The following is a 218,916-nucleotide window of genomic DNA, read 5'->3' as shown; positions in this document are numbered from 1 at the left end:
TGCTGTGTTCCCTCTCTCGCTGGCTGTCTCTCTGTCACATAAATAAATAAAATCTTAAAAAAAAAAAAAAAAAAAGAAGAACAAACGAAAAGGAAACCCCTCAATTTCACTCTCTGGGAGTCAATGACATCATTGGTCCTTAGGGTACACCAACTATTTTTCTGGATCATTTGCCATTAGCAACAAAGTCCCTTTAGTTTATACTTTATAACTAGTATTTCTTACCAGGATGCACAGTTTAAAAAATGACCTGAAGAGTTGACTTAGATGTTTCCAAATCTATTCAACATAACTGTAGATATAAGTGGACATTTTCTTGGTTATTGTAATGCTGTGCCTGGATGGAATCACATTCTGTGAATTTGCTATAGGTTGTAATAATTCATGTAAAGATTTCTCATCATTACCAGGAAAGGCTGAAAGCTAGGGGTACAAAACTTTCACTGACTCGTGAGAATTATAGAGCCATCTCGGCCACTGAAAAGTATAAAAAAGTTACTTCCGATAACCCCTGTGGACAAAAATGTGAACAGAATAATACAATATTTTGAAAATATTTTAATATTTGCCATTTTTTGCCTGTGCTATTAATATATACATTGATTTAGTAATAAATATACTATTACATAGAGCGCAATATTTTTAGTATTCATAACTAGTTGAAATTAATGCTGCTATTATCTCAAGAAAGGAATAAATAAATATCATGCCCCAATTCCAAACCAATGCTCAAGAGGTTATCATTAACAAAAATTATAAAATAAACAGGTCGGGCATTATCTTTTTAAGCATGATTCTTGTAAACATAGCAAAGATCACTTTTCTCAGTCCTGACATTTCGTGTGATGGCTTGAAAAGAAAATACAACATACAAATCCTATCACTTCTTTTTTTTGCATAGGGAATGAATTAATTGTGCCTGAAAATGCAGCAATCTTTCAGTGAAATGTCTTCACCACATAGCACTTGTTTCCTGTAGGAATTCAGAACTTTGGAGCAATAAAAGTGCTCTGCATAAGTTTATAAAATATGCTTTCTGGATTTAAAATTGAACAGAAAGATTCCGAGACAAGTCATAGTCATGATTCTAAAATACTATGTACAGAACGTCCGGCCACAGGAGGGGCCTCGCTGCAGCGCAGCACAGTGTGCGAGGGAAGCACAGTGTTTCGCAGACTTGCCCTTCGGATCTTCGTCGGTGCCCACGTGGCTAGCGATTGCGCCCGTTCCACTTGCGCAGACAAGGTAGAAAGGGGGATGTGAGGACAAATTTAAAGTGGATCATGGAAAAACTGGCAAAAATGCAGTACATATGCTTTAAACAGTGCACTTTATAAAACAGTTTGCTTTATTCGTAGTCTCTTATAAAGTGCAATATTACTTAAAAGAGACCTGTACCTTAATAGTTTGCAATAACCATGAAAACAAATCGCCAGGAAAGAGCAGTGCAAAATTAAAAACATACGTAGCTTAGCATGCATCTCAGACGGATCCCGAGTACAGAGCGTGGGACCTTAAGTTCCTGTACTTTTTTTTTTTTTTACTTTTTAGAAAAAGATTAATAATAACAGGTTACCATCATAAGTAACCATAAAATAAAGACAATAAGTTAAAATCCTCTCTCAAGAAATAAGTGTACGCCACACATACAATTCACTACAGAATCATTTTGAAAACCCTCAGACCGTTTTCTCTGATCGATCCCTGTTCGAGGGGTGCAAATCTCAAAAACCTACGCTGTCCACAAGGCAAAGCAAAAGGTGCCATCATCACAGGATGAGTGACTCTTGCCGGCAGAGCTCTGGAAAACCCACGACTCACTCTGTAAGCAGCTCAAACCTAACCAGTCCCTAATTAGATTTACAGATAGACACCTTTGCTCTTTCCAGAACAGTCTGCTGGCATCGTGCTAGGTCGCTAAACAGTATAGCAGGTGCTCTGTTCACAGTAACATTCGCTGTCCAGTGCTTTTGGACAAGGATAACCAACTGGGTTTTCCTGAAAAAAATTCCCTAAGAGGCAGATTCCAAAAAGACCAACAGGACATGGTTGTAAAAGCGTAAGACATCACCTCAGGCACATGCTGAGGGCATTCAAGGTGCGATGGGTCGTCATCGGTGACACTCCTACCGTCCCCGCGCCACTCAGTCTGAGAACTGGAAGAGCGTGTCTGGGTTGCCGGGGTCCGCGGGGTTGCTGGGCTGCAGGGTCTTCGTGGGCGTGGTTTTCCCGTGGGAGTGAGAGGAGGACGAGTGAGAACTTTCGCTAGAGCTGCTGCGCGTCTCTGTGCTCGTGCTGGTCTTCTTCATTTTCCGTCTCTTCGCCAAAGGGGCCTTGTCGACATTCTGAAGGCAAAACCCCTCTCTCTTGTATTTGTTAAAGGCCTAGCGGAGAAAGAAAGGGAGCCCCTGTGAAGGTCAAGGGATTGAAGTTTTCTTGCCAGCTAGGACTTCTGGCAGAAGACAACTTCCGGTCAGCAACCACAGCTCCAAGTTGCTCTGGGAGCAAGGTCCTGAAAAAATCATTTGCAAACCTCCAGACAGGGTACAGAAGCTCACGGGGAAGAGTCTCAAGGGCTCTGCTTAAATCAAACCGGCCAGGCTGTTCAGGGGTTAGGATTCTCATAAATCTTTTGAAGAAGTTAGTGCTACCTTTCCATAAAAACCACGAACCTCTCAGCCCCCATTACTTTTACTAGTTCTGGGTCTGAGATTTAAAATGCCGACCACAACATCCCCATACAGAGCAGACTGGATCCGCGATGGGCCCTCCTCTCCACTTCCAGGTCGGGGCAGTTGGGGTGTATCTCGGATACTTCACCTGCACAGAGAGGCTCAGCTCCGCCCGCTCAGGCTGGCTTTCTCCTCACAGCGGCCTGTCCCCACCTCTCTGAGCCTCAAGTTTGGGTGTCCCTGGGGTTACTCTTGATAGCTTTGCATCAAGTGTCACTGGGAAGTCGGGGATCATCTGTACAAACTCTCGCAGTTAATCCCTTCACACCTCAACATATCCTAGCTCATTAATTTTTAATCCCTTTCTGCAGCTAAAGAAGAAATGCTGTCCCTTTTCCTCTCTCAAGATAATCCTTCAGAGGTAATTTACTTCTCCCTAACTCATCTATTCCTTATACAATTCTCTTAAAGCATTTGCATCTGCTTGGCACAAATGCACGCGCTCTTATTCCCTATCCCTCAGTTTCTAGGATGTTATGCATAAATGGCGGCCGAGTGAACGAACAGACTTTTCACATGTGCCTTAGTTCCTAATGTTTAGCTACGGTTTTTAAAGAAACTGATTTGGCCTATTTGAGAGATAAAAGTTCCAATATCATGCATAGTTTTCATTAGCTACTGAAAATTTTCAGCTCTTCAAATATCAAACCACTGCCTCATCTCACAAACACATCCGAAATGTCAAACAAGTATTTTGTGGGTTAGCAGTGACTCAGGTCCCCCACATACTTTCTGTTAATAAACGTGTTATATCATGGAGGGATTTATAAAAACATACCTAGAATGAAAATAACACATTCTTTTAAATGTACTACTAATTAAGAGTGTGTCTCAGAGGTTAAGGAGTAAACACATCTGATTCCTTTTCAAACCCGCCCGCCGTGTGCGGAGCGCAGGGCCTTACGTGGAAGGTTGCTTTCACACAGGTTTGCACGGCAGCTCCCGAAGATCCTAGAATGTCCGGAGTCATCAGAGGATTGGAGGACAGCTGACTGCCATCTTGAAGCCATTCGTTGTATCTCAAGCCTGACATTTTAAGTCTTTTATTTGGGTCGACTGTGAGGAGTCCTATGGGAATAATTAAAATATTTTTATTTTATGATTTGTTTCAAACATACATCCCAATTAGGTTTATGTGACACAATGGTTTCAATAAAGCTTCAACCTCCTACAAAGGTCATTACATTTTCACATACATTTCAATCCCCTAATAAATCCCGAATGCTAATGCCAAGGCCCACAATAGCCTAGTCTACGGTAGGCTAACTCGCTTCTCAATCAGGAGGACACTGGCACCCAAAACAAGGACTCCCACTGGCGACTGGGAAGCTCCACATGACAGAGAGAACCGAGATGTACTCACTCATGCACAAACACCTTGTACAAGGCAGCGAGCGCAGTAAGGCGCTCGAGATATGGAGATGGAGACCCAAAGGGGCGCTGTGAGGAGAGACACAGACGAAAACCGACTGTGACAGTGTCAGGGGACAAGCACAATAGCAACATCCCCATGCACAGCGTGTCGGAGACCCGAGGGGAGGGCTCTGACAGCAGTGTGGACACCCTGGAAGCTTCCAGAAGATGAGTTCTGGGGGATGAGGGGGTGCCCCAGGGATTAGAAACAGCGAGCGTGAAGTCACGCAGGAATCTGAGCTCTGGCACATCTGAAGAATTCAGAGGCAGCATGAGGGTAACCAGAGGCATGGGCAGGCAGGGCCAGGTCCTGAAGGGCTCCGGAGTTCAAAGGCTCCCATCCGGGAGTCTGACCGGAAGCTAACGAACGGGGAGTCTCGGAAGGATTTTTAGCAGGAGAGAGGCATGATCACACCTGATATGAGGAAGGTCGCTCTGCTATTGATAATGGTGTCTAACACCTCCATAGTGAACTGACACTATTTTACTATCCTTTCCCCCAAAATATGCCTCCCCTCCCGCTCTTGCACTGCCAGGCAGCCAGAATGGGTGACACCATCCACCCCTCACCTTCCTCGCCTTCCACAGACAGCCACCCAGTCCTGCAGTTCAGCATCCGTCCTCACCACCCGCTCGTCCCCATTCACGTGGCCGCCCTCAGTTCCTGCCGTCCTCTCTCCTAAGAGCCCCCCCCCCCCTTTCAGCTCGTCTCACTGCTTCTGCCTTGACCTGTCTGTTATTAGTGTCAGTTCACTAGGGGGTGTTAGATTGAGATGCTGTGGACCCTGCAGATGTGGATAAGATTACTAAGGGACAGTGTTCCGGTAAGAAAAAAGTAAGACTCAGTTGAATAACATGGAAACCTTCTAGAACACACGTGAGTTCCTTGAGTAATCAACAAATATATGCGAATGGGCAGGATTCCACGTCAATCACCTACACATCATACGCAGTGTAAAATGTCATTAGAGTCTGACCTTGGATCAAATCTTTAGCTTCTTGGGATACATTCTTCCAGGCTTCTCCTTCAAAGGAGAAATCTCCCTTTTTAATTTTCTTCATGATTTCCACCGCACTGGTACATGTCAAACTTTTGTCATGAGACTGGAATGGAACTTGCCCCGACAACATTGTATACTATCAAGGACAAAAAAGGAACAAAGAGAATGTCTACCAAAGTCATTGTCAAAGTCATGCTAGTCACTTCATTACTAACTGTGTCAGCATCATTTACCAAATACCACAGCTGGCATTATTGGGTTTAAAAGATTACATGGACTCTATCCCTGAAGCAACAAATGCATTTCAAAGCCTGGTAAATAAAGTGAGACAGCTTATTAGATCAAAATTTAAAGAGCAAGAAGAACAAAACAAGGATACTCCAATTACTTCAGAAAAGATCATACTAATGTTAACAGAAAGTTGAGAGACAGCAGAACCTCTCAATACCTTTTTCTTTTTTTTCTATTCAGTTCCACATATCTTTTCCTTAGGACATTAATCGTGGTTAAGGGCTGCAAGCATTTTTAATTTAGGCCTTCCAATTCTGGTTGTAATTACCACTTTTATTTTTCTCGTTGCGTTAAATAGAATGAATTCTCTGCAACCACCTGTTTTCACTGAAGCCATGTGTTTGAAAATTCATGTTTAAGGGTTTTGCCCTTTAAAAAGTCAATAGAAAAACTGAAAAGCTAAGTAAGGCTTGTCTTTGCAGCAGAGACTGAATTTAAACTTGAAACTTCTTGGAAGGTTTTCTCTCTGCTTGCTGAGAGACTTAGAGGCCTGCGGAGGTGACAGACGGCCATGAACAGTGGAGTGAAGCGACAGTGTCTTAGCACAGACCCCACAGAAGCACCGCACACTGAGGACATGGTGGTGCTGTCGGCAGGAACCGGCTCACCACGGCGGTTATTCATGAAGGGACACAAAAAGGAGGATCTCTGTTTCAAGCCCAGGCCTCAGGAGGAGGTGTGTGCCCACGGAGAAGTCCCAGCGACCTGGAAGGACTCTGCGTTTCTCTTTTCTGGCCATGTGTCTGACGAGCAGGCTCAGCCTCATGACGGCAAGATGGTGACGCCGCTCTCACACACTGGCTCTCAGGAAAGATGGACGTGCCCAGACAGGACAACAAAAAGGACATTAAAAGGGGAAAGCAGGAGGCACAATTAGGTGGGCAGTCCACAAACCCTGGGTGAGGAGGACAGAGCACAGAGGGATGAGCCCCAGAAAGACAGGAGAAGAAACCTGGCTCCTCTGAGGTGACCAGAGACCAGGAGGCTCTGGGCGAATCTGGACTTTCTGCCTGAGAGAATAAAAGCTCTGCTCGCCAGGATGGAGAGTTTGAAAATCGAAGATGCCAAGGAGAAGACACCTCAGTTACTGACTTGGAACAACCTGACGTGAAGACAGTTGTTCTAAGGAGGGAAATGTGAAGATGCCTGAAGAACCATGACAACACAATTTAAGAAAATAAAAACCTCCCTAAATCTTCTCTCCTTTACCCTTCACGCATGATGTTCATGCAGCCTACCCTTTTCCCCCCGAGGTCTCCTTCCTCAGACGACGGCACTGACTTCCCGACCCTGCCCTGGCACCTTGCTGGCACCTTCCAGGCTCCGACCTCGCCTGCCCGCCCACCTCAGCCTGTGAGGCCCAGAGTCCCACCCCATGTTCCGCACCAACAGTTCCTCGGCTTCCCTGACGGTGCTCCAGCTACTCATTCTCCTTAGAAGGCCATCTTCTTTTCAGCTGGCAAAGGCTCCCCGCCCCCGTGGTGTAACTTTCCAGGATGTGTGACTAGGACCTCGGCCATCTGCCATCGTTACTCCATGGCAGGAGGGGAACATGGGCTTTTGAGTCAGACAGACCTGGCTTCCTGCTTTTTTACTTACTAGCTTCTATTTTCTGTTTAGTTAGCCGTTTCGTTACTAGCTTAGGCAAATTAGTTAAGCTCTCTTAGACTATTTCTTCGTCTTTATAATAAATGTAACGGGATCGAGCAACCCACTGCATTTGGTAAGAGCAGCAGGCAGCTCAGTAGTACACCCAACTTCACTGTTTTCCCTTCCTCCTCTTTCTCTGGTTGGAAGGCAGTAGGGACCCCATTCCTGATGGCAAGTGGGGGAATCAGAACAGTGAGTCACACAACTTTAAAGTCCCTTCTTAAAGGTCCACTTTCTAGATCATTGCTGGCACCAACTATCTCAGCCCAGGTTCCCCAGACAGCAGAGTCGAAAGCAAAAGCTAATACACAACTACATTAAGGAGTGGGGTCCCTGAGGAGGAAGAATTGAGGAGAACAGGAACAGTGTCCGTACCAAAGGAACTGCTGGCCCTGGCTAGAATGGACCAGCCAGGATCAGCTGCCATGCTGAATGTGATACAAGTCAATATGGTGCTGGCATTGACAAGCACCTGTTGATCTAGCCAACAGATCCTTCTTGATTTCTATCAATAGGAAAGATCAAAGCAGTACGTCTTTACATGGCGAGGACAGCATTCCTGTCTTGTCTGAGAGCTGTGCGAACTCTCCGGCTCTGTTACAATACGGTCTGTGAGGACGACCCTGATCATCTTGACATTCTCAAGAACCCCATGCTGGCTCTCCGTAGTGACGTCTTCATGAAGGGAGACCCGGTGAGCAGGAACTAGTAGTAACCTAAACGCCTTCTAAGCACCCGAATGCCAGAGGGTGGGAGAGAGACTGGACAGACATTCAGGGGACTGTCACACTGGTAGAGGTTTTAGAGCCCCCACCATTAGGGGCACAGAGACTTGTCCCTGAAAGACGGGTACCATCAAGAAAGAGGCATACGGCTTAGTGGGCTTCTTTGGATTTTGATGATGTCATCTACTGCTCTTCTTGAGAACACTGCTCCAATCCGTTCATCAAGTGACTGGGGAGGCTACCAGTTTCAAGTGGGGCCTGGAGTCAAGAGGGCTCTGCAGCAGGTCCCAGCTGTAACACAAGCCATCCTCCTACCGAGGCCATAGGATCTTGCTGACTTGACTGGGCTAGAGGTTTATCTGTGAAAGGTGAGCATGCTGTGCAGAGTCTCTGGCCAGTGCACGAGGAGAGTCACAGAGCAGACGTGAAGGAATCTGGGGTGGGGTTCTTGCCTTCTGTGGCAGAGAACTACTCTCTGAAAAACAGCTCCTGGACACTACTGGCTCCTAGCAGACCACGTGTGCCCACAGAGGGGACACCAAGAGCAGTGCCTCATGTTCTAGGACCAGCAGTTGCTCTGACTCATAAAGTCGCAGCAGTGACCTGATGTACTATGGACACGGCACTCTCAGAACAGTCCTAGGAGGTCCAGAAGGCAGGAGTAGGTTACAGCCATGGCTGTATGTTACCTATCTCTGTTGTATCAACAGTTCTTCCTTAACTCAAGCCAATGGCCTCACTGAGGACAGGTTCCCGATGACCAATTGACAGAGGAAAAGGAAATTGGGACTGCTTGGTGGATGGTCTATTAGAACATGAAAACCTCAGTGAAGGCACCTGCTCAGGACAATACCCTGGGGGGTTGGAGCTCTGTCCTCGAGGATTGTATCAAACCATCAGCTGATCCACTGGTGCTGGGTCGCGCATATCTAGATTCTTTTTTTAGCATCAGAGAGAGGGAGGGAGAGACACTGCAACTCTTTGGGGTGGGGGGGATCTTAGGCAGGCTCCATGGCCAGCACAGAGCCCTACACAGGGCTTGATCTCACGACCCTAAGATCATGACCAGAGCCAAAATCAAGAGTCAGATGCTTAACTGACTGAGCCACCTAGGCACCCTCTCCTCCAATATCTAGATTTTAAAGGTACATGGCCAACTTATAAAATATCTTTCTATTGTTGATGAGCACCTGATTTGTTTCCAGTGTGGGGCATTTTGAAACATACTAAATATATATATATATATATATTTTTTTTTATATGTTTTTTTTTTTCCTTTTCTTATACACATCTTTTGGAACATAAAAATACAATTTCTCTCGGGTGTATTCCTGAGGATGAACTGCTGGGTCATTTGGTCTGTGTATGTTCAGGAGATACTGCCAAACAGTTTTCCAAAATATATTCCACTTCTTAATCCTACCCTACTTCCTAAAGGATGTGAATGTAGCTAAATATAAGAAAGTAACCTTTATAAATACAGTTTTCTTGCTTTCTGATATGTAATAATGCAACAGGCTGTTGGGTAGAAAAATTCTCCATCTTTGTAAGTATTTAAAGGAGACTGGTGATCAGGGACCTTGTAGAAAAGATCCCTGCTCTAGAAGAGGTAGAAATAGACAAACTTTAGGCTCCTCTTAACTCCAAGATCTTACAATTTTAATTGATTACCCAGGAATCAACTTGTGTTAAAAATAATTTTGTGGGGCACCTGGGTGGCTCAGCTGTTAAGTGTCTGCCTTCGCCTCAGGTCATGGTCCCAGGGTCCTGGAATCGAGCCCTGCATTGGGCTCCCTGCTCGGTGGAAAGCCTGCTTCTCCCTCTCACACTCCCTTTGCTTGTGTTCCCTCTCTCACTGTCTCTCTCTGTCAAATAAATAAAATCTTTAAAAAATAATAATAATTTTGTGCCTGCAAATTGTTTGCAAATGGTGTGGCAAACAAGTACTTACATACATAAAGATATAGCTCTATGTGTGTGACCATATGTATGTATGTACCTACCCACACACACACACACACACACACACACGGAGAGTGTGCACACAAGACAGAATTCAAGAGGAAGAAAAAGGAAATGTGGCAAAATGCCAGATGTTCGCAGTATTATTCTCTCAAATTTTTTCGAGGTCTGAAATTTCCAAAATAAAATTTTGAGAAAAAAGTAAAATAAGAAAGTATTCTCCTAAATAAAACACTTGGAAGAATTATGTTTTAAGTGGAATTCTATATACCCGTTGGGTGGCATATAATCCTATCCTACATAAATACTTTGCATTAGGGACTGAATGCTTACATGCCTCCAAAATTCTTATGTTGGGGCACTTGGGTGGCTCGGTTAGTTAAGTGTCTGACTCTGGATTTAGGCTCAGGTCATGATCTCTGGGCCATGAGATCGAGCCCTGCTTCAGGTTCCCTCAGTGAGGAGTCTGCTTGAGATTCTCTCTCTCTTCTTCTGTCCCTCCGCCTGCTCACAAGCGCGCATTCAACAGTCTCTCTCTCTCAAACAAATAAATAAATCTTAAAAAAAATTCCTATGTTGAAGACCCAACCCCCAATGTGACTATAGTTAGAGACAGGGCCTTTACGGAGGTAATTAAAATTACATGCAGTCCTAAGGGCGGGGTCCTCATCCAATGGGATTAGTGTCCTTATAAACAGAAACAGCAGAGAGCTTGCTCACTCACATTCTCTCTCCAAGCACACTCACTGAGGAAAGGCCATGCGAGGGTACAGAGAGCAGTGGCTGTTTACAACCCAAGGGGAAAATCCTCACCAGACGCCAACACTGCTGGCATCTTGGTATTGGACTTCCCAGCCTCTAGTCTGTGCGAAAATACATTTCTGTTGTTCAAGCTGCCTAAGCGGCGGCATTTTGTTACAGCGGCACCAAGCTAGACACTGCGTAAGCTCTATTTTAGTTAAAGTCCTGTAGGTTTCTGACAGGGACCACGTATCCACGAGGCCAACGGGGGTGTAGTCAAGCCACATGAGACTACGTGACGCAGCCTCCTGGAGTGTTTGTTTTACTCAACGGCGGTGATGTAAATTATTTTCTTATTAAAATAGCCACATTCATGTTTATTAGATACAACCCACAAGAAGGCCACAGATTTCCTGTCTTTTTTTTTTAAGATTTTATTTTTAAGTAATCGCAACACGCAAAGTGGGGCTTGAACTCACAACTCTGAGATCAAGAGCTGCATGCTCCACCGACTGAGCCAGCCAGGTGCCCCAAAAGGCCAGAGATTTCTAAGGCAAATCAGGAGGCTCCAAATAAACTTGGTGCTTGCTATGGAATAACTGAGGCTTTGTATCTAGAACTTCCGGAGGTATGCATTCATGCATGTGGAAAGATTTGCAAAGCACTCTGGTTTTTTTTTTTTTTTTTGACAGCTCAATGCATGTGCTAACTTCGTTCTTCGTCTGTATTTCATTGTGTATCTCTAAAAGGCAAAGATTTTTAAAAATCACAACCACAACACCATGATCACACCTTTAAGAAATTAGCAATCATTCCTTTAGATCATTCAGTATCCAATCAATATTCAGATTTCTCCAACTGTGTCACATACATTGTATGTATCTATTGTAATTACATCTGTATGACTTAGAGTTTGAATTTAATAAATAGAATTGAAATTAGAATTTGCTTGAATCAGACTTCAAGTAAGTGTATATATTGTTTCATAAGCGTCTGTTAGTCTATACGCTCTCGGGCTACCTTTTTTCTCACAGGAGAAACCAGGTTATTTGCCTTGTAGAACTGCCCACAGTCTAGATATTGTGACTGTACTACTGTGTTATCACTTAAGCTGTTCTTTGTGCCTTACTTGTCTTAACAACTTGACAAGTGGATCGAGAGAGAAGCCTGGCTTCCGTATCCATGCCATTACACAAAGTTATTTCCATAGATACGGCATTAGGAACCTCGAAAATACCTGTCCGCGTGTCTAAGACTGTCTTTTAAAACCTTAAAGAGGATGATGATTATAACTGACCTATATTTAAAGTAAAGGCTCTTTTACGAGGGGTAATTTTATATGATTACTAAAATTGGAAAGCTCCATTTTTTTTAGGCTAATTTTTTAGGAGAATGCTAATGAAAATGTTAGAGGTTTATAAATGAAACTCTCAAATCTATAGAAGTTAGTTGTTTACTTTTATTTAAAAGATCTTATTTATAAATATTTAATTTTAGTTTGAAAATTATAAATGATGACTTAAAATTGCTGAAATGAAAGCCGTATAAAACTTAAAAATAAAAAGAAGAACCATTGTGCAGGGACAACTGGCTAGCCACTGGGGGAAAACACGCTGACACCAAAATAAATCCCAGATGGAGTGCAGATTTAAGTATAAAAATAAAATATAATTCTAGAGGAAAATTTAGGAGAATGTTTTTATAATTTTGGTTTGGGGTAGGGGTGGAGAGACAATCTGACATCAAAACCACATATCATAAAGGAAAAGACTGACATCTTACTACATTGAAATAAAAAAATTCTCCATTTAAACCCCACTAAAACCCCAAAGAAAATCCCATATTATGATAAACAAAGTTTTCAAACAAAGGACCAAATCAGAAAAAATATCTTCAATATCAATGGCAAAGGATTAAAATCCTTCACAGAGCTTTAAAATAAGAAAAATTTCCCCACAGGAAAATGGGCAAAGCTCATAAACAGCAATTCATAAAAAAGAAAATACAAATGTCCAAATACACGAAAAGATGCTCAAAACTGAATAGTCATCAAAGAAATGTATGTAAATTATAACAACAGCAGGAAATAATTTAAGATTGAAATCGATAGTGTCTGATGTACTCGCATACAGTTGACGAGAACATGATCTGTTAAACCTTCTAGAAGGAAATCCAGGCATATGTGTCAAAATAAAGATGTGCACGCCCTTCTCGTAGGAGTCTATTCCAAGGAAATAATGAGACAAATGCAGCCACATATGTAAAAAAATTTTCATTTGCGTAGTTTATAATTAGTGAAAACTGGAAAACACTAACTGCTCATTAGTATAGAAATGGTTAAATGAACTCTGGAGGCTCAAACCACATGTGTAATATAATCTCATTTGTTAAAAAACCCACATAGCTGACAGAAAACACACATAACATGGTGGCGGAAGGCGGGGGGTGTGAGGAGTGGGGGAGCTCGCGCACATCATCTCCACGCAATGCGATTATGAGTGATTTCACTGTTCCTTAAATCTTTCTGTATTTGTCTGAAATTTTCTCCCAAAGATTATGCATTACAAATTACATGCAGAAAAAGTCAAGCTATTTTGAGAAGAAACATGCCAAGATTTTTCTAGCTTAACGTTCTGCTTCTGATCATGGCAGCCAATGACATTTTGTGAAAGGCATGCTTATCATGATTACTATAAGTTACTATAAATATTTCTCGCTTTCTCTATTAATTTGTTAATTTATCCTAAATTATCTTCCTTAATTACATTTTTAGTCTGAAAACCTCACAGAATGCATTTTTAATGTTTTCCTATCAATAAGTCACTTTGCTATTTTCACATTTTATCCAATATGACTACCTTTTGAAAATATACTATTGCTTCTTTTATTTAAAAAAACCACCATATAAACTCTTATGCACATAAAATGCAGTGCCTCCAATATTTCAAAATAAACCAAAATAAAACATATCTTTCAAAAATATACTTTTGCTTCTTCTAAAAAAATATAAACTCCTATGCACATAAAACATACTGCCTTCAATATTTCAAAATAAACCAAAATAAAATCTCCTATATTGTCTCCAATGTAAATTTTGAAAAAGGGAAGTAGTCTTGGGTCAGAGCTTTCATTGGTGGTACAGAAAAGAAACGAATCTTCCAATTTTCCCCAAACTTGAAGAAAAACAGCAGAGAGCGAGACAGGTAAGAGGCAATCTGGAAACTGACCGGGTTCAATGGCCCCAGGGAAATGAACTCACCAAAATGACGCCCAGGCTCCAGAGGTCGCAGGACTCGTCGTAGCCGTTGTGGTTCAAGAGCTCGGGGGCCGCGTAGTGCAGGGTGAAGCAGGGCGTCTTGAGAGGCTGATTATCAGGCGGCTTTAAGCGTGCAAACCCAAAATCGATTACTTTAATTTCCAAATTGTCATTTTCATCAGTGAACAATAAATTCTGCAAGATACAAACACTTCAATTAGTCTCTCATGAAAATGTCCTAGGACCTGGGGACGCCATTTGTTTAACACTCTCGGTCTACACGCCGATACTGGATTCAGACGAGGAGAGAGGTCTGATGGGGAGCGTCTGGGAGCTGGGTGTCAGCATGCTGTTGTTCCCTGCCTGACGCTTTTTGGTATTATTTCAGTTTTATAATGTCTTGTGAAACACTTCTCGACTGTACCACGCCTCTTCCCATGTCAAAAGAGCCTTTGCCTACATTTTTCTCTCTCACGCTGTTTGCCCTCTACCTCCCCCATCAGTCTCCCTTCCGACCTGGCTCACGTGCACCTACTCCTCGTTTGGAGATACCACCCTAATGTGCCACCAAACAGAAGTTAGGACTTTTCCTATTTTCTGCTAGCATATTTTCTTTTTCTTTCTGGTACTTAGCATCTTGGTATTAGAAATTCAACATCTTCTTCCCCCATTAGGCCATAATTCCCTAACGGCAGGGACTAGGTGTCCCCGTTATTTATGACTCTATTCCCAAAACCTGGTGCAGTCATATAGTAGGTGCTTTGGTAAGTATCTGTCCATCAAGTAAAGTCATAAATAAAATCGCTGTCTCTAGTCTCTCCTGTTAAAGATGACATGGTAGGGGCGCCTGGCGGGCTCAGCTGGAAGAGCATGTGACTCTTAATCTTGGGATTGTGAGTTTAAGCCCCGCATTGGGTGTAGAGATTACTTGAATTAAAAAACAAAACAAAAAAACCTCAAAAAATAAAAAAGAAAGAAGACATGGTAAAGACATACATTACATTTCAGAAATATTTTCTCCAAAACAGTTAATACTTAAATATTTTTTGATGCGTATGGATATTATCCCTCAGTTATTCAGAAAACACTGTTCTCTCGCATCCCTCGTCTGCCAAGCCTTCTCAGTCACTAAGGCTTTCCTGCGTCGTTTCTGTGTTTATCACATGTTGAATAAATGCTAACTGTCTGATGCACGGCCATCACTTTTATTAGTCTATCAAGCTAGTACCCACAGTAAGTGACTGATTATATTGTCTTCAGACATCCTGACAAAACCTGTTATGTCTTTATGTTTATTAAGTTATTCCTCAGATCTGGACCATCATTTGCTTTGTTACTATTATTCCAGCTAAATTAAAAGACATCACAGAAGGCTTCATTCCTACCAAGAAGAAAAATCTACACTTTCCATTCAAAAGTTAAAAATGAATAAAGTGGGAGGAAAGAAAAGCAAAAATATTACAAAGTTTTCTTAAATGTTCTATCTACAATGCTGGATCCTGAATTTGTGATGGAATTCAAATGTGGATATGACTGAATATAAGGTTCACCACCACTAAGTCAGAGCTGGGGTTCACGCGCTTGTGCTCGGGAGAAGTCTCCCAGCCAACGACTCCCGAGCTCCTCTGTAGGGCCAGCACTGGGCTGCGTAGGTAGGCGTGAGAAGCACCCCTGGCCCCTGGCTTCATCGAGCCTGCTCAGCCTTCGGAAATGACTTCAGTTTCTTCTGTCTTTAGGCTGGCAGACGACTGCCTTAGCTGCAGTTCTTGAAACGAGGGAGACTCCCTCTCCGGGCGGAGCTGGGCATGCAACGGCCTTTCAGCCTCCTGTCAAGTCCCACCTGAAACTAATCTGATGACGTTTTTCTTAATCTTTCAAGAGTATGGGGTTCGGTTTGAAAAGTACAAAGCAGCCCACCAGGAATGTTAGCCCGCTTCTAAATTTGTCGGCTTCTCACCTAGAATTTAGGATTTTGCCTAAGCAGAAAGCCAAGGCCACATAAATATCAACCCAAAGATATATAACCAGATCTTAAAATATGACATCAATGGGAAAGGAATTAACCCTTTGTCTGGAAATAATATACTCTGCCATTTAAAAGTCCAAGGGAAAGTTATTTTATTATGAGGATGTTAGTGCAAAGGCACATTTTCATTTCTCCAAAGTCTATTTTGATTTAGGGCTAGAACTGTAGTAGAATGTCCTAGGTAATCTGACAGTTCTTCATTTCAAATGATTACTTGAAAGAAAAGGTTTGTAACAAATAAGAAGAATTAAGCAACATAAGTATCTTTTTTATCAGTAAAATAGGAAGGCAGATTTAAATTCTGTTGGAGAGGACAGTTGCCTCATTTGAGACTCATGGGACGACAGATGGCCAGTTATCAAAGAATAAAACATGTGAAAATGAATTCTATACAGTCATGGAACAGATCTTTTCAATTAAAAAAATTACATGCTTGTTCCTTGTCTATCAAGAAAACATTTAAGTGGTGTGCTTTCACATTTAAAAATAGAGCGCTAATCTCTGATGTACAGAGCACCATATTTTCAGTGGGTGTTCTGTAGGAGAGTGAGAACTCACATGAAGGAAGCAGAGGGGGAGCTACCATAGTTGCAAGTTCATAAAACAATGCACTTTTGACTAATTACTAGTAATATGAAAAACAGCAATAGGAAGTCCACAGAAAGAAGTTTATATGCTTTAGAATCGGTCCATTATATTTGGATGCACATATTTCCATTTTTAGGGGCACCTGGGTGGCTCCGTCAGGTAAGTGTCTGCCTTTGGCTCAGGTCATGATCTCAGGGTCCTGGGATTGAGCCCTGCATCGGGCTCCATGCTCAGTGGGGAGTCTGCTTCTCCCTCTCCCTCTGCCCCTCCACCTGCTTGTGCTCTCTCTCTCTCAAATAAATAAAATCTAAAAAAAAAAAAAAAAAAGAATTCCATTTTTAAAACATCCTCTTCCTACCAATGATTTGAGATATTTAAACAGGCAAAAAATGGTGCTTTTAGAGACATATTCTTTTGTAGTTTAACACAAAAAATTAACTCCAAATAAATTATTATTTTAAAAAATTTGACAATGCATTATAATCACATGGTAATTAAAAATGAAGTTCTATTTTAAAGAGGAAATATGTATAATTTTGCATATGGTAAAGGATGAGTCATTGTTATGCTTTTATAAATTATTGGGTTTTGTTTTTTAATTTTCATTATTATTTTGATGATTTCCTAAAAGGGGGGAATTTTCATATTTTTGATACTAAAAAGGGACATTCTGGAGCTAGAATCTTTTTTATTAACCTTTTGAAAGAAGAAATATATAAAAAGCTGCTGCTTCCACATTGCTACACAATTCTAAAAATATAATACATGAGCAAAGAGAAGCATAAATAAGGATGGTACAACTAATTAAACAAAGACAATTCTTTATGTTTAAATATTTAGAACAGAATTATATACATCCCGTTTCATGAGCTAATCAATTTGATGACAAAAATGAAAAATAAGCTTCTGCAATACATCATTAAAAAAAACCCCTCTAAAACGGTACACATATAGAAAGGATATTATTTTCTGCTACAAAAATTTCCATTGCTATTTTTAGCCCACAACTGTTGCATAAAGTATTTCTTCCATAAAAGGCTCTCACACTTACAAATATAACCTCAAGATGATCTGCTGGCAAAAAAAAAAAAAAAAAAAAAAAAAAAAGACAAATTTATTTTAGACTAAAATAGAAGAGAAAGAAAATCCAAGAAACGGGATCTCTGCAAGTATCTATTTAGCAGAAAGCCCTAAACAACGAAACAAGAAAAGCCCACCCGGCTGTGGTGGGGGGTGTCTGGTACTGAGGCTAGACTGAGTGACAGGAGGGAGCGCGCGGCGCTTGATACCTCGGGCTTCAGGTCCCTGTGCACCACACCCACATCGTGCATGTGGCTCACGGCCGAAACGAGCTTCCGCATGATGTAACTGGCTTCAGTCTCACTGAAGTGTTTCTTTTTCTTAATGCGTTCAAACAGCTCTCCCCCGTTCAGAAGTTCCATCACCAGAAACGTGTGCAGCTAGAAAGGAAAAAAGGAGAATGCGGAGAGGGCTTTCATGAAGAGAAGCGTATTTACGGATGAAACATTCCTGGACTATTAACGATCGCCAATAAATTTCGATAATCCCTTGTTAAAATAATCAACAGCAAGCCTTAATGCTGGAGAGGAAAGAATTGAAGGATAACGTGGCTTTTTTAGAATTCTATTTTGGTCATGGAAAATTTCAAGTGCTGCAGTGAAGTCTTTATATAACCCTTCCTTGACTAATTCTTTCATTTGAATTCCATTCCAACTCTCTATCGAGTTTACATACCTTTCTTTTTAAAGTGTGACCTAGTGCTGATAATAATGTGAAATCGTCTGCTTTAAATCACAGAGAAGATTAACGACAGAGCATGGGCAACTGCCCACAGGAGGCCTGACCCACCCACTGAATGGCAAATATATCTTTTAAAAAAGGTATTGTTTCATGAAGGCATTCTGAACCTCCTGTGAGAGCTCAGCGGGTAGCTTCAGGGTTCCTTGTTAATATCCATGGCAAATACCAAAACTCAGTGCGGTGTTTTTTGTTTTCGTTTTTTTTAAATAACTGCTTTGGATACCAATGGCATTATCTTAATTAAATAGTTAAAAATTATTTATTCACTATGCTTTGTATACATGTCCATAAAGAAAATAACATAGGAGCAATCAAAAAACAAAGGAATTGTATCAGCTCTCAAATGAACACAAACATGTAGTTTAAAAAATGATATCCAATCAACAGATTCAGGTGCTATGTATTACGTCATCCAACAAACACGTTTCCTTTTGAAGTAGCAAAATCCAAAAAAAAAGAAAAAGCTTCATAAAAAAGGCGATTATCCTGTACATACTGAGAAAACTTTAAAAGCTGACCGTTTGTAATAAGAGAATTGCTTCCAGGCTACCAGAGATCAAGCTAATTTGAGTTTCTACATACGACGGATACGGCCAAAGTTGAAGGTCTGCTAGAAGCATATGCCAGTGAGGTTTTTTTAAAAAAATGGAGGGCAATACCTCTAAGTGGTTTAACAGATAGGTTTTAGAGTCAAACGTGGATTGGAATGGCACTTCTATACTTATTTATGACCCTGGAGATGCTACTTAACCTCTAATGAGCTTTGGGACCCTTATTGATAAAATAGGTAAGAGTGAGAAAATGTACATGAGAGAGTTGGACAATGGCCCTCGGAAGACAACCATATCCTAATCCCCAGAACCTGTGGACGTTCCCTGATATGGTAAAGGGACTCTGCAGATGTGATTAAGGATCTTGAGATGGGAAGAGCGTCTAAATTATCCATCAGAGCCAACAGTATGGGAGGGGACTATGGAAACAAGAGACTGGAGTGATAAAAAGAAGGGTCACAAGCCAAGAAATGCGAGCAGTTTCCAGAAGCTAAAAAAGGCAAGCAAATGGACTGTCCCTTTGAGTCTTCAGAAGGGACCACCCCTGCTGCCACCGGACTTTACACCAGGGAGACTGATTTTGAACTTCTCATCTCCAGACTGTACGATTATAAATTGGTACTGCTTAGGTCTGTGGTAATTTGTTACATGAGCAAGAGGAAGTGAATACAGATCGCGGTACACTCTGTGAACTCCACTGCTGTGGCGTCGAGGCTGAAGACCCACCCTCATCGATCTCACCCATTAGCTGAAGAGCAGATTGTGTGCACTTGGGGATGACTGAGGCAACTGTCACTACACGGAAAGAATCACCCAAGGGGTCAACAGCAGAATGATAATATATTTTAATATATTTGTACTAGTATATATAGGATTATATCATGAGACAACTTATATTCAGTAACTTTTTTTTTTGAGAGAGAGAGCGAGCGTGGGGGGAGGGGCAGAGGAAGAGGAGAGAGAATCTTTAGGGGGCTCCATGCCCAGTGTGGAGCCCAACAAGGGGCTCGATCTCACGACCCTATCACGACCTGAGCCGAAACCAAGAGTGGGTGGCTTAACCGACTGAGCCATTCAGGCACCCTTCAGTAACTCTTTCATATAAAAATAACAAATAAGAAATTTAACCTGTGGCATAAGTACAAAATTAGGGAGCCAGTTCCTGAGATATGACATCTACCTGAACATAAGAGACTGAATGTCTCTGCTGGGACGTAGCTGGGCACAAGCGCAAAACCGGAGGGGGATGTCAAAGGTCATCCTCCAATCTCTTGACTGATCAGGTGAATCATCTTCAACAGGAGACTGTCCAGGCTCTTTTTAAGCACCTCCAGTGGATGGGGGACTCATTACTTCTACTGGACTTGGGTGGCTCAACGACATGGAGGCAAGCAGAGGAGCATGGAGAGCAGCTCCCCCAAGGCCTTGCTTCAAAGATATTCCTTTTCTGACTATGCGAACCACAGAGCACGTAGATGACAATGTCATTTTGGGGTGCTCACTCCATGTTTCTGCCACCCCTAAGGCAGCAGAGTTCTGAAGTTGGACTGCTTGGTCCAGAGCCCAGCATTACCACTCACGAACTGTGAGACCCTGTTATTTAACTTCTGAGAGTTTCTGTTTTCTCACCCCATGGCGTGACTATAAGGACTGAATAACATGTGCGGAATCCGGGACGGTACCCGGCCTGCGTGAGGTATGCAATAATAAAGGGCAAGGTTATTGTAGTTAAGACGTATCACTGCTGGCCACGGCACCCTGGGAACTTTCAGTATGGCAGAGAACTGGGCCACGGCCTACCCAGGACATGGTGTTCCAGCAGCACCATGGAGACAGCCCCGGACTGGAGTCCAGGTTTTCCCGACTAGATGCTCACGGCCTTGCGGTGTGACCATGGACAAGGCTCATGACCCTTCTGAGTCTGTTTCTTCTTTGGTAAAGTTAGGGTAAGTCGCACCCAGGATTGGGTTTGGCTTTTGTGCTTTTAGCATGTTGTCTCAAGTAGGACCATGTCATCTCACCCAGACCCAGGGGGCAAGGTAACTGTAATGGAGCAGTTTTCAGAAGGTGGCTGTGGAGGGGCTGAGGAGGAGGCATGGACCTGACACAGGGGCACTCCTCCCGTGTGCAGAGTTCCATACTTCTGTGCTGGGCTCCTGTTGGAAAGCAGGACTGAGAGAGGAGGGGGCAGCGTGAGCTGGCCTGCGGTCTGGGCGCAATATGGCATCTGGAGGAAGGTGAGAGGAGCACCTCCGCCCTTCCGCTTCGCCTCTCTTCTTGAGCTTGCACTAATTAGGCTTACAACTCTCTAAATTTTATTCTGGAAGTGAAAAGAAAGTTGAAGGCCGCTAATTAACGGACTCCTGAGAACTAACCAGTGATTAAGCTGCGGTGGGCCACAGCTGAACAGGTGACAAGCATAGGGCAGCCTATGACAGCGCCACCAGCTCCTGTCCCTCTGTCCTTCGTCCACGTCCTATATGCCCACTGCTGAGGGAGAAGAGCAGACGTGAAAGGATGCATCCGTCTGTGGGAAGGGTAAGCAGCTTCTCTGTCTTCTCTAGGGGCTGGGTCATATTCCACATCCCTGACTCTGACCCGGAAGCACCAATAAGACTGGTAAAAAGTAGAACGCTCTACATGAATCAGAATGCACAGAAAAATCGTGTCAAATACCTGATCGTGAAAAACTTCGTGCAATTTCACGATGTTGGGGTGCCCTTCACAGAGCTTCAGAGCTGTTATTTCTTTCTGAGTATTGGCTTCCATCCTGTAAGATGAAAGCAGTTAGCCTCCACATAATACCTCTTCTTCACCAAGTTCTTTTTTTTTTTTTTTTAAACATTTTATTTATTTATTCGACAGAGAGAGAGACAGCCAGCGAGAGAGGGAACACAAGCAGGGGGAGTGGGAGAGGAAGAAGCAGGCTCATAGCGGAGGAGCCTGATGTGGGGCTCGATCCCATAACGCCCGGATCACGCCCTGAGCCGAAGGCAGACGCTTAACCGCTGTGCCACCCAGGCGCCCCTTTCTTCACCAAGTTCTTACGTCCGGATGGTCCCAACCTGAATTTTGTGTTTATTGACAGTGCATTCAGAATGTAACTGTCAAAGTATCACAGTGAGGTCTCTGTGACAGTAGTGAGTCATACTACCCACCAGCACAAGTAATGCGTTATTCCCGAGACAATGATTATTTCTGAGTCAGAAGAGAGCCAATCCTACAAAGAAATGGATGCCTCACTTGCCTGACATTTTGGTAACAGGAATACATAATCACGGAGGTAATAACGAGTTACCGAAACGACAAATTGGCTCTCAAAGCTACCAGCAAATTGCTAAGTCATTTCAGAAAAAAAAAAAAAGTATTTTGAACCTATAACTATTAGGAACGGCAACAGCTGCCGAGCACGTCTCATTGCCACTGCCACAGACAATGTTCTCGCAGGAACCTCGAAAGCCTGTCACCCTATGATTTATGTCCCAAATGGATTACTTTACCAGCAAACATCTATTAGAGTCAGAGGGATAATGGATCAGCTAATGAGCTGAATGGCTAAACCCATGGGTGAAAAGCCTTACAAGAAAGCATTGATTTTAAAATAAAAATCCTAATTTACAGAACTCATTGACTAGGATGAATCCACACAAAAGAATGCCAGACACGGTCCTACCTCTTGCTGATTATTTTGACTGCGAACGCTTGGTTACTTTTTTTGTGTATGCACTTTCGACAAATTGAAAAACTTCCTTCTCCCAGGGGCTTGTCCTTCAGATCCAGGTCATAGTGTTGATAGAACGGGGAGTCCTGATAAGAAACCAACATCATTTAACTTAAGAAAATACTAGGAATGCAGAGGGATAAACAACATTGTAGAGTCAAAGAACATTATTTATGTTAATAAATATGCATGGGATACATTTAGAATCTTCTAAGATTCATCTTACTTTTAGCTCATTTCTATTTTCATCTATATAACTTTTTAAGATACATCATTTCCTATCGTTGTAAAAAGGAGTTCATTGAAATTGATGTGACTAATTCTCGAGGGCAAATATTGCTTTTTCCACTTATTCATTTCCTAAAATTCCATCTTAGTCAAATGGTAAGTCTCACGTTCACCGGCCTTGACAATGTTAATTAGTGTTGGTATTTAAATCATAACTATGTCATTTAATTAACCACATCTATACCTTCATCATTGCACTCCTGGCAACATTTGTCACTCCAGGACGTTCAACTCCCATGTGAAACTGAAGAGGGTCTATGACAGCTGCATTACGCTTGAACAGAATAGAAGGAGCGACAAAGGAATAGCCCTAAAAAAGAAAAGGAAGAGTAAAGAATGAGGATTTGCAATTTGCCAGGTTAGCACAGACCCGACTGTAATAATTTTTTTCTAAAATCAAGAAAAAAGACTGAAAAACACTCAAATGTGTTAAGATGAATACAGTTTTATTTTATTTGTAATCTAAAATACAAGGTTATTTCAAATCAATAGAAAAATGCTTTTCAGAAGGAGATAATGCCATCTTCTGGTAGAATTAGACCAATTCAAAATTAAAGGCAGAAAAACCTTCCTTCCTTTTTTTTTTTTTTAAATAATTTTTATTTTGTTATATTAGTCACCATACAGTACATCCCTGGTTTTTGATGCAATGTTCCATGATTCATCGTTTGTGTATAACACTCAGTGCACCATGCAATACGTGCCCTCCTTAATACCCATCACCCGCCTATCCTAATCCCCAACCTCCTCCCCTCTGAAGCCCTCAGTTTGTTTCCCAGAGTCCACAGTCTCTCCTGGTTCATTCCCCCTTCTGTTTACCCTCCCCCCCTTCATTCTTTCCTTCCTTAAGTGAAGTAAGTCAAGCAGAAAAAGACAATTATCATATGGTTTCACTCATTTATGGAACATAAGAAATAGGAAGATCAGTAGGAGAAGGAAGAGAAAAACCTTCCCTCCTGTACCACCCCCAATATCTGACTCACAGCTGTAATTCTTTTCCATTGTTGATAAAAGTTGGCTTATAAACACAACTAACTTCTCAAAAAGGGTAGAGTTTAAGGTATAAAACAAAGTGGTCCAAGGGCTCTTGTTTATTGTTATTCCAAAGGCTACAGTTAGTTTCTAATTTAGCAATTATTTGGCTCATTATACTTCTTTAGACTAAACATTTTAAATAGAGTTTTGGAAAAGAAATAAAATCAAATGTCAGAATGATGTATTGAACCAAAAGATGTATAGTGATAGATGATTAATCTGTTCAAACTAGAACGTTCACTAGTTCGAAGAACATTTTTAAAACATCTACTCTGTGCCCAGCCATGTGCTAGACGTTAGTGTCGTCAAGGTCCAGAGACACAGCCCAGGTGACCAGATCAAGCCATACTAACAGGACACTTACGGGGTCAAGAAGGGAGCTCTGACGCCATTTAACAGAGTACTGCAAATCTGAGGAAGATCTTTTTCTAAGTATGAAATCTTTTCTAAATCTTCAGGAGTTGGAAAGCAGTTGAGCTAATTCACTGAAGATAAAGAATCGGATAATGCTTTTTATGAGCTGAAGAAAATTTTATATGGATAGAGGTAAAATAAAGTAGTATTGTATTTTTCTATAAAAGAGCCTGAACAGAAATAAAGTTTCAAGTAAAAAATCAGCACTGCTTTATAGAAAACACAAACACATAAGTAATATCTACTATTTAAGAGACCATAAGCTTCAGTTAATAATGGGCAGTATCTCTATATTTAATAATTTTGAAGAGATTAGGGAATCTTATTTTTAAGATGCCCGGAACACTGTCATCTGGGAAAATTAATCCTTTTTTCCAGCGCACACAGGGCCTCGGTGAGCACACTCTTGGGAGATCACCTGGAACAGCCTCTCGGAGCTCTGGGGCAGTGCCGCCGGGGAGTAGGTGGGGTCCATCTCCGTGAACTCTTCTGCGAAGTTACTCACATCTAGTTCGTCTCGGATGACTGGCTTAAATGGCGCGGGCACTTTTTTGGCAGCTAAATCATCCCAATTGATTTTCTAAAACAGAGAAAGAAAATTGGTACAAAGTAGAAACCAAGTATTTTCTCAGAATTGTCTGAGAATAACAAAGACAGATTAGGGCTTTAATTGGTCTATAGGGAAAGAGTACATACTTCAAACCGATAATTTAAAATACGTTTTTTGGTTTTTTTCCCCAAGCCTGAGCACATTTTCTGACTGCAGTTGTTGGCTCCAGCCAATGCTGTGTCTGAAAGAGGAGAGGGCCTTCCATCACTGTGTGGTCTTACTGTGTCCTCTGGGGGGCACCAGGATACCCTCGTCCACCCTTAGGGATAACAGAAAAATTACTTTCGTCCTGACCCTCCTGAGAAAGGTGTGAAGCCAGAACAAAGCAAAACTGAACTGTAATAAGGGCTTTTCAATGCTTTATGGATGGAATATTAACTCTAAAGGAATATTCCTATTTTCTAGAGGCAATGTGAAGTGGCTCTCGGCCTACACTTGGTTTCCCTCCAGGTCATCTGGACAGATTAGAAAATAAACTCCTATAAATCATGCCCTCGTTTGTGCCTATAAATGTAAATGATACTATCATACTGATGTAATCATCTTTTTCTCATTTAACTGTATTTTAGCTTTTAAAACTCTGCTTCTACTCCTCCTCCTGGGATAATCCGAGCCCTCTTTCCCCCCATGCCAGACATTACTGCCTGAGAAAGTGCTACGTTTTATCTTATTCAAATTCAACTCTGTGCTCTATTTTCTTTGTACTCCTACTGTCACTTAAAACAACCTTAAGATAATACTTACTGAATTGAATCCTACAGCTATCCTATCAACACATTTCCTCAAATCTAAGATGTCATCACCGATAGTGAGATACAGCACTATTTTATGCACCATTAAGAAAAGGCATCGCCAGCTAGAATGGTTACCATGTCCATTGTAAGACGCATTCTGATCTCAGAGATGGTTGATGGCATCGCTAAGTTGTAATCAACTAACATAACATGCTTTTATTATGCCCTCTTGTGGAGGCAAGGTAGAAAAAAATCATTAGATTACAGATCTTCACGGTTTCCAGTTAGAAAGGGCTTTAGAGATCATTCAGCTCATCTCCTTTACTTGATCCAGATGGAAATCGAAGGCCGGAAGTAAGAACTAACCTTTTTCACCTAAACATTAGCTAGTGGAAGGGTCAGTCTCTGGATTTTCTAGTTAGTGTTCTGTCCTCTGTGTGGCTCTAATGTTTTCCATTACAAGCATATGATTTGTGCTTGGCTATTTATACACACGTTACGAGAAACTTCTAGAGTAAAGGGGTAATTTCAAGAAAAATGTTGTTAGCAGGAAAATGTTTGGTATGTAGAAAATTGAACGCTATTATGCTCCTCTCCACTTAGGTCTTTACAAGTTGGAGTCGGGTCTTTCCTAAAGTGTCCTTGTGATTTAAAAAGCAAGGCAATTAAATAACCTAAAATTACTATTCCAAGCTATAGAAAAGAAAAACTTCTGTAATATGAAAAACATACTGTAATATTCACAAATATAGGGAACTGCAGAGAAAAAGATCCTAGGAAAATATGATTGAGATATTTTGCTTGAGCACTTTCTTGAATTTTACTTTATTGTTAAATTTTGAGCCCGATTTCTCAACATTATTTGAAACAGTTTGTTCAAATATTGATCTTTGTAATCCATGCTAATTTATGAAATGCACACACTGAGAAGTTAATTTTATTCTAAAAGTATTTCTGTTACTGAACTTCCATAAGATGTATAGTAATATATTTTTAAATGGGTTACAACTGAGAGACTGAGGCTCTTTTTTTGAGTATAGAAATACAGAGAGGTAATTCTTATTCTCAACCGTTATTTGTTTTTCTATATTTAAAAAACAATAGATGACATAAAGGTTACTCTACAGCAGAGCTTTTTGTTTTGTTATGCTATTTTCATTTGTTTTGGTGATAATACTGTAAAAACTCAGTTTGCAGAATAAAAATAAAACTCGGATGGTCCCTTTAGACCATGGATATTTAGAGGTCATGTTTGTTGAGGTGATGAAATTATTTAAAAGTCATAAGTTCATGGGGTATCTGGGTGGCTCAGTCGGTTAAGCATCTGACTCTTGATGTCAACTCGGGTCATGATCTCAGGGTCCTGAGATGGAGCCCTTGTTGGGTTCCGCGATGAGCACTGAGCACGGAACCTGCTTGGGATTCTCTCTCTCCCTCTCTCTCTGCCCCTCCTGCACCCAATCTCCTGCTTGGGCATGTGTGTCCTCCCTCTCTCTCTCTCTTAAAAAAAAGTCCTAAGTTCAGGGTTTTAAAAACTGAGGTCACGGTGCCTCAGGCTGATCCCTTAGATTGAAAGAACTAGCCAAGTTGGCCAACTTCACTTTTTTCCTCCCAGTTATCTAAAATTTTGGAGGGTTTTTTGTTGTTGTTGTTACTAAATTGGGCAAACTAAGTTGAGCAGATGTATTGGTGTTCTGTGGAATGGCCTCATTAGGCTTTTTCAGGATAAGCAAAAGAAAAAAAAAAAGAATAATTAATTCTATGTTGCAGATATACAACTGAGAAATAGGTAGATTTTTAATTGTCTGAGATTGCTCCTGAGAAAAGAAGGAAAACTGAAATCACTGTCTAAAAGGTGGAACACACCGGTGGGAATGGCTCATATACTGAGGGAAGAGTAAACAACAAAAGCCTCCTTGGTCCACGTGCCTAAATTTCAAGATCGTAAAAAGAAACCAATACTCAAAACTGGAACCAATATGCATATGGAAGACTGAATGCTATTATGGTCCTCCCCACTCTCACTTCATTTAGGGAGAAAAAGACCATTTAGGTGTCTCCAAGTAGAATTCTGATTCTTGGATTCCTCCAGGGTCCCTGTCATTTTAAAGAAAGCTGCAAGGTATGTGAAAATAGGGAGCAAAGATCTCCAAAAGGGACCACATTCACTCATTTCAACAAGAATGCCAAGCACCCTGGAAATAGCAGGGCATACAAAACCATCTGTTCAATATATTTCACCTGGAAAAAGAGATGTTCTTTGATCTCATCCGCATCACGTGGACCACATCCCAATCTTTTCTTGGGATCTTTCATCAAAAGACGCTGAATTAGGTCTTTAGCTAAAGCACTCATTTCTTGAGGATATGGAGGCTCACTTTTTAATATTCTCCTGTAGGTAGATAAAACTTGCTATTAAAACAACCAGAGAATGAAGTTATAGTGACAGTATTCTTAGCAAAACAAGTATCGTGCAACACACTTTGAAACTGAACTATCTGTGAAAAGTAGAGCAAGAGTATTTAAAATGAGATACCATGAAATCAAATTTCTGAACTTAAATAAACAGAAACAAAAAGTGTTGGATCATTTTTCAATATAAGTCACTCCTAATGGGAAGTTGCCATCCCAAATATTAAAAAAAAAAAAAAAAATGAAGGCTTGGGACCTCCCATCTATGGACTCGATTCTGATGAAAGATTTCCCAACTGAAACGATTCCTAATAAACTCAGGGAAATCAATCCAGCCCTCAGATTTGAAAGGACAAAAGAAACTCCAACCATACCCGCCTCTCTTCTCCTTCCATGTGTGCCAGCCAACAGCAGGGCCCAGCAGGAAGGGGGAGGGAAGGCAGGCCAAGACAGGGAGAGTCAGAGCCACTTGGACATGGCTCCACTCCTAATATCTGAACATGAGCACCAGGGCTTTTCATGGGATGAAAGCACCTGCTTCATTATTACTATAAAACAGGCAGGCGAGCCCTATAAGGAACTCAAAGATAACGTCTACTATTTATTACAGAAGGTAAACAATTATGATAATCAAGTTTCTTGATGAAATATTTGACTTTATTCTCAGGTCATGGAAGAAACCAGTTCAACCAAATGTACCTTTTACCCCTGTTAAAAGGAAAATCAATAATGAGAAGGAATAATGAAGGGGACAGATTGAAATTAAGAAGCTTAACACGGTATACATGGAAATAAACAGTTATTCCTTTATTTGGATTTGCAAAAAGATTCCCTGGTGTGCATTAAAATATTCATAACTGTTAGGGAACAAAACCAGATAACACATTTGTAAGAGCACAGCGTGGTAAGAACCTGGACTCTGGAGCCAGACAGAATTCAAACTCTGGCTCTGTGGCTTACTGGGTGCGTGATGCTGAGATAGTTCAATAACCTCTTTATACCACGGTTTCCTTAACCTAAAGTGGGTTTGATGGCACTTAAATGGGTGAAAACACGATGAACAGCGCTTAGCGCTGCCCCTGGAATGGAGCAAATGCTTGACCTGCGTGCGCTGCTGTTAGACTCCCTCCGCCTAGAGCCGCCGCGAGAACACCGGAGCCGGGAGCCACTGAGAATCGGGGAAATGATCAGTGATTTGGGACTGAAAACTCCATTCGTGTTGTTCCTTTCAAAGCGAATCCGACTTCTTGCGCTCCATCCCGGGGACGCGAGAAAACGTTGGCAGAACAAGGGAAAAAAATAAGCAGTGCCCTTTTTTTTCTTTTTGACTCCTTAGTGTGCGCCCACGGCTCGCCGCTCGTCCGGGTTTTCAGCGTCAGAGATAATCCTCTCCTCGGATCAGGCACATCCGACAAAGACACTGGCCGCCCCGTGTCTGACGGAAAAATAAGCACAGACTTTTCCATATTCTCCATACTCTTGAGTGTACTTTTTGCAGGCAGGACCTTTTTGTGTAAAAGGATCGGGCAACAGACACGCTGTTGCTGACAGTGAATTCTGCCGATTCGGGCGAGGGAAATAAGCACTGCAGCCGCCGGCGGCAGCGGTTCTGATCCTGTGTGTCTGCGGCTTCTCACACCCGAGTCGTTGGCATTTACTGGAAGTCTACTCCGCACCAGGCACCAGGGAAAGTCACGGTCGGTCAGGTCAGCCGGGGTGGGTTCATCCACAAAGTGGGGGACGTGGAGAGAACAGGGTGGCCCCGCGGAGATGCCAAACCGGAAAGAGGGGCAGAAAGAGACCCCGTGTGCAACTTGGGGTGGTGGTCGGAACACACAAACAGCATTGGGGCGACGGAGGCATGCAGCAGGTGCCACGTGGGTTTTAGGTTGGGACAAGGTAGGGATCCCATCGGGAAGACACAGAGTGGAAATGTGAAGGGACTTCTCAGAACAGTGCTGATGAGAGGACATGAAGAATCCCCGGTGATGGCCCCAGAGCTTTCCCTTGCAGAGAGAAGCTCACCTGGCCAGAAGCAGCGGTGGGAGGCCCAGCAGGCCATGGCAAACACCCACCCAGCTTGCAGGAGAGAAACCAGGGGCCCCCACAGGAGGAGACATCACAGCAGGAACACTTCTTAGGCTTCTTGTTGTCTCGGTAAACAGAGCGGCACAGGATTTCCTTAGTGCATGGAGAGGTTCTGAAGCCTAATCCTGCAGAGAACCGTAGGGCCAGGAAGAGGACCAGAAATGGAGGTGGGGTGGTGAGGAGAGAGCCCCCAGCAGCCTTAAATCTTGTCTCCACCGGAAGATGATCTGGGATTCACCTTCTTCTTATACTGTTTCCTTGAAACGTAGTGGGCCACGATAAATGTGAAATGACAGCGGTGCCTGGTTATTGCAAAGTTACCCCTGAGAGGTGTGAGCAGACAGGACTATTTAAAACTCGGAGAACACAAGCTTCTGGGTGTTATCTCTTACCCCAAGGGTGTCCTTGGGTGGGGGTGGGGGTGTGCTTGGAAGCTGTGCACAGGGGAGTGTTAAGATACAGTTCTCGTGCTGAGCTTCCCATGCTGGGGTGGTTTGCACCCACCCACCAGGTCTCACCACTAATGGCTGAGTGTGTACTCTGTGGGCTGGGAAGCCAGGCCGAGGTGATCAGAAGGACCACTGATGAAGAGGTGTTCGAGGCTGTCATGCTGTTGCTCTGTTTCCTGACCTGTGTCTTAGAAAGCCAAGTAAAACTGGTGCCAGATTCCAGCCCACTGTGACCTGTGAACGTGAATGCCCACCGAAGCCCAGACCGATACAGCTACACAGAATGTGCACTGCAGAAATGGGGGACGCAGGGGGAGGATGCTGTTCTAGCCGGTGCTAGTCGTGGGCATCCTAGAACACCCTGCAACAAGGGCAGGAAGACATTTCTCAGGTGTTGCTGCCACTTCATCTCTCCAAATGTTCTCGATTTCTGAACTGGTAGTAGTCCAGAGCTCTTTCTTTTTAGCTTCAAAGGGAATCCGGAAAATTCCATAGAGGAACTGCCATGGAGTACAGCTCTCTGTAAAATCACTACAGGCCCTTGATAGATCATGTTCAACACTTCTTGTGTTTGTTATCATTTAATCCATACAATAATCCTATCAAAAGGCGAGCTAGTATCATCCCTGTTTTTTTTTTTTTTTAAAGATTTTATTTATTTATTTGACAGAGAGAGAGACAGCCAGTGAGAGAGGGAACACAAGCAGGGGGAGTGGGAGAGGAAGAAGCAGGCTCATAGCGGAGGAGCCTGATGTGGGGCTCGATCCCAGAATGCTGGGATCACGCCCTGAGCCGAAGGCAGACGCTTAACCGCTGTGCCACCCAGGCGCCCCTAGTATCATCCCTGTTTTAAAGATGAGGCAAGATTCCTTTCAAATAAAGCAAGAAATATACATACAAATTAAAATTTCAAGCAGGTATTTTAGAACATAGATGATTTTAATTTTTTTGCAAGAATAAGCAAAACAGCTAAGAAGAGTTTGAAAAATAAAATAATTGGGAAGGATTTTACATGTTAACTCTGTGTTAAAAAGTATTACAAAACAAAATTGTAAAACTGAGGTGCTAGCAAAATAAATCAATAGCCAAATCAAATGAACAGAAGAGATAACTTGATAAATATCCAGGCACATAAACAAACTTACATTGTTTTTGAAAAGGGAACAGCCAACATAGGAAATACCACACTGCTTGACAAATGTGTTGGGGAAACCAGCTATTTGGGAAATATCGAAACAAAGCAAGACCCTTGCCTTATACCACAACCTGAAATAAACTCCAAATGGATTGAGGAATTACATGAAAAAAGAAAAATTAAGTAAAATTAAAATTTATAATATAAACATGAATATAAAATTTCTTTCTATTCATGAATGTTAAGTTTCTGAAAACCTCTGTGGCCAAAGAAATTCACAACTGATTAGCTTAAGAACATATGAATTAAAAGGTGCAAACACCAAGACTAGACTTAAAACTATGATGGGGAACAGGATGGATGGACAGTAGACAGACCAAGCAAGGATGGTCAAACCGTCATGGTAGAATCATGGCGGAAGCAGGTAGACGCATGTCCACTCTAACAGATACAACATTTTCATAATAAAATGTGGTGGAAACAGTGAGCCTATGAAACTTTTCACGTGTTTCATACGTTTACTAAAACATAACAATAAGGAACTGTCTCAACGATGGTATTAGTACAATGGGTAACGCTCACCTGTTTCTCTACTGAGGTCTCTGCTCAAGGGTCACCCTATCAGAACATCTTTCTCTAACCATCCTGACAAAATACCCATTCTCTTCATCCTTCTTTCTTTTTGCTTCATGGAATTTAAAGACTATTACATTTTTATTTGTCAATTATTTATCTCTCCCAAATAAAATGTAAACTCTGAGGGAGTAGGGATTCCTTTTTTTAAAAAAAACAATTTTGTTCACTGCTTTTCTCGTGGGGCCGAGAACACTGCTTAGCACACAGCAAGCCCTCAACAAATATTTCCTGAATGAATAAATATCTGATTGTTTTCCATTCACGATATCTTGCTCACTCAGGATCTTTCTTCCTCAACTACAACAGACGCCAGCAGACAACATTTTTGCATTTTCACAGATGGCATGCCTTCTCTTGGGTTGTTTATTTCTATTTGCCCTCCATTTCAAAGTTCACAATCTTTCCAATATCGTGACTTAATATTGTTGATTCTCACTTCCTGGTTCCCAGGTGGTCCCAGAATTACAGGATTACTCATATGCCTGCCTGAGTTAAGAGGTGTTCTCAGCCAACTTCACTTACTCTGAATAGTTAAGAACATTGTGGTATATCTATTCAATCGTATGTTATAGAGCCATTGAAAAATTGTGTTTACAGAGAGCCTATAATTGCAGAATGTGTAAAACTTAAAGCAAAAACTGGGAAATAGGAAATTGTATTTCTAGTATGAGTACAACACTATACAGATGTAGAAGGAAATATATCACAATATCAGCAGTGTTTGTCTCTGGGTGTTATTATGCACATTTAACACTATATGCACATTTCACACTAAATTGAACATTATTTTTAGCACAGGAGCAATAAAATGAACTTCATTTACAAGATCACAGACCCACAGAGAACAGCACGCAAGCATGGCAAGGAGGCCAGGAAGTCTCGAAACTCCCGTGAGCAGGCCCCTGTGGGTATCTCCCACCATCTGAAGGCATCCTTTTCTACCTTCAGCCTCCACAAACCTTGTCGGTCCTCCCAGCCTGGCCCCTGCGGTCTCTCCATCCTGAACAACTGCTTCCTTGACACTCCCAGTCCTCACGGGTCTGCGCTGCCTTTGTATTTACATGGCATGGTCCTCTTACCACTCAACTATTTTTCAAAACTCCCTGGTATTACGAATTGTCATCTCTTTATTCCATATCTTCCCGGACAGTATGTAAGTTTTCCTCGGACGACAACTCTGTATATTTCTCTTCTGCCTTACGAGGTAAAAATGATTCAGCACATACTCTAGAGATCAGTGACATCAGTCCCCCTCTTGTCTGCAGGCCAGCACTTCCCAATCCCTTACCTGCAATAAGCATCCACCTCCCTAGGAAAGAAAGCAGCAGCACAGAGTCAAGTGTGAGACCTGGCAGAGCATGGAGCAACTTTCCAGGAGCCACTTTGTACTTGACCCCACTCCCAGCTCCCAGTAGCTCTGCATCCTTAGGCAAGAAAAGCTCAGTTTCTTCTTCTGTAAAGGAAGCACACAGGGAGCTACCTGTTTTCCAGGGTTGTAAGGATTCCAGGCAACGAGGTGTGTGACTTCTCGGCACAGACAAAGGCTGGCACACAGCTGTGCCCAGGTGAGCCTCGCCCTCGGTGGGGCCAGGACCCAGGAGTGTGCCTGCTCTGAGATGCTGGCTGCCCAGAGGGGACACTTCCCTTTGGCTGTTACTGCATTTCTCCTTGATCCTCCTACCCTGTATTTCCCTAGACCCTGCCACTAAGAATAATCAAATGAAATTCTTTACCTATTCCTGCAAAATCAGTAACTCTACTCAAACTCTGAGCCAGTAACTCCAGGGACCCCCCAGGGCACGTCTTATGTGAGCAATAAATACTCTTCCTCATTCTCACATCTCAGCATCTCCTTTCCTTCTTTTGCCTCACAAACTACCCGAGGGGTGCTCACTCCCGCAATGGCTTCTGGTGCACAAGACAGAATATTTCTGTTCCTTGTGAGGTTTGGGGAAGTAAAGATGTGTGCATGAGCTTGTAAAGATTTTGGTAAAAGAGCTTTCTTTTCTTTTCACCATACAGCATCTTCTCCCTAAAAGTGATGGATATGACCTAGATTTGCCCCCCCCCCCCCCAAGGGCTAAGGCTTCCAAGAACCGAGCTGCTCGGGCTGGGCTCCTCCCCTCTGCACTCTCCTATGCCCAGCAGGTCTACTAGACTGCTTTATCAGACATGCCTGGGTGGGTCTTAATCGCAGGGTAGGTGCAGTCTGGGCTAAAGCTGGGACCCCACTACACCAACTATGTTTTTTGTTGGCAGTCCTCGTCCCTGTCCCTCTTCCTTTCCGCTCTTTTCTGTGACTCAGACAATGCTCACAAAGCTTTTACTTCACCCACTCCACTATTCTGTTAGAGCACTTTTCCTTGGAATGTCTGGGTGACTCAGTTGGTTGAGTATCTGCCTTTGGTTCAGGTCATGATCCCAGGGTCCTGGGATCGAGTCCTGCATCGGGCTCCCTGCTCAGCTGGGAGCCTGCTTCTCCCTCTGCCTACCGTTCCCCCTGCTTGTGCTCTCTCTCTCTCTCTGACATATAAATAAATAAAATCTTAAAAAAAATAGAGCACCATTTTCTTAATGGGCAAGATGAAACAGATGGGAGAGGGTGGAGAACCACACCTTGGGGGTTTCCTGGGACCAAGAGGCTGCATGTGACAATAAACTAAGGCAGCGTTGAGTCAAGAGTGGAATGAAATGCAAAGAATTTCAAAGAGATGGCTAAATGGAAAACAGCCAGAGTGAGGGCAAAGAGCTAGAGTACAGAGCCAAGATTATCATCCAAAAGGATGAGGCCCATAAGGAACAGTAAGATTACTCCAGAGATGGAACTAAATGACTGAGTCATCAATGCAGAAGGCCACCTCCACAGCCTCTCCAGGTACGGATGAGGCGGACCTTTTCGACTTCAGGTTGCTGGAACCAGTGGAGAACTGGCTGAGGCGGTAATCACAGAGGGCAGTGAAGTGCCTACACAGGGCCTTGCAGGGACAACAGAAGGCCAGGTCTCAGGGGGAGCACTGCAGACTGAGAAAGCCCCAAACGCTAACCATTGTGATAGCACCGCTGATGGCTCCTTCCACGGCTGGAAGGATTATTCCTACGTTTTATTCAGGGCTCTACACCCTCTAAGCTCCTGAAGAGAGTGCTTGAGAGGGCAAATTAATAATACAGTATGATTCAGCGGATCCCCACATGTTATGCAAGGGAAGCAGGAGTAACCCGAGCTAAAGGACGCTGAAAGGAAGTAAGACAGAAAGCTGAGTACCAAGGGCAGGGTCATTTCCACCCTGCTCCTCTCCTCACTGCACCCCTCCCATCACTGGACTCTGCCCTGCAGCTGCTGCAATTGTGTCACGTGGAAGAAAGTGTAGATGAAATCTATTGTGCACAGGGAACATTAGTGGATTTGGGGGTAACTAGTCAAAAAAACCTCCAGAAACACAGATGCTGCTAATGTGTACACAAATACCTAAAATGAGGAAGAAAAGAAAAAAATGAATAGCACATTGGGAATCAAGAAGGCTTTATAAAACATGCTGATTAAGGATTTTATCCAAAAAACGTAAGAAAGCCAAGGGGAAAAATGATCTCTTAAAACAGGCTAAGAAATAATGACGCTTGTTATTCTATGCATAACTCTAAAAGCACGACATCTATAAGCAGACAATCTTAAAAAATACAAATGAGTTAATTCAAGGTGTTACTGACTAATCAACATGGATAGAATGAAAGAATCCCACAGAATTACTATTTTAATTTTGCTTCAGAAGACTATAGTATGACACACAAAATCAATGTACCAGAGTAATTACCTAAAGAGAGACACTCCTTGGGAGGACAATTAATATTCAGTTCCCTAACCCAGAGGTCAGCAACCTTTTTTAAGGACCCATGGTAGGCAGACTTCTAAGATTATCTTCAGCGATCACGGTCTCCTTATTGTCACAGTAATCCGCTTCAGGCATGTGCAGGACCTAGTGGCTTTCTTTTTCTCCTTCTTTTTAAAGATTTATTTACTTATTATTTCAGAGAGAGAAAGAGAGCACGAGCAGGAGGAGCAGAGGAGAATCTCAAACAGACTCCGCGCTGAGTGCAGAGCCCAACGCTGGGCTCCATCCTACAACCTTGAGACCACGACCTGAGCCGAAACCAAGAGTTGGATGCTTAACCAACTGAGCCACCCAGGTGCCCCTGACCTCGTGACTTTCTTATAAACAATACTGTCAGTAGAGGTTGGACAGGATGCCACTGTCACAATTAGGTTCTAAAACAGTCCAGCCTCCTGGAGACTCTCTCCATTCCCTTCCAGCCTGCACGCTTTGAGGAAGCAAGTGGCCAAGTCAGATAGGCCCACGTGGCGAGGAACTGAGGGGCCGTCTTTAGCCGACAGCCAGCCAGGAACAGGGTCCTCGGACCAACGGCCCAGAGGAACCGAATGTGCCAACCACCACATGAGCTTGGGAGCTGATCTTTTCCCAGGTGAGCCTTGAGAGAACTACAGCCCGGCCAGCACTCCGTCTGCAGCCTGTGAGTGACCCGCAAGCAGAGGGTTTAGCTACGCTGTGCCCAGATTCCTCAGCCACGGAAACTCTGAGATAGTTAATGTAGGTTGTTTTTAAGCCACTGAGTTTTGAGGCAGTTTGTTACTTAGCAATGGATAAGGAATAAGCAATATAAGGCCAGATGATAAAAATCCGTTAGGCTTTGAAAGCCACACGGTCTCCGGGGCGACTCTGCACCCCTGCTGCAGTGGCCCCCATGGCAGCCAGAGAGGATACTCCAGTGCAGGAGCACGGCTGTGTTCTAGGAAGATTCTACTGATGGACGGTGATACTCAAATTCCATATAATATTGACGTGTCATAAAATATTGTTCATCTTTTGACTTTTTCAACCACTTCAAAATGTAACATGGAACGTAAAAACCATTCTAGCTCACAGGCCACACAAAAACAGGCAGCAGAATGGATTTGGCCTGTGGGGTGTAGTTTTGCTGACCCCTGACCTAAACAGATTTTATTATTATTTTGATAACACTGAGACCTGAATTTATCTAACATTATGCTTATAATAGTACAGTGAGACACATTAACAAAGCATATTGTACTGATGGATTGTGAAATGCCAAACAGCAAATATTTTCTACCTTTCAAAGTCAGAGAAAATGAGGCAAAGAAACAACGCTGTCAGAGATGATGGAAGAACTGCACACAGACCTTCTATATCCTGAGTCTCAGGTGAGGACACAGGATCCAACTTTCGTGGATCACAAAGCCCCAGGCCCGCAAAGGACGAGGGGCGGCCAGAATTGACGGAGACCCTGGTGATGGGGAGGACACCTTCGCACGCAGCAGTAACCCAGAGCCTAAAAGAAGGGGGTCTACACACAAGGGGAATAAAAGCTAGCAGGAGACACACAGGTAAGAAAAGCACACGCTATGTACATGAAATACAAGTAAGACACAGACTCAGAAAAGCAAATGAACGCTTTATCCTAAATAAAACGATCTTTAAATCCCTAAAGCACTGTCTGGAAGAAACAACAGAACTTGTCTATGTTCTTTAGAGGATGGGACCAGGATCGAAATGCAGAGGTTAGAGGAAGCAGACTGCAGCTCGTGTTAAGGGAGGCAAGACTTTACACAAGTGAAGTTGTTCAGGAACAGAAGGGGCTTCCCTGAAAAGACCTTACACGCCTGCGTCATCCGCTCGCCGATGGCGCTCACGTGGAAGGGAGAGGATGCCTGGGACCCTGCTGAAGGGGTTCTTACAGCAGGAAGAAAGCTCTCCTCTCCTAAATTCTTACTATCTTTAAAATTTGATATAGTGGAAAAACACTCTTACTCTGGTTTTAGGCTACCTAACAGCTACAGGCAGGCAGGTAACTTGGATCTGATGCTATCTGGAAGCAGCTCAAGTAACAGCTCTAGGAAGTAGGCAGCACTCAGGAAGATCACAAACAGGAAGCAAGAATTCAGTGATGAAAAAAGCCCTTGGCTAACTGAGACAAGGGACAAGATAATGATACACTTATCAGAATGGTACATTTTTTTTCACTTTTTAAATTTATGGGTTTTTTAAAAAACTGAAGTAGAGTTGACACAATGTTACACTAGTTTCGGGTGTGCAGCACAGTGATTCAGCAAGTCTGTGTGCTACGCTCTGCTCATCGCAGTGTGGCTACCATGCGTCAGCACGCACCATCGCAGCACCACTGACCGCATTCCCTGCAGTGTACCTTTTAGCCCATGACTGACTCATTCCATCCCCGGAAGCCCACATCTCCCGATTCCCTTCACCTGTTTTGCCTGTTCTACACCCCCCCCCCCAACCATTAGGTTGTTTTCTGTGTTTATGGGTCTGTTATCTGCTTTTTTTTGTTTGCTTGTTTGTTCAGTCTTTTAGATTCCACAAATAAGTGAAATTATATGGTATTTGTCTTTCTCGGTTTCACGTATTTCACATAGCATAATACCTCTAGCCCGTCCATGTTGTCACAAGTGGCAAAAATCTCATCCTCTTTTATGGCTGAGTAATATCGCACTGCATATGTTGTGGATGGTGCATATTTTTAAAAAAACAGACTATGAAAGACTTTATACCAGGAAAGACAATCGGAATGATTACCTTGAAAGGGAAAGGTAGTGTAGGATAATTTAATTACTACACTGTTACAAATTTCAGTAACAACCAAAAACCATGCAATCATAAGTTAACCCTAAGCTTTAAACAAAATTATTAACAACATGACAAAATGGATAATTAGTTGATTAAAGGGCAATAATCCTATTTAAGTTCTTGAAAAATATGTTCTAGTTTTAAGATTTCAGACACTCTGATTAAGGCCTTTCTCTTCCTAAAACCAGAATGTCAAATGATTGATCTAAAGGCAATAAAAGAAATTTAAATTTGAACATCGCTTGGTTTAGAATACTCCTGCCATCGTAATCAGCAATATATTACCTCGCTGCAGGCAGTCCTTGAAGGAAAGGAAAACTGTAAGAAGACCGCTTGTGGACGTGGACTCAGAGAGTGGGGAATCAGTCAGAGGACGCACTATTTCATGCCATCAAGTTAAGGCTGCCCTTTGCACCTGTCACCATGAGAGATGTGACCTTGCAAAGAGACCCAAATTCTCAAGACAATGATCAAGATTTCCTATAAATCTGAGGCATTTTCAAACTGTTAAGAGGCCCATTTAAAATAAGCAAAGTGGTATTAAATTTTTTAATAACAGGCATGACTTTAACTATGATTTTAACAAGAAATATGACTGATCACTTTGGAATTAAATAAACTGGAATAGTGAGAAATTATTTCCTTCCTAGTCTGTCCTGTAATTGGTATGTTTAGAAAAATGTAACAGTTTTATTCAAGTAAAACTGACACACAGTGAATTTCCCACACACAAAGTATACACTTTGGTAAGTTCTAACGCATGTACACCTGTGAGATCACTGCCACAGCCAAAGAAAGGAACATACCCAACCGCCCTCCATAGGTTCCTGGTGCCCCTTGGTCCTCTCCTCTGCTCCCCTTCCCAGTCAACTGCTCCTCATCAATTCCCACACTTGAGCCAGCTTATATATCCACAGGACCTCTTGAATGAAGGGGAAGGTGGGTCGCCTCAAGGAAGGGCCATGAAAATTCATACTGTGAATCTTCCTCCCAGCCTTCCCTGAAGGGGCCTATAGCTTTTTACCAGAGGAACTGTTCATTGGCGAAAAGGAATTAACCACTTTCTGGGGACTACTGGACTCTGGCTCTGAACTGACAGTAATTCCAGGAGACCCCAACCATCACTGCAGCCCACCAGAGTCGGGGCTTATATTATGGAGTCAGGTGACCAAGAGAGTTTCAGCTCCATCTCATGGTGGCTTCAGTGGGTCCCTGATGCCATCCTGCGCTTATTTTCCCAGTTCCAGAATGCATAATTGGAAGAGACATAGTTAGCAGCTGTCACAATCCCTACATTGGTTCCCTGACCTGTGGAGGAAAGACAATTATAATGGAAAAGGCAAAATGTAAGCCATTACAGCTGCCTCTTCCTGGGGAAATGGTAAAACCAAAAGTGATAACGGCATTCCTGGGGGATTGCAGAGATGAATGCCACCATCAGAGACCTGAGAGATGTAGGAGTGGTGATTCCCACCTACCCTCTTGCCTCTTTGGTCTGTGCAGAAGACAGATGGATCTTGGAGAGGACACTGGAGTATCATCAATTTAACCAGGTGGTGGACTTCAACTGCAGTGCTGTACCAGACATGGTTCCGTTGCTTGAGCAAATTCACACACCCTGGCACGCAGCTATTCATCTGGCATATGCTCTTCTCTCTACCGCTTTCCATAAGGCCCAGCAGAAGGAGTTGCTTTCGGCTAGCAAGGCCAGCAATGTACCCTTACTGTCCTAGCTCAGGGGTACATCAACTCTCCAGCCCTGCGTCCTAATTTAGTTTTTGAGGCTCCCGATCACCTTTCTCTTCTATACCACACTGATCAACATGTTATGTTGATGACCTTATGCTGATTGGACCTAGTAAGAAAGAAGTAGCACCTACTCTAGACTGGGAAGATAGCTGTATGTCAGAGGGTGGAAAATAAATCGAACTGAAATTTAGGGACTTTCAAGGTTAGTGATTTCTAAGGGTCCAGTTGTATGGGGCATGTCAAGATACTACTTCCAAGGTGAAGGATAAGTTGTTGCATCTGACCCCTCCTACAACTAAAAGAGAGGCACAATGCCTGGTGGGCCTCTTTGGATTTTAGAGGTAACATATTCCCCATTTGAGGGGAGGACTCCAGCCTGTTTTCCAAGTGGCCTGAGAAGCTGCTGTTGAGGGGGGCCCAGAACAAGAGAAGGCTCTGCAACAGGTCCAGGCTGCCGTTCCAGCTGCTCTGCCCCTTGGGCCTTATGTTACACAGATTCAATAGCACCTGAGGCGTCAGTGGGAGATAGGGAAGCTTTTGGAAAGTCTGGTAGGCCCCTAGAGGTGAACTGCAGTACAGACTCATAGGATTTTGGAGCAAAACCCTGTCATCTTCTGCAGATAACTACTCCCCTCTTGAGAAACAGCTCTTGGTCTGCTACTGGGCCTAAAAAGAGACTGAACACTTAACTATGGGCCCCCAAGTTCCATGAGACCTGAGATGCCCATCATATGCTGGGTGTTATCTGACGCATCAGCAGCACTCCCTCATCAAATAGAGGTAGTAGACACAAGATGGGGCCTGAGCAGGTCCTGAAGGCCCAACTTACATGAACAAGTGACCTGGACGCCTGCGCCCCCCGCTCCCGCTCCATGCCTTCTCTCTCGCAGCCTGCATCTGTGGCCTCATGGCTGGTTCCCTATGACAGCCGACAGAGGAAGAGAAGACTCAGGCCTTGTTTACAGTTCTGCATGAGAAGCAGGCACCACCCGAAAGTGGACAGCCGCAGCACCATAGCTCCTTTCTGGCACATCCGGGAAGGACACGGTGAAGGGAAATCTTCCCAGTCAGCAGGACTTGGAGCAGTGATCTGGATGTTCATTTTGCTTGGAAGAAGAAACGGCCAGACGTTCAATTTTATACTGACTAATGGGCAGTGGCCAATGGTTTGGCTGGATGGTCAGGGACTTGGAAGAAGTAAGATTAGAATTGGTGACAAGGAAGTCTGGTTGACAAAGATATATCAGTAAGAGGTACATGGATAAACCTTACTGAGTGGGGAGAAAAAAATGTAGAGACATTTGTGTCCCACGTGAATGCTCACCAAAGGGTGACCTCAGCAGGGAGGATTTTAATAATCAAGTGAATAGGGGGATCTCTTCTGTAGATAGCAGTCTCTTTCCCTAGTCAACCCCGCAGCAGAGCCCAACACTGAGTGCCCACTACGGCACCAATGCCCAGGGTGATCAGCCAGTTACATAGTGGCAGATTGATTACATGGGACTGCTTCTATTATGGAAGGGCCAATGTTTCATCCTACCTGGAATAGACGTGTATTATAGATACGGATTTACTTTCCCTGCATGCAGTGCTTCTGCTAAAACGACCATCTGTAGACTTAGAAAATGCTTTATGCTCTGTCATGGTATTCTACGCAGCATGGCTTCTAATCAAGGAACTCACTTTATAGCAAAAGAAGTGTAGCACTGGGCCCACACTCATGGAATTCACTGGTCCTTACCAAGTTCTCCACCACCTTGAAGCAGCGGCGTGATAGGACAGTGGAATGGCCTTTTGAAGAGACAGAATGTGAGCCAGGTGACAATATGTTGCAGGGCTCTAGCAAGGTTCTCCAGAAGGCTGTAAATGCTCTGAATCCACATCCAGTATATGGTGCTGTTTCTCCCATACCAGGATTCATGGACCCAGAAATTATGGGGTGGAATTGGGAGTGGCACAACTCACTTTACTCCCAAGTGACTCACTAGCAAAATGTTTGCTCCCTGTTCCCGACTTTATGCTCGGCTAGCCCAGAGGTCTTAGTTCTAGGAAAACGAATGTTTCCACCAAGAGACACACAATGAATGATTCCACTGAGCTAGAAATTAAGACAGTCATCCAGCCACTTCAGGCTCCTCGTGCCTTTAAATCAACAGGCAAAGAAGGGAGTTCTGGTGCTGGCTGGGGTGACTGATCATCACCACCAAGGGGAAACTGGACTATTACTCCGCAGCAGAAGTAAGAAAGAGTGTCCAAAACATATGAGATCCCTTAGGGTATCTGTTAGTATTACCATGCCCTGTGATTAAGGTCAACTGAAAACTATAACAACACAACCTAGGCAGAAATACTAAAGGCCCAGATTCTTCAGGAATGACTCTCTGGATCATCCCACAAGGTCCTTGCTGAAGACAAAGGGAATACAGAGTAGGTAGTGAAAGAAGGTAGTTATAAATACCACCTATGACCCCGTGACCCGTTACAGAAATCACTGTATTTCCTCCTCATTTTGTTATGAATATATCTGTGTGGGAATACGTGTGTATTACTCATTCTAATATATATGTATTACAATATGTCTTTGTTGCCTTTCCCCTCTTACTGCTTTATCATGCAAGATAAGATGCACTGACTTTATATCATGGTATTTAAGTATTGTTAATTTTTATCATAGTATTTAAGTTATGGGATTTCAAGAAGAGCGAACATCACTTAAGGATTTTATGTAAGGGGTTAATGGGTATTCCACTGTATGTAGGATAGCTGTATCGCATTTGGTGGAATTATGACCCTGTTATTGTCTTTCTTTATTTGGAGATTAAGTACAGTTTAAGGAAATGTGCATGGCTGCCAAACTGACACGGGGTGGCCTTGTGATGGTTAACCCCAAGTGTCACTTGACTGGGCTACAGATTGCCCAAATTTAACATTGCTATGGGTGTGTCTGTGAGAGTGAATCTCAATGAAATTAGCATCTGAACTGGTAGACTCAGTAAAGTAGAATCCTCTCCCCAGTGTGGGCAGCAACCAATCCCTTAAGGGCCTGAGTAGAACAAAAAAAAAAAGCAGAGAAGAGAGGATTCAGCCCCTTGCTGCCTGCCTGCTTAACATATGATGCTGGTCTTCTGCCATTGCACTGGGATTCATATCCACAGGCTCCTCTTATTCTCAGGACAGGGTCTCCAGCTTGCAGACGGCAGATCATGGGACTTCTCAGCCTCCATAATCAGATGAGCTGATTCCTTATAATACATTCTCTCTCTCTCTCTCTCTCTCTACACACACACACACACACACACACACACACACACACACACACACACCCTAATGGTTTTGTTCCTCCGGAGAACCTGCTACAATCCGGCTCTTTATCTGTGGCCACTCCAGTGAGTACACAGCAGCATCTCACTGTGGTTTACTCTGCATTTCCCTAAAGACTAATGATGTTGGTCATCTTTTCACATGCTTCTTTGCCGCTCATAGATCCTCTCTGGTGAGCTGTTAAAATCTTTTGCTCATTTTTCAAAGTGGAGGGTTTCCCCCCTTGAGTTTTGAGAGCTCCTTATGTATTCTGGACACCGGTCGTCGATCAGCTGCAGGATTTGTCATTTTTCTCCCAGTCTGTGGCTTGTCTTTCCACTTCCTTGGTTTCCTTCAAAGAGCACACATACTTAATTTTGATAAAGTCCCATTTATCAGTGTTTTCTTTTACGGGCTGCACTTCTTGTGTCCTATCTAAGAAGTCTTTGCCTAACTCAAGGTCACGACGATTTTCTTCTATGTTTTCTTCCAGAAATGTTTTAGATTTTACATTTAGGTCTATGATCTATTTTTAATTTTTCTATAAAGTACAAAGTATTTATTGAAGTTCATTTTTTCCTCATGGCTCTAGCATTTGTTGAAAAGACTATCTTTTCTCTACCAAATTGACTTTGCACCTTTGTAAAAAACAAAACAAAACAAAACAACAGAAACAGTCGTCTATATCTGTGTGGTTCTGTTTCTGGACCCTCTATTCTGGTTCGTTGATGAGTTGTCTATCTCAATATTAACAGCACAGTGTCTTAATTATTGTAGCTTATAAGCCCTGAAATCAACTTTGATCTACTTTTTCAAAGGTGATTTGGCTCTTCTACGTCCTCTGCATACCTCTATGAATTTTAGGCTGTCAATGTCTATGGGATAAAAAACAACAACAAAATAGCCTGCTGGGATTGCGACTGTGATGAATCTACAGATCAGTTTAGAGAAATCGCATCTGAACTATACTGAGTAGCTCCCTCACGCGTGTGCGCTTATCAACACTTCACTGAATACTCAAGAGGTACCTTCTGCAAGTCTCTGGATGTCTCTCTGACTCTGCCCTGCAAACGCTAGGTGCCTGGTCCTCCTGGGCTCAGTTCCACATCACCTCAACTCTGCCTGGGCCTGCCCTCCCTGTTCTGTAGCCTGGATACTCTCTCAAGGCAGTAAGCTGGGCAATCAGAGGGCTCACCTCGTTTATTTTCCGTCTCTGTGTTCACTGTCCTTCACTGCTAGAAGCTGAATGTCTTCGACAGTGCTGTTTCAGATATTTTGCCCATTTTAAAAATTGTTTCAGGCAGGAAAGTAAATCTGGTCCCTGTTATTCCATCTTGGTGGAAGTCTCAATTTTTAATTTTTAATGTCAAATCTGTTCTCAAAGTTATAAAATTCAAGTAAAAACAGGACAAAAACATAACTAGCAATTAGTATAATGTTTTATCACTGTTCGTTTATTTGCTCATTAATCCATTTCATTCCAAAAGTATTTATTGAACTCTGCATGGTCAGCACTGTGCTGGCACCTGAGCATACAATCCTGAAGATCAAAGCCAGACACGCCCCTTGCTCTCACCGAGCTTACAATCTAGTGGGACAGACAGACATTAATCAAATAACTAGGAACACATATGTAACACTGCCATCGTGACAGCTGCTATGAAGAAAAGACTAGAAGAAGGCTACTGTGATAACCTACAGGAGGGTGATTTTATGGTATTTGTTTCTATTGAGCCTAATATATCCACGAGTTGAAAATATCACTACTTTTTCTTTACTTGCCAAGAAATTACATTCGGTTTACAGTAGGGAAAAAGTGTCCAACAAATACACTTCTCAATATATGATGTCCAAGGTTAAGATAATAAATGAAGTGCTTAGGAGCACATAAAAATTTTGACACTATCCTTATGAGACTTAAGATGTAAGTGGGCACATAAAATATAAAGAAATATGAATTCTACATATCTCCATTGAATATAAATGGAAGTTAACCACTTGAACATCATTTTGTCTACCTTCATTTAAAAAATTATCTTTTCTATCAGCCTTAATTTCAGAAATTTGGTAAGTTTCTTTGAGAAAACAACACACTTATTTTATTTGGTAAGTCTTACCTAGATATCTCAGCTTGGGAATTCTTCTCCCCATCCACAGTGAAAGGAGACGCTCCAGTAAGTAATTCATACATCAGAACACCCAAACTCCACCAGTCAACTGCCTATAAAACAATAACGCCATTTTATAGACTATGAATATATATTGTATGAGAAAGGAAAAAGAACAGAATAAAACTATATATTTGAAAAATATTTTAACAAAAAGATCTTGTATATAGCTTTCTGTGTAAGCAGTATTAAATGAAGCACATGCAAGAAAGACATTTAGAGAACAAATATCCAGGTATCCTCAGAATAGAATTTAAACACAGCAAAGTCGATCAAGGGACTAAAGGTGTTGTCATTATTTCTTAAATCATTAACTAATGGTTTTATTTTGGTTAATTTTTTTTAATTTTAAAATTTATTTTAAATTTAAAAGTTTTAAAGATTTTATTTATTTATTTGATAGAGAAAGAGAGAGAGAGAGAGAGAGCATGAGATGGGGCAAGGTCAGAGGGAGAAGCAGACTTCCCACTGAGAGGGTAGCCTGATATGGGACTTGATCCTGGGACTCTGGGATCATGATGTGAGCTGAAGGCAGTTGCTTAGCTGACTGAGCCACCCAGGTGCCCCAAATTTTAAAAATTTTAAGTAAAATCTTCAGACTTATGGTGGGGGGGAAAAAGGAGCATTCAGCATTTTTATTAATTATTTAGATACAATAAATATTATGAAATTCCTGGAGTCAGAAACAAAAATGAAAAAAATCCCATCTAAAGGTATCATATTTTTGTAATCACCTAAATCAATTCTTCTTATAGGACCTATCACATACATCTTCATTTATGTGAGTCTTCAATTGTGGGAAATGTGAAGATACTTAAAATGATATAAAATAAAATGATCTAAATTAGAAACCAATTTATAAATGCAGCTACCTGAACTGAGAGCATAGCAAGTTATATATAATTTAAGGAATCCTGACATATTGAAAATTAGTTCTTTTATAGTTAGGCAAATCAAGATTTCAATATCTGTTGAATACACAAGCTTATACCAATGAGATATTAACTGGATGCTAAAATTTTTAACTCTGCTTCCAAATTTCAGGGCAAAGGTTTCAGAGAGATGATGCAAAATTTATGAACCTAGAGCTATTTTAAAGAAAACGCATAATGATAAAGTATAAACCATGATCAGGCCAACTGCAATCATAAAAGGAACAGTGTGTAGCCAGGTACACTGATAAGCACTTTGTATATACGGTCACATTAAATCAACTCAAAGTCATCAAGGTGTTCCATGAACAGGAAAGAGTATTTATTGACTAGCTATATTCCAGACCTCGGGTATACAGGAATTCTAGGAGGTTCTATAAGGTTTTTGTCCCTAAAAATTGGTTACATTAGGTCTTCGAAGGTAATTTTCAAATTTTAAGTTATAAATCCCTAACAAACTGTTGGGGACAACAGTTTCAAAGAATACCATGAAGCAAATGAAACCAGCAATTCAATTACTTTATTCATACAAGCTGTTTCACTGCCACCTGAGTCAGGACCCTCCCAATGTTTTGCTGTTGGATTTGAAACCAGCTGTTGAGATGATACAGATCAACAGATTCCTAATCATATGGCCTGAAACTAATACCACACCAACTTGAAGAACAGGCTTTGGTATATGATTAGTTATTAGTAAGGAGAACAAAGATTCTCCACACTTACAGGTGGGATTTTGAAAGGGGATGAGGGAGAGGGGAAGATGAGGACCAAAAAATAGTCGAAATTCCTTATTTGGAGAAAATTATTAGTACAGCAAAAGCATTAAGATGGCACTAAAGAAATCTGTACCCTTTAATACAGGATGAAAAAATATGTGACCTAGATTTTATAACAAAACTGCTTAAGATGCTTCTACAGTCTTCACTTTGCACATACAAAGGGAAATGAGGTTTTTAGAGGGCTTAGGAAAACAAACTTGGACTATCTTGAATGCAGGATTTTTTTCTTTCTTCAAGGACTGTTACAATGCTTATTTCTGTTGAAGAGATAATCAACAAAGTCTATCTTTTCCCCCTCAAACACTAGAAATCATAATGTGTTCCTGTACACAAAGCAAAGGAGAGAAAACAATGAAGGTAAGACAATACCAGAAAGAGGGCTCCGTTGAAGAGATTGGACCTAGGTTACTAACTAGGGTTCTTATTATACATTTTATGGAGATATAAGAAGTGTAGAACATACCTTGTCATGTCCTGAATCTCCCCCTCTGACAATATCCGGTGCCATGTATTCAATAGTCCCACAAAAGGAATATGCTCTTTCAGCCTTAAACAAACAAAAAGGCATTTGATTTCAAACCAGGCAAATGACAAAAAAGTTAATATTACATGTTAGTGGTTGAGATACATCACAGTAGAAAAGTAGTGGTAGAATCTACTTGACAGACTCCCCCCTTCTCATCAGGACAGATCATCACCTATATAGTGAGTCCTGTCCAAAGACTTCCTTTGCCTGAAACCCTCCCATTCATCCATCCATCCATCCATCCATCCATCCACCCTTCTTCTTTTTTGTAATCTCTGTGTATATTTTAATTATTGGTTTCTTGTACCATTCTTTTTGTAAAACCTCAAATAATCCTAGTAGGGTAACAAGAACTGTTTAACACTTTAGTACTTTATTTCCAGATAGGCAAGATTGGGAAAACACTGGGAAACCTTAAGGCAAAAAAGAGACCAAATTCTAAGAAGGAGAATAGGGAGTCCAAAGATGAAAAATGCCGAAAAATATTTTTTCCACCTTATTTTGTTTACGTTTGGCACTGCCAATCATATGTTTAGTAATGAGGAACAAAATTGTTTTTCTTTTATAAAAAGATTGTCTCTTAAAGAGAGTTGCTTCTCTTTTGCAGAGTTTTAAAACGGTCTAGATTTAAAAAACTAAATTTTTAAATAATCAATTGTGTCATATGACTCATCCCAATGAAACAAAGGAGAGTAAATATCTAAATTATTATACAGATATATTAAATATGGAAAAAAGAAGTCCTCCTTAACAAGATACATTCTTATGGCTGTATCTGAAACTTTTTAAGGCACTTTGGTGCCATTAAAATATTTTACAAAATTACTTTAAAGGAAACTTTTCAATTTACACTTTACTCTTTTTCCACTAACGAGGTTTTTTTTTTGTTTTGTTTTTTTGTTTTTTGTTTTTAAAGATTTTATTTATTTACGTGACAGAGAGACAGCCAGCGAGAGAGGAAACACAGCAGGGGGAGTGGGAGAGGAAGAAGCAGGCTCCCAGCAGAGAAGCCCGATGCGGGACTCCATCCTGGAATGCTGGGATCACGCCCTGAGACGAAGGCAGACACCTAACGACTGCGCTACCCAGGCGCCCCCACTAACAAGGTTTTAAGAAAAATAAGCATTCCTCTTATTAATCCAAATTCAAAAGTAAAGAACACTATTCTAGCAATGTTATAGAATTAGTAGAAGTCCTTTACTTTATTAGGGGAAAGTTAAGCCCAAAGACAATAAATATAATGAATTTATTTAAACATTTTGGTAACTAATGTATTAAAACTACTTAATTGTGTATATATATATATATATATATATATATATATATATATATTATACATCATATAATTAATATGGTTTAAGATTCATTTCTTTCTTTTTATGTGCTATATATGCTGAAAGATTACTATCCCCAGAAACTAAAATAAATAATTTACTTATGCTTATATCTGCAGAAAATTTTCTTTTTTATTACCTGGCAGAATAATATTATTGAAGAGCTAATATAAACCATACATCAAATATTATCTCTCTGCTTCATCATTTCAGTACCAGATGTTAATTTTGTATTAAACTACTGGAAAATTAAAGCTAAATAAAATTGATTCCATTTAATACCTGCACAAAAAGTTAACGAGTCATTTTTAACTTTGTTAGACATGCTTGGAAAAATGTGTTAGGAAACATTCCTCTGTTTACTGAATTATTAAAAAAGAAATAGTACAAAATCACTTTTAAAAAAACCCCAAACTTCATAAACCAGTGTTTTTAGTTAATATACTATTTATTATGCAATAGCCTTTTTTTGGATAAGCTAAAATCACTGTGTAGCTGACAAAGAAACATGAAAATTACTAAGTCAGAGTACTTATTATTTGTTCTCATCTTAAAAGATACCTTTAAAGCATTATATCCTAAATCAAGTTTAGATACACTGAAAAAAAAAATTCTCCAAACTGGTTTAGGAGTAAAAAGATAAGGAGTTTTGATTGATTGCTTCTCTAGATTTTATTTATTTAGAAAACTAGTCTTTTTAGCAAATATAAACTTTCACTTTCATTTATAGGCAGCTCCATGTCAAACCATTTTGGAAATTACACACATTTCCTTCTAAGTATGAGGCAATGATTAAACTTTATAAGCCGAGGATCAAGAAAATATGCACTCTCTTCTTCAAGATAGATATTCGTAAGTTTAGTGTAAAGAGGGTATGAAACACACAGATCTTATTGATTAAGTGCCAGAAAGGTTTGACAGTCACTACCATTTCCCATGTCTTCCTTTCTCTGACAATGAGAACTATGGCGGCTCAGTTCTTGACTGTCTCAACAGAGGGGAAGCTCAGAACCACAGTAAGTGCTCAAAGAGATACTGGCTACCTTCTCTGTGTGATTTTTGAGCTCCTTTTTAATACACTTTAGGTTCTCTGTTTTGTGTTTGTTTTATGTGTTTTTTGGGGATGCTGGTGGTGGAAGGGAGTAGGTAGTATCTACATTAATACGATAATTATCTATTTGATTGAAATTCCAGGAGACAGAAACATTAAAGCCGAAGTGTTGGGAAATTCCAGTTACTGAGAAATAATAGTGAACAAAGCATTTCTTAAGTTTCTGTTATTTTAAAACATTGCCATTTTAGCCTCCTGCAATTCTGTGTCTGCTTCCTCTTCCTCTGCCCCAGGGGAAGTGTTGCTCCCTCTGGGTTTTAACTTACAGTGTATCAGCCTTGACTTCCGAAGAGCTTATCTTTTATCTGTAAACATATCCCTAATTTACTTTTCAATTTGTGTTTATCTGCCTAGGAAGATGCATGTTATCTGGAGTGTATACTGAGTGCCTTTCAAATAATTCTACCAAGAAGATAAACTGATGCGGTATGACAGGGGAAGGTCAGTAGTGGGTGCAGGAAAGATTTCCAGGTAATATTTTATGAACTATGATATAAAAAGGCTAGGCTAACACAGCTAAATTCTGTTGTTTATTATTTGTTCAAAATATCTTTATAGTAATATTCTTCTCAAGGAGACAAGGTAATCAACCTATTTAGCACTTAAGTCCATGCTATATTATAAGCAACGTTACTGATTAAAGCTAGCACAGAATTAAAAGATGAGAATTTATTGAATGTAAAAATGGTAAAAGCAGTGTGTACCATCCTGGCGAACAATATATGGTACTCTTGCGCTTAAGGGATCAGCTGATCAAGGAGGTTTCACTGTTCCTTAGAGAGAAAGATCAGATAGCACTGGACAAAAAACTGGCTTCCTTCTAAGGAAGAATCCAAATACAAACTGAACTGTCAAACTCTTAGGCATTTCTTAATAAATACTAGATTAAATCATCCCTAGCTTTTATTTGCCAATGTTTTATTCTGATCTTATTTATGATAAATTTGTAAGTTAAATATAAATTTACCAATGAGAAGTTTTTTCTCCCTCCTGTATTTTTTCCCATCCTAATTTTGACAAATCTCCTCACAACAAGTATCTAGAAATGTTCAATTTTTAAAAAGAAGTAAATATTGGACTGCTAATCATCTATGACTGTGCTCACAAGAAAGAAAGGGGAATCCCTAGATGCCAGCCATGAAGAGGGTGCAGAACACCAGTGAGGTAGGCATATGACCTATGCTGTGGCTGCACAAAGGGAGGGCCTTAGCTTAGAAAACAAACAAATAAATATTCCTCTTGTGAAATCAAATCCCAAGGCTGTGCGTCTTATAGATTTAAGGCCTGAATTTACTCTCATCCTCCATGGTATGGGGAAGTGAGAAAATCTGGTCAACATGGTGCTACTCTGGAACACATGACCGAACCAGAGAAATTTCCACAACCTAGCTGGACCAGGGTTCACATACAGAAAGTCCCAGAGTCTTAAAATTTCTAAATATGTGAACTCAACCAAACTAAACAGAAGGATTACTTGAAATACTAGAACAATAATCTATAAAAGATCAGTATGTTGTAAAAGATGAAAGACATAAAGGAAGGAAAATATCCATAAAATTATGTAGCAGTATAGAAAAGATTAGAAAGGATATGAAAAAGCAAATAGAACCATATAAATGAAAAAATATAGTAATAAAAACAGGCTGATCAAACAGGGTAGACACAACTAAAGAGAGAATCTGCAAACCAGAAGATACATTTGAAAAAATATTGCAAAAGTCCCAAGGAAACTAAATAAAAATACATCCATGAGTGGCAAATTCCATTTCTTAACTTGAGTGATGGTTATAAGTGTTTGCCTTATAATAATCCCCTAATCTGCACATATATTTTGCTTTTGTTTTTGCATATGTTTTATTTTAAAATAAAAAGATAAACCAGTCCATAACTAGATATATCTATGATGGCTAAATTAACAATGAATATGCAATAGAAAATAAAGGCATTTTAAGACAAAGAGAGTTTACTATTCATTAAGTGTTGTTAAAAAAGACATCTAAAGGATGCACTTCAGAAATAAACTGAATTCACAAGAAAAGAGTTAAGTTGTAAGAAGCAATAGTGAACAGAGAAAACAGGTAAATGTGAGAAAATCTAAACAAGGATTGAATTTATAAAATGAAAATTACAGAATAATTAATTTGGGGAATATAACACAACATGGGACCAAATAATAAGTAACAATAACACAGAAAATGAGATGGATAATTGAAGTTAAAGCATTCCATGTTCTTGTAGTGGTCATGGCAATTACAGACATAATTGTTAAGTCAGTATGTAAATTAAAAATTTCAGGGTAATAACCACTAAAAGAATAGAAATAGAGTATATATAACTTCTAGACCATTAGGGAGAAATGAAATAAAGAAATCCTAATAATCTAAATAGGAAAGGAGGGGGAAAAGCAAAGAGAAGTTGTGATAAAAAGAAACACATAGCAAGATAAAAGAAATAAGTAAAAACATATCAGTAATCATAATATACAGATTTAACTCACCAGTTAAAAGATAGAAACTCTCTGGATCAAAAACAAAATCCAGCTATATGTTATTTACAAAAGGCACACCTAAAACATAATGACAAAGAAATATTGAAAGTAAAGAGATGGAAAAAGATATATCAGACCAGCACTAACCAATAGAGAGCTGGAGTATTTTTATTAATAGCAGGAAAATAAACTTTAAGGCAAAAAGATTATTAAAACTAGGTAGAGTTATTACATAATAATAAAAGAAACACTTTACTAGGGAAATAATACCATTCCAAACCTGAATTGCTCAATATTTTTTGAAAAGCCTTAAACTATATAAAGCAAAAAGGAGAGATCTTCAAGAAGAAATGGACAAATCCACAACTGTAATGGGCATTTCAACATATCTCTTTTATCAAGCAGGAAAATAATTAGTGAAGCTATAGAGGATTTGCATGATGTTTATGAGAATACACAAAACTTTTATAACAGAGAATACACATTCTTTTCAGGCATACATGTCATATTAACAGGAATTAACCATGTAATAGGTTACAAGGCAAATCTCAAATTCCACAGAAATAAGATCATACATAGTTTGTTCTCCAAACGGAAAGCAATAAAATTAGAACTCACTTACAAAAAGATAACCAAAAAATCCTATATGTTTGAAAACCTAAAAACCCATTTCTAAATAATTCATGGCCCAAAGAAAAAACACAATGAATATTAGACTATAAGAATAACAGTAAGCATGCCATATATCAGAACTTGTGAGATACATCTAAACTTAAAATTCAGTTTCATTAAAAATGAAAAGATTAGTGAGCTGGAGGTCCAACTCATAAGTTTAGAGAGAGTGTATGAACGAAAAACTCAAGAAGTAAAAGAAACAAAGTAATAAAGGAACATCAGCAAAGAAATAGAAAAAATGAGAAGCTTGACAAAAGCTGTTTCTTGGAAAAGACTAATAGGCAAATTTCTAGCAAACTGTCCAAGAGAAAAAAAGAGGAAAATTACAGATCAATAATATTAATAATTTAAAAGGAAACATTACTACACTTACAATATTTAAAAAATAAGTGAATTCTATGAACATGATGCCAAAGAATTTAAAAAGAAAAAATGTAACATTTTCTATAAAAATATAACTTACCAAAATTGACTCAAGAAGAAATTGAAAACTTAAATATTATTATAAATATTTTTAAAGAATTAAATAAGTATTTGAAAGCTACTCACACTCACCTAGGAGGTGGGAAAAAAATATACACCCTGAGGTGCATTAAGGGGAAATTTTCAGAGGAATAGGATTTCTATCTACATACATGATTCTAAATTCATCTCATGATATTAGTATAAGCTTGATATCAAAATCAGACAAATGTAATATTAGAAAAGAAAATTACAGGTCAACTTGACAATAAAGTCCTAAATAAAATATCAGCAAAAAAATCCAGCAAAGTGTAAAAATACCCAGCAACATAGAAAGTAAAGTTAGTTCCAGGAACTGAAAAATGGTTTAACATTCAACAATAACAAAAATCCTATTAAAATAACTTACAACACTAGGTGATTAAAGAGAAAAACCGTAAGAATTTATATCAATAAACAACTAGAAACTAAGAATATAATTCATCTATCAAAAACCTAGAGTAAATACCATACTAAATTGTAAAACCCAAGACATGTCTCCTTAAAGTAAAAAGCAAGAGTACACACAAATAAAAGTAGACAGAACAATAAAGCCAAACCAAACCATCCACCCACAAATACACAAAAAATAAAAATGAGAATCACAAAGATATAAAGCTACCATTAATGACAAGGTGGTTCTATTTTTTTCTCTTAATATAGTCATTTACATAAAAAACCCAAGTGAATCTGTCAATTAGTGGAATATGAATTCAGCAACATTGCTATGTACAAGATCAACAATATTCTTATGTGTTGCCCAAAAAACCATAATTTTCTAATTTTTGTAGCCAGGAATAAAAACTATAAAGTTAATAGAAATGAATCTAATAATGTAAATATAAAGCATTACATAGAAAGTTATATTATTGAAGGAAATAAAAGATAACTAAATAAATGGGAAAGTATGAATATTCACTTATGCTAACTAATTGATAGGAAGATTCAACATCCAAAGATCACAGTTATTTCCAGATTAATTTATAAATTTAATTCCATAATTCACATGGAGGAACAAAAGATCAAGAATAGAGAATATGGTGAAGAGACAGATGAAAGGAGGAGAGAATGGTAGGATAAAAGTGAAGAGGAGAAAGATCTCACCTCTCCAGATTCAAGACTTACTACAAAATCATAGCCTTTAAGGTTTTTTTTTTTATTTAGAGTGAAGCAACCAGACAAATGGAATTGAATGAAGAGAAATAGGAATAGAAATAGACTCCCAGGCATGTACAGGAATTTGGCATATGGCAGAAGTTACCTTTCAAATCAGTAGAGAAAAGATTAACTGACTATTTGATGATAGTTTAGTCAATTGGGTTAATCTATAAAAAGAGATAAAATAAGATTCCCAATTTGTTTTATATACAAAAATTAATTCCTAGTAAATTAAAATTTTTAATGTGCTAATTTTCAAAAGAAAAGCAAATATTTTACTGCATTGAGGTAAAAAGAGATTTTGTTTTAAAAAATTCAAAGAAATCAACAACCCAATTTTACACCTCAAGGAACTGGAAAAAGAAGAACTAAACCAAAAGTTAGCAGCAGGAAAGAAATTAGTAGACTAGAAATAAATGAAACTGAGAACAGAAAAACAATTGAAAAATTTTAACAAAATAAGAGTTGGTTTTTTGAAAATATCAATAAGACTGAAAAAATCTTAGCTAGATTTTAAAAAAAGAGAGAAGATTCAAATAAGTAAAATCAGAAATGAAAGAGAAGACATTATAAGAAGCTACTATGAACAATTACACACCAACAAACTGGATAATCTAGAATGGATAAATTCCTAGAAACATGCAATTTATTAAGACTGAATCATGAAGAAATAGAAAATCTGAACAGACACATTGTCAGTAAGGAGAATGAATCAACAACAATCAAAAACCTCCCCCCAGAAAAGCTCAGGACCAGATGGTTTACAGGAAAATTCTAAAAACAAAACAAAACAAAACAAAAAAACCCCAACATTTAAAGAAGTAGTAAGACCAATCCTCCTCAATTTTCCAAAAAACTGAAGAGAACACTTCCAAACTCATTGGATGAGGCCAGCATTACCCTGATATCAAAGTCAGCAAGAGATACTGCAAGAAAATGACCACCTTATATTTCTGATGAAGACTGATACAAAAATCCCAATTCAATACTAGCAAACCAAATTCAAGAGCACATTAAAAGGTTTGTGTGGGGGCGCCTGGGTGGCGCAGTCGTTAAGCGTCTGCCTTCGGCTCAGGGCGTGATCCCGGAATCCCGGGATCGAGCCCCACGTCAGGCTCCTCTCCTGGGAGTCTGCTTCTTCCTCTCCCACTCCCCCTGCTTGTGTTCCCTCTCTCGCTGGCTGTCTCTCTCTGTCAAATAAATAAATAAAATCTTTAAAAAAAAAAAAAAAGATTTGTGTGACATGACTGAGTGAGGCTTATTCCTGGAATGCATGGATGGTTCAAGACTTGAAAGTCAATCAATTTAAAACACCACATTAACAGAATGAAGAACAAAAACCACATGATCACTTCAATTGATGCAGAAAAAGCATCCGGCAAACTTCAACACCCTTTCATGATAAAAACACTCAACAACAAAGAAGGAATAGAAAGAAACTACCTCCATATGGTAAAGGCCATATATGAAAAGCCCACAGTAAACATGACGTTCAATGGTGAAAAACTGAAAGCTTTTCCTCTAAGATCAGGAACAATGTAAGGCTGCTCTTACCACTTCTATTCCATACAGCACTGGAAGTTCTAGCCAGAGCAGTTAGGCAAGAAAAGGAAATAAAAGACATCCAAATTTGAAAGGAAGAAATAAAATTATCTCTGCTTGTAGATGATATAATCTTATATGTAGAAAACCCTAAAGATTCCACACAAAAAACAACTGGTAGAATAAGCACATATATCAAAGTTGCAGTTGTATCAACATACAAAAATCAGTTACATTTCTTTACACTAACAATAAACAATCCAAAAAAAAATTAAGGGGAAAAGATCCCATTTAAAATAGCATCAAGAATAATAAAGTGCTTAGGAATTAATTTAACCAATAAGTCAAAAGACCTGACAATGAAACATGATAAAATATTGTGAAAGGAATTAAGGAAGACAGACATAAAAGGAAAGACATCATCTGCTTGGAGATTAGAAGACGTAATACTATGAAAATGTCCATACTATCCAGAGTAATCTACAGATTCAAAGAAATTCCTTTCAAAATCCCAATGGCATTTTTTTGCAAAAATAAAAAAAATATATGAAAATTCATATGAGATCTCAAGGGACCCTGAATAGCCAAAACAATCTTGAAGAAGAACAAAGTTGGCAGTGTCACACTTCCTGATTTCAAAACATATTACAAAGCTACAGTAAGCAATACGTCTTTGTAGTGGAATCAAGACAGACATATAGAGCATGGAACAAAACAGAGAGCCCAGAAATAAACCTGACAATGCATTCGGTCAAATGATCTTCAACAAGGGTGTCGAGACCATGCAATGAACAAAGGATGGTCTCTTCAACAGATGATGCTACGAAAAATGGACAGCTGCATGCAAAAGAATGAAGTTGGACCCTTACTTCACACCAAATACAAAAGTTAACTCAAATGGACTGAAGACCTGAATCTAAGACAAACTATAAACTCCTAGAAGAAAAAACAGAAGGAAAGTTTCATGACACTGGATTTGGCAATTATTTCTTGGATATGATACCGAAAACACAAGCAACGAAAACTGACAAATGGGAACAATATCAAAAACTTCCTTGCATCAAAGGAAACAAAGTGGAAAGACAACTTACAGAATAGGAGAGAAAATTTATAAATCACATATCTGATAAGTGGTTAATATCCAGAATATAAAAAGAACTACAACTCAACAAGAAAAAAGCAAATAACCTGATTAAAAACTAGGCAACGAATTTCAACATTCTTCCAAAGATGATAAACAAGAGACCAAAAAGCACATGAAAAGATGCTCGACATCACTAATCATGGAAGAAATGCAAATAAAAACTATAACGAGATATCATCTCACACCCATTAGGAGGCCTGCTATCACAAAGGCAGAAATACTAAGTATAGGTGAGGATGTGGAGAAACTGGAACCCTTGCACATTGTTGGTGGGAATGTAAAATGGTGCAGCCTCTATGGGACACATTAAGGATGTTCCTCAAAAAAAAATACAAATAAAATTATCATGGGGGAAAATAAATAATACAATCATACGATCCAGCAATTCTACTTCTGGATATACATCTAAAAGAACTGAAAGCATTATCTCAAAGAGATATTTGTACACCTATGTTCAATGCAACATTATTATTCACAATAGCCAATAAGTGGAAGCAACCCAAATGTCCATTAGTGGATGAATAGATAAAAGTATGATATATATAATATATTATAATATTATTTAGCCTTAAAAAAGAAGGAAATTTCATCACATGCTACAACATTAATGAACCTGGAGGACGTTACGTTAACTGAAGTAAGCCAGTCATGAAGATAAATACCATATGATTCTACCTTTGTTAGGTATCCAAAGTAGTCAGACTCACAGAAACAGAAAGTAGAATGGTGGTTGCCAGGGGTTAGGAGGAGGGAAAACTGGGGAGTTGTTGTTCAGTGGGTATAGAGTTTAGTATTGCAAGATAAAAAGTTTCTAGAGACTGGCTGCACAATAGTGTGAATACAGTTAATACTATTGCTGTACACTTAAAAATAGTTTAGATGATAATTTTTATGTGTATTTTACCACAATTAAAAATTTTTTAAATAATCCATTGTAAATATGAAAAGATCAGTAAATTTGATTTTACTAAAATGTCAAATCTGATTATGGGAAAAATACCATTAAAGACAAGTGAAAGACTTGGAAAAGAAAGTATATAATTACAAATGATAGGTGTCTAGAATATTTAAAGAACTTCAGAAAACCAATAATATCAGAAAAAACTTGCAACACTGAGAAAACACAGAAGCCTAAATGTATCTCAGCAGGAGAATGGAGAAGTAAACTGGATAATTCATTTAAAAGAATATTATACATGGGAAGCCTGGGTGGCTCAGTTGGTTAAGCGGCTTCCCCACTTAGATGCACTGAGTTTTTCCCTCCGAAGGTCAGTGTTCTGGTAATCTTCCCCCTTCTATCATTATTACATTGACCCCCACTTCCTTTCCAGGAATATGTCAAGCAACATATGATGTCTGTCATTTCTCCCACCTTAAAATAAAAAGACCTCTACCTCACTCCATCCTCTGCTGTCCTCCCCACATGATTTCACTATTCCTTTTTACAGAAAACCCCAAAAGTTGCCTTAGGTTGTGGAGGACAATATGTCTATTCCCATTCTCTCTCTCCTGAGATTCAGACTGAGCCAATGCTCCATCTCCAGTCCTCACCTTATTTGACCCAACATCAGTATTTGACAGAGTTGATTGTGTTCATCCTGGAAACATTTCTTCACTCAGCTCCTAAGGCAACACACTTGCCTGTTTTATTCCAGCTTGCCAATCCCTTTTTCCCAGTCTCCTCTGCTGGCACCTTCTCCTCTTTTTACTCTCAAAGTCAGAGTAGCCTGGGGTTCAGAGCTTTGTCCCTTTTTCTTTCCTATCCGTACTTATTCTGTTTATATTCTCCTCCATTTTCTTTTTTTAAAATATATTTTATTAATTTATTTGAGAGAAGGGAGAGAGAACACGGAGGGAGAGTGAGAGGGAGAAGCAGACTCCCCACTGAGTGGAGAGCCCAGCGTGGGGCCTGATCCCAGGACCCCAGGATCATGACCTGAACTCAAGGAAGATGCCTAACAGACTGAACCACCCAAACGGCCCTCTCCTTCATTTTCATGATTTTAAATATTACTTATATATTAACAAATTTCACATTTATATCTCTACATGAGACTTCTCCCCCAAACTCCAGACTCAGATCTCCTATTGCCTACTGGACATCTCTATAAGTCTAATAGTCACCCCAAATTCAAGCTGCTCAAATGCACTGTTCTACCTACCCAAAATCTTTCCATGAGAAGCCCACTCCATGTTAGTTGATAGCAACTTCATCCTTTTGGCCGTTCTGGCCATAGACCTTAGGGCTCCCCTGATTCCTCTTGCTCTCTCACAACCCACGTCCAACCCATCAAGAAATGTCATTATCTCTAATGTCAAAATACATCTAAAATCTGACTACTTATTACAACTTACTCTGCCACTGCATGGTCTAAAGCATTACCATCTCTTGCTAGGATGAGAGCAACAGTTTCCTAACTGGTCTCCATGTCTCTAGACTTGTCCCACTACAAGAATACCATGCTTGGCAAACAGAATTACGCTTCTAAATTCAGATCATCTCACTCCTCTACTCAAAACTTTCTAATGGCCTCCATTTCACTAAAAGAAGTCACAGTCCTCACAACAGTTTTCAATGCCCTGCATGATCTGTACAATCCTTCTTCCATATGACCACCTCCACGCCCTTACTTCCTGCTATTCTGAGCCTCTCTCATTCTATACACTTAAACTGTATTCCTCATTGTTCCACAAACAGCCCAGGCATATTCCCACCTCGGATCTTTCAAACCAGCTGATCTCTCTGCCTAAAAATCTCTTTCCTAAGATACTGATATGGCTCACACTCTCACTTCCTTCATGTTTCTACTCAACTGTCACCTTCTCAGCAAGACCATTCCTGGATCTGATTTAAAAGTGCAACTTTTTCAGGCACCTGGGAGGCTCAGTCCATTAAATGTCTGACTCTCGACTTCAGCTCAGGTCATGATCTCAGGGTTGTGAGGTCGAGCCCCATGTTGGGCTCTGCGCTGGGCATGTAACCTGCTTAAGATTCTCTCCCTCCCCTTACCCCTCCCTGCCCCCTCTTTTTTTATTTTTATTTTTTTTAAAGAGTTTTTATTTATTTGACAGAGATAAAGACAGCCAGCAAGAAAGGGAACACAAGCAGGGGGAGTGGGAGAGGAAGAAGCAGGCTCCCAGTGGAGGAGCCTGATGTGGGCTCGATCGCAGAACGCCGGGATCACGCCCTGAGCCGAAGGCAGATGCTTAACAACTGAGCCACCCAGGTGACCCCTGCCCTCTCTTTTATTTTTTTAAAAAAAAGTGCAACCTTTTCCTAGTGTATTTGTCTTCTTGTAACTTCCCACTATCTAACATATTTCATACATATTTTACTTATTTACTTGTTATTGGCTGCCTCCCTGTCTAGAGTGAAGATTTTTGTCTATTTTGTTCATTGCTAGACTCCAATACCAGATAGAACAACGTGTGGATCACAGAGGACATTCAACTGGTATTTGCTGAATGAGTGGGAAACAACGCAAAAGGTTTATAACTGTACATGTGAATAGTGGCTGCACAGATTCTGTTATATCATCTTTAAATATTTTTATTATTTATTTAAATATTTCATAATTTAAAAATTTAAAAAGAAATTTGGAAGATACAAACATTTATTAATCACACTTATGCAATATCAGTTAATATTTCAGAATATTTTTTGCTAAATTCCCCTTAAGGGTTTGGAAATCCCTGACATTCAGCCTGGGTTTTAAGTAATTTCCCCCTTTTTCTTAGAAAATAGATAAAAATGATCTATTTTCAGATTAATACATTTATATTAATATAGAATAACGTGACTGCTAAATATAATTTTCAAGTAAATAAAAATTATATATATTTAACCTGATTTGAACAAATGGAATATATTACAGAAGTTTCTGTGAAAAGAATCTCCACTCAAAAGTTGTCCCTGCTTCTCTGTGATGTCATTCACATTAAACCTGCCCTCTGAACTTGTGCGTTGAACTTGCCTTACAGTTAGAAAGAGTATTACAATAAATCTTATCAGAGCCAATAATTTCTACCATAAGAAAAGTAATAAAGGAATCTGTGAGGCAGACATCGAGGGCAAAGCCCTGTCTGTCTCCCTCCCCTCCTCCTGTCCAAATGTAAGGGATCCACTCCAGGATGGGGCAGAAGAACTTTACAAACAAATGGCTGAAACTAACGTGCTAGCATCTGTATACTGTAATACTGTTTAAGTAGAAGAAAGACTGGGGTAATGGAAAAATGCTCTGACTGGTTTCTAGGTCTCCTGTTTTCCCAACACTTCCATCTCAATGTTTACCCTAAAATAACTAAAATTATCCCAGAGTCACTGATTTTGATGAATGACTGATAGGATTTATTTACAGAGATCTAATACATTCCTTTTTTTTTTTTTAAGATTTTATTTATTCGTCAGAGAGACAGAGAGAGAGAACGCGAGCGAGCACAAGCAGGGGTAACACACAGGCAGAGGGAGAAGCAGACTCCTGGCTGAGCAGAGAGCCTGATGTGGGGCTCAATCCCAGGACCCTGGGATCATGACCTGAGCCGAAGGCACACGCTTAACCGACTGAGCCACCCAGGTGTCCGAACCTAATACATTCTTTAGGAGCATATGCAAACGAAAAGAATCGTCAACATATGCCACTATGAATCAACTGAAGAAGGGGACAGAAGAAACTAAAAAGCTTCCGTAGAGAGTAGGGTTATCTGACTCCTAAAGCAAACATGCTCTTTATGGGTCCTGAATCTCACCTAGGCATCTGGAGATATACATGTCACAACAGAATACTGCAAATGGCATTATTAGCTAGACATTTACTAAAGAGAGGCATAATTTAAAACTTTCCTACAAATCAGAAAAAGGAGAGTAACTTAAGATTCTCATTTGTATATTTTAGTTTTGTTCCTGGTAATCTAAAATTTGAACAGTATGTCCTATAAGCAGAAACTGGTATTTATTTACTGCTTCACATTCTAGAACATACTTTCATGAGCACCAACTCATTGTGTGATACGATGATCCTATAAATTAGATATGACAGCTATTATTTTACAGATGAAGAAACTAAGACTAAGAAGGGCTAATGACTAGGGCTTACCCAATGTCACACACTACAGAGGGGAGGCCTGAAAAAGATCCTCTTCCCTTAATACACGTTCTATTCATTATACACAAAGGCCACTTATATGTTCAAAAAATTAATTAATGAATAACATCTTCATAACTAAGCAAAAGTGTATTTTTCTATTTTCTGGAGAGAGAAAATAGTCATTAATCCACAGGCCTTTCCTTTAAAGTATAGCTACTGTGGCAATATGTTATAATTAGTTGAGCTACTTCTATTTTAAGTGCTGGGGACATTATTTTTCTGCTAGTTTTATTTAGCTACCTGTAGATTCACATTAATAATCTGTTGTGATATTTTTAAATGTTCAGTGTGAAATTATGAAAACACAGAATGCATATGCCATATGTAAGTACAGGGTAACTAATAGGACATTAATGTATCATTTTGACATTATTTGCTTATAAACAGGTAAAAACAGACCCCCTTTAAAAATAAATGTCTTTAAAGTCTTCAGTGTTAGACTCATATACCCAATACCAGCAGACTGTCTGACTCACAGTTAGGAACTCAACAAATGTTTGCTGAATTGTACTCTTCAGAGAGCCTATGAAGGACATAGACTAGCCTGCAAATATTTAGAAATGTCTTCTTTTATTCTCAGAATCTCAAGGGATTTATCAAATTCTATGACTGAGAAAACCATATATGAAAAGTATCAAGTTTGTAAAGTGCTCATTATCATATAAAAGATTTTAAAGATTTCTAAAATAAACCAATTTTACCCTGTGTACAATCCAGTTTAGCAAACTATAATCTAGAAATAATTAATTATATGTATATTTGACAAATACCTCTAGAACATAGGCTCATTAGGACAAGGAATTTGTTATGTTTACCACTATATTTCTAGGGTCTAAGTACAATATCTGACACATAGTACTTAATTAATATTTGCTCAACTATTCAATTAATGAATACAGAGAGATGAATATTACACCATGAGCAGAAACTTTAACTGTTATTTAAAAAGTATATGTTTTTATACTAAGTAAATTCCTAAAAATTAATAGAAATACATTTCCCAGATCCAATGAGGGCAGAATTTGTAACACAAAACTGCAACGTACTGAAAGAGAAGCCTATTTGGGTGGGGGAAGATTAGTTCAGCTTTGGAAATGTTGAGCTCAAGGAGTCTATGAGAGCATCACATGGCAATACATTACAAGCATGTTTGGATCTGGAGCCCAGAAGAGAGGTCAGGGTTGCCATACATTTTTAGGAATCACCCGCATAAAGGAGAGAGTAGAACATTGAACTGTGAGGAACCCTCGGGTAGAAGAGGAAGAGCCTGTAAAAGACAGTGACAGAGAGAAGGAAAACCAGGTGTGTGTGGTGTCACAGGAGCCAAGGCAAGAGGCAATATCCAGTTCAACATTACTAGGTAGTCAAGTAAGAAAGGACTAAAAAGCATCTAAAACTAAGGTTAATAGTGACCTTGACAAGAAGGCTTACAGTCAGTCGGTAGGTGTTCCAGCCAAACTGGAGTAGATTAAGGAGTGACACGTGGGTAAGTAAAGACAGTGTGTAGACAAATATTGACAGAGAAAAACAGCACAAGAGCTGGAAAGGAATATGGAATTCTGAGATAGATTCTGTTTATCTATTAGTCCGTCCATCCATCCATCCATCCATCCATCCATCCATCCATCCATCCATCCATCTTTAAAATTTTAAAACAGGAGTGACTAGACATGCTTAAATGGTGACAAAAGGGTCCAAGAGGAAGAGGAGAAAGGGCAGTTGGAGCTGAAGCTATAGAATCTCTCTGTATACACTGGAAACCAAGGAGGAGACTCTTTAAACTAGAGTTTAAACTGAAAACCAATGACAAAAAAGAAACTCATTCCAAGAAAGGTGGTATTTCGATATAAGGGAGTCAGGGTGACATGTGAAACCAAAAAGGAATGCTTGCTAATCAAAACAGAAATTGTTTGGTGGGAATATTTTTAAGGTGGAAAGAGTCTAGGCAGGGAAACTTGCAGAACAGGTGCTGGGTGGAACTAGGGGAGCAAAGAACGACTAGATCCTATTGTAGGGGTGTCAGAGAGGGGTAGCTCCCACCCCAGCCCTGAGAGTTAAACCTGAAGCCTAGTGTGACAGTATGTCCTCCATGGGAAGAGGAAAAACGAGCTGGTGGTCTGAGGGGAAGAGATGAAAGTGGAAAGCTTAATGACACAGACCCTAACACATAACTGTATTAAATGCAGCTAGGCTGTATTCAGTGAATAATAGCAAAATCTATAAATCATTTCTCCACTTCAGATTGAATCCCAATATTTCATTTTTTAAAAAGATTTTATTTATGTATGTATTTGAGAGAGAGGAGGGGAAGCAGCAGAGGGCGAGGCAGAGAATCTCAAGCAGACTCTGAGTTGAGCCCAGGGCCCGACATGGGGCTCAATCTTATGACCCTGAGATCATGACCTGAGCCAAACCAAGAGCTGGATGCCTAAGTGACTGAGAGACCCAGGTACCCCCCTCACCCAATATTTCATTTTTGCACCTAAACAACTAAGTGTTCAAAACCTATGGTATCTGACAAGAACTCCCTTTGTTCCCTTGTTGAGGAGCTGTTGACATATTTAACAGAACACACAAGTCTCTGTTGTGAGGAGGGACCTGTCAGATTTAGTCACATGGCATTTCTGATTAATTTCTATTTCTGTATTAAAACTCGGCAACTCTGATCCATGTTTGACTTTTGTTTATTTTCGCTGTTTCCCGGGGCCAAAGTCTGCAAAATGATCAGCCACATGTACCCATAAATACAGGAGTCACTAAGGGATTCTTTTCATTGGTGTCTTACCAGAACCTAGCCTAACGTCTAGTATGGAGAAGGCCCTCAACAAATACTGATGGAGTGAATGAACTAATGCAGGACGGTTCCAAGGAAAGAGGAGAAGGTGATCACCAAATCTCTCTATGCAGGCGTGCTTCACGTGCCAAGGATCCTTTGGCCATCTGCTGAAGCCCACAGACCCCTTCTCAAAACAATGTTTTTAAATGCATAGTATGACAGACGAAACTATAATCACATTGGAATACAGACACAAAAAACTACATGGAAATATAGTGAAATCAAAATAGAAAAAGAAATGGTGACTTCATCACAAATATGGTTCTGTGGCATGTGCTGGGCTTGTCAAGTCACAGACATCTCTGTAGAAAGATCTGGCCGGCCTCATTCACTGGCAACACTACTACCTGAGAGCTTCTGCAGAGTTTCTGCTCTCCGTTTCTCAGAAAGGAATCCTCCAAACTCCTGTCTAGGAAGCCATGTTCTCAGAATGAAGAGGCAGAAAGGCCATGGGAGCTCCATGGCTCCCTATGTCATTTTTCACTTCAACCACTAAAGCTTCCTTGTTGTGTCCTCACCTTTAGCCCATTATCCCTGGATCCAGTTGTTCTAGTTAACCCTTTCTGTCTTCCCTGAAGGTAAAGAAAGCCTGGTTGCCTAGGTGAATCAGGTAGATGGCAGATCTGAGGGGGCTCCCTGTTTCTTATACAGACCTGCAACCATATCTCCTGTGCTCCTACTTTGAGGGACACCGGGTGCCCCCAATTCCTGACCCTGTCTGGGAGCCAGAAATGCAAATTAGCTTGCTTTGGGGCTTCTCGTGTTACTAGCTTAGGATTCAACTGTGACCAGGAAGGCTACATTGGTTACAACTAGATTTCCTTCTGTTCGTCTTCCAAAATTTGGTTGCTATTTTCTTCCTTCTCTTTTGAGTACATGCCTATTTTACTCCCTTACTTTTGCGTAGTGGGCTTAATGAGGAAGCAATGGTAAACATATTTAACCTGTCACATTTTACTGAAGTTGCCATGAAAAGTTTTACAAAGGAAAAAAGGCTTTAAAAATCAGATTTTGAAATCTATCCCTCAAAAATTCATCTATTTTATAACTATGATTTCTTTCTATCAGAGATAACCAATATAATTACAACCACAACTTCATGAAGGCAGATATCATTTCCACCTTCTTCATTATTGCATTATCCAGTACCAAGCAAGCATAGTAGAGGTGGTCAATAAATATTTATTGAATAAGTGAACTGAATGAATATGGATATGATAAAAAGCTGGGATCTTTAGTTTTATAATTTCAGCACTTATGAAATTCACCTAGGACTGCTTTGGCAATACTGAAAAAAAGCAAACAATCAGAAACAGACGCACCTCATGTGGAACTCAAGAATGATGTTTTACAACCACAAAGTCCTTCACTACAAAAATTTCACTGTAATTCTGTATTCTATACCAATAATTTCTTAGATAAAAATGAGCTAGCATTCAAATTTACTTCGTTATCTTGCATAACCAGTAGAATAAAAATATAATTTTTATTACAACTGCTACGTAAGTAGTATTTAATTAGAACTAGTAGATGTACACTTTAAAATGTGATTAAATGCATTTGTCATAGTAAACAAGTACTAATCAATACTGACAATGCAAAGTCTTCCATATTTAAAACCTGCACATTACCTATTACATTTTAGTTCCTATGGACAAAAACAGCAGGTTATTAAAGAAGTTGGTCTAGTAGATCCTTGTCATTTTTGTCAAGTGAATTCAAAGGGCCATCAGGACATGTCCCACTTTGTAAATACAATGTAAACTCTATGTCCTTCATTTTGTAATTCCCTATTGGTTACCAACTAAGCCATGATTCTCTTCAAGGGCCCAAAGGATTATGTACATTTTTCAGTTATATTTTATAGCGAAAGTTAAATGCATAGCTTTGTTTTAAACTGGGGAATTCTGATATAGCCATTAAAGATTTACTGCAATTCTAACAAGATGGTAATTTTAAGCTAAAAATCTTTACAGTCATTCATGTCAAGATGTTCCTCTGGGCAAACCTGCACAAAACCCCATAATCCATATGGTACTTTCCTGAAATATGCTTATTCTATAACTGATTTTTTTTTATCATTGTTTACATTCTGTTGTTACTGACTTCAAATTAAAATATTAATACTCACTTCCTCAGCCACAAACTCCTTACTCAGACCAAAATCTGTCAGCACCACGTGGCCATTAGAATCAAGCAGAATGTTCTCAAGCTTAATGTCACGGTATATAATTCCCAACTGTAAAAACAAACAAACACGCATTTTCAAATAACAATTTCAAAAAAATGGATTAGGAAAGTCTTTATTCACCTTAAAAACAAACCAAAAAAAGGATTCTCCTGTTCAGGATGCTATAATCGCTCTTAGTCACTGGCTAGGGCCAATGTGAACTTGTCCATCTCATGGCTCATCTGCTGGGCTCCCTGGACCTCTCCTACCATGTCTTCCTTCTCTGTGTAACGAAGATCCATTCCCACCGGACCAGCTTCTGTGGGGTGTCTCCGTTGACTACTGTCAACTCCATTCTTCCTGTTCTATCTTCTGGATGTATTTAATCCTCACTGCAGATGATCTTCTTCAGATACTTTTAGCCAATTCATGTCTATCACTTCCTAATGGATTCAGAGACTTCCTGACCAACCAGATCCCACACTGGTCATGTCTTTGTTTTTATTCCTTCACTTACCTAAAAATACATTGTACTTACCTAAAAATAACTGATATTTTCTAGGTATTTCCTGCTTGTCTCGATATAACCATACCCTAACTCTGTTTTTCACTTTTCATGCATTTGCCTAGTATCTTGTATAGTGTCAAATAGGTAATTAATAAAGATTTGTTGAATAATAGGCTCCTAAACACAAAGGCTGAAGATCATAGGTTAATTTTAGTTGATCATTAGTTCTAAATAAGTGAAATAAGTCAATTAGATAATATGCATATATCCTTCCATTTTGTTTTGCATTAAGTTTTATAGTAAAACACTCCAGCTATTTCTTCAGCTAAATAAATCTAAACAAGTCATACAAGAAGTTCCTAATAGATGTGCATTGCACATTTCATGTTATGTCAGCCTGAATTAAATGTTTTTAAACTTAGAAACACTGCTTTCCACAACACTAAGTATATGAAAAAGCAGATTCGTAATAACTTCTTAAAATTGAAACAACAAATTACAAAAGGAAAAATGCAAGGCAATTTTCCTCCCAGAACTTCAGTGCTCTACAGGAAAGAAAGACAGCAATCTATTGAACAATCTATTTGACTTGAAGCCTCACAAGCATCTAACAACCAGTGTGACTTTTTTTAAAGAAACTTTTTGGAAGCAATTTTAGAAATAAATCATTTACTATCTGCTTTACCTCATCACTTTCAAGTAAACTTCCATTTTTATCTCTTCCCAGAAAACTCAATGTTAGCAGCTATATCAAGGTTAATGTTACTGGCTTAATATCTCTTATTTTGTATCTCTTTGTATTTATCTCTTTAGGGTAGTAAGATCAAGAGAAACTTAGCTGAGGTCTGATTTGCTGTATTACTTTCACTCCATATCAATTACGTGTATATCCAGAATTCATCATATTCTCTACTTCTGTGGTTCTGATTACCCTGTTTTAATAATAACAGATATTCCTTTAATAAACAGAATTAGTGGAATTAAAGCTTTCACACAAAAATGAGTTTCCTAGCTTACCCACAGGAGCTTTGTTTTGTTTTTACTCTGGTCTTTATGGTGATTTCCACCACCATTTTTATATTATAAAAACTTACATCTAATACCCCTAAGCATAAAACTCAAAGATATTTTCAGCCTATTCCTGGGCTCAATTTGGCTCCTGTATGAAGATGTCCTAACTACCGTATATCCCACAGAGTTACTCACAGGCAAAAGCTGACCACCACATGATAACCCTACCCAAGGGAATGGGGTGTCTGTCCCCTCCCTTCCTGCTCCTCTGTCCTTTCTCTCCAAGCACTGCAGTCCCGCCCCCCATGCCCACTGGGGCTTTTTCTCTTCCCCCCTGTTCTTATGCATTATTCATCCACTTCTCTTCAGATTCCTACTCTGACTCCCAGCCCCTGAGGGCCCAGTCTAGGCTCTGCTCTGGGCTAGTTACCTCCTGTTCCTGATCCCTTCCTTCCCTGCTTGTATCTTCTCTCCATCTTTTCTCACAGTCCCTCATGTCCATTTCCTCCATCTTGTAATTCCAGTCTCCCTGCCCCTTTAAAAATGTCCTCCTTCTTCCTTGCCTTTTCCCTTCATCTCTCTCCACCCTTGTCTGTGCTCCACAATCACCACTTTAATCTCTGTTCACCCCTAATCCAGTGCAGGATCTGAATTCACGACGAACAGTGGCTCTATGATGTACCTGTCTCATCCTAATGTATGACTCAAGTCATTTTGGTCTCGTGGTCTCACATACTTTGATGAAAATTAACTCGAGTGCTTTCTATTTCTGAGGAAATATACACACGCCTAGTCTACACAGTGACTGCTTCTATAATAATGCTTCCTTGTTAAGTTCAAAAAACTTTGTTCAAAATTTCTTGGATCAAGATTAATAGTATGTGAAATAAAATACATTTTTTAAGTTCAAACTGATTTTAATGGAGTTCAAACAGCATCCCAGACATGAATTCCACTTAAACTTTTTAGCAACTGAGTTCACGCTACAGGGGAGGCACTGGAGGAAAGAGGGAGGGAGAGGGAGCAAGGGTGGGCCCTGGGGAGAAAACACAGGCAAAGGCAAACCGGAGTGGGAGAGTGGGGTAGCTGGATTGCATGGCAGGCGCTTCTTTCATATTCTCCAACCTATCAGGAAATACACCCTGCAGACACACAGACAGTCTGCAATGGAGTAAGTCACAATTAAGGAAATACACATTATGACTTGTGATTCCATTTTAAAGGTTATCTTAAGAATGAAAAGCTTTTATTCTAATGATACTTAGTAATAAGCATTAGGATTTTTCATGAACAAAACCAAAGAACTGCTCAGGTTCTACCTTTTTAATCTGTATCACAGGAAACTACCAAAAAAAAAAAAAGAGTAGATTTTTAAAAAGGGAACTACAGAATTGAGAAAATTGGCCACAGTGTGTAAGTGTGCTTTCACAACCTCCACGAAGACAGTGAGGTTTGAAAACATTAGCTCTTTTAGCTCCACATTACCTCAATTAACAAGATTTTTTCAAAAAAAAAGAACTCCCAAAGATTGAGCATCTTACCTTGTGGAGATGTTCGAGGGCAAGCACGATCTCTCCAACATAGATCCGCACCTCATGCTCTGTGAAACGCTCTCTTTGAGAAAGATGAGTAAAAAGTTCTCCACCATTTATATAATCTAAAAATGAAATATATTTTTTTCTTTCTTTGACTCGTATTCATAAACTTAAGGTAGTATTCCCTTTTAATCATTTTGGACTAACCAGAAGGCACTGATTTTAATATATTATTTTTGCACAATTCTTTGTGTATAATATACAGTTTCATCTGGAACATATTACTAAATTTACATAGTAATACAGTTATGTAAGATAATGACTATCCTATGCTGCAAATAGATTTGCATAGATTATTGCCATTAAAACTATTACATGATATCTAAATATATTTAAATATGTTTCCACAAATGCAGTGTATCAGGAACCTCTGCCATCACCATATAATACTTAACTTGCTGTGGGGTACCAAGACATCAGCTACTGTCATACTCAGATAAAAAATGAACAGAACAAACCAAAACACAGACAAAAATCCCAGCTCTTCCTTTGTAATAGCTGTCAGTCACTATTTCTAAGCAGGTTCCCCATTTTCTAGAATTTTCTATGCACCTTTTCAAAAATGCGTATTAGATAGTAGGTAGCCTTATTGCTCCACACAGTTCAAAAGGAAAAGTGGCACAATGTGGCTGAGTCAAACACCTGAAACTGAAAAACTCCCATTTCCCTCTCAATTTGCCCTATTTACTCCAAGAGGAAAAATGAAATGAAAGACAAAACAGGCTACAGCGAGGGGCACCCAGGTAGCTCAGTCAGTTGGGCATCAGACTCTTGGTTTTGGCTCAAGTCATGATCTCCCGGTCAGTCGTGAGATCCAGCCCTGCGTCAGGCTCCATGCTCCGTGGGGAGTCTGGGATTCTCTCTCTCCCTCTCCCTCTGCTCCTCCCCCCACTCGCGTGCATGCTCTCTCTCTCTCTCTCTCAAATAAATAAATAAATAAATCTTAAAAAAAAAAAAAAACAGGCTACAGTGAGAAATACATAAGGGAGCCAAATAACAACAACGATAATAATAAAAACAATAACATAATTAGCTCTAATAAGACATTTACTGATAAACTGATAGTTTCATTAGAAACTAACCACTGTGACCTTAACACACATTTATGTGTGAGAAACAATGTAGACCCTGAAAACAGTCACAGATGTAGTTGAAAGCTTTCCTCTAAAAACTTGAAAAGCATGTATCCCAAGCATATTCGTTTGTCAAGTTCAGCACAGTTTGAAAAAAGAACAAAGCAAAATCTTCATAAACTTGCAAATTTGTTTCATCTTGTCTGTTTAACTTTAAATTCCAAAAAGCGGATGCAACAGAATTAAAGAACTCTAATAGCTGGTTGCTTTGCAATGTATTTTACCAAGCGTATGCCAGTAAAAAGCATTGCCCCCTCTAAGGCTTCTGTATTTTGCTAAGAGGTTTTAATTATATCTTAACACAAAGCTAATTATTAAAAAGGTGTAAAGGAACACAGCATTCCTGCCAACTAACAATGAATTTTTTCTACCTTTAAGTAGTTATTTGCTTAAATCTAACACTGATGTTTATGCATAAATGGTTTCCACAGTTAGTCATGACACAGAAGTAGACACCCACAGGTCAGCTGACCAACTGACAAACTCCTACACATCCTTGAATGTCCTACGCAGTCTTCTCATCTTCAATAACTACTCCAGCAGAGCTGATCACTTCCTTTTTTGTTAGCCACTGTACTTATTAAAGACTTCAAACCACTGCAATTACTGTATTGAAAATGTTTATTTGCACCGTTGCTCTCTCTGCTATACTCTGAGCTTTTTAAAGTCCAAATCAATGTAGTCACCTCTACAAACACAGTACCTACATACAGTAAGCACTCAATAGATATATTATTAATTAAACACAAATTCTTTACAGTGGAATAAATATTAAATGGACTCTGAAAAAAATCACCCTGAAACTCAAAGCAAGTGTGTTGTAAAAAGAATCCCATGTACTCTTCTCTTTAGGGCACCTGAATATAGTCCACAGGACCCGGCCTTTGTAACTCACAGACCTGGATTAGACAATGGTTTCACTGTGTTCTGAGCTCTCTCAGCTGCATCTGCAGGTTTTTGTCCATACAATGGGAATAGTAACAATGTGGATTGTTGTGGCTTGGAACATAGACAGTGGTTTATTCTCCATTTACTGGGAAGACAGAAAAAGGAACTACAAATCTAAGAAAACAAACCTAAAACAATATCAAGTAACCTACTTCCTACTTTTGGAATAGACCAGAAGCCAAAAGTGAAGACCTGACTTTCAAAAATAAACATGTTTTATTTGTAGGTATGTAGCTGTATACTTCACAAGGTCAAAAGCCAATTCTATGCAGCAGTCCAGGTATTCAGAGTTGTAAAGCCATACAGAAGCTGCCAAAGGGCTCTCATGGCAGGGGCTGTGGTATACCTGGAGTGCCCTTATGCGGCAGGTACTCCACATCAGTGGCTGGGATATGACATCAGTGGGAACGTCTATAAGGTAAGCATTTGGTACACTCAGTCATTATAATTTTAGTTGTTCTGTTCAGTGTGTAGTGGTATCTCATTATGGTTTTAATTTGCATTTTCCTGAATAAAAATATTTGGTAGCTTTCCATGGCTTATTAGACATTTTTATATCTTCTTTAGTGAAGTGTCTATTAAAGTTTTTTTTGCCTCTTTTGATTTTCTTTATGTGAAATATAATTCACATACCATGAAATTCACCCATCTGAAGCGTAAAAATCAATGGTTTTTAGTATATTCAGAGTTATGCAACTATCACCACATGGAATTTTAAAACATCTTCACTGCTCCACCCTCCCAGAAATCCCAATTTATCTGTTTTTTTCTTTAGTTGCTTGTGCTTTTGATATCATAGTTAAGAAACCATTGCCAAAACCAAGGTCACAAAGATTTACCCCTATCTTCCTCTAAGAAAGTTATAGTTTCAGCTCTTACTTTTCATCTTTGATCCATTTTGAATTAATTCTGTACATGATGTGAGATATGGGTTCAACTGCAAAAAAGCCCATACGAAATTGGTAATCCAGTTGTCCCAGTACCATTAATTAAAAAGACTATTTCTTCCTCATTGGCATCTTTGTTGAAAGATCAATTGACTGTAAATTGACTGTGAGGGTTTCTTTCTGGACACTCAGTTCCATTCTATTTATTTATATGTCTTTATTCCAATACCACACTTTGATTACTGTAGCTTTGCAGGAAATTTTAAAATTGGCAAGTGTTGAGTCTTACCAAACTTAATTCTTCCTTTTCAAAATCGTTATACAGCTACTCTAAGGTTCCTTGACCTCCCTGGGAATTTTAGGGTCACTTTGTCAATTTCTACAAAGAAATTAGCTAGAATTTTGAGAGGTTGTGTTCAATCTGTGGATCAGTTTGGGGAGTATTGCCATCTTAATAATATTAAGTCTTTCAACCCATAAACATGGGATCTTTTTATTTACTTAGGTCTCTTTCACTTCCTTCGACAACATTTGGTAGTTTTCGGAGTGTCAGTTTTGCACTTCTTTAATGCTAAATTTATTCCTAAGTGTTTTTATTGTAATGTAAATGGAATTGTTTTTTAAATTTCGTTTTCGGATTTTTCACTGCAGGTGCTCAGAATTTGTATGTTGCTCATACAAATGACCTCAGTTGCCTCCTGCAACTGTGCTGAACTTGTTCATTTGTTCAAAAAGCTTTTTAGTGGATTCTTTAGGATTTTCTATTTACAAGATCATGTCATCTGTAAACACAGGTTTTATTTTTCCTTTCTAGTGTGAAGGTCTTTTATGTTCTTTTCTTGCCTACATTGTTGAATAAAAGGGTGAAAGTGGATATTCTTGCCTCGTTTCTGATATTAGGGGGAAAGAAAGGCTCTTGAGTTTTAGGTTCCTGATTTTCAGGAAGTTCACTTATTCCCACTTTTTTGAGTGTTTTTATCATGCAGGAGCGTTTAATTTTGTCAAATTCTATGTCTACCAAGTTGATAATATGGTTTCTGAATAAGGGTATTCATGACTGATAAGGTATATTAATTGATTTTCACTTGCCCTTGCTTTCCTGGGATAAATACCACTTGGCAACAGTGTATGATCCTTTTAATTTGTTGCTAGATTCAGTTTGAGAGTATTTTGTTGAGGATTTTTGTGTTTGTATTCATAAGAGATATTGGTCTCTAGTTTTCTTGTTTTATCTTGATATTTTAGTCTGGTTTCAGTATTGAGATAATACTGGCCTCATAAAATTAGTTGCAAAGTGTTTCTTCCTCTTCTATATTTTGGACATTTGTGAAGACAGGTATTAATCCCTCTTTAAATGTTTGGTAGCATTAACGACAGAGGTCATCTGGGTCTGGGCTTTTCATTGTGGTTAGTTTACTACTACCATTCCTCCCCCTCCTCCTACTATTACTACCTCTTCTTCAATCTTGTTATAGGTCTGTTCAGATGTTGTATTTCTTCCAGTCGGTTCTAACAGTTTGTGGCTTTCTAGGAATTTATTTCATCTAAGTTACCTAATTTTTGGCATATATTTGTTCATGGTTTTCTCTTGTGACCTTTTTAAATTCTGTCATCAGTATTAATGGCCCTTCTTCCATTCCCAATTTTACTATTTTGAGTCTTCCTCCGTTTTTCTTGGTCAGTCTAACTAAAGGTTTGTCAATTTTGTTTCTCTTTTCATAACTTTTGGTTTCATTCATTTTATTGTTTGCACATTCTCTATTTGATTAATTTCTAATCCAATTTTTATTATTTTCCTTGTATCTGCTTGCTTTGGGGTTAGTTTGCTCTTCTTCCACTGCCTTAAGGTAAAAGATTAAGTTACTGATTTGAGTTCTCCTTTTCGAACTTTTTTCTTCTTAAAAAGCAATACAAATTTTCTTTTTAAATCTAGACAATTCAGCTATAAATTTCCCACTAAGCACTGCTTTAGCTGCATCTCATAATATTCTCTCATCTCAAAGTATTTTGATTTCTCTTTGACACATCAGCTATATAAGAGTATGTTGTTAAATTTCACAGTTGTGGATGTCCCAAACTTCTTTCTGTTACTGATTTCAAATTTTGTTACATCGTGGTCAGAGAACATACTTTGTATGATTTTAATCTTTTTTAACTTACTGAGGTATTTTTTTTTAGCAGCCTAGCATATGGTCTATCCTAAAGAATGTTCCTTGTGCCCTTGCGAAAAATATGTATTCAGCTGTGTTATTTGGCGAGTTCTACAGATATCTGTTATATCTAGGTGGTTTATCTTCTATTTCCTTGCTGCTCTTTTGCCCAGTTAATCTTATACATATTGAAAGTGGAGTATTATTGCTGACGTGTCTATTTCTCCCTTCATTTCTGTCAGTTTTCCTTCATGTATTTTGGGTCTATGTTGTTAAGTGCATATTCGTTTATAACTGTTATATCTTCCTGATGAATTGGTCCTTTTATCATTATGAAGTCTCCCTTTTTAATCTCTAGTAACATTTTTTGTTTTTAAGTCTATTTTGTCTGATATTAGTAAGCCACTCCTGCTTTCTTGTGGTTGCTGTTTGTGTGATTTATTTTTACATCTTTCTTCTTTACTCTATTTGTGTCTTTGAATCTACACTGTATCTCCTATAAACAGCATAACGCTGAATTTTCCCCCATCTGACAATCTCTACCTTTTGATTATATGATATAGTCCATTTACATTTAATGTTATTATTGGTATAGCTGGATTTCTGCTTGCTGTTTTTGTTTTCTATATATTTTATATAGTTTTTTTCTCTATTCCTCCTTTACTACTTTGTTTCACTAAGTGAATATTTTCTAGTGTGATATTTTAATTCCTTCAATGAATTTCACTTTCTTTTTTAAGTTATTAGTGGTTGCTCTATGGCTTACTATATGCACATTAACATCAAAAATGCTTCATATTTATATCAATTTAATTTCAGTGATACATATAAACATTACTCCTATACAGCTCATTCTCTCTCCTTTTTATGCTATTATTGTTATGCACAGTACAACTACATGTTACAAAGCCAACAATATGGATTATTATCTTATACATTTTATGTCTTTCAAAGAAGCCGAGAGGAGAACAAGTATATATTTACAACTAGCATATTAGCCTTATTTATATTTTTGGTTCTCTTTCTTTTTTTTCTTGTGGACTCAAGTTATCTGATCGCAACTCCCTACCCCCACCGGAGGCTTGTTTTTATTATTTTTTTTCTTTATTTATTAAGTAATTTGGATACCAGTCTTTTATCTGTAGTGTCATTTGCAAATATATTCTCCCATTCCGTGGGCTGCCTCTTAGTTTTTTTGACTGTTTCCTTGGCTATGCAGAAGCTTTTTATCTTGATGAAGTCCCACAAGTTCATTTTATCTTTTCTTTCTCTTGCCTTTGGAAACGCGTCATGAAAAAGGTTGCTGTGGCCGATGTCATAGAGGTTGCTGCCTATGCTCTCCTCTAGGATTTTGAGGATTCCTGTCTCACATCGAGGTCTTTCATCCATTTGAAGTTTATCTTTGTGTATGGTGTGAGAGAGTGGTCAAGTTTCATTCTTTTGCATGTAGCTGTCCAATTTTCCCAGCACCATTTATTGAAGAGACTGTCTTTTTTCCGCTGGATGTTTTTTCCTGCTTTATCAAAGATTAGTTGCCCAAAGAGCCGAGGGTCCATTTCTGGGTTCTCTATTCTGTTCCATTGGTCCATGTGTCTGTTTTTGTGCCAGTACCATGCTGTCTTTGTGATCACAGCTTTGTAGTACAACTTGAAATCCGGCATTGTGATGCCCCCAGCTTTGTTTTTCCTTTTCAACGCTTCCTTGGCAATTCGTGACCTTTTCTGGTTCCACACAGATTTAAGGGCTGTTTGTTCCAGTTCTTTGAAAAATGTCATTGGTATTTTGATCAGGATAGCACTGAAAGTGTAGATTGCTCTGGGTAGCATGGACATTTTAACTATGTTAATTCTTCCGATCCATGACACTACAGATAAAAGACTGGTATCCAAGATCACAAGGAACTTCTCAAACTCAATACGTGAGAAACAAATAAACAAATCATAAAATGGACAGAAGATACGAACAGACACTTTTCCAATGAAGACATACAAATGGCTAACAGACACATGAAAAAATGTTCAAAATCATTAGCCATCAGGGAAATTCAAATCAAAACCACACTGAGATACCACCTTACGCCAGTTAGAATGGCAAAAATTGACAAGGCAAGAAACAACAATTGTTGGAGAGGATGTGGAGAAAGGGGATCCCTCCTACATTGTTGGTGGGAATGCAAGTTGGTACAGCCACTCTGGAAAACAGTGTGGAGGTCCCTTAAAAAGTTAAAAATTGAGCTACCCTATGATCCAGCCATTGCACTACTGGGTATTTACCCCAAAGATACAGACGTAGTGAAGAGAAGGGCCATATGCACCCCAATGTTCATAGCAGTATTGTCCACAATAGCTAAATCATGGAAGGAGCCGAGATGGCCTTCAACAGATGACTGGATTAAGAAGATGTGGTCCATATATACAATGGAATATTACTCAGCTATCAAAAAGAACGATTTCTCAACATTTGCTGCAACATGGATGGCACTGGAGAAGATAATGCTAAGTGAAATAAGTCAAGCAGAGAAAGACAATTATCATATGGTTTCTCTCATCTATGGAACATTAAGAACTAGGAAGATCAGTAGGAGAAGAAAGGGATAAAGAAAGGGGGGGTAATCAGAAGGGGGAATGAAGCATGAGAGACTACGGACTCTGAGAAACAAGCTGAGGGCTTCAGAGGGGAGGCGGGTGGGGGAATGGGATAGGCTGGTGATGGGTAGTAAGGAGGGCACGTATTGCATGGTGCACTGGGTGTTATACACAACTAATGAATCATGGAACTTTACATCAAAAACCAGGGATGTACTGTATGGTGACTAACATAATAAAATTAAAAAATATTATTAAAAAAATAAAATAAAAAAATAGAAGTTAAAAATGTTATTGACTATTTCTAAATAAATAAATAAATAAATAAATAGGGGATTCTAATAAGGTCTGTTTTATCTGTAAGAAATCTCTGATGCTGCTCCTTAGAGGGCACAACCTTGGGCATTCACACAATGGTTTGGCAGGGCTCTTTTTTACTCTCTTTTCTTGATCTGTTAAGCTGTCTGCCCCTGTTGGTATTACACCCAGTTGTTAGGCTCCACTAATTGCTAGCTGACTGATCTATCATTTTCAATAATACCCTGGGGCATAAAGTATTCCACAGTCTGATTCAATAAATTCAGGCTCCTTTGTAGGATTAGTTTTTGAGGCCAGTGTTTGAGATTTGTTCTGACTCCAAGAGTGTTCTTCATAACTGACTATTTCCCTCATACTCTCTGGTACTCCCAACAGTCTACTTTGTTGCTCTAATGGAGCTACCAAGCCTCCTCTTAATTGCTTACCACCAAAATCTCCATTTTTCCCCCTCAAAAGCATCCTTAGGCTTCAACTTCCCACATACTTTGCTTCAAATAAAGTAAGTTCTTTTGTTTAGAACTTCAGAGCTCTGTGCTTATGAACTACACCTCTTCCTCTGGGGAAATCTCTGATCCACTGCTCTGGAGCTGGGGGTGAGGACAGTGGGAGCGGTTTGCCCTTAATTTTCTTAAAGTTTGTCTCTTCACGAACAGAAAATGTTTAATTTTTATTGGTTCAGCTTTCTCCTCCTCTTCCTCTTGCTTTTCCTACTCCTTCTCATCCTGCTCCCATCCTCCTCCTCCTCCTCCTCTTGGTTAGTGTTTTGAGAAGCCTTCACCTATCCTAGCTATAAAGATATTCTATGATTTCTTGTAAACGCTTTATGTGCTTAACTTTTATGTTTAGGGTCTGTTTCAAACTAATACTTGTGCAGAGCAAAGTAAGGGTTGAGATTCACTTTTTTTTCCCATACAGATATCCAACTGTTCTAGCACCACCACTACTTCTTTCCCCATTGATCTGCTTTGTCACATTTGTCAAAAATCAAAGGGCTATATAAGTGTGGGTCTATTTCTGGAGTCCCTGTTCTATTTCACTGATCTATATATTTCATGCCATACTACCTTGATTATTGTGACTTTATTCCATTTTAAATCAGGTCATTTAAGCCTTACACATTCTTTCTTCTTTAAGACTAGATAGGCTATTCTAGTTCCTTTGTTTTTGCATAAGAATTTAAGTCAGTTTGTCCATCTCTACAAAAAAGCCTGCTTGGATTTTGATTTGGACAGTCTTGCATCCATAGTTCAATTTAGGGAGAAATGACATGTTAACAATAATGAGTGTTCCTACCCATGAATAGCTCTCTATTAACTAGGTTTTCTTTAATTACTCTGATCAATGTATAATTTATAGAGTAAATTTACTCCCAAGTATTTTATGTTTAAAAAAATTATACTGTAAAGGATATTCTAAAATTTCATTTTCCAGTTGTTTGATGCTAGTATGTAGAAATATAACTGCTTTTTGTCATTTTATTTTGAAACAATTACAAATTTAAAGAAATGTTTTAAATATAGTATATCAAACTTTTTTTCATGAACCGTCTAAGTAATTTGTCTACTTGCTATCCCATCACTCATATGTATACTTGCATTTGTATCTCATGCCACAACCTAATCATTTAAAATGTCAGGACATTAACCTGAATATACTATTACCATCAAATCCTCAATCCTAATTTCATGTTTTCTTAGTTGCTCCCAAAATATTATAGCAAAAGGTTCCAGTTCAGAATCAAATGTCAACTTTAGTCATCTATTTTCTTCAGTTTGGAATAGTTCCTCAGTCTTCCCTTCACTTTCATAACCTTGACACTTCTGGAGATTACAAGCTTTATATTTTGTACACTGTCCCACAATATGAGTTTGTCTGATGTACCTGCATGATCATATTCAGGTGTGCACCACTGGGAGGAAATTATGGAAGTGACACTGTTCTTGGTGTATCATCTCAGGTGGGGCAAGATTTCATTCATCCTAATATTAATGATTTTCACTTTGATCATCTGATTAAGGCAGTGTCTCCTTAGCTTCTCTACCATGAAGTTACCTATTTCACCCCTGTAATTAGTAAGCAATTTTGGAGAGGTACTTTGAAACCATGTAATTATTCCAACCCACATCATTCAATTTATTTATTTATATCTAAATGGACTCATGGGTTTATTTTATTCAATGGGTTAAAATTCACTACCATCATTTAGTTTTGATTCTGGGAATGTGGTTCTTACTCTCACAGCATAGCTCTTCTAGAATTTTGATGAAAGTCTTGTGGAGTTTACCAAGTCCCTGTACCTTGGGAGGAACTTAACTCTAAACTGTCTCCCTTGAGGTTGGAGCTGCTGAAATCTTTATTCAGCTTTCAGCCTTCCAGCTCTTGTCTCCTTTTGTCTGGGCCACTAAGATTCTCGCCCCATGCAATCAATGCGGAGAAGTCAGTCCACACACAGAGATTTCTGAACCACCTCACTCGTGGTTCCCTTCTCAGCAGGGTGCCTCTCCTCCACAATTTGCAGCCACTCTGTTAGTCCCAAACTCCAATTTCTGGCTCTTCAGCCTTGTGAGACTGCCTCTTCTGGAGTACATTTTGACCTCTTATTATACACATCCTTGGAAAGAAATATTTTTGGTATTTAAGAACAGGTCTTGAGTGTCAGAAAATTAAAAAATCCTAGCTATACCATTCATCAATTATGTGACTTTGAGCACGCTGCTTAATCTCTTTGAATCTAAAACCATATTTAAAAGGCTGAACAATATATTTTCCTACAGTTTGTTCATTTCATTCAACAGACTTTGAGATCTTATTATGTATCAATCACTTTTCTAGATACTGCACACATACACTGAACCAAACAGATAATAATCTCCATCCTAATGAAGGCTGCATTCCAGTGGGAAGAGAGAAACATAAGTAAATTAGATACTACAAATATTTTGGAAGATGATCTATGGAAAAAGTAGCACAGATAAAGTCAGATAGGAAATGCCAGAACAGAGATGAGGACTGCATTTTAATAAGAGTGGTCAGTGTATGCCTCACCAAGGTGACTTTTGAGCAAAGAATTTAAGAAAGTGGAGACATGAACAAAGCAGATATTTGGGGAAAGACTGTTTCTGGCAGAAAGAACACGAGTGTAAAGACCCTCAGGCAGGAGAGGGCCTGGTGTCTCTAGGGATCAGGAAGGAGGCTAGCACGGCTTGGACACAGTGAACGAGGAAAAAGTCGGAGGAGGACATGGTCACAGAAGTAACTGAGTTAGGGGGGTGGGGTAGCTCGTGCAAGGACTTGTAGACCATTACTGGGACTGCTCTGTATGCTCTGCACTGCACGACATATTGTGATCTAAGTAAACAGTGGCCTCTGGAGCTGAGCTGGCCATTGGAAGGATCTCATCTTTTCCTCTGAATGAAATGGGGAGCCTTTAAAGGATTCTCCGTAGAATAGTGGTATGATAAACTCGCATTTACTAGGATCAATGGCTCCGGCTGCTGTGCTGAGAAGAGCAAGGGTGTAAATGAGGAGACCACCTGCAACAGAGGAAGGTGAGCGAGGATGGTGGCTAGGAGGAAGGTGACAGCAGTGGCGGGGGTACAGATCCAACCCCACCTGAGCACCTGAAGAGATGGAGTTGGTATTACCTGAGATGGGGAAGGCTGCCGGAAGAACAGGTTTGGGGAGGATGATCCAGAGTTTGCTTCTGGATATGAGGCATGCACGCTGTCTGACAAGTAGTAAAAGCTCAATACATGGTAGTTACCATTATCATGATCATCACCCTCAATTACATCTCCTGAGACGAGGGAGAGGAATTCTTATGACGGATTTAGAGCATGAAGAGGAGGTTCCGTGAACCATCCTGAAAGTGCTTCATGTAAATTCCTTGCAATTATGCACAATTATTTTCAAGCATATTAGGAATCTGTGCATTCTCCTGAGAAGAGAGGGTCCACAGTCTTTCTGAGATTCTCCAGGGAGTTGTAAGCCCCCCAAAAAGTTTAAGGAACATCACCCCTAAAAACAGCATTATAAATTCGAACGGAAAAGCTCCTATCAAATTTATTTACAAACAAACCAATGTGGGCTGGCTGCCAGCACATGGAAACAGCCGAGGGTAGCATCCCACAGCTCGCCAGCACTGTAAACTTTATCGTGACAGCACGCACACCAGTGTGGCTTCTCCAGGGCACCGAGCTTGCTTCTTACTGACTTCTCCCCTTGCTTGTCATCGCTGTCCTGGGGCTTACCTGCATTTAGAACTGGACTGGTGAGGTTCGGAGCTTTAAAAAGTGAAACGGAGCAAGGGGTTTTCATTTTCAACAAGATCTCTGACTCCTGAGGACGTGCTGGGACTGCGTTTCTGGTGTCTTAACACTTGTGTGTTTATCAAGAGAGCTGGCAACCGTATTAGGGTTAGGCTGGGGCTGGCTTGCCCTAACGAAAAACAGCTTAGCCAGGCAGTGAGACAACAGTAAAACAAAATTTAGAAAAGAACATAGGGATATTGTTAAACATGAGTTGAATTATAAAATTTGTACTCTCCTGAATGAGAACACCAGACTCGGAAATGCAGGCAGATTCTGGGACAGTTAGCAATGGCATGGACGTGGTCGGTGACACTGTGAAAACCCAGATCCTTACAGACGTCTGAAAGGAAGTCTTCTCAGCTTTATAATTCAAGGAACCCCATCCCCAACCCATCCCTTTCCTACTGAGCAATAAATTACATTTCTTCACATAAAAGACTTACTAAAAAGCTCAGACTGAATAAAGCCCCTGAGTGGGGACCGTCTATTACTAGAATTATTTGAGGTCCACCCTGCCTGGCGGGCTCTTGGTCCATGCCAACTTGTCTACCCTGAGTAATAACTTTTCTGTACAAATTATGGATTCATTAGATTACTAGAAATTAGATTTCTTAAGGTTCTGCCAATTTCTTTGCAACCACGAAGTATGTGTTTTTGTTTTTGTTTTTTTCTTAAGCCAATGCTGTTTTTATTCTCTTTATGACAGGGAAACTATCAGAAACAATACAAGAATGTTCTGTTTTTACTGATATTCCTGAGTCTTTTTTGCCTCTCTAGACATATGACAAAAATGGACCAAGTGGCATTGACTAAGTGAACATTCCTGGCTCCTGCTGTCTGTATGGACGCAGCATCTCAATAATCCCTGAGTCAGGAAGAAGGAAAGGGCTGCTGACAGGTAGGAATTCAGTGATATAAAACAGGGTTTTGGCTGCTCTCCTTTAAAATTTGTATCTTAACACAGCCTGCTGCTTTTAAGACCAGACAAAGAAGTAATAACAACCAGAGATACTGGGTAGCTTGTAAGGGCCCATTCCACTTAGATATGGCAATGAATATGACCCTCATAAACAGTGCTCTTAGGAACATTCTAATAGTATAATCCCCAGAGAAAACAGGTACTCGCTAGAGAATAGTGAAGCTAAACAAGTTATCCAGAGTTGCATATCCTTTGACTGGGAGAACAGGGATTATGAACAGGGGCAGTCTGACTTCAACGAGTGATTTTTTAATGCCATATTACAACTGCCCTTTACTCCCTCCAAATATGGTTTTACTGTCACTTCCTAGGAGCAGCCTCATCATGCAGTTGGTCTTGCCACTTACTGTCCAAAAAACTGCATTAATATCAACTGTTCTGTCATTCAAATATGTAAATGGCTTAGAGCCAATAATTCTATGTATTTGTTCATAAAATTTTGCTAGCTTACATGCTTTTCACAATTAAGTTTTGGAGGGCTCATGTGAACGTCACAATACCCAAAAGTAGATATTCTAGGGGGGCTATATGGAAGTTTTTTTTTTTTTTTTTTTTTTTAAGATTTCATTTATTTGAGAGAGAGAGTGAGAGAATGAGCAGAGGAAGGGGCAGAGGGAGAAGCAGACTCCCTGCTGAGCGAAGAGGCCAACTTAGGGCTTGATCCCAGGACCCCGAGATCATGACCTGAGCCGAAGTCAGAGGCTTAATCCACTGAACCACCCAGGCACCCCGAGGTTTTTTTTTTTTTTTTTTTTTTTAATGGGCACAGTGAACAATGAGTTTCAATCTTTTCTGAGTATGTGCCAAGCTAAAATCATCACTGACAGATTTATGGCACATAATTTAAGAGAGTTAATTTATATCTTATAGGAATGGACTCTAGGCTGTTTCCTAAAAAAAAAAAAAGAAAGAAAGAAAGAAAGAAAAGGTACTTGGCCTTGTCTGCAGAAATACCCTCAACCTTGTGGAAAGCGCCTTAATTTTTCCTAAGAGGTCATCACCTTAGCCCACCTGCCCATAACGTGGAGGAATCTGAATTTGGCAACACAGAAGAGCTACCATCTAGGTTCTTGCCAGAGATTAGAACCTCAAATTGTCTGCAGTCCAAATCTCATCAAATATTCAATTGTGAGAAATAATACATACAAAGGCCATATATATATAATCTATACATCTTTCTGGATATACTATAATGGCTTTGGGTAAAGTCAGAGCAAAAGAGAGCTACAAATTTGAATGACACCATTTTGGTGTTATACTCTAATCTTGTTCCACAAGCTAACATTATATGAAATAGTGACATGAAATCTGGCATTATCTTTAGTCAAGGAAGGCTGGTGAGAACTGTCATTACATCTGGGCCCTATTTAAAAAGTTTTCCTAGGTCATAATGCCTTACCTGTGGGTTTTATCTATTTATTTTGAAACTTATCTTGATATAATTTCAAACTTACAAAAAATATTTGCAAGAACAGTTCAAGGAATCCCCAAATAACCAGTATGCAAATGCACCAATTATTTACATTTGCCTCATTCACTTTAGTATTCTCTCTCTCATGTTTTTATATATGTGCATACTCTTCCCGAGAAGAAGTTGGAGACATCATGCTCCTACCCCTAAATCCTACAGTGTGCATCTCCTAAGGAAAAAGCAAACAAAAAAACCCCAAATACCACTCTTTCATAGAACCACAGTACAATTATCAAGATCAGAAACTTCATGATAAATACCATTATCTAGGGGTGCCTGGCTGGCTCAGTCAGTAGAACATGTGACTCTTGATCTCGGGGTTGTGAGTTTAAGCCCCAAGCTGGGTGTGGAGATTACTTAAAAATAAAATCTTTTAAAAACCCCACTATTATCTAATCTACACTCTATTCAAATTCTGTCATTTGTCCCACTAATGCTCTCTCTAGCTACTTCTGTTTCCAGTCCAGGACCTACTTTATGATCACACAATGCACTGGAGATACGGGTCTTTAATCTGGACCTTCAGTCTTTCTTTCTTTCTTGATCTTGACAACTATGAAGAGGACAGTTCGGAGATCTTGTGGACTTCAAACCCTCAATTTCATTTTTTTTTCCTGACGTTTTCTCATGATTAGATGCAAGTTATGTATTCTTAAAAGGAAAATCAATGAGATGATGTTACCTGTCTTAGAAAATATCAGGAAGCATGTGATGCTAGTTCTCCCAATACTGGTGTTAATTTTGAGTATATCATTAGTGTGGTGTTTGCCAGGTTTCTCCACAGTAAAGTTACTGTTTCCTTTGTAATTAACTGGTAAATTGTGGGAAGATGAATTGAGACTATGTAGAAATAATATATTCCTCATCAAACTATCACCTACCCCTCTAGGATCCAATGATGATTTTTTAAAAGATTTTATTTATTTATTTAAGAGAGAGAGAGAGAGAGAGAGAACAAGCAGGGTGAGGGGCAGAAGGAGAAGCAGACTCCCCGCTGAGCAGGGAGCCCAGTGTGGGGCTCGATCCCAGGACTCCAGGACCATGATCCGAGCCAAAGGCAGATGCCCAACGAACTGAGCCACCCAGGCGCCCCCAGTGATGATTTTCTAATTCCACCATATCTTCTCTATGTTGGTTGGACTACGTTTTGTCTGGGCAGGTATAGATTAGTAGGACGGATTCATAGAATTAGATTGCTAGGTTGTAACATACTTAAATATTCAACTTTCATAATTGTTGACAATATTTTATTAGTATTGTCCTCAAGAAAGCTTACAGACACTTACATTCCCCGCCAACAATGAATGAATGCCTTAAAAAACCAAGTTCTCACCAAATCTTGATATCATCATGTTTAAATTTCTACCAATCTGATAGGCATTTCTGAGATACAGAACTTTTTCAGTGCAAAATAAAGAAGAGGGGAAGAAAATCAGAGTGTGCAGCAGCTGGACTTGATATAGTGCAGAGTCCACACACTGGAATACCTTAAGTGATGCTTGTACAGACTACTGGTTCCTTGAGTAAACTTAGAGAAGCTTCTTATATGAAAACTGATTATATGTCAAGGGGTCAATATAAAAAATATATAACGAACTTATACAACTCAACACCAAGAAAGAGTCAGATTAAAAAATGGGCAGAGAACCTGAATAAACGTTTTTCCAAAGCAGACATCCAGAGGGGGCCAATAGACACATGAAAGGTGCTCAAAATCACGAATCTTCAGGGAAATACAAATCAAAACCATAACAACCTTCCACCTGTCAGAATGGCTAGAATCAAAAAGACAAAAGATAATCAGTGCTGGTGAGGATGCAGCGCAAGAGGAACCCTCATGCTCTGCTGGATGCAAACTGGTGCAGCCACTGTGGAAAACAGTGGGGTGGTTCCTCAAAAAATTAAAAATAAAACTACCATATGATCCAGTAATGCCACTCCTGGGTACTTACCCAAAGAAAATGAAAACATTAATTTTGCACTCCTACATTTACTGCAGCATTATTTCAAGGAGCCAAGATACGTAAGCAGCCTAAGTGTCCACTGATAATCAAATGGATAAGGAAGACGTAGTAATATTTACATAATGGAATATTACTCAGCCATAAAAAGGAATGATATCTTCCTATTTGTGACAACATGGATGGATGCAGGGGGTATTACAGTAAGTGAAATAAGTCAAACTGAAAAAGACAAACACCACCAGATTGCACTCATATGTGGAATCTAAAAAACAAAAAAAAAAATGAAAATACAAACAAAAAGCAGAATCAGATTTATAAATACAGAGAACAAACTGATGGTTGCCAGAGGGAAGGGGGTGGGAGATGGGCACAACAGGGTTCCAGTTATGAAATGAATAAGTCATGGGAACAAAAAGCATAATAGTATAGAGAATATAGTCAATGGTATTGTAATAGCATTGCAGGGTGACAGATGGTAGCTAGCTACGCTTGTGTGAGGTGGCATAATGCATAGAAAAGTTGAGTCACTACGTTGTACACCTGAAACTAACGTAATTATATGCACATTTTAAAAAATTATTTAAAAAAGCAGAGATTTGTAAAAAAAATCACAATAAAGCCAACATAAGATAAAAATGATTCTAAATTCTTTTGTATTTGCTAAATGGATCTTATTATGTTTAATGGCTCATATTCTCTATCTGTAAAATGTGAATATAAACCCCCACCTAATATTGTCATAAGGATTCAATGAGCTATCAAGAGTTAAACCTGGCCAGAGATACAGTAAGCACTTATGGCATGGTGACTATTAACCACTGTTATTATTTACAGAGATCAATTATAATTCATAGGACTGAAAAATAATGCCAAGTTTAATTTTAATGATTTAAACATAAAATTCAAATTTATGGTGTCCAAACATCTACTTTCTCAATGTAAGCATAACTTCAAGGCTTATAAATGTTTAACATATATTACCATAAAGTACTAGTAGGGTATACTTAGTTTTAGTCAGTATTAGACTAAAGAGAAATGTTCTTATAGAATTGATATTTTAGTGCAATCATCAAGTTTTAAAGTTGCAGAGAGATCTGATTTTTATTCAAGTGCAATTAACTTGCTTTTAAAGATTTTTATGTGATAGTAGTTGGAGTGCCAGATGAGCACTCCAATGCTGTGTCTCTAAGAAGCATAAAAATAACTCAGAAATCACACAAATAATGTGAAAATTCAAAACCACAAAATCGCTCCCATTTAAAAACACACTACCATTCTCCCTAAATCTTGCATGTCCCATCTTCTCTCTCTTCTTCCTTTCATGGAAATACTTCTTTAGAGTGTCTATGTGGATATCTGACTCTCCTTACTTACCTTCTGTTCGCTTCCTATTCCTGCTTTAATAAATTACTACAGCCCTGGTGGCTTTAAACAATACAAATTTATTACTTCGTGTTGTAGATTGGAAGTCTGACATGCATGTCGTTGGGCTAAAATCAAGGTGTCGGCAGGGCTGTATTTATTCTGGAAGTTTTGGGGGAAAGTTTTGTTTCCTGGTCTTTTCCAGCTTCAAGAGGCCGCCCACACTCTGTGGCTCGTGGTCCCCTCCATCTTCAAAGCCAGCGGAGACAGTCAAGTCACTTCTCACACTGTGTCACTCTCACTTCTTCGGTAGTCACATCTCCATTGGACTCTCCTCTTCTGCCTTCCTCCTCTTCCACTTTTAAACCCCCCTTGTGACCTCACTGGGCCCACCGAGATAATCTGGGAAAATCTCCCTATTTTCAGGTCAGCTAACAATTTTAATTCCATCTGCAGCTTTAATTCTCGTTTGTCCTGTAACCCAATGTATTCACAGGTTCTGAGGAGCAGGATGTGAGTATTTTGGAGTGGCCGCCATTTTCTGCCCACCGCAGGCTCTATCCACACCTCCATATACTACAGAACAACTTCCACCCTCATGATATCACCACGGACGAAGGTTAAAAGCAACCTCGTGTCACTAGTAATGGGCACTTTTCAGTCCTCGCAGTACTTGACTTTTCAGCTGCCCCTTGCAAACCAAGAGAAAGATTTCAAAGAGAGCAAAGTGAGAGAACCATCCCTGTGGGCTGAGCCCAAACAGAGTTCCCCCAAAACGGCTGTGTGAAAGCCACTTAATTTGGGCTAGTCTGCTATGCAGAAAAGGCTAATAGAGACATTAGTAAGTTGTAGATCATGCTTGTAACCAAGGGACTTGCTCAAGGTCACACAAGTCCACCTGACTCCAAGATCTATAAGCCCTGCATGATCTGGCCTCACAACCACGCTGCGCAGCACTCTTTCCACTGCGTTCACATTGGCCTTCTGGTAGCCCCCTACCGCTCCTTCCAGTCTTCGGGCTATCATGCATGCTGGGTGGAGCCCTGTGCCTGGAATGTTCTTCCCTATCCCCTCCGTAGCTCATCTACCTTCAATTCTTCCTCTTAAATTACACTTAAAATGTCACTTCTCTGGGAAGGCCTTGCCTGACAACCAGACTGGTCCTAGGTGTTTTCATTACATGCTCTCATTAGTGCCCTCTGCATTTCCTTCCAAATACTTACTTCAACTAATTACTTAATTGTGTACTAATTTATTTAATGTCCGTACCCACTTTAGATTACAGGGCCCTGAGGACAAGAATCTTGTCTAGGTGGTTTGCTACTATTTCCAAGCACTGAGCGCATAGGAAGCAGGCAAATATTTGTGGCATGAATGAAGAGTTTTAGAATTGACAGTATCTTGATGTAGTTCACCTCTTGTACCAAACGGGTCAATATCCCAAAGAATCCTCCAGGCAACCTACACAGTGAACTTGAAGAATTCAAAGGCACATATCATCTCACATAATGAGCCATCATGTATTCTACTTTTGAGTCCTAAAAGGGCACCTATGCTTCTAAAGCGGCTCAGTATTAGGCCCACGGACTGTGGGAAAAAAGGTTTCATCCAGAAGTTCAGGTGAAGTTTATGTCTAGAGAAGTAACAAATTAAAGCACCAAAGACTTCTACCAATGTCAGTAATTCTAGTGCTGTAATGCACTTATATGTCCTTGTAGAAAATGATTACACATTGCAATGCTAGATTCTTTATAGTTCCCTTTTAAAAAACCTTTTTCTCAGGGTGCCTGGGTGGCTCAGCTGGTTAAGATTTCAGCCCAGGTCATAATCGCAGGGTTGTGAGATCGAGCCCAATGCAGTCTCCTTGCTGGGCATAGAGTCTGCCTGGGACTCTCTCTCTCTCTCCTTCACCCTCTGCCCCTCCTGCCCCTGTGCTCACTCTCTCCCTCTCTTAAAAAAATAATAAAATAAAATAAATCTTTTTCTCTATTTTACTAGGATGATGTTCCTTTAACTTAGGCCAATTTTTTTTCATATAAGGGATGCAATTTATGTCTTATTTCAATGACACTTAATTTACACAGATATTTAATAATAGCAAGTAGATTTCGTTTTGTTGTTGTAAGCCTACCCCATCGTCAATCACATTTCCTTCTTGGATTTAGAATAACATACTCTGTGTGTGTGCGCTTGTGTGCGTGTGTGCATGTGTGTGTCTGTCTGTCTCTGTGTGTATAGAAGGTGGGTAGAGATTGGAAGAGAAAGAAGTAGCCTTTAAATTAGTAAATTTATTTTTTAAAACAATGAATTAATCTTAAGAACTTGAACTGAAGATCCCCGCAAAATTTCCAGGATTTCAGCAACTCCCCAAGACAAAATCATTCATACAGTTCAGACAGTATCTTATGGGGTTCTCATTAACAAAACTGTATTGTATATTTGTAAGTTGCTAAGAGAGTAGATCTTAAAACTTCTCATTAGAAGAAAAATAATTTATAACTATGTGAGGTGATGGATGTTAATTAAACTCACTATGGTAATCATTTTGCAATATACAAACATCAAATCATTATGTGTGCATTTTGAACTAATACAATGTTATATGTCAATTATATCTCAATCAGCCTGGGAAAATATACCTTATGGAATTAACATGAAAGCAAGCAGCATCTGCTCTCAATCACAATTATTACTTTCTATGTACATATTATTTATTTCTATTTCAAAACAAAAAATAGGTATTCAAAGTCACTTCTAAGTATTTACAACAACTTTTTCTGTTCACATTATGAGCATCACTGTTGAGAAGTCATGCTATAAGAGGTTTAAGAACACGGAACAAATTCACTTTGTTGAGAAGGAATATACACTGTTAGTTGGCAGAGGACAGTTTGAGTAGCTCAAGACCTCTGCACATCTGACTTGTTGTGACTTACTGCTGAACCCAGAAAACTCTCCGCTGTTCTTAGTTTATGTGCTTCTATTAACAGGTGGAGAACTGAAATCCATCCAAGATACTGAGTTGGATGAGTCCTCAAATGTTACCGAAGATTACAGAGATGACCTACACAGCACTACTTTCCACTGAGGATGTAAAAAGACAACCATGGAAAGAGCTGGGTTAACTTCTTAAGGCTATGTTTTGTTTATGCAATCTCATGGAAATGAGCTGGCAGGAGGGGAAGCAGAACAGACAGACAAAAAGAAGGGTGAAATCCTACACCTCCTCTTTTCAAAGACAGATCCTCTAGTTCTGCTTTCACTCTCCAAAGACCTACTTATTTCCAGGAATACTCTGACTTCTAGTCACCTAAACTTTTTTTTTTTTTTTAAGATTTATTTATTTGTTTTGAGAGAGAGAAAGAGAGGGATAACAAGTAGGAGGGGCAGAGGGAGAAGAAGAGAGAATCTTAAGCAGACTCCATGCCCAGCACAGAGCTCCATCCCAAGACCCTGAGATCATGACCTAAGCTGAAATCAGGAGTTGGATGCTTAACCGACTGAGCCACCCAGGCATCCCTCTAACCTTTTTAATCTCAAATCTCTTATTTATTTATTTAAGATTTTATTTATTCATTTGACAGAGATAGAGACAGCCAGCGAGAGAGGGAACACAAGCAGGGGGAGTGGGAGAGGAAGAAGCAGACTCCCAGGAGAGGAGCCTGACGTGGGGCTCGGTCCCAGAACGCCGGGATCACGCCCTGAGCCGAAGGCAGACACTCAACGACTGAGCCACCCAGGCGCCCCGCAAATTCTCTTATTTAGCATTTCTCTTTCATGTTTCCTCTTATGGTGGCAAATTCCAAAGAGCTAACTGCTTTTAGTCCCATCATCTGCCCTCCCCTCCTACTCCCACCACACACTATCACTTGGCCTTCTTTTAATTTTTTTTTTTCCTACAAATTTTTCTCTTCCTTCAGACTGGCCTCAAATACATTAACTGCTACACATTAGGGTTCTCGTTTTCACCTACTCTTCCTCCTGCAGACCACCCAAATCCCTCGATTGTGCCTCCTCTTGTCTGGTATCTCAATTACAGTCTTAACGCGAGGTACCATACACACCTGAAAATAATTTCTTTTTAATATCGTGCCAAAGTCATCTTATATTTTTTTTCTTTTGGTTTTAGCTCAACATTCTAATAGCACACCTCCTTGCGAATGCATTCCAGAGTATCAAAATCGTGATAAAGTTCTAAGATATTTCTACCACTGTTGTGAATCAGTCATATTTACTTCAAAGCAAGGATACCCCTTCAGTTACTGTCTGTTTTGTTACATACCACTGACTGCAATGTATCATGATCCACTCCCAACTCTTACCATCTCAGCAACATCCTCATGTTGTAAATTTTGAGATGATATTAATACTCAAAAGTGAAACTTTAATGCTTCAAATACCTTTAATTCATATCGAAAGGATGACTCGCAGAGACAGAACTGTCTACAAGGCTGGGGCGGCATTTGTTGCTAACAATTCTCCTTGGCATCACCTTTATAAAACCCTTTGTGATTTGCTTCTTTGCTGTCTTCTTTAGTGTCTTAATTCTACCAATAAATCTGGTAGTGTACACAGTCATAAATCAGCTGGTGTTTTGACAAAATTACTGCTAACAGATCAGAGAACACCAAAAGAAAAATTGTTTTTATAGATTATTTTCCACATAGAAGTCCCTCCCACGGTTAGTTAAAACAAATACGAATTTTAAGAGATACAGAGAGACAGAGAGAAAGAGAACAGATGAAAATATTTGTATATTTCTTGTTGTAACCATACAGACAAAGGTATAGAAAAAGTTATTAAAAGGAACTATGGTCTGCATGTTATAAGATTTGGAGAGGCTAAAAAAATATATAAAGGAGAAAATACAATCAATCCATATGATGCCATTAGATATAAACTACAACAGAGCCTAAGAAGATATTAATGATTTTTTTAAAAAACAGCCAGAAATGTGACTTATAACAGACGGGTTCACAGGATCAGTCAACAAATTACAGCTGGGAGGACAAGTCTAGTCACCACACCTGAGCCCCAGAAGACCAGAGAAACAACAGAAATGAATGGAGCTAACAGCCACTAAAGAAAGTGTGTTGTAGGAAACAGTCGTACATACTCAGTTCTGAGAGGACTACTATACTCCATAGCCGGCAAATGTCAAAGACAAGTATCTGTCAAGATAATACTGACATTATAATAATCGTATCATTTGGAGAAGCTTGTGCCAATCAGGCAAATGTTATCCCAAGGGAACAAGACTGGTCAAGAAATCCCCAGTGAGCCATGATTCCTAGGAGAAGTGTGGTAGCAACCTAGATGTGAATCTCCACGTCTGCTCCCAAAACATCCTAAAAAACATCAAGAACGATTGTAAACCTCCATAACCTGTTCCTTCAGCAAAACTGAGAGACAAAACCAAGCAGCATGCTGTGGGCAGGCTGAAAAAGAACAGGGTGGGACCCAAGTGCTGCGGGAGGGTGAGAAAATGCAGTGAGACAGCAGGGTATAAAATTAACGTACAAAGACTGTCAGCTCTCGGGGGCGCCTAGGTGGCACAGCGGTTGGGCGTCTGCCTTAGGCTCAGGGCGTGATCCCGGCGTTATGGGATCGAGCCCCACGTCAGGCTCCTCTGCTGTGAGCCTGCTTCTTCCTCTCCCACTCCCCCTGCTTGTGTTCCCTCTCTCGCTGGCTGTCTCTATCTCTGTCGAATAAATAAAATCTTTAAAAAAAAAAAAAAGACTGTCAGCTCTCAGCTAGAAGATATGGTGGAAGAGAAGACCCTATGTACAACAGCAACACATGACAGAATATCTAAAATTAACTTAAGCAATTTGGGTAGGAGGAAAATGACAAAATACTCCTGAAGGTCTCAGAAGTAGATTTCAACATATGAGATTTAACTATGTTTTTAAAACAGGAATAACCAGTATCATAAAAATATCAATTCTCCCTAAATTTTTTTAAAGATTTATTTATTTGAGAGAGAAAGAGAGAGCATGAGTGGGAGGGGCAGAGGGAGAGAGATTCTCAAGTAGACTCTGTGCTGAGCGTGGAGCCCAACACACGGCTTGATCTCATGACCCTGAGATCACCACCTGAGGCCAAAACCAAGAGTCCAATGCTTAACCGAGTGCACCACCCAGGTACCCCTCCTTAAATTTTTTAAAATTTAAAATAATCCCAGGGTGCCTGGGTGGCTCAGATGGTAAAGCACTGGACCCTTGCTTTCAACTCGGGTTGTGATCTCAGGGTCGTGAGACTGAGCCCTACACTGGACTCTGCTGGCCATGGAGCCTGCTTAATTCTCTCTCTCCCCCTCCCTCCACCCACCTCGCCTTGCACATGCACGCTCTCTCTCTCTCAAAAAATCAAATCAAATCAAAACAATCCCAATGAAAACAACCTAACAAGCTCCCCCCACCCCAGAACTAGACAATTTGATTTTAAAGTTCTTGTTAAAAAATAAACAAATATGATGGGCCCCCAAAAAGTTCTGAAAAATGAGAGCAATAAAAGACAAAGGGGACTAGCCTTGCCAGGTATTAAAGCACACTGTAGAACTCTGATAAACTAAAATAGTGTGATTATGGCAGATGATTCAACAAACCAAACACAACAAAGAATCAAGAAACGGACCCTAATGTATATGAGAATTTAAAATACGGGAAAGGCAGAGACTCAAGTCAGTGTAAACTTGGACTTTTTACTAAATGGTGCTGGGAGAACTAGGAGCCATTCGAAAAAGATGAGGTTGGATTCTATTTTATGTCCCTATGTATCAAAATACTCTATGCAAAAAATAAAACTATACAAGCAGTGGAAAAAGACATTGGTAAATTCCTTTACAACCTTAAAGTTGAGAAGATCTTTTATGGCTTATGACTGAAAATCCATAAGCCATAAAAATAGTTCTAAAATAAATTCCACTACACGTAAATTTAAATGTTTTACATGGTAGAAACATCATAAAGTCAAGAGACAAATGGAAAGCAGGGAAATTTTTATAATGCATATTGCAAATGGTTATTCTAAGAGCTCCTCGAAAATTAAGAACAAAATGGCCAAAGGGTGCAAATAAAGAATTCTCAGGAAAAAAAGATTACCTTTTAAGCATAAGCGAAGATGTTCACCCTCACCAAGAAGAAAAATACGCTTTAGCTCTACACGGAGCCGCCACTCCTCACCTAGGAGACAGGTGAGCATCTCAAGTCTGACGATGCCAGTGGGAGAAACGGCACTCGAATACGATGCTGGCAGGAGTGTAAAATGGTACAACTCCTATGGAAGGGTACGTGCGAAATACAGATCTAGTAATCTCCTTCCAGGAATCAAGTACAGTTTCTTCCTAGGCAAGTGGGAAATGACATGCAAGTTATACCTGAAGCAACAAAATAGAGGATTAGAAACAGCCGTCCCCTTTCTAAGAGAACTAGCTGGCCGCGCACACTTTGGAACAGAATGGCAAACTATGAAGGGATAAAAAAGACCAAGATGGTCTTCATGAACTTGGGCCGCGTGAGCTCTAGGATACACTGCTAAGTGAAAAAAAGAGTGGTCAGAAGAGTAAGCAGAGCAAGCTACCTCTGGTTATGACGGATGGGAGCTGGTATCAGGGACCCTGAAATACACCCCATTTGAGTTAAGCTTTTTAACTTCTTACTTTGAATACTGACAGGCAAAGGGAATGCTTCTTCCCTTTCCATTAGAAACTGTATCTCAGGGTAACCAAGGAATGACCAAAAAAAGCCGTATTTAACCAAAGAATGCCAGCCAATAAATACAGAAGAAATGATAGATTTAGAAAATCACCATTTTGCAACTCATAATTAAATAGTTGGTTGAAGCAAGTAATTATTGAGTGTTAATTGTTAAAACCATAAAATGTCAAAACATCACAGAAGTTATTTTCACTTCTAAGGAAAAAACATAGTCCTGTTATAAAGAGAGCAGACTGTCATCTTTGTAATTCAGTCTCAGCATTACTAACAACCAGATAATGGGTTTCTCCTGACGTGATTCAATGCAAAACATGCAATATCACCTATGATTTATTCCAGCTAAAACATTTAATGTCAATCTATCAAGATGAGATCTAACTTCCCAACTACTGGAATTCAGTAGAAAGAGGGATGAGCTAACAGATACTACAAGATATTTTCTCAGACCAATATAAAAAAGGGAATGCTCCAGATTAAGAAACGTCAAGGACATGACACCGAGTGCATGTTCCTGGACTGGATCACGGTTTGGACACATCAGCTGTGAAGGATACTATCTGACAATTAATGAAAAGTGACCATGGACCTGTGTGGTAGATAGCCACGAATTACTTGTAGTCCTCTCATCAGGAGGCGAAGTCTTTGGCACGGATGTGGAGAAAAGGGAACCCTTGTGCGCTGCTGGTGGGACTGCAAACTGGTGCAGCCACTCTGGAAGACAGTATGGAGGTTCCTCGAAAAACTGAAAAGAGAGGGGCATGTGGCAGGCTCATTCAGTACAGCATGCAGCTCTTGATCTTGGAGTTGTGACCCTGGGCCCCATGTTGGGTATAGAGCTTACTTAAAAATAAGATCTTTTAAAAAAATAAAAAAATAGAAGTACCATAGGATCCAGCAACTCTACTTCTGGGTATTTACCTGAAGAAAACAGAAACACTAACTCAAGAAGATACATGCACCCCCATGTTTACTGCAGCATTATTTACAATAGCCAAGATACAGAAACAACCTAAGTGCCCATCAACGAATGAATGGATAAAGAAAATGTGGTACATGTATACATGATGGAGTACCATTCAGTCATAAAAAAGAATGAAATTGTGTCATTTGTGACAACATGGACGGACCCTGAGGGCATTACACTAAGTGAAATAAATTAGACAAAGATGAATATCATATGATCTTACTTATATGTGGAATCCCTAAAAAGAAACAAAAAGCAAACAAAAAAACCAAGCTAATAAGTATAAGAAAACAGGTGGTTGCCAGAGACAGAGGTGGGGGGGACGTAGGCAACATGGGTGGAGGGAGTCAAAAGGTACAAACATTCAGTTATAAGATAAGTCAGAAAGAAGATAAGTAAGTCATGGAGATGTAATGTACAGCACGGCAACTATAGTTAATAACACTGTATGGCATATTTGAAACTTGCTAAGAGGTTAAATCTTCAAAGTTCTCATCACAACAACAAAATTCTGTAACTATGTGTGATGAGGGACATTAACTAGATTTACTTTGGTAATTATTCTATAATATATACAAATATCAAATCATTACATTATATACCTAAGACTAATATAATGCTGTATGTCCATTATACCGTAACTAAAAAAATAAAAGCTAAAAACAACAACAACAACAGCAAAGTCTATTTCTCTACCACTGATTCTGGGCCGGTCTTGTGGCAGAGGTGAGGCTGTGTGAGATCCAGAGCCTAGCCCTGGGAGGCCTTGTAGCCTCTACCTTGCCCTCTTGGCAGCCTTGCATGAGCTGCCCTGAGGCCGCCATGCTTCGAAGAAGCTGATCTACTGCGCTGCAGGATAAGAGGTGCCCCACACAACAGCCAGCACCAGCTTCCAGACATGAGAGCAAAACCATCTTGGCGCTTCAAGCCCAGCCCACTCTCCAGCTAGCTGAGCACCCCATGAGCAAGCCCGGGCCAAACCAGCAGAGATCTGCCAGCCAACCCACAAAAATAAGGGAAAATACATCATTGTTTAAGCATCTAAATTGTTGAGTGGTTTATTATGAGCAATAAATAACTGGTACCACTGGGTATTAAATGAAATGAAAGTTTATTAACCAGGAAAGGCAGACACCATTAACTGAAAAAAAACACTGGTTACAAACAAAACATACATGCAGGCAGACACACAGACAAAAAGATCTAGAAGGATATATACTAAGTAAGTGCCAAGTGCTGCAGAATGAGGTAAACTCTAAGTAGTGAAAATGTTTTTCTGATTTTTGCTTTTCCATATTTTCTATATGCATATATGTGCTTTTGTAGTAATAAATAGTTTTTAAAATATATTACTTAAAAAGATCTATAATGTTTACTTATTCTTCAGACAAAAAGGTCAGCTGGGTCTCTGAAGAGCTCCACATGAAAATTCTTGCTATCGACCTCTAACAGTACACAAAACTGGATAAAGTCAGTTAATCAATAAACTTTAGAGACAGTTATGGGCTGAATTGTGTCCCCACCCTACCCCCAAATTAATACATTGAAGCCCTCACCCCCAGTACCTCAGAATGTGACTGTATTTGAACACTGGGTAATTAAGTAACTTTTATAAAATGAGGCCATCAGGGGTGGACCCTAATCCAATCTGACTGGTATCCTTCTTAGAGGATGACTGAACACAAAAAGCCCCACCAGGGCACAGAGGGAGGGCCGTGTGAAGAGGCAGCAAGAGGGAGGCCAAGTGCCAGCCAGGGAGCAGGCCTGGAGCAGATACTTCCTTATGGCCCTCAGGGGAAACCAACACTGCCGCACCTCGATTGGGGACTTCCAGCCACCAGAACTGTGAGGAAATAAATGCCTGCTTTTTTCAGCCACCCAGTGTGTGGTGTTTCGTTACGGGAGCTCGAGTAGACTCACACAAGGGCTACGTGTACAGCACGGTATTTGGAGAATTGACCTACTGTGCATTCTAAGCACTGCAAACTGAATCGTAAAGACAGTTAATAATTAAGTCTTGTTCTAAGATTCTGACAAGTTTTGTCTTTAAAGTCGCATAACAACTATAAACACGCACAAAGAGAAATTATGTTAAATACGCCTATGCAGAGAGGAAGTAGAGGGCATGCTTTCCAAAAGCACTGCCTCACTCACGAGGGAGCCGATGTGCTATTCTAGTCCACATTCTACTCTTGAGCTGCCATGAGAAACAGGTTTTCCTGTTTTGTTCTGCAACTGTTTATTTATGTGCCACTGACAAAGAGCAAAATTAATGGAGAACCAACGGCTAAAAAGCAACACTACAGAAGACTATTGTTTTTTAATCAAATACAAAATATTCCATTCCTCTACTTTTAAATTAAAAACATGATTTACAAAAACTACACTATTTACAATAAGCAGTAAAAAGAGAAAAAAAAAAGATTGAGTAGGGTTACGATAAGAGAACCGGAAAAAGAGGGAGGAGAGGGGAGAGAAGAGCTGTTGTGTGATGGTGCAGTCTGGGAGGGTGGGTTCTTGCTACTTCTGGCTTATACCATTTGTACGATCTTAGGCACATGATTAACTTTTGTGAGCTGGTTCACTGTAAAGGGAGAAGCTTAAATAAGGTAATTATTTCTCAGTGTGGTTTTGATTTGAATTTCCCTGATGGCTAATGATTTTGAACATTTTTTCATGTGTCCGTTAGCCATTTGTATGTCTTCGTTGGAAAAGTGTCTATTCAAATTAAAACCACACTGAGATACCACCTTACGCCAGTTAGAATGGCAAAAATTGACAAGGCAAGAAACAACAATTGTTGGAGAGGATGTGGAGAAAGGGGATCCCTCCTACATTGTTGGTGGGAATGCAAGTTGGTACAGCCACTCTGGAAAACAGTGTGGAGGTCCCTTAAAAAGTTAAAAATTGAGCTACCCTATGATCCAGCCATTGCACTACTGGGTATTTACCCCAAAGATATAGACATAGTGAAGAGAAGGGCCATATGCACCCCAATGTTCATAGCAGCATTGTCCACAATAGCTAAATCGTGGAAGAAGCCGAGATACCCTTCAACAGATGACTGGATTAAGAAGCTGTGGTCCATATATACAATGGAATATTACTCAGCTATCAAAAAGAACGATTTCTCAACATTTGCTGCAACATGGACGGCACTGGAGGAGATAATGCTAAGTGAAATAAGTCAAGCAGAGAAAGACAATTATCACATGGTTTCTATCATCTATGGAACATAAGAACTAGGAAGATTGGTAGAAGAAGAAAAGGATAAAGAAAGGGGGGTTAATCAGAAGGGGGAATGAAGCACGAGAGACTATGGACTCTGAGAAACAAACTGAGGGCTTCGGAGGGGAGGGGGGTGGAGGAATGGGATAGGCTGGTGATGGGTAGTAAGGAGGGCACGTATTGCATGGTGCACTGGGTGTTATATGCAACTAATGAATCATGGAACTTAACATCAAAAACCAAGGATGTACTGTATGGTGACTAAATAAAATAAAAAAATATTATAAAAAAAACCAAAATCTTAAAAAAAAAGAGAAATAACTAGTGAAAGCTTGTTTAAGATGTATTTACAGATAGAAGTAGAATAAATTTAACTAGAAATGGAAACACAAATTTCTTTAAAATATCTTCATGATGTTTTGCATTTATGTATTGTTAATTTCCACTTTGATAAATTGCTCTGCTTGGTTCTGTGTACATAATTTTAAAGTATGTCTAACTGAAGAGATCACAATAATTACTCCAGAACCATCTGCCCCTTTGTGTCTCTAGCAGCAGAGAATGGCATGCGTTAGTATTTTAAGTTACTTAATTTCTAACTAATAAAAAAATTTAGAAGTAAAAAAAAAAATAATAAGGTAATTATTTCTCAACCAGTCTTCATGGACTTCCTAAAGCTTCCCTGGAAATTCTTTTAGGAAAATAAACTGGTAGGGCTTTGTGCCCTTGAGCTCAGATGCGGGCAGTGGTAGTCATTTCTGTTTCTTTTCCATTTGAACGTTTGTGTTTTCACTTGGGGTAAGAGTTCTGCTGCTGGAATATCTGAAACCATTGTATTAAAATGCTCTGTCCCTGACAACTAGGTAAAAATACTCCAGGAATACATATTTACGAATGAGTAAATAACACAGCTGAGCAGATGCACACAGGAGGCAGAAAGAAGAGTCAAATGATACTGACTCGTAGGAACAACAGACAGACGATGACATTCATGGGGACTGTGACAGGGCAGGGGAGGGTGTGGTCTCTCTGTGTAAGAGATTCAGGACTATTAGCTGATGTTAAGCATTGCAAACCGAGCCTGAAGTGTAACTTCATGACTCAAAAAGTGAATGCAATTTTAGGCATCATTAACAAAAGTATAATTTCCAAAATGCACTCAACAAAATTGCCAAATACATTTAAGAACCTGTTTGTACTACCAATGATCAAAGAATCTAGACAGCACTGTTTGGCGGACTTTGAAATCAGTCAGACCTAAGTTCCAACCTTCATTCTCAAATTTACACAAGATATGTAACTTCAGGAAACAGAGCTTCTAGAACCTTCAACATCGCTAATGGGGGGACTCTAGCAACACTGTTGTGAGGATTAGTGATTACCGTGGATAATACTTAGCATAGTGCTGGCATACTGTAGGCACTCAAGAAATAGCTAATGCTTACAGAGCACTACGTGAAATTCTAGCTCATATAATCCTCAGAACAGTTTGATAACTAGGAGATTGTAATACGTCAATGCAAATTATCACAAGAATGGGACTAAAACTGCAACAAATGAAATAGTCCTTGATGACAGAGTGCAATATTAGCAGTACCACCATTTACTATTAGCAGGAACAGAAAATGGTGCAACTTCTCTGCAAAGCAATCTGGCAACATGTAACAGAGGACAATTTCAAAGTTCATAGACGATGGTCCAACTCTATTTGGGAAAGGAAAGGATTCAGAAAGTGCTTGTGGGTAGAAATGGGAGCGATCCATTGACTGATTGGTGGGCATCTCATTTAAATGCATGTTTATCACCACAAATGCAAAGCACCTCCAAGAATACAAGTCTTTCTTTTTTATTTTTCTCAGTTGCTGATTTCCATAAACATCCCTTTGTCTGTCCAAAACTGGATGTTCCTGAGAACTCCTAAAGCAGAAACTGCGGCCCACTTCCCCTTTCAGCGCCTCACATTTACGTGGGAGCATGCTGCCCGGGGAAGCAGACACTCCTAATGACCCAAGTATTTCTTAAGATTAATAAAGGAACGTGGAATAGAAAAATAGAAATTCCTTCGGGTTGGGAGGTCCCCAATCCAGAGCAAGTCAGGATGAATTGTCACCACAAAGAGAGGAATGAAGGTCAAAACACTTCATTTCTTCTAAGTCTGAATTATGCTGCCCTTTGAGTTCGTTGCAACTCAAGACCCAAGAAAAAGCATTCTCGTTAGAAGTCTACCGACGATGGACACTTACCTAAAATGAGATGAAGTTTGGTTTCTGTCTGGAAAGCGTAGTGCAAGGTCACCAAGAATGGCGACTGCCTGATGTGCTCCAGGACTTGCCGCTCGGTCCTTGTGTGCTCTGTGGTTTTGGCCTTTTGCACTATTGTGGCCTTTTTCAAGACTTTCATGGCGTACAGCTTGCCAGCGTCGTGACCGCTGATTTTACGAACCAGAAATACTTTTCCATAAGCTGAAAATGAGAAGAAAAAATAAAAACAATTAAAATACCACATACGACGGTAATTTATTGGAAGTTGAAAGTTACAATGCACAACAAACAATCTTTGAATGAAAAAGTATCTTCATTGCTGTTTCAAATAGTTCTTTCATAGAGATGGCTGGGTGGCTCAGTCGGTTAAGCGTCTGCCTTTGGCTCAGGTCATGATCTGAGGGTCCTGGGATGGGGCTCCACGTCCTCGTCGGGCTCCCTGCTCAGCAGGAACCCTGCTTCTCACTCTGTGTCTCCCCACCCCACTCGTGCACGTTCTCTCTGTCATGTTCTCTCTCTCTCTCAAATAAATAAAATCTTTAAAAAATAGCTCTTTCATAGATTTCTTTGATTGTATGCCAAATATATTTCTAGGTCTAAACCTTGGTATTTACATATCTAACCACGCTAACAAAGTTATATTTTACTGGTATTCTCTCAATATTTTTAGCTGTAGGAAACTAGCTGTTCTTATGGTCAATTAACCACAATCCAATTCTGGAACAACTAGGACATTTTAGACAGCAGATAAAATCTCCAGGTGTTCCTGTTGATGTAAACCAATGAAAACAGTTCTTAATAAGAATCTCATACATTTAAATCAAGCACCTCAAGTCTCCCTCTTATACTTACGGAAAAATCTAAAAGGAACGTAAGCTGCCATTTTTAAACAAAAGAGATCTTCAGATTTAAAAAAATATTAAAATGCCCTAAATTGTCCGCAATCCTGATGAATCCCCTTTACATCTCTGGGCAGTAAGTCATGGCTCAGTGGGTCAGCCTGGCCAAGTGTTCCCTAAGGGCTCAGCTGGGCAAATCCTGTGAGTGGCGCCACTCCCCCAAGTGGAGGAACTGGAAGAGCAGGGTGCATCTTGGGCACAGCAGGTATCTGCATCGATTTCCCTAGAGAAAGGGGGAAAGGGCTGGAAGGGGTACAAGGAGGAGGGAGGAGGAAGGGTAGGAACACCACTATGAGAGGGAAGGGCTAGGTCCCCAATTCATCTCTAGAGCGTGTGAATTCTCTTCCCTTGTAAACACATTCCGGGATGGGTAAGCCCAGTCCCACTTTTGAAGTTCAAGACTAGTCAGACCATTCTGGAGCCAGTCTGAGTTCTGACCCAGACCAGTGCTTCCTTGCACTCTGCCCACATCTTCACAGTAGTTAGCACGTAACTCTGTTCGGATCCACTCACTACTGTGAGAGAGCTTTAAGGGAGGGGCTCTTGTACCCTCTGTGTTATTCAGGTCAGTCCTTCAGGAAGTAAATTAGTAGCAACAGATGATATACACAGACATACGGATCAGTGGAAGGCTGCGATACTCCTGAGGAGGAGGAAAACCAACACTTCCTAAGGAACTTGTCTATGCCAGGCTCTGTGCTAAACATATTCCACATATTGGTTCACTTAATCCTCAGAACGGCCAATGAAGGTGGTACTTTTAGTAATTCCATTTCACAGATGAGGAAATGGGTTCAAGGAACATAAGGAACAGGCCAAAAGACTTGAGTAAGAAGTGGCAGAACTGATTCAAGCTCAGAGAACCACACTCTCAACCGAAAATGAATTGTAAAAAATGATTCTTTGCAAATACTAGAAATCGGATGCTCTGGGTTTTAGTAAAATCACTACCATAAACATACTGAACACATTGTGGAATACAGAGAAAGTTCACAAAAGGTTTGTGTCTTATCTCACTGTAAATAAAATAATTATAGACGGAGATCTTTAATGAGGTAAAGTGAACCAAAAAAAGAAAAAGACAACTTTCAGAACCTAACAAATTAAACTGAAGTATAAAAATGAAAAAGTTGATCTATTCAGAACCACTGAAATGAAGCTGGAAAATATTCTAATGAAATGTGCTGTATCTTCCACAGAGTCAGCCATTATATAAACGCAGGAGAAAGTGAAGTCCTCCACAAGTACGGGGCTTTTGTGTTCCCTACACACACATGGCACCTGCCCTGAATTCCTGTTCTCTGAGAGTCCCATCTCCAGAATGCTCCTTAGAAATTATATTACCCATATATCCTCTCCAACAAAGAAAATCCTCCTACAGGATTCATCGCTGGAAGATGGTGTTTGGCTTATCCGTGCTAGTCTTCCAGCGTAAGTGCTGACCAGTGCAGGATGTTAGCACCCGACATGAGTACTTGTCAGGCGCTTTAGAGGTACACTGACTCATTCCAGTCTTATAGCATCCCTGTAAGGACGTGGGGAGGACTACCTCCAGTTCACAGATGACGAAACTGAAGCAAGAAGGACACACCTGCCCACTTAGCCTTGCACCCACACTCTGAGCTATGCTCCATCTGCCTCCCTTCAGTGAATGACCTCATAGGCAAATAGAGGAGTAGACATTAAACGAAAGTGACAATAGAGGTTAGGGGTTTTATTGGTGGAATGGACATAGCGCTATTAACTTCTAAGAGGAGAAAGTCTTGCAAAGTGGCCCATTTTATTGATGGAGAGGAGAGATGGAAATATTAGAAAATGTTCCCTATATTGAGTGGAAACAGGCCTTTTTATAATATTTATCTGTTGGTCCTTCTACACCCTCTGGACTTACAAAAAAGAATATTACCCTTCTTCTATAATTTTTTTAAATATTTAAAAACACTATCATGCCATCTCACCTATGCAAAATGTCCTCATTCCTTAAACCAATCTTAAAGTAAATGATTTTGAGACTTCTCACCACTAGGAGGTTCCACTGATGTGCTCTGTGAGTTCTAAACATTTTTTCTTTGATTTCTTTCCTGTTACTTTAAGAATATGTCGTATTATACTCTCCACATAAATGAGATAGCATAGGATGACAATGGATGTGTCAAGTAATATAAAACCATCCTATTGCTACATTATACACTATCTGTCAAATAATAGTCATCTTCTTTGCCATGTGATGATATCCAGAAGCTTGCCAGTAACATAAGCTAAAGTCTACATATATCCTGCCAATACAATTACTTTCTCATTTATCAAAAAATGTCAAGGGAAAAAGTGTGATAAAGCTTACAAATCTTCTGTTTTTACTTTTATAATTGCCATGATTAACTAAAGCTACAGTAAGTACTTTTATCACATAGTAAGTGCCAAAAATGCTTTTGTCAACAAAATTCAAGAAGTGCCTTGTAACGTTCCAAATAACAAATATTTCAGACAAACAGGATCTTATGAGTAGGCTGCCTAACTAAAACATAGTTGCCTCCAGACGGCCTTGTTTTTTGAAGCGCCCATAAGGCTGCTTATCACACTGCAGGGGGGAAGAAAACACAGTCCCTATCGGAGAGCCTGTACACAAGCTCCCCTCCCTGGGTAAGCTGGTTTGCAGACTCGTACAGGGAGAGAGTAAAGCAGTCCTTCTGCTGAACAGCACCATCCACCGCAGAACCACCCACATGTCTTCCAGTAGTTTAAGAGGGGCCACTAAAACCAGAACTGATGCCAGCATTACATCCTTTCGATTTGTAAGCAGGTGAATGCTTGCCTACCTTCGAGCGCAGCCAACACAGGGCTTTCGTTCGTTATGCGCGTGCTGATGTCGTTAAAGAATGCCAAGTTTGAAAGCATCTTTTGCAAACTGGACAGGCGACCAATGGTGAAAACTCTTTTGGCCACAAAAAGTAAACAGTATTTCTTGCTCTGATGGAGCCCCTAAAATGGATGTCTGGCCACACATCTGGCTTTGCTACTTCAGAGACTGCGCTTCCTGCTTTAGCGTGACTCTAATGTCCACATCGGCACGCAGTGGCTTCAAATGCTTTATGAGCGATCCTCACAGAAGTCTTGTGTACTGCTGTGAATCTTACTGGTTTCATCAGCGCCGGGGCCTTTTCAAGATATTCTGCCAAGTAATGTGAGCAGAAGAGGGCATGGAGTTCACTGGTTTTCTTTTTTAAGGTTTTATTTATTTATTTGACAGAGAGACACACAGCCAGCGAGAGAGGGAACACAAGCAGGGGGAGTGGGAGAGGAAGAAGCAGGCTCCCAGCAGAGAAGCCTGACGTGGGGCTCAATCCCAGGACCCCGGGATCACGCCCTGAGCCGAAGGCAGACGCTCAACGACTGAGCCACCCAGGTGCCCCAGAGTCCACTGGTTTTCCAGAGGAGCAGTCTTACAGCACTTGACGGAGAGGGAGAAGTTCTCCTTACTTTGAGACTGAGGGGAAGTCAATTCTAAGAATCCATGACAAGAAGGATTAATTCCTTACTTAGCTTGACAGACACCTGGGATCATATGAATGAAATAAATCCTTCAATTCTAGGCCTTAGGGACATCGTTTTGGGTTCTGCTGAAGACCTGCATGCTTGTCTAGCCACGCAGCCATTTTCAGAGGCGAGAACTGGATAAAGATGCATAAATAAACTTCTCCAAAGCTGGAGAAAGAGTTCTACGGCTCAGAGGAAAATGACAGATACCTTCTGAAGGTTACTTCTGTTCAAACTGAAATGTGGGTTTAGAATTCTATCCCAGCTGACACAGAAGTGTCAGCACAATGTTGGCAAACCTTGTTGATGATGATCTCAACGGCTTGAGGATAAAGCAAATCATGCAAAAGGAACTAAAACCAAGAATCATGGGGAAACGTCTAGCTCCGCGGAGTAGGTCTCAGTTTGCTTTTCCAATGTAGGAATCTTATTCCACTTGCCTCAATTACCATTAGGAATCAGGTTGTCAGCACTTGTTGTCAAAATAAAGAAAAGTTAAAACCAACTGACAGTTTTAAAATAAGATGACATTCCTGCCGCCATACCAAAAGCCACCACACAATTGCAAGTACTTTTCAAGCTAAACAAAAGCCGACTTCTCGCTGAAATTTATTTTGAGCATAATTAAACTGATCTTTTCACTTTATTTGTAAAACGTGAATTCATTAAAAAGTTTTAGCATCTAATCTTTGCATTAAAATGATAATGAGCTCACAATTTGGTAAAAAATATTTTTACAGTCTGTAACAGCAATCACTTTACAATGCCCTAAGACCAAATTCATGTACAATTTGCATATGTTTACATGCATTATTCTGGAGGAAGAGGTGAAGGACCATTGTTCTACCAGGTCTCTGGTTTATTTACTTCACTACAGTGCTCACCTAGGACATGCTGCTCTCCCTGGGATCCAAATGGCTCAACCACCGTGAGACCACTATTTCCTGTCACTCAGACTTTTCCTAATGCTGTACACACTGCTTATTAGCCACGTCACACTTTGGGTTCATACCAAACTTGTAGCAGAAACTACTGTACTTGAACCACAGCCTTTAATAAAATATACAGTAGAAATTCTTAGTGACTTCTGTTTAGACAACTAATACCTCCCTTTCCTTCTGTCCAACACACGGCTGCACCTGAATGCCCAGGGCCGGCCGGTTCACCCATGCGCTTTGGTCTCCCTGCAGCTCAGCCGTCTGCTTCCTACCACTCACGGATATTCGTGGCCTCACCCATTGACTCCTGTTGTATATGTTACTGTTATTATGTAATTTAACTATATATTACATAAACCACTAAAATGTAAATGTGGAAGAAAAGAGAAAAATGAGGTTGAATACTTTGGAAGAACTACATAAAAGCAAGACATTTTAAAAAAAAAGAGCTGCTGAAAAGCTGGGTGTGGGTGGAAGACTATAAAAGGCTTGGGGGAAAATTGTGGAAATCTAGAAGGATTTTGTACTCAGAGTACTTCAAATGCGTCTCCTTCTCCCTCCACTTTAAAGAATCTGAAACTTAATTTCAGATGATACACTACAAGCGTAGTTTTACAAAATAAACTATTGTTTAAGAAATTATTCTCAAAGAAAAGGTCCTGTACCTACAAACAAAGACTGGTAAGTGAATAGATATTTATCTTTTTTAAGTGAAAATAATATGTTCAAAGAATTTATATCTATCCTTTTAAAGTGATTTTCCACTTTAACCAACTTTTTTTGATTAGCGACAAGTACCCATCATGTCGTATGAAAAAGAGGATCACGTTCACCACTGCTGGAACCCATCCCTCTCTGCTCCTTCCAGATTACTAGAATCTGGTTCAAGGGTCACCTGCCCATCAACCACACTAACCAGGCCTCCCAGCTTACTTCCATCCTCAACCTGGTAAACATAGCTTTTGCGCTGCCATCTGAACTGTTTTTTTTTTTTTAAGATTTTATTTATTTATTTGACAGAGAGAGACAGCCAGCGAGGGAGGGAACACAAGCAGGGGGAGTAGGAGAGGATGAAGCAGGCTTCCCAGCAGAGGAGCCCGATGTGGGGCTCGATCCCAGGACCCCGGGATCACGCCTGAGCTGAAGGCAGACGCTTAACGACTAAGTCACCCAGGCGCCCCTTGAACTGTTGATAAAAATATAACCCTCTGGCTCAAATCAATTGATTTCCAACTGCCCTTAAGATAGGGAGAATTCTTTTTTTTTTTTTTTTTTTTAAGATTTTATTTATTTATTCGACAGAGATAGAGACAGCCAGCGAGAGAGGGAACACAAGCAGGGGGAGTGGCAGAGGAAGAAGCAGGCTCATAGCAGAAGAGCCTGATGTGGGGCTCGATCCCAGATCGCCGGGATCACGCCCTGAGCCGAAGGCAGACGCTTAACTGCTGTGCCACCCAGGCGCCCCAAGATAGGGAGAATTCTTAACATAATTAAATCATCTGGCTTCTACCTATCTCTCTCCATCTTCTCACCACCTCATTTAGCTGACTCCTTCAGAGAGCCAACCTTTTCTGACTTCCTAGACTAGCATAATTCCTCTAATTTTATGTTCTCATGATACCACACATTCTTTGTCACAGAGACGATCAGAAACATGACTTTTCATTAATTTGCATGATTGCTTCATTGTCTAACTTCCACTGGACTGTAAATTCCACAAAATCATAAAAAAAAAATCACTCTCTGATTTTACTCACTTTGTATCATTAGCAAGTAACTTGAGCTGCCAAATCATGGAAACTCAAATAATGCTGAGTGCATGAAAAAACATGAACAAACAAGCTAGTGAACAGGATTAGAACAAAGAAAGCTGTATACTATACAGCCAAATACCCTCTTCTCAGTTGAGAATTTTGATCTAAAGTCGAAGCTGAGTCTTTAACAAAAGAAACCAGCACTGCAGATCTGTAGTGCAGAGCTATGCCCAGCCAACTCTTTCCCTCTGAGGAAGGAACAATGAGCTTTCATGAAGTAATCCCTTTTAATTCGGGTATTAAATATGATTCCTGACAACATTCCCTGGTGAAAATGAACTCAGGAAACTTAGAGGCTACCATTCTAGAGCAGGAAAATGTTCTAACATAGTGACATCCATATATGGCCACGGTTCTGTAATCTGTCACAGTCACTTAAGAACAAATTACAATGCCTGGCTATATCCATTTCTCATATATAATTTAACTTGGGGAAAAATTTCTGTCTTTCCACAAGTGATGTGTCCTGGGCACTGACCATAAGGCCACCTGTCTTCCCTCTTTCTTCCCCTATGGAACTTCATTTACCCCAAGACAACAATGTCAGAAATGGAACGAAGCAAGAAATACACTCGTGGAATTCTGAATTTCACCTGTCCTGCTCTTGGAAACTGGTATCCTTGTCAACAGGCAAGCTGAATGCACACAGTGAGTAATGCTAGAGGGGTACATATGAAGCCCCCCGTAAAACTGCCATCATCAATCTCAGAGAAGTAGCTTCACTTCAGTGTTTACTGCAACACTATCATTCACAAAAAACACATACTCACAGTGCAATGGAAAACTGACCAATCACAATTTGGTACTTCTAAAGATTCATCTGAAACATCTGATTAATTACACCTCAGAATCAAAAAGAAACACTATTGGGGTGCCTGGGTGGCTCATTTGGTTAAACATCTGAATATTGGTTTCGGCTCCAGTCATGATCTCAGGGTTGTGAGATCAAGCCTTATGATGGGCTCATGTGCTGGGCGTGGAGCCTGCTTAAGATTCTCTCTCTCTCCCTTCTGCTTCTCCCCCTCAAAAATAAGAAGAAATGAAAAGAAACATTGTTGTCATCCCAGTAATTCTCTAAAATCTACCCTGTGTGGACAGAAGCAACAGAAAGCAGCTCACTTGGACCACAGTAGCAGCTCAGTTCTTCTCAGAAACACATTAGTAAAGTACAGTTTAATCATATGTGTATCACTTTCTAAAGGAACCACCTAAAATACAATTATGTGTTTTCAATAATACCACCACCTCTTTTGTCAAAGATGCTATTCTCACGACCTGATTTAATGTTCACGATATAAGAACCGTTCGATAACTTCAGCGCTTGTCACAAGTCTCTCTGAATAGGTTTTTTCCAAACAGTGGGCTGTGACCCACTAGTGGATGATGGTAACAATTCAGTGGGTTTTAACAGTATTCTAAAAAACTAAAAGAGAACCAAATATACTACAAGTATTTCATGGAACCCGTGTTTCCTCTTTGTATATGCATGTGCGTGTGTACGTATACATAAATGTAAACAAATCTGAGCACATGGGAGGGGAGAAGGGGTTAGTACAGAGCAATGGTTAATACACAGACTCTGGGCCAGATTGCCTGAGTTAGAGCCCTAGATACGGTATTTGTAACTATATGACCTTGGGTAAAACAGTTAAGATAACAGTGTCTCCCGTGCCTCGGTGACTCAGCCAGTTGGGCGTCTAACCCTTGGTTTCCGCTCAGGTCATGACTGTGAGACTGAGCCTCACATCAGGCTCCATGCTCACTGGGGAGTCTGCTTGAGATTCTCTCTCTCTCTCTCTCTGCTCCTGCCCCCCCCCTTGTGCTCTCTTTCTTTCTAAAATAATAATAATTTTAAAAAGATAAGTGTCTCAATTTCCTCACTAGGGACAGTAACAGTTCCTACATTATAAGGTGTGGGGATTAAATAAATTAAAATAAGCATCCTGGCAGAAAACAAATACTATGTAAGTGTTAGTGGAAAAATGTGTGTGTGTGTGTGTGTGTGTATGTGTGTGTGTGTGTATTTATATGTCTATACGTATAACATAAATACACATACTGAGTTGCAATACAAAATGTGCCTATTTCATTCTAAGGGTAATAATCAGAAGAGCTTGAAAGCCACTGTTCTAGATGAATTTATATGCCTTGCCTTTAAAAAGACAATTATGGGGCACCTGGGTGGCTCTGTTGGTTAAGCCTTTGGCTCAGGTCATGATCTCAGGGCCTGGGATTGAGTCTGGTGTAGTAGGGCTCCCTGCTCAGCGGGGAGTCTGTTTCTCCCTCTCCTCTGCCCCGCCCCCTGTTTCTGTTCTCTCTCTCTCAAATAAATAAGTAAAATCTTAAAAAAAGAAAAAAGAAAAGAGAAAAAAACAAGAAAAAGAAAATCATGCAAGTCACAGAGTTTTCCCTTCATCCCTGCCTCTTAGTTACCTCAGAGGTAAATGTAAGACTCAGCTACAACGCCCATCTCACCCCCAGATGTCTGCAACATCTACTTTGCTTCCCTTTTATCTGGCTTTTGCTCGGTCTTCTTCTTCTTCTTCTTCTTTTTAAGGTTCTCTCTTTTTTATCTATCTTTGAAAACACCCTTAAATCTCTTTTTGAAAGGAGATAAATTTTAAAACACATTTAAAATAAAATGCACTTGATTTTCATATTTTTCAAACAAGCATTGTTTCCCAAATTCCCTTATACAACAGATACCTTAATTATACCCTCAATTCCAAATATTAAAAAAATACATAACTATGAAACTAAGTATTTCAATATAATTTTAAAAGAAAAAAGGAGAATTTGAGCCATTTAACATAACTATTTTTTAAATTGGCCACTGTTTTCATTTGTAAAATCAAAAACACCTAAAATTTCTAAAATTAATGAAGGTAGACTGACAAAAATAGATTATTCTTCTAGCATGTAAGGAAAAGCTATGACTCCAAGACATGATTAAATAAATGGAAGCTAAAAGTAAGAAAAAGAGACATAGTGTAAGCATATGAAATCATAAGCAGTCATTTTTATAAAAGACACTGAGGTAGGCCATTTGTTTGGGGCATAAACATTTATATCTTCTAGAAGATACATAATAAAGAGGACCTAGAGGAGACATAATAAAAGTGTCAGCATTCTAGATTTAATCCAGTTACAGTTTTTAAATTAACCAGGGCCATTTGACCCATTTGCTAACTCACTTAATGGTCAGAAACAGTAGTACGGCTGAATCAGGAACACAAATCAGTACATTTTCTCATTGATGGTGACAGCGTCAAAAAAAGACTTAGTATGTACAAAGGTTGAAAGTAAAAACAGTCACAGGATTAATTATCTGTGGGTACCATTTATGCATATTGCATTAGTTTGAGTAATTAAAGACTAATTGTATAATAATCTTCTAGATCAGCACTTTGTAAGTTTCAGAGAAAGCACTAAAACACTACATGCATTAAACCAGCTCATAATTGCATGTATGTAAGTGGCTATGGCCAAGTCCTGACTATCTCCATATGGATGACCCATTTGAACCACAGGCCATTTCTTACCCCTGGTGCCAAATGACTTGAAAACCAAAGATTCTAGTCCAACGGGAAAGAAGAAAAAGTTACAAAGGAAACTATGTTCAACTGTGAGGTCTAGAACTGGAAATGATTACCCATGGCTGTGATAACCAGATAATCTCACTAAAAGAAAAATATACAAAAACAAGCAAATAAGAACAACTAAGAAGCACATTCATAAATCATTCTCTTTATACCTTAACAAATAAGCCATTTGCCTAGCTACAGAATTATGTCTTAATGGCTGGTGTTCATGACCATCTGTAGTACACGTGAATGGTGCTCTGCCAGATCACACTTTTACAGGCTGGGGTACCCATACCCCAGCTGCTAATAGCCCACAGTTGCCTCCTCCTGCCTCTGGAGAAAGGCATAAGGTACAGAGAAGTCACAATCTCACCCGGGAGGTTACCACCACAATACCACCTGGGAGGCATTATGCCACCATTCCCTACCCTGCCCCCACCCAAGCAGACTACAGCCAAAGACTACCATAGGTACAAAGGCTTCCTCCCCACTTTGGCTCCAAAACTTTCCATGGGTTCAGGCTGAATCTAGACCCCAACTTAGACCACATCCTGCTTAGGTTCTTCCCCTGCTCCTTCTGCTTCCCTCACTCTCTCCTGAGAGCATTCCTACAATAAATCACATGCACCTAAATCCCTGTCCTGGGCTCTGCTTCTAGCAAACATGACCTAGGACAGGATCAGTAAGAAATCAATTATATTTATACTAGGAAGACAATGTCAACCAACATCTTCATATAGAGTAATTTTATGATTATGGCATAAAACACTACAAGCATTTAACCTCTAAGATTTCCATAAACACCACAGGTTTACACTGAAGCATAAGGTATAGTGGGTATATGCAGACACAGATTTAAGCTTTTTTGAAAAGCAATTTTGACAATTTAATGAACACATGTTTTGAAAAGTACTATTTTTTTTAAAAGATTTTATTTATTTACTTGACAGAGAGAGAGACAGCCAGCGAGAGAGGGAACACAGGCAGAGGGAGTGGGAGAGGAAGAAGCAGGCTCCCAGCGGAGGAGCCTGATGTGGGGCTCGATCCCAGAACGCCGGGATCACGCCCTGAGCCGAAGGCAGACGCTTAATGACTGAGCCACCCAGGTGCCCCTGAAAAGTACTATTTTAATAGGGATACTTTCCAAACACTTAAGAGAATAAAATGACAAATGATGACTAAGTCATCATACTTCATAAAACAGTCTTCTATATGATTTCAACCAAAGTTTTTCCCCTCTACCATTTCACCAAAAAGCAGCAGTCTTTAAGTTGCCTAGTGCGATTTCTAGCACCCTCTAGTGGCAAATTACCCAAGAGAAATAGAAATGACTCCTTTAATAAATAAAATGTTTCTGAAAACCCTACAGTAAAAATTAAAAATAAAAATAGAAAAGGCTATCCCTCCAGGGGTGATTTTCACAGAGTCTGCGACAATGAGTAAAGAACTATCAGAGTCACCATTTCGAGGATGGCACTTAATATTGAGGTGAGCAACCAAAAGATAAGTCTCTCTACGGGATATATACGTATTTCCATGAAACAGCCTGTTAAGATCTGCTATTGATTAGATGTCAAAAAAAAAAAATATCCCCAGGGCAAGGAAAAAGTGACCTTCTTATAAGGGCACCAGGAACTGAGGTAGGCACCAATGGTGGCTGCTCATCGGAAGCTCCTGGTGGCAAGGCATTGTGAATTCCCGTACTCTGCCAGGACTCATTCCAAGGTTTCACAAGCCCAGGAATAATTCTATATTAAATGAAGACCAGATCCTTATTATTCAATTTGCAAGTTTGTATGTAATATATCTTTTTTTTTAATGCTCAGTACTCTATCCTCAACACCCAAAACAGTACTTGCCTCTTGATAAATACATGTGAATGAATGAATCCCAAATGCAATGGGAATGAACTGAAAGTTTTAAATAGAGAAGTGACAGGTCTAATTTTGTACTTAAGACAGACCACTCCGTCTGTAGTGTGGAGAACAGACCAGGAAGAATCAGTTGAAACCTGGGAGATCTGTGGTGGTTGTATTTCCCTCTTGTTGGACATATTTTAGGCTTTGCAATAAAATATTTGTTAAGAAATAACATTCACTTACATATCAAGCTAATCTGAGGCCTCAGAAATGCATTATATTAGCTCTTTTAGAAGCTGGGCTTCTTTCCCTTTCAGTTACATAAATAGCTTAAGTTTGTACAGCATTTCCTATGTGTCAGGCAATCTAAATGTTTTATTACTCATTTTCGGCACGTTATAGCATAAGATTGTCAACCTAAAGTACAGAAAGGGTGTTCAGAGGGGCGCCTGGGTGGCTCAGTCAGCTAAGTGACCAACTCTTGATTTCGGCTCAGGTCATGATCTCAGGGTTGTGAGATTGAGCTCTGCACTGGGCTCCATGCTGGGCGTGGAGCCCACTTAAATTCTTGCTCTCTCTCTCTCCCTCTGCCCCTACCCCCCACCCCCACCCCACTCATGCACACACGTGTTTGCTCTCTAAAAAAATAAAAAAATAACTTCTGTTGAAATTACTCCCAGATACACTAACAGAGTGAGTGACTTTATGAAAAAACTATCCCTATGAAGAAGTCCTAAATACTTTTGTTTTTCTAATTTAGGGTACAGCTTTACAGTGGAGTTTCCTATTCAATACATAACCACAACTGATGGTTATCTAGCACTTGGCAATTCATATCCATTATTTTATTAATCCTATAACAACACTATGACATAGGTATTATTGACTTATGTCAATAGGGACTTAGGCTCTCAGAGTTCAAGTGATTTACTCAAGGAACTCAAGTAGATAATGTTAACATCAAGATTCAAACCTGAATCTTGTATGGCATCCTGGATACCCAACTACTTCATAATTACGAATGCACCAAAACTGGAAGAGGAAATCAACTCAGCTGCACCTTTTATGGTTGGTTATATGGCAAAATTTATTATTTTTTTTTTTGGCATAATGACAAAAGATCTCCAAAGTACAGGATCATGTATGGTGAACAAAGAAAATTCAAAGAGAATACTAAAGTCTTTTAGCTAAGACCATCACACTCCACTAAGCATCAGAAATACTAATGCACACAATGGGTACACTTAAAGACTTTCTTCACCGATACTTGGACACATGTCTCAGAGAAAGCAAATGGTTAAAAGTAAAGCAGCAGAAAAGAAGTGAAATAAAAACAGAATCAGATTTCTCACAAACAATCCAAACTTTCATCATGAAACAAAATACAGCTGATTCTTGAACATGGGTTTGAACTACAAGGGTCTACTTATAAATGAATTTCTTCAAAATACAGTACAATACTGTAAATGTATTTTCCCTTCCGTATGATTTTAACGTTTTCTCTAGCTTACTTTATTGTTAAATATACAGTACATAATATGTGTTAATAGATAATTTACGTTATCAGTAAGGCTTCCAGTCAACAGGAGGGTATTAGTAGTTAAGTTTCTGGGGGATCCAAAGTTATACATGGGTTTTCAACCATGTGCACCCCCACCCCCCACATTGTTCAAGGGGCAGCGTAATTCTAAAAGATGAATCAAAGCTATTTCCTGGACTTGGAAGTACCAATCTCAAGAATAATGCAAGAATTCATAAGAGTGTGAATTATATACTTGTTAAACTATTATTATGGTTCATACTGTCAGGAGCTATGGAGATGTGCCAGGGCAACAGAATTGGACAAATATATAGGGATGATCCCAAAAGCTTACAATCTAAAAGGAAAATAGCAGATATTGAAGGAAAATTCAGAGAACCACTCAGTACGTGTTCTCTGCAAAGGATTTTCAGTGCTCCAATTCACAGAATGAATCAATCTGAGCAGGATTTAGATAGGCAGAAGAGAAGAGCAGCACGAGGATTATGGAACAAGATAAGGCAGAGCATCAGAATATGTGAAAGGATGCATAATTGTAGGGGAGTAAAAGAAAATTAACCAGACTAGAAAGTAGGTGGAATATCAGGGTAACTGGACAAAAAAGACAGGAGAAAACAAAGCTAAGCCTGAAAGTAAGGCAAGGATTTGGATTTGAATTAATTAACTGGAAAAAAAAGGCACTATAAGTTCTGAAATAGGAGAATAGCACAATAATGTTGAATTTTAATGAGGATGCATACCATTTATAACAGAATATATATAAAATGCATAAAATGGAAGAGAGAACTTACAGAAAGACGGAACAGTTAGGAAAATCCTAACAACAATCCATGTACAAGGTAATACAAGGGACAGCACTAAGAACAGAAAAGGTCAATCCAGGGGCGCCTGGGTGGCACAGCGGTTGGGCATCTGCCTTCGGCTCAGGGCGTGATCCTGGCGTTATGGGATCGAGCCCCACATCAGGCTCTTCCACTATGAGCCTGCTTCTTCCTCTCCCACTCCCCCTGCTTGTGTTCCCTCTCTCGCTGGCTGTCTATCTCTGTCGAATAAATAAATAAAATCTTTAAAAAAGGAAAAAAAAAAGAAAAAAGAAAAGGTCAATCCAAGGGTCATTTTGAAGGAAAAATTATAGGATTTTGTGAGAAACAAGAAACAAAAAGAGGAAAAAATCAAAAATTACTTCCACGTTTCTATCTTAGGAAACTGATAACACTCAGTGACAGACCAACAGAAACAAGATTGCTGAAAAAAGAAATCAACAGTCTGAGTAAAAGAAAGATTTTTATTTTTATTTTTAAATTTATTTGTCTATTAGAGCATGGGGGGGGGGAACAGCAAGCATGTGTACAGGGGAGGAGCAGAGGGAGAGGGATAAAGCAGACTCTGCACTGAGCATGGAGCCCAACACAGGGCTCAATCCCATGACCCTGAGATCATGACCTGAGCTGAAATCAAGAGTCCAATGCTCAATGGACTGAGCCACCCAGGCACCCCAAAAGAGATTTTTAAATGACTATTACATGCATTTAAGTGTGCAATCAAAAAGCAAATCTTCGATATTATAATATTCCACTAAGTCTTCAAGATATTGGATGAATAGCATTTTATATAGTTCAAAATACATAAAAATTAATTCATCAGAAGAATTTTCAGTTTCACTTCCAAAGAAAACCTGGCATGACACATAAAGACATCCGATGAGGCTTTTCTATTATTCTAAGTAGTGCTGGAAAAAATTATCTTAAAAAGGTAATGAAACTGAAAGATTAGTGGTGAAATTTTTGAATAAAAATTGAGATTTTATTATATTCATAAGAAAAGTTTCCACCTACTCCATTTAGTCATCAAAAATGTGATTTTAAATACAGAAATACCTACAATGACATCTTAGTTATGCCATGTTCTCATAAGAGCAAGCACGCTGTCAGCTGACAAAAAGGAAAAGCAGTATCCATAGCTAAACAATAGACCAATAATACATCAGTGAAAAAGCATGACATGGAAATGCCAAGGTAAAACATTACTGACAAACTCTGTCTTCACCTTTGCAGAATTGTCTTAAGGACCTGTGATCACACCACTCAAAAAGCTGAGGTAGATAATGGGACAAAGTATTAATTATGTTGAAAGAAAATATACAGCAGGTTTGATTTTATAAATTTGATATTAAAAATCTCACATGCTTGAAACTGGCCTCTAATTTTCCTTCCTTATATTCTCTTTGTGGTTTTTGGAATCAAAGTTATACTAGCCTCATGCAATGAACTGGAAAGATGAATCCTACGTTTTCTAGGCTCTGAAAGAGTTTGTGGAAGATTGGACTTATCTATGTCTTGACTGTCTGGCAGAACTCATTCTTAAAACTGTATCAAGTGTTGTCCTAGCACAGAGATTTTTACTTACCAATTTCTTTAACAGATACAGGATATTACTGTTAGGATATATAGGATATTACTATAGGATATTAAGGTTTTCTATTCTTTTTTCAATTGGTCTGGAAATTTACACATTTCAACATTTGTGAGCATGTTAAAGTTTGAGGAATACTAGCCTAGAACACTAACTTCTATCACCTCCCAAACTGTATGCTATTCTTGTCCACTGATTCAGTTTCCTTTTTTTAACCCCACGATTTCAACATTACAACTATGGTTGTCTAGATTTTCTTTACCCACCAAACCTTTCTGCATCTCAGAAACTCTCCTGAGATTACTTTCCTTCTCCCTATATCGAGATCCATTAGAAATTCTTCCAGTGAGGACGTGCTGGTGGAAAACACACTCAGCATTTGTATGTCTGAAAAATGTCTGTTTTGCCCTCACTTCTGAAAAATAGCTTAGTTGCCTTTAGAATTCTAAATTGAGAATTATTTTCTCTGGGCATTCTGCAGGTATTTTTCTTCTCTTCCACGGCTTTCATGGTTGCTGCTGAAAAGGCATCTGTCTGTCTGATCACTGTTCATCCTTAATAAATCAGTCTTTTCGCTCCAGCTGCTTTTAGGGTATCTCTCTGTCTCTGGTGCTCATCCCTTTCTCTATGATGTATTCATGTGAGACTTTCCATATAGTTGTCTGCTCGGAAATTGTTCTGTTTCTTCAATCTGTGAATTCATATTTTCAATCAATCTTGGTAAATTTTCAGCTACTACCCCTCCTCCATTAGCTCCTTCTGGGATTCTGATTAGGTAAGTTTGTATCTTTTCTCTGTCCTCTACATCTTTATCTCATTTTTCTCCATTTTATATTCTGCATATTTTCCTCAAATCCATCTCTCAATTTGCTAATTCTCTTTAGCTACATCTCATCTGCTAGTAAACCATCTACTGAGTTTATAATTTGTATTATTTTTCACTTCTAGAAGCACTATTCGTTCTCTTTCAAATCTGTCCAGTCATTTTGTAGCATGTCTTTTTTCCTTAATATTAGCATCAAAGTTCTGTTTAATTTTAAAAACCATATAAATATACATATCATATTTCATAGCTAATAATTCCAACAGTCTCTGCAGGTCTAATTTTGCTATTTGTTGTTTCCACTTCTTTCACTCCTGGGGACTTGCTTCTTGGATGCTTGCGATCACTGACAATTAAGATCATGTCTGTAAAACTTCCTTTGGTACTCTATGGTCTAGGGAACAGTGCATTCTTTCAAAGAGGATTTACATTTGCTTTTCCTAGGCACCTGGGAACACCACCAACTCAGTACTACTGTAAACTAAATTCTTACCTATATTTTGTTCTTTGGGATCATACAAATACGTACAAATTCAAGCTGCAAACCTGCACAATGCCTGGCTTATGTTGTGAATGCTCAGGGAAGGCTTTTGTTTATTTTTTTATTCTCTTCACCCAGAGCCAATGCTGAGGCAGAAAGATTTCCTCCACGGCTCCCTTTGAAGGCTGGATTTTCTTACTTAGTCTTCTGCTAAGCAGTAGCCTTCTCTGCCTCTCAGGAGCCCTAGATGATCTCTCTCGTGCAAAGCATGAAAATGGGAAATCCAGAGAACTAGCTCACAATTTACTGGTACACTTCCCCAGAATAACCTCTGCCTTCAGGGAGCTTATTTATTCTCTAGATTCCTGCTCCCACTTTCTTTTTGGATTTCAAGGATTTTCCTTATTCTTACCAGCTGACCTATACCATCGAGTAGACTTTCTTTACAGGCATTTTATCCGTCACTTTAGGGGTTTAAAAATGAGGGGGATTTTCCAGGATATGCAAGCTGTCATCTTATCGGAAAGAGAACATACACTGCCTTTCTACTTCTACTTATGTATTTGGAATATACTGCCAAATATAAAATTGACAGATCAAGGAACAGAATTAGTTTCATGGCTTTTGTTACATGCTATAAAATTCAGTGATGAAAACTAATTAATATTACATCTTACAGTGGCTTGAGAAGTTTTGTAGATTCCATGTCTATTTTGCTTCAGAAAAGTTATCCAATAATATTAAATTAAAGTTTTTTGGTTTTGATGATATCTGGAATAAAACATGAGTTTAGTCTGATTTTTATAACTTCCTTTCTAAAAAAACAGCTACAAGTGTTGGTAAGGATGTGGAGATACTGAAACCCTCACACACTGCTGGTGGGAATGTAAAATGGTGTGGCCACTTTAGAAAACAGTCTAGTAGTTCCTCAAGAAACTAAACACAGAATTATCATTTGAAATGGCAATTCACTACTAATATATACTCAAGAAAAATTAAAACTTACGTTCACCCCAAAACTCATACATGAACGCTCAGAGCAGCATTGTTCGTAATAGCTAAAAGGGAGAAACAACCCAGCAACTGATGAATGGATAAACAAATGTGGTATATCCATACAGTGGGATATTACTAAGCCGTAAAAAGGAAAGAAGCAGTGATCCATGCTACAATATGGATGAACCTAGAAAACATTATGCTAAGTGAGAGAAGCCAAACATGAAATGTCCAGAATAGGCAAATAAAAAGATATAGAAAGTAGGTAGTAGTTGTTTGGGGCTGGGAAGATGGTGACCTTGGGAGGTAACAGATAAAGGGTTCACAGTTTCTTGCTGAGGTAAGGAAAATGTTCTAAAAGTGACAGTGGTGATGGCTGCACAACTCTGTAAATATACTAAAACCACTGATTTGTACACTTTAAAGGGATGAACAATAAGGCATGTGATTACACTGCAATAGGGCTATTAGAATAAAAACCACGCAGATAAAACAAATTCTGTGGCTATAAGATAAATTGACCCAAAAAACCCTTTGACAAAATGGTACAAGCACTATTTCTAAGGAAATCCAGTCACTGTACAATTATGACCCTTTTTCTCCTTTGAGTTGGTACTGCCTTTGAAAGAAGCAGCAAATGTGAGGATAAAAGACATTATTTTGGTATTCTAAAAGCATGATTTCTTAGGGATAAGGTAGGGTGAGGCTAGTTTGCTTTAAAAATACATCTTTACAAATGATCTGAAGGACAGAATGCACGGTAAAATCTCCCAAGCTGACAATTATACGATACTCTCCCTGACAATAAAACACTTAGTTGATGAAAATAAATCATAGGGTTTATTCGCTGGCAGCTGTAGAAGCTGGCTCTACACAATATGCTAGACTACTCAGGAAAATTATCAAAAGCTTGCATGGCAAGGCCCTAGGCATGAAGGCTCAACACCAAATGACTTAAAGACAAATTACATATACGTGAGTATGGGAGGGCAGTGGCTGGGACTGATTTTGGAAGCCCAGGAGAAAGAATTTTTCTCCTGCTAGAAGGCTTGGCACTTTGGAAGGATGGGCAGATACCCTCATATGGACAGCGGCAATCCCTCCTGTCAGGGGCTGGGTATACAGCTAACTAACAGTGAAGCTAGACTCTAGTGGGGAAGAAGAATGGTCTGTCCTCGGAAGCTCTCTCTCTCTCTCCTTCCAGGAAAGAGACAATAGTCCAGCTGAGGATGGGAAAAAACAAACAAACAATGAAAATCCTCCTTTTCACTTCTACTTGGGAAGAAGTTCTCACTCCAGTGTAACTGCAGAGCAACATTCCAGAGGGCGAGCTGAGGAGAGGGGGTGCACTCCTGGCAAGACCAGCTATGTCACTGGTGGGCCTGTTGCAAAATCAAAGTGTGGGGTGCCTCGTCCATGAATCATTTAGAATCTCAGAACAGTGACAGCAGAGCATTACACCTAACATGGGCTCTTCTGAGTGTGGGGATCGCTGCAGCTGCACGAGCCATACACCCAGGAGGCCCTGACTCCTGAGCAGCAAGAACAGCAGTAGCAAAAACTCAGGAGGCACAACAGAAAACCAAGATCATTTAAAATCCTATCATCCAAGACTATTACATTTTGCTGTATATTCCAGAGAATTTTATATGTACACACAGACGGTTGGCCCTGGAACAACATAGGTTTGAACTGCACGGGTCCACTTATACATGGAAATATTTGGATAAATACAGTATAGGACTGCAAATATATTTTCTATTTCTTACTATTTTCTTAATAACATTTTCTTTTCTCTAGCTTTCTTTATTGTAAGAATACAGTACAGAATACATACAATATACAAAATACATGTTAATTGACTGTTTATCAGTAAGACTTCCAGTTAACAGGAGGCTATTAGTAGTTGTTTTGGGGGAATCAAAAGTTACCCACAGATTTCCAACAGTGCAGGGGACTGGTGCCCATAATCTCCTGCATTGTTCAAGGGTCAAGTGTACATGGAAACATTGATTCAGACCATTTTTTATTTCACAGAAATGGTACAGTGTACCCTATCTTCTGTAGCCTTTTTTTAAAGCTTATTACAGTATGGAGAACTTTCAAAAATGTTAAATACGAATCATTTCCTTCCAATTGTACAGATTACAGAACATAAGGATCCATGTTCCGTTTAACCAAGCTCCTATTGTTAGGTTTCTGAAGGGTCTTGGGTTTTTCATTATTAAACACTATGACCACTGGATATGAATAAAGTGGAGTGAGGACTGAATGAGTTAATCAGCATAAAGTATTTCACAGAGTACTTGGCAAGTCACAAGCTCTCTATAAATGTTAGTGATTTTAGTATTGTGTCCTATGTAAAGATTGAACTAATTTATATTCCCAACAGCAGGGTAAAAGAAATTGGTTTTCCTAAATCCTTGCCAATTCTTCCAAATTTTCCCTTTTGTATTTCTTCTATGAATCATTTGTTCATGTTCTTTGACAGTTCTCCTATTGGATTTCTTATGCTTTTAAATTTTTAACTGATTTCTGTATTGAGGATATGAGTCCTTTGTCATAACACACACTTTTTTTAGCTTAAAAATTTTTTTGAAGACTTACCTCCAGTTCCTAGGACCTTGAGGAGCTCAAAATTTTCAATCCCCACCTTCTCTGCATGTCCTGTTAAATTAGCTAGAAAAATAAAAAGAAAAAAGAAATAATTAAGAGGATCAGTGACAGGAGGGGGCCCGTGGGGGCTTCTGAAATACCAGCAATGTTTTATTAACTTGACTTGGGTGGTTAGGCCAGCGTTCACTTTATAATTATTTGTTAAACTATACAGCTATGTTTTGTGCAGTTTTCTGTATGTTATATATTACAGGAAAACTTTTTTAAGAATTTAGGAGCTATATATCATTTGTACCTAAAGTTAACCTAAAAATAAAGTGCTAAGACTCACTACTGATCAAGATAATCTGAAAATAAAGACAAATTCCAATATGTAGCTAGATACGCAATACAAAAAAACTGGACAGATTTAGACAACGTATTCATTTATTTAACATTTATTGAGCGTCCACTAAATACTATCCCCAGCATTTAAGCTGGGATCGACTCCCATTTCTTTTCTTTTTTTTTTTTTAAGATTTATTTTATTTGTTTATTTTAGAGAGAGAGAGAGAACATGAGCAGAAGGAGGGGCAGAGGGAGAGGATCTCAAGCAGACTCTGTGCTGAGCGTAGTGTCCGATGCGGGGCTCGATCTCACAACCCTGAGATCATGACTTGAGCCAAAATCAACAGTCGGATGCTCAACCGACTGAGCCACCCAGGCACCCCTCTACTCCCATTTCTTTTACTAAGCACCTGCACGTGACTTAGCCTGCATTAGTCATTTAACTACCCTGTGTCTCAGTTCCCTCATCACTGAAATGAAAGCACTGGTCTCAATAAACTCTAGATCTTTGCCAGCTTTAAAATCTGTTTAAAAAGTATAAACTCTTTAAAAACATATTCTGCCCTAAATAAACAAAATTAGGATATCGTAAAAAGGAGATTTTCCAAAGTATATTCCTTCGATTCTGGTCCTACCCTACAAGATATTAATAGATGCTATATTTGGGAGGAAAACATGCTTTCAAGTCAAATAAACTTGAAATGGTTGGCTTGAACAAAGTTAATCAGGTTTCTTTACTGCTGAACTTCACAGATGAAAATCTGCATGTGAATCTTCAAAACTGAGATACTGTATTTGTCCAATTTATTGGATCACAAAATTATTTTTTATGGTAATACCTATTAATATTATGTGAACCAGCATGCTGTAGATGTGGTTAAGGCAGGCTTGGCCCAAATCCTAGTTCTACCACTTAAACGCCATGTGACCTTACACAAATTACTCAACTTTTCTGTGTCTCAGGTCCCCTCTAGTGTAAAACGAGGATAATAAAAATACCTACCCTCAAAGCATACTGATGTCTGCAATTTGCTTTGAAATGCATTAAAAAAATAAGATGGATTAATGAATGAACATAGGTATGGATAGATATGTGATAAAGCAAATAGATAAAATGTTAATTACAGAATCTAGATAGTGAGTGTACGAGTGTTCAACATGTCATTCTTCCAAATTCTCTGTATATTTGAAAATGTCCATAACAAAATGGCAGAAAATAAAATAATACCTACCCATAGGGTTGTGATGAGGATTTGCTGAATTAAATTTATACACAGCTTGCTATATGCCACTAAACATTATTATAAGTGTTTGTAAATAAACAATGCTCTGGGCCTACAACTTCAAGAAAATCAGACCCAACTAGGAACTTCTAGAATTAAAAGTTTCAGGGGGATAAGTTATTTCAGTGTCCTTCCAAAGTTTAACTAAACGAATAATTAAATAATTAAAATTTTTTAAAATTGTGGTCAAAACCACATATAAAATTTCCCACCTTAGCCATTTTTAAGTGTATAATACAGTGGTGTTAATTATATGTACTACATTTACAAAAGATCTCTGGAACTTTTTAAATTTTGCAAAACAAACTCTATACTCATTGAACTTAATCTATTAACAATTTAATGTCACTGTTGAGATGGCTGGATTTGGGTCAACCATTTTGTTTTACTATTTGTTTCCAACTTGTTTTTTCTTTTCCTTTTATTAAGTTTTATTTATTTGAGTAATCTCTATACCCAACGTGGGGCTCAAACTCATGATCCCAAGATTGAGTCACATGCTCTTCCAACCAAGCCAGGCAGGCACCCCTTAACTTGTCTTTTCTATTGTTTGTTCCCGTGTTCCTATTTTCCTGACTTAAAACAACAACAACGACAAATACCATTTAAAACTTTTTTAGAATTTTATTTCAATTTTCACATTGGGATTTTAGCTCTCCGTCTTTGCCTTATTAGTGTAGTTGTTGCCCTAAGGATTACAGTATACATCTTTAATTACTCACAGTCCTCTTATAATTAATACTGTATCATTTCCCCCCAAAACATAGAAACTTTGCAGTCATTCTCCATGGAATAGAGATACGTATTAAATGGAGTTAAAATCTTCTATATATGCTATATATGCACAACTTATATGATTTATAAAGAAAATGAGAGGAAAGACAGAGGCTTTCCCATTTCTCTAGGTATTTATCATTTTTGACGATCTTTTTTTATCTTTTCAAGGACCCTAAATTTCATCAGGTAAAAGTTTTCCTCAGCCTCGAAGAACTTCCTTTGACATTTCTTGTAGAGCAGAATTCTCTTGGGTTTTCTTTTATCTGAAAAAGTCTTTGCCTTCATTTAAATTTTTTCATTGAGGTACATTTACATGTACCTTTTAAAGGGTACATGTCTGTGGTTTTTAGTCTACGCCCGGCTGTGTCACTGTCACCACTAAGTAATTCTGGAATCCTCTTCATTTCTGCAGGATATTTTCCTTTGATAAAGAATTCTGGGAGGCCAGGCTCTTTTCTTTTCTTCCAGCACTTTAAACATGTTCTTCCACTTTCTTTTGACCTCCATCGTTTCCGAGGTGAAGGCAGTCATTAAATGGATCAATGCTTCTCTATTTGAAATGTTATCATTTTTCTCTTATTGCTTTCAACATTTGCTCTTTATCTTGGGCTTTCCAAAGTTTTGCCATGACGTGTCTTGATGAGGACTTCTTTGGGTTCAGTCAGCCTGGTATTCACTGAGTATCTTGGATCTGTGAGTTTCTGTTTTTCATCAAATTTGGAGAATTTCTGCTTTAAATTTTCAAAATTTTTTTTCTATCCCATTCTCTCTGTCCTCTGAGATTCCATTTCTGTGCATGTTGGATTGTTTAATTCAGCCTAAAATGTCCCTGAGACTGTTCATTTTTTGCTCCAATATGTTTTCTCTCTGTTCTTCAAACTAATTTCTATTGCTTTATCTTCAAGTTCATGTACTTTTCCTTCTGCACAACTGTTTTTTTCCAACTGTTAAATCCATTTAATGAATTTTTTTTAAAGATTTTATTTATTTATGTGACAGAGAGACAGCCAGCGAGAGAGGGAACACAGCAAGGGAGTGGGAGAGGAAGAAGCAGGCTCCCAGCGGAGCAGCCCGATGTGGGACTCGATCCCGGAACGCCAGGATCACGCCCTGAGCCAAAGGCAGACGCTTAACGACTGCGCTACCCAGGCGCCCCCATTTAATGAATTTTTATTTCAAATATTGTATTTCTTAATTCTAGAACTTCCATTTGGTTCTTTTCCATGGTTTCTATTTATCTGATAGGATTTCTTGTTTTGCTATTCACTGTGAGTATGACATTTTATTTCACTGAGATATTATAACAGCTGCTTTAAAAATCTTGTCTGCTACTGCCAATATCTCATTCATCTCGGGGTAGGACTCAGCTGATTTTCTTCCTCTTCAGATATGTTCCATTTTCTTGATTCTCCATATTTGGGGTAACTACGGCTTGTAGAAATGTTAATTTGTGAAGACTAGGAAACTGTTATTTTCTCTCCAGTGAGAGTTGTTTCTTTTGTTTAGCTGGCAAATATCTTGGGTTGGCTTAAACTGTAAGCTCTTTTCCTTGGGAGGCAGCTCCAGTCCAGTTCAGATTTTCTGTCTTTAGCTGAGCTGTTCTGAGTCCATTGTACTCATGTATGGCTTGGCGGTCAGTACAAGATGTGTGCGCACAAAGGACTCCCCCTCCTCTGCTTCTTCTTCTTCTGGGACTTCTCCACTATCTTCAGTGATCAGGGCTTTCTGTTTTCAGTTTTCTAGTCTCCCTGGCCAGAGAGACGATTGTTTCCACCAGAGTCTCCAGAGTACAGACTGTACTTAGCCTGAAGCTAAAATCAGTGAAAAGGCAAAGTTACTTCTTATAGCTCCCTTCCTTCCCTCCTCCAACTATGTACTCCCCAGGAGAGCCTATCTGCTTCTGTTCACTCTCAAGTGCCCTAAATAGTTGCTTTTTATATTAAATCCAGGTTTTACAGTTGTTTTCTGCAAAGGAATTCTCCAGGAGGGGGTCTTTTCTGAAATTACCAGAAACAAAAGTTTTCCTTCATCCAGTCAACAGGATGAGGGGAGCAGAATACGCCACCCCCAAATATGCCACTTTGGCATGTTGATTCTTTTGAATTAAAGTTACTTAAGAAACAGCCGGAGAAAGAAGGACACTGACCTCCTCTGCAACCCCGCACCCCCGCACCCCGAAAAGCAGGAAATAAGTCTCTCATTTGAAAGGTACCCTCCCTGTACCAGGAGGGTAGAAGGCATCCTTATTACCACAAATAGGGGACTCAGGGCCAGAAAGCTATATAAACAAACTTGTTACTTCCTCACTAATTTGCTATCCCAAACCCAAACCCTTCAGTCTTGTCAATTTTTCACAAAGCCACCTGCTCTGGTGACTTGAGTCTCGTATTTCTATAGGCTCCTGTACATACAAAATTAAATGTTTTTTCTCCTGTTAATTTGTGTTATGTCAATTTAATTATTAGGCCAGCCAAAGAACCTAAAAGAAAAGAAGGGAAAGGTTCTCTTCCCCTGCAATTATGAAGTTTCAACTTTACTGCCCTAGCATGTTAACTTCAAAGAGTAACATAAAATAAAAAAGGTGATTTGATATAAGCTCATTTCAGGGATCTTGAACTTAACATCCATATAATTCTTTTATATTACACCTGTTAGGCAAAGTAAGTAATCAGATATATGGAAGCAAACCAATAGGAAGCTCTATTAATATTTAAGCATGGGGGAGAATTTATCAGTTACAAAGATCTTTTTCATTGTGTTAACAAAACACATAAAAACAAATGGTAAATAGGATACTATATAGACTCCTAAGCGCTGACACACAAATATTCGAGCATGTGAGTCTAGGTGTCTAAATGGTTCTCATTTCTATGCTATTACTTGTCATTATAATTAGAAGCCTTTGAACATAAAAGTCTAAAAATAAACTATATTTCTCTTAATTAAATTGTTAACCTCAGATCAAGAGCTCAAACTTCCCAGCAACACCACCAACATTTATTAGAACAAGACTTAAAATATTTACATACTGTATTTCACCCTGGAGGTGAAGTAAACATCAGCCAATGACAGAAATCTGCATTTCTGAGTCATTATGTGCCTTAGTAAAGTCCAAAATGTACGCTGATCAGATGGTGAGAAGCTACTCCATGCCTGGGGCCAGACTGTACCAGAAATAAGCCTTTACAACTGAGAGACAGAACTGTCCACTGTTTTCCTTCACACGTGAAAATAAATGGCACTTTATTGTGGTTGCAGGAGCTCCTTTTCCTGGGCCAGGCAAGCCTCTGCCCACCGCCTGTCTAGTTTTCCCCGTAGGTAAGAGAAGTTACCGACCTAATTCTTCAAGAGTCCAGAATTCTGAATGGGCACAGTTAGCACCGTGTTCAAGTAACAGTCTCCACACGTGGTCTGTGTTACTGCCTCAAACTCTGGGCCTGGCCTGACCCACAGGGGCGCAATGGCCATTCTCTTGTACTTCCCGCTCACTATACAGCAGTCCCTCCTTATCCACAGGTTCGGTTACCCTTCTGCAGGTTCGGTTACCCACATGGGCCGGGGACAGAGGACTCTCCCTCTGCTGCGTCCTCAGAAGGTCACACTATGTTACAATGGCTACATCATTCACCTTACCTCGGCGCATCACGAAAGCATTTTATTATCTCACGTCGTCACATGAAAGGTGAGTTCAGTACAGTAAGAGAGTCTGAGAGAGAGACCATAGTCACACGACTTTTGTTACGGTATACTGTTTAACTGTCCTGATTATCAGTTATTGTTGTTAATCTCCTGGTGTGCTTAATTCATAAATTAAATTTTATTATAGGTATGTATGTACAGGCAAATGCATAGTGTAGAGGAGGCTGGGTACTATGCATGGTTTCAGGCATCTGCTGGGGGTCTTGCGATGTTTCTCCCATGGATAAGGCCAGGGGACTACTGTACCCAGTAGTCAACAAAGCAGATTCAGAGATTCTTTTGGGACTGAGTATTCACTTACTAGTTTGTTCTCCCCTCCAACCTTCTAACTCACACACCTCAATATGCCAGTCCCAAAATGGTGATTAGATGAGGTTGGGAGGGAAGCAGGAGTCCTGACTTAGGCCTTAAGCCTGAACCACTTGCACCAAGGCATTTTAAAGGGAGTTCTGCACTGAAGTGCTGCAAGTTTGCACAGCCTTTATTAATGTGGCACTCTGAGCCCCACGGGCTACTGTCCCTTGCAGACAGTCCCCTCATGACTCTCCGGGGGTAAGAGTATATTGGCTGGGCAGAGTTTGGGCATTTCTGGATTTCTGGCTATAATGACTTGGCACCAATCCTTACCCTCAGCTCCTAATTCCAAACTAAGAGGATTAACTCCTTCCCACAGAAATAATGCCTTATGAAAACTCTTCACAAATATACAAAATACCGAAGAATATCAACAAACAAACTGAGACTAGAGGTATTTAGTTGGTACATAATAATACTGCCACGTCAGTTGTTTATATCCGGCAGCTATTTTGATGCCTAGACTTCATGAGTTGTTAAATATCAGTAAGCATGGATTAAAACAAAGAGAATATTTTTAAACTTTTCAAGGTCTACATTAGACTATCTCTACAGTTAATCAGCTTAGGCAGTCTCCTCTCATCAAAAGCATTTATAGATTTTTTACATTAATGCATTACTCAGTTTATTCAATTAGAAAAGATAGGTGTGAACAGTTGTAATGCTTTCATAAAGCAGTTTTCACCAATTTTTTTCTTACTAAAATATTAGAAACTACCCCATTGAAAATCCTTCACTTCTTCATTGGTGTTATTATCCTATAATGCATTCTTCCTGGTTAGGAAATCACTTTTAAAGCTGAATTTCACAAATTCTTTTACAAGAAGTCAATGGATCTTTTAAAAATGTTTGCCAAAACTCAAATGAATTTCAATGTCTAACAGATTCTCTTTAGAAAACAGTCTGAATTATTAATAGGTCTTAAAGGAAAAATCTTGTCTTACAAAATGAATATAAAGTACTCGGTTTTTTTACACTACATCTGGATTCCTTTGGCTCCTCATATAATAATATGGCTTTGTGCTGTGTAGAAAAATATGGCTGATGTAATTTTTTATTATTATTTATTTATTTATTTATTTTAAAGATTTTATTTATTTATTCAACAGAGATAGAGACAGCCAGTGAGAGAGGGAACACAAGCAGGGGGAGTGGCAGAGGAAGAAGCAGGCTCATAGCGGAGGAGCCTGATGTGGGGCTCGATCCCATAACGCCAGGATCACGCCCTGAGCTGAAGGCAGACGCTTAACCACCGTGCCACCCAGGCGCCCCTGATGTAATTTTTTAAATAAGAAATTTAGAAAAACCAGGTAATTGTCTTTTCTGCCAAATTTATATAGCTTTGTTGCTTGCTCTATTATTATAAAATAATCCTGGTTTGTGGCTTAAAAAAAAATAGACAATATAAATAGGCCTGAAGTGGACCTTGAAATTCTCCCATATCCCTGCCAAAGATTAGTACTGCTATTCCTTGGCATATTCTTCCAGGATTTGAGCCATAAACCTATGAATGATAAACGGCCTCTTAACCCAACTTTCTAGGCAATTCTATCAAATGTAATTTGTAATGCATATTATCTATAACCATTTCTTTTAAGTTGATATGTTTAAGTCAGAACTTCCCAATCTCATGGAGGAAAACAATCAGGAAAAACACATTTTCATTCTGTTGCCATAGTTTCTGCTCAGCTGCACAAATGTAATTGTTCTGAGCATGGGCTGAAATCATTTGATTTGATCCAATAATTCACTTGTGTTAAAGCTAAGAAAAGGTTTAATTTAAAGCACTTTTACAATTAAAGTAGAAATAAAGAAGAGCAATAATGCTTCTGAAGTCATTTCAAGTAAGTTGTTCAAGTGAGGTACTCATATACCAGACTTTATTCAATGGATTAATCATTTATTAAACTTGCAATAAGCTACAAGAAATGTAATTTATTAGAAAGGATTATGTAGTCTATGGACAATAAGGGGAATATCATTATCACGTGAAACTACTTAAACATGTTCATTGAGAATACAAGTTCTCATTTACTCACTAAACAAATACTCACTGAGCACCTACAGACACCTGAGCCAGCTGTTAGGTCTTTAAGAAACAAAGGATTTGAAAATGTGAGAAAGGCTAGGGACTTCTGGGCTAGAAGAGTATCTGGAGCAAAAGCACAAGTTGGAAAAAGTATTTTCTTAGTACAAAATAAGAAGAGGATTGTCCTAATTAGCTATGAAGAGCTTATGTGGGAAAAACAGTAAAAATACTACATCGAATAGGTACATGAAACTAGCTGATTCAAAACCTAGAACGTCAGACTAATTAGTTTAAATTGAATCCATAAGCAGTAATGGCTTTTGACAAAATGAAAGTAAGGTTTTAGAAAATTACTTTGGCAACAGTGTGCCATGTGGATAGCAGCAAGGAAAGACTAAAAAGCTAAAAGGGGGAGAGGTTAATGCAAAAAACTAGTTCTGCACTAACAAGAATCTGGTCTAAGTAGAAACTAGAATAAAGAGGAAAGCCCGAGCCTAAGAATCACTGCAATGTGTAGTTCAAGAAACACTTGCTGAACACCTGACTTGGGTGCTGAGACCACAAAAGCTAACAGGACAGGGTCCTCACTTTCAAAATAAATAAATTGAACTTTGTTTCTTTTCTCCCCCCACTGCACCCATATCTAAAGTATAAGAAATGGGGTCCCTGGGTGGCTCAGTCAGCGTCCGACTCTTGACTTTGGCTCAGGTTGTGATCTCGGGGTCCTGGGACTGAGTCCTGCCTGGGGCTCCCCACTCAGTGTGGAGTCTGTTTCTCTCCCTCTGCCCCTCCTCCCACTTGTGCGTGCACACTCTCTCTCTCTCAAATAAATAAATCTTAAAAGAAAAAAAAGTACAAGAAATGCAAGTCTGGTAAATGGTGGTGTTACTGATGAACTCTGTTGAAAGGGGAAGTTGAAAGGGAAGGTTGAAAGGGGAAGTTTTGGGGTTTCAACACTGATTTTGGAGTGATGGCAGGGCATCCCAAAAAGGCTGCCATGTAGACAGTTCTAGACAAGGAACGGAAGTTTGGCAGAGACAGCATGTTGATGGGGTTTAGAACACGCTACCTGCCAAACATAGCACCTTGGTATACTGAATATTTTAAACTGAAGGAATCTGAAAATCAACAGCAGGTTCAGGGAAGGAGTTTCTGACCTCCCCTGAAGCAAGTCATAAAACTTTCCTGCGAGAGGCACCCTTGCTAGACTCAGAGAAAGGAGCATCCCTCTTTCTGTAGAGAGGGGATACAGGGAGTAGTCTGAACAAACAGGCCCTGTTAAGTTTCTCCCTTACCTCATACCTTTGCCCTCTCATACCCCTGTTCTACGACCTTCCACACCATCAAACCTAACATGAAAATGCTAAGTTTATGTCTCCTGGGTCTTCCTTTCCTTATGAAGGCTCCCATGTCACATAAAACTTGTTACATAAATGTGTATGCTTTTCTCTTGTTAATCTGTCTTTTGTTACAAGGGGTCCCAGAGAACTTAGAAGGGTAGAGGAGAAAAAAAGTTGTTGGGGAGGAGCAAACACTTTAAGAAAGCCCTCAGGAGGCCACACAGAAAGAAGAGCAAGTCTTGATGAAGACCAGGAGTGAGGATGCAGGAAGAAAAGAGGCACAGAGAAGATGAAAAAATGAACAGCATATAGAATGCAAAGAAAGAATACCTCCAAAAAACCCTGATTACCAATGAAGTCAAACATGGTACAATGTGAAATATATATTTGGTCTTTGTCCAGGTTCCCAGCACACAGCTCCTTGAAGCTTAGGACTCTCCTGCGTGGTAAGAGTATCTTTTGTATGCAAATGACTGGGGGCTAAGGGGGCCCAGACAGCTTCAGGATGGGGGCTGGCTGCTAGAAAGACCTAGGGCTTTCAGCCCCACCCTCCCCCTGCCTCCTCCTGGGAAGGGAGAGAGGCTAGGGATTAAGTTACTCACTCACCAATGGCCAATAATTTAACCAGTCATGCCTGTATCAAGAAACCTCCAGAAAAACCCTGAACAATGGTTCTGAGAGGTTCAGGTTGGTGCACACACAGAGGTGCTGGGATAGTGGTGCTCCCTGAGAGGAAAAGAGGTTCCACATTCCCCTCCCGCTCCCCCACTACCAATACCTAGCTGAAGAATCTCTTCCATTTGGCTGTTCCTGCGTCATAGGTTTTATCCCAAGTCTAGGCTGGGAGGTCAGGGTATATGGATGGAGATGGATAAGCAAAACCACATCTTTAAAAACAACGGATACAGAAAATTCTATTTATGGATATGAAAGGAAGGAATAGAGTGAGAACGGGAAAGAATCATATGAAATAGTCTTCCAATATAGCAGTCAGATAGATGAGAGAAAAGTTCGGAAGTGATACATAATGGGATTCAGGACAGAAAGGGTTAGAGAGAGGATTAAAAGACAGAGTGAAGAATAAGGATATGTAAAGGATGGAAAAAAAGATTATATATAGCTTTTCTACTGGACACAAATGGTCTCCAAAGGGAGTACCAGAGAAGCAGTGCATGAAGCAAGAGTAAAATGCCTCAGAAACCAGCTTGGCTAAAATGTACAGGGGGATGAAATGAGATCTACAAAAAGTTACCACATGAGTTAAAAATCACTATAAGCAGCACAGAACTTGAGCTACGCTAATCAAAAGAACTAAAATATTTAAAGAATGGATAACAAAAGATAGACTGGAAAAAATGAAAACTAAAAAGCAGAATGCCAAGTTGGGTAGTGTGTTTCTAGCACTTCCCAAGGGACAAACTGATTACCAGATTCAAACATCAGTCCCCTAGGAAGCAACACCCCCATCCTGGAGATGGCCTAACTGTGCTCCTAAGCCTTTCACTCGTAGAGCACAAGGCCAATTCCCTTTTTTCTAATTCCTTACTCATCCAGCAACCCAACTTTAACTCCAGACGCTCACCCCACAGAAAAAATGCACTAATCAAGCCAATGCAAGTGTTTCATGTAGTTGCTTATATGTCCCACTCCAAAGTGGTAAGGTGTCATTTGGGTTGGTACATCACTCTTTTGAGATTGTAATCATAGCTATATGCATGAAATCAGAGCATGAAGAGGAAATGCAATTAGCAGAATGATCCAGCATTGAACCCTGTTTGTCACTATCGAGGAACACCTCATTAAGAGCAGTATCTACAAGACACTGCAGCAGTGAATGTGACCTTGTCAATGGTTTTGTGACTGTTTTCATCTCGGAAGAAAAAGAGGACAATTACAGAAAGCAGCACTGTGAGATTCAGCTGTGAGTGCAGTAGGAAGTAGGGAAAGCGCTTGCTGCAACAGAAACAGAAATAATTAAACCACAATTTATTACAAAACTGTGATCTACAGAACATCAACTTAGAAAGCTTAAACACCACACTCTTGTCTACAAAAAATGCTTGTCCAACTTTCAGGCACTTTACAGGTTTGTCTTCCTCTCTGAGACATTACCCCATCAATTAAAAAAAAGGCGGGGCGCCTGGGTGGCTCACTCGTTAGGTGTCTGCCTTAGGCTCAGGGCATGATCCTGGCGTTCTGGGATCGAGCCCCACGTCAGGCTCCTCCACTGGGAGCCTGCTTCTTCCTCTCCCACTCTCCCTGCTTGTGTTCCCTCTCTTGCTGGCTGTCTCTCTCTCTCTGTCAAATAAATAAATAAATAAATAAATAAATAAATAAATAAATAAATAAATATCTTTAAAAAAATAAAAGGGGGGGAAACAAAGCCTAACAAGTTAATTAAAAAGTTCCCATTTTTGGTAAAGAAAGGAGTTTCAGTCCTGGCTCAAATTCCCTATTCTTCAGTGATTAGTTTCACCTTCCCCTTTCTAGTACCTTCAATATTAAAGAACTCAACATTAACCTCTAATTTCCAACTACTGGTGTGAATAAGATCACAGCACAATACTGTAGACATTTTCCTCTTTTTAAAACTTTTCTTCTATCATGACCTATAACAGAGAAAGTCTCAGAGGCAGGGGTGATTATAACCCCACCATCCTAATACGAGCTGCTCTCCTTTTGTCCATTCATCTCCAGTCTTTTCTCGTATATGTATCCTAGTTACTAGCTGGGGCTCTTGCCCGCTACAGACTAAAGTGACTCAAATTGGCAGAGCCACGGCCGGTGCTGGTCCAGAGCCCCCCGTCCCCCCGCCAGGCTTCTAACAATTCCCAGAGGAGCTGATATCCTCAGCACCCTCTGAGCTCCTCAGGTACCACCTCTGTTCCACACACCAATCCAGACGTGACAGCGGGTCCTCCTCTGAGTTCTAGAAAAGATAGTAACAGAACCCGAACAAGGGCAGAAAGCATTCCTGAGTAGAAGACACTTCAGTGAAGATTTCTGGAGAAAGGCAGAGGGCTGGCACACATGGCAACGACGAAAGGGGAACTGGAAGTAGGAGCAGTCCGGACGTCTCACCATCTTCCAGCCTGGAGGGAGGGGGTTTTTATCTCACCAATTCCTCACTTTCCTCCTTTTCTCGCTCTCCTTCCTTCTTAGGAGCAAAACCAACAGATCAGTTCCCTTGTGTCCTGTCTAGCAGCTTCCTCCGCACCTGACCTCTCAGCCCTACCTAACATCCGTACTCACATCCCAAAGTGGGCTTGATATCAGGGCAATGCCCGCAGGGCAGCTCCCTCCATACAAGGAATTCTGGGGCCCACTGCTGGGATAAGACATTTTTTCTTCTCCCTATCTCTATCGTAGGTTTTATGTAGCCATCATACTCTACATAAAACTACATAGTCCACTAATTGAACAAATATTCTGAATGCTTACTTGAATCCAATATTGTGCCAATCAGTGGCGACACTGGAGCAGACATACTCCCTGATGACAAGCAGTGTGGAGGACAGAGCAGGCACGCAGGCCAAGTGAAGAAGCCCATGGTACAAGCACTACCAAAGAGGTATGAGGCAGAGAGTACCCAGAGGGCATCTCGCCACATCTGAAGGTTTGGGGAAGTTAGGCACAGACGGAAAACAAAAGGCCTGCTTGTCAGAAGAAAACACACAAAAGCACCAAGATGCCCGAGAACACAGCACATCTGGAATGTGCAATTAGTGCAGACAGGCACATGCAAAAGAAGGAAAGGGCGAGAAAGCACGGCAAGACACAAGGCGGGAACGAGTTCATGAAGACTCAGATTGGAAAAGGTATGTATTGTGTTCTAAAGGCAACAGGAGCCAATGAAAGATTTTAAGGAGGGGATTAAAGTAACCCTTTCTGTACCTGAGAAAGACCGCCAACAGCAGCAGCAGCATGGAAAATGAGTTAGAAAGGAATTCACACAAAGACAGCAAAGCCAATGCGCAGGTTATACTGGTTGAGGCCAGAAACGATAAAGGCACTGAAATTAGGAAAACAAAAGAAAAACTTAATTCCTTAATATTTATTAATACTACTAGGCACAGAGTGAAAACATTGGAAATTACTAAAATCATGAAATTCTGAATAGCTGTAGTACAATCTCTTCAATTCAAAATGATAATCCTTGGGGCGCCTGGGTGGCTCAGTCGGTTAAGCACCTGCCTTCAGCTCAGGTCATGATCCCGGGGTCCTGGGATCGAGTCCCACATCAGGCTCCCTGCTCAGCAGGGGTGTCTGCTTCTCCCCCTCCTTCTGTCCCTGCTCATGTTCTCTCTCTTGCTCACTCTCTCTCTCAAATACATAAAATCTTTTTAAAAAAATGATAATCCTTAAATGACCATGAAATCATAGAGTACTTGGAGCAAAAGATCAATTTTCAAAGTGTTGTACACAAACTGTATCCATTTGTTAAAACTCGGAACTGTATGCCAAGAAGCGTGAATTCTACTGTATGTAAATTATACCTCCATACAAAAATACGAGAGCTATAAAGAACCATGAAAGTATTTTTTTGTTTTTTGGGTTTTTTTCCCATGACAATATTTTTTAAACATGAATGTTATAAAGAAGAGATTTTCAGATTCAACAAGAATTTTCTTGATGTTTACTTGGTTATTGTTTTGCACACATACCTGTTTGTCAAAGGTAATGTTTGCTTTTTAGAAAAGCCACATATTTTCTAATAGCAATATAAAGCTTCTAAGACTTATTTTTCAAAATGCACACATTTTTGGTACATCTTACACTATATCATCCAAGCAACTTGTTCCTCAATTTTATAAAAACAGATTATTTATTAATGCATTATTCTTAAATGTTACAAGTTTTCTGTCCTTGCTATACTTGCATGTGATTTGATAACATATTATTTATTATGCAGATGTGGGTGTGGGTGTATACAGATTTGGTGAACATAAACTTTCTGAATTAAATGTATGTGAAATGTCTGTGGGATTTCCAAATGAAGATGACCAACGGACAGTAAAGAATTTTACTTAGTAGATCATTTGAAAATTCACAATCACTATAAAACATACAGCTTTACCAGAACAGTCAACCTGAATACTTCATTTCCTGGCTAGGTCCTATGACTTGGATTAATCCACACAAAAATGTGAAGAAAAAGACAATTTAGGGAACAATATAGCACACATCAAAAGGACTGCGTCAAAGTTTTTAGAAAACTTATTTTCAGAGGTAAGCTCCCTCAGTATTAGCTCATCACTTAGTGTTAGTTTATCAATCATCAGCTGACAGTTTAAAGACAACCATGCTTTGAACCTAAATCTGGACAGCCGAAGAACAGAGCCACAGGGCTGACACTCCGCACGGCTTGCCTTAGTCTGAAAGTCTCCCTTCATCTGCAGTGGGAGTCACGCTGCAGTATTTTGGCAAGCAAAACATAAGATAACTTACACATGATAAAAACTGAAGCCATGACAGCAAGGTAAACACTCCAGATTCCAAAGTGCCACTGAAATTAGTTCGGTATTTGTTGACATATTTTAAATTGTACCTTCCGTACAAGATATAAAGTAGTTTTCAAACAGCCCAAAGTAATATTCCCAAGAGTCAGATTTCAATTTGATGTAAGAAAATACAGCAGCACTTTGTCCCTCCTAAGCCATAACCTCATTTTTCCACTGCAATTCTATTGTCGCCTCTACGCCTGATTCTATTGTGAGAAAGAACTTTATCAACACCCTTTCCTTTTTCTAGTTTCCAGACTACATGCTGCTAATAGTGCCAATTTGGTTTCTATCAGCACTTACATGCAGCAGCCTTGAATCAAATCAGTTTGCGATAATATGTGCTTAGGGCTAGAAACTTTCAGACGGGCTACTGCCAACTCGTTTTTCAAGAATAGTTCTACTTTCAAAAAATGTTAATTTTAACTCCTAGTGAACTACCTAAGATGAACACTGGAGACCAAAGAAACCAAATTCATCCCATCTTCTCCCATCCTTCCTCTCCAATCTCAGTTTTAACTGTTTTCTCCACCACAACCATCCTCTGACACCAAGTCTACAATTCAGAAGAAGAGGACAAGGAGTGGTCTTGAAGGACTTCGGGGCACTAGAGCTCCACAGGACCGTGCTCCATTGTTGTCCCCTCCTTTCCTTATTTCAAACAGGAAGTGTATAACCCATTCCCCTGAAACCAAGTCAAGCAATTACCACCTGTGATTTTATGACAAGGGTATGAGCACAATGGTGCTGCCATATGACAAGTCACAGAGCTTTCGTGCCTCTCAAACACTATGACAGTGCTCCCTGCTCACATAAATGTTTTCCCTTATTTTAAGATGATTTCAAAATCTAAAGCTGCTAATGGACAACTCTCATATTCAGAGTTACCAATTTTTAACATTCTGCCACACGTCTCTTATTTGTACACTCACACATACACGCTCTCACACATGACTTATTTTTCTCTGATCTATTGAGAGTAGTTTGCACATATCATGCATCTTTGTCCCTTAACATTTCGGTATTTCTACAAATGCTTTTACGTGACCTCAGTATAGTTATCAAATTCAGAAGATTTAACTTTGATAAAATACTTTAATCTATGGTCCCTATCCTGATTTGTCAACTGACTGGTGTTCTTTGTGATTGTTAATTTTACGTGTCAACTTGGCTGGATGGCTATCAAGGAGAAAAATAAACATCACTCAAGAACTGTGAATCCTCTTCAGCAAAAATGGTTAGTGTGTTTTCTGTTGTACACAGGATAGCTGTATCATGTTAGCTGCAAGTTTGACCTTGCTATTGTCTTTACTTGGAGGTTAAGTATGATTTATGGAGATGGCATATGGTTATTTGGTCAAACAGTCAAGCATTATTCTGGGTGTTTCTGAATAACACTTAAATCTATGGACTTTAAGTAAAGCAGATAGTCCTCCACAGTGGGTGGGCCTCATATGACCAGCTGAAAGGCTAAATAGAACAAAAACACCAGATTGTCCCAAGGAAGAGAATTCTCCAGCACACTGCCTTCAGACTAGAATTGGATCATCACCTCTCCTCAGTCTCCAGCCTGTCGGCTCATCCTTGCAGATTTTGGATTTGCTAGCCTCCAGAATCACATGAGCCCGTTCCTTCACTTACACACACACACACACACACACACACACACACACACTCTATTGGTTCTGTTTTTCTGGAGAACCTCAACTAACAAATCCTTTAATAGCACTTTCTCCTTGAGTATAAAATCCAGTATGTAATCACATATTGCATTTATTTTATCATGTCCCTTTAGTCTTGTTTAATCTGGAAGACTTCCTCAAAGCTGGTCTTTTATAACTGATGTTTTTGAAGCATAGAGATTATTTTTGTTTACTTAAGCAGAATTTTGTTTGACTGAAATCTGCTCACAATTCAGGCTGTCCAAGCCCAGCGGGAGGACTACTTAAGTGATATGTGCTTCTCAGGGTATCACAACCAGAAGCATACAACGTTAGTCTGTCCTATATTGGTGACATTAGTTTTACCGATTTATTTTTTATTTATTTTATTTCTTATTTTTAGTAGGCTATACACCCAAGGTGGGTCTTGAACTCACAACCCCGAGATCAAGATCACATGCTCTACTGGTTAAACCAGCCAGGTGCCCTGGTAACATTAGTTTTGATCACCCAGTCAAGGTGCTGTCCAGTTTCTTGATTATATAGGTACTAATTTCTCCCCAGCAATAAGCAAACTGTGGAGAGACACTACAGGGCCATTACAATGTCCTGTTCCTCTGGCAATTCGGGATCTTTTCTGGTTCCATACAAATTTCAGGATTGTTTTTTTCCAGTTCTGTGAAAAATGTTGATGGTATTTTGATAGGGATTGCATTGAACGTGTAGATTGCTCTGGGCAGCATAGACATTTTAACAATGTTTATTCTTCCAATCCATGAGCATGGAATGCTTTTCCATCTCTTTGTGTCTTCCTCCATTTCTTTCGTAAGTGTTCTGTAGTTTCTAGAGCATAGATCCTTTACCTCTTTGGTCAGGTTTATTCCTAGGTATCTTATGGTTTTTGGTGCTATTGTAAATGGGATTGATTCCTTATTTTCTCTTTCTTTAGTTACATTGTTAGTGTATAGAAAAGCAACTGATTTCAGTGCATTGATTTTGTATCCTGCCACATTGCTGAATTGCTGTATGAGTTTTAGTAATTTTGGGGTGGAGTCTTTTGGGTTTTCCACATAAAGTATCATATCATCTGCGAAGAGAGAGACTGTGACTTCTTGACATTCTGAATGCCTTTAATTTCTTTTTGTTGTATGATTGCTGAGACTAGGACTTCTAGTACTATGCTGAACAATAATGGTGAGAGTGGCTTCACTCATGTGGAACATAAGGAATAGCGCCGAGGACCACAGGGGAAGGGAGGGAAAACTGAACGGGAAGAAATCAGAGAGGGAGACAAACCATGAGAGACTCTGGACTCCAGGAAACAAACTGAGGGTTACAGAAGGGAGGGAGGGGTTGGGGGATGGGGTAAGCAGGTGATGGGTATTAAGGAGGGCATGTGTTGTGATGAGCACTGGGTGCTACTAATGAATCACTGAATACCACATCAAAAACTAATAATGTACTATATGCTGGCTAACTGAACATAAAAAAAAAAAAACCTTAAAAAAAAAAAACCACTAACCTTTCAAAAAAAATAAAAAAATTTTGTTCTTCATCAAACTCCCACACCTAGATTTAGCATCCATTGATGATTCTTGCCTAAACCAATCTTTACTATATGGTTACGAAATAATAAAATCTTTGACAAAAAATAATAATTTTTTGTTAACAATAATTTTCCACCTCTTCCACTCCTTCTACGTTTATCAGTTAGCACTGTAGTTTAAGAAGAGTCCTCCCTTCTTCCTATCTATCCATCTATCATCAGAATATTCATGGATTACCATTTTTTCAGTGGCTTAAAATTCATTCCTGTCCTTAATATTTTTCTGCAGAAATTGACCCAGATTTGGTCTGTAGAAGCATCTTCAAGCTGGCTTCTGTGTCTTGACATGACCCCTTAATTTATTTTCTTCTTTCCTTCCTTTTTAGCATTTCTTTGCTGCCTCTTATAAGTAGCTTTGACTCCTTTTAAGGGTAAATGTAATATTAGGAGCCAAGATCTGGGTGCCAGGTGTGCTCAGTGCTACTCGGAGAACTTGCCTTCTAAGCCTTTTCATGAACAGAGCTAGGAAATGTATATTTATGCCATTTTATATATACTTAAGTCTTCTGTGCATATATACTTATGTATGGACTTACGTTGTACATGGACTTATACTATATACACATGTAGTATGTGTGTTTCAAAATACCGTAAGAGATGCCTCATTCAGCGGTGTAAACTATTTGCTTACAATTTTCTAATGTAGAAAATTATTTGTATATATAGTTATTTGACCTTAAACTTATTTACTGGTTTAAGTCATATGAAATGAACCAAAAAGCATATGGCCAACTCACCCAGAAAAATAAGAACATGACGAGTACAAGAGTAATGATGTAACTCTGAATGGTAAAACCCAAATATTATAATGTTGACCCCTTGGAATGTGAAGTACACCAGTAACGTCCATGTCTCTAGATAGTCTGCCAGGCCATCGCTAAGCCACTTCCCATCAAATAACCAGTGTGCTCACCTCCCTGTATCCTTTCAAGAAATATTAGAATGTCAGCAACTAGAGGATACTTGGTGGAGAAGCTGAAGCAGAAAAAGAGCTGAGCAATCTGAAAAGTCAGGTCCTAACACCCCTTCTCCCACCACCTTTTTAGCTTGGAAACAAATGCTTAAATTTGAGAATGTTTACATGGTTTGCATGGTTTCTTAGTTCTGCTTCTGGATGTTTCATGGTGAAAAACTAGATTTTTGCTGTGACCTCAAGTAAAATTGAAATCGAATCTAAAAATGGGAACAAACACGTACACATACTTATGCTCTTATGCAATACAAATTACAAATAGTTATATACACAATGTAATTTAAGGTTTACATGCTGTTCTTCTATGTGCGGCCCCATCTTGTTTTAGTCCCAGCTCTACAAATAAATATTACCAGCTTATCAACAGTCCTTTTCCCCAGTCTGTTTGGATGGAACTCACTGTCTGGCAGATTCCTCAGGAAGACCACTTGTGTAGGATATTCTCTGAATTCCTGCATACTCAAAACTTTTTCTATAGCCTCAATCCTGAAGGCAACTGGCTGAATATAATCCTTGGTTTGCACTTCCTTTCCTTAAATTGCTTTTTTTTTTCTTTTAAGTCGCTCCAGGGTTGCCTTGCTGTGTGTGTTGCTTTTGAGAAGTCTGGTGTCAGCTAATTATTCTACCATTGTGTAATTTATTTGCTCTTTTGGCCCAAAGCTGTGAGAATCTGTTTATTCTTTAAAGTCTAATAGTATTACTAGGATATGTCTCACAGCTGATCACTATGGGGGACAATCATTATATTATCAATTTTTCCCATCACCCACTAGTCATTTCAATGGGCAGACTCAAGTCTTTTATTTTTGGAATTACATTTCTTAGATAATTTATTTTTCTTCTTTAAAAACTCCAGTTGTACATACTACATCTTCTTTGTCCTCCATTTCAACTACTTTATCTCTGACCTTTTTTCTTTCTTGCTGTATCTAACCTTTAACAATTTATTTCCCTGCTTTTCTTCAATGCTCCTTATTCGTTTTCATTGGAATCTATTCTTCCTTGGGGTCTCTGTCAGTCTTCATTCAGCTATGATTCTGTCTTCCTTCTTCTTCTTCTTCTTCTTTTTTTTTTTTTCTAAATCTGATTAACTCTCATTGCTGGGCTTTTGGAGGGTTTTGTTTTGTTCATTTCTTGTTTAGTTTTTGAATACTTGATTTAAGGAGTTCTTCAACATCACCTAGTGCTTTTCTCAGGATAGTTATTTAGTTGGGAGTATTGTATTCCTGTGTTTCTTTTGCATAACAGCTGGATTTAGGGGAGATGGCATCAGCATCAGCTATTTTCTTTTTATAATAGCTTTGTAATCTTTTCTTTTTTCTTCTATTTTTAGGTTTTTGGTCTACAGGGTTCTTAGAGGTATAAAAGGAGCCTATCAGTTTAGTGGGGTTCACTTTGTTCAATGGGTGACAGGAAGGTACTGGTGGATAAGTTATCTTGCTTCTGCAAGGTCTGTAATTTTCTCCTTTTCTTTCTTTCATTCTCTTCCCCAGGCACATTTCCAAGATGCTCACACCTTCCTTATCTATTCTCCTCTAGAAGCAATTTTTTAACATTGCCAATTCTGATCCTGCTTGCTTTCAAGCCCTTTTCTTGGCCAAAGCTGTGAGCTACCAAGTCCCAGGATTGGGAATCCGTATTTTGCAACATACTCTTGACATTCTCTAAGGGTGATTTTTGCCTGTGTTTTGCCTCAGTTTCCTGTGCCTTTCTCTTTTCAAAGACTCTCTTAAGACCTCCCTCTCCCACTCTATGCCCCACAGGACTGCTATAGCAAGAGCTCTGCCAGAATTTGGTGTTGTTCCTCCTTCCCTACTTAGATGTAATCTGAAGAGTATGGTATTCCCTATCTCCCAGCAAAGCTGATGATATGGGTCACAGGTGGTTTTATCTGAGCTTCTAATTAATATAATGAGGGTTTTTTTTTTTTGAGGGGGGGATGTATACGGAGATTTGGAATCAGGCAACTGTCATTATCCCCCAAATCTAAAAGATCTATCCTTGCTCATGGTTTAAGTGTCATTTCTGAAGTCCTCTCCACTCCCACCCCCCCAAAAATTTCAAGGCAACTGGGAAGTTCCTAGCTTGGTCTGGGAGGAATAGTTAAAAACCCTCCAACCCAACCCCATCTGACCCTCAATGGAAAGCTAAATGTCAGTATCCTTTTTCTGTTAAAAAAAAGAAAAGGTGGATTCTTTGCAGCATTATACTCTTAAAAAGTTCTGAATGCCTTCATGCAGGATTTTCCCTACAGGAGGTTTTATCACTCAAAATCATCTAAATTATATTACAGTAATATATTACGCCCGAATTTCAGTGGCTCAAAACAAGTTTACTTCTCATTCATTCTTCATGTGCTTTGTAGTTTACCTAGGGGCTCTGTTCTGTGTCTTTACTCCAGCACCTAGGATCACAGAGAAGCCACCATCTAGAGTACTGCCAGTTGCTGGAGCAGTGGGAATAAAAAGCTTTGAAGGATGTCATACTGGCAAATTTTTTTCAAATTTTTATTTAAATTCTAGTTAGTTAACATAGAGTGTAATATTGGTTTCAGGAGTAGAATTTAGTGATTCATCATTTAAATACAATACCCACTGCTCACCCCAACAAGAGCGCTCCTTAATCCCCACCACCCATTTAGCCCATCCTCCACCCACCTCCCCTCCAGCAACCCTCAGTGTGTTCTCTATAGTTAAGAGTCTCTTGGGTCGCCTGGGTGGTTCAGTTGGTTAGGCATCTGCCTTCAGTTCAGGTCATGATCCCAGGGTCCTGGGATCGGATCCCACATCAGGCTCTCTGCTCAGTGGGGAGCCTGCTTCTCCCTCTGCCTGTTGCTCCGCCTACCTATGCTCTCTCTCTCTTTCTCTCTCTCAGCTCTCTTTCTCTGACAAATAAATAAAATCTTCAAAAAAAAAGTCTCTTATGGTTTGTTTCCCTCTCTCTCTTTTGTTTTGTCCCCTTCCCCTATGTTCATCTGTTTTGTTTCTTAAATTCCACATATGAGTGAAATCATATGGTATTTGTCTCTCCCTGAATGACTTATTTCAATTAACATAATACCCTCTAGCTATACCCACATTGTTGGAAATGGCAAGATTTCATTCTTTTAGATGGATGAGCAGTATTCCAGTGTGTGTGTGTGTGTGTGTGTGTGTGTACATCTTCTTTATCCACTCATCAGTCACACCTGGGCTCTCTTCATAGATTGGCTATTGTTGATAATGCTGCTATATAAACATCAGGGTGCATATACCCCTTTGAATCTGTATTTTTGTATCCTTAGGTAAATACCTCATAGCAAAATTGCTGGGTCATAGGGTAGTTCTATTTTTTTATTTTTTATTTAAATTCAATTAGCCAACATATCGTACATCATTAATTTCTGATGTAGAGTTCAGTTATTCATCAGTGGCATATAACACCCAGTGCTCATCACATCACATGTATTCAAATTGGCAAAAAGAAGTAAAAAAACTCTACCCCAAAACTGCTAGAACTCATACAGGAACTCAGCAACATGGCAGGATATAAAATCAACACACAGAAATCAGTTCATCTCTATACACTGAGACAGAAGAAAGAGAAATTAAAGAATCAATCCCATTTATAATAACACCAAAAACCGTAAGACACCTAGGAATAAACCTAACCAAAGAGGTAAAGGACCTATACTCTAAAAACGATAGCACACTTAGGAAAGAAATTGAGGAAGACAAAAGAAATGGAAAAACATTCCATGCTCATGGATTGGAAGAACGAATATTGGTAAAATGTCTATGCTATCCAGAGCAATCTACACATTCAATGCAATCCCTATCAAAATATCATCAACATTTTTCATAGAACTGGAACAAACAATCCTAAAATTTGTATGGAACCAGAAAAGACCCTGAATAGCCAAAGGAAGGTTGAAAAAGAAAACCAAAGCTGGTGGCATCACAATTTTGGACTTCAAGCTCTATTACAGAGCTGTAATTCTCAAGACAGTATGGTATTGGCACAAAAACAGACACATAGATCAATGGAACAGAATAGAGAACCCAGAAATGGACTCTCAACTCTGGCCAACTAATCTTCGACAAAGCAGGAAAGAATATTCAGTGGAAAAAAGATAGTCTCTTCGACAAATGTATTGGGAAAATTGGACAACCACATGTAGAAGAATGAAACTGGAGCATTTTCTTACACCATACACAAAGATAAACTCAAAATGGATGGAAGACCTAAATATTAGACAGGAATCCATCAAACTCTTAGAGGAGAACACAGGCAGCAACCTCTTTGACCTTGGCTGCAGCAACTTCTTGCTAGACACGTCTCCAGAGGCAAGGGAAACAAAAGCAAAAATGAACTACTGGGACTTCATCAAGATAAAAAAAACTTTGCACAGCAAAGTAAATAGTCAACAAAACTAAAAGGCAGCCTGTGGAATGGGAGAAGATATTTGCAAAAGACATAGCAGATAAAGGGCTAGTATCCAAGATCTATAAAGAACTTAACAAACTCAATACCCAAGAAACAAATAATCCAGTCAATAAATGGGCAGAAGACACGAACAGACATTTCTCCAAAGAAGATATAAAAATGGCTAACAGACACATGAAAAAAATGTTCCACATCACTTGGCATCAGGGAAATACAAATCAAATCCACAATGAGATACCACCTCACACTGGTCAGAATGGCTAAAATTACAAGTCAGGAAACGGCAGATGTTGGCAAGGATACGGAGAAAGGGGAACCCTCCTATACTGTTGGTGGGAATGTAAGTTGGTACAGCCACTCTGGAAACCAGTATGGAGGTTCCTAAAGAAGTTAATAATAGAGCCTCCCTGCAATCCAGCAATTGCACCATTATGTACTTACCCCAGAGATACAAATGTAGTGATCTGAAGGGGCACCTGCATGCCAATGTTTATAGCAGCAATGTCCACAATAGCCAAACTGTGGGAAGAGTCCAGATGTCCATAACAGATGAACAGATAAAGATGTGAGATATGTACACACACACACACACACAGACACTGGAATACGATCAGCCATCAAAAAGGATGAAATCTTACCATTTACATCAATGTGGATGGAACTGGAGGGTATTATGCTGAGCGAAATAAGTCAGTTAGAGAAAGACAATTATCGTATGGTTTCAATCATATGAGGAATGTAAGAGCGCAGAGGATCATAGGGGAAGGGAGGGCAAACTGAAAGGGCACGTGATGTGATGAGTAGTTCTACTTTTAACTTTTTGAGGAACCTCCATCCTGTTTTCCAGAGTGGCTGCTGCACCAGTTTGCATCCCCACCAACAGTGCAAGAGGGTTCCCCTTTCTCCACATCTTTGCCAACATCCTTTGTTTCATGTGTCATTAAATTTCAGCCATTCTGACAGGTGTCATACTGGTAATTAAATGTACATGGCCTGAAGTCTTACATGTGACCTCTCATCAATTTCATTGGTCTGAACTGGTCACATGACTCCACTCAGCTACAAATAGACCTGTCTTGTGGCAGCAGCAGAACCAGAAATCCCTACAATAGAAACTGCATCTAAAACCTAAAATATGCCCAAATAATTCTGTTAATAGCAATAAGAAAATGTACTTCTTAGCATGTGAAAACTAGACTGACTCTTAATAATAAAACCAAAGAAATCATGATCTAATGAAATTCAAATGACATGCAGTAAATTCAAATAAGCTTGTCAAATACATGTAATATTATAGTTGGCCAAATGATGGCAACTAAAATGCTTTAATCAGAATTCCCATTAAACAAATTTAGTTATTATCAAAGCAAGCCCATTGCCAACATTTAATTACGGAAGATAACTGTACCTATAATACCCTTCTAGAGAGAATTACATGATTTTTAATAAAGGGAGCCACCAATATATGCACACATAGGCTTACATTTGTATGCCCAGAGATGTTTATCTATATATACCTTTAGATGTTATTAATTACCTGTTTAACCTAAATATATCAGCATAGCTGAAAGGGTAGTAAACACAAGGAAAGTATTTAATTTTGGATTTATGGTAGTTCTTAATTTGCTCTATATATCAGGAAGATAAACAGGCAAATTCTAAAGTATCTATAATATCACAACAATAGTTAAGTTGATAAGCATAAACATTTTTTATAAGTCAAGGACATCCATGGTGAAAGAAGATTAACCACAAAAAAAGATTTTTTCTTTGCTATGTAACTGCAAAAGGGAACTTTAAAGGAATATTAAGATAATTAAAAATTGAATACCCATAGACTCTTTGTGGGAATTAACATAAAAAATTCAATTTTGCTTTCCTATTATTTGCTTTATTATTGCCTTCCATTTCAATAGCTACTAAAATGAAGATAAAAAACCTACTAGCTTTTAAAAAGGGCTTTCCAGGGGCACCTGGCTGGCTCAGTCAGTTAAGCGTCCAACTCTTGATTTTGCCTCAGATCAAGATCTCAGTGTCGTGGGATCATGGGGGGTTCCACATTCAGCAGGGAGTCTGCTGGAATCTCTCTCTCCCTCTCCCTTTCCCCCACGCCCTCCTCACACTCTCTCTCTCTAAAATAAATCTTTAAAGAAATTAAAATATAAAATAAAAAGGGCTTTCCACTTTGCTCAGATGTCTTTATTTATGATCCTGAAATTGACCCCCAAAAAATGGATAATAAAAAGATATTAAGATTTCACATTTAAAAAGGGTAGCAACTGGGCAATAGCTAAGCAAAAGCATACCTATAAAAATTTCATCCTCATTTAATTAAAAAATTAAAACTCCAAGGACACTTTGAAACATTTATTCTAAAAATATTTAACCAGTTCTAATTACACATAACATTCTAGAACACTAGGGGCTTAGAGTCTCACTGTGTAGGTTAGAATCCACACTCCATTTACTAGCAACACATTCTCAAACAAGTTGCTTGACCTCTCTCTGTATCTCTGTAAAATGAGAATACCAATAGTACCAGCTTTGTAAAATTTGTTGTGGGATGGAAAGACCTAAAATACTCAAAATTCTTAGTAAAGTCAGTGCCTGGCAAACCAGATACTGTACAGATCAAATGAGCTAACGCATGCACACACTGGTGCCACACGTACAGTAAGTGCACAATACAGGTTAACTGTTGCTATGATTCACTGAAACGAAATCATTTACTGACCTTCAATTTCAAGATGGTAAAGACCTTTCTGTATCCTAGTCTTTCCAAAACATTGCTCCCAAACGAGGTAAACAAGAAACAGAAACACACTCTACAATTAATAATACCCAAAGAATTCTATAATTCTGAGCTACAAGGCATGAGGATAGAAACTATTTGAAAGAATGGTGAGGCGCCTGGGTGGCTCAGTCAGTTAAGTGTCTGACTTTGGCTCAGGTCCTGATTTCAGGGTCCTGGGATCGAGCCCCACAACTGGCTCTCTGCTCAGCAGGGAGTTTGCTTCTCTCCCTCTGTCATTCTCCCTGCTCATGCTCTCTTTCTATCAAATAAATAAAATCTTCAAAAAAAAAAAAAAAAAAAAAGAAGAAGAATGGTAAATGACTCAGGAAAGGGGAGAAAGGTCAAGTCAAAATGCCTGCAGAGGGAGCTCACATGAGCAAACTAAAATACCCCCAGGGGACCCCAACAAAGCTTGGGATATGGAGGCATAGGTAAGTAACCATGGCCAACAGAGGACTGACTGGGAGGAGGGAAATGAAACATGGAAACAGGGAAAATGGCTGAAAGCCTTTCAAGGAGTTTTACTCCCCAGGTCCCCACACTCACGTGACACGGGATTAATAATTTGGGAATGAAAAGAACCAGGTTTGAGGTTATCAGATATAGCAAGGGGCAAGGATGAGGCAGGAGACCAAAAACAAAGAATTAAATAGAAGTCCACATATCCCCTGGTTGCTCCAGAATCAGAGGGCCAGGCTAGCCCTCCCCAAAGAAGTCTGAAGGATCCTTCTTGGGAAAAATGAAGAGTCTTGAGTAAAAGTCTTATTGATATTGACATGTGGGGTTTCCAGTACAAAAGCTCTACTGTATAAGCCTCCAACTAGCAAGGCAATTATCCCTCACAGTTTCTAACTAGTGTTTTAGTGTCTTACTCAGATAGCCAGTCAAGGATCACAAGATAATTGAGAGAAATACCTAGCATATAAGACATCAAAATAAACAAGAAAAAAGGGAATCAGAAGAAAGAGTAGTAACTCAAGGTACAAGAAAAATAAAGCTTTATAGAAAGTAGAATTCATATCCTTAAAGAAATATATTTTAACTGTAAAACATAAATGGGGTATAATTAAAAAGGAATAAACTGATGGGGTGCCTGGCTGGCTCAGTCAGTCGAGTGTATAACTCTTTTTTATTTAATAATAATTTTTTATTATGTTATGTTAGTCACCATACAGTATATCCTCAGTATTTGATGTACTGTTCCATGATTCATTATTTGCATATAACACCCAGTGCACCATGCAATATGTGCCCTCCTTAATACCCACCACCGGCCTATCCCAACTCTTGATCATGGGGTTGTGAGTTTGACCCCCAAGTTGGGTGCAGAGATTACTTAAAAATAAAAGTCTTAAAAAAAAAAAAAAAAAAGGAGGGGCCCTTCAGAGGCTCAGTCAGTTAGGCAGTAGACTCTTGATCTCAGCTCAGGTCTTGATCTCAGGGTTGTGAGGTCAAACCCCATGCTGGTCTCCGTGCTGGGTATGAAGCCTACTTAAAAAAAAAAAAGGAATAAATTCAAAAGTAAGTGTTTAGAAATTTTTAGTATCTGAAAAAAATGTCTTAAAGATCTGGATGATAAAGTGAAAGAAATAGGCTAAAAGTAAATTAAAAAATGGAAGAAGATGAACAATAGGCGAGAAAAATAAGAATGTTACAAAATAATCTTGGAAACCTAACATCTAACAGAATTCTAGAAAGTGTGAATAAAAGAACCAAGAGGAGGAAATTATCAAATCTATAATTCAAAAAATACTCTGAGAACTGAAAAAGTTTTAAGGGGTGCACTCAGTGCTTAGCATAATGAATAAAAAAATATAGTATCCACACATAAATGTGAAATTTATATTTCCATGTAGATGTGAAATTCTAAAATTCCAAACCAAGGATAAAGAGAAGATACTAAAACCCTCCTGAGATTAAAAAAAAAAAATCATATACAAAGCACTGGGAATCAGAATGCAGCAAACTTCTCACCAGCATCCTTAAAAACTAGAAGATAATGGGACATGCCGCAAAATCCTGAGTGACAATTCAATCTAGAATTCTGTACCAAGCCAACCTATCACACAAACGAGAACATAATGAGACATTTGGAGATTTGAAAAATCTTTAAGGAAAAAAAACCCCCACAGGATCCAGAAAACAAGAATGAGTTCATCATTCCCAAGTTGATGGTGAAGTAAAGTCCCATGATGACAATTATGAAGTTGCAGAGAGAGCAACAAATCCTGATGGAAAAAAACAGAAGGTTCCAGAAGGAATGTCATCAAGAAAAAAGTAGAGCTCATAGGTTATCACATCTACAGAAAATCATATTGAAATATATTTTACAGAGCTGTTAAAAACATGTAACACTCAGAGACTCAAAGAAAATTAAATAAATGAAAAGACTGGGATAATTTAACTCTAGGAAAAAAATTTTTATATAATGAAGAAAACAAAAACATGAAACATTGAGCTCAGCACTGAATATTTATTTAGCTATCTATTAAAGGATGAATATAGATTCAACCAAAATTGCAATGTAACTCCATTATTGTAGATGCGCAAAGAAATAAAGGTCTACATTGGAGGACTCAAGATCTTTTAAATGTCATTTGTAATTGGTAGACAATATTAGAAGAGAGTATAAACTGGGAATGGAAGGTCAGGAGGGTCAGGGACTGATCTTGCTTTGATGTAAGCCTTGTACTGTTATTTGACTAAGTATCTACATGGATTATTTTGTTGACTACTCTTTATGGCAGACACTACACGTTGGTCCACCTAACAACACAGGTCTCCACTGCCTCCTTCCTTGTCTAGAGAGGTCAGGAAGCTAAACACTCGATTTCACAGCTTCCCTTACAGAAGGATGGCCATATGACACTATGTGGCCCAAAACAAAACATACAGAAAAGTCTGTTGAACATTAAAATTCAACAAGCGTCATCAAGCAGAGTTGGAGGGTCCCAGCCAAACACATAAAATCAGAAAGATTTCTTTACCAACCCAGCTACACTAAGAAACCCAAAAGAAAAAAGTGACTTTAAGAAAGTTGTAATTTAGAATTTTTAAAGATAACTTTTATGTTGGTTTACAATAATACATGCCAGTCTCAAAAGCTTCTCATCACTACTGATAGGGTAGCAATGTCCACACTAATCTGGAGGTTCAGCGAATTCAACACCCAGAATTCAAATACAAGCCCCCAGCTGAGAAAGACGGGCTTCCAAGATTTGAGGAAAGGGGCTCATCACAGCACACTGACTTCACAAAAGACAACATTAATCCTTAGAGCCTCACCAGACAATTTTATCCAAAAATCACACAGCAGAGAAGTAGCAACGAAATACAGGGCAAGCATCGAGAATGGAAACAAGAAACAAAGGAAGAGGAGAGGAAATACTGTGAAAAGTAAACAAAAGAGCTCTAAAAGGCACAGAAGTCTAGGACCACCTGAGTATGGGAACACCAACAGTCTCACACATCTTCAGCACTGCTATCAAAACACAGCACAATAATGTTGTTCACAGTCATTTTTTAAAAAAGGAAAGGTTAAATTATATCCAGAGAATTCTGTTAAGAAAGTTAGGGATATCAGTTTCACTTGTAGGATTTTATGATTCATCACTTACATACAATACCCAGTGCTCATCAGAACTAATACTACACTGTATGTTAACTAACTGGAATTTAGGGGTCCTGGGTGGCTCAGCTGGTGAAGCATCTGTCTTGGCTCAGGTCATGATTCCAGGGTCCTGGGATCGAGTCCCTCATTGGGCTCCTTGATTAGCGGGGAACCTGCTTCTCCCTCTGCCTGCTGCTCCCCCTGCTTGTGTGCTCTCTCTCTCCCTCTTTCCCACTCTCTCTCTGACAAATAAATGAATAAAATCTTAAAAACAAAACAAAACACCTAACTGGAATTTAAATAAAAACTTGGGAGAAAAAAAAAAAGAAAGTTAGGGATACAAGGTATGTAACCACAAGGTATGCAGCATAAAGAACTACTTTTACACAAAGACAAACAATCCAACAGAAAACCCAATTTTTAGGGGGCTAGTGACAAGAACCCACAATTTCACAAAAGAGGAAAACCAAAGGGTCAATAAACCTATTAAACCTATTTCAGGGAACTGCTAATTCAAAAAGAGAGATTACCTTACTTCCATCAAATCGAGAAAAATTAAAAACCTGATAATATCAAGGGTTGGCAAATAAAGTAAAATTAATTCGTATGTCATACTGGTAGAGCTATGAACTGCCAGCATCAATTTCAAAGGCCATTTGGCAATACTGAATAAAGTTGAAGGTGTGCACACCTACACCTCAGTGATTCCATTCGAAGGTATACACCACAGATAAACTCTTGCACGTGTGCACGTGAAGACATATACAAGTCAACATTACTTCATGACAGCAAAAAATTAAAAACCTAAATACCCTCAACGGGACAACAGATAAAGAAATTATTATATAATCATACAGTTGAATAACACACAGCAGTGAACATAAATTTTAAAAAGTTATAAAATGTCTATACAAACAACTCTCACAATGTTAGCAAGGAAGGATGTGGGTAATATAGGTAATAAGGACACGCCTATGGGTAATAAAGATGTGTATATAACATAACGTCATTTAAGTAAAGAGAAAGACACGTAAAACATCGTTCTGTACTGTAATTTATGGACACAGACCTATGTTATAGAAGTATAAAGGCATAACTGGGATGACAAAAAGCAAATTCAGGATAGTGGTTACTTCTGGAAAGTAAGACAAAGAAAAGAATGGGATCAAGGAGGGGTACAGAGGCTTCAACTGAATTAGCAATGCTTTGTTTCCTGAAAAACAGATATTAGTTCAACATCACAAAATATTAAGATTAGATAATGCTAGTTGGTAGGTTTATGGGTGTTCATTCATTACAGCTACTAGAAAAGATTCATGCTATTAAAAGGGACCTCTTAAAAAAAAAACAAAAAAAAACTAAAGTAACGAGAATTAACAATTTTTTTTTAAAGATTTTATTTATTTGTCAGAGAGTGAGTGAGAGAGAGAGACAGAGAGAGTGCAGCACAAGCAGGGGGTGCCACAGAGGGAGAGGCAGGCTCCCCGCTGAGCAAGGAGCACAACATGGGACTTAATCCCAGGACCCTGGGATCTCAACCCAAGCCAAAGGCAGACGCTTAACCAACTGAGCCACCCAGGCGTCCTAAGAATTGACAGATTTCTAAAGATACAAAAACAGCTTTTCTTCCTTGGCTTGCCACCCTCACTCCTCACCACCACAGACCTTGCACCACCTCCAACTTGAAAATAAATAAATGAGTAAATCAAGGTATGTGCTTCTTGGGTAGGGTGAAAAATCAGTCATGGGAAAAAAACATGAGGTAGAGCTGTTTCTGCAGTCCAAATATCTGTATTCACACCCAGTTTTGCCACTTGCAATGTGTGTAAACTCAAGCAAAGAAAGCCCTTGACCTTAGTCTCCTCTTTCATACCACAAAGCCAGTAACACCACTTCAGCACAGGGCACTCGATGACTTCAGAGAATGCACAGGTAAAGCACTGCCTGGATTACACTAAAAACAGCAGTCACAACTGGTCAGTGGTATAGTCAATCTCATGCACTGCCTCAAAAGAAAAGAGTGGTTTGTTCCGATCTTCTGGATGGCTCACCAGTGACACTGATAAAAATAGTAGGGTCAAATGTCTTCTTGTCATGTCCACCTGAAATTGAAGTGTTTCCAGAGAAATTACTCCACAATTCTAGCTTCATGTGGCTTACTTAGTATTTCTTTTGAGTAGAGCAAAAATGTACTCTTGGGAATATGGAACTCGGAATATGAGTTCAAAATTTTTCCTACCAATAGTAAAACTAAGAAATGATCTTTCAATAAAAAAATATTGAAAAGAATGCCTATTACTCATGGCACCCAAATATCAGACAACTATCCCTTCTGTTTCCTTCTCTCTTTTTCCTTATTATTTAAGAATATGGAAAACTAACGAATCTATTTTTTTGAACAAGTTCATTTACAGAAACAAATTTCCCCTCTGACCTGTACGTCAGTAAATCAATGCAGTGCAATGCTGACTAATGCCTACTATTCATAACAATATCTTTCTGCAGGGGATTCTGAATAGTCAGTCTTTTCATCCCATGAACTACAATAAAGCTTTATATATCTCTAACTTAATCTTCCAAAATTTTGTCTAATTTTTGTGTCTAATAATCATGCCTACAATACCAAATGGAATATTGTAAGTAACAAATGGATTACATGGGTCCCTTAGTCTGAGAAGAAATTGCTCTCTTTTAAAAAAGAATGTTTAATAAAAAAAAAAAAGAATGTTTATATTTTGAAAAGTTGGGTAGAAAAAAACCAAATTTCTATCAGTAGAATATATAGTAATGATTATGTAAAGGGCCTGAATTTTCACATATCCAGTTTCCTTAAATTCTTCATCATGAAATTCTTTATTTCAAAACCAGTTACAGAAAAATCACAGGCCAGATATGGGAAAGGCGCTAAAAAGCAGTAACTGACCACAAGAGGGGATTCTGGCATACCTACGCCCAAAGTTCATCAGGCAAACTGGGCATTGTACATTTAAGAACCTAAGTTTGGGGGCGCCTGGGTGGCTCAGTTGTTAAGCATCTGCCTTCGGCTCAGGTCATGACCCCAGGGGCCTGGGATCGAGCCCCACATCGGGCTCCCTGCTCGGCGGGTAGCCTGCCCTGTCCCTTTCCCTTTCCCCCTGCTTGTGTTCCCTCTCTCGCTGTCTCTCTTTCTCTGTCAAATAAATAATAAATAAAATCTTTAAAAAAAAAGAACCCAAGTTTGTCTTTTTTGTAAGTATGGAATTTTAGCTACGTAGCACATAAAATATGTCTTATATAGAAAGTGGTAGAAAGACACTTATACATTAAAACAATCCATTAAAAACATTAATTTTGCAGAACCTTTCACAAATAGTGTTTAAAAAAAAAAGAACAAACCATGAATCATTTTAGATTCTAGAGTTTTAACTAGTCAACAATATTACAGGTAAGAAAAGATATATATGAAAATCATTGCAATTTTTTTGAATTCATCAATCAACATTAGAAGCTCTATGGGAGAAAGTGGTACTTCTGTTATCTTAAACTTTTGTAGTATTATAATACAAAGCTGATCATTATTCAAACTGTCTACTTAAAATGGTATAGTTCAAAAATTTTAAACGGTACATTCAAATTTTAAAACTGATGATCAATATGATTTTAAAATACTCATTATTCACAACTAATAGAGGTGGCATTCATCAACTGATTGTTTCTATTCTGCTTTAAGTAAATTAATCTATTTAGTGGGTACATACTATGGTAACACAACAAAGAAATGTGGTTTGTGGGTTTAGAGACATTCACAATTGGATGAGGGGGAGGGGAAACACAAATATATAATTACAATGCAATATAAAAATGTAATTATTAGAAATAAAAGTAGTTAGGAACACAAAGAAGTAGCAAATATCTGAGTATGGTAACTGGAAAACTATAGGGAAGATTTCAAAGAAGAGAAGAATGCAAAGTCTGAGCTGACTGTTTCAAAGTACAGAGAAACTCTGGCTAAGGGGGTTGATAAAGGCTGCCTGATTTCAAGTCTTCCTGTTCACTCTCCAAAAAAAACAAAAACAAAAACAAAAAACCAACACCATAAAACCAACAAAGAGAGGAAATAAAGCCACATGTGACCCATGCCTTGGGCAGGATTAAAGAATACCACAACCTGGGGCACCTGGGTGGCTCAGTCCATTAAGCATCTGCCTTCAGCTCAGGTCATGATCCCAGGGTCCTGGGATTGAGCCCCACATCGCGCTCCCTGCTTCTCCCTGTCCCTCTGCCCCTCCCGCACCCCCGCACATGCTCACTTGCTCTCTATCTCAAATAAATAAATAAAATCTTTCAAAAAAAAAAAAAAAGAATACAACAACCTTCAAATGACCTCTAATAGAAAAACAGACCAGATTGTAACCAAGCTCCCACCACCCCCACAGCCAAGTCTGCCAGTTTGGAGACAGGGAGGGACACCTAAGAGACACTGAAAAGAATAGAGGACCACCGAGGACTTAGACAAAGAAAGAAAAAACCATGCTCCTAAAGTGTCTAAAATAAAAGCCAAAAGATTACACGAAGATTTTTAAAGCACTAGCTAGGAAAGAAGGGATTGGACAGAAATGGCAGACTTGGAGAAGCACAGCTTCTGAGGGCAAACCAGATAGAAGGAGATGTACCCTTGGGAATATGGAAGTGAAGAGAAAGAAGGGACTAAGAAAACAAGGACGCCACAGAAATGAAAGAGAAACAAGACATGTCCCCCCCCACACCATCCATAAAAGAAAGTACACAGAGGAGGATGCTACAGAACTCTTCAAGTAGGGAATGAACGGATACACAAAAAAAGCAGGACACAGACACAGAAAAACAACTGTGAAAATCAGAAAATGCTAATAAAAACATTTCAGCTGATAAATCCCTCCCCCTCTTTTTACTGAAGAAAATGGTAGGACAACATTCCAAACTCAATTTAAAATCCTCAAACAAGCATTTGTGATATGAAAAAAAAAATTCTAAAACAGAAATACAAAAACTAAGAACAGAAATGAGCAAACAAACAACTGAAAAAAGAAACGCAACAAGAGCTGAACTGGAAAAGAAACAGAAAAATGTACACTTTTTCCAAATAGACTGTGCGGAGTGCATCTCCCCACAATAAAACACAGGGAAAGGAAAGAAATGTATTGGCAAAGGAATGAGCATGTTCACATTACAGCTTGCAGACGGGTGAACTATGAACAACCCCTACGGACACGCAGGTAGGGCCAGATCACAAAGGACTTCGAAGGACAAGCTAACGTCTATTGATTTCATCTTCAAAGGTGGGGAGGCAGTATAATCAAGGAAGAAGGGCACGTGTTTTGGCTTTAGATGAACTCAATCTCTACCACTTACTAAGGCTGTGACGAGCAATTATTTCTACCACTCTAAGCCTCTTACTTGTAATCTGTGGTTGAATGGATGGATAGATAGATGGATGGATGGACAGATGGACAGATGGATGGTTGGGTAGGTAGACAGACAGACAGACACAGGCACACACACACACATATACACACAGAAATAACAATTGTACTTGTCTGAACCTGGCTTCCTCCCAAAAGCAGAGCATCACAAAAGGACTTGTATAAAGACAAGTTAATTGGCAGGAGAAGTAAAGGACCACAGAGGGTGAAACTGGAAAGGAGCATGAACCAATATGAGGGCACCTTATTGGGATGTTCATTGCTGTAGGCAACTGGAACTCAATCTTGCCAGACTCTCTGAAAATGATTAGAAAGCTGTCAGAATTGTCTGTGCAAAGACAAGGAGCGCATTTCTCCATTGGCTCCTGCTCCCTCTAGTTAAGGGTTGCTCTAGGAGGAGCATTCACTTGCAGGCACTTCCTGGCTGAACAATGAACAAGCCAGCCCTCCTACCTGTATCTCCTGCTAGGGTGCCTTGGAGAAGCCCTGGAGCAGAAAGGAAAAGATGGGCAATAAGCATACTTGAGATAAGGGCAAAGTGAGTCAAAGCTTGCATGAAAGAGTTGGAAATGATGGGAGGCGGTGCTCCAGAGGCAACGGATAAAATATAGCCCAAATTCCTTCCATCTGGGTCACTGAATACATGTGTATCAAATCATCCCATTGTATACCTTAAACTTATACAATGTTACATATCAATTAACTCTCAAATAAAGCTGGAAAAAATTAATTGGTCACAGAGTCTTTCCACGGAGAAGCTAGCATTGCTACTACATAATGGTGACAGGGAGGAGTTTATCTTGAGCTCAAGGAATTCATGAGGGTGTTTGATGTTGCTTGGTGCCTGATAAATAATGCTGCAGATGCATTTAGAGCAACCACAGTCCAAGGGCAAGGCAACTGAAGGCTCAGATCCTTCAGAGATGAAGGTCTTAATCAAGTTAACATCCTGGGTTGTTGTCCATTTTGGTGGTCCCATGATCTACTAGCCATTGCCACAGATGTCTGTGGGTCAGAGCACCCTGAATGCCACTCCGGCCCATTATGATAATTACATCCACCTTGCCCTGATAAATGCCACCATCTGGCCTGTTATTCCAGAATCCTATCATTTCTATGGACACTAAAGAACCTGGTTCCATGGAAGCATCTCCTATCAAGTCCAGCCTGTTTCCCCTCACCAGGGCATTCTGTATTACCCTGTTAAGTGTTTTTTCTTTTGAGGGGGGGGGGGACTGCCTAAGGAACATGATCAGATAGTATGTTCTCTAGTCTCATAAAATAAATTCTTTCTAATATTCTTTCTTCTCTAAGACTTCTGACCTTGATACTCTGCCAAAGCCATTCTTGCATATTTATCTAATTTACTATAGGTCACATTCATGTCCAAGCTTCGAGAAACTATCCCTGCAGTATATTAGGACCAGGTTACTAGGATATTAAAACCTGAGTTATGAACAGTGCTCCCATGTTAATAAAATCTCCCCCATCCAGCCTCATTATTCTACCACTCCTGGCCCCATACCTTCAAGATCCACTCCCCAACATACTCCTCTGTTCCTACTGGTACACATTAGCTAGGTCCTGCGATTATTTGTCTGAGCATTTCCTCCCAGAACAAGAATATCCCTGATTAGATTATACCAGGGTTGCATCTAGTTGTTCTAGAGGCAATAGGTGTAGAGGGTGGGGCAGATTCTAGAGAGGACAAACATCATTTTGGGAGGCATGAACCTCAGCCAGTTCTTTGCATGGTCTCCAAACAAGGGAAGGCTGTTCTGTTCTAACAAGGCATTAGTTCTGCCTGTCGAGAGGATCAGGGAAAGCCAGGGGTCCAAAATTGTCAGGCTCATCCACCCAGATGTTCCCATCACAGATCTCAGGCTCCTATTCTTTCCATATGAGGTTGCTGACTTTGGCCCTAAACACTTGTCAAGGGTGTACAGAAGGAGAAGTACCATGAACAATATAGAACAAGGGACTTGTATAGGGGTTTGGCCTCACACAGGTATAGGAGTTAAACTGCCCATGTAAGCTGCTTCTGCATCTGGGGCTGAATGTGAAGACAGCAGGGTGGGCAAGGGGAAAGGAAAGGTGAACATGACATGGCAAGGAGCAAAGATAAACCGCAATCCCAAAGACAAGCTACCACCCTTGAAGACAAATAAGGACCTGTCTGCCTCTCACTACCTTCATGCCTCCAACTGTGACGAGACAGGTACCCTGGGGAAAAGCCACACACCCTGACCAAGGATTCTAAGAAGTTGAGGGAGGTGATCCAACAGGAGCTAAAAGAACTGCAGGCCTGGTTAAAGCTGCATGCCAACAATATGACACAGCAGATTGGCAATGACGTGTGGGAGCTGCAACAGTGCCTAGTACCAACCTTCACATGTAAAAGAAACTCGACTGCTGCCTCACTTCTGCCTTTAAATCTTGCTCAAAATATCTCTTGTGGCCAGTATTAACCCAGAACCCAGAGCGGAGTTCTGGGAAATGTCATTCTCAGTTTAACTCAGTTGACACAGTACAAACCCACCAAAGAACATATACGGCTCTACCACTCTTAAGATTAAATCCCAGGCCAGCTTTAGCATCGGCTGTCCTATCATCGCAGGCAGTAACCATCTTCTCAAAAGCCGCCACAGAGGATCTTCTCATGGTGTACCCTGCATCGATAGTTGCCTGGCCTACATCTGTCACTCTCGTTTGCAAAGTTGCCAAAGGTAAAGAGGTCAGTCAGCTTCAGAGTCCTTTATAATCACTACTGTCCCCATGCCACTCAAGTCGCAGAGCTGTGGCATTACCCCACACTTCACCTTCCATTCAATGCCACTTCCAATGTCTTGCAGGGAAGAGTCTCAGTAACTGTTCTGTCACACATGTCAGGGGTGACCACCGATGATGTCCCTGTTGCAATCTCACCAGGGAGTGACCCACTCCAGCACCCAGTACCTGAGGTAGGCTTCCTAGAGCCGCTCTCGGTACTGTCTTGGCTGGGGTTCCTGTGCACGTGATTGATCTGGAAGGTAATCCCAGAGAGGAGGAGTAAGAAAGATCTCGGGAGAGTGAAAGAGGGAAGGGGGAAAAGCCCATACAAGGATGCATTATCAACTCAATGTAATCTGGACATTGTGAGGAACGTATGGAATGCTCCTCAGAATTTTCCACCCTCAGACCAATACAGAGAAGCACTTCTTATGGGCTTCCATCCCCCATCACTGAAGAGTGCCCCAGCGGGACGTTCACTCCGGACACTTCTGGGGTTTGCCCTTGCGCTTGCTGAGCCAGCTCCCCCTAGGATCCTAACCGTAGAACAGGAGTCAAAGTCCTGGTGCAGAAAGTGAAAAATGTGCAGCACGTGGATCTGAAACCCGACACCATCAGACTGCAGTGAGTTACGGAGCTGAAGCCCACACAGGACTGTTGGCCCCAGCAGGACTCCAGAGTGCGGCAGCCAGGGTGGGAGCTTGTGCACTACAGCTGTCAGAGACAACACTAATCACATCGGCGTGTGGTGAGAATTCAGTGAGACGCACAAAATGCTTGGCAGATCTCCTAACACACAAAGCTCAATAAATGATAGCTATTACCATTAGGTTGGACACCGATCTAAGACTGTGGTAGTGGCAATGGGTGAGCAAGAAACAGATAAGGGACATATTTCCGAGTTATAAACTAACAGGATGGGTCTCAAAGCGAATGGGTAGGCAGGGAGAATGTGAGGTAGAGGAGGAAGCCCAGGACGTTTCCAGCTAGGGTCCTGGCAGGATGGAGAATGACAGTGCCACTAAATATAATATGAAAAGCTGGAGGAAGAAGCATTACTCAACCTGAGAGTGGAAGGGACCTGTGGGCTACCCACATGTTTTATGCTCAGCAGGCAGTAAGTAACTGATCAGAAACGCAATGAAGAAAGCTACGCTGAAAACAGACTTGGACAGTAGTTCAAGCCATGATGATATTTGAGTTCCCAGGAAGAGCATGTACATTTACAAGAAAAGAGGGCTGACAGTGGATTATCAACATTTCTGAGACTCGCAGAGAGACGGAGGCCAGGGAAAGAGGGAGATGGGGCAGCCGGCGAAAGAGAAGAACCGGGAGGAAGGGCACGGTGTCCTTGGGTGAAGGGAAGACAGTACAAACACTTGAGCACCAACTGCTGTGAAAGCGGTTAAATCAAACAGAGCCGTTTCCACTGGATCAGGAAAATAGGGAGACCTTGGGGATTTTAGAGGGAACCGTTATGCCCGACAGACTGAGATGCGAGCCTGAAGTGACAGCACATCAAAGAGCGAACGGGAGATAAAGAAGTAGAAACAGCTGTATAAACTGCTCTCTCAAAAACTGGTGGAAAAGAGCATGACAGCAAAAACTAGAGGGCCACCAAAGATTTTTTTTTTTTAACAAGACGATTCAAATGTGCTCGTGGGAAGGAGAGTTTGAGGATGAGGGAAAGGGGAGGGAAAAAAATGGAGTAAGCTCTCTGAGGAAGTGGAAGATTGCAAAAAGAGGTGTGAGAGCACAATCTGACTCAACCCTCTATTTAATATGCTGGGATTTATTTTTAATACACCAACTAGGAAGTATGTATTTAGCATCTAATTTGCTGAGACCAACCTAATAAAGTTATAAAATAACTTTTCTTATGAAATCTTGTCTTTTCTTACTCAACATTACAAAAACATAAGCTTCTTGGATTAATTTTAGTTTCAGTCAAAAGGTGACAATTGTATGCAGTGAGAAACAAATCTTCCTCTGCTATTTTAGCTCTTTTTTCTTTTTGTCAGGGGGAAATAAATGATTTCTAAAACCATTTATCAGATGAGCTCTAACCCTGGGGGTGTCCAGCACTGTATCGACAGCACGCACATAGCCGTGTGCTCTAAATAATCTTTAACCCCCATCTGCAGGGTCCAACTAGCCCAACTGCAGGGAATGTATTTGGGCTGGAAAATACGCTAAACAGCCAGCACATCAGGTTCCTTTTAACTGCCAGGTGGTAAGCTATTCTGAAGCTGTTTAGATTTGTGGTTGGGCCTCAAACCATGTCTCTGGACAGCATTCTGCTGGAGGCAGAACAAAGTTATATTTAATATCTGTGTACTTTAAAACAATGCTGCCCACTTTTCTCTTATTGCCGGGGTCACTTACCTTGAAGACTCACTGTACTTCTGGTGTATAAAACAGCAGTGTTTACTTATCCAGCTGATTTTGGAATGACATGATTGGGCCAATGTGAAAACTGAGTCAAGAGGAAAACAAATGCTTGTAAAGCAGTAACAAACAGCCTTTTTTTCCAATACATGTACCAAATAAATTTAACTTAGAAGAACTGAACTAAATATAAAACACTTCAAAAAGAAGAAAAAGAACATTATGCTTACTAAGAATTTTGGCATGATCCAGAGAACATGTTCAGAGAACTGACCTCTGTGAAAGCACAGAAGCATTTCAATGGCTCTGCCTGAAAACCTCTTTTCTGTAAGCTATTCTACAACATTCCGTAAACTCTCATCTTATAGCGTGTACGTTGTGTCAACTTTTTGTGTGCTTTTCTAAATCTAAGAATTTTTAGAAGACCAAAATAACAATTTTTTTAGAACAATGAAGTGATTTTTCTCTTCTTGAATAAAGAATTGCCTTTGCTTCACAATTCATAGAGGAGAAAAAAAATACACGAGCTCACAACTCCCGTATCTTCCTGCCACCAAATCTACAAATGCACCTGTATCCTCTCCCTCTTCCCTTTTATTATACTAAGAACAGAGGCATTCTCTTATCAGAGGCCAATCTCTGCCCCCACTTCATGATCCTCTCCCTCTTCCCTTTTATTATACTAAGAACAGAGGCATTCTCTTATCAGAGGCCAATCTCTGCCCCCACTTCATGTCCCCCTTCCTCTCAGGGACCTTGCTGCCGTCAGCTATCCCCTCTCGCTTGTATAGTTTCAATCTCTCTCTGTAGTGGATTCAGACTAGTGGTATCTAGCATGTTCTAGCACCACTCATCTTAAAACAACAAAAAACACCCACCTTGAACCCCCCCCCCCCCCATTTCTCTCCGGCTATGTCCCTGTCTTTAACCTCCTCCAGAACCAAGTCTCTCAAAGTTGTTTTCACTCGCACCCATTCCTCATCCTGTTCCATTCTGGCTTATCCCACCAACTCATCCCACACTTGCTCCAGATAAGGTGGTTAGCTGACCAGTCGGATCTGACACACTCCTGGGCTTCCACAAGCCATGGCACTCCTGCGTTCTCTCCTGGTTTTTCTTCTGGGTGTTCCCCTTCAGTGTCCCTTCGTAGCAACTCCTTTTCTACACATCCTCTAAATTTTAGAGTGTTTCAAGGCTCAGTTCTGAGTCCTCTTCCTCTCTGCATTCTACAGTCTCTCCTAAAATGATCTCACTTCCACCTGGGCTTTCAACGTCAGCTAAATGCCAGTAATGCTAGGACCGTCACCTGCAACACAGACACCTTCTCCAAGCTTCAGACCCATACCCCACTAATGAATCAAAGTACAGTGGTTTAGATGGGCCTTGGGCCAGACTGCCTACATTTCAAAACTGGTTCTTGTACTTACTTCCTGGGTAAACCTGAACAAGTCATGGAACCTCTCAAAGACTCAGTTTCCCCATCTGTAAAACTGGAATAATAAGGTTATTGTCTGGATTCAATGAGTTGGTGAAAGCACCTGCCAGGTGGCACAGGGCAAGCTTTCATTATCCCTGATTACTATTACCATATATGCTCATTAAAATATATCAAAGGCATCTCAAACTTGCTTTGATCCACATAAAATTGGGTCCTATCTTTCCTGCCCACCCCATCTGCATCATCCCTGGTTCACCATCTGTGAGTTCTAAGGCAGAATTCTAAGATGAGCCCCCCATGACCTTCTACATGATCTCCTTTCCCTTGAGTGAATGAATATGATATCACTCTTGCAGTAAAGGGATTTTTAGAAATGTAACTAAGGTCCCAAATCATTGGCCTAATGATAAGAAGATTATCTAGGTAAGCCTGACCTAATCACACAGCCTAGAGAAGAGGATCTAGAAGTCAGAGTCCAAGCATGGAAGCGCTTGAATTTCCATTGCCTAAAGATGGAAGGGCCAAATGAGAAAGAATGCAGATGGCTTCTACAAGCTGACAGAGGCCCCCGGCTGCCAGCCAGCAAGGAAACTGGGACCTCAGGCCAACAACTACAGGAACTAAAATCTGCCAACTACAAGAATGAGCTTGGAAGTGGATTTTTACCCAGAGCCTCCAGATAAGAATAGTGTGGCTACCACCTTGATTTCAGCCATGCTGGGAGGACTTTTAACCCACCAAACTGTGAGCTAATAAATGGGTGCTATTACAACCCCTGAATTTGTGGTAAGTTGTTATGCAGCAAAAGAAAATTAATACACCATTTGAACAAAAAGCACCTTCAAACATACATTTGTTCCAGCCAGAAAACCCCCATCAATACCACACCAAGTTCTGCTGACTCTATTTCCTAAAGACATCTCAAGCATATTCACAACTCTTAATCTGTCCCCTACTCCAAATTGTACGTTCCATCTGAACTTCTGCAACAGCTCTCAACTGGCTTCCTTTCTCGCAATCCTCCCGCTTATTCTCCTCATAGCAGTGGGAGCCATTGCTTACGGTGCAAAACTAGTCTTGGGAAAATCCTTCAAGGCCTCACACTGCACTCAGGATGATAATACCTGAACACCTTATCATAACCCCCAAACCCCTGCACAAAATGGCCCTGGCTACCTTTTCAGCCTCATTTCCTGTGACTCACCTGCTTGGATATGATGCCCGAGCCACAGAGGCCTGTCTTCCAGTAACCCTGGTGTGCTAAGCCATTTCCCACATTAGGACCATCTGTGTCACTTTGCCCCACTCACCACCCAGTGAGAGCCAGGGCCTCAGCCTGAATGCTACTACCTCACAGAAGCCTTTCCTCACCCCTAACATGATGCCAGGCCCGCCAGTTAGACTCTCTCACAGAGCCCTATATTTCTTCACAGAGATTTTCACAATTGCAAACATATAGTTGGTTGTATGATTATGTATTTAAGGTATTTCTCTTAGATATAGTTCAATGAGGGAGGGAGCCATATCTAATTTGTTCCTTGCTAAAACTCCGCATCTGTTACGGTACCAGACAGACAGCAGGAATTCAACTATCCTTATTGGATGAATAAAACTGTGGCTGTTTTGCCCAACTTATACATGGCAAACTTAGGTCAAGATTATGAGGTTGATTTGTGTGTGCACCATGAGATTTATCTTAATGTAGCCACAATTAGGATGCTTCCTTACAAAACAGATGATGTAAATATAAAGGACAAATGGGGGTAAGTTCATGGGAAAGCGTCACTGCAAAACTGCTAGGATTCAGTGTTCATGCCTCTTAAGGCAACAACATATTTAGATGAGGTGCAACATTATCCTTATTGCATATTTTGAATAGTTTTTCCTTTAGGAAAAACGTATAATTCCGCTCCAGTATTGACGTGGTTAGAGGATAGAGTGCTTCAGTTGACTGAATTTTCCAGCTAATGAAGGGATATTCCACTAATGTAGAAAACCGCCTGGTACAAAGACAGGCCTGTGTATGCTCTCCACCCTTCTGCCAATAGAAGTATGCCTCTATCTTATTGATTTCTCATTATTCCTCTCATTTTATCATTTAAAAAAAAAACCCAAAGTGCTATTAGTTAATCAAAGACCTCACTTTTTTCCTTTTCGGAGACATATAAAAATAGCAAGACCACCATATGACAAAGATTTTATTTAAGAAACAAAACACTGAATAGAAAGTCAAATATCTTCCCATATTGTCCATATTACTTATGCTTTGTGTATATAACTGTATTTAATTCCTCCCATGATCCAGAAAAGGTTCAAGGCAAATTACCTGGATAAACTAAAGTATAAGAACGCCGAAAGAAAAAGAAGAAAGATTAGAGACATAAAATGATATTAAAAAGAGGCTCGAGGGGTGCCTGGGTGGCGTAATCGTTAAGCGTCTGCCTTCGGCTCAGGGCATGATCCCGGCGTTCTGGGATCGAGCCCCCCATCAGGCCCCTCCGCTAAGAGCCTGCTTCTTCCTCTCCCACTTCCCCTGCTTGTGTTCCCTCTCTCGCTGGTTGTCTCTGTCAAATAAATAAATAAAAATCTTAAAAAAAAAAAAAAAAAGAGGCTCGAGATGCATGCCAGACCACAACTGTATCTGCTACAGGCTTGAGCTGTGGAGCTTTCTAGTACCAATTTGATAAAAGAGGGACACTTCACAGCATTCCTATGGAAAAAAGGACAGCTGGTCAAAAGCAGCTCAGCTAGGGTTGGTACTAAGATCAGAAAGGAATGTCTTCTTGGGAATTTCTTAGAGAGGACACCATTCTACTTCTATAAGAACACTTGTTACCAGTTTCTACTAAAATAGTTGCTTAAATAACTGACTGCCTCACAGCATTATCATACCGAGTTACCCAGGCCTGGGGCAAAATGATCTCTTGGCTCATCCAATCTTAAGCACGATTTATTAGTTTCCTATTATTGCTATTTAAAAAAATCAACATGAACTTCATCGTTTATTAACAACCCACATTTGTCTTCTTGCAGCTCGGGAGATCGGCAGTCAGAAACTGAATCTCACAGAGTTAATATCAAGGTGACAGCCAAGCTGCGCTCTTTGGGGACACTAGCGAAATATCTAATTGGCAGCTTCCAGAGGCTGCCCGCACTCCTCAGCTCATGGGCCCTTCCAGCAGTGGCGTCACTCCAGGCTCTGTTCCCACCGCCACATCCCCTTCTCTCCCTCTGCTGTCATCTTCACATCCCCCTCTCCAAGTCTGACCCTCCTCTTATAAGGACCCTGTGATTCCATGGGGCCCACTTGGGTCATCGAGGATAATCTCATCTCAAGAGCCTTAACTCAATCACATCTGCAAGGTCCCTTCGCCACGCAAGGAAACATATTCACAGGTTTCAGGTTAGGACACGGACAACTTATTCAGCATACTACATGAGACTCCATCATTTATCTATTTGCAGCTACCTAAATTGTAAGGATGGTGTCAGAAAACAGTAATGCAAGGCCAAGCCTACATGGTAACAGTAAAGCTACCAATAGGGAACTTAATCAAAAAAGTTTTAATTCAAGAGTTAATCACAAAATCCTTTTAAGTAGCAAGTTTACCTTCTATATTCTAAATAATTTGATATACAAAAATATTATTTACACAATTTTTTTGTCAGGAACACACTGGTTATAAAAAGAAGCACACCTACACAAAAACTTGAGTGTGAAATAAAGTAACTGCAATACCAAGTACTGTACTAAAAATTGGGAAATTTACCTCCCTTCTCTCTGCAGTCAGAGGGGAGAATGCCTACTGAATATTTAAAAAAAAAAAAAAAAAAGGGAGATAGTCAGCTCACTCAGTACTTTAGGAAGGTATAAAGTCCAGGCAGCTTACTTGATTTTTGGAGCAACAGCTACAGCTGAACCCAAAGGGACACTGCTAGGGACAAACATAGTGAGGGCAAGATTCTATTTTAAACCCTATTCATCTTCCCTGACAAACCAGAGAAATGTAGGAGTGCTCACACCTTTGAGGTGCATAAAGAGATCTGTAAATCATTATGGGAGCTCAAAGGGAATAACTGTGACAACCCCTCCCTCCCACTGCATTCTGGGACTGACATCTCTCAACAGTGTATTTAATTGCGAAGTTTCAGTCAACACATGATGTTATTATGTTAGATTTTTCCGTAGAGCTTTCACCAAGCATCAGCTTCTTTTTCACAGGAAGAATTCAATCCTGCCCACCAAACCACTTATGCCTCCAGGAAGCTGAGGTTTCAAGATTCTTTCTTGCTTTGGAGTAGAGATTAATGCTGGGTCTGATACAACATGAGACTTGCCACCTGAGAAGGTTTTTCTCCCCAGTAGACTGCAAATACAAAATACACTTGAATCCCTCTTGACTTAAGGACTGAGGACTAAGATTTACCCCAGGAATGCAAGATAGGCTTAACATCTCCAAATTAATTAATGTAATACACCACATCAATAAAACAAAAAACAAACACCACAAGATCATCTACATCATTGCAAAATAAGCATTTGACAAATCCAATGCCTTTTCATGATAAAAACACCCAAACAAACTAGGAGAAGAAGAGAAATTCCTAAATTTGATACAGGGCATCTATGAAAAACCCACAGCTTGGGGCGCCTGGGTGGCACAGCGGTTAAGCGTCTGCCTTCGGCTCAGGACGTGATCCCGGCGTTATGGGATCGAGCCCCACATCAGGCTCCTCCACTATGAGCCTGCTTCTTCCTCTCCCACTCCCCCTGCTTGTGTTCTCTCTCTCGCTGGCTGTCTGTCAAATAAATAAATAAAATCTTTAAAAAAAAAACAACCCACAGCTAACCTCATACTTAATGGTAAAAGACTAAATCCTCCCCTCTAAGATCAGAAACAAGGCAAGGATGTGTGCTCTCACCAATTCTATTCAACATTTTACAAAAGGTTCTAGCCACGGCAATCAAGCAAAAAAGTTAAATAAGAGATATGCACACTGAAACGGAAGAAGTAAAACTATCTCTATTGGCATATCTTATAAGTAGAAAACTTATATAAGTTTCTTATAAGTAGAAAATCCTCAGACATCCACTAAAAAAACTATTGGAACTAATAAACTAGTTCAGGAAGGTTGCAGGATGCAAGATCAACAAAAGGAAATAAATTGTATCTCTATATATTTACAATGAACAATCCAGAAATTAAAGTAAGATAAAATCCTTTACAATAACATTGAAAAGAATAAAATATTTAGGAATAAAATTAACAAAGGAAATATGAAGTTATACTTTGAAAACTACAAAATGTTGGGCGCCTGAATGGCTCAGTCTCTTAAGCGTCTGCCTTTGGCTCAAGTCATGATCCTGGGGTCCTGGGATGGAGCCTGTGAGCTCAGGTTGGGCTTCTTTCCCAGTGGGGAGTCTGCTTCTCCCTCTGTGCCTCCCCCTGCTTGTGTGCACTCGCCCGCTCTCTCTCTCTCTAATAAACAAAATCTTTTTTTTTAAAAAAGAAAAAAAACTACAGAATGGTGTTAAAAGAAATGAAAGAAGATCTAAATAAATGAAAAAACATTTCATGTTCCTGGATCAGAAGACTTAATAAGGTAAAATGGCAATTCTCCCAAAACTGACCTACAGGTTCAATGTGATCCCTACTAGAATGCCAGTTGGCTTCTTTGCAGAAACTGACAAGCAAATCCTAAAATTCCTATGGTAATTCAAGAGACCCAGAATAGCCAAAACCATTTGGAAAAAAGAAAAACAAGATTGGAGGACTCACACTTCCAAATTTCAAAACTTACTAAAAGGTAGTCAACACAATGTGGTGCTGGCATAAGGATAGAGTCCAGAAATAAATCCATATATCTACAGTCAATTGATTTTTGACAAGGGTGCCAAGACAATAAAATGGGGAAAGAACAGTCTTTCAGCGAATGGATCAAAAACCTAAATGTAACAGCTAAGACCATAAAACTCTTAGAAGAAAATAGGCATAAATCTTCTTAACATTGGGTTAGTCAATGATTTCTAAATACAACACCAAAAGCACAAGAAACAAAAGAAAAGAGAGAAATTGGATTTCATCAAAATTAAAGACTTTTGTGCCTATAAGGATACCATCAAAAAACAAAAACAAAAAAGCAAAAAGACAACCCACTTTATGGAAGAAAATATTTGCAAGTCACAGATCTGGTAAAACACTTATATGTAGAATACATAAAGATTCACATTCAATAATAAAAAGACAAATTAACCAATTAAAAAATGGGCAAAGGACCTGAATAGACATTTCTCCAAACATAGACAAATGGCTAATAAGCACATGAAAAAATACTTAACATCATCAGTCATTAGGGGAACACAAATCAAAACCACAATGAGATACATCATACTCACTAGGATGGCTACAAGCAAAAAGATAATAACAAGGGTTAACAAGGATGTAGAGAAACTGGAGCTCTTGTACATTGCGACTGGGACCGGAAAGTGGTACGGCCATTTTGGAAAAGTTACAAAGTTAAACACAGACTTACCATGTGATCCAGTAATTTTACTCTTGGAATGTACCCAAGAGAAACAAAAACATAGATCCACACAAGAAACTTGTACACAAATGTACATAGCAGCATTATTCACAATAGCCAAAAGGTGAAAACAATGCAAATGTCAGTCAACTAATGAGGTAAACAAAATACAGCATATCCATACAATGGAACAGTATCTGTCAATTTAAAAAAATGAATTGAAGATAAATGCTGTAACATGGATGAATCTTGAAAACACTATGGTCAGTGAAAGAAGCCAGTCATAAAAGGCTATATATTGTAAAATTCTATTACATGAAAGTACCTAGGCAAATGTACAGAGACAGAAAGTAGAATTAGCAGTTGCCTAGGGCTGGGGATGGGTGGTGAAAATGTGGAGTGGCTGATATAAATGGGCAAGACGTTTCTTTTTAGGGTGATGGAAACGTTCTAAAATTAGATTGTGGTGATGGTTGTATAACTCTATAAATATACTAAAATTCACTAAATTGTACAATTAAAACAAGTAGATTTTATGGTATGTAAATTCTATCTCAAAAAGTCTGCTAATAAACACTGCTGCAGGGCGCCTGGGTGGCTCAGCTGGTTAAGTGACTGCCTTCAGCTCAGGTCATGATCCTGGAGTGCAGGGATGGAGTCCTGCATCGGCTCCCTGCTCAGCAGGGAGTCTGCGTCTCCCACTGACCCTCCCCACTCTCAGGCTGTTTCTCTCTTTCTCTCTCAAATAAATAAATAAAATATTTTTTAAAAAATAAAAATAAAAAAATAAACAATCCTGCATCTACCTTGCTCTTTCATTTCGATCACCTGTTCTGGGGGAGCCAGCTGTCATGTCATAAGGACATGCAAGCAGCTGTATAGAGAGGTCCCCAAGGCAAGGAAATGAAGCATCCTGCCAACATGAGAGTGAGCTATCTTAGAAGGGGAAGCTCCAGCCCCAGACAAGTAACTCTTCAGATGACTGCCGTCCTGGCCAACATCTTGACTACAATCTCATGAGAGATCCTGAGTCAGAACCATCAAGCTAAGCAACTCCTGAATTCCTGACCCACAGAAATCACGTTGCTTTAAGTCACTAAGTTTTGGGGTAATTTGTTACACAGCAATATATAATTAATACCCCTTCCCTGACCCTCTCTTCAGTGTTAGGCTCTCTCTCCTGATGAAGGACGTCTAAGGAAATGTCTTCCCAGCAACCCTGCCTCTCCTAAGCATTTGGTTTCACCCCCATCCCCATGTTCACAGTAGCAGCTGTCACATTAGTAAATCATGATCCCATTCCCTAGCTTTAATTGAATGATCTGAAAGTGGGCATCTGACCAAAGCCAGGTCAATAAGGTCCTGCCCTGAAATTTCTATACCTGAAGTTGTGGGAAAGGCAGTATCTGTCCAACACCTAAAGCTGTAAGATGTAAAACTTGGGGTCTATCAGTAGCCATGTTCTTTCCCATGTGGGAAATGTAGATGGCAGTGGAGAAGGATGAAGCCCATCACATGGAAATAAGGACAGATTCAAGATGAAGGGAGTATAGACAACATATGACTCTGGTTCCAGGGATTTCTGATGCAACCCTGCCCTTCCAATGGGAAGAATGTATCTGTCTTGTGACCCCGCCATCTAAAACAGCACTCAGTACATAAGAGTTAGTGAAATATTTATGAAATAAATGAATGGGTAAAATAATGCAATATCCTTCCAATAATACCCCTCTCTCTCTTTCTCTTTTTTTTTTTTTTTTTGCTGTTGTTCAACAGAGAGATTCGATTATTTAAAACCTAAAAGTCCTAATCTCTTTTTTGCTACCTTTACACTCTGTATATCTATTATTATACTTATAGCAATATATCCTAATTACTGGCTCACATGGCCTCCCCACCCCTACTATCAGAGGGCAAGACATGTGCTTAGTCATTTTTGCTATCATCAGTACCATTTAGCCTAGAAAACCGAAAGTGTCAAGAAATGTATGCTTAACTGATTTAATCAATCCTTTACTCTTCATTCTTCAGTTTTTATAATTAATGTCCCCAATTTACCAACGACCTAACATCTATAAGATACTGAGAAATACAATAAATCTATGTTTGTTGCTCGGTCCTGCATTTTCATCTACTCAATGAATTCATTCAATAAATATCTGAGAACCTACTAGATCCAGGGGCTGAAAATGGACAAAGGACATGGCGTCTGCCCTCAAGAACCCTACATTCTAGCACAGACAAGTATATTGATTATTACAGTACTGTGTGTTAGATGTTATTGCAGATATACACACAGGCTGCTAAGCAGTAGCAAGGGTCATGGGGAGTTCTACTTCAGAAGGCAAGACATACACAGAAAAAGATGATAGCCAGCAATGTGACATAGGCTCAGCCCCAAATGAGTGATTTGTTTTCTAAGTTACATGGGGTTAAACTGCACACTTTAAGAAAAGGTACCACCACAGAGTGATTTTCAGACTCTATATGCAACCAACCTCTCCTGAGTGCCTCGCAGGTGCCAAGCAAACTGCTTCTTCCAGCAGGCTCACATTCAACTCTCTACATTTTGTAGTCGAGAGATGTGAGTCTGAAAGAATGAAGTGACTTGTCCAAGTCTACACAGCAAGTAAGTGGCAGAGCTAGGATTTAGAATTAAGTCTTCCAATTCCATGTCCAGGTACAGCGTGCTACTCAATCTACACAACTGGAACACTTTCCATGTGACTTTCATCGGCTTTTCGTCCATCCCAGAGCATACAATACAGTGTTGGGCACGAATGGGAAATCACCAACTGCTGACTTGATGTGGTTATAATGCTTGTCCACATTTTGAGACGCAAAGGACCACATCAGGTCAAATTTCTTTGGAGCCTATTATAGCATCATGTGCTGACAAGAGTGCAGTTGGCTGAAGATGAGCAAATCTTTCAAGTTATATTTTAACAGGACTTTTGACCACTATATCCGGTCAGTTGTTCAATGTTCAGCAATAAATCAAAATGACTGTTCACTTCCTTTGACAGTTAACAGTACTAATGAATTCAGTATAATCTCACCATCTATCAGAAAAATTTCTAAAACGCAAACTTGAAGGTGATGATTCACATGGTTAGCAGGGAAGGAGAAGTAAAGCAGTACTCACTGCTTTCTACAAAACTAGCATTGTTTGCAAAACCCAGAAACTGAGCAGTTGGTTGACTACTCATAGCAAGTAGGTTGCTCTTTGGTTATTTAGCAAAAAGCTGCTTGTTGCATGCACCATGGTCAGTAGCTGAGGAGCATATGACTTCAAGTAGCTTTTGTGATACAGCATAATTCTACATATATAAATCAGTGAATTGTTACATAAGATTTTAAAAAAAGAAATTCAAAATCTTCACATCAGAGAGCACCTGACACTGAGCCTGGCACAAATCAGATATTAATACTAAATAAATGTTTTCTGAAAAAATGACTTAATGGCCCTTTGAAAACATAAGTTGTCTACTAAACAGAGAGAGAAAAATCAAACCAACCAAATCCATGCAGGTTATGTTAGGAACTCAAAAAGATTATGGGGTAACTAGCTCAAGATACAGAAGAAATTCACAACGACCAAAGGAAAAAAAAAATGTTGAAATGAGTGAACATGCATTTGACATCCCTCTTAAATTAAGTCACCACACTGGCACTCAGTGGAACGCTAACCAGCCATCTCATTAGAAATAAAAACGAAAAGAACAGGTGACAGATCTAACTTTACAATCTGTTCAAAATGGTAACAAGGTGTACTTGGCATATACCTGAAATCTGCTGCATAAGCTCTGTGTCTACATAATAAAAGAATATCTCTATATGCCAAGCAAGCTGAATCATAAACCTTAATAAATGCTCACAAGAACATTGATAAATGTATTAAAATGTATTGTCCAGAAATGAAAAAGTATCTCTAATACCAGACTAGGCTCCACAAATCTAAACCCAACTGTACTGATTAGTCCAAATAAACATTTTCCAAAATGAACAGCTCGGACCCACACAACGAATAAAGTAATCTAACAAGTATAAAGCTTGGGACAACTCTAGTGATCTGAAACGTTAGAACATTAGAACGTGAGCGCTAAAGCGGACTGGTTTAGTCACTTTTATTTAGAGCTTTACATTTACAGAGCCTTCTTCTCAAGAGACCTCTGAAAGAATTCAAGGCCAAGTATAGTATTTCACGATAATTGCAAATAAAAGCGCTCAGACCCTGGAGCCCGCGATCCCTCTCTGCCTCACTACAGACTGGACTGATGAAAAGCCCTGGGGACAGCCATCCCTTGAGCTCGCACAGGACCCCGGCACCTTAGGGGATGGTTCCACAAACCCCAACTGGGACCACCTCTAGGGAAGCAGAGGAGTGGAGGAGAAGCGAGTCAGGCTCCAAAACAAAGCGTCGTTCACCCCACACCGAGGAAGGCGCACCTTTCGACCCGGACAGGATGCAGTGACAGATCTGTCACCTGTGCGGGAAGGGGGCGCGAAGACATCCTCAGAGACTAGTGCCAACAGGCAGCTGTCCACCGCTCCGCGGGCCCCAACGCCCCGCGCCCGCCGCGCATTCCCCGGTTCCGGAAAACTTTCGGCCCGCGCCCCCCAGGGTGAGCCCCCACCGCCAGGGACCCCCCCCCCCGGGCTCCCGCGGCGCCCGCGAGGCCCCGCCCCGGGCCCGCCCCCCGCGCCCCCACTTCCCGGCCCCGCGCCCCGGGCCCGCGCGGGCACCCGCGTGCCCTCGGGGCGCGCCCCCGCGCCGGGCCCGGCCGCCAGAGGGCGGGGTCGCTCACCCGTCCGCAGCTCGTGCTTGACAGTGAGGAGCTGCTCTCCCCCGGCGCCGCCGTCCCCGCTGGTCCCCGCGGCGCTGCCGCCGCTGCCGCCCTCCTCCATCTTCTGCCTTTTCCGATCCCGCGGGGTCCTACGCGGGGACCCGGGAGACAGAGGACGCCCGGCCCCTCAGAGCTCTCGCTGCAGCCCCAGAAGCCGGGGTGCGGCGGCTCCAGAACTCGGACGCAGCGACGAGTCTCTTTCCCGCTCTGGCCACACGGCTCGCTCCTCCGCCTCCTCCCCCTTCGGCGGGCACCGCTAGTACCGCGCAACCAAACCGCCCCCTGCTCCGCCGCCTCCTCCTTCGCGCCGCTCCGCCCACAGTCAGCAAGGTAGGGGAGCCATTCTAGCCGCTATCTCTTATTGGGCACAGGGCGCGCGCATCTGTCAACGCCGGCTCCCATTGGGCAGTCCTCTATGACGCTTCAGGGGCCTCCCCGCCCCGCTCCTCGAATTGTTGTTGCTTGGCGGGGAGGCTGGAGAGGGAGAAACGCTACCACTCCGATTGGTGAGAGTTGAGGTTCTGCTCCGCCCATTTCCGCTGGTGCGCACGCGCAGTCAGGACCCCTTCCCTGACCTCCCCAGAACGGTCACACCCCTTATTCCCCAGCTTCGATCTGTTAGTAAACAGTGTCTAGTAGTCAGGAGGCGCTCGGAGTCTGTGATTGGCTATTGCCGAAAGAGGCGGGGAGGGCTGATTGGAACGTGTGGTCCGCCAATCACCGTGGACAGAGGAGGGGCCTGAAGGGAAGCGCTTCCCACACACGTGTTTGCAGACATCGGAGGGTCCCGGTGGGCGATCCCCAGAGGTGTTCCCAGCTGGGAGGCGGCGTGTCTTGCGCTAGTGTGTCCAATACCAGTTAAGTGGAATTTGTGCGGAAATGCAGGTAGTTCCTAGACTTCGCAGAAATTCACAATCCCAGCTCTCCATGAGGACGTTTGCAAAGGATAGACATTTCCAATTTGTACGAGATACATCCAAGGCACCAAATGGATACAGAGATTAATAAAATACAATACAATCCCAGCGCCTAAACAGCTTCCAATACAAACATGAGAAACAAGTTGTATATACACAGGAAAGATAAAGCAGAATTTGAAACAAAACGGTCATACAGAGAATCGCACAGATGTCAATAATTATTCTCCGTAGGGGAGCTGGGGAAGGCTTTTAGGGCAAGGAGGAATTTGAGATAACCAACTCAAAGGATGGGTAAGATAGAAATACCAGCAGCAGACACTTCATGCAGGAATGGTAACTGTGAGCATCAGCCTAGAGGTAGAGAAGGCAAGGAAGGGTTAAGCAATTGATAAGACTGGATGGAAGTATGACCCAAGAGAGAGCTAAAAAGGTAAGGTGATGGAGGACAATGGAGAACTTTGACTACTGTGCTAAGCAGATTTTATTTAGTACAGGTTGGGGAGTCCCAAAGAGTAGTTGCAATAGCAAAGCTGTTCTTTTGGTAGTTAGCTCCAGTTAAGGTGAGAGGATGGACTGAGGACAGGAGAAAGACAACAGGGCAAGAATACTGTTGCAAAGATAGAACTGTTAATCTAAAAAATAAAATAGCCATTTATTTTACCAGCAAAAGGAATTATTCAGGAATAGCAGAGAATTACAACTTGGGATGCACAAGCTATGGTAAAACCATAGACAAGTCCAATAAACAAAGGAGAGGAATTTTTTTCTGGAGAAGAAGGAGGAAGTTGGCAGGGGTTGTTTTGAAGGAAAGTCCATTGGAGAAGAGCAAGAGTTCAGGGTGATGATGGTTTCTCATTGGCTGAGTTGCAGTTTCATGTAGGAGAGGCAGTGTACATCTTTCCCTGTCGGAGCCTGTAACTGAGGATTCTTTCCTCTTGTGTATTCACCTGTTGGAGTCTGTAACTGCCAATTTCTTCCTCTAATTGCTGTGAAATAGTAGGTTCCCCTTCTCGCCTCCTCTTTTTTGATTTTCGCAGAATTTATGGGGGCCTAATTTCTGGCAGTGGACCTGAGAATGGGAAAAGGGGAAGATTAAATAAAGATGGGCACTTGGATGTATTTCACATAGAAGTGACCTTTTAAACTAAGCATGGATTAGGTCAAAGGTCAGCAAACACTTTCTGTAAAGGACCAAGCAAGAAATATTTTAGGCTTTGCAGGCCAAGTGGTCTCTTTCACAGCTATTCAACTCTGCTATTGTAGTGTGAAAGCAGCCATAGACAATAAGTAAACTAATGGGTATGGTCATGTTCCAATAAAGCTTTATTTATGGACGCTGCAGTTAAATTTCACATAATTTTCATGTGACAAAGTATATTCTTCTTTTAATTCATTTTAACCATTTAAAAATATAAAAGACATTTTTAGCTCTTGGGCTATAAAAAGGCAGGCAGTAACCAGATTTGGCCTGCAGGCCATAGTTTGCAGACTCCTACGTTAGACTGCCATGGAAGAGAAGGCAGAGAAGCCTTGACAGCCCCTCCAGGTTGCCTGAGCAACCTGGGCTTACCTGCCTGGAACATTTATCCCACTAAACCAGGACTGCCTACTCACTTGCCTTTCTCCTGCACAAGTAGTGTGCTATTTGGAACCAGGGAATGACTGCATGCAATTGTTCATTTGTTCACTCAACTACTTTTGCACTGGCTATATACCAAGTATTGTGAAAGACACTAGAAACACAGTGGAAGCAAAACAGATGTAATCCTTGCTCTCATAGAGCCTACAGTCTAGAAATTGAAATAAATATTAAGTAATCACATAAAGAAATGCGAACTTTCCATAATGATCATGCTCTAAAGGAAAACAAGGCTGTTACAATAAAATATAACAGGGGGGCCTAATTTAGGTTGGAGGAACTTGAAGACCTTAATAAGGAAGTATTATTTAAGCTGATTCTTTAAAGATGAGTAGTTTTTAACCAGGATGTGGCAGAAACTGGCCTGGTGCTCACCAATCTCATTTCCTCTTCCTGGACACACAGGAAAACTACTTCCCCCCCCCCCCTTTGCAGTTAGGCGAGGGTCATGTGACTGTGATCTGGCCAATGGGTTGTGGACAGACATGATGTGTGCCATTTCCAGGCCTGGCCAGAGAACCCTGTTCTCTGTTTTGAATATGGGGGTGCCACCTCAAGAAGAGCCACCCTGACCTACATCAGACTGTGAGGTGAACAGTAAATAAACCTCAGGTATAAGCTACCAAGATGTTGGGGTTGTTTGCTACCAAAGCAAAATCTAGCCTATCCTATTTCACAAGGGAATTGCTGGAGGGGGAAGGGTAGGGGAGAAAATTTTAGGACGATGCAGATGCCAAGTCCGGAGGCAGGCAAAGAGTCTATGTGTGTTAGGGGTTGAGAGAAAGCCAGTGGGGCCATAACACAGTGATCAAGAGATGAGGTCGGGGAGAGGGAGGCAGAGACGCAATCATGAAGTGTATGGGAGGCCTTATTAATATTTTTGGAGTTTTTCTTGTGTGAAGTCCAAACCAATGGAAGGAGTACAAACAGGAGAATGATATAATGGAATGTGATGCTCAAAAGGCCACTGCGGTTAGTGTTTGGAGCCTAGGCTGGAGGAAGCAAGAGGGGACACAGGGAGACCGGTTGGAAGGTTATCGCTGTAGTATGGGCAAAAGATGGCAGTGGGTGCAGTGGATATGGTAAGGAATGGAATGTTTCTAAATATGTCTTTTGGACATTATAAAGGATTGGATTTGCTGAGCGAGGAAAAGGGGGTGCCTGACATGGCACTGAAGTTTTTTAGCATGAGCAACTAGGCGGATGGAAGAGGATGGTGGTATCATTTAATAAGAGGGATGAGTTAAAGGAAGAGCACATTATCAGAGTGAAGATCAGAAGTTTTATTTTGAGACATCCAATGCCAATATTAAGGAGCTATGTGGATATATGAGTCTAGAGCTCTGCAGAGAGGTCTAGGATGGAGTTATAAATTTAGGAATCGCTGGCAGATAGATGGTATTTGAGGCCAGAGAGATGAATAAGATTGCCTGGGGCAAAAATGTACAGAAGGAAGAAAAGAAGAGCCAAGGACTGAAGTCTAAGGAATTTCAACACTGAGATGTTGGAATGAGAAGGTAGAGCTGCAGGTGTAGGAAGAAAACCCACAGAGTTTTGTGTCTTGGAAGCTGAAGTGTCTCAAGAAGGAGGGAGGGGCCAGCTGAGTCACATGCCCTGAGAGGTCACATAAGATGAGGTCTGGAAAGATCCTGTGAATTGCCAACTCGGGTGCCATTTGTGACAATATCCAGAGTGGTTTGGGTAGAGCAAATGGGAGGTGAAGGGGTAGAAATAGTGTGTGTGGACATATTTTTCCAGGAGTTTTCCACTGAAGGAAAATAGAGAAGGAAGGCCCTAGCTGGAGGGACCCAGGGAAGTTTTTTTGACGTGTTTTTTTTTTCCTTTTTATTTTCAAAAACTTTTTAAATTGCAAAAGAGTTGCAAAAACAATACAGTTTCCACATACCCTTCGCTTAGCTTCCTCTAACGTTAATATGTCACATACCACAGTTCAATCAGTAACACTGAGAAATTGACATTGGTAAAATATTCCTAAATTATAGACTCTACAATTTCACCCCTTTTTCCATAAAAATGATTAAATTTTTTAATGGTTGAAAAAGAATTAAAAGAAGAATATTCCGTGACTTATGAAAATCACATGAAATTTAAATTTCAGTGTCCATAAATAAAGTTTTATTGGAACACAACCATGTCCTTTCTCTGTGCCTGTATCCAATTCAGGATCCTACATTACATGTAGTTGTTATGGCTCTTCCTCCAGTCCTTGGCAATTCCTTCATCTTTCCTTGTCTTTCATGACCTTAACTCTTTTGAAAAGCAATGGTCAAGTATTTCGAAGAATGCCCTTTGATTTGAGTTTGTCTGATGTTTTGTTATGATTAAATTTGAAGTAATGCATTTTGGGCAAGAGTAACAGGGGTGATGTGCTCGTTGTCAATTCACCACATCAGGGGTGCTAGAAGTTTATATTCTTATTACTTGTGGTGTTAACCTTGAACATTTGTTTAAGGTGGCATTTGCCAGATTACTCTAAAGGTGTTGTTTTTCCCATTGTAATTCATTAGTATTTGGAAAGTGCGTGAGATACTTGTAGACTGCACAAATACTTTGTTTCTGCTTAAACTTTCACCCACTAATTTTAGCATCCAGTGGTGGATCTCGCCTACGGCAGTTATATGACAGGATAATCTGTAGATGGTAGTTTTCTATTTGACTGTCTTTTAAGATGAGAAATACTGGGACATGTTTGAGTAGTTATGAGATAGGTCGACGGGGAGAGGTAGGAGAACCAAGGAAGAGAATCTCTTAAAAAGTGGGTGAGGCTGGGGACCTGAGCTCACTGAGAGGTTTGCCTATGAGTGAAAAAGATTCTTCACTGTGGCTAGAAAGAGGGAGGAGGGGCCGGAAGTGGGCAGGGATTACCTTGTAGAATTGGGGATAACTTGGTCATCTCATCTCAATATCCCCTGCTTCTAGAATATGCCTGAACTTGGGGATGTTTTTTTAAAGTTCCCTAGTGGGGCGCCTGGGTGGCACATCGGTTAAGCGTCTGCCTTCGGCTCAGGGTGTGATCCCGGCGTTCTGGGATCGAGCCCCACATCAGGCTCCTCCGTTATGAGCCTGCTTCTTCCTCTCCCACTCCCCCTGCTTGTGTTCCCTCTCTCGCTGGCTGTCTCTATCTCTGTCAAATAAATAAATAAAATCTTTAAAAAAAAATAAAGTTCCCTAGTGATTGTTAGGTAGAACCGATTTTGTAATGTCCAATTCTAATGCACAGCCATTAGAGTAGAGGAAGGTAAATGAAAGCACACTGGAGTTTTGAAACAACAGCAACTGCTCGTAAGTAGTGATGGTGCTAGATAGGGTAGGAAGAAAAATGACAAATCAGTGGTTGAACACACCAAATAAAATGGGTGGGAGGAGCTTAGCTGACAGTGATAGAGAGGATGGCTTGGAATCCCAGGAGGATAAGCTGTGGAAGGCACATGAGACAGTGGGTGACGGTCTGGATGTCACTGCTGGAATTAAGGAAAATATCACTGTTCCCTCTAGTACTGAGAGATGGACAAGTAGTGGAGGCAGACCTGTTTGTGAAGAGGCTGGGAAAGGGATGGAGTCCAGGAGAACATCAGTTTCTGCTAAGGCCAGAAGAGTGACAGAGAAAAACCTTGAAAATATGTTTGTTCCCCTTAGAAACTGCCTTTCATCAGGCTTTCTGGTTCCTGGTGCCAGAATGCCCCCCCACCCCGCTCACCCCTTTATCTTGTGGGCCTGTGTCTATGGTTCCATGCCGTGACCTCCCTTGTCCTTAGCATGGGGGAAAGGGTGGAAGCAAAGTTGGGAAGGACCTTCCTTCGTGTGAGCCATTAGGGCTTCATGACCTCACCATTCATGCCGTGTAAGCAGGAAGCTCCCCATCTTTGGATTTATAAGATTTAGGGAGCACCAGAGGCTTTCCACGTCTTGCCCCCTCTAACTGACTCTATCAAAACACTCGGATATACACTCAGAGAGGAAAGAACTCCTTTCAAAAAAGTCAAAAGTGACATTATCGACATCTTGAGTCTGTTTTTGACCTGGTCAGAGCCTCCTCTGTGTGATAGAGATCCAGTTAATGTCAGGGAGTCACTGCAGGATACGGAGACCAACAGTTAGGGGGTGTAAGGCTCATACTCTCGGAAGACACCATCCACTGCTGAACTTGACATATGGCCGCTGTTCTCAGAAAGGATGTTAGGAAGGCACCCACACCTGGAGTCCGCAAACGGGAAGGAAATTCTGTGAGGGGGCAGCAGCATTAAGGCAGTTCTGCACTCTACCTTCTGTTGTCCCAGATACGAGCTCAGAAATCCTTGAATGTGGCAGACGTGGAGTGCTGGGCTAAGCTGGAAGATCTGGTCTGAGCGCCGGCTGTGTGGACCTGTGCCAATGGGTGCACAGCGGGAGAAACTTGAGAGCTGTGCACCTCACAGACGCATCCAGTGAAAGGCAGTAAAGATATGTTTACCCCCCACCTCCCCAGCACCCCCCCAACCCTCAAAATCTGCTGGAAGCCACGGAAAACAAAACAAAGCAAAAACACAGAAAAAGCCCCGTTTTTAATGAAACAAGGAAACTCTCAAAACCTCAAACCGCAAACCATGAGGTTTGCCTGCCAAATACTGTAAAATGGGTACTGAAATTGGTGAAATGCTGAGAGCCAACACTCACTGTCTCCAGCCTTGAATCAGGAAACACCTTTTCTTAGATGCTAGTGTCACAGTCCCAAGGGACCGAGTCACTGATCCTTGAATAAGAGTGGGGTTTCTCGAAGGCCAGCAGGCCTTGTATTACTTGGGGAACAGGAAACAAGTTTAGGTGGCACATGGACAGTCATTTAATTACATCAAACAGCATAATGAAAAAGTGATTCATTGAGAGTTCTCGTTCACTTGTGATTACATCGAGAAGAAAGTCTTGGTTTGGTGCCAATGGTCTTTAACTTATTTCGAGTTTGTAGTCATTTCTCTTTCTAACCAGGAATATGTTGGCTCTCAGACTCCGCTTCCAGCAGACAACTGTATCTAACTAAAACATACTATCATTGCTTTGTTTTCATTGCATTTAATAGTTACTTCCTATTTGTCACAAACGGTACTGGCTTTTCATTTCTGATAGTGATGTGCCCCCTTTTTAAGTAGGTAAAAATTAGGAATTGATTCAAAGAACCTTGATTATAATAGAGGTGATATGGAGATGAAGCAAAAATTGTAGAAATAACTTAAATTTAGATATGAGTAACAAAGTCCAAGGACCTCACAAGAGAAACAGGTAGTGTTGTAGCCAAGAACCAGGATGATAACAGGGAAGGGCAATGCCAAGAAGAAACCAGGCAGATGCTCATTTTTTTCTATTGTCTATGACTTGGCCTCTACACCAAAGGAGTCTTCTGGAGATGATAGGGTAAATGATGGAGAAGGAATTGCTAGATTATAACCCAGAGCTTTAGACTGAGAGTGCTGTGCTGGGGGCCTCAGTAACCTCTTCAGTGCCCACATTTGAGAATTCAAGAGACATTCTCTCACGGAGAAGAAATTAACAGATTTGGAAACACACCAAAGGAAGCTCCCAAGTGCCTCAACATTTTTCTTCCACCCCTTCCATGTTATTCTTTAACAGAATGCCCTGGGGCCCCTGGGTAGGGGTCAGTTAAGCGTCCAACTCTTGGTTTCAGCTCAGATCATGATCTCAGAGTCATGAGATCCAGCACCACGTCAGACTCTGCCCTCAGCGTGTTGTCTGCTTGAGATTCTCTCTCTCCCTCTCCCTCTGCCTCTCCCCCCTCTAAAGTAAATTTTAAAATCTTAAAAAAAAAAAAAAGGAAGAAGAAGAATGCCCCATCTCAGTGGGGAAATTACAAAATTACAGAAAAAAATCTCAAAGAGGAGGTTGAGGGGTACAAATAAAGAATTATATAGCAACAAAAGATGATGGAGCTGAGTGGCAGAGCTCAAGAAAGTAGAGAGAGGAAAGCCACTTGGAAGTCAACCAAATATGGCGGCTCCTGGATGGTTCAGTGGGCTGAACCATCCAACTCTTGATTCTGGCTCAGGTCATGATCTCAGAGTCATGGAATTAAGCGCCATGTCGGGCTCTGCGCCCAGCTCCGAATCTGCTTGGGATTCTCTCTCTCCTTCCCCCTCATCCCCTCCCCCGCTTGTGCATGCTCACTAAATAAATACATAAATAAATAAATAAAACCTTAAAAAAAAATCAACCAAAACTAAAATGAGCACAAATAAAAAACATAATGGAACAATGTGGAAAGTAATAAAGAAAAATTAAAAATTACAAAAATGCGATCGTTACAGAAAATAAGCAATGGAGACCTAGTACATGAGTAATTGGCATGCCTGAAGAAGTACCCAGAACACACGGAACAGAAGGAACTTAACTGAAATGAAGATTGAGTCAGCAGGTAGAAAGCACACACTGTGTCAAGGTAAAATTTGTTCAGAGTGAACAATAATGAAATATACCAGATAAAAATAATCGAGGAGCACCTGGGTGGGACAGCGGTTAAGCGTCTGCCTTCAGCTCAGGGCGTGATCCCGGCGTTATGGGATCAAGCCCCACATCAGGCTCTTCCGCTATGAGCCTGCTTCTTTCTCTCCCACTCCCCCTGCTTGTGTTCCCTCTCTCACTGGCTGTCTCTCTCTCTGTCCAATAAATAAATAAAATCTTAAAAACAAAAAAAAAACAAAAAAAAAAAACCTCGTCTACCAGCCTAACAACCTGTCTCTCCTGTTCAACTTCCCTGTAACAAGGTCCCCGAGATGCCGCGGCCACTCTACCCCTCCCGACCGGAGGAGAAGCAAGGTGGAGACAAAGCAGAGTAGAAGGAGATCACAGTCCCCACCAACACTAGCTGAATCTTTGAGGCGCCTGGGTGGCACAGTGGTTAAGCATCTGCCTTTGGCTCAGGGCGTGATCCCGGCGTTATGGGATCGAGCCCCACATCAGGCTCCTCTGCTATGAGCCTGCTTCTTCCTCTCCTACTCCCCCTGCTTGTGTTCCCTCTCTCGCTGGCTGTCTCTATCTCTGTCAAATAAATAAATAAAATCTTTAAAAAAAAAATCGAAAGCCACACCTAATATTAAATGACAATAAAGCAAGCTCTACAAACGTTAGGAGCATGAAGATGTGATTCATGAATTTTGTATTCTGCCAAGTTGTCCATTAAGTATAAAGGCTATTGGCAGTCAATCTGCAACATGAAAGAACTCAGGGTTGCCACATTCTTAAAAAACGTCCTTTATACTGAAATGCAGTCAACCAAGGGATGAACCAAAAGAAATCAAGAGCAGAATTAAGGATTTAAAAAAAATATCAAAGATGAGTTTTGAATCGTTTTAAATATGGAATGAAGACTAAACAGCTGTGGAATTTATGGTTAAAGAACAAAATGTAAATACTGCAATGCTTACACTTTAAAAATAATTGTATACTGAACAAAAATTGGGAAGTGAGGGAAAAGTTGCAGTGGGAGGAGCTGAAAAGATGTACATTTACTCATCTTTAATGGTAGGGAAATAATCATTGCAGGTTTTTAAGCAAGCATGGTTCCAACTTCTTGATGATTTTTATAATAGCTTTTCTTATCTTCAGAGGGGATCTTGTAAGATTTTTTGTGGTATAGAAACATTCAGTGCAAGTTCAGCAACTTCTGTTTTACTTCTGTTTCTTTTTCTATAAGATTAATTTTAATCATTTTACTTAAAAGTAATTCGCAGGGGCGCCCAGCTGACTCAGTTGGTAGAGTGTGCGACTCTTGATCTCAGGGCTGTGGGTTCGAGATTACACATGTTGGGTGAAGAGATTACTTAAAAATAAAATCTGTAAAAAAAAGTAATAAAAGTCGTTTACAAAGTAAGATCCCACTGTTGTCTCTTGATCTTTTTGTTCGGGTTGTATGCACAAGGCCCAGTTGAGATTCCAAATGTTGATGGCTGTTTCTGGTGAGATTTGGGGCATGTTTTTTAAAACTTCCTGTTTGTATGTTTCTATGTTATTTTTATCATAAAACACATCATATATATAAAAATAACAGTCATTTTCTGAGTAGTGCGGTAGAACGATAAAATGGCCCCCGTGACCTTTGTCCTCGGGTGTTATTCCTGTGATTATGTCATGTTATACAGCAAAAGGATTTTATAGACGTCATTAAGGTTACTAATTAGTTGACTTTAAGATTGGGATGATCTGGGTGGGCCCAACCTAATCATATGAGCCCTTGAAAAGCTGGGAGTTTTCTCTAGCAGGCAGCCAAAGTCACAGAGATTAGAAGCATAAAAAGGCTCCCATTCAGGAGAGGTATCCTGGTGCTGGCTTTAAAGTGGAAGGTGCCCCATAGAAAGGCCCTGAGAGCAGCCTCTAGGAGCTCAGAGCAACCCTTTGTCAAAAACCAACAAGAAAACAAGGCCCTCAGCCCTACTGCAAGGACCTAAATCAGCCAACGCCCTGAATGAACTAGGATGTAGATTCTTTGCCGGAGCCTCCCCTCCCCGCCCCCCATAGGAGCCCCGCCTGGCCTAGACCTCAGTTTCGACTTTGTGAAACCCTAAGCAGCGACCCCGTTTGATCTGGCAAGTTCTGACCTACAGAACTGTGAAATACTAAATGGATGTTGTTTCAAGCTGCTTAAGTTTGCGGTCGTTTGTGACACGGCGATAGGAAACTAAAAAAAGGTAGTAAACACTTTTGTCTCCATGCCAGCCACACAGGATCAGATCATCGTCATCAACATCATCAGCCTGCCCGTGCCATCCCCGCCCTGTAGCAAGTCCTTCTTACTCTGGCAGCAGAGCTCAGAACATGCCCAGGTGTTCTCACATACTCTGTGAGAAAATGGACTATTTTGTGTAACAGCTGGAAGACTCTAGTTTGGGATCAGATGTTCGTGGAGACTTGGAGTCAGATTATCCCTTTGTACTACCTGACTTTTTAAACCAACCAACCAACCAAACAAACAAACAACTAAGGTTCTAAATGAATAAAGAGACAAAATAGGGCCAGGGAGCTAGAGAAGAAGGAGACGGAGTGGGAGTGGGTGAGTAGTGGATAGGACCCCAACATGGTGCAGGTCTGAATACACAAGCATAGTGAAAATATTTCTGACCCACCTCCTCTTTCTCCCAGTCCTCGTATACAATCATTTTTATCTCTTTTAGGTATTTCTTCTGGTGTTACCTCGATAGCTTTAAGTAATTTGCTTTTATCATTATTGATTGATTTGTTTTTATACCTTATCTAGTTTCCTCCTTATGAGATAAATGAGAGTTTAATGCATTTTCACCAACACCCACTCTCCTCTTTATAAGGTTACATAACTTCACTTTTCTATAGGTTTCCCGTGTTACAATAATCTACCTTTACTTCTTATTCCATCAACTAAAGGCAGTTGTCTCCTGACTGCTCACCAAAAAAGATGAAGGTAACAGCATCCCTACACTTCTCGCTTGTGTCCACCTCTCAATCTCTGCCATATACAATTTTAAGGATAAAGAATATTTACATTCTCTTCTTGATAACTAACTCTCCCATAGACTGATCATAGAAAATAACAATCCTTTATACAGCATTTACATTGTTGTAGCTTTTTAAATATTGTTTTCTGAGGAGGCAAAATGTTTATGAAGAAGGTTGCTCTTCCTTTCATGGTACAACTTTCTGTTCCTTCTCCATTTGTCTTTATCTTGTCGCATTTTTCTTTATTATTGCTCTTTTTTCCATTTGTCTTTCTTTTATCTTGTTGCATTTTTCTTTATTATTGCTCTTTTGTCCCCCAGCTGCTTCATCCAATCAGGTATTCTGTGGAGTTTTTAAACCCTCCCCTCTGAGGCCCACCATCCTCCTGCTGTGTAGCTGACATGATGGGATTGCCCTTGATGGTTTTCCCGGGTCAGTTCCAGACTCTCCTAGATCCACATCTTCCTACTTCTTAAATTATGCCTTTGTTTCACTGCAGCACATTTTCACGTATCTTCCTAAGAAACAGTGTGTGAGTAGTCCATTTCCTGAGCCCTGTTTGTCCCAAAAGATCTTTATTCTGCACTCATACTTGGATGATAGTTTGGCTGAGTATGACATTGGAGGTTGAAAATCATTTTCCTATAGAATACTGAAGGCATTAAACTTTGCCTTCTAGTATCTGGGGTTGCCCATGAGATATCTGTTTCATTTTCATTCCTTTATAGATGAACTTTGGTTTTTGGAAGTTTTCCAATTGTTTTCTTTAACTTTTTTGTTTAAAATCAGATTATGTGACTAAGTGGATCTTTTTTTCCAACTCTGTGTTTACCACTCTGTCGGCCCTTTCTGTCTAAAGATGTATGGCCTTCAGGGCTGGAAAACTCCCCTGTCATGTTTCTTTGCTTCTGTCTTCTTCCTTGGTTTTCTCTGTTCTCTCTTTCTGAATCTACTATTAATTGGATATTGGACCTCCTGTATTTATTTTCTACGTCTTCTTTCTTATTGTTTTATAATTTTTTAAATGTTTATTTATTTATTTGAGAGAAAGAGAAAGCATGAGCAGGGAGGAGGGGCAGAGGGAGAGGGAGAAGCAGACTCCCTACTGAGCAGGGAAGCCCAACGTGGGGGCTCGATCCCAGGACCCTGAGATCATGACCTGAGGTGAAGGCAGACACTTACCCAACTGAGCCATCCAGGCGCCCCTCTTACCTTTTTAAAAATCTCTGTCTTTTGGTTCTATATTCAGAGAGAGTACCATAATTTAACGTTCACACTTTCTACTGATTCTTTTATAACTTTAACAGGCATATTTTTAATTTATAGGAACTTATCTTGTTCATTCTTTGTCATAGCATTCTGTTCTTTTATGGATGAAATAGCTTCATGAGTCTTTCGGAATATATTAATTGGAGCTTTTTAGTTCCAGTTTGCTTTGATTTGGGTTCTCTTCTTCAAATAATTGTTTCTTCCAAGATAGTTGTGTTTTTCCTGTTTACTTTTACTTTTTTTCGAGTTCTATTGAGAAATAATTGAGGTACTTCACTGTATAAGTTTAAGGCACACAGTGTGATGGTTTGCTTTACATTATCCTGTGAAATGATGACCACAGTAGTTTCGGCTAACATCCATTTTTTTCTTTTTCTGATTAGTTTTTCTCTTTTATTATGGAATCTTTTCCTAAAGTATCTGGAGATTCTTCATTGTCTGTTCTTAATTAAGAGTGACGTTCCAGGGCACCCGGGTGGCTCAGTCAGTTGAGCTTCAGACTCTTGGCTTCAGCTCAGGTCATGATCTCAGCTCTTGAGATCAAGTCCCATGTTGGGCTCCGCACTCAGCTCAGAGTCTGCCTGATATTCACTCTCCCTCTGCCCCTCCCCCTGCTTGCACTCTCTCTCTAAACAAACAAAAAACAACAAACAAATAAATAAAACATTTTTTAAAAAGAAGAAGAAGAAAAGAAAGAACCCCCAGAGTGATTTGGTGCTTGTGTACCTTTTCCGCTTGGTTTGCATACTCTGGTGACAAGAGGTGGTTTTTAGCCAGAAGCCTGCCTGGAAACTGGGAATTGGACCAGAAACCATTTAACATCATTGAGCCTGAGCTTCTGCCTCTATTAAACTGAGATAATAAAAATAGCTGTTTGTACTTCAGAGTATTGTTCCGAGAACCAAATGAGATAATGTGCAAAGTGGTGGTATTGTGATTGCAAATACACTCTCACCTCTGCTGGAGAAATTAAGAATGCATTTGGATTGTACCAGGTGGGGGCAGGAAACAAACCTCAGAAATATCCCAAGGTTACTCTGTGATGAAATTTCCAGTCATTTCAGGTTGATGTCATCCCATCTGATGCAATGGACTACAGTTTATTTTATTTAATTAAACGTCTTTAAATAACAAGACACCTGAAATAACAAGATACATTGGAAAGAAAGTGAGCCTGTCATCAGAAGTCCTTGGAACACGCTGACTTCCCACACCCAAATGACGACGTACTAAGAGCGTTTCTAGAACACATGCTTCCTCCTTAAGTCTTCAAGAACTCTGTTTATGTGCTGGTCTCCTTCCTCCCAAAGAATCCCTTTTACAACTTACAGTCTTTCGGAAAACTGAGAGAGAATTGTGGTGTCATGGCCACACTGAATTCTAAGTCAACCCAGCCATCGGGAGAGCAGGGACTTCTAAATTTCTTTCAGTTGGGAGATTATGACCAAGACTCAAACAGTGTCTGCTCTGTCCTTCAGTTTCATCTTTATTGTGTACATTTCATATTGAATGACACAAAGATTCAGGCACGAGTATGTTCACTGAAGCAGTTTTTACAAGAGCAAACCATTTGAAAATGACATATTTGCTTAACAATAAGAGAATGATTAAATAAAACATATTTTTATGATGAAGGATTAGGCAGCCAGTCGAAGTGTATTTGCACAGTGATTCCTACGGGGGAATGGTAGCAATACAGAGGTAATTCTGCTGGACTGGTCCGAAGCAGGCTGGGAACATCCACTCCTGTCCAGTACAAGCCAGCTGAGACCACACAGAATCGTGACTTTAAATAATGTAGCACAGCTGTGCAGTGCTGGTAAGTATCTGCAGGCTGCAGACAGGTGAGGGCTGCACCTGTCGGAGGTGATGCCATTCACACCAGGCAGACACATCTGGAGCCTTCGAGGGGAAATGGATGCTACGGACCCTGCAAAACCTGTGTACACTTGCACCTGGGAAACCCCGCAGAAGCCATTAGTACACATTTTCTGAGAAGGCTGCATGTGGGGACACTGCTGCCATCAGCGATGTCGTCTGGAGTGAGAGGAGCCAGGTCACCAGGACATGGGACGAAAGATCTAAGAGGAACTCGGCGGTGTGTATCAGCGGAAGCGGAGCTCTGTATGCTTAATCTAAGCTGTTATTTAAGCAAAAGAAAGTTGCAATTAAGTCATTGCTGTTATTCTTGAGCCTGGGACATGTAATGGTTGGGGGGGGAGGGGGTGTTACCTCAAGTCCAAGTGAATGGGTTGGGTAAGCTCAACAGAAGACTGTTTTCAGAGGAGCTAGAAAGCCTTCGAGAGTGAACATCCCAGGAGAAAAAGCAGCCCAGCCAGGCCCAGAGAGATTTCTCTGATAAGAATGTCAGGGTCATTGGAGAAATAGGGCAGTTCTGACGTGAGTCTCCAGGCTCGGCCTTTGAGGCCTCTCCTGGCTCAGGCTCTAATGATCTTCTCTTTGAATTCTGTAGAGTGGGGGCTGACATGGAAGGATTATTTTACCAGAAACTCTTTTTTTTTTTTAAGATTGTATTTATTTATTCGACAGAGATAGAGACAGCCAGCGAGAGAGGGAACACAAGCAGGGGGAGTGGGAGAGGAAGAAGCAGGCTCATAGCGGAGGAGCCTGATGTGGGGCTCGATCCCATAACACCGGGATCACGCCCTGAGCCGAAGGCAGACGCTTAACCGCTGTGCCACCCAGGCACCCCTATTTTACCAGAAACTCTTAAATATTGGGCCATAAGTAGATTGCTCTGGTGCCCCTCTAACAGTGAACTACGAACAGGACAAGGCAACCTCCCTCCCAAGTCATCCCAGAAGACCCAGCATATCGCCCTGGTTTCATGGGCAGACCCAGGGTACCAGGAGAGTCCATAGGGCCTTGGTGGGATAATGGTGGTGCCCAGCAGGCATGGGCTTGTAGGGGTGGGACCCCCAGAAGTCATGAGGAAGGCTTCAACAGGGACCAAGGACCCTAAATAAGAAGATGGGGATGAACACCAGGAAAACTGATGACTCCATCTTTGCCCCCAGTATGTTGAGGCGTAAAAACCAGGTTGCTTACAGATGGGGAAACTGAGGCACTGAGAGGTTAATTCACCTGCTCAAAGGCATAGAGCTGTAAAGTGACAGAATCCAGATTTGAACTCAGATCTTCTTGACTTTTGCTTGTTCTACTGGACCACAAGGCCTTTCAGGAGAAACCAGAGAATGTCCAAGGAACACCAGTAATCCAGTTGGATAGAAAAAAATCATCAGGGGGACAGCTATGGTCAAAGCTGGAAAGATCCTTGGGACTGTCTGCAGGCTGCAGACAGGTGAGGGCGGCACCTGTCGGAGGAGTTTGCACTAGTTTGGGCAATAGCGCTACAGGGATGGGCCAAGTATGGTCTGCAGGGAGAATCTGCTCACTGTTTTGGGGCCATGAGTCAAGAATGGTTTTTACAGGTGAACATTCACCATTGGTCCGATGAACTTTGAACCCCACTTAGGTGAAATATTACCCCATAGAACATAATTCCATTCTTCTCATTGGTAGACTGCTACGATAAAATAGTCAATTATTATTATATTTTGACTTCAGTAAAAATGTGTGAAAAGTTGTTATATGATTCTGTATATAATATTCTTGATTTCGCCTCTTGGTCTATAGCCTAAAATATTTAGTGTCTGGCCCTTTACAGAAAAATGTTGCCAACCTCTGGCATAACCCGTGATTTAAAAAAGCCACGGAGTATAATTATTTTATTGAATACTGTCTCACCAATAAAAAGTTGGGGCATGCATGTCCTGTAAGTACATGTTATTTAATATTTATTGTGTATTACATTACTAATGTCTGCAAACAGCGTAGTCAGGGCTAGGAATATAGTTAGAACTAGCAAGTCAAATTGCCTGAGTTCAAATCCCAGACCTGCCCCTTACTGGCTTTATGACATTAGACAAATTTCCTAGACCTTGTGTTTCAGTTTCCTCCTTTGAAAAATGGGGATAAAAATAGTATCTATTTTATTGGGTAGTTGCATGAATTAAATTAGTGAATATATGTAAAGTGCTTAGAACAATCCCTGAAACATAGTAAGTGCTAAATAGGAGTTATTAATAATGGTACAAACATTGTATTATCATCTGTGCACGACAAAGAAGAATTTAAAACAAGGGGATGATAATAAAAGTCCTAAACTGTTCCCGGGGCATGCTCACGTGATCTCTCTCATCACCCCTGGGGTGTGCACAGAACAGACCATGGGCGATTAGGGTGACTTGTCAGGGCACAGAGGCAGGTGGCAGAGGGATGAATTAGGAGACAATTCATTGAGACTCAGACAGGATGGCCTGACTTTGGAGCTGGCCGACATGGGAACAGAGAAATGGAGTCAGGGCTGCCCCTTACCCCTGACCAAATGCATCTTGTAATACCCCCTTTTAAGTCAGTTCTCGACACCACCAAAGAAGCAATTTGTGCTAGCTTGGTGGGTGGTTTTCTCATTCATTCAGCAGTCGTTCCCAAGGCAAAGCTTTCTGCGTGCTGAGGCTACTTACGGGGTTATAAACATGAATCCCAAGCAGGCCTCCACTCAGGAGGCTCACGGCAAGAGGAGACAGGCATGGGAATGAGTGTATGCAAGGGTGTCTTGGGGGTTCTGATAGGAACCTAGTGGAGGTGAAAAGGGGTGAGAGGCTCAAACCCACTAGGAGGGGCGGGGGCGGGGGAACTTCACAGAGATGGCCATGGTAATGTTAAGTCCTGAAGGATGCGTGGGTGCGGGCAAGGGATGGAGAAGGCATTCCAGGCAGACAGAGCAGTTAAGAACAAAAACAAAAAGGCACAACACAGCCCAGGAAGTAGCAGGGACTGCGAATGCCCAGAGTCATGAGGCTACACGCAGGGAGGGAGTCAGATGCCAAGCTACGGGGCCACGGCACCTCTGCAGGAGCTGGGAAATCACTGATGGCCGAGGAAAATAAATTTCTTTTTAATAACATCCTGCAAAACAGACCCTGCTTACTGGGTCTTTCTGGTACAGTACGCATTGGCGGGCTTTAAAAAAAAAAAAACGAAGCTATTTTGTTTTAATTATTTTTAAAGGCAGTATCAATGTCAATAAAAGCTACTTTGGATGGTATGCTAGGGAGCAATTAAATTGCGCTCCCCTCAAAAATGGAATTTAATAACCTTGACCTTAATTTACTTTCAAGGGACTTGGTCATCTGCTTTTATTCTGAAAACAGAAACTGATGGTTTTAGAACCTAATTTTTCATGGTGAGTTTCCAGTGGGGGAGAATGAAACACTTTCTCCCCCAGCCGAACTCCTCCTTACAGTCCTTTTCTTTCTCTGTCTTTCCACGCATTCATTCACTGACTCGTCTGTCTGCATTTCCGTGGACAAGCCTGTGCCTCTTTGTGAAAATGCTAGATTGACCTGAACAACTAGGATTAAGTAGCAGTTGTCAGAAAGGCATTTAATCTCGTACCCGGGAGGATGTGGCAGCCCCAAATAAACAACAGTTCTGCCACACTGAAGATTTGGGGTTTGGGACCTTTTGGGGTTTTGGTTTTTGGTCTTTAAAGTAATACATGTTTTCTGAAGAAAACTGGAGAGTACGAGGAAGTAATAAATAAATGGGGGAGAGTAACCTTCTCTCCAAACATGCAGAGGCAACCTCCACTACGATTTTGGGAACCTTTCTCCTAATATTTTATCCTAGGTTTTTAATTTTTTAAAAATTTTTTTTAAGATTTTATTTTTTTAAAGTGATCTCTGCACCATTCTGACCAAACTGCTTTGCTTCTATGAGTTGCTCTTGACCTTGCACTTTAGGGACCTTCTAAGAAGCAGCCACCTGGAACTTGTTATTGTGATCACTTGAGATCCAAGTGCACCTCGCACACCCTTTAGGAGGGGAAATGTTTCTTGGGTCTCAGTGTCAGGGAGACCTGCAATTCTTTTGAGCATATGACCTACATTTGACCTAATGAGGTTGTGATTCCTGTAATTCAACATTTCCCAGCCCTCACTGTGGAACTCTGGTATTCTGTAAGATTGAGGCCAGATCTTAGATGTTTGATGGTGCCAGTTAATCACCCGTCCTCCCTTCAGTGCTGGAAGCCAGTTTAAGGCAGACGGAAGTGAAGCTCGTGTTGGGTATAGACTCCATCAGCCCCAACACAGGCTTTTGGTTAACTTTACTGGACATACAGTTATGCATCTTTCATTCAGAAAGATCGGGAGGCACTGTGTGCCCTGCCCCTACTTTCAGCCCTGAATCTGTACATTGGGAACAACATAGGCGAGTCTCATGTGGGGGCCTGCTCTGAGCACATTTCCACCACCGCCACACTGGGAACTGCGGTCTGCCTCACTCTTATAGAACAAAGAGAGAATGACCCAGCAAAGAATGAGTCTCCAGATGTCCGACTGTGGGCAAGCAAGAACAGAAGGAGAGGGGACTATGCTCCGGGAAGTTCCTTCCCGGGGAATGGGGGTGTCACCTTGCTTCTATGTCAACGTAAGAACAGGATACCAGCAATGTTCATTCTTTAAAAAAAAAATTTTTTTTTAATATGTGAGAAATAGGTGTTCCTGCCCTGGAGCCCTCGATGCTCTGCCCCCAGATCTCCCCACAGCTCTCTGCTAAAGCACTGCCTCACTCCCATCTCTTCACCCCACTGTATTGTCTTCCCGGCCCCAACCGCTGACCAGACGGTCTTGTTCATGTATCTATTTGCCTGTTTGCTACCCATCTTCTGCCTTCTAGAATGCAAGTTCCGTGGAAATTGGGGGATTCCTTGTGCTGGTCTTTGCTGAATGCCCAGTTCTCAGCACCGTCTCTGGTGCACAGTAGGACTCCTAGTGCATATTGTTGCATGAGTGAGTCGTACACCCTAGCTCGAGGCCCTGAGCTCCTGCTTGCCCCACATCTACTCAATTCCACGTTTGCACTGTTCTCTCCTCCATCACTCATCTTGAGTCCCTCTCTTCCTCTCCGTCCTCCCTAACACCAGCACTAAAGTTCAGCCCTTAAGACGATAGTGGTCCTAAGTGCTCTATCTGCCTCAGTCTCTATTCCACCCTGCCACGAAGTGTTCCTTGTGCTTCCCCATTTACAAGCCTTACCTTCATTGCCACTCCGTGCAAATCACCGTGATAGTGACAGAGAGGGGCATCCCCAGGGCTACGTTGGAACTGGAGGTGGGAGGAAGGACGGGGATGTGCAGAATGAAAGCAAAGCTGTGCTTTCGTGCCCTAGCTTTGCTTTGTTCTGTACTCACAATATTTACTTTTTTTTCCTTTTAATCAAATGTTGTTAGGGAAGAGCCTGAGACTGTGTGTGTATCAAGGAGGCGAGGGTGTGGTTTGTAAAAACGGGAGCTGTCCACTGCTCTGCCCCCTAAAGAGGTTGTGAAATCGCAGCCCTCTGCCCTGCCTTCACCCACATGGGTGCTCCCTCTGGAACTCGTGCTTCTCTTCGTGGACCAGTGCAAAGGGCACTTCTGTGATGCCTGCCCACATATTTTTCTTCTTCCTCAGCAGAACCAACTGCCCACTCTCTAAGCTCCATAGCACTGTGTCCACAGCTCTGACGGGTAATTATTCTGTACTTGCTTAGTTTCCCCATCAGATTGGGTGGTCCTTGAGGGCGGGGCAGTCGGTATCTTACTTAGTCAGCTCAGGCCGCCATAACAAAATACCATGGACCAAGTGGCTTTAACAACAGAATTTTTTATTCTCATAGTTCTGGAAGCTAGAAGTCTGAGATCAGGGTGTCAGCATGGTCAGGTTTGGGTGGGAACTCCCTTCCTGGCTTATGGTGTCCACCTTCTTGCTGTGTCCTTAAATGGTAGAGAGAGAGAGAGCGCGAGAGCGTGCACGCAAGCCCTCTGGTGTCTCTCATAAGGACACTAATCCTATCAGACCAGGGATCCACCCATATGAGTTCATCTAAACCTGATTACTTTCCCAAAGCCCCATCTTCAGTGTATGGAGAAGAGGGGAGTCAGGGGAGTTTGTGCAAACATTCGGTCCATAACTCAGTAAACATTTTTAAATAAAGAACATATGCTTCCTTAAATTCCCCCTGACTGAGGACAGGACTGATCCCAGGGTCCCAAGCAGGGGCAGTTCCCAGGACCCACCTTTGAAAGTCAGAGACACAGATGGAGTCTAGAAATTTGCTACAATGTTCATGTAAACTGATCTTGTCCCCTGGTTTCCTTGCCTCAGATGGAGAAAGTCAATCTCCGAAGAAGTTCAAGGGACTCTGCCAATATTTTATTCCTCTGACCTGTACCTAGAATCAAACATTGCTTACAAAATCATCTTTGTCCATTCAAAAAAGATGTATTGGTCACCTACTGGGTGCCAGGAATTATGTTGCCCTCCAGAAGCCCCCTGTCCGGGGCAGCGGGGGGCGGGGGGTGGTGGCAACAGACCCACAACCAGCCACAACAGTGCAGTATAAATATAGGCTGTGCCATGAGACAGCCCACGGGAGGAGCCACTCGTCCAGCCTGGGAAGTGGAGGAGGTGTCTTAGAGAGGGGACACCTGAATGGGGTCTCTAAGGACAAGGAGGGGTTAGGCAGGCAAAGGGCCAGAAGAAGATGTTCTAGGCAGAGAAGGCAAGCCGGAACCGAGGCACCACAGGGCCCCATTGGGAACTGCAAGTAATTACTGAAATTACCGAGAATTCAGTGTATGTGCCAAGCAGTGCTGTTCCCAGCTCTGGGTGACAACAAAGTAAAAAACAGAGACCCTGCCCTCAAGGAATTTACAGTAAAAGATACGGGAAGGGGCGCCTGGGTGGCTCAGTTGGTGAAGCGTCTGCCTTCTGTTTGGGTCGTGATTCCAGGGTCCTTGTATAGAGTCCCGCATCGGGCTCCCTGCTCAGTGAGGAGTCTGCTTCTCCCTCTCCCCCTATTCGTGCTCTCTCTCTCAAATAAATAAATAAAATCTTTTTTAAAAATCTTAAAAAAAATACATGAAAAGTGGGGCGCCTGGGTGGCTCAGTCGTTAAGCGTCTGCCTTCGGCTCAGGGCATGATCCCGGCGTTATGGGATCGAGCCCCACATCGGGCTGCCTGCTCTGCTGGGAGCCTGCTTCTTCCTCTCCCACTCCCCCTGCTTGTGTTCCCTCTCTCGCTGGCTGTCTCTCTCTGTCAAATAAATAAATGAAATCTTTTAAAAAAAAATACACGAAAAGTGACATAAATAACAGTTCAGAGCATTTCGCTCACCTGCACCACTTCAGGGGGTACATTTTTTTTTAAAGTAGGCTCCACCCCCAACGTGGGGCTTGAACTCACAACCCCAAGATTAAGAGTCACATGCTGTACCGACTAAGCCAGCCAGGTGCTCCAATAAAGTGACAGTTTGAACGTGGTCCTGAGCCCCCTTGCCATTATTTTGAGAATGCATTCCTCTCTTCTTAGGGGCACCTGTATGAATCCTACAATCCCAGGGTCCTCCGCAGTCCATGAGGGCATTCTAGTGACTCTGCCTCTTGGAGAGAAAATCAGAAAAGCTGAGGAGACCCCTGGAGAGTCCTGTTCTACATGTTACTGCTGCTGCTGCCAGCAGTGGCTCTACTGACCCATGGGAGCCCGGGTCAGAGTTCATCCAGGGCAGAAAGTGCTTCCAGGACAGAGATGTGGCCAGGAGTCAGGGGGAGGGGAAGGGAAGAGGCCTCCTTTCCATGGGGTCACCCTCAGTGGGGGATGCTATGGGCCACAGTGGACCTCAACCCCCAGTGCCTCAGGTCCTGTGAAGACAGACAGATACACACACACAAACACACACACACCACCTCAGGGGCCGGGAACTCCCAACCTAAAGCCACATGCATTCTGGAAACCAGTATCTTTCCCCGGGAATCCCACCCTTGAGCAAGGAAGCCCCTCCTTCTCCTGCTCCAGGATGACTGATCTCTCTCTGTGGGGACCGAGAAGGAATAGGACTCCTCTCCGGTACGTCAATAACAGCCAAACAGTCAGATAAATGCCACAGGGGTCACCCAGTAACTACCTGATGTTGACTGTGCTGGACACGGAAGGGACCATCCATTCTACACCCCTCTCCCTTCTAAAACCTGCCTCTTCCTCCCTTGTCTCTCTGGTTCCCTGGAGAGCCATGACGTTCCGCAGTCCCTGGCCCTCCTGCCCGCAATGTGGCCGTAAGTCCCTTCCTTGGGGCAGTTGTGCACTAGCAGCTGAGAAAGGCAATGTCTCTTTGATGACTGAAGCTGTCCAACGTACAACTCAGGAGCTGGTGGCAGCTCTGTCACGACGACAAGGATGGTGGTGCAGAGAGAAAAGGCACCGAAGCCGCAAAGTGGAGAAGAGCAGAAAGGATGGACAGCAAGGGGTCCCGTGCAAGTCCCCTGTTCCCACTGTATCTGACTGTCCTGTGGACGGGACCACAGAACCTCCCTTTGCTCAAGCTCTTTCGTGTGCATTATGTAAGTTTGTCCCTCCTAACTAGGATGACCAAGGAATGTATTGTCTAAACCAGGACATTTTAAGAATGAAAGAGTTCAATAGTAATAATTACTCTGGGACAGTAGCTGTAACCTGGGACAGACCCTCCCTATAACCCACTAATACAGTGATGGGGGAGATAATCCGTCCAGCATCCAGGTGCAGCGGGCGGGACCATGAACATGGACGGGATACTGGCTGGGGTAGGTATGCAGCCAGCAGCTGCAGAACTGTGCCCAGCTAGCTTTTCCTCCCTCCCCTCTGCCTGGCCACACTTCTACAGCACACGGAGGAAAGCACCATGTCCCAGCCTTATTCCAAAACTGCATGGGGTTCTTGTGGGGAGAACCCCACAGATCAGGAACTAGACTACTCTCCGTCCTAGCCGTGGATCTCAGTAAAAATCACATACTCTCTGTGCACCCCAATTTCCTCAACCCAGAAAAGGAGAGGGGAAGGGAACCTGTTGATTGACAGCGATGCTGTCCCCACGAGCTCTGCTCTCCTGTTGCAGATGTCATTGCCCTCTGAGCTACCACCTGCCTGTGACTTTTTTTAGACCTCCCCTCCCAGATTACTTTGACCGTGAGCATCCCTCCTCATCTGAGCTGAGGACGACAAGGAGCTCCTGAGGGTTGAGCAGTGTCTCCACCCTAGGCTCTGGGGAAAGTGAGTCCTAGTTAAGAAGCTAGGAGCCACCAGCAGGAGCTTGTTGATGGTAAGAAAGAGAGTCCAGGGGCTCCTGGGTGGCTCCTTTGGTTAATCATCTGCCTTCGGCTCAGGTCGTGATCTCAGGGTCCTGGAATCGAGTCCCGCATCAGGCTCCCTGCTCAGTAGGGAGCCTGCTTCTCCCTCTGCCTCTGCGGCTCCCCCTGCTTTTGCTCTCTCTTTCTCTCTGACAAATAAATAAATAAAATCTTTGGAAAAAAAAAAAGAAAAGAAAGAGAGTCCACTGATGGCCATGGGGTGCATGACCCAGGCCCTCCAGTCCCCCTAACTCCTCTGATGTCATTTGAGAAATCACATAGGTCAGCTCTCAAGACAAGTAGGATAGGGAGATGCCCATGGCTAATCATGGAGCCAGGCTGTTTCCTCTATGCTGTTCTGGTCCGAATCCCAGGAAATATACACACTGAGGATGGTGATGGCCCAGTCCCCCAGGGTCACTTAGGGTGAGCCCTCGGGGACTATCAAGGGTTAGCCCCAGAGGTTGCGTCCCCCGGGGGAAATCCACCAGTACTCTCGCTTCTCGAAACATCCCTCCCTCCCCTCTTACTCTTCCACCCTTTGCCCTCAACAAGAGTGGGAGAAAGGTGTGGCTTACGTGAACTTTGCCATGTGAAAGGCTGTCGCTTCTAGGAGTGTCAAGATGGGAAGATATCTATAAAACCATCTTTGGCAAATTTCCAGTCCAATTGTCCTTTCCCAGAAGGCACAGGCCTTTCACTGAACCTTGAAATAATGCAAAAAGTTCTGGAAACTAGGCAAAAGTCCATAGCCTGTCTGGGCAATTCAAATTTGCACATCCAGAGCAGAAGAGGGGTGGCATAGAAGGCAGACACACCCAGTCCCTGCCCTAAGAGACCGGCCCTGATGGAGTGTCTGTAATAACTGCAGCTTGGGATAAAGGTCCATGAGTCCCCTGAACCCGTCCCTGGCTCCAGGCTCTCCTGCTCCAGCCAGGCTGAGTTGCCTGGGACACACCTTACATTCAACCATCTACTGCACTAAAACGTCAGGGCTTTTGGCAGCCCATCCATGCCCTTGCAATTCTGGAGCTCTAACCTCTGACCTTCTCATCATAGGGACTCACCATATCTCCCAAATCAGACTCTGGACTCCAGGCAAGCCAACACCTAGCCTCCCATACTCCTTACTCATTCCCCTCTCCCCCAGCCAGAGAGCTCCCTGCCCCTTTCAAACTTTGCCTGTCCTTTAAGCCAGACTCTTCCTTGAAGCCTTTCCTGAGCATTTCGGCCCCCCACTGATTTCATTTATTAGCCATATGGCTAATTTAACAGTAGATCTTGATGGGGTTCAGGGCAGGCTGTGCCATGGAGTGCCACTCTGGTATATTAATTATTTTGTATGAAAGTTACTTAGGAAAGAGCCAGTGTAAAAAGGACACTCTGACCTTCCTCTGTCCCCCTGAAAGCAGAAAATAAATTCCCCAGGGGAAGTGTACTCTTTCTACACCTGGAGCATAGGAGGCATCCTTATCGCCAGAGGTAGAGTACTTAGGGCTGAGAAGGCTGTACTAACAACCTGTTACTTCTTCGTTAACTTACGACACCAAACTCAAGCTTGTTAGTCTTGTCAACTCTTCACAAATTTATCGTTTGTCTAAAAGGCATAGAAGCTGCCTGCTTTGGTCCCTTCTTTGAATCTCATATCTTTGGGGCCCCAGTACATACAAATTAAATTATATTTGTGTGTTTGGTGTTTTTCCTGTTAATTTCTCTTCCATTTCAGAAGGTGTCTCAGCCAAGAACCTGGAAGGGTGGAGGAAAATGTTTTTTTCCTTCCCTACAATCTTGTGCAGACACATTCTCCACTCGTGCACTGGCCTGTGGACCTGGTCTTCTCTGTTTCAGAGTGTGCAGGACAGAAACCACCCTCTGCTTATTCATATATCCACTTCCCCACCATGGTGCTTAGAGGAGTACCAAACTTGTCATCGATGTTCAGTCAACTCTCATGAATGGTTTGATGTCCAGACTGAGCGGAAATACTTCAGTTTCTTTCGGTGTCATTGTGCTGGTGGTTTCTAACCTGTTCGAAGTTGAGGACCTCCATCTGAGATGAGCAATAGTCTAATATTTGCTGGACTGAGGAAGCACATGATGACGAAGGCTTTGGATGACTTAGCTTTTATTCATCCCAACAGCAACTACCCACACGTGAGGAACAGTCACGCCTGTGTGCACAGGAGACAAAGAGCAGCCACTGGGCGCTGGAGAATGTTCGCTGCAGACTTGGTTCAGGAACTTCTTGCTGTAACTCTGTAGCAGAGACCCCCCCATGGCTTCATGGTCCCCAGATTGAAGACCACTGGGGGATGCGTTCAACATGATGCCTGCAGGTACCTAATCCAGGCATCGTCTCTCTCTGCTATCAAACCGGATGGCATTTAAGCTATTTTGTAAAACAAATAGATGGATACAACAGAAAAAGGGGTTAGGAGGAATTCATATGCTCCTAATGATAGCATTAATGACGTATTATTGAGTGCTATTTGCCGGGTGCTTTGGGTCACTTTATTTGTTCTGCATGATTTAACCCTCCCAGAATACTATGAAGCATCATTATTCTGGGAGGAAACTGTGAGTGGGGGGTCATTGCGGAAATGGAGGAAGGAGCCAAGCTTTGCGTTTGGGTAGATAAGCAACAACAGATACGGAAAGTACGGTCTATCCATGCGATAGAATATTATTTAACCATCAAAGAGGAATGAAGGGCTGACTCATACTACAACGTGGACAAACTTGGAAGTGTTATGTTAAGTGAAGGAAGCCAGACACAAAAGGCCACATATTGTATGACTCTATTTATATGAAATGTCCAGAATAAGTAAATCCATAGGGAGAGAAAGCAGGTTAGGGGTTGCCAGGAGCTGGGAGGAGGCGGGGGAGTGGGAGTAACTGCCCAATAGGTATGAGGTTTCCGTTTGGAGTGATGAAACATTCTGGAAGTAGATGGAGCTAGTTAGTGGTTTCACAATACTGTGCGTACATTTAATGCCATGGAAGTGTGCGCTTTAAAAGTGGCAAATTTTGTATGATGTGCCTTTTACCGCAATTTACAACAACAACAACAAAACATGCAAAAATAGTAACAACAGCCCATGTGGAGACGGGATCCCAGTAACAGGGTGACCCTTCAGAAAGAGCACGAGAGGAGCCTGTAGACACAGGTGGGAGTGCTTTGGGATCACAAAAACAGTCACTATTGCGAGGAAATTAACCCAGACCTGCCCAAAGAGGCTCCAAGAGCCGTGGCTGGGAAATGCCGTTTCCTGCAGAGCATAGAAGGGAGTGGGGCTGGTTCTCAGGATCCTCACAGGATACAGCTCTCCTTCCAGCCTGATCTCGTTGGTTTCACCTCTTGCCACAACAAGGCAAGTGGCCAGTAAGGGTGTGCTCACTGCTACATCTTTGCACATGAAAGAAAGCAAACATTCGATGCACTCCATGTTCTTTCTTTTCCAAAGGAGTGTTTTTCTCCTAATGGAGTCCAGCCTCTTAAAAAAATACACATAGTTCAATCCATTTCTTTTGTGAATTTCAAAAGAGATGCTTTATTCAGTTCAGATATGTGGCAACAGCTGCAGGCAAGGAGGCAAGGAACAAAGACTTGCAATTATTTGTCATATGGGATGGGAGGAGAGGAAGAAGACTGTGCAAACAGCAGAGAGACGATGGTGCCTGAAGAAGGAACCAGGTGGGATGCAGCAAACACCTCAGATTTTTCCTCAAATGTTGGGACCCTCTCCTTTCTATATCTCTTCACTGGTACTCTTCGATGGCCCACCCCACCCTTCCCAGTTTCTCATCTGGGTCCACCTTTTCCCAAAATACACCCCCTTATCGTTACAATCTGGAATGATCACTACTGCTCACCACCTCAATCCAAACCTCACATCTCAATATCCCACTGCACACAGGATCCAGTCCCTGCTCCCCAAGATAACATCTTGCTTGCCTGGACCATCTGACCCAAGGCCACATCGCGGGAATCTTACCTGTAGCCTCCGGGGACGATGGCGTAACTCAGAGGAATGACGGGGACTTCAGGCCCTATTGTTGGCTGGAGGTGGGCATTTATTTTGAAATAGGTGAGGTCTTCATCATGTCCTCAAGTTATATCGCACAAGTGACCACCTGAACCGTGGAGTGATACATTGTTGAAAACAGGGGAGTGAGACTCCTTTCCACTCCTCCTAGGGCCACCAAGTCAATGGTGGAACAGTTTTCCAGCTGTACAGGCTTTGGGCTTTCTCAGAAATGCCTGGAGACTGACCACACCGCAGTTCTCCAGAGAGGCCTGTCTGTCTTTGGAAGGCTCTGAGCCTATAGTCACATCGGGTCATTGCTGCGGTGCACAGCCCCCTGGCTTACTTCTCCGAATTCCTCCGCTCTCACAACTGCAGCTCGCGCCTTCAGCCTGGGGCCCGCTCAAATGACGACTCAGCTCACCTGTATCAACTTTTCCTCCTTGCTCCTTCCCAGGGAAGCCATTTGGCCCAGTGGGAGGGGCTGGGTCAGTGACAGTCAGGAGGCCATTTTGTCAAGCTCGCACTGGGGAAACTGGGTAAATTACTGACTGGCACAGGGCACGCAACCCATGACACACTCTCCAAGATTAACTCATACGCTTTCTGGTTTCTGTGTCAGCTTTTGTAAAAATCCGCCTTAAATCTCTAAAGCAGTAGATGAGTGGTTGCCAGGGTTTCTCTTCAGGGTGATGAAAACATTCTCAAATTAATTGTGGTGAGGGTTGCACAACCATGAATATACCAAAAACAATCATCGAGTTGTGCACTTCAAGCAGGCAACTTGTATATGTATTACATCTCAATAAAACTAGTGTCGAAAAAAATAACCTCATCTTTCCCTCCAAAGACAATTCAACATTGACAATCCCCTCGAGACAGGTGTGTAGACAGATTTACCCACCACTTCCCTCGCCCTACCTCTCTCTGCTTAGCATGCAAGGACCAGTTAGACCCACCCCTTCCAAATGTTCTTAGTTATTCATTTGTTCTCCCGCCTTATACCGTGTCACTGGTACGCAGCTGCGTGCTACCCTGTAGCGGGTGGAAGTGCCTGGCAGGGTACCATTACGTAGCATTTCTACCATATAGACGTAGAGGTTTCAGGAGCGTAGTAAAACATTGAAAAATGGTTGGGAGGGGATGACTTTTGAGTGCATATCACCTTGGAGTGTGTTTCTATCACCTTTGTGATGAGCTTTGAGTGTGTCCCTTTGTCTTTAATTCGCTTGGTTGTACATTTATATAACTGAATTTTAAATAAGGGCTGTGTTTAACCACAGGCTCATAAAATCCCTGAAATTTTAACAATTGGCTCCTACAAGCTTATATGAGCCAGCTCCAGCATCCCACCTGTCTCATCCTGGCCATGCCTGGCCTTTTGCTGGAAAGTCATCATTTCCTAGAAGGCAGCCTGGACACTCAAGAGCAGGGACAGCGCCCATCCTGCTGATCACCGAGTCATCAGCGTGGCTCGGTGGCCGGCAGGTACGAGGCGCACTCAGCACATGCTTGCTGACGGACAGCAAGGGGCTGTCTTTTAACCCCTGCAGCAGTTCAAGAGTGCTTGGCAAATTAGAGGCTTCTGAATAGAGGAAAATAATGGAATAAGAGAAAAATCAATGCAAATACGTCTTTAACCTATTCATTTTTATAAGTTAAATCAAAGTGAACAGTATCTGTTCTTGCGCTGGGCACCGAGCAAGGTCTCTCTGCACTTGGGGGCTAATGTTGGAGGAAGATGCGGGAAGATGGGGAAGAGTAGAAGGCATCTTCATGCAGAAAGTAGTTTTAAAAGAATTAAGGCAAAGAAACTGGCCTACCTTCTGACCTATGAAAGAGAACGAAAAATTAAGCATGGAGATGGCATGGCATAGGGTCAGTGTTTCCAAACTCTTTTTAATATGTGCCCTGCACTGATAAGCATAAAAATTCCCCCCTTTTCCCCAGAGGTTGTGATCCGTCCCCTTAGGAAATATAACCATTGCTTTTGGATGACAACCTCTCACACTCAGAACTCCTGGGTCTCCCCACCAGCCTGGGGGATTTGCAATTGTATTTACGAAAGTGGAACATTTTTGGTCCCGTGAGCTGTTTTTTCAATGACCCCACCCCACGCTCACCTCCCACCCCGGCCGAGAATCAGGAGGTGATAGACAACCCAGGGCTGGCAGGCAGCACACCTGGCTTCCGGGGCTGCACCTGCCCCCTGACTTGCTGTGCTGCCTTCACAGGTCACTGCCCTGCCCCGCCCTGCCCGGCCCCAGGTCTCAGTTTCCTCACCTCTAGCTCTCCCATCTTTAATAAGAAAATTAGATGGTTCTGAAGTTCCTACTCAGCTCGAACATTTCATGAGCCCAAGTTCAGTTTTCATCCTGACCTAGATTTTAAAGATAATGTACTTAAAATATTACAAAATGTGAAAGTGATCAGTTATCTCCTCCGCTTGGCAGTGTCATCGCTGGAAGTGCATTGGTGGGCGTGGGGGGGCTATTTTGGTGCCTGGATGCTCAGAAGAGGAGGAAGAGAGGGTGGAGAGATTACCAATTCAGTAACCTCCTCACGACTTCTGAGGCCAAGTCGATGCTTGTCTTGAATGCCTAATCCAAATAGCTAGGAGTTGTGCAGGTGTGTTAGAAGAGTGATTAAAACTAGTTGTCACTTTCCTTTACTGACTGCCTACTAAGGGCCGTGGACTTGACATGATTCTCTCGGATTTGCAAAACAAGCTCTCCAAGTGCACAGTGTGATCCCCATTTTATAAGTGAGCACTGAAGTAACTTGCCCAGGCTTCCATAGCTCGATGGAACCAGGGTTCAAACTTGAACCTGATGCCGACCAACATGTTGTCTTCCTCCACTATGCCAGCGGTTATAAAGTCTGGTCCCCAGAGCGGCGGCAGCAGCATCCCCTGGGAGGTAGGGATGCCAATTCCCTAGGTCCACTGAATCAAGCAGTCTGGGGGTGGGGCCCAGAAAGCCCTCAGGGGATCCTGATGCTCATTGCATTTGAGAACCGCTGTATGATGTTAGGCTGCCCCTTGCCCATAGCTTGGTTCAGCAGTCACACCGTGGAGATCCTCAGAAAGTCGACATTTCTGATGCCCTTACAATGATATGACCAGGACATTTGAAAACCATCTCCCTGTTACTCCCTGGATAGGGGGTAACATCTTAACACTTTAGGGGTGTTCCAAATGCAGCAGGAATCCTAAACTTGGCTTATTGAAGCATTCTCGAATCAAGTCAAAATAAGCTGCCAGAGATCGTTTTTCTAATTTGACTTCCTGGCTCCAAAAAGGTGATTAGCACTCCAGAATTCTGGGTGCTCTCTGAGAGAAGATGGATGGATTCCAGAAGGAGGTGTTGGGGTGAATTGAAATTTCTCTCATTGGAATTTCCTTCTGTTTCCTGTCTAGTAGAGGACTTGGCTCATTTTAAGATGAGCAGATCATAAGGTATAGAATTTTTGCATGTTGATTCCTGCATAGAATCATTGCTCAGACCTGCTGTCCCTCTCTCTGGGACGGTGAACAGTAGGCAAAAGGAAAGCGTCCTTGGAAGTGGGAAGCAGGCATGACTTACAGAGGGGCAGGGCATCATTGGCAGAATAAGGAGGGTCCGTGGACTTTGGTTACAGCTTAGTGGGCTCACAGGTGCATGCACAGAGTACTGAGTTGGAGGATGGGGGATGGGCTGAGAGATTTGTGCATCTGCTCCTGGGGAATGAGAGGGTGCTGTGGCCCTTGGTTCTTGATCTTGAAGGTGCACGTTTCCCTCCTGCTAAAGGAAGAATCACCAAACATTGGGGCTTGGCTCCTGAAGGCTGCCTGGGGGGAGCTGCCGCCAGTCCCTAGAGGCTTCATCCAGCTGCTCTGTGCCGACACCAGCACAGATGAAGTTACTGGAGAAAATCCTCACACCACACAGGCTGGCTTCCTTTCAAATTCCTGGTCTCAGACTGCAAATGGGCTATCCACACTACCTCTTCTCCTATTGGCTTGCTCTGCTTTGCTCCAATATAAGTATTGTGCCTTTTCCTCCCTCCTCCTCCCCGCTCTCCATCCCAGCTTCTGCTGCTGACCGATTGGTCGGGAAAATAGAAGCCAACAGATGGAACCTCCCTCCTTTCGCCACCATCAAATGTACACATCTTCCTACATCTACTTCAGTAACGTGCTTCTCTTTCTTCTCTTATACTGGAACAAGTGTTTCTACTCTTTCCAAAGGCAAATCCCTCACCCCATGGTCTGGATCCTACTCCTTCTTGCCTATCTCAGAAAATCGCATCTACTGTCTCTTTCTCTCTCTCCTTCCGCAGCAAATTTTCATTCTCCCCTGGATCATTGCCATCACCTATAGATCTTCTCTGTTGTCTCTCATATGTACACAGAGAGTTTTTAAACTTTCACATATAGGAATAATAATATAATATACACATGTAAAAATAAATATGTATACACATATGTGTGGGTGTGTACATATGCATGTATATGTGCATACACAGGCAACTGTGTAAAATTCATAAGCATATATGGGTTTTAAAGACAACAACGGATAGCCCCCTTGGCCCTGCCTCCCACCTCATTTCTGGCTCTCCCCTCCCCTCCCCCATACCTCCCGTTCTCTCCTCTCCTCCCTCCAATCTAGCTTCTGTTCCCACCACTCCACAGAGCAGTGGTTCTCAACCTGGCGCATGTTTGTCCCCTAGGAGACATTTGGCAATGTCTGGAAACATTTTTGGTCATCACAACGCAGGGGAGAGGTCCACTGGCCCCTAGCAGGTGAGTCCAGAGATGCTGCTTTACAGTCTACACTGCACAGGACAGCCCCCCACAGCAGAGAGTTAACTGGCCATAAATATCAATAGAGGAGCCGTTGAGACCCCTGCTTCAGAGACTGCTCTTGTCAAGTTTCCCAAGAGCTCCTATGATGCCAAGTCTGAGCAACTATTTTCCATGCTCAACGCACCAGCCCTTCTCTCTTGGATCCTGTGATGCTTCTCTCTCTCTTGGTTTTCCACCTATATTTTGGGCCATCCCCTAGTACGTTCTTCTTCTAGCTGACTCAGTCCTGGGCTTTCTTCTCATATTTCTCTTCTCTCTCTCTCTTCCTAATTGGCCTGTCCAGTGCCTTCCTACCATTCGCACGAGGGCTTTGGAGCCAGCCTGTCTGGTTTGGGTGCCAGCTCTCAGCTTCCCAGCTGTGTGACCGTAGTAACAATTTCTTCTCGGTTACTGGGCAGCCTTAGTCTCTTCTTCAGTAAAATGGGGATAATAATAGCACTTCCTGCACCAAGTTGTAATCACTGAATGAGGAAAACCAAGTAAAACTCAACAGAGTTTAAATGCACACGCTAATTGTTATTATTGGTGTTTCTGACTCTATGACATGAAAATTGCCTGTCTTTTTCCTTTTTACCAGAGAGCTCAAAAACAGATAGATACTGACGACTCACCAGATCAAATCAAGACAGGGGTCAAGTTCAATCTAATTCCAAACAAAACTAGACAGAAATACAACTTGAGCATGTGCTGTGTGCCAGGCACAGTACTAGGCTAGGAATTCCTGCCCGGGAGAGCTTACTTGCAGGAAATAGACACAGAAAAGTACAAGGAAGTGATAGCTAGCATAGGATGGGTGCCCAATTACTGGAAGACCACGGTTCTCAGACAGGGTTCCATGAAACGGATTCGTCAAAGATGCCTCAGGTAGGTCCTCAAACTTTTGAAATCCAATCGCTGCATTTTTTTTCAATTGAGGGATCGTTGACACATAACATATTAGTTTTAGGTGTACAGTGTAATGATCCCATATTCAAATTCCTATTTTGAGATTTACTTTAAATTGTTTTTTTAATTAAGATGTTTTAGGGGTTTTATTTATTTATTTAAGTAGTCTCTACACACAACGTGGGACTTGAACTCACCATCCCAAGATCAAGAATCACAGGCTCCACTGACTGAGCCAGCCAAGGCACGCCTCTTTCGAACTATTTTAAAATTGTAATAAGAAGAATGCACTTATGAATGGCTTATGGGCTAAATTTCAAGATGGTAGATAGCATCTACCATTGAGCTTTGTTTCAGGTTGGCAGATTTTCCTCCAGACCGAGGAGGTAAGCGTCTCCTTCCATCTCTGTTTCATAGAAGAAAATCCTCATTCATCTAGAGAAGAGTTGCAAGAGGGACTATTTTGTTTTGTTTAACAGCTTTATTGGAGTAATAGTTCATATACCATACAATTCACTCATTTAAAGTTTGTGTTTTTTTAATAATTATGATTTACAACTGCTTATCTTGGTGAATCGGATTCTCTTGAGATTGTACAAAGAAAACGCAGGTGGAGTGCCTGGTGATGCAGTCAGTTAAGCATCCGATCCTTGGTTTAGGCTCAGGTTGTGATCACAGGGTCGCGAGATGGAGCCCCACGTCGGGCTCCACACCGAGCATGGAGTCTGCTTGAGATTCTCCCTCCCCTCTCCTCCTGCCCCTCCAGCTCACGCTCTCTCTCTCTAAAATAAATAAATATATATATTTTTTAAAAAGAAAATGCAATAATAAAGCAAAATGAGGATGCTATGGGGTGATGTCCACAAGTGTCCATAATATCAATTTTCAAATTTTTATGTTCAAGTGAACCAAAATATTTCCTTCGGCTGTCTTTCTAAGTAATTATATAAATTTGAATGTAGAAAATTATTTCATACTAACTAAAAACCTTCATTTATCTGCTTTATGTGTTGAAGTTGCACACTGGAGTTGGATTGAAGAGATTTAATTCGACAAATACCAACCAAGTACGTGCCACACACCAGGCCTCGTTCCAGGCTTTGGGATTCAGCCATGAACAAACAGACATCAGGCCCTGCTCTCATGAAGCTTAGATTCTCCTGCAGTAACTGGAGAGAAATAAACAGGAGGACGTATCCGATGGTGAGAAGCTCTAGAAAAAGCCAAAGCAGGCCGTGAGGGGTCAGGAGCATGGGGAGGGACGGGCAGGTGGGAGACAGGGAACAGGCCAGTGAGGGGTCGTACAAGTGCAGGATCTGACCCTGTCTTTATGTGAAATTTTGGTATTTTGCTCATCATGGATTTTTTTGCATTAATTTTGATTTTTTTTTTGTTAAATCAGTACTTTTGGCTACTGAGTTCTTTGGTACGCTCTTAAATTTCACACCCTGGTTTCAGCCCTGGAAGCAGGGTCTGCATAAATGTGATCACAGCACGAGAGGAGGGCTGAGATGCCTGGTTAAGTCTTCAGACTTTACTCTGTGGTCTTTGGAAAAAGCCCTGGAGGGTCTGGAACAAGTAGATGATGTGACCAAAAATACCAGCTGGGGATTCTTGGTCTGCAAGCCTTGTGGAGAATGAGCGGAAATGACCAGAGCGCCAGGACCAGTCGGGGAAATGTATTGTGGCTTATCTGGAGATGCGGGAACAGTAGGCAGTGGAAAGGAAGGCTGGTGGCCCCATGCCCTTCACGTGTCTTTGCCTGCCCCTAAACCACCCCAGAAGTCAAGCAACTGGGCAGACACACTGAATGCCAGTCTCTTGCCTCTTTCTGTTTTCAATATGGTCGATTTGTGCAAAACAGGAAGTTCTGCTGTGACAATGGCATTATTTGTGGCTGAGGAACGTACTTTCGAGAACTCTAAAAACCATCGGTCCCTTGTGCTGCAGGTCAGCCGTGCTTACAGAACCTCCTGTCGGGTGGGCCCCTTTCCAACAGGGGTGGCGACTTCCCCCTGCTCTGCCCACGGAATGAACTCAAGAGCTGCTCTGTTCCTAAGACAGGGGACGAGGCTGCTTAGGCTTTCGGGAACTCCCAGCTGCGTGGGGTCCTGGCACCGCAGAGGAGAGGGGCTGGCTGAGGGCCAGCTAGGCCCTGTGAAGCAGGGAGATTTACAGGGAGGTCACAGGAAACCCTCCCCCGCCCCAGGCTTTGTCCTAGATAAACGGTTCAATCCGAGGTAGCGAGGTAGCGGTAGCGGCTGCTGGCTGGGGAAACGCAGAGGTAAGGTAATTCCTGGAGACGGAGGCGGACAGGAATGTGCCCTGGGCCCGGAGCTGGAGTCAGGACGCCAGAGCCTTCAGCAGAAATTCCTAGTCCCTGTTCAGTGGAATTGGAATTTCTGGCTCTGATTCACCCTGGTGGACTCACTACCTGGGACTTCTCTGGTCGTTGTCTAAAATGACCTTTTTATTTATTTTGATGTAAAGTTCGATAATTCATTAGTTGCTTTTTTTTACTAGGCCATGACGACATTCTTTTGGAGAGTAGTCTTTTGGAATCAGAGTCTAGGTTGGAACCTGACTGTGGCTTCCTAGCTGTGTAACGTCATGCAGGTTGCTTGACCTCTCTGAGCCTTAGCTCCTTCATGGAGTTTACATGACAGAACCCAGCAGTAGTCAAATCCCTGCTCTGTGGCTGGATGTCCACATGACTGTGGGCCAGACACTTAGCCCTCCGGAACGTCGGTGTTCTCATCTTTGACAGGGCATCACAACAGTGAAATCCTCCAGAGCATGGTGGTCAGGATCAAAAGAGACAAAGCCCTAACTAAGATAAAACATGAACATGGCAAATAGTAAGAACTCAATAAATGGTTACTATAGTTACTGCTGTGGTTGGAAATGGTAGCTATTATAACCTAACTTTGCAATAAAATGCAATAAACATGGGAGCAAGTTGAATTTCAGGGCCCCCGTGAAATGCTGCAGAACTCTCCTCTGGCTCCCGTTGACTGACTCGGTCAGGCATGGATGGAGCGCCTACTATGTGCTGGTCACTTTGTTACAAGCAGGGGACATGGCAGCCAGCCAAACAGGCATGCTCCCTGCTCTCATGCAGCTTACTGTCTAGTGGGAGAATCAATCAAATAATTTTATGAATTTAGAGGTCCCTAAAATGATTTGAAGGAGAAATCTGGCGGTTACGAGAATTTATAATAGAAGATGGCAGCTTGGTCTGGGGGGCCAGGGACACTTCTGGAGGAAGTAAAGGTTGATTTGAGATCTGCAGATGAGGGAAGTGATGAAGTCTGCCCTATGTCCCGCCCCGGACCTGCGGGGGCCCTGACGCCTGGAGGACTTCACACGTCGGCTGCCCTATACTCTGGGGGCCTCCTCCGCCAGGTGTAAAGTGCAGATCGTAATACTCAGGGATCTCCCTCCCTGCTTTCCCTTCGAGAGGTGGAGCAGATCAGAGATCAGAGTAACAAGTGCACTTTGCAGAAAGGGGAAGTTGTATGGGGCCCGAGAAGGCAGAATCTTGGTTGGAGGCCCAGCCTGAACGGGAGAGAGCTGGCAACCAGAATCCAAGCCCTTCTCGGCTACCTCTGCAGACTCAGCAGACAGGGACTTGCAGGCTTCCTCCCTAACCCGTATTTCCCGGGCTGATGTAAAACGAGCGAAATGAGGCCAAGGGGTGCTGGCTGCGGGCCAATGGTGTGTGGTTTCTCCTCCTCGAGGTCTCCGTGGAGCCAGAACAAGACATGGACTTTGATCTCTCTTCAGCAGCTGGCAGGAACCTCAGTTCTAACCGGAGGCCCGATCCACTTTTGAGGACTGATCCCTCAGCCCACCACTGTCATGGGTCAGCCACTTCTGGAAGCTTCCCATCTAATTCAGGCTGGGAAAAGCATCTCGATTCCTATTTCTGTCACCCACTCAATCCCTTCCATCGCCTTCCCTTTTCTTAACTTTGGAATAGTTTCAATTACCTGGCATACAATAGTCACCTGGGTTTAGGGTTTTTTGTTTTGTTTTGTTTTTGCTTTTGAGGGGAACTCATTTTAGCTGAGCAATTACCAGCAATGGCTTGATTATACTCCTAAATTCTTTTGACACAAGCAACTGCTTCTTTTCCAAAGCATGCTCTGACACTATCGGAACATTGTACTGGTTCCCTGCCCTAGCAGTCTGGCCGGATCTCACCCACTGAAAAAACCAACTGTAAATATTTGACATTCCTCGTACCTCTGGTAGTCCCCGCAGTCTAACCTTCTGGGGCTCTCCATTACAGCCTTAAGCCTCAAGGAAACATGGAAAGAAAAGGCCGGGGTGTGTTCCAGGCTCTGAAACTCTGCCGCTTTATAAGTCACTGCTTGAGGGATGCATGTTAGTTAGGGTGTCACCGTAGTTTAGGTTTCTAATACAGCCTTTTGTGTGTGTTTTGTCAAATATAGACACATAGAACTTACCGTTTTCCCCATATTTAAGTGCACAGTCCTATGGCATCAAGTACATTCACAGTGTCATGCAGCCTTCAGCACTATCCATTTCCAGAACTTAGCCATCATCCCAAACAGAAGCTCTGTACCCATTAAACAGTAGCTCCCCATTCTCTGCTCCTCCAGCCCCTGGTAACCACTCATCTATTCTCTGACGCTTATGAATTTGGCTCTTCTAAGTACCTCATGTAAGTAGAATCAGATAATATTTGTCCTTTGGTGTCTGAGTTCTTTCACTTAGCGTAACGTCTTCAAGGTTCATCCGTGTTGTGGGGTGTACAGACTTTCATCCTTTTTATAGATCCCATTGTGTGTATTTATGCCCCATGTGTTTATCTATTCATCTGTCGGTGGAACACTTGGGTTATTTCCATCTTTGGGCTAATGTCTAATAACGTTTAACATAATACATGGGATCTGGCTCCTCTGTGACTTGGGACCAATGTAACAACGACCTTTTACTTCTGTTCATCCTCTAGAAACAGGACGTCAATCAGAGCAACTTCCCACCAGGGCTCTGCAGGCAAGGCTGGGGCTAGGGACGGGGAAGGATGAGTATGTGTGGTCACTGGGGACCTTTGCAGAGCTACACAGAGGGTCTGGCCGGTCAGAGATAGCACCCTGGTTGGGTGGGATTGCACAACACGGGGGTTCTGCTTCTCTCAATCAAGAGAACTTTCATTCGTTCGTTCAATTAATTAAACCCGTTCGTTCTATTTGTTCTCTCGCTCATTCATTCCAATATTGTTTAACACAGTCATGAGCTCAGACTGCCCTGAGCTTCCAACCATTAGAGGCAGAGAGACAAGCAAATCGACACCGACAGAGCCTAAGGGTTAGGGCTTTGGGAGCAGCAGCGTGGCGCCCTGTGGGAACCCAGAGGTGGCACCTCTCCTGTACCTGGGTGCCAGGAAAGGCTGTCTGGAGGAAGTTCGCACCTGTGCCAA

At 40.8% G+C, this 218,916-nt stretch overlaps 1 protein-coding gene across 2 annotated transcripts; it reads right to left on the bottom strand.

Annotated features, from left to right (window-relative positions):
- Positions 1–543: 543 nt before the first annotated feature.
- Positions 544–179,470, bottom strand: RPS6KA5 (ribosomal protein S6 kinase A5). 2 transcript variants are annotated; one of them, XM_026515454.4, is made up of 17 exons: positions 179,147–179,470; positions 125,390–125,461; positions 103,885–104,103; positions 71,571–71,686; positions 68,472–68,579; positions 48,345–48,428; positions 46,120–46,223; positions 27,801–27,951; positions 24,634–24,795; positions 22,951–23,076; positions 22,431–22,564; positions 21,434–21,527; positions 17,675–17,845; positions 13,775–13,966; positions 5,123–5,282; positions 3,637–3,800; positions 544–2,384 (listed from the first exon to the last, which is right to left on the bottom strand). In XM_026515454.4, the coding sequence occupies exons 1-17, from the start codon at positions 179,244–179,246 to the stop codon at positions 2,145–2,147; spliced, it is 2,397 nt and encodes a 798-aa protein (XP_026371239.1). In that variant the 5' UTR covers positions 179,247–179,470; the 3' UTR covers positions 544–2,144. The 2 variants fall into 2 exon arrangements, with proteins under 2 accessions (XP_026371239.1, XP_057174611.1); XM_057318628.1 differs by lacking the exons at positions 544–2,384; positions 3,637–3,800; positions 5,123–5,282 and adding an exon at positions 10,045–11,257.
- Positions 179,471–218,916: the final 39,446 nt, after the last annotated feature.

Source organism: Ursus arctos, unplaced genomic scaffold (genome assembly GCF_023065955.2).
Source record: "Ursus arctos isolate Adak ecotype North America unplaced genomic scaffold, UrsArc2.0 scaffold_25, whole genome shotgun sequence".
In the NCBI taxonomy this organism is placed as follows: Eukaryota; Metazoa; Chordata; class Mammalia; order Carnivora; family Ursidae; genus Ursus; species Ursus arctos.
This window is presented reverse-complemented; position numbering and strand designations above follow the sequence as displayed.

Coding starts and splice junctions, on each gene's coding strand:
- RPS6KA5 (XM_026515454.4), bottom strand. CDS start 179,246: ATGGAGGAGGGCGGCAGCGGCGGCAGCGCCGCGGGGACCAGCGGGGAC. Junction 5,283..13,774: donor GGAGCCTGGGCGTCATTTTG/GTGAGTTCATTT, acceptor TGTCCTTGATAG/TATACAATGTTGTCGGGGCA. Junction 2,385..3,636: donor GTGTGAAAGCAACCTTCCAC/GTAAGGCCCTGC, acceptor TTTCTCCGCTAG/GCCTTTAACAAATACAAGAG.